The sequence below is a fragment of the Danio aesculapii genome, chromosome 19 (genome assembly GCF_903798145.1).
Source record: "Danio aesculapii chromosome 19, fDanAes4.1, whole genome shotgun sequence".
NCBI classification, from domain to species: domain Eukaryota; kingdom Metazoa; phylum Chordata; class Actinopteri; order Cypriniformes; family Danionidae; genus Danio; species Danio aesculapii.
Genome location: NC_079453.1, coordinates 8,385,951 through 8,674,308, shown reverse-complemented (window position 1 = coordinate 8,674,308; position 288,358 = coordinate 8,385,951). Strand labels below are relative to the sequence as shown.

General features: G+C 36.7%; 11 protein-coding genes across 22 annotated transcripts in view; 4 read left to right on the top strand and 7 right to left on the bottom strand.

Annotated features, from left to right (window-relative positions):
• Nucleotides 1-9,943, top strand: part of daxx (death-domain associated protein) — a 19,715-nt gene extending 9,772 nt beyond the window's left edge. Inside the window, exons 6-9 of the mRNA XM_056479886.1 lie at nt 2,336-2,507; nt 2,591-3,173; nt 5,032-5,155; nt 9,521-9,943. Coding sequence (XP_056335861.1) covers nt 2,336-2,507; nt 2,591-3,173; nt 5,032-5,155; nt 9,521-9,580 — 939 coding nt within the window. The 3' untranslated portion in view covers nt 9,581-9,943. The remainder of the gene's footprint in view (nt 1-2,335; nt 2,508-2,590; nt 3,174-5,031; nt 5,156-9,520) is intronic.
• Nucleotides 9,944-13,205: 3,262 nt separating this feature from the next.
• On the bottom strand, nt 13,206-23,681 carry zbtb22b (zinc finger and BTB domain containing 22b). Of its 2 annotated transcripts, XR_008839464.1 has the most exons (5): nt 23,558-23,681; nt 20,253-20,467; nt 17,697-18,572; nt 16,554-17,584; nt 13,206-13,317 (listed from the first exon to the last, which is right to left on the bottom strand). XR_008839464.1 is itself a non-coding variant. In XM_056480026.1 (4 exons), exons 2-4 carry the CDS (start codon nt 20,463-20,465, stop codon nt 16,658-16,660), a joined length of 2,016 nt encoding a protein of 671 aa, XP_056336001.1. In that variant the 5' UTR covers nt 20,466-20,467; nt 23,558-23,681; the 3' UTR covers nt 15,292-16,657. The 2 variants fall into 2 exon arrangements, 1 of the variants encoding a protein (XP_056336001.1); XM_056480026.1 differs by lacking the exon at nt 13,206-13,317 and having other exon boundaries at nt 15,292-17,584.
• A 652-nt stretch (nt 23,682-24,333) lies between these two features.
• On the bottom strand, nt 24,334-37,894 carry kifc1 (kinesin family member C1). Of its 5 annotated transcripts, none has more exons than XM_056479393.1 (17): nt 37,809-37,894; nt 34,885-34,916; nt 33,742-33,822; nt 33,521-33,617; nt 33,371-33,424; nt 33,117-33,152; nt 32,306-32,504; nt 32,059-32,224; nt 31,326-31,493; nt 30,621-30,740; nt 29,938-30,222; nt 29,644-29,808; nt 28,528-28,666; nt 27,648-27,787; nt 27,132-27,205; nt 26,977-27,052; nt 24,334-24,875 (listed from the first exon to the last, which is right to left on the bottom strand). In XM_056479393.1, the coding sequence occupies exons 2-17, from the start codon at nt 34,894-34,896 to the stop codon at nt 24,831-24,833; spliced, it is 1,857 nt and encodes a 618-aa protein (XP_056335368.1). In that variant the 5' UTR covers nt 34,897-34,916; nt 37,809-37,894; the 3' UTR covers nt 24,334-24,830. The 5 variants fall into 5 exon arrangements, with proteins under 5 accessions (XP_056335368.1, XP_056335370.1, XP_056335366.1 ...); XM_056479395.1 differs by having other exon boundaries at nt 34,885-34,913; XM_056479391.1 differs by lacking the exon at nt 37,809-37,894 and adding an exon at nt 35,270-35,399 and having other exon boundaries at nt 34,885-34,914.
• A 58-nt stretch (nt 37,895-37,952) lies between these two features.
• On the top strand, nt 37,953-64,784 carry znf384a (zinc finger protein 384 a). Of its 5 annotated transcripts, XM_056479396.1 has the most exons (12): nt 37,953-38,040; nt 44,014-44,081; nt 44,427-44,736; nt 46,303-46,422; nt 47,357-47,395; nt 49,601-49,767; nt 49,914-49,990; nt 51,643-51,867; nt 57,917-58,084; nt 60,667-60,745; nt 61,989-62,147; nt 64,030-64,784. In XM_056479396.1, exons 2-12 carry the CDS (start codon nt 44,019-44,021, stop codon nt 64,426-64,428), a joined length of 1,806 nt encoding a protein of 601 aa, XP_056335371.1. In that variant the 5' UTR covers nt 37,953-38,040; nt 44,014-44,018; the 3' UTR covers nt 64,429-64,784. The 5 variants fall into 5 exon arrangements, with proteins under 5 accessions (XP_056335371.1, XP_056335372.1, XP_056335374.1 ...); XM_056479397.1 differs by lacking the exon at nt 47,357-47,395; XM_056479399.1 differs by lacking the exons at nt 47,357-47,395; nt 57,917-58,084.
• A 6,734-nt stretch (nt 64,785-71,518) lies between these two features.
• On the bottom strand, nt 71,519-103,771 carry flot1a (flotillin 1a). Of its 2 annotated transcripts, none has more exons than XM_056479126.1 (13): nt 103,559-103,771; nt 87,846-87,895; nt 87,685-87,760; nt 87,502-87,592; nt 86,692-86,835; nt 84,575-84,694; nt 83,703-83,798; nt 83,458-83,610; nt 80,588-80,769; nt 78,535-78,580; nt 75,685-75,822; nt 75,382-75,546; nt 71,519-73,888 (listed from the first exon to the last, which is right to left on the bottom strand). In XM_056479126.1, the coding sequence occupies exons 2-13, from the start codon at nt 87,886-87,888 to the stop codon at nt 73,871-73,873; spliced, it is 1,272 nt and encodes a 423-aa protein (XP_056335101.1). In that variant the 5' UTR covers nt 87,889-87,895; nt 103,559-103,771; the 3' UTR covers nt 71,519-73,870. The 2 variants fall into 2 exon arrangements, with proteins under 2 accessions (XP_056335101.1, XP_056335099.1); XM_056479124.1 differs by lacking the exon at nt 103,559-103,771 and adding an exon at nt 91,442-91,908.
• On the bottom strand, nt 94,019-117,024 carry LOC130246250 (oocyte zinc finger protein XlCOF6-like). Its single transcript, XM_056479127.1, has 4 exons — nt 116,758-117,024; nt 115,683-115,761; nt 107,939-109,185; nt 94,019-98,525 (listed from the first exon to the last, which is right to left on the bottom strand). The coding sequence occupies exons 2-4, from the start codon at nt 115,759-115,761 to the stop codon at nt 97,377-97,379; spliced, it is 2,475 nt and encodes an 824-aa protein (XP_056335102.1). The 5' UTR covers nt 116,758-117,024; the 3' UTR covers nt 94,019-97,376.
• A 2,385-nt stretch (nt 117,025-119,409) lies between these two features.
• On the bottom strand, nt 119,410-132,038 carry si:ch73-367f21.4 (zinc finger protein 850). The gene is made up of 4 exons (XM_056480222.1): nt 131,755-132,038; nt 129,223-130,608; nt 125,700-125,789; nt 119,410-121,852 (listed from the first exon to the last, which is right to left on the bottom strand). The coding sequence occupies exons 2-4, from the start codon at nt 130,591-130,593 to the stop codon at nt 120,371-120,373; spliced, it is 2,943 nt and encodes a 980-aa protein (XP_056336197.1). The 5' UTR covers nt 130,594-130,608; nt 131,755-132,038; the 3' UTR covers nt 119,410-120,370.
• Nucleotides 132,039-132,331: 293 nt separating this feature from the next.
• LOC130247040 (zinc finger protein 850-like) lies at nt 132,332-153,984 on the bottom strand. The gene is made up of 4 exons (XM_056480221.1): nt 153,769-153,984; nt 146,560-148,104; nt 138,793-138,936; nt 132,332-135,125 (listed from the first exon to the last, which is right to left on the bottom strand). The coding sequence occupies exons 2-4, from the start codon at nt 148,097-148,099 to the stop codon at nt 133,657-133,659; spliced, it is 3,153 nt and encodes a 1,050-aa protein (XP_056336196.1). The 5' UTR covers nt 148,100-148,104; nt 153,769-153,984; the 3' UTR covers nt 132,332-133,656.
• An 898-nt stretch (nt 153,985-154,882) lies between these two features.
• On the bottom strand, nt 154,883-160,560 carry LOC130247256 (gastrula zinc finger protein XlCGF26.1-like). Its single transcript, XM_056480487.1, has 2 exons — nt 160,152-160,560; nt 154,883-159,222 (listed from the first exon to the last, which is right to left on the bottom strand). Exons 1-2 carry the CDS (start codon nt 160,240-160,242, stop codon nt 157,898-157,900), a joined length of 1,416 nt encoding a protein of 471 aa, XP_056336462.1. The 5' UTR covers nt 160,243-160,560; the 3' UTR covers nt 154,883-157,897.
• Nucleotides 160,561-163,554: 2,994 nt separating this feature from the next.
• On the top strand, nt 163,555-201,068 carry LOC130246206 (uncharacterized). Its single transcript, XM_056479082.1, has 9 exons — nt 163,555-163,698; nt 166,736-166,794; nt 174,226-174,246; nt 174,340-174,615; nt 177,482-177,784; nt 181,596-181,883; nt 185,913-186,091; nt 196,106-196,198; nt 199,227-201,068. The coding sequence occupies exons 1-9, from the start codon at nt 163,670-163,672 to the stop codon at nt 199,629-199,631; spliced, it is 1,653 nt and encodes a 550-aa protein (XP_056335057.1). The 5' UTR covers nt 163,555-163,669; the 3' UTR covers nt 199,632-201,068.
• An 11,684-nt stretch (nt 201,069-212,752) lies between these two features.
• On the top strand, nt 212,753-226,537 carry tcf19l (transcription factor 19 (SC1), like). 2 transcript variants are annotated; one of them, XM_056480428.1, is made up of 4 exons: nt 212,753-212,842; nt 215,616-216,213; nt 218,355-219,267; nt 223,276-226,537. In XM_056480428.1, the coding sequence occupies exons 2-4, from the start codon at nt 215,913-215,915 to the stop codon at nt 223,601-223,603; spliced, it is 1,542 nt and encodes a 513-aa protein (XP_056336403.1). In that variant the 5' UTR covers nt 212,753-212,842; nt 215,616-215,912; the 3' UTR covers nt 223,604-226,537. The 2 variants fall into 2 exon arrangements, with proteins under 2 accessions (XP_056336403.1, XP_056336402.1); XM_056480427.1 differs by having other exon boundaries at nt 212,765-212,857.
• Nucleotides 226,538-288,358: the final 61,821 nt, after the last annotated feature.

The window sequence follows — 288,358 nt, the reverse complement described above, 5'->3', positions numbered from 1 at the left end:
TTCTTGTTGTTCATATGTCCGAAAATCTACAGAGGAATATAAAAGTTCATATTTACATTTGTTCATTTAGTGGACGCGTTTATTCAAAGCGACTTACAGATGAGGATAAAAGATGCACTTAGCAGCAATGTATAGATGCCATGACAATTCTAAGTTAGTCGGCGCCAATAGCCTAGTGGTTAAGTGCGCCGACATATAGCACCATTGTGCTCACGGCGACCCGAGTTCAATTCCCGGCTCGAGGTCCTTTGCCAACCCTTCCCCTCTTTCTGCTCCCAATACTTTCCTGTCTATAATCTCCACTGTCCTATCCAAATTAAAGTGAAAAAACCCCTGAAAAATAATTATTACAAAAAGACAATTCTAAGTTAGTTTAGTTTATTGTTATTAATGATTCCTAGTAATGAAGCGTTTGTAGAAAAGTGTCTGGTGCATATGGAGAGGAAAAGAGAGTGTCTCTCCTACAGGTGGTTTGTCAAGCCCACTCAACTGCATGAAACATACTCAGAATTGCACAATGTTTTCCCAGAAACATGGAGTTTTCATAAGAAAGAGTCTAGTGCAAATAAATAGGGAGTGATTGATGAAACAGAAGGAATTTCAGATGTTTCTTAAAAATGGTCAGAGGCTCAGCTGTTTGCAGAGTTTGGGAAAATTCCATCAAGGTGGACCATTAAAGGTGATTTTGAGAACCGTTGGGATGCTAGCATAAAGTGAAATTCGTTATCTGAGCTCAGAGTCTTACTGTTAATAAGATAAACTTGTTCAGTATTACTATTCTGGTTTCCCTAGTTTGCATTAGCTTCATGTGTTTAATAAATTATTTTATTTTAATAAATTATTGTGTTTAATTTATTAATGTGTCAAAATCGACACAGGCAACGCAGTTGTGCAGTAGGTAGTGCTGTCGTCTCACAGCAAGAATTGTCGCTGGTTCGACCCTCGGCAGGATCAGTTGGCGTTTCTGTGTGGAGTTTGCATGTTCTCCCTGCGTTTGCGTGGGTTTCCTCCGGGTGAAACATGTGGTACAGGTGAATTGGGTAGGCTCAATTGTCCATAGTGTATGTGTGTGTGCGAATGAGTGCGTATGGGTTTCCCATTGATGGGTTGCGGCTGGAAGGGCGTCCGCTGCATAAAAACGTGCTGGATAAGTTGGCAGTTCATTCCGCTTTGGCAACTCAAGATTAATAAAGGGACTAAGCTGAAAAAGAAAATGAATGAATGAATGAAATCGACCCATAGCCTATTTAAATTTTAAAACCATAAAGAGAGTTGTAAGCTGATGTATTGTTTACAGAGTAATGAGTGTAAAAGGCTTAAAAGTAATTTATGGCATCATAATAATAAAAGAAATAATAGAAAATAATGTAGTATAATTTTGGCATGATTTACAGAAAACACTCTGGCATAAGTAGGACAAAATTGGTTTTATTCTATTAAAAAACAATATAAAAGCACCGAATATGGAATATTTGTCATTTTGAATCTTTCAAAACTCCAGTTTTAGCCATTTGTCAGCAAGAAGATTATAAGTTAATTGACAAAGTCAATATATAAAACTTAATTGTTATGAAGCATTACACTTTACTTGCATTCAATATTATTTCTATCACCTTGTAAGTTTAATGTAATGTGGGTGTCTTGTTTTTGAACCATGAATATTAGATAATAATTAGTAATAAAATTAATCTGTTTCTTCATGCAAGGATATATAATATAATTCTAAAAATATAATTTTTAATTTATGTATTTAAAAGAATATATAGATAAAATCTAATTCAATTTCAATGATATTTAATTTAAAATAAATAAATAATTTTAATAATTATAAGTAAAATGTATTTTAATAAATGAACTTTTATTCTTCATGCAAAAAAAACAAATCATCAATTTAAAAAAACAACAACAACAAAACTATAAAATACTTTTTTAATCCTGTTTCTGCATTTGTCGTCTTGTTCTGAACTATGAATATTAGATAAATTAATAAATAGGATTTAAATGTATAATAATTAGTAATTAAATTAACTTCATGCAAGGATATGTAATGTGTATATATATATATAACTATATACTAACTTTTAATTTCTATATTAAAAAAACAATAAAGTCTTATTCAAACTATTTACAATGTTCTATTTATTTAAAAAAAATTATTATTGTAATAATTATAAATAAATTTTTCATTTTTAATAACTCAACTATTTTATTATTCATTAAAAAACAAAATAGTTTTTAAATCCTGTATTTCCAAAAGACAGTCAAGCTCATTTTATTCATACAAAAGTCTAAAATCACAGACTAATATAAATCTTTCCTGTTTTTTTTTTTCCAGGCTGTTAATGGGCAACAGAGTGAAAGCAAAGAAAAAGAAAAGGAGGAGCAAGAAGAAAAAGAGAAGGAAGAGGAAGAAGAAGAGGAGGAGGAGGAAGACGAAGAAGAAGACGATTCTTCAGATCCTGACATTGAAGACGAAATCCAAGCCAGCGAACAACAAGCTGGTCCTGGTAAGAAGTGAACAAATCATCTCTTAAAGCTAAAAATCCTACCCTTTCACTGAGTTAACCTCAATTTCTCCCAATTTCAGAAGATGAGGAAGAAGATGTGGAAGAGGAGCCTGCCAACATCAGTGATAACGACCAGCCCATCAATGAAAGCTCTCCTCTGTCAATCAAATCCTCCGTTCAGGACACAGAAGAGGATGAGGAGCAGTCTCCGCTCAGCAGCACACATGAAGGATCTGCGGAAACAAACACAAACACGAACGGACCTGCTAAACAAAGCCCCGAGTCCACAGACAACGTCAAGCCAGACAACGTCAAGCCAGACAACGTCAAGCCAGACAACGTCAAGCCAGACAACGTCAAGCCAGAGAACATCAAGCCAGACAACATCAAGCCAGAGACCATCAAGCCAGAGAACACAGACTCTCTAGCTGTAGTCAAGACCGAACAGGTTTCCTCCAATCACGTTGAAGCTGTGTCTGCGAGTACTGAGACCGTGTCCATTGTGTCCGAGGAGTCGTCCACAGCCGTCACGAGATCCGCCAACTGCAGTCCGCTGCTCCCAACCAGCCCATTACTAATCGACGAGACGGGCAAGTACAGGAAGAGGAAACGCAGATCCACAGAGAACCACACTACTGCTCACAATGGGAACTGCACTGAGGACAGGTAAAACTCACTCAATCATATAAGCTTAGCATGAAAATTAGATGATCTGGAAAAACATTTACATGACCAATTTTGAAAGTGTTGTTTTGAACTACTATAAGTGTCAAGAAAGGTCATTTTGGGCTTGATCCTACCCTGGTGGATGACAAAACAGGATGTATAGGGGGTCTGTACTTCATTACTGAGAAATATTTGACTCTGATATGTATTTTAAATAATAATGTTAATAATTTAAATAATAGATAATATACATTTGACCACCCCTAAAACCATTGCGAAAGCACAATCAGTCTATTCTAGGAAAAAGTCTGAAATTGGATGTTCTAGAGCAGGGGTTCCCAAACTTTTCAACCCGCGACCCCCAAAAATAACAATGCCAGTGACCTGCAACCCTCTATATCCTCTGAGATGGTTATAAATATATAAACCTTGCACACAATAGGCCCAGATCTATTCATGAAATAGTTGTTTGTATCATTTACATTTAGCCTGAAAATCAGGACTAATTAGATGCATAATAACGTTTGTAGTTTGACCTTCAGTAACATCTGAAATAGCTAATCAGAGAATACTGTAGGTCAGAATACACTAAATATCCCTCAAAACGCTAAAAACTTAAATACACTTTATTAATAAAATAGGTGTTATTAAAAATAAACGACTGAAGCATGTATTACACAAACTAGCCGAAAAAAGTTGTGTGTATGTATATATATATATATATATATATATATATATATATATATATATATATATATATATATATATATATATATATATACACATACACATACACAGTTAAAGTCAGAATTATTTTCAGAGCTTTTTTCAACACATTTATAATCATAATAGTTTTAATAACTAAACATTTATTTTATCTTTGCCATGATGACAGTAAATAATATTTGACTAGATATTTTTCAAAACACTTCTAAAAAATATAGCTTAAAGGGGCTAATAATTTTGACCTTAATTAAAAACTGTTTTTATTCTAGCCGAAATAAAACAAATAAGACTTTCTCCAGAAGAAAAAATATTGTCAGACATACTGTGAAAATTCCTTGCTCTGTTAAACATTATTTGGGAGACATTTAAAAAAGAAAAAAATTCAAAGGGGGAGCTAATAATTCTGACTTCAACTGTATGTGTGTATGCATGTATGTATGTATGTATATACACACACACACACACTCACACACACTCACACGCATGCATGCATGCATGCATACAGACAGATAGTGGAAGAAATAAGTATTTAACACGTCACTATTTTTCTCAGAAAACATATTTCTAAAGGTCCCGTTGACTTTTCACCAGATGTTGATAGCAACCGAAGGAATCCATATATGAAAAAAAAACAAATCTAAATAGTTTACAAATTAAGTTCATTACAATGAAATGATGCTGGGAAAAAGTATTAAACGCATGAAGTAGGGGAGGTGTAGAAAGGCAGTGAAAGACCAGACAGCAGCTGAAATCTCTTTGTAGTTTTTCAGTAATCCTCTGCCCTTCATCATTGTAAATGAATATTAGCTGCTTCAGTCTAACATCTACATTAGCAGGACAATGAAGCTGAAAGCAAGGTGGACTTTTTAGCAAGACAATGATCCAAAACACAGCCGAGGAAACTCTCAAATGCTTTCAGAGAAAGAAAATCAAGCTGTGGAATTGCCCTTCTTTGACTCCAAAGAAGAATTTGTTTGTTGCCAGTCCAAGAGTTAGGGTCTTTTCTTCTCTGTTCCTCAGAAAAATGAACAGTTTACAGATTTGAAATGAAAGCAGTTTTGTATTATTATTATTTTTCTCAGTTTACTGTTCCTTCATTAATGCAGTGCTGTTGTTCTTGTGTTTATTTCAGTGATATTCCTCTGGATATGGGAGTGATCTGCTGCTCTGAACAGGAAGATGTGACCTGTCTGAAGACACCACCGCGAAAAACAGCCAGGAACTCACGAGCCACACCACCACCCAAGAAAAATAAGGTGACTTTAAACTTGCACTAAAACACTGCTGTAAGAGCTGTAAGGTTCTATTTTGCATGTTATTTTTACACCATTACTTTGGGGAAAAGGCTGATTTCAGTAGAACAGAATCATGTACATTTCATTCACTGTAGCGTTATTTTAGTATCATTAAGGGCCTACTCACACTATGCTGTCCGAACCGTGCCCAGGCCATTTCCCAGATCGTTTGAGAAGTGTGAGTGCTCCGAATCGGGCTCAGGCACGGTTCACTTGGCCGGCCCTGGCCCGATTGGAAGATGCGTGACAGAGTCCGGTTCACTTGGGCTTTGGTGCGGTACGCTTGTGTGTGAGTGCAAAACGTGCCAAAGCCCGAAACTGAAAACGAGACGTGACTTTTAAGGGACTGTTTCATATGCGTTTATTAATCATTCTTACTGTTCAATGAATGCAAACTGTCGTAGTTTATTAAAGACGCAAACCTCTCACTGCAGGAAAGTCGGAGCACTTACTCTGGTCTCGCGGTCTCTGCGCTGGTTGGAAAAATTCCAAATTCAACCAAAACAATCGATAACAATTGGCTTAAGATTGGCAAGCAAAATTCGGGACATTGCAACCTGCAGAACCTGGGGGAAAAAGTGGTTTTTACTTCTATGTTCAAACAAGTTATTGTTTTCATGATCGTTTGCTCTATGTTATTAATTTTTTATATTTTACCTCTTTTATTTTAGTAACTAAGCATAAAATTAACAATGTTTAGAATTAATTTTTTAAAATGTAAGTTTTATTTATACATTAGCATTTTAGCATTAATAGAAAAAAAATCCTAAAAGTGCACAAACTTTTGGATTAATCCCAAATGAACATTTATATAACACATTTTATGTTTGACATTTGTAATAAACTTGAAAATAAACTACTGTTACAGAAAAAAATGGTGGCCAAAAATATTAGCAATATTTAAAATCTATCCATTGTATTTGCATCATAATGAAACATCCTGTTTTAGGCCCAATCCCAATTCAACCCCTTAGCCCTTCTCCTTACCCCTACCTCTCGTTGGGTATCCCAATTCTCTTTAGCTTGAAGGCGTAGGGCAAGGCAGGCATGTCCAAGCTCGGTCCTGAAGGGCCGGTGTTCTGCAGATTTTAGCTCCAAGTTTCCTCAATACACCTGCAAGAATGTTTCTAGAAAGCCTAGTAAAGCTGCGGTCACACTGGGCTTTGTATGTGTGAAATTCTGTCATGCTGCGCTGCGAAAAGGGACGGATTAAACAAGATGATTAGACATTAAATAGAGCGATCGCTCCATGTTTTAAATTTCTGTCCAGAGAGGTCCTGTTTTGGTCCTTGATTGGTCTCACGCAGTCAAGTGATGCGATTTCGCAGGTCAGAGTTCACCAAGTTTGAACTTTGCAGCGCAGCAACATGCGAAACTTGACGCATGACCCTGCGTTTCCGGTCTGACGCATTCGCGTGCGTATGAATGGAAGTCTATGGGAAGAAAAGTCAAGTGTGACCGCAGCTTAAGAGCTTGATTAGCTAGCCCAGGTGTGTCTGATTGGGGTTGGAACTAAACTTTGCAGGACACCGGACCTCCAGGACCGAGCTTGGACATGCCTGCCTTAGGGCGAGATAATCCTTGAAACAGAGATTTTTCAGGACCACACTCGAAGTGGTATGAAAATTTCCCAAAATACACCATCTACAATGGCAGCATGGCTGCACACGAAAGTAAGGAGAAGCACAAATGAGTATTTTTGTAATTATTAAGAATTTTTATAACAAAGAAGTGTGTTTAAATACATTCATAACCTCGTTCGTGTTTTATTGTCATGGTTTAAAAAAAAAAAACGGTAAAATAAAAACCGCTAAATCTATAATCCCTAATAATAACTCCTGTATAGCAGTCCCACAACATTGTCACATCTTTCACTTGATGACACTCGAATACCCTGTCAGAAAAGTCTAGGGCAGGGGTGGGCAAACTTGATCCTGGAGGGCTGATGTCCTGCACAGCTCCAACTCTAATCAAACACCTGCTTATAGATTTCTAGTCATCATGAAGACACTAATTTGCATGTTCAGGTGTGTTTGATTAGTGTTGGAGCTAAACTATGCAAGACACCGGCCCTCCAGGGTCAAGTTTGCCCACCCCTGGTCTAAGGGCTTGGAATGAGCTTTTACAGTGTCTGCTATAATGTTAATGTTGTTTTCGTGTGTTTAGATCAGGGGTGTCCATACTCAGTCCTGGAGGGCCGGTGTCCTGCAGATTTTAGCTTCAACTTGCCTCAACACAGCGGCAAGGATGTTTCTAGAAAGCCTAGTAAGAGCTTGATTAGCTAGCTCGGGTGTGTCTGATTGGGGTTGAAACCAAACTTTGCAGGACACCGGCCCTCCAGGACTGAGTTTGGACACTCCTGGTTTAGATGATCAATATGGCCATGGTGTAAATGCACAGTATGGTTATGATCTTATTGCCACATTAGATCGTTATGATAACATGATATATGCCTTCGGTGATTTCTTGAAAATTAATACTAAAAAGTAACACAACTGGAATAACTACAGCAGTCGCGATCATCGATCTCATATGAAATAAGAGCTTGTGATGACATATGATGATGTGTGCAGGTGTTGTAGTGCTGTCCCATTTCTTAGGGGTAATGATGGTTTCAAGGGCTATGATGAAGGGCTACAAAAATAAATTGGGATTGGGCTGAAACATCCTGTTTTGGTGTTTTCCCATGAAATAAAATGTACAAAAGCGATTTCTTGTGCATATTAAAAGTAGGTTAGTTGTTTTAATAATAATTTACAAGTTTTGTAAAAATAAATAGTTAAATCGTGGATGAAATAGTTTTTCCAGTTTTCCAGCGAATAATATTTCTGAAGGCGCTGTTGACATGGAACTGAACCCAAAACAACACTTGCATAAAAATAAAACAAAACAAAAAATCCTGAAAAAGGAGTCATGTGTAATGACAACGGAACAACAAAAGGAGAAAGTGCTGAACTACTGAATGTATTAAGCACTTTATACAAAAGGCTTTTTTAGTGACGGCAGCTTAAAGACACTTTGGAGAATGAATTGCTCAGACTTCAACAGAGTGTCAAAATCTTGATGGCTTTGTGCATCTCGTCTATCAAATCTGATCTTTATTTTGTATTCTCTATTGGATTCAAGTCAGGTGATTGGCTTGGCCATTCCACAGCTTGATTTTCTTTCTCTGAATGCATTTGAGAGTTTCCTCGGCTGTGTTTTGGATCATTGTCTTGCTGAAATGTCCACCCTGGTTTCATCTTCATCATCCTGCTATTGTAGATGTTGGATTGAAGCAGCTGATATTCATTTACACTGAGGAAGGGCAGAGGATTACTGAAGAACTACTGAGAGATTTCAGCTGCTGTCTGGGCTTTCACTGCCTTTCTACACCTTCGTTTCTTCATGTGTTCAATACTTTTTCCCTGTGTCATTACACATAACTTAATTTGTAAACTAATTTAATTGGTTTTCTTTGCATATATGGATTCCTTTGGTTGTTACATCCAGGAATAAATTTCAAGTCAACAGCACCTTTAGAAATGTTTTTGGAGAAAAATGCTGCTTTTCCCTGCTGTATACATCTTTAGACAGCACAAAAAAAAAATCAACCTATTCCATCTCCAGGGTACCCCCGGGATCCTCCAAATGAAATTCAAGGCTTTTGAAGACCTTTTTAATACCATTTCAGTGAAATTCAATGCCACCTTCATACCCATTCCGACAGAAGTATGAGGGGAAAATGTAAAATTTGTATAAATTTTCAACCCTAGAAAATAATTATGTACAAGTATCGCTGTAACAGCCGAGAGATGAGGAAAAGTCAGGCCAGCAGGTCAAATGGGCCACAGTAAGAGAGAGAGAGAAATAGTTCACTTTCATTCTCTCAATCGCAGTGAAATGGCAGCTTCTGCTGTTAGTATCAGTGAAAGACTGTCCAGAAAACACATGCAGTGAAATTGAGCACAGTTTCTGCGTTTAAGTAGTTGGAGCGTTGTAAATATTCGCGCTTGCCTCCCTCGCCATAGTAGCCTAAGCTACGACAACGCACTTTCTGCTATGAGGTGGAGCGCGAGATGCACTCAACGTTACGCTGCATGATGTTTTTTAATTAGCCAACATTAGTAACAGTTAATTTTGTTATGGTATGAGCTTTAATCCTAAGAAAGGCAAAAATAAATGAATAAAATAAGACCTTTGTAACGAAATTCAAGACTTTATATACCAAATTCATGGCTATTAAGGCCTTAATTTGAGATGATCAAATTTAAGACTTTTTCAATGCTTTTAAGACCCCGCGGGTACTCTGATCTCATCTAACTCCTGTCCTTCATGTGTTCACAGGTGAACGTAGCAACTCAATGCGATCCGGAGGAAGTGATCGTTCTGTCTGATTCCGAGTGAATCCTGCCGTCACAGGGTACTGAACTGGCAACCAGTCAGCTTCTTGCTCCAATAGTGCCTGCTAATGTGAACCGAGGACAAAAGGGTTTATTTTATTATTTTATTTTAGGATGGGTGCAGTCCGCTTTTGAACCTCCACCAGTTTACTTTTTATACATAGACAAATGGCATGCCGTTATTGATTGGGGCTTTTTAGAGGTATTTTGGTATACTGTAAATGAGTCTTACCTCTAAACATTCTTACTTCACCTCATATTTATGGTTTTATTTTTGAGGGTTCGGACGCAATCCTCATTTCTACCAAGAGTCTTTAGGGGAAGCGAGATTTCCCTTCTCAATCAATAAACGATCTCATTTTGTGTAGTGTTTGACTTGATAACTTTGTACAGCGCACTGTGGAGTATTATTGTTTTTTAACAGCTACAGGAATCGTTTTTCATAATTGAAGTCGAAAGCTACTTTATGTGCTCCAACACGCTACATTTGAACACTTGTTTTCATAGGACGCTAGAAATAGTTCACCCAAAAATAAAAAACAGACATTAAAAATGAATCCTCTTGTTTTTCTTCGTTTTCATGTTGATTACAGACAAATCTGTGGAATATTTGACTAGTACGTTCCAGTATGTGGAATATTGATGCGTATTATTTTTGGGTGAACTCTCCCTTTAACTGCTCTCAGGTGATAAAGCACAAGAGTTGAGTGTCTTACTGCATTTAACATATAACACTGAGACCATTTCTGTCAACTGCTGATCTGTTAAACTGATCAATATTGTCATATTAAAGATGTTTTTATTATTTCACTGCTTTAGTAATTGAATCGATATTTAAAATAATGTATATCTAGAGAATTGGAATTATATTAAAGGGACACTCCACTTTTTTTTTAAAGAAAATGGGCTAATTTTATATGCCCCCTATAGTTTAACAGTTGTTTTATTTTTTATTTATCATTTTTTAATCCATTCAGCCGATTTTTCTGGTCTGGTGGGAGCACTTTTAGCTTAGCTTAGCATAGATAATTGAATCAAATTGGACCATTAGCATCTCGAACATAATTTACCAAATAGTATGATAATTTTCCTATTTAAAGCTCGACTCTTTTGTAATTACATTGTGTATGCTGCATAATATCATTGCTCCTGGTGTATCCATGGTATAAAGTTCAATACAAAGTTCCTTGATTATTACGCCAGGATGAGAGTATAGTTTCTAACCATATCAGCCTAGAAAATAACAACTTTTCATTTCCCGTCAGTGAACTACACAGTGAAACTATAGAAGATTCAAGGTTTAAATAGGAAAATGATCTAATCTCATTTTTGAGTGAAATGCTAATGGTCTAATCCAATTCAATGATCTATGCTAAGCTAAGCTAAAATTTCTTCTGCCTTACACGGAGATCAGCTGAATGGATTCAAACATGATAAAAAACAACTGAGTTACTCGATGAGGAGTACTAAAATGAGCCTATTTACAAAATAATGTGGAGTGTTCCTTTAAATCTGCTGTTGAAAGTTTTAGCTAGTGTTATGCGCACAATTAGAAATACTTTTTAATCATCCAGACTATTTTGTTCATAAATTACCAAAGAGTTTGATAGTTTTCCTATTTAAAGCCTACTAATTTGTAGTTACATTGTCTATAATGCGTAATTTCATTGCGCATGGTACGGCAACAAAGTTCCTTGATTATTACGCCCGAATGATAGTATTGTTCCTAACCATATCGGCCTAGAAAATAACAACTTTTAATTTTCCCACAGTCTGTCAGTGTATTACACAATGAAACTACACTTTAATATGCTTTAAACAGGAAAATGATCGAATTTTGAGAGAAATGCTAATGGTCTAATGCGATTCAATAATCTATGCTAAGCTAAGCTAAAAGTGCTCTTGCCATACACAGAGAATGGCTGAAGGAATTAAAAATGGTAAATAACAAATGTGTAACTCAATGTGGAGTGCTAAAATGAACCTATTTCCAAAGTAATGTGGAGTGTTCCTTTAAATCTGATGTTGAAAGTTATTAGTTGTGCGAAATTTTAATTACTCTTTAATCAGACTATTTCTGGTTCTAAAATTGTTTGGATTTCTTCTCCAGAACACAAAATATGATCTGAAGCTATTTTTTGTACATTTGTCTTTATTGTACATTTATTTGTACAGCTTTGGGACACCACGAGAGTCTTCAAACAATGACAGAATTTATATTTTTCTATCATTTATCTATTTTAAAATCATATTAGTGTGGCTTTTTTCAGCTGCTATTTTAATATCAGCTGATAAATAACGGATATGATTAGTCATTGTTATCTGTTCGATACATTAATATGATCAATTATGGACTTTTTCTGTTGTTTGATCCACTTAAGATGTGTGCCACTGGCCGTCAGGGTTTTAATTGGTGCTTTTCACATGACGTCACACGTCTGGAAGATTTTCACTGAGAAAAAAAAACAATTTAGAATTGCAGATTGTAAATGATTTTGGATTTTAAAAAATAGTTTTAAGGTTTTAAAAATAAAGTGAGTTGTCCAATGTATTTGTTTTTTGTAATCTTGCTTATCTATCTATATATTTATATGCTTATATTTATATATATGCTTATATTTATATATATGCTTATATATATATATATATATATATATATATATATATATATATATATATATATATATATATATATATATATATATATATATATATTAGGGTTACACGGTTTACCAGTACTATGGTAGTATTGTGATACTATGGCTTCGAAATACTGGTGGTGCCACTGTAGTTTTTAAACGGTAGTATCGTCATCAACGGTCTATCTACAAAACATAATGTTGCATGTGGAAAAGTCTCTAAAATGCTCATGTTTGGATTCTTACCTGAGAAGACTGAAAAAAACCCAAAAAACAATAGACACAGGAAACATTGTAACAATTTTTGACCACTTCATATAGCCTAATTTTGTTGGAAAAATGCTCTTTTTTTTGTAACTAATTTCATTCGGTGTGATTTGTATCTATTTTATTGTATTTTTTTGTGGGTCAGTTATCTACAAAAAGAACAATGAGAGAGAGAGATATATATATAGACATATAAAGATATATATATATATATATATATATATATATATATATATAAAAATATATAGATGGATATAGATATATATATAGATTGATAGATATAGATAGATCTGTGTAGCTTAAAACAGCTGACATGTCAACTTGCTGCAGTAAACAAAGCCCGCAATGTCTGTCTGCCTTAAAGCTCTTCTGATTGGCCTACTGCTCTAAAACGCGAATGGATTGGTTAACATTAGCTGTCAATCACTTCCTTCAAATGACAGAGAGCTACAGCTGTGAAAATGTAAAGGTCTGGGTACGAGAGAATGAAAACAACACAGATAAATTTTGTTTTCAAAACCACCTAAAGTTAAAAAATAATGTCTGGGTGAACTATCTTAAATCTATGCTCCAAAGTATTCAGCAATTGAAATTGAAATGCCATATTGTGTTTTTTAAAATAGCAGAGAGGATTTAAGATAAAAAAAGTACATACAGCATATATAAATGTAGTTTACCGTGGTTGTTAGGTGCTGGAAAAGCATAAAAATTCACCTTGAAAGTGCTTGAAAAATGCTGGAACTTGAAGTTGAAATAGGTGTAAGAACCCTGTATATTGCTTCATCACTTGTTTTTATCTGCCAAAATGTCTATATTGATCCATCACTGCAATACTCTGAAATATGAGAAACAGAAAGTTAAAAATTCAGAAAATTAGCTTGAAAACGGCAGTAAGTAAAGAACAAATCACCACTTGCGCACAAGGAAGGTACTTTATTTCTTTTTCATTTGCAGGTTTCGAGTCTTGTGAAACAGCTGACAGTCTGTCCACATCAGGAAATTGTTTATACTATTACTGCCCATCTTATATTTACTTCAGATTCACCACAACATTTGTAGACGGAACAAATAGTGTTTATTTATCAATACAAAATACCGATGTCTAACCAGATTGCTCGACGAATCATGCTTTTTTTGTACCTACTGGTTTTACTCTTAAATTACGCTTCAAATGTTCTCTACTTCATCGTTCTCTAATCTGAAATGCACACACGTTTGATAGAAAAGTAAGAAGAATGTGCGGAAAAGCGATAGATACATGATTCCATCCACAATCTTCAGATCCCAGTTCAGTTATTGTAAATATAGTGAATATTTGCGCAAATCTTTTGAGGTATATGGTTTTTTTGTGGTGAATATGTTCATCTGTGGTACAAGGCAATAACCGCACACTGCATTTACCATCCAAACATCCACTCTGGCGATTAAAACCCAAATCAGGGGTCTGCAGAATCAACTTTCTGTCTTACATGATCGTGGCAGTTGCAGACGTTTGAGCTAATTCGCTCTTGTCATTTGCATACTTCATTCAAGCTTTTCATCCATTCGTTTTCCCATTGCAAATCGAGTCTCAGGCCTTCATGGAAGGCAAACATTTAAACTATCACTACTAGTACAATATAGGCTACATCTAATATACCGCAGGAGTTCAGTAGTTGGATGCTGAGTGCTTCAGTTGTCCTCCATATTCCTATTATTCATCCCACTCAAAGTCTATGGTAGTTTTAAGGAGATACATAAAGCCAAAAGCACTGCTAGTTGATTTATTTATAGTGATCCAACTACCTACACAACCCTGCGCTTCCCTGCCCTTCAAGCTTTATAGACCTGTTCACACTAAGAACGATAATTCAATAGATAAGCGTCAACACAAACCCACAATAATGTTCATTCATCCATTCTCCTTCGGCTTAGTCCCTTATTTATCAGGGGTTGCCACAGCGGGATGAACCGCCAACTATTCCGGCATTTGTTTTACACCGTGGATCACCTTCCAGCCACAAGCAATAATGTTGTGATTTTTATAACAATATGCTGCCGGTTTGTCATCTGCAGCTTTAAATGTATTTAAAGTGAGATGGATTTTGATTGGCTGTCAACATTTGAAAGCAATTTCAGCAATATTGTAACTCTGTGCCATTATAGTTGTAGTTGTGTTGGAAACTTTTTTATAGAATGGTAATTAATGCCAATTCACACCAAAAACGCTAAGTATAATAACTATATTAGCATCCACACCAACGCATTATAATGTTTTGTTTACTATAAACAATGTTGGAGTCTTGTCAAATGCCACTTTACATGTTCAAGTTTTTTAAAGGATGTTGATTTTTGCTGTTCAACCATTAAAGTTGACTTGGTGTATACCTTGTCGTAGGGCTGTGCGATGAATCAAAATCGTAATTTGAAACGTTGTGATTAGTTTATCGCAAGAGGCTGCAATATAAAATCTATATGTAAACAAGAATAACGAATAACATTTGAGGTGAAGTGCTTTAAAACCAGTCTGCTATGCTTCAGAAAATTAAACATGCTAGCCTTTCTACAAGGCATTGCAGACATGGTATTGGTTATCGTAAACTAGGCCACATTACACGAGAAGAAACGATTGAATCTTGCGTCAAGACATCCATTTGTCGTTTACGACTGCCCACAACACTCTTCGACAAGGAAATTGTGTCGAAATCGCGTGATCTGACCGGGGCTTTATAACTAGCCAACTGAGTGAACACTTTCGTTCTGCCTAGTCAGAATTGCTCAACTGAGCTACAGCCACAATAAAAAACCAACAGGAAAGCGTGTCAGTGGGATTATGGCGTCTGCTGCTTCAGAAACATTAATAGATTAATATTTTAAAAAAAACAGCATTGTAATGTAGGAATATTTTGGTTTCAAGGTCACAGACACCGAACAAAACTAGGTAATTTTTAAGAGCTGTAGCAGAATTTTTGCCACGGCTTACAGATTATTGAGCTGAAGCTTGAATTAAATCATAAATCAAATCGCAATGTCAAAAAAAATTATGTATATATATATAAACATTTTGTCTATTTAAGACTATTTAATTTTATTTTTTTCGGGGTTTTCACCTTTATTCAATAGGACAGTAGAGAGAATTGACAAAAAGCATGGGGAGCAGAGAGAGGGGCAGGATCGGCACAGGACCGCGAGGCGGAATCGAACCTGGGTTGCCGTGAGCATCGGAGTGCATGTGTCAACGCACCAACCACCACACTACTGGTGCCGACACTTTGAGAGTGTTTAAACGATGTTAATGCCTGTCTGACAAAAATGTATAAAGTGTGTAGTGAGGGGTTTTACAGCCTTGAAACATCTATAATAATTGTAAAAAATAAAGCGGACTACTTTGTGGATTTCACTTATCGCGGGTTATTTATAGAACGTATGTCCCGCGAATAACAAGGGACCACTGCATTGAAATTGTGGTTTACATGATTCAATTCAACAGTTTTTTTTTCCATGAATATAGCCACTGTTGCTGACATGGCAGATTAATCTTAGATAAATAAATTAATCCGTGCTCATCTGTGGCAGCCTATAAAAACCTGTGCAGACAAAACCAAGCTCAACACCTGATAACCCCTCAGGTCTCATTATAGTCCTCGTCATTGGTGTGAATGGGCATTTATAGTTTTCGTTATAGTTATTATTCTTGGTGTGAAACGGCCTTAGGAAACCAGCACTGGAAGTCGTGTTGTTTTCAGATCAACACATTTAAGATTGAGTATACTGTATATAGTTGTGACAGTACAATAAAACTTCACATCAAGAGCGGACCAAATGAGTTACAGTAATGTACACCTCTGTACAACATAATATCGGACAACATAACGGAATGGCACTTTAGAGCAACAGTGAACAAAAGTTCTGTGCTAGTGAGGCAGCTTTAAAAATGATGGCGACCTTCCCATATTCCTGGCCCGGATATGGTTTCGATAGTCACCATAGCAGCCTGGTCTTTAAGTAGATACATACGTGAGCTAGCAATGGGCACTTGGTCATGGGTATTATTTTTAAACACACGTGGGACATCTTGTATGGCGCACTCACCGACATGAGGTAAAGAATTGAGACAACTGTGCATGGTAGTCCCTGGTAAACCAAAGACAAGTGCTCTGGTGTTGCGGGACACTCATCTCATGAGGGGTCACCTCTTATGTGACGCTGCTCTCGTCAATGTTTTCCTCACAGACGTCTTCCACACACCCACTACGATTGCCACCGATGCCCAGAATGCCAGAAGCAAGGCTGTGCGACCCACTCTGAGAGCTCATTCCTAAAAGAGACCCCGATGCAGCCATGCTGAGACATGAGACACCGTTGCTGCTGATGGAATGTTGTGGAGACAAAATAGGAAGCCCACTTCTAGCGCCGGCACCACCTTGATTGGGCTCACTAGCTGAGGGGAGCTTCAGGTGATGTGGCGGAGAGATGACCGACCTCTCAGATCCTCTCTCTGCCCTGCCACGTCTCTCGCAATGTGAGCGGTGCCTCATGAAGCTGTCGCGCCACATGAACTTTTTCCCACAGCCATGGCAGTCATAGGGTTTCAGACCGGTGTGGGTCTTCATGTGCTCTGTGAGGTGATGCTTCATCTTGAACTTCTTGGCACAAACAGGGCAGTGGAAGGGCCGCAGGTTCAGGTGCATGTTGATGTGGCGGTCACGCATGCTCTTGTGAGTGAACGTCTTCCCACAATGACACATGAAGACCTTGCCTGAACTGCCAGCAGAGCCGGCGTCTAAGCCTTCCATACCACTACCCAAAGCCCCTTGGCTAGGCAAGTGGACCGCTCCGTGTTCAAGACTTCCTTTTAGAGACACCCCGGACATTCCCCCTGTGAGGCCTAATGGAGACGTAGACTCCAGGGCAGCTTGATTGTACAGAAGAATCTGGTTTCCTTGCATATCCAGAGGGAAGAGTTGAGCTCTGGCAGACGTTGACTGAACCGAGCTGAGCATTCCAGACATGGCCCTGTTGGGGCACTGACTGGAGTTCTCAGGAGGGTGTTGAGAGGAAGTTTGGTCAATCATACCCCTCTCAAATTTGAGGTAGTCTTCCGAGGACTGACAATAGTCAACCTATGGGTATTTGAGAAAAGGAGAAAGTTCATTTTACCCTGATGAATTCATTGATCTTGATGTATGTTGCAAGTAATTCTGGTTGATAATATCAGTAAAAGTTCTGACTCACCTGTGCATCCATTTCAACATCTTCTCTAAGTCCAGAAAGGGTTCTAACATTAGATATGTTAAATGTCCTGTCCCTCTCCCTGACTATGGCCATTTCTCGTTCCTCTTCATCGTCTCCTCCTTCCTCTCCTCCTGACACTACGATCAGGTCATCATCTCTCGAGTGCTCCGTCTTTACCACCACCCACTGTTTTCTGGGCATAATGCTCGGCTGAATGTACGATGGGTGCTTCTGGGGTGGTGAGGAATCTCCATCTTGATATGACGAGACTCCAAAGCTGTCACTCACCCCAACCTCTTGATCAGAGACAGAAGAGGTGCTCTTTTGCTTACCTCCTCTATCTCTTTTCCTGGAAAACAAGAGCTCATCATCATCGTCTTCTTCATCTTCAATCATGAAACCTTCCTCTCCACCGGAGGCCATGCAGTAGGACGGGGTGGAGTGTACAGCACCCTCTCCCACTGCTATGGTGGTCACCATGGCCCCGCCAAAGTTTGCGTCTCTAGGACTGAAGTAATTAGTGCTGCTTGGGGACTGGCTCTCACTGAAGGAGGGTCGGCTGGGAGGTTGAGGTGTAGAAGGTGCTTCTCCTCCATCTGCTTGGGCCACCTTGTTGGTGCTGCTGCCCTGTCCCACGTTCTCCTTTTCTCCGGATCCCTGAGGCCCACTGGAACCTCCCTTCCCCTCTTTGAGAAGCTCAGTGCATTTGTCCACAATGTGCCACATTTGAAGCACACTGCCAACAGTGAGGTAGTTAACGATGTCTTCACGAAGCATTCGCAGCTGGCCGGTGTAAGCGCAGCTGAGGACACTCTCGAAGGCCAGAGGGTCCATGACGGCCGGGATGGAGACCGTGGACATGTTCTTCAGCAGCACCTTGCAAGCAAAATCAAATACTGTGAATGGCTAATAAAAATACATTTAATCAATACTTCAACATTTACGCACTATTTAATTAATTGGTTCACGGGTTCCCAGACTTGTTCCTGTATCTGAAATCACCCCATACCCTCATTCACTATTCACTACAATAGTCAGCTAATAGTCCACTTAAAAGCAGTCAATTAAAACAAGTGAATTTGAGCACTGATTGCACTGGAATTCCAGAAGGGATGCTGTTTTATTTGTGCTTTGCAGATTGATTAATCCCTCAGACAAATTAGATTTTCAGATTCTTGGTCAGACCCTGAGATAGTTATTTCACACTTAGCATGCTGTCTATTAGTAATAAAATTTAATATTTTGATTTCTGTTATGACGATACATTCTCATAGATAGGAATTATGACGCAGAACATTATTTGGTGTGCAAACTCTGACAGTGCATTGTGGGTTTTCTCTAGCCAGTGCGTGTACACCGATTGTACATTCGTTTTCGCAGTGCATTTTGGGATTTATTGAGTGCACTTCATAGTGGAGTGAACATCCACTATGGTTTCAGACACCACTATAGATGACTGCTCCCTCAAATAGTACACTATTTAAGGGCATGGGGTGATTTTGAAGCCCCACCGTCTTGTAGAGTTTCGCTCCAACCATTATTTAACACACTTGACCCAACTAATCAAGGTGTTAAGACTGACTAAACACTAGTTGTAGATTGATGGAGCTAAAATTGGATAAATGGTGGCCAATTGGGAGCAGGATGCCCTGCATTAGTACCTTCCTAAGTATCCTTCATTTTTTATTCTGTATAATCTTTGGGCAGTTTCAAGAGTTTACACTTAGCTGATGATGCTAGGCATGCTGTCCCAGGAGAGAGCCCTGAGCTTATGAGATCCTCGAGCGCTGGGCTCTCTCCCGTTTGCAGTGTGAGAGGGGAGTTTGAGCTCAGGTAGATCTCGATGAACTCCCCCGGCTTATTTCTGGCTAATGACGGATATGCATGGCTGAGGAGAGGTGTACTTACTAAGAGCTTGGCTAAGTGTATCATACAAAATTGTTCAATTTACTTAGGTTGCATGTTTTTTGGACTGTGAGAGGAAACCGAGGAAAACCCACACAAGCACGGGGAGAACGAGCAAACTCCGCACAGAAATGTCATCTGGTTTAGTAGGGATTTTAAACAGAGACATTTTTGCTGTGAGGCAACAGTGCTAATCAATGGGCCACTGTGTCGTCCATCTGGAAAGGAGGGGGGGTAGGGGTTGGTTAGGGGGGAATTCTTCAAGACGAAGATATTGGGATAAGAAAAACTCTGGTTATTTAAAGTGAGTTAGGAATCATCTGATTGGAGTGTCAATCATGAGCAGATGCGGGAGCAGCTGAGAACAATCATAAGCACGTGATCCTCTCGAAATTAGTTTATAAATAAACTTCACTTTGTTAACTGTTTGCATGTCTACATAATTAAAATAGTGTATATGGAATTCAATAGGATAATAAAAACAAACATTGATGTATATTAACATCACAATCTGATTATTTCTTAGTTTTCAGTATTTGAATAAGAAATATTCCTAGAAACAGTAACCAAGGGGGCATGATGTTTCATGTTACTGTACTTCAATAAATGTCTCAACAACAAACAGGGCACGAATGGACATGGAGGCCATACCTGGTCATGGAAGTAAGGGGATGAAGCAGCCAGCACACATCGGTGGGCCTTGAACACCTGGCCCTGAACATGGATGGAGAGGTCGCAGAGATGGCCTTCTTCGCGCTGACGATTCAGGCTATCCAGAACTGAGGTCTGCGCTCTGGGGAAGCATACCTGCACCACTGAACCCGCGGAGTCACCAAAGCCCTGGTCCGCTGTGGCTGACTGCATTCCTGCAAGAGGATGAGCCTTTAAAAATAGCCATTGCATAATAGTTTATTTGAGTGCAAACTTGCGTTACTCAGTCAACGTTCACACAGCAGCAGAACTTGGTTGCCAATCTGGTTTAAAAGTGCCGAATACACGGCATGTTTACACTAGGTCAATGTTTCCCAATGCTGTTCCTGGAGCCACACCAACAGTAAATATTTTGGATGTCTCTCTTATCTGACAAATTAATTTCAGGTTTTGGCTTTTGACATTCTGATGAGTTGATGAAGGTGTGTTTGTTTAAGAAGAGTTTGATAATGTGTAGTGCTGGGGCCTGTTTCAGTAAGGAGGTTCAACCAACTCATTAAACTTGAACTCTGAGTTTATTTACTGAGAGATTGAAAACTCGGAGTTTTCAGTTTCAGAATAGCTTATCTGAGTTGGGTCAATTAACTTTGAGTAGACCAACTCAGAGTTAAGAGCACACACCGCAACTATAAAAAGGCATTATCAATGGAGCACAGATATTACGAGTGACCATGGCAACATCTGAAAAAAAAAGAGATCAGCATTTCTTTCACCAGCTGAACTTGATGTGCTAATGCGAAGTTATAGCAAATATGACCATATATTTAAAAAAGCAACACCACATTTAAAGTATTCAAATATTTAGATATAATAAAATAAGTAATGTTATGTGTGACGTTTATTAATTTTTTACACACATTCCCACATTTTTTATACATGCTGATTTAGTGCACTTGTGTGTCTGCCTCTATTATTGATTAAGTGATAGAGGTTGATATGACATTTAGAATGTAAGCAGAACTAAAAAATAGTTATAGAACGAGTAATAATCCCATTATTCTAGTTACAGTACATGTTGAAGGTCAGCAAATTTAAGCTAATTATTATTTTAAAAAGGACAAGCCATTCTCGTACGTGACTTTGTTTTTTGAGTAACTGAAATGTAGGCAATAGCTATGTTTACATCCAAATATATTAATTAAATTTATGTGCAAAACTGGAATAACGCATAAAAGATGTGCGAATAAAGCAGCGTTTCCATCCAATGAATCAAAGAGAACAAAATCCTCACTTCCTGATTATCTACTGCCAAATATCAACAGTAAAAACAGAATTTACTGTGGTAGAAGAAGCTGCGTCCATCTTTTCTTTATTTAAGAAATGTACTTGCGCCTCAATAGACAATACTGACACACAATGAACATGCAGTGGCATTCGAAGCCATGAGACGCGGAGAAGAGACGCTCTTGACATGCTCCAGAGGTAATTAATAATATACATTAATACTGAAACGGTTAAGGCGTTTTAGAATGACCAAAACAACTTTTAAGATGGTTTACAGTGTGCTCAGCCTGCTGGTTTGTCTGTTCACACACATTTTCACCATCATCTCTTATAACAAACCTTTTCCACCGAGGGGGAGGAGACCGACAGAAACTCAGAGTTTAGAGAATAAAACCTGCTCCTGACCAGGTTCACAGAGTAAGTTACCATGGTAACTGACTCTGAGTTAAAGTTACCTCTCTTTCAGAAACACTTACCCTACTTTCTCGAGTTTGACAAACCTGCTATTTTGAAACGGAAAACCCAGAGTTTCTCTCATTTCAGGGTTAAAATACTCTGAGTTTTCACTTAACCTCCTTACTGAAACAGGCCCCTGGTGTTAAGACGCATTTTTATTGATCCAATCAGTGGATAATTCTGAATAATGGGTCTAAAACAGGGGTGCTCAACCGTGTTCCTGGAGATTTAACATCCTGCAGAGCTCCAACCCTGATTAAACCCAACTCAAGCTGCAGTCACACTAGAGTTTGAGCTTGTAAAATTCTGTAACACGGCGCAGCAAAAAGGGGCGGGATTAAACAAGATTATTAGACATTTAAAAAAAAACAAGCGATTGTTCCATATTTTACTTTTTTTTTTGTCCATGTTTTGATCCTCGATTGGTCTCACGCAGTCAAGTGATCCGATTTCACAGGTCAGAGTTCACCAAGCTTGAACTTTCCAATGCAGCGAACTGCAAAACCTGTCGCACGAGCTTGCGTTTCCGGTATGATGCATCAGCATGTGTATGAATAGAAGTCTATGGGAAGAAAAGTCCAGTGTGACTGCAGCTTATGCAGGATCTGAAGGAGCACTTGCTAATTAAAGACGTGTATTTGATGAAGGTTGCAGAAATGTAATACTGGTTCAACCACTTCCAGAGACAGTCAACGATGCATTCAACCCAATTGTTTCGATAGCCTATCGGTGTGTCCAAACTTGGTCCTAGAGAGCCCTTGACCTGCAGAGTTTAACTCCAAATGTACAAACACGCATCTGGAGCATCTAGAAGTAGATCTAGATTAGCTAGTTCAGGTTGTGTGAGGTAAAATACGAAGGATTAATCCTAATTCTAAAACATTGAGGGATATAATGTTGAAACATACTGCCTGGAATTTAAACTCTGCTGTTTGAAAAGGTTAGCTTGGGTTAAAGGTAAACATTTTTTAAAAGCTCAGAGCAGAAACCAAAGCTTTAGAGGTCTCTTTTTCTTCTCATTTTTATTAAGTATTTTTGCAATAGAGAGCGATACATGAAGCTGCTGAGGTTTTGATGTTTCACAAACATATTACAACATTATTTTTGATGAAATGTGCCCTAATTCGCTTTGAACACACAGCAAACGATATTGCAGGTCCAAAGAACAAGGGGCATTGACCAGGCACTACATGAACACTTCACTTTTTATAATTTCACCTTACAAGCATGCTAAATAGCCTTTCTGTTCACTAATAATGACTATTATTTTGCTTCGATCCGGTTATAACGCCTCAGATGCGTTCATATTTTGCTGTTAAAAATGTCGTTAGTGTTTGCTCAACACACACCCGCAGCTGTCGTATGCTCGCATTCAGCGTGTATTAAACTAATTCGCCACGTATAAATATCCACAGCCCCTCTCTGTGTTGTCGTCAGTGTTGAGGGGGGTTCTGCTCTTATTTACGTTAGCCAGCTGCTGCCAAACCGACCGTGCGTGGCCTTAAGAAGCACAGAAGCGGACTGTTTCCCAAATCAGCCTCAATTTATCGAGCGGCATATCTTACCGATTAAAATTTCTCCGTCAGGCACTCAAACGAGGGGTTTTCATTGTGACAACTTGCCGTTTCCCACCGTGCGGGAACGCCGAGTGTAATGGTGGACCGACATCGGGTGTTGAGTCTGGTTTCGCCTTTAAGAAATCCCAGACAGCTGCTCTAGACTCGGCCGACGGAAAAGGAATCCAAACACTGGATCCTTTTCTGCATCGCCATGGCAACAAGCGCCGTTAAACAACACCAGCAAATTTACCTCATTACGAAAACATACATTTAATATACATAATTTCGACATAAATAAGCTATTTGGAATAACAACGTCGAGAATATCACTTTAAAATCGATTTAGACTTATACTAAATCTAGAGTCAATAATTAAAATTAGGGAAATATACTTTAAAATTGTACATTAAAGACTCATCTCAATATACTTAACTCGTTTTGTGTTTTGTAATAGTTTTGACTGTTAAACATTCTGTATATACAATAAAAAAAATGCAGCGTACATGCACAGCTATGAGAAAAATTAAGACCACTTAAAAAAAAAAATGGGTGGGAAAACAAGATCTAAATGTCAGTATTTTGTATGCTACCAGAGTATTATAGAATAAAATAAATAGAAACATTTCATCCAAATCCACACATAACAAATTAAGAGGAACCAAGACTTTTTAGTCTTTTAATTTTGTCCTTAGCTTTATGTTGCTTTAATAAATTTCCTATACTATGCTTTACAAATTAAATGAACATATATAGATAAAATATAGCAAACGTTAACACACGTACAGGTTTTATATGTACCATTTATGCATTTGTTTGATCCAAAATACATTAAAATGCACGTACTGTGAAATATTACTTAAAAACAACAACAACAACAACAACAACAACATTATACCAAAATACTTTTTACAAAAACAAAATATGTCTTACTAAAGCAGTGTCCAACTTAATGGTTACCTTGTTTTTAATTGTACTAGCCTTTTCCACAAACACAGAGGACCAAATTTCATATGCATTTCCAAAACTGTCCACACTTTGCATCACAATCACCACTGCATTACAAGCCAAAATGAAACATTTATTGATATCTCTGAAAAGTTGAATTACAATATGCTTTTGATGGTTGCAAAACATTAAAAACTTTGTCAGGGAGACTGAACATTAAAAAGCATAACAGAAATATAAAATATGGAGGGAGATGAGAATATACAATGAATAACTGAAGTTCAGGTAAAAGTTAAAAACGCTTTAAAACAGATGTTCGGAGATGACAGCCAGGCTACTTCTTGTTAGCAGAAGCTGTTCCGATGACACAGTCGTTCACCTGCAACACAATAAATGAGATGTAAACCATTGTAAAAGATCAAAAGGCTATAGGTGCATTGCAAATCGCATACTTACAGACTATTCTATGCAGGGGCGTAGCGGACATTTTAAAAGTGGGGGGGACTGCTGTATGAGATCATACGTTCATATAATTATTAATCACCTGCTTCTAAATGGTCTGTCTCTAAAAGTGAGGGGTGCGTATCAGGGTTGGACCAGTCAGAAGAACTTGCAGGCAGGGCAACCATTGCGCAACTTCTGTCTATTTAGTTGGAGGAGGCGCTCATTCTGGCTTTGTTCAGACATACTGACTTAATGTCTCTTCAAGTGCTTGTAACATATCGTTCTCCTATTTCTAATGAGTCTGTTATTGTTGGTATTACAGCATTCATAATATCACATCACATGGACCTCTCACTCTGCTTTTTCTGACCCCATGGTGAACTTTTTTTTTTTTTAGAAGCAAAGACACGTCCGGTCTGAATAAGCCCTAGGGGGCAGTTCACACAGAATGCATTTTTCCTTTCCAACATGCTACATTTATTTGTTTTTCAATGTAAACACACACTTAACTCATGTATTCGATAGTTATGTTTGCATCTTTCAAAGCACTGTGCAGGTAAACATCACATTTTTAGACCCCTTGTCACTGCAGTGGACCAATCTGAGGAACTCAGTGGCCTGGCAACCATTGGAACTTTCTGTTTAGGGTGTCCGGATATCCTCATGCTTTATGCTGCGCTTTTTTCAAACCATTCTGAACCATTGCCTCCCGTTTTTAGAAGCAAAGACGCATTCATGTGAGTGAGCCCTAAAGCAAAAGGATATCCAGACACAAGCTATGTTTCCATCAAAAAATGCGAATGATCTTTATGCGCAAAACTGGATTATCGCATAAAAGATGTGCAAATAAAGCAGCGTTTCCATCCAACGAGTCAAAGCGAACAAAATCGTCCCTTCCTGATTATCTGGCACCAAATATCAACAGTAAAATCTGATTTTCTGTGGTAGGTGAAGCTGCGTCAATCTTTTCTTCATCTAATGAAAGGCAATCCTGACACGCAGTGAACACACAGTGGCGTTTGAATGTGTCAGATGCAGAGCACAGACGCTCTTGCTTCTGGAGGTCATTAATAATAGAATAACGTTAATACTGAAACGGTTAAGGCATTTTATGATGACCAAAACAACAGTTCAGATGGTTTACAGTGTGCTCAGCTTGCTGGTTTGTCCATTTACACACATTATCATCACACGATCTCTTATAACGAAATCACATGACATTTTTTAATGTGCAAACTGGAGTTTGTGCGGTAAAAGCGTTTCCATCGTAGTTTGTGCGCATCCTTCCTTATCGAATAAAAAGTTTATCCTACTCAGTTATGCGCACGTTTTTATGCGCATTTTCAAAATGTATGCGCATCATGGCACTTCCATCAGCCGTTTTTTCATGCGCATGTCCAAAATGCGCAAAAAATTAGGTAGATGGAAACATAGCTATAGAGCGCTTGTAAACAGCAACTTGTAACGATTGCCCCGCCTCCAAGCTATTTTTATTGGTCTACTTCTATGTAACGGACAACGATGAGCTGCACTGTGTGTGCAAGTTAGTGGTTTCAACTTGACACTGCATCTGCATCTCATTCAACTGTGAAAAAAAAAAAAATACAAGTATTGTTGAACGCTTAAACTGTCGCATCTTTGCTCGTGTAGCAGAAGGGAAAGGTCTACTGATGAAGGAGAAGACCTTTTTTGTCTGCTTTGAGTTTGGATTTATTTATTTACTTTGTTTTGTGAAAGCAGAATTCTCCTATACGAGTGATTATGCCTCCTGCTGACTGTGAATGCGGATGTACTCGGGGAATATTTGGTAGTTTATTTCACTAATTTGGCAAATGATAAACGTTAGCTGGGAAACAGTTTGAATTTCCATTTAGTAAAAAAAACTAAACGTTAGTGTTGCATTTGGGACAACATTAACCTCATACACTACAATGTTGAGTGTATAAGTGAATAGTGTATAAAGTGTCATTTGGGACGCACCTTAAATTTGCACAAACTCAAATAAAAACACAGATGTGATCACATTAGATGACTACCTTGCTGGCAAAGCGCAGAGAATTCAGCGATTCACTGAAGCTTTCTTCCTCAGGCGAAATATTCGCAAACATCAAACTGCACAGAAGAAATAGAAGTTACATACTTAAACACCATCAAAATGTGATATTGGGTAAAACCTGAGCTTTCTGCTTACGTTTTGCTGTTGCCTCCGAGGCAGTTCTGGAGGAGGTACGTGAGTTTGGAGTTACGGTAGGGAACAAAGCTGTCCTGAAAAGAACAAGACGATGATTGTGTGAAGTAATTTCTTTCATCTGACTCGTTTAATACTTGCAATACATGAAGTATTTTGATTTGAAATAAACATTGACCTTATTCCTTTTTACGTACGAGTGGGAGCAGCCATTGGAAAGTTATTTGGCTCAAGACTTCGGGCTTCACTCTTTTCTATTGAGTTTTAGCCATAAAAAAGTTATGCTGATTGATGTTGCAAACTGGAATTTTGTTTTTGTATTATTTCTACACATTGTCAAAAACACACTTGTTACAAAAGTAGTTCGACCATTCACAATGTTTGGTTATTCTGTGATCATTTCAGAAGTCCTAAAATGATCGCAGAAGAGAGTTGACTTCCGCGTTGTAGAATAAGGTAAGTGTCAGTGTTACATTCTTCAATTCCCAAGCATTGGGTTATATTCAGTTAAAAAGATACCTTGTTGGCCAAAGCAGCGATCACAATTCCCAGGTTGGTGAGGGAGGAGTTGATGGCGGTCATTTCCTTGAATCGCTCTCCTTGAGACTGACTCTTCTGCACTCTCTCACTACCAGCCAAATCCACCAGACACAACATGGCTGAAACACAAATCAATAAACATTTAAAGATAGGCACTTAAAGTTAGTTCACTGCGGAACTAACATTCAGCTACTCATCCTTTGATTGTAACAAACCCTGAAGACACTTGAAACACAACTGAAGAGTTTTAATTCAGACATAAATAATTCTTATGAATCAAGGGGTTTAAATCCAAACCTTCTGAAGAGAAGAATTTATAACAAGCAGATTTATTTAGGACTCATAATGCATTTGTCTCTTGAGAAGACTTGGATTAAATGGTTTGATTCATACAGATTTTTGATCACTTTATGAACATTGCGAAAGTTTGGGACTTTCAATGAAGAGACAGAAATGTTGACTTAATAATTATCATCATTTGTTTTTCCCAAGAAAGACTGACCCTTTAAAAGATAGTAAACCCAAAAATAAAATGCACTTGTTTCAAACCTGTTTGAGTTTCTTTCTGTTAAACACAAAGGAGGACATGGTGAAGAATGTTGGAAAAACAGCCATTGACTTCCATAGTATTTTTTGTTCCTACTATGGATATCAATTGCTGTTCCCCCCCAAACATTCTTCAGAATATCTTGTTTTGTGTTCAACAGAAGAAACTCATAAAATTTAGCACCCAAATTTGAGGAAGGAGGTAAATGAGGTCAACTTGGTCCCATAAAATGTTAAAATATAATGATTACTCCCTTTTAGAAACACATTAATCCGTCAAGTTTTGTAGCTGCTTGTAATATGTCCTTCTTACACTTGCACTTGGAGTCTCTGGCTGTGTTTTCCCCCTCTATGTCTAGCTGGAACACAGAGTGAGAACGTGAGGAGTGATCGTTCATGCACGTGCGGGCTGTGGAGCGGTTCTGGTTTGCCAACATGATCAAGTTGTGCACCTGAGAGTTGGAGGAAAAAAAAAAAAAAAAAAAAGGTGTGTAATGTCAGTGCAACAAGCATGTATGACATAAATTAAAAAAATTTTTTAATGGAAATTGCAGGTATAATTTCTTATTGCAATATTGAGTAAACAAGTGAATTATTATGGTATATGACCAATAAGAATAATAATATAATTTATTTATTTATTACATATTTATTGCCACATCAGCAACTTTTGGCTATTTCATGGCCAAATGGATATACATTAAAATATTACATGATAAAAACAAATATGGTTTTTCAGTTCTATTTTTGATTTTAAAAAAATGTAAAACTCTTCCTGGTGGTACCTTTTTAAAAATGACCATCAAAGTGCTCTCCTTATAAAAATCCTGTCTAACGGAATTTAAACTTCTACATTACAACAAAATATGTTTGATGGTGAGAGCAGTCTGGCAGTTATTACATTTAGGTGACTCTTCGTTATTTAATAAATATGAATGTGTCAACCTAGAATGTCTAATTCGACATCTGGTATAGACGGTCTGATCATGCCTGGTTTCGAAATTATAATTTAATAACAATATAATTTAAAATAAATGCAAATTGATGATTTGGATTTGTTATAACAATCAGGCATAACAAAATCTAATAAATGAAATGGATAGTTCACCCAAAATAAAAATTCTGCCATCATTAACTCGCTCTTGACTTGGTCCAAACCAGTTTGAAATTTTCTTTGTTCTGAACAGAACAGAATAGAAGAATGTTGGAAACCTGTAACCATAGACTTCCACAGTATTTGTTTTTCCTACTTTGAACGTCAATGGTTTCCAACATTCTTCAAAATATCTTCTTGTGTGTTCAACTAAACAAGTTAAGCACGAGTAAAATGGCAGAATTGTCATTTTTTAGAGTGATCTATCCCTTTAAACTGCATTAATAGAATCACAAAAATCATGGTGGGGAACAAAAACCACTTTTTGCACAGTACCTCATCCTCATTGTTGACTTTTTGGTAGGTCAGGTTGGTAACCGTGATCTCATTGTTGGAGACCTTCCTGATCTCATGCTCGGGTCTCTTGTTAGGTTTACCCTTGTAGAGAAGATCTCGAAGTGTCTCATTGTAGATCTCCACAAAGCTGGCAGTGAAAGTGTACTAAAAACACACAGAAACAAACCATGAGGAGAACAAACAATAACATTCACATGTCTGAAAAGAAATTATATCAAACAAGAAAGCTGATCAACTAGTTTTTTGGGTCATATGATCATCTGTAGACCGTACCTGCCAGCCTTGCTCACTGAGTGCTTTGGCGGATTTAAAGATTTGCTGGACAGCGCGTGGAATGACACCCCACAAGTCCTCCTGTTCGCCCCCCTCCATAGTAAAGGTCTTCCCACTGCCAGTTTGGCCGTAAGCAAAGCAACAAACGTTGTATCCATCAAGAGCAGACTGCACCAGCAGGGAAATCTCTTCAAAAACCTCACTCTGAGAAGAACGAGGCCCAAACACACGGTCGAAGCTGAAGTTATAGCTCTTCTGTGTGTCAGTGGTGCGACCTGTGTGAGACTGAGGAAGAGAAGCAGGAATTTTAGATTCGTTTTAAGACAATGACACCAGGGGGGTGTACCATGAAGCTGGACTAGCTGGCTAGCTAGTTAAATTTCAGTTTAGTTTAACCTTAATCTTGTGTTTGGTTTATTGTTGATACTTTTGTTCTATATTTCTTATTGCTGTTGGTGTCTAAGAGCTAACAAACACATTCTGTTGTACAATACTACAAAGACAAAGTTCTAATTCTAACTTTAGGTAACATGAAGGCAGTTTGATTTTAGTCGCTCTTTCTTGCCATGACATTATGAAACCGCCGAGCTGAGAACATGGTACCCAAAACTCAGAATTGGTGCAAACTAAATGGAAACTGGCTTCAGGGTCCAGGCCCCATGAACATGGTAGGTGTCATTTACCTCTTCCATTTTGGCAAGTGTGAGAGCCTTGTTGTCATGGGCAGGCAGCTGGATGTGCAGAATATCAGACTGATTTCCTGTCAGCAGCGGGCGAACCCTACAAAACACTCTGATGTTGCCCTAAGAAGGTGAAAGGTGAGGATTAATTAAGGTATTTATGCACATCTAGTACTGTACACACACTGAGTACACGTTCTCAGCTTGAACATATTACTTGAATAGTTTTTGCAAATCTTATTTTGTCCACAAGGTGTCGACACTGAACCAACACTACAAAGTATGTCATCATTCTGAAGGGTTTCCCTCCAGAGTGACCGCTTTGAAGAGATTAGGGCAGTGTTTCCCAACCCTGTTCCTGGAGGCACACCAACAGTACATATTTTGGATGTCTCCCTTTTCTGACCCATTAACTTCAGGTGTTTGAGTCTCTTCTGATGTTATAAGTTGATTCAGGTGTGTTAGGGAGAGATTGAAAATGTGTACTGTTGGTGTGCCTTCAGGAACAGGGTTGGGAAACACTGGATTAGGGCATAAGGATCAGTCACTCCAAATGAAATGCAGTGTGCAACACCAAGCAACTTCACTGCAACTTCACTCAAGGATGATGGGGGCCCGAATATTTAAAGTCTTTCATGTTATACATTATAATATTTGAACACATCAGTTTATATTGCTCTATAAATAAAATTCTCTTCATGCTCTTACTTTGAGCTCTTGAATGGTGTTGTGGAGTTTCCTTCGCTCCATTTCTCCGAGGTGGAGTTCTTCTCGCTGACGGGCCACAGTTTCCTCAAGGTTCCTGGCCAATTCTTGGCTCTCCTTCAAACTGTCTTGACACCGGCCCAACGCAGAGTTCTGAATGGCGAGCTGAGTCTGAGAAAGACAACAGATAGATTGCATTTAATAAGTCAGAATTGATGCCAAAACGCAGACATGGGGAGAACATGCAAACTCCACATGGAAAGGCTTTCTGGTCCAGCCAGGACTTAAACCAGTTACTTTCTTGCTGTGAGGCATCCATGCTAACCAGTTAGCCACCCTGTCACCTTGACAACTTATTAGAATGAACAAATTACTTTACTAGCCGACCATGAATAACCCCCCCCAAAAAGCTCAAAAGAAGTGTTTCTGGAGCAATAAAACAAATGTGTTGAATATTATTGTAGTGTACATAATACATAGACAAAATAATCTGGAAGAAAAACACAGTGCTTTCAAGTGTTTTGCCCCTGGATATGTTTGCTATACTAATGCCACCTTAAAATCCCAAGCGTAACATTACTAGTATAATGAAAATTTTAAAAGCACAAGCCAACCATACCTCTTATTCAGTTTTGACTATGTATATTGATAATTTGTAGCACAACCTTGTAATCTGATTTGTTCCAGTTGTTTTAATGGGAAGATTCCCATACCCCATAACTTGATAGATGTGTACCTGTATGTTGCGAAGCTCCGACTCCAAATGATCCCTGAGTCCTTCCAAAACCTTGTGCTCCTCTGTCAACTTGCTGAGGTCTTTCTGAAGGCCATCTCTCTCTCTGGAGGTGTGTTCCAGGTCATCTTTCACAGTGGCCAGCTTCACCAGCTCCTTTTCACAATCGCTTCAATAGAATCAGAGATATTATTAGACAAATATAAGTTTTTTTTTTTTTAGTTCTTATGAAGTTATTTTACAAACTCACCCGAGACGCCTTCTGAGACCATTATTCTCCTGTTCAATATCAGCTGTGCGTCTTTGGGCTTTGGTTATGGAGTCTTTCAGACACTCGTTTTCCTGATTTACAGTTTTTACTTTGCTCTGATAGTTCTGAACTTTGGCTTCCATGTCGCTGACTTTGCCTTTCAGGTCCCATCCTGGCCTTCGTGACACAGCTGCAGTGGCTGAAAGTGGAAAAATGATACAGTATATATGACCAGAACAAGATTTACATAATGTGGCACTTAAACGTTAAACAGCTTAAGTATGTATATGTTGAGAAAAAAGAAAAAAAAAAAAAAAAAAACATATGCGAAGCATTTGATTGGGCAAGGACTGAGAAGCAAAGAGGCTGCAACAACTAACTCTACACATTAAGCATAATTTATACACTAATTAAAAGAACAATAATGGAAAAACTACTGAAATCAAATAATTTAATTCAATTTGTACTGAAAAATAGTTAAGTATAGGAATTTGTTACACAAATTTTCATGACTTTTCCAAAACTTTGTGGGTTTATCATTTTATTTTTTTCAAAACTTTTCCAGGTCTGGAAAATGTCATGTCAAAATTCCATGCCTTTTCCAGGTTTATCATGACCATATTTATATACCAAAAAAGCTAATTTACAGCAAGAATGAGATTCGATGACACATTTGACATTTTAAAGCCTCTTAAGAATCACACAGCAGCCTTAAATAATAAAAAAACAAACAAAAAAACAAATGTCTGTAATAATTTGATGCAGACAAGAAAAAACACAACATATTGTCATTTACCCATGTATTATTTACCTTTAGCGACTGCTGCAACTGGTCTTCTCTGGTCACCTTGATGCAAAGTTAATACAGATGTTAATTTGGCATATTTAAAATGCAACTATAAAATACTTAACTAATATTTATAAATGAAATATTATGATTAAAAACTTAATTATTAAGACATAAAAATAGAATACAATTATGTAAAGTGACCTTTTTAAAACATTAATCAAGGTGTGTTTGCTTGCGTTTCTTAACAGTTAAATTTTGCACTTGTCTTGCAATACCTCTTGCAGGAGCAGCAGCCACTGTTGCAGCTCCAGTTGGACGTAGAGGTTTGACTATAAGAAGAGAGACAACATGAAATCCCCATTAATTATTTTAATAAAATCTCCATCAAATGCAAAAACAAGATGTTAAAACTTCCATGTAATTACCAGGAGCTTTGACTGCTACAGGACGTCTTGGGGGTGCAACACTCGCCGCAGGCCTGAACCTCTGAGATGGCTCTACCTCCACCTTGCGCATCTTTTTCTGCAGAAAAATTGTTTTTAAAATAAGCATATTTAAAAAAACATGATGTGTGTTGATGCATGTAAATCTTTTAGTGATTGAATGATTACATGTGCAAAATAAGGAAATCTGAACTAAAACGAACCTGTGCAGGCTGTTGCTGTTCCCCATCAGTGCTGTTGGTGTGAGCCCGTTTCCCTGACATAACAGGGAGCCGAGATGTGTTCTGCAGAAAATAACAAGATAATAAAAATAAAGAGTGTTTTTAAAATACACACATGATAGCAAAGACATGTCAGAAACTTAAAGTAAAAGAGGTTGTAGTGAAATATGTCTACGGACATTTTAAGGTCATATTACCGCATAACTTTTCTGTCCATTTTCAAAAAAAAAAAAAAAAAAAAGTATATCTGGAATTTTAAAGACCTAGAGCTATTTTGTGGCCTGTTTTTAGCAGTTTTATTCTTATTTTAGCAGTCGGCAGCATCAAGTGTCATATACCAGTTTAAACAAGTGAACCTGAAGTTTAAATCAATATCATTAAAAAAAAGATCAGAAAAAAAATCCACAGAAAAGATCTCCATATATGCCTTTTTAAAATTGCAAAGAAATCTGTTTCTGAAACTAATGAAAACAGCAGAAGTCAATGATTCATTTAAATAATTTAACCTGAAAGATACTGTTAGAAAATATTTTAAATGCTTCTCAAAATAAAATATATTGTGTTCAAAGGGGAAAAAAGTTTTTGTTTTTTTACCCAGACTTTTAAAAAGAATATATTTTAGAGCAGCAATCACAACACCATTGATATTATTATTCAAGGTTATCATACAGTAAGAATCGTATACTGGCCCATGCATAATATGGAGCATAATATTTACTAAACTGAACAGAAGTGACAGGTAGCTTAGCCCATATATATCGATCATGCATTGAGGTAAAGTTGGTTTTATGTTCTGTTATTATATTATATCCTATTTTTGAACAAAGTGTCTACTTGTGACACTTTCCTTATATTGTTTACCATGCTACATTGAGTATTCAGTGTAATATAGTGCAAGTATGATTTCAAAACATTAACACCAATTAGTAAATTGACTGTGAACAATGTTGTCTTTGATAGTCAGTGGCTGCTAATATGGTTATCCTATTTAGAATTTGCAAAGAATATTTTTCTGAAATGATATTTTTAAAGCAGAAAGGGCAAATATAAAACCAGCTTTACCTCAGTCATCACTTTAAAGTTGTTAGCCTGTATTCAAGGAATTTCCAAATGTTAATGTCTCACCTCTTTGTTCATGGATCTTTTTCAGTTCTTCTTGAAGTCAAACCCAAAATAAGAGTCCAAAATATTAAAAAAGATTGATTAGACTTAAAAAGTAAAAAGCATAAAAACATTAAAAGGGTTAGTCAACGTTAGTTCAAAATCAAATTAGTCCATAATAGCGGATAAAAAAAATTACCGAAAAACAAGTTTAACGTGAAGCAACAAAAACAGTTAACGTTAACATTCACGTAACGTTACTGAAAACATTAGAGCTTAGCCGACGTCATTCACTCAACCTAACTTTAAAATACCGCGCATATTTACACAACACGCTTTATCCACATAAAAAATCCTCAATTCTCATGATTACGGTTAGTGTTTACAGATAAATAAGAAATAAACATACCTTTTATATGCAGATCTGAGAAATGTAGTTATAGAAAACACAAATTACACAACCAGCGCAAAACAAATCTCTCGTAGCCGTTTAGATTTCAAATTGAAAATGTGTGTGTAGCTTCTCAGTCTGGCCGCTCATTGGTCGGATTGTATCCAATCAATACAAAGTAAACAGTAGCCACGCCCAACGCGGGCGGAGAAACCGTCCTTCAGCTCCAGAAAACCAGTGTCCACATTTTCCATCGCCAATTTTATTTATTTCTTTGTAAAATGTAAATACGTTGACGGGTTTGTATATTTTAAATATCAATTTATATATTCACTTTGACCTACTAAAAATCATATCCTTCTAACAATAGCCTATATAATTTTCTGCTTATTAAATGTATATAACACAGAAGCTCAGAGAGGACAGGCATATTATTTATTTTTTCTCTTGCATATCTGACTTTAATCGGTTAATTATTGGGTATTAAGAATGAAAAAAGTAAAATCCATTATATAAAGAAAACATAACAGACTGCAATACAAATATGAAGCTATAAAATATCAATTTTGAAGAGTTTTACAAGCATCTGACCAATTAATGTGTAATAGAGCTTTAAATTAGTTTCCCCATATGTTTTATTCTGTAAAATCTGATTATTATTGTATTAAAATTATTAAAATAGTACATACTCAAATTACCCAATAGAATTAGTACAAGATTATTTTTCACATTAATTAAATAAATGCAAAGACATATCCTTAAATTAACTTTTTTTCTGTTTGATAGCAAAATAATCTAATAATTAAAAAATAATTATGTAATTTTTAATATATAACTTTTTTACCGTTATTGGCCCCAACCCTCAGATCCAATGTCCGGACAGTCATCCATTGCCAATTTTTATTCATTCAATCATTTTCTTTTCAGCTTAGTCCCTTTTTTAATCCGGGGTCGCCACAGCAGAATGAACTGCCAACTTATCCAGCACGTTTTTACACAGCGGATGCCCTTCCAGCCGCAACCCATCACTGGGAAACATCCACACACACTCATACTCTACAGACAATTTTAGCCTACCCTCTTCACCTGTACCACATTTTTTGGACTGTGGGGGAAACCGGAGCACCTGGAGAAAACCCATGCAAACACGAGGAGAACATGCAAACTCCACACAGAAATGCCAACTGACCCAGCCGAGGCTCGAACCAGCGACCTCCTTGCTGTGAGGCAACAGCACTACCTACTGCGCCACTGCGTCGCCGCCAAATTTTATTTTTTGTAAAATAAAATAACATCAATTTGTATCTTCACATTGATCTACTATAAATCATATCACTAACAATAGCATCCTCGATTCCATATTCTGCTTATTAAATGTATAAGAAACACAGACATATTTTCTTTTTGTTTTTGGAATATCTGCATTTATTAGAGTGGATTACTGGATATTAAGAATGATAAAGAATAAGCAGCAGTTTACTGAAAAAAATTGTAGACTCGGTAATACAAATATTAAATATTTCATACATAGTGTATACATAATTTCAATCATTGGAGCAATTCATATGTAATTGCTTAAATTAGTTTCCCCCATAAATCTTGTTCTGTTTAGTCTTATATTTTTCTAAACTAACATCTGAATATTACAATATTAAAATGGTTAAAATAGTACATTACAAAACTACACATTCACATAGAATATTAGATGTAGAATATTAATTTTATCACATATTAAATTAAACACATTTCAATAAATGTACCATAATATTAAAAACTTTATATTTTGCCAGCATCTTTTAACCCACTATGTTTTGTCTATTTGACAACAAAAGGTTTAAAATGATAATTTATGCGACATTGTGGCTCAGTGGTTAGCTCTGTTGCCTCACAGCAAGATGGTCGCTGAGCTGGGTCAGTTGGCATTTCTGTATGTAGTTTGCATGTTCTCGCCGGGTGCTCTGGTTTCCCCCACAGTCTAAAGACATGCACTAATGGTGACCTGAATAAACTAAATTGGCCATATTGTATGTGTGTGAATGAGTGTGTATGGAAGTTTCCCAGTTCCAGGTGTAAGGGCATCTGCTGTGTAAAACATATACTAAATAAATTGGCGGTTCATTCTGCTGTGGCGACCCCTCATGAATAAAGAGACTAAGTTGAAGGAAAATTAATGAATGAACTTTTTTGAAATTTCATTTTATTTTGAATTGATACAGGTCTGAAAATGAAGTAGTTGTTTTTTAATTTACATAACTATCCGTTGTATTGAATAATATAGCTTATATATAATTTATATATTATTTTCATAAAAGTTATTTGAAACAGTAAACACTTATATTTCATAATTTCAGTGTATAAAATTATACATTTATTTCATTTAAGTCAGACACCAGAATGTTTTAGAATGACCAACAAACTATCATTTTGAAGAAGGTAACAATATGTCGACGTCTATTTCATATACTAAGATGAGTAATATTCATATACATTTTATAAATATGAAACAATCACACAATTAACCCTCAAACGAACATTTATTTGCGTTCATTAAACATAAACGACCTCACATAGCGGAAGTGGTTTTGGCGGCAAGCTAGTTAAAATGTTGACCTCATCCACAGGAAGTGTAGTCGAGCGGAGTCGGACAGCCCTTCGCGAGAGAAAAAAATAGAAAAAAATTGAGGGAAAAAAATCGGTGAATCCAAGGGGTTCGGGCGGATTTGGACGAAGTTTCCGAACTGTCCCGGCCCGGAGGAGCCCTGGGGGTTGAAAGGGAATCGCCAGCACCGGTAATTAACACAGAGTTATGAGTCAATTGTCAATTATTTCTCCAAATTTGAGCAACTCACGCGGGCGCTTCTCCCCCTGTCTCGCCAGCCGGAAGTCTGCATGAAGCTGCGTCTCTCTCGCATTGGCGTCGACGTTTTTTTTCCTCTCTTCGTTTTTTTTATCCTCGAGTTTTTTTTTCCTTTTTTATTTTCTCAGCGAGACTAACCGAGAGAGGGATGGAGGCATAGGGGCATTATTGTTTGCAAGCGGAAGTTTACATGTTGCATAGCTCTTTTGGAGAGTGCTTCTTTCTTTGCGTGCATAACAAAAGCTGACATTTTAATGGAGGCTGCTTGAGGAAGCCCTCATATAATTAATGGATGCTTTTGTGTCTTTTCGGCCTCCCCTTTTATAAGATTGTCCACGCATATGTTATTAACATTCTCATTAGATTGCAACATGCAAAATAAGCTGTCATTGCAGCAAAACAAGCATGCAACCCTCATGAAAACAATAAAATCGCGACGTTGTTCGCTTCCCTTTCTTTTTATTTTGGCATGCGTATGAAATGAGTGTTTATGGCAGATGTGAGAGAAGTTGACTGAGTCCTCTGGGCTGTTTGCTCAGTGTTTCTGTGGATCGCAGACAGATTTGGCGCAGGATCGCTGCTTTTGTTTTGGTGCCTATTTATAGCGCGCGCTAAAACATCTCCATGCAACTTCTGCATCTCTCGTGTATTTCTACAACTTGAAGTACATTTGCTGCACTAAATGTGTGTTTGTAGAGAAAATCAAAACTCTAACGAGCTATGCTTTTATTTTGCCTGTTTATTTCACAACTTAAAAACACCTACTAATTTGGCTGATGTGAAAGAAATTAAGTTGAAGCCAGAATATTCTGGTTTGTTGGTTCTCCAGCTTGCTCACAATGTTCCATTGGCTGGTTTAAAGTCACCTTGAAATACAAAAAAAAATACATAATTTTCTAAATGCATGATATTTTTTTTTTTCTAAACAATTTATCAGTGCATGTTTCATTTTTCAAATGTTTTTGACAGTTTTTGTTAAACTTTGAGTGCATAAATATGGAGGACAAAACCAGCAGAAACAATAAATAAATAAATAAGCAAATGAGTAAATAAACCCATACATTTCTGCATAAATAAAATAATAAATAAATGTGCTAAAAGTATATAAAAATCCACTCATTCCTGCATAAATAAATATATAAATAATTAATAGTGCCGGCAGGTAAATAATTAAATGAATTACACGAATGTTGGGGAATAAGAAAATTCTAAACTGAAAGTTTATATTTAATACGTTTATTCATTCTTGAACTCGATTCTGTATTTACTTTTCCTCAGGTCAACATGCTACTGAGAGTCTGTCAATCATCAGAAGCCTGTTAAAAAAAGATTGAATGCAAAATATTTCTACCGATCAACCAATAATGGTGAAAGACCGCCTTCTCATGATTGACAGACACCATCTCATTAGCATGTTGTTATTTATGCAGGAATTTGTGGATTTTTGTATGCTTTTATTTATTTATTTGCTTATTAATTTTATTTATGTTGAAATTTCTGGATTTATTTACTCATTTGTATATTTATCTATTTATTGTTTTTGTAGGGTTATGTAGTTTCCCCCATAAGTGCAATGCCGACATCTCATAATCCAATTAACAACTTATCTATCGCTTAACCAAGTCTTCGCCATACATTTTTTCTTTTTTTGGTAAACTTGTGGAAAAATCTGTTGCTAATTCCTTTTCATTGGTACTTATTAAATTGTCATTAAATGAAAATCAACTCCACTGTTGGAAACGGAGTGTATTGTAAATGGTAATCTTACGTTTAATAGTGATCTCTGCGTGATCTCTTAATTTTTTTCTTGTTTTGACCTCAAATTTTTGTTAGAAATGCCTTAAAGGGATAGTTCACCCAAAAATGAAATCTCTGTCTTCATTTAATCTAATTTTCTTTGAGTTTTTTTCTGTTAAACACAAAAGAGATATATTGAAGAATGTTGGAATCATTGACTTTAATAGTGTAGTTTTCTTCCAATGAATGTAAGTGGTTGCGGATTTCCAACATTTTTCTAATTATCTTCTTTTCTGCTCAACAGAGCAAAAAAACTCCTGATATAGAATAAAAAAGTAAAGGATGACAGAATTATCATTTTTGGGTGAACAATTCTTTTAACTCTAAGTGGATCTTGTCAAAATGACTTTTGCATGTTTATGTTAATCTGCTGTCACTTTTTAGTTCAAAATTCCACTACAAATAAATAAATACATAAATAAATAACTGCTGCATAGAATCAAGTCCTCTGAAACCTGAGTGTGACATATTGTTGAAAAAATCTAAATGTAGAGTGGGGACTTGCATAACATCTATTTTTATAAATAAACGTAAATCATATATATATATATATATATATATATATATATATATATATATATATATATATATATATATATATATATATATATATATATATATATATATATATATATATATATATATATATACACACACACACACACACACACACACACACACACACACACACACACACACACATACAGCCTTTTAGAATACTCACATTCTTATAATCCCCTTACACACTAGCTCATCAAAATGGACATCTATTTGTGGCTTTTGTTCTTGTTCCATCTCCATTTTTTCTGTCGGTGTAACTTCTTGATTCACTGTTAAGTCAGTTGAATTATTTTGTCTAAAAACAAAAAGACGTTCAACTTGCAATCAAAATGCAAGCTGCACATGCTGTGTGTGTACAGTATGCTTACAGTCTTCTGATGATGAAATGTGTTAAGCAATGTATACTCACATTTTATGTGTATGCGCATCAATATGCAGTGCACATAATGTGAGTTTCATCATCAGCATACCATTTTCAACCAAAAATGAAAGATTTAAATGCATGTCGGTCATTCATTAACATGACAACAGTCTTTTGGGGACCTGGAAATTGTAAATATTGTTGTGGTCTTCACGTAAACATGAATGGTTTTGACAGCATTTTCAACTGTATGTGAAACATTTTAAAAACAGGAAAAATAGTAGTATTTTAGTGCGTTGTTGTTGTGTAAACATACGTTCTTAAGGGGATTTTGCACAAAGGAACTTTTTTTTTAATAGTTCCCAGAACTATTGTTGGAATTACCCACTGTTTAAAGTCCAAGTACTTGGAACCTGTTCTACGAATTTTGAGGAAGCTATATTAGCTCATACATCAGCTTTTACCTAATCCAGCATAATATGAACTACTGTGATGTAGTTGTACACTGTTTGGTTGAATGCATACCATACCAAACACTGGCACAATATTGTAAAGTATTAATCCACAGTCACACTGCACTTTTCACACCATTGACTTCAATTCATATGCATGTGAATGTAGTAGATCGGAAACACAAGCTGGTGCGATTTTTATTTTTTTGAATGTCGCTGCAATCTCAAGTTCAAGTTTGGTGAACTCTGTCCTGTGATTTCGCATCACGTGATTGAGTGAGAACGATAGGTCAAAACGTGACCGCTCTGTACATAAATTTAAATTAAAGTCGTTTATTTTATCGTTTCCACATCATCATATTTGATCCCACCCTTTTCTTAGCGCCGTACGACAGAATTTCACGAGCTTAAAGTCTAGAGGGACCACAGCTTTACACACATAGAGAAAGGTAATGTTATCAACAGTAACCAGTTGCCTTTGTATCTGATTTGTGTTATTTTCTCATCATTGATATGTTGTACAAGTTGTCGTAGGTGATCGTTTTTGATTAGTTCTCAGGGAACCAGTCCTGTTGTTTGGTTCCTGTAACTAAATTACTGTCTGGTCTTTACTACCCAGTGCGAAAGCCCCTTTAGTAAACCTTTGTTTATAAGCTCATTTTAATTTGGTTGCTTTTTTAAAATACCAGTCTGTCATTACATCTGTTTTATTTAACTTTTACTAGGGGTTTTATCTGGTTGCTCTGGTGTGCGTTTCCCAATCAACGACGTAACTCGTGGCTGAACTATCATAGTATGATGCATCGTGTGGGAAATGTAAGGTAAATGGGAAGTGGGAAATGTAAAGACGAGTGTTTTCCAAAACCCCAAGTTTCTCTGTCGCAGATCCATGGTTTGAACCACGTTAGTTATAACGTAAAACGCCCATAATGATGCTCTAAACGGGGTGGAGTAACTACGTCTTTAGAGAAGAACTCCTTAATTTCTTTGTGCAAATTATATTGTTTTACACGCACACGCATTTAAAATAAAATGCAATATTAGTTTTGGTAAAAACATGCCCGTTTTTCATATTAATTAAAATATGTAAATGGCACATATAGGGTCTGCGTTTCCTTTACAAATAATATTGAGAATATTCCATAGTCTATTCTAATACATAAAGCACTTACAAAAGCTAACACGTATTCTAATATCATATATAAATAAATGAATAATGATGCTATTTATTAAGAAATAAAATTTAATATTTATTATTTATTCAGAAATGAAGAAAATCTTACTTTAAAAATAATATTAATGATGATGATGATGATGATGATGATTATTATTATTATTATTATTATTATTATTATTAATATTATTATTATTATTATTATTAAGTAGGATATTGTTTATTAAATTTTTTTGAAAAGTCTACTTTTACAATTTGACACATGTAAACCACAGCAGAAATGTGCTAACCAACAGGCCCATGTCATCATATACAGTACAGATACTTAATAATTAACCTACAAAATAAATTATTATAATTATTATAAATTACTATAAATTAAAAGCATTAACGTATGCTATGTTTTTTGTTTTCTCAAGCTTTGAAGACGTTACATAAATTCCACTTTTATAATAGGCCACCTATAGCTTTCGTCATGAGCTACGGCTGTGTTCAAAATGTCATCAATGTTTTTTTATTAATTTTTTTTAGAGGTTTTCACCTTTATTGTGATTGGACAGTGGAGATTTAGAGACAGGAAAGTATGGGGAGCAGAGATAGGGGAAGGGTCAGCAAAGGACTTCAAGCTGGGAATCGAACTCAGGTCACCGTGAACACCTAGGTGCCATGTGTCGACGCACTAACCACAAGGCTATTGGCGCCGACCGTCATCAATGTTTTTAAAGTGCCCTGTGAAGGGAGCGCAATTTTAAACATAAAGATTGCTAAAACTGAACTGAAAAAACATTTTGAAAGCAAATTACACCCAAGAGTGAAGGCTTTAATGCTTTTTTTAATAGTTCCTTCCAAGTTTAAATGTTAGAATGTTCTAAATTAATAGGGCATAGTGGGGATAACTGGGAATAGAACACAACCAGGAACTACGTTTGTAACTACAGCTCCAGAGGTCTAGTTGCAAGTGTACAAGTTTGCGACGCAGTTTGCGAATGTTCGTTGGAACGATGGATTTGGGAAATGCCAAATCAACAAACTATGTTTGTAGCGACAGAACTTGCGACCTTAGTTGGCTAACAATGGTTTTCAGAAACGCACCCCTGGTGTACTAGTCAACCAACACATTAAACCAGTTGAGCACCAACTTGGTTAGACTAGGAGATTTGCAAATGACCCCAGAATGTTTTTCTTGCAGGCTGACTTGACATGAATGCATTTTGTCTTTATGCATGTTAATTTGACCATGCATGTCCTGTGATTTCTAACCCAACACACCTCTTTGCCAAGCACAAACCAAAAAGATGCCCCTATGTCCTTTATTTAAGGATAAATGAAGTCATAAATGCCAAAAGAAAAAAAGATGCATGACATTTTGCAGATGTTTCAAAGAAAAAAGGCTTTTTATGTAATTCAGAGTACTTGGGTGCCAAAATGAATACATTGCCCAAGTGACTGAGTGAATAAACCTTCAGGCAACATGTGGAACGTAAGGACGAGGTGTCATTTCACAACTGTTGCCAAAGGCCGAGTGGGTGTTTTACAAGTTATGTTGCTTTTTAATTGCAGAAATAATGGAAGATTCCCATTTCAACTCATCATACTTTTGGTCTCCCGTTCCAACAGTGCAAGGACAGGTAGACACCTTATTATTGGACTCTCTTGTACTGTACATCGTTGTGTCTTTAACAGACACGCCATGCTTATAGAGCACAAGCTATTAAAAAAAAAAAAAAAGCAAACAAAACAAGCATACCAGTCCGCGATGGATAATACCAACCTCGCACTGACCCATGTGAAAGTTACTCTCTGGAAACCTTGCCCAAACATCCCCAAAAAAGTAACCCTTCCCTCGCTGCTCTCTCCTTCTTCCCCTTCATCCTTCATCTGCGTTTATCTCTCAATCCATCCTCCTTTTCTCTTTCCTTCTTCCCTTCTTTCCCTTGTTTTTTCTCTCCATTCATTCCCCTCTGCGAGTTTAGATCGACAACGCCATGTTTCTGAGTAAGATGAAAGAGCAGCTCGGGCCGGACAAGGCTGCGTCCTTTCCACACTCGTCCGCGGCGCACTACCCCACAGCGGTGCTGACGGTACCAGGCTCGGTCGCCATGGATACGGGAGCAGTCGGGAGGGTGCCAAAGCAGGAGGGTGGAGGTGGTGGTGGTGGTGGTGGAGGAGGGGGCGGGTCAGCAGGGGCGCAGATGACTGGCGTAGGAGCGCACCTTCATCCACCTCACACATCCCAGAACATCACGGTGGTGCCCGTCCCGTCTACTGGCATCATGACTGCAGGTGATTATTCAAAGTTTAGAAGAATCAGTATTATTTTTTTAAATTGTCTCAAAAGTTTGATAGATATTAAAGGGGTGGTCCACTGCAATATCTTATTTTAATCTTTAGTAGATGTGTAATGTAGATGTGTGAGAACATGAACATCATCTCTGAATGTAAAACATTGGCTTTTACAGAGTTAGCTTAGCAAAGCCCCAAGCGAACGAAGTTTGGGGACTAAAAAAAAAAATACATCAGGGTTAATGATGTCATAAACCCTTCAGGTTAGGAGCCTACACCCTGCGCTGTGAAGGGGCGTGGCCAGATGCGCTGTAATGTTATAGCAAAGATGCTTCCTGGTGACTTAAAGCTGATTTGCGAATCACAGCACATTATGTTAGCTGACCAATCAGAGCCCCTTGAGGTCGGGCTTTCGGAGGAACTAGGAAATATGACGGTCGTTTTCATGTTAGCTGAGAAGCTGTATATAATAAAGTAAGATCGATTAAAAAAATAATGTGATTATTTTCTTTTCACAAATGAAGCATGAGTACACATTATTTTGCACCCCATAAACACAACCAAGTCTTAAAAATACACTCTGGACCACCCCTTTAAAAGAACGGGCTCATTTGACAACTCTGCTAAAGTTTAACAGTTGAGTTTTTTACATTTACGAAGTTTTATCATATTTTGAATCCATTCAGTCCATCTCAGGATCTTGCGGGAGCACTTTTAGCTTAGCTTAGAATAGATCATTGAATCGGATTAGACCGTTAGCATCTTGCTCAAAAAGTCAAATATGTTTGAAAATATTCCTATTTAAAGCTCGACTTTTTCGATCCTAAATATATCGACCTATAACAGTGTTTCTCAACCATGTTTCCGGAAGACCACCAGCGCTGCATGTCTTTGTCACACCCATTACAGGTCTTTCAGTCTCTGCTAATGAGCTGTTGATCTGAATCATGCATGTTTGGATAAGGAGACAAGGAAAATGTGCAGTGCTGATGGTCCTCCAGGAACATTGTTGAGAAACGCTAGCATAAAAGATAGCAACTTTAAATTTTTGAGCGAGATGCTAATGGTCTAATCTGATTCAATGATCTATGCTAAGCTAGAATAAAAGGGCCCACTTCTTACCCAAAAATTTACTTAATGAATTAAGAATGGTAATTAGGTTTATTATTGGTTTTGGTTTTATTGTTTTGAAGCCATCGTACGGCAGCACACTTCCCTGAAGATTTTTCTGTTGGTCTTAGTACATGATGTAACTTCAGAAATGTCAAGCTTTAAATAGGAAAATTATCAAAGCTCTTTGGTGATTTTTGTTTTTGAGTGAGATGCTAATGGTCTAATCCAGTTCAATGCTTTATGCTAAGCTAAAAGTTCTCTCACCAGACCTGGAGATCAGCTGAATGGATTAAAAAATGGTCGAAGTCAACTGTTTAACACTAGGGGAGTTGTAAAATGAGCCTAATTCCAAAAAATTGGAGTCCTCCTTTAACTAGACTCAACAAAAAATAAGTATTAAATCAATGAGATCTAAAATGGCCTAAATTGATGCGTTTCCACTGTGTTTCTCAGCAGGGTTAGTGATCACACCTCAGGGCACGCTGGTCTCTCCTCCTGCCTCCTCTCAGTCTTTTGTTTCTGGACCGCCAACAACAACCATGATAGTGTCCGCTTTGCACCCATCAAACACAGGTAAACAAATTTACTGACCTTTTTGACCCTTCCATCATATTTAAAAAAATGCTGCTGTTTATACTATATCTATCTATATACAGTCCAGCAGCCCAAATTATACTACTGGTTCATCTGTAAATCACACTGGATTTAAATTTCTAGGAACTAATATGAATATTAGTGTAATGGTGTTATTATGACATGCTTTATCTGACTTTGTTGCTTATTATTGTGATTCAAAGCTTAATTTTCAGCATCATTTCTCTTCAGTAGTCTTCAGTGCCACACAGATCTTCAGAAATCATCATAATATGCTGATTTGGATGTTTTGTAATATTTTGAATGTCTTAACCACCACTTTTGATCAATCAATCCTTGCAACTTTATGTTTTACGTGCATTTATAAAGTAGATGTTATGCAAGTCCCCACTCTACATTTAGATTTTTTCCAACAATATGTGGCACTCTGGTATAAGATGAAAAGATTTACTTTAATCAATGCATCCTTGCTGAACAAATACAGAACATTTCGTACAGTCAAAAAGTTCACTATCGCTAAACATTTATAATGTAGTTAAACTGTTATTACGCAATTCATAAGCCTGCATATTTTTGCAGCAAATAGTAAATAGGCATTTCTTAGTAGCATATGATTCATCAGGACAACGTTAATATTTAGAGCTTTGTAGATGTACTTTTATAATAGCAACACATAGTACAGCACACGTTACAGAATAACGATAGAGCTCAAGATTTTTGGAATCCACTTTCGCTGTTTGAAACGCCAGACACGCGCACATATGCTTGCTTACTCAGCCGTTATCGGAGTCAGAGAAGCTGTAGGAAGTGAAAGCGAGAGTGACTGTGGGAGGTAGTGAGAAGGGATGGATGATTGATTGGATGGATGGAGGGAAGGACAGCGATTATATGTTGTTCTGCTCTTTTCTGTCAGAGGCTGTCCGGCCCCCTTCCCTCTATCTCCACAGCCACTGTAAGTATGATAGCACATGCACGTCCCCACCAGAAACCTGTAGCCAATCACATACACATCCACACATACACACAGAAATGACTTTTTATTTACCTTGTGTATTCATTAGGTGGTTTTAAAGGGTTGCTTCACTTTATTCACCCTCTTGTTGTTCCATATATTTGAGAGATCTATATGAACTGAGTGGTTAAATGGGATACTCTACATTTTTGTTGTTGTATAGGCTAATTTTACAATTCCCCTCGAGTTAAACAGTTGAGTTTTGTTATTTTTAAAGCCATGGTACGGCAGCAAAGCTTTTTGATTATTATGCCAGAATGAGAGTATAGTTCATTATCATATCAGTCTAGAACAAGGGTCTCAAACTGAGGGCCCGCCCTCATCCTCTCTCCAGGCCGCAACTATATTCACCCCCCCCTTAATTACACGTGATCATAAGCGTCACCCATCCCCTTCCACAACCCCCAGTCTTCACTTCGCGCAATCATAAGCATCACGCAAACACTCTCCACCAATGCCCCCGGTTTTCATTTCACGTGATCATAAGTGTCACCCCTACACACCCCCACCCTCGGTATTCACTTTGTGCGATCATAAGCAACACGCAAACACCCCTCCCCCGTCTTCATTTGACGCGATCATAAGCGTCACCCCCAACCCCCCTCCTGGTCTCCACCTCGCACGATCATGAGCATCACACAAACACCCCCCATCCCCCGGTATTCACTTCACGCAATCATAAGCATCAATGAACCGTGTAACGTTGTCATAACGTTTATTCGTGTGTGTATGTCAGTGTATCACTTACATTGGCAACAACCGGGACTGACCCAAGCAAACAGTCATAATCATACCTGCAACACTCCTGTTTTTCCCCAGTAGTCTCCCGTATTTCAGACCCATCTCCCACCACCCTCCCGTTTTGTTATTTCTCCCGGAAAACTCCCATAATTTCACCCCTCCACCAACACCCCCAACAAAACCAAAAGATTCAGTAAAAATCTTTTAATCGGGGTTCAGAAAGAAAAAAGACAGTGTGAACACAAACCAGCCCAGAAGGTGGCAACGAGGGACAATCGAACTTGGGTGCGGTCCAGGCAATTGAACCAACTGAAAGCACCCTTAGTACTTGTAACTTGTAACTTCAGAAGAGTCAAGCTTTAAATAGGAAAATTATTGAAATTCTTTGGTTGTTTTTTTGAGATGCTAATGGTCTAATCCGATTCAATGATCTATGCTAAGCTAAGCTAAAATTGTTCCCGCTAGACCCAGAGATCAACTGAATGGATTCAAAAATGGTAAAACAGACATGCTTAAGTCTAGGGGTGTTGTAAAATGAGCCTTTTTTCAAAAAAGTGTTCCTCTAATGTAAGTTTTCAGAAAAAATATTATTGCTTTATGTGATGAGCATATTCAATTTAGGCTTTTAATGTTCACATATAAACTCTGGTTCATGTTTATAGTTTTCAGATTTGGTCACAGAAGGTTAAACATGCTTGCTTGATGCTTGATAACCAATGAGGTTTATTCATAAACATCACATGGCATGTTTAATCTTCCACAAGAACCAGTGAAGTTTGTTTCAATGCATCAAGCAGGTATGGCTGAACTTCTGTTTACATTTGATCAACGTCTTTACTCTTTACATCACAGAAAGCCTACATGAAATCTGTTGAATATATAAAGAATCGTGTCTGTTCAGAGAGTTTGGATTAAACAATGGATTATTTTCTGCTCTCTTTTCATTAGTACACTTTGAATTTCTCATTTGATTCAAAATATTGTAACTTGATTTTCTTAGTTCCCTTGGGTTTGTTAACAGGGTAAAGGTTTGATTCGGTACAGAGATATTCTGTGTTCTATTCTATATTTTGTTTAAGAATTAATAACACTGTTAATTACTAAAACTTTTTAGTAGGATTTGGATGGAAAGATGATGTTTGAAACAACATGAGGGTGAACTCGGTGGCTATTGACATACAATTGTAGTTCTGTAACCGGATCTGGTTAGATTTTAATCAATACATTTATTTAAACAGTCATTTAGTCTTTAAACTGGGCTAGAAATATTTATTGACATGCATTTAAAACAAATCTACAAAAAATACTTGTTCAGTTGCAGGAAGTTATTATACACATTATGTTTGATAATTAATATTACTTTATTTTTTATTTTCCTATTTTTTGCTATTCTGATGTAAACAGACAAGAAAGAGGACGGCAGTATCCCGCCCGCTGTAGTCATGCCCATTCCCTCAAAGCGGGGCAGAAAGAAGAAGTCCATGATGCCGAGGGCAGGTCCTGTTTCTGCTCATGCACTCGCGTCAGGGAGTGATGCGCTGATTCTGGCACACCTAGCTGCTGGGGGACAGGTGAGACATTCCTGAGGTGTCAATGCTGTTTTTTTTTCTTTTTGTTTGTTATTTGTTTGTTTAAATATTGATAATGTTTTATTTGACACTTTTGACTTTTAGTAAACCTGTGCTAAACCCCTCACTGTGTTTTTCCTGTGTTACAGCATAACACAAATGATCCGTACGACCTGTCCAATGATGAGGATGAGCATCAAGGCAAAGATGGGAACAAGTCCTACAGGTGCATACTGTTGAGGTTTAATTTGGCCATAACTTTCTCTGTGTTTCAGCAAATCGAGTGATTTTTGGCGACAAAATTTATTTTGACACATATTTTGAGAAAATACTTAGAAAATTTTCAAAAACTCAACAATACACTCTGCAAATTTATTACACTTTCATTATGTTAGTGGCTGTTTTTGCCCAATTGACTTTATTTGTTATTTATTTATTATTTATTTATAATTATAATGACATTTTTGGATTGCAAAGCCATGACACCATATAATTATGCAGTCTTTATTGTTGGGAAGAGATACAATTTGTCATTTTTACTGTTGGTCATCAATTGCAGTGCAAAAAAAGCTTAGTTTCTGGATTTTATATGGAGTTATATAGCGTATAGTGCAGTGGTGCTCAACCCTGTTCCTGGAGATCGACCTTCCTGCAAAGTTCAGCTCCAACCCTGATCGAACACACCTAAACCAATTAATTAGGACATGAACAGCACTTGATAATTACAGGCAGGTGTGTTTGATATGGGTTGCAACTAAAATCTGCAGGAAGGTCGATCTCCAGGAACAGGGTTGGTCACGCCTGGTATAGTGTGTGAGAGAGAGATCTTTTTACCTACTGCATGTCTGCATCTATGAGACCTATGTCTGAGAAGTAAACATCAGTGAACATAGTGAGTGTATGTATGCACAGACGCTATAATTAGTTGTTTTACTGCATAGAGCTCCATATAAAAGCCAGAACCTTTTTTAATGGTGCCAACTGATAATCAATTTAACAAGTTTTACCTCTTCCCGACATGGAAAACAACCAACATTCAAGAATGCATGATTATATGGTGTCATGGCTTTGTAATCAAAAAATCTTGTTATAATGGAGGTCAATGGGGCAAAAACAGCCCCAAACATAACAAGAGTGTAGCAAATTTGAGCAGTACACATGGGTTAAATATTATGTAATGCTTTGTTGGATATTATTGGTTTTAAAGGATTACCCCATATATATATATATATATATATATATATATATATATATATATATATATATATATATATATATATATATATATATATATATATACTTAATATATTTCCGTAACCTTAATCTATGACTTTTGTTCGTCAAAAATGGGTCCGTATGAATAAACTTAAGCTGTTTAGTTCTATTTAAGCTGTTTATATATGTTAAATATTTTTTTAGGAAGCGCATTGCCACTATTTGCATGTATATTATTGAATTAAGTCTAATTGCGGGATATTTATTGTCAGGAAATTATTTTTTTGCTTTATTTTTTAGTAAGAAATTATCTATACAAATTGTAAATGTAGCGTAAATGGAGTTAATGCAAAAAAACAATTGTCAGTGAATCAGTCAAATAAAAATATTCAGTGTCAATGGCATTTTTAAAAGATTATTTTATTAACATTTTTATCGAGGATAATACACAACAATACTTTTAACCTATTACAATCATAGGCAATATACATAGTGTCAGGTTATATGTAGTCTCCAGACAGGTTGGTGTTTATAGACATATTATTTTTGTTTATAGACTTCTTATTTTTGTGTGGAAACAGTAGTCAGTAATTAGATTGTCAGGAAAATGATCATTTCATAATGATTTCGAGTTCAAATACACATGCTGATTTTTGACTATAGGTGCCGAATGTGTGCGGTGACGTTTTTCAGCAAGTCAGACATGCAGATCCACGCCAAGTCCCACACGGAGGCGAAGCCACACAAGTGTCCTCACTGCTCCAAATCGTTCGCCAACTCCAGCTACCTGGCGCAGCACATCCGCATCCACAGCGGCGCCAAACCCTACACCTGCTCTTACTGCCAGAAAACCTTCAGACAGCTCAGTCATCTACAGCAGCACACACGGTACAACTGAGCAACACACCACACACCTGCTGTAGGAATAACTTTAGTGGCACAGTTGTGGTGAGCATGTTTAGCTTATCTTTTTCCTTCTCTTCCTCCTGATTCCTCACTCCTGTGTTCTCCTCTGATGTTTTGACAGCGTGGAGAGGCACTTTTAGTGTTAGATATAATGGGAGAGTAAATACTCTGGAGATCGAAGCAGGTCTTGTTTGTGTCTTGCTAATACCATCACATTATTTGCTTGTGTTGTTTCACACCGCAGTGATTTTATTTTTATTTAATTCAATTCTGTTGGTGTTCTTTAGGTTTGTCCGTGTACTGACATTTTTATAAGCCTTTTATTTAATATTTTAAACATGGTTTCTTGCTTGAATTGAGAAAAGCAGAGAACTTCATTCCAATTAAAGACAGTCTCTGTTTAAAACAATTCTCATTTTCCAAGATCAGCCTTTTACAATATGTGGTTAGTATATACAACATTTGAAGTGGATCAAAAACATACTTAGACAAAGACAAGAATTGGTGATGTAGTTTCAGGGCAATTTTGATTGAAGGTTTTGATCCACTTTAAAGGGCACATAGTTTACCTCTTTTTTTATGATTTAATATTAATATTATGGTTCTTCTGAGTGTGCCAGTTTAGGTTCAGTTTAAAACACAGATTCAGATTTTTTATTATAATGTGTTAAATAGTGTCATGTTGGGCGCGTGTCCACAGTTAGCTGATTTAGGGGTGTGTTGCTTCACATGTAGACTAGTTTCGGCTTCCCGCCCAACGTAACATGGGGGCGGGGCCATGACCCGCACTGTGTTTGCAACACAGACAGGCAGATTGAAAGGAGGAGGAGAGGATCAGCATTCAGTCGTACATGTACGATTCTGACACAGACCAAGCAGAGTACAAAATCATTTGTGTCTTTGTACAGTTTTACAGCCAACTGTGTGCTAGTTTCAAGTGCCGAGCTTGTACACAGAAACTAATAACCACGCACACTAAAATAACTTTGACTGAGGCACCGGATGCGCTGCTCGAAGCTGCGACACGGCACACCAGACACTCTCTGTGGCGCAGCAGAGGCATGAAGTGTCCCAAATCGTCGCGCCACGCATTTTTGAATTCTCAACATAGGTTTCTGCAGCGGTCCGCGGCGCCCAGCCGTCGACTTGAGTGTACCCTGATGGAAGCCTATGTTTAGAATTCTAAAACGCATGCTAGTTAAGATCACAGGGAGCTTCTGGGATCGCGAGAAATGCAAACGGCTGAAGTATAAGGTAGACTCAATGAGAAGTACACATGTTTGCAAACCTACCTAAAGATACAACCAATAATTCCGATTAGAGCGATAATGTGGAGAATATTGATCTTGTGTTGCCCAATGAGCCTTGCATCTAAAAATAGAGCTAGCGTGTTCCTTTAGTGCTATCGCTTCGACTCACGCTGAAAATGGCGGACGTGAATCAACAAACTGAGGATATGATGATGCGCCTGTCAATCAATATTGGTGGGCGGGGGGACCGCTCTCCTACGTAAAGTTGCGGTCGGTTTGAAACCCGCTCCAATTGGTCCACCGTTTTTTATGTTGTTAAATTGAAAAAAAAAAGCACTGGGTGTGTTTATATCACCCCAATATGATGGTCTATACACCATACATGCACATATGTCGGTCCAAACAGCTTGAAAAGTAGATTTTTTTACCATAGGTGCCCTTTAAATGTTGACTGCTATAAACCAATCAGCGTTCAGAGAGAGTCTTTATTTCATAACGTTTCGTCAAAAAATGTCTGCATCAAATTAAATTGACAAAGGTGAGTTTATATACATATCAAAATAGAGACAAATGAACTTTCAGATAATTATTTGTAAAAAAAAAAAAAAAAAACCTTTTCAAAATAGTTCTGTGAAAGAGATATGTTTGTATATATAGGGATGGGTATAATTAAGGTTTTAACGGTTCAACTACTTTTATCGATACCGTTTATCGGTTCGGTACTTTAATTGTTCTCTTATCTACTTTTTGTAGTGTTTTTTATAAAAAAAACAAATTGAACAGAATTAACAACAATTAATTGTATTATTATGTTTTTAATATAAAATAAAACAAATCAAATAATTGTAAAACAAATAAATCATTTTTTTCCAGGTAAAAGAATGTACAATGGTTTGAAGGAAAATGATTCTGTTTTTAACCATTCTTCTGGAGAAAAATCAACATGTCTGCCTTTTCTGGCAGAAGTCAGGATCTTTCTTGGTTTATTGTGCTCCCAGCAGTTGAAAATACCCTCTTTGAGTTGCAAAATGCAGTTAAATAAGATGTTTATGATTTTTCATTCACATAAGTGAGTTCCTGGTGTTTTAGGACTTAACTGTGTTTTTAATATAGTTTTGGAGCATCTTGCAATGTAAAAATAAGCAGTTTTTTTATTTCTTAATAATCATAGTTTATTATTAGTCTATTCATAGGCTATATTTGTAAATACAGCTGTTAAAGCTTTTTTAATGTTTAAGATTTATTTAGGCTACTGTGAATGATGTAACGTTACAGTTAATATGTAGGCAGTCAAAACATTTAATTACTTTTCATTGCAGTTAATGCACTTTTGAAAGATACATTCACTTAGCCAGATTGCTTGCATTTCCACTTAAACAAGAAAACAACTTTGTTTGTTGCAATGTACATTGTCGCTGTCCACTCGGGAAATACAACCCGTTTGGTTCACTCCGCAAGTTTACGAGAATACTATCGAATATATCGATACTTTGGCATTTTATAATGTAGCACCGATACCAATAAAGTACTGAGTTTCGGTACCCATTCCTATGTATATATGAAACGGCATACTTATTCTGACATAAACAATAGGTCATTGGAATATCATTAAATAATTATCATAATAAAATGTTAGTATATTTTAATTATTAACATTTAATACTAACAAATTGTTAAAATCTAGTAGGTTAAAGGACAAAAGCAAAGTATAGGGATTTAAAGAGGACATATTCTGCCCTCTTTTACAAGATGAAAATAAGTCTCTGATGTTCCTAGAGTATGTATGTGAAGTTGCAGCTCAAAATACCACATAACTAATGTTTTATAACTCTTTATAACTGACCTTATTAGGCTTTGATCCAAATTGTGTCGTTTTGGTGACTGCCGCTATAAATGCAAATGAGATTGTGCTCTTTTTCAAAAGAGGGCGGAGCTACAAATGCCTGTGCATCAGCATAGTGGCAGATTCAAACAGGACTAAAGTTTTCTCTGTGAAAAACAGGAAATTTCAAAATTAAATAGCTCAGAAGAAGGTAGTCTATAGAGACTACAGTATTCATTTGTGCATTCCAAAACTCCACATTTGTAATGTCTCATAGTCGCGCATTATCTTCGGCACATTTAGCACAAGTCTCTGATGGCTGCTTTTCACTTGGGGCTGTCTATACTAATGAGGGAGAGATTTTCACTAATGAGTAGGACTTTAACTTACAATAACCATGTTTCCATCCAAAGTTGCAAAGTAAATTTATGCTCAACTGGAATATCTCATAAAACATTTAATACAAATAATACAAATAAAAAGAAGTTGCTGCCTTAGGTGAAGGCCTTTTTGTATATAATAACTTGCGTCTCAGAAAATGTGGACGAAATGCAATGTGCGCAGTCATTTTGCTTTTGGAGGCGGAAGACTGCTCTTTGGGAACGATGCACATTCCGCTGATGTTTTTCATCAAGGATAGTTGTAACATTTCTAAATGTTTGAACCTTATTGTTCCCCTAAACATACCTGTCACTTTTGTTATCACATGATCTGTTGAAGCAAAATCACATGACTTTTTTGTCTTTTAATATGCCATTAAATGATTCTTGTCCTAGTAATTGTTACGATCCTTGACGAAAATATGCTAGGGAATTAAAAGGAGTAACATAAAGAAGACCAAAGTATAAACTGGAGATAAAAATGGCAAGAGAAGACACAACTACAAATTAGCACCGCAAAAGATTTATTGCTCCCACAGTATTTACAATATTTATAAACAATAAGATGAAGTTGAAAATAACCAAGATAAACCCGGGAGAGGGAACTGAAGTTGCGCTAGCAAATCAAAGAAATAAATATAACAAAAATATTCCCTTAAACTCCTCCCCAAACCACTAAATAAGAAAACAATATGAAAAGAAAAGTCTTCAGCGCCAAAAGCGCCCTGAACTTACACTGATCTGAAAAATAGAAATACAAAATTAGCGCACTTCGCTAACTAGTGTGTAAAGTACTGCGTGCAAAGTATGTATGTCACGTGACTAACTATGTTGTTTCAGATCTCCCTTGTCAAAAGTCACAGAAAGTTTTTGAATGGAGCATTAGCTGGCTAGAGAAGTAAAAACACACACATCAGAACTCTCAAACAAATCTCACTCGAAGTCAACATCAGTAACAGCTACAAAACACACAGACACCACCACACAGACAACACGCCAAAACAACAACAGCAGCAGCAGCTGATCTCTTCCCGTTGCCGCTTCCTATTTAAAGGGCTCTGCAACGAACGTGATTGGCAGAGATAGAAGTCGTCGTCACACGGTTGATTTAGATTGGCAGTCCTGTCAGCCAATAGTGCTTCGAAGTAGGCGGTACCTGTGAAAATGATAGGGCCGGTAGAGAGAGAGAGATAGAGAGAGACGGATAGAGACAGAAAGAACATACACGCAGCAAAACTGTGCGGTTCATAACATTATGCATTGCAAGATTTATCACTGTTTACAATACAATTACCTCTTATTGATTTTCTTTTGTAAACAACTGTAACAATGTATATGATGATATACTGTTTAATTCAGTATTTGGCAAATAGCAATGGACATTGTCGCTGTCCACTCGGGAAATACAACCTGTTTGGTTCACTCCGCAAGTTTACGAGAACTGTGAAGGCTTTTATACTTGACACGCTCGCCGGAAACTCGAGCATTTCTCATGTGAGATTGACAACTGTGCAGATGAATATCAAATATCGCAAATTAGAAAAGGTTGGTCAGTTAAATTATGCAACTATATGTAATGTTTATTCAGCAATAATTTTCCAGTACCGATAGCAGAACCGTTAACGTCAGAGCTTATCGATACTTTGGTCTTTTACAATGTAGCACCGATACCGATAAAGTACTGAGTTTCGGTACCCATTCCTATGTATATATGAAACAGCATACTTATTCTGACATAAACTATAGGTCATTGGAATATCATTAAATAATTATCATAATAAAATGTTAGTATATTTTAAATGATTAACATTTAATACTAACAAATGGTTAAAATCTAGTAGGTTAAATGACAAAAGCAAAGTATAGGGATTTAAAGAGGACATATTCTGCCCTCTTTTACAAGATGAAAATAAGTCTCTGATGTTCCTAAAGTATGTATGTGAAGTTGCAGCTCAAAATGTATATGTATATGATCACCATTATACTGTACATTTGAATGTGCAGAAACAATAACACACAAAATTTACACTTTGCTTCAGATTTGACTCACTCGTTTTTATGAAAAAACAAATAGGAATCTTATTTCCAGTAAAGGTACTTCAGCTGAAGCCTGCCGCACAGGAAAGTTTAAAAGCACATAATTCTGCCTCCATTTGCTTCTGTATTTCCTCTCTACCTCATCCATCTCCTCTTGTCCACTTCTTCCCATTTCCATGTCATGTTATTCTGTTATCCTGTACACAAATGAGCCCACAATGTAATTCCACTTCACTTTGCTCATCTTCATCACATCTTCACTCTGCTCTGGTCCAAAGGCTCTGCTTTGGTTTGATCTTATATACTGATAGTTAGGGAAGGGAAAAGGAAGCTGGTGAGAGAGAGAGAATGAGAGAGAGAGCGTTTTATAACTCAAAACACCACAAAGAGCACCACCACATTATAAACGCATGAATCCTGCAGCATACTTTATGGAATGATCATGATTTGATCCACTTTCGGGGGTCAGTTATTGGTTTAATGACAAATCTCTCTCTGTTTTCTTCTCTCTTTTTCATCCCCTTCCCTTCATCCCTTGTTAGAAACCACACAGAGGGCAAACCGCACAAGTGTCCTCACTGCTCCAAATCGTTCGCCAACTCCAGCTACCTGGCGCAGCACATCCGCATCCACAGCGGCGCCAAACCCTACACCTGCTCCTACTGCCAGAAAACCTTCAGGCAGCTCAGTCACTTACAGCAGCATAACAGGTAACAGACAGGCAGAGACAGAAGCCGATATGGGAAATTATGCCAATGTGCCTTACAGATATGATTATGAGCCTGCAGTAAGTTAATTGTCCACCAGGAGTGCTAGCGGTACGATCAGATCAGCTGTCTGATCATTCTCGAGGTGGATTTATATCTGTACGGGGATTTAGATTCACTCTTTTGGATTGTATGGTGTCATTATGGCATCAAATTATTCTTGTTTTAAATATGCCTGGTGAGTTTTTTGGTAAACAAACTATTGTTACAATACATTGACCATTAGTGATCGTCTTTTGTAAACAATAGTAAAATGGATGATGCGTTCAGCATTAAACTGTGCATTTGAATGTACAGAAGTAATAACACAAAGTTTACCCTTTGCTTCTGTTTTGACTCGTTATTATGAAAAATAATTATAACTTTATTTACAGTAACACATTTCAGCTGAAGCCTGGACAGGTGACTTCAAACTAGGTATATAATTACTATGTGTACAATATCCGTCAGTTCCTTATATACAGCATACTCTGCAGGTCATAATGGCTACCCAGTAAGAAGATTTATCAATTGGAGCTCTGTATGCCTTTGACTAGTAAAAATTAGCATTTTTTTCTTAAAAAATTTTTGTGGCTTTAAGTTCGCCGGCCGAACCACTTTTCCCAATTTTCATTCCCAATCTTATCCAATTGTAATGGTTAGTTTTGGGTCAATTTTGGATTTCCACAACCAGCGCAGAGCCATGGGGATCAGAGAGAGGCTGGATTTACCTCCCCCCAGATCCTAGACTAGTCAAATCTAAGTAAAATACACAGTATCATCAAGTTACCACCAATTATACACTGTTTAATTCAGTATTTGCTCTATTATTTACCTTTTTTATTCACAATATCACTTGTAAGCAGCAGCCAACCACATCAAATATGAGCATTTGAATTATTTTTGATTGGATTTAAAGGGGACATGAACTACCTCAGTATTTTATTTTGCACTGTTCTCTGAGATCCACATATTATGCTATCAAAGTTTTCAAAAACATCATAGTTAAGCAGAATTGTGCTATTTTCTGTGCTTTTTTATCCTCCTCATTAAAACACATTGATTTGAATGGGCGTGGCCAATTGTAGACTTTGAAGTAAATTCCCCTTGCTCCGATTGGCTAACAGTTTTGCATATTAACAGGGCTAAATAGGCAGTGAAGCAGAAGCAGGCTTCTAATAGCATTCTATTACATCACAACGTATAACATTTTATTGCCTGTGGTTTTGTCAGACTGCCTTTATAATAAGCTGATTTTAGAAGAATGACGAATTACTGAGTTCTGATACTTACAGGATGTTTTTATAGTACTATGACCTATTATATGTCAAAAGATCAAGTGGGTTTTGGTTTTGAAGTTCATGACCCCTTTAATGGCTATAAGCAACAGCTTATGTGGGGTAAACATCACAAACCTGACACTTGACTTAGTGAACATTTCCTCAAAAACACAGAGATATTGGAATTAGGCAAAAAAGGGTCATTAATTTAGTAACAATTCAGTATCTTGATTTATTAATCATTTTTATTTACAATGTCACTCCAAAGAAGATTTTCTACACGTCCTGACCAATAAGAAAAGAGATTTATTCAAGGGTTGCTGGGTTACACTTATGAAAAATGAAAGTAAAATACAAAAAATATTAAGTTAGTTCTGTTTATGAATTAAGTAATAATTGATGACAATAAAAATGACAAATAAAAATCCGAACTACACACAATGCAATGCTGTGACACAATTTTTTTCCATATTAAAAGGAGTTTTTGACCTAATCATTTGTGACGGCAGTGTGCAAAGTTTTTATTTTTCTATGTCTGCTTCCTCGCGACTGAACTACAGCATAAACTACAATGACAATGATCACCTCGGGTGCTAATTATGTGCTTTATTCAGTGTTAAATTCCACCGGTATGAGTTTGAATACTATTTTATGTGACATTTATTGCCATAATGAAAGCGACAGCAGATAGTTTACCTCAAATCCTGAAAACAAAATAACACGGCAGGAACAGCAAACATTGTTTAAATATGATTGTTAAAACTGGGACTCAGTTCAAACCAACATTAGTCACCTAGCAAGTACTATTAATAATGCTAATGAGGATTAATATTCCTTGATTAGATAATAAAACTTTCGTCGGGAGTTAAGTGCGCTATTCTGTGCTCCTTAATGGCTGGTATTTAAATGTTTTTGTTGTTGCGTTTAGTGCGGACAGACTAAATGATTGTCACTTTAATCTTGTTGTGTTGTTTGAAAAGACACAATGTTAAACGATATCGGCTTAACTGATATCTGCAGGAATCTAATATTGTGGATACCTAGTTTTGAAAAACCATATACAGCCCTACAGTTTCCCTCGTGTCATCTTACCTTTCTCTGTTGTCTGTTACCTGTCAAACTGAAGCTGTATGTTGTGTAGGATTTCTGGAACATTTGTGTAACTTTAGACCCTTCAGTGTTATAGTACTTTACATTATAATATCAATGTGATCTTGATGTTCAGATCATGCGTTTCTAATGAATCTCTTCTGGTTTGTTTTAAAGGATTCACACTGGCGATCGGCCGTACAAGTGTGTTCATCCCGGCTGTGAGAAAGCTTTCACTCAACTGTCCAACCTCCAGGTACACATCTTTATATAGTGGCATTCACGCATTTCAGCTTTCTGTATAAGAAATTGAAACTCTTCAGGCCACGAAGAGGAAAACAACAATGACAGTGCAGTTTTTAATTAATACTTTAATACTGTTACTAAATGACTTTTATGAATTTGGTTCCACTACAAGCTGAAGACTTTACTAAAATGTTTTCTTGAATTATTTAAGAAGTCCAGACTGCACACTGATGAATCGCATGGCTTTTTATGGGTTTATGCGTTAATGGGAATACTAAATTCATTTATTCTGTGAGACATGCATCAATATAGTGTTTTCCATTTGATGCTGTATAAATGATTGCTTAAATATTTCTATTATTATTATTATTATTATTATTTAGGTTTATAAATGAAAAATCTTTATGAATATTTAGATTTAATATTTATTTGATATAATATGTATATATATATTATATATATATATATATATATATATATATATATATATATATATATATATATGCTACGATTGAAAGTTTGGGCTTGGTAGGGATCTTATGCTCACCAAGGATGCATACGTAAAATATTGTCAGATTTTAAACTGTTCAAACTGTTTATTTTTCAATAATATTATAAAATAAAAGATATATTGTCATTTTAAAGATAAATAAATAGACCCCAAAATTATGCAAGTGTAATTAGTCCAAAATAGACTGGGTTTATGTCCGTAAAAGGTCTTTAAACAGGTATTTATATGTTTATATTCAGTAATTCTATATATTATTCATATATAGAACATATAAGAAATATATACTATATATTCATATCTTAAATTTATTTTAAAATTTTAATCAAAATCAGTAAAAATCTGAATTTGGGAACAGACTTCGAGCATGCGCTTGGTTGTAAAGGCATAAATCATTTCTAAATACACTTTTGTACATTTCTTTAGTCAGACAATTGTTAATATTTTAGATTGGCTAATGATATTGACCTTAAAATGGTTGTTAAAACTGCTTTTATTCTAGCCGAAATAAAACAAATAAGACTTTCTCCAGAAGAAAAAATATTATAGGAAATACTGTGAAAAATTCCTTGCTCTGTTAAACATCATTTAGGAAATATTTGAATAAGAACAAACACTGGAGGGATGATCATTTTTGACTTCACCTTTAGGTATAAGTGTCCACACAAACTTCTGATAATCTGCTTTTCAATATCTTGTTATCATCAATACTGCTCCAGTAATGACATGTAATTGTTGTTTTCAGTCTCATCGAAGACAACACAACAAGGACAAGCCATACAAGTGTCACAACTGCAACCGCGGCTACACGGACGCCACCAGCTTGGAGGTTCACTTGACTACACATACGGTCAAACACGCCAAACTCTATTCCTGTGGCCTCTGCAACCGCTCTTACACATCTGTAAGATCCTGCACACCATAATCAATCTATCCTCTATGTACTTCTTCAGTTTTCAGTTGCGTACTTTAAAAAAGCTATAAAAAGATTGAGATTTTAAAGTTGGAATTTCCAAAATGTAAATTTTAAGATTGGATATTAGCTACACTGTTAAAAATATCTGTTAATTAACAGTTTCTGTATTTTGTGATTCACAAGTGTTTTCCATTTATTTACGGTTGTGAATTGGATTATGGGATGTTGATATCTGCTCTGTCGACTTTTGATGTTGAAAATTCAACTCTAGAGTTGAACTAAGTGACTTTAATTGACATTTTAGTTTGAAATAATATAATGTATAAGAAATAATATAGAGAGAAATAAGTCTGTAAAATAACAGAAAATGTACTGAATACATAATAGCGTAATATACAACACCAACCCATACAATATATCACTTTAAACTATTAATAATGTCAATAAAAGTCTGTTTTTCAACTTTTCAAGGTTAAAAGGTTGTTGGAAGAAAGATCAAGGTCCCATAATGCTATTCTAAAGCATAAATAAACAGGGAAAAAAATAAACGCATGAATCACAAAACACTTACTATTATTTTACAGTGTAGTAACTGTGAGACAAAATCAAAATCTTAAATCTTTAACTCAGAATTACAATCAGAATTCAGAAAAAAAGGTTTTTAACTGCATAACAAACTTGTTGTGTAAAAATATCTGAATTGCTATATATTAACTACTAGATGTTAGACCTCAGAGATTGTCACAATTTCCACAAAAAAAGACTAAATGATTAACTGTGAACTTTGAATTTTGAGGGAAAAAAAATCATACTTTTAAAATGTAAACATAGATTTCTGAGAAAAATAGAATTGTATGATGAAAAAATCAAATAGAACTATATTTTTGAGAATAAAAAATCTCAATTCCAATCAGTGTAAACTAATTTCCAAGAAGAAGAAAAAACATAGAATTGCAACCTGGAATTCTGAAAAGGTCACAATTGCTAGTTAACTCCAAAAAGTTTTAAAGATTTAAGATATTGAGATTTAAACTTTGAATTCCAAGACAAACATTTTATTACAAGGCATAATCCTGCATTTCTAAAAAAAAAAAATTATTAATTTTAAAAGGACCTATTATGCAAAAATCCCTTTTTTAAAGGGTTTAAACACCGTTGTGTGGCAACAGTGTGTGAATATAGCCAGCCTCTAATGGTAAAAATGAAGGAATTCCCGTTTTTATACTCTTGATTAAAACAGTCTGCAGAAATTTTCAAATTGTGCGTATCGTCAGAGGGAGAAAGCCCTGCCCATTAGTGAAAATATCTCCCTCATTAGCATAAACAGCCCTGAGTGAGAAGCTGCCGTCTGCCATTTTAGTTTTCACACCGTACCTGCTTAAGATAATGTCAGTCAAGTTTAAGTCATGAATGATCAGCCTTGCCTCTGTAGACTACCTTCTTCTGAACCACTTCTTTTGACATTTTCTGTGTCAACAGACAACATTAGTCCTGTTTTGGAATCTGCCACTATGCTGACACATTGACGCAGCTCCGCCCTCTTTTGATAAGAGCACTGTCTCATTTAAATTTAAAGCGACAGTCACCAAAACAGCACAATTAGGATTAAAGTCTAGAAAGGGGCAGTTTCAACGAGTTATAAAACATTATTTATGTGGTATTTTGAACTGAAACTTGAGCTAGGGACATCAGAAACTTGAAAAATGGGTGTAATAGGTCTCCTTTAACAGAGTTTATATAAAAAAGGCAGAATTGTGAGGTGTAAATTCAGAATTTAAAGAAAAGTCTTGGTTGTATACACTTGTTTGGCTTGTTAGAGATAATTACAGCTTTATGTTTATGTATTTTTCTGATTGTGTCACTTGTCTAGGAAACCTACCTGATGAAACACATGCAAAAACACAACCCAGATCCTCTGACGGTAGCGGCTGCGGTGGCAGCTCAGCAGGCCCAGAACCCAGGGCAGGGTTCAGGTGGAGGGAGTGGGCGAGGCCGTGGGCGGGGCAGAGGAGCAGCAGCCGCAGCAGCAGCCGCCGCCGCCGCCGCCGCAGCAGCAGCGCAGGCCCAAAACCAGAACAACCCCACACCGCCAACCAGCTACTCTGTTTCTGACGGCATTCCCTGCCCGTTCGACCTGCATCAGTACAAGACCGTGTCGGCCGGAGAAATCCAGTATAAGCCGGTCACAGTTGCCGATTTAACGGCCCACAAAGACCTCTGCCTCACCGTCTCCACCTCTGCCATCCAGGTGGAGCACATGAACTCGTAGAGAGGTGGAGCGAGGAGGAACGGACCATGAGTTTGGAAGGAAATAGATAAAAACACTGCCTTGAGGACAGAGGAGGATTTCCAAATACAGACCTGGAGGACGAGGAGAAACGGAGGAGCAGCACATGAACTCGAATGAGCTGTCTATCTGTAGACTTGCGTTGCAGTGTCACAAAAAAGGCCTTATGCTAATTTAATTTAGCTAACATTTAAACCTAAGTTTCGTTGCTTTGCCAGCAATTTATTTTTAACTTTAACTCACAAAGCATTAAGGGATAGTTCGCTCAGAAATGGATATTTACTCACTATTTACTCATCCTCAAGTGGTTCCAGACTTTTGAGTTTCTTTTTTTCTGTTGAACAAAAAAGAAGATATTTTGAAGAATGCTGAAAACCTGCAATTATTGACTTTCATAGAAGAAAAAAACTAATACTATGAAAGTCAGTGGTTACAGGACTTCAGCATTCTTCAAAATATCTTCTTTTGTGTTCAACAGAAAAAAGAAACTCATAAAGGTTTGAAACAAGTGAAGGGCGAGTAAATTATGACTATTTTCATTTTTGGGTGAATTATCCATTTTAAGACAGACCTGTTGTGAAATGCAGTATTGTTTTTGTTTCTACTGGAAAAACTACATTACCCAGAATCCTTTAGAAAAAAAAAATCTTCAGTTAGTAAACAGAGAGAAGAAAACTGTGCCAAATGAAACACACAGGTTTCCAAATACTTTGCACAAATTTACGATTCACCTCGTAGCTGGATAGTTTACCTCATAAATCTTTACAACAGATTTTACTCGTTAATATTTGTTAACTGCATTCGTTAACATGAACTAACGATGAAAAATATATTTCAAGCATTAATCAATCTTAAATTTACCTGTAACATTTACTAATTAAATCAAGTTTTACAAATGTATCGCTCATTGTTAGTTAATAGATTAACGAAATTAACTAATGATAACCATTTGCAATATGGTTCTTCTTTATTTGAAGGTACGTTCATAAGACTATCATGAAACCTTTATAATCATGACATAACACATCATGAATTTGAATGAGATTTTATGCATGTTTAAGACAACTGCCATTAAAGCCCTGCTCACACTGTGAGAAATCATCCGAGATTTTGTCATCCGAGACAAATTTGGGAAATCCTAAAAGATTCCTAAAATCTTGGGCTAAAACCTGTGGTCTTTGATCGTTGGTTTGACATGTTCACAGACAGCCGCTTTAAGCCCGTTGCGATCAGATTTTTCCTCCGATTAAGTTCTGGCAGTGTCAGAAGTTTTCAGACACTTTCCTGCAGCTGCGATGAGCATCAATCCAAGAACCAATAGGAGCGCTGAATCTGATGACGCAATCCATGAGACGATTCAAATGACTTGAATTTGAGATCTTCAACAGTCATGAGATCTTCCAGTGTGACATGGGAGCCATGTTCGTTCAGTCTGACATGCAACAATCGTTCAGGATTATAAAAAAAATATCGCACTTAAGTGTCAATCGCTCTGTTATACCATTTTAAATGCAAAGGTGCGATTGTTTGAGATGTTTTTATGACAACTTGACATACATTTTATTACCTGTCCGTGACTTTATATAGAGTTGAAGTCAGAATTATTAGCCCCCTGAATTATTAGCCCCCCTGTTTATTTTTTTCCCCAATTTCTGTTAAATGGAGAGAAGATTTCTAAACATGATAGTTTTCATAACTCATTTTTAATAACTGATTTATTTTATCTTTGCCATGATGACAGTAAATAATATTTGACTGGATATTTTTCAAGACACTTCTATACAGCTCAAAGTGGCATTTAAAGGCTTAACTAGGTTAATTAGGTTACCTAAGCAGGTTAGGGTAATTAGGCTAACTTAATTAGGATAATTAATATATTATAAATATTAAAAAATTAGCTTAAAGAGGCTAATAATTTTGACCTTAAAATTAAAAACTGCTTTTATTCTAGCCGAAATAAACCAAATAAGACTTTCTCCAGAAGAAAAAATATTATCAGACATACTGTGAAAATTTCCTCGCTCTGTTAAACAAACAACATCAATATTTAAAAAAGAAAAAAAAATTCAATGAGGGCTAATAATTCTGACTTCAACTGTATATGCATATATACTCATAACCGTTTCGTAAATCTGTCATAAACATGATTGTCATGAGGTCTTTATAATTGTCATGAATTTTATAACAGCATCATTAATATTTTTGCTGACCTCAACTACTAGCGTACAAATCGAATGTTATTAAATATTAATGATGCTGTTATAAACTTTTCTGACAGAGGATTGACAATTTGGATGAGACAGCAATTCCATTTTGAAAAGTGATCAGAAAAGGGAAAATATTCATTACAATTATAATAGCCTCATGGCACTCATGTTTATGACAGGTTTATGACAAGCTATGTTGTCTTGATAATGTCAAGTTGTCCTGGTAAAGACAGGTTATGATGTATTTGTTTATATCATGTTGTCATGACAAAGAATTCTCAAACGATGTCATCTTTGCATTTAAATGTCATAACTAAATGAATGACTCTAATCATAAAATCCCATTCATATCATGATTATAAAGGTGTTATGACAGTCTTACGAACACCCCTTTCAAGTTACCAGATTTTTCAATCAATTAAAAAAAAAAACGAATTGAAAACAAACATTTATTTTGATGTAGCGATTGCGCGAGGATGATTGAAGTTTACTTTGTTCCAGATAACAAAAACTAGCGCATGCTTTTATTCTGCGAAAGCCAGCAAGTTTACTTTGTTTCTATTTTAGAAATGTTACGAATGCTGGCGAACAATAAGAACATATATCTCTAACGCATTTCACACAAGATGAGTCACGTAGAATATTTACGCAATTACTTTACATTTCAAGTTGAGCAACAAAAATCGTAATAGTCATAACACACCAAAACATGACCCTTATGTTTACCAAACATAAAAGACTTCAAAAGCACTTCTGCCTTTATGGACACTGCTTCGCTCGTCTGCCGATCGACATCTTTAGTAAACGTGCGTTGGGTTCGTTTGTCACTACCTTTGGAAAGAGGAAGCTAAGACTGCACTAATGAGAGAAGGATGAACCGAAGCTAGTGGATTATGGGAGATGGCACTTAAAACAACGTTTATTTTTACAATTCATTTCTGTTTTCGTCATTACATTTTAGCCATTTATCATATGTATTTTTCTATCGTCCTTGTGTATGATTGTGTTTTCGAGCGAGTGAGCATGTTAGAAGAGAGATGAATGTGAAAACATCTACACTACCTGACAAAAGTCTTGTTGTTGATCCCAGTTGTAAGAGCAAGAAATAATAACTTGACTTCTAGTTGATCATTTGGAAAAGTGGCAGAAGGTTAATTATTCCGATGAATCATCTGTTGAACTGCATCCCAATCAGCATGAATACTGCAGAAGACCTATTGGAACCCACATGGACCCAAGATTCTGACAGAAATCAGTCAAGTTTGGTCAAGGAAAAATCATGGTTTGGGGTTACATTCAGTATGGGGAGTGCGAGAGATCTGCAGAGTGGATGGCAACATCGACAGCCTGAGGTATCAAGACATTTGTATTGCCTATTACATTTCAAACCACAGGAGAGGGTAAATTCTTCAGCAGGATAGCGCTCCTTCTTATACTTCAGCCTCCACATCAAACGTCCTGAAAGCAAAGAAGGCCAAGGTGCTCCAGGATTGGCCAGACCAATCACCAGAGATGAACATTATTGAGCATGTCTGAGGTAAGATGGAAGAGGCATTGAAAATGAATCCAAAGAATCTTGATGAACTCTGGGAGTCCTGCAAGAACGCTTTCTTTGCCATTCCAGATGACTTTATTAATAAGTGATTTGAGTCATTGCAGAGATGTATGGATGCAGTCATCTAAGCTCATGGGAGTCATACACAATATTAATTCTTCTTCCACTGCAGCATGACTTTATATTCTATACTGTACATTATTTATATTAAGTGACAAGACTTTTGTCTGAGCAAAGTCAGACCTTACTGTCCTAATTAATTAAAAATCAAGGCATGATCATATTTTATTTTGGTAAAATAAGCGTAATCTAGAGGCCTTTACCTTTCATATAAGCCACTTCTGATTCCAAATGATCAACTAGAAGTCAAGTTATTATTTGTGGTTCCTAAAGCTTGAATAGGCGACAAGACTTATATCAGGTAGTGTATAACATCGTCAGAAATTTCGTTTTTAATCCTAAAGCGTTCAGTCATTTTATATCTTCTTGATCCTCCCTGAATCTTTTGTTTTGCTGAGAAAGAAAGGGCGGGAAAAAATTGGTTACCAGGTACTATTTAGTAGTGTTTTTTAAAAAAAGAAACTTTAATACCAATTATTATATTAACTGTTCTTTTATATGCAAATATTATCATCATCATCATCACTATCAATTGGGAGTTATTCTATACGTGCGTGTGCGTGTGTGTATATAGAGACGACGTGTTTATTCATAAAAGGGAAGGATTGTCTTTCTGGTCCAGCCGAAATATGATTTTTACAAAATGTATTAAAAAGGCAACGCTAGAGCTCAGAGTACGGGATGTTAACATATTGCTAAACCATCCAATCGCTGACCTCCATGTGTCCAGGAAGCAGCCAGATGATTGGCCGGTCCTTCATGTATAATCCTTGTTGTATCCATATATGTCTTTTGGAGAGAAAAAAATAACACGGTTCTCAAATATTATTATTATTCTTATTATTAATGTTACTTCTGTCACTCCTAATACTTATTAACTACTCTTTAAGAAGACTCTTTGCTGTATAGATCAACACTCATTCATCTGACGTAACTGTTTCTCCTAATATGAACAATAATAATAATAAAAAACAGATAAACATGTTTTTTTCTGGGATATGTGATGTGTTTGGAGTTTTAAAAGATGTTATATCAGTTAGTTAATGCATGCATTGTTGATTTGGTATTTTTTGTTGTTGTTATCAGGCAGATTTTGAGGAATTTAAGCAGATTGTGAGGAGTTTTTGCTTATGTGGAGAACTAGTTAGTCAAGAAGACATCAGGATTGCGTACATCGAAATGGGTAAGTCATTCATTCATTCATTTGGCTTAGTTCCTTTATTCATCAGGGGTTGCCACAGTGGAATGAACCGCCAACTTATCCAGCATATGTTTTACACAGCGGGTGCCCTTCCGGCTGCAACCCAGTACTGGGAAACGCCCAAACACACTCATTCACACACATACACTACGGCCAATTTAGTTTATTCAGTTTACCAATAGCAAATGTCTTTAGACCTTGGGGGAACCGGAGAACCCGGAGGAAACCTACGCCAACTCAGAGAGAGCCATTGTGTACCACCCCCAAAGGGTAAGTCAAGAAATGATATTATTACCATTTCAAATGTTTATCTACAGCTGAAGTCAGAATTATGAGCCCCCCTGCATATTTTACCCTGATTTCTGTTTAACAGAAAGATTTTTATCAACACATTTCTAATCATAATAGTTTTAATAACTCATTTTTAATAACTGATTTGTTTTATCTTTGCCGTGATGACAGTAATTAATATTTTACTGGATATTTTTTTCAAGACACTTCTATACAGCTTAAAGTGACATTTAAAGGCTTAACTAGGTTAATTAGGCAAGTCAGGGTAATTCGGCAAGTCATTGTGTAACGATGGTTTGTTCTGTAGGCAATCGGAAACGAAAATAGCTGAAAGGTGCAGTATGCAAGTCTGACACCCAGTGGTTGAACTAGGTATTGCACTCCTGGATCGAAACACATTTTCACTCGGTGGCTCCTCTGACGAGTCCATGGAAGTGCAGGTTGCCAGATTTAGGTGTGCCTGATTATCGAGCCTGAAGGCTGATTTGAACCATTTTATAACTAAAAGCAACGGCACGCGATAGAAGGAATATTTTCCACACTAAAAGGAGTTTTTGTCCTAACCAACACCTGAAATTTCTATTTTAGAAACGGCTTCTATTTCTCACAGGTGAACATCGATCACCTCTGGTACAGCTCAGGTGCTTTATTCAGTGTTAAATGCTAATAACGTGAGTTTGAATGCCATTTTACATGACATTTATAGCCATACTACTGAAAGCAGCAGCAGATCACCTCAGAGCTTGAAAATAAAATAAACCGTTTTAAATTGAACTTTAGAACTGTGATTCAGTGTAAATCAACACATATCAGTGATTCAGCATGTAGCTATAATAATATTAAAGAGGTTTAATATGTAATTAATTAGATTATGAACCTTACCCTTTGTTGGAGGGCAGTGAGTGCACTATTCTGTGCTTCTGAATGTCTGTATTTAAATTTCTGTTGTGTTTCGTCTGGTGCAAACAGCCAAATTCCTTATCACTGCAAATCTCGTCACATAGCGTGTTGTTAGGACACGGGGTTACAATATAACCTGCTCACCTAATGTTTATGTTCGTAATATTTATATTATTCGCTAATTAATAATCACCTTATGTGGAACTCTGAATCTGCATCTCATTTTGGAGGCTGCTACTGTCCACCAGATGTCGCATTTCAGTCACGGACGCATGCTTAGAGAGCCTACATGACTGAATGAATGAAATACGCTGTTTTCCACCAAGGCAACACGGGGTGCGGAAATAATATTGGCTAAACTGGCATTGCGTGGGTTAAATGACCAACACAAAGACAGACGTTCTGGCACGTTACATACATTTTCGAAGGAGAATATCTGACTTAAGCATTGTTTTTCTGATAAACAAGAACGTTCACTTGGCATGTTTCATAAATATCTGCAAATATACTATGGTGTTTTTGCGCTTTAGAAGTGTCGAAAATTTGCACACAGCACCTTTAAGGGGGCTAATAATTTTGACCTTAAAGTTTTTTTAAAAATCAAAAACTGCTTTTATTCTAGCCGAAATAAAACAAATAAGACTTTCTCCAGAAGAAAAAAATTATTTTGGAAATACTGTTGAAAAATTCCTTGCTCTTTTAAACAATTGAGGAAATAAAAAGCTCCAAACTTTATTTTAAAAATGATGCTCATGTTTAGTTATTTAGGTTGACAGAGCGAGACCGAACAAATATGAGTTTAGTTAAATGTTTATTTTAGTAGAGAGAGAGTTTACTTTAAGGCATTTATAGAAGCACAAATAGACAATAAAGCAGTTTTGGTTTGTTAGTCTTTGCATGCATGCTGAAACTGCAACATTTCACATGAGTGATTGGTTGACATTGTTAGATAGATACTTGTATAAAATAGAAAAAAAGCATCTATTGACAAATATAGGTTTTCTTAACCGCAACCCTATCCTACATAGTGTCTAATGCCCTAGCTAGAATACTAATAATCTATCCAAACATTACTGTATATGCTTAAAGGGATAGTTCACACAGAAATGAAACATCTGCATCCCTTCATGTAGTTCTTTCTTCTGTTGAACACAAAAGAAGATGTTTTGAAGAATGTTGGGAATCTGTAACTATTAACTTCAATAGTATTAAGTCAATGGTTACAGATTTCCAACATTTTTCTAAGTATCTTCTTTGAGTCAAATGGAAGAAAGCACCTTTGGAAGAATTTGAGTAAAAGGTGAATGAAGTGAACTATCCCTTTAACGAACATCTTACCACAAATAGTAAATAAACAGGCCTTCATATTTAGCCTTCATAATGCATCAGAAATATCAGCCATAACCTATTAATCATGAAGAGTGTAAAAATGAGTGTAAATGTGTGGTTAGTTCAGTTTGCGTTACGTAACAACATCTAGTAAACACTGTAACTGTATACATCGTAATAATGTTAGTAAATATTAAATGTAATGAACAAATTATGACGTGTTTTTTGAAATGTGCATTAAAAAACAATATATTGTACTGACATTTAAACACTTAACAAAACGACATTCATAACAATCATGATGTAATCAAAGAATTACATGGTATAACCAATATTAAATACTGTACAATTAAAAACAAATCATATTTAATAAAAAGTGTTTAACGTTAATAACTCTTTAAGTGGCATTCAAACCATTTTAAATCGATAGTTCACACAAAAAATGAAAATTGTCATTATTTTCTAACTCTTTACTTGTTATAAACCTTCTTTCTTCCGTTAAACACAAAAGAAGATATTTTGAAGAATGTTGGAAACGTGTAACCATTGACATCTATAGTATTTGTTATTCTTACAATTGTAGTCAGTGGTAACCAGTTTTCAGCTTTCATCAAAATACGTCATAATGTTTGTAATAATAATACATTTTATTTAAGATGCGCTTTTCTTAAACTCAAAGCCATTTATATCAGTGTTTCTCAACCACGTTCCTGGAGGACCACCAGCACTGCATGTTTTGGATGTCTCCTTTGTCTGCCACACCCATTACAGGTCTTTCAGTCTTTGCTAATGAGCTGAAGATCTGAATCAGGTGTGTTTCGTTGAGGAGAGAAGGGAAATGTGCAGATCTGGTGGTCCTCCAGGAACGTGGTTGAGAAACACTGCTTTATATAACCACTCGAGTAAATAATGAGCAAATTTAAATTGTTGGGTGAACTATCCCTTTAAATAATCAATATCTAAATCCTCCAATGAACACAGATAAATGTAACAAACATGTTTCCCTGGTAAATCTAGTCCTAGAGGTTGCTACATGGCCATAATCGTCTTCAACATGGCCTTCTTTAGGACGAAACAGTACAGATTTCTATATTCAGACTCTTCTGTCATGCGTGAAAACACTTCAAACGACAGCACAGAGTATTAAAATGACAGATCTGTCAAATAAATAGAATAATTACCTACCGACATATAAAGACACTCGATTGTTCGATATAACATGAATAAACACTTAAACCACTGGCAGTATCTTCAGAGTTCAGTACTATTTGAACCTATAATAATGTAGTCGTGTCTAACAAATATAGCTAAAACACACACCGCTGAGGTAAAGTGAAAGTATTACACCCACAGAAACATAAACGGGTTTCCCTTCAAGTTGCTTTGGCTTTTCCCATGGAAAGCTCAGCTATAATAACAGCTCTAAATGCACTGCCCGCATGTAAAAGAGCTCTTTAGGAAAAACGACTGGTGAATGTGACAAAAGCTGCGTCGACTAATGGCTTTCAGTGGATACTTGGACTTCACTGTCTTATTTTGATTGCATTAAAAATATAAAGAACAGCTTTCTTCCCTGGAGGTTTTGATTTCAATGCACTTTGGGTTTTGGCAGCAAGGCAAGACAGACAGGAAGTCGAGAGAGAGAAACATGGGAAACAATAGAGATATAGTGGAAGATAAGAAAGATGAATGTGGAAATAAACTGATATAGAAAGAGGAGGAAGGTGGAGAAAACGAACATGAAGGAGAATGTGAGAAGTTAGAGAAAATATAAAAGATTTCTGAAGCATGCATACAGTAAAGTCATGTCGGAGAACTGCTTCAGCCGGTTCGGGCCACCTAAAGGGAAAGAGAAATTCTATGTCAGTTATGGTAGAATTTATGCACAGACTACATGATGATTTAAATTAGGTCTGGGCGATATGACCAAAATGTAGTTTCATGTTATGAGAAAGTTTATTTCACATTAAAGATATATATATATATATATTTTAATAATTTTTTTTTTCTGGGTTTTCACCTTTAACGTATAGGACAGTAGAGATTATTGACAGGAAAGCATGGGGAGCAGAGAAAGGGGAAGGATCGGCATAGGACCGCGAGGCGGGAATCGAACTTGGGTCGCCGTGAGTACCGGAGTGCATGTGTCGACGCACTAACAACTACACCACTGGCGCCGACCACAATGTCTTTTTTTAGTTATGCCAGTTATTAGGTAGTTTATTCCAGAAAATGTACATATAATAAATCAGCTTCATGGTTTCCGCTACATTCATTTTATATTTTCAATCTGGCAACACTGCTTTAGTTGAACAACAAATTCCACTGTAGGTCACATTTGTTGGACATACTTGGACAGACTTTATTTTATAAACATTTCTCAAGTAACATCTTACAGATATTTATATCAAATATATCCCAAGTAAGTAACAGGAATAGAAAAGTTGAATATGAAAATATAAATATGTAAACACACGAAATGTCAACGTTTTTTTTCCTTAAGAAATACAAATTCTAGTATAAATATTGAAACTAAGTGAGATCTTGTTGTTGAAAATAGCGTTTTTCTCAGCTTCATGCATGCTGCATGTAAGTTGGCCACGCCCACTTATTTACATTTTGCGATATATGCAGAATAAAAAACATGTATTTTACGGTACGCATTTCATTCTACGGTAATAGATACTGTCATACCGCCCAGGTGTAATTCAAATCTGTATAGTAGCTACAATATTTGCTTTAAAACTTCCTTGCATTCATTTAAATAAAATTTCTCTTCCATCACGTTATCACTAGCTATATTTCTATAAATAAAACCAATATTAACCAAAGGTGAAGCCATCTTGCTACTGTACACATACTGTTTTATAAATACTTCATATGTTTTTGACGTTCTGCTTGTCTCATACTGTTTTTCTGCCACGTATATTGACTTTATTCTTCACGTACGAGCCGGAGCAGCCACTGAAATCTTTCTGACTCGAGACTTCCAGTCTCATTCACTTCCATTGATTTTTTTTTTTGTCATTAAAAATTGCTTGTTATGCTGCTTGATGTTGCAAACTAATATTTTCCTATTATATTATTCTACTTTGTATCTAGTCTTCTGTTTTCTGCCATTTATTATTCAAGTCATTTCTCTCATAGGCAACTCAATCAGAAGTTCTAAAACAATCGCAAAATCGAGCACACTCTCACACTGCACAATAAGGTCAATAGTGTAAACAATTTACAGTTGTATCAACATATTCAGACACCAGTATAGTCATTTGTATTAAAAAAAACATTAGTATATACAGTAGATCATTGGAAATAATAATAACTATTTTGACCTGGGAGATGTTAACGCCGGTCAGTTTCTCGATGGTTTCAGGCAGTTTGGTCATGATGTCGAGGACTTCGCCTGTCAGCTTAGCAGCGCCGATCTCTGAACCTCCGCTGGAGACCATAGTCACCTTATTTGTAGCTGACAGAGGCTTACTGATCTCCTCAGCCATCTAATGAAGAGAAACAATTTAGCAACAATACAGGATGTCAACTCAAACTGATTTCTGCTTATGTTGATTTGTGGTGATTTGTAAAACCTTTCTATATTGCCTACACACACAGAAGTAAACACAAATATTGCATCTCACCATTGGGAGTTTCTCCAGCAGCATGTCCACCATTGCTCCTTCTTTGTAGTGCTGGAAGGCTTCAGCTTTCTTTGCCATCTGCTCTGCTTCAGCACGACCTTTAGCCTCCACAGCGTACGCTTCAGCCTCTCCTCTCACCTGACCACAGTAAATGTGTTCGCTAACATTAAGGGAACATCTGAATTTACCACAGAATATCATAATTCTGCTATCATTTACTCAATCTAGACTTGTTCTGAACTTGGCTAAGTTCCTTTCTTTTGTTGAACACAAAATTTGATATTTTTAAGAAGGTTGGAAAGTAATATTCATTGACTTCCACAGGACTTAAAGTGTCTAACTTGTTCCAACAATCCACAAAAATATCTTCTTTTGTGCTCACTTGAGCAAATAGTGCGTAAACCTTCATTTTCTGGTGAACTAACCCTTGAATAACGTTCAAAGATGCAATTTACACAGCAAAAAAATGCTTATACCTAGATTTTGTGTTGTTTTTAGTCTAAATATCTAAACATTCTTAAGTCAAGAAGCATTTTTAGACAAGCTAAAATATTCTCGTTTTAAGAAAAAAATGTCAAAATAGTGTGAGTTTTTCCTTAAAACAAGCAAAATAATCTGCCAATGGTGTAAGCAAAGTAATATTAAATCAAAAGTTGTTTTAAGGCAGTGTTTCTCAACTGGTGGGTTGCTCAATCAGTGGGTCGCAGAGTTTGTGGTCAAAAAAAACAACAAAAGTAAAATGTTTTACTTATTTTGCTTATACCGGACTTTTATTTTGAAATGGGAGCGTGACAACCATACAATTTGACATGTGAAATTTCATTTAATTTTAGCAACAAATATGTCGTAGCGTAAGTATGACCCCGAATATGTAAAGTATGGATTAACATATTGATGACAAAAAGGCTTAAAACCTCAGTGTTGTCATGTTGGGCCAGATGGAATCTGCAAATGTTTTTTTGCTAGTTCTGCGAAGAATTTTGGTAAAAATCTGTGGATTTTAATAAAACATATTAATTAACAATTCAGTTTAGTTCACTGTTTTTAGTATTTGTCATTTTTACTTTGTAATATTTCTATAATTCGATACATTTTGTTAAAGAGCCCATATTATGGGTTTTTGAAAATGCCCTTCCATGTAGTGTGTAACAGCTCTAAGTAAAGTGAAATGTCCAGCTAAGGCTTAAATCTGTAAGTGTACAGTGTTTAAAACTATTGATTCATCTATAAAAGAGTCGACTCATAGTGCTTCAAACGAGTCGTCTTGATGACGAGTCATTAGGTGTTTCGTGATGACGCGACTATGAAACAAGTAGTTGCGCGCGCAAACCCGGGAGATTTGAAACCTGTGGCCCCGCCCACTAACACAGAAAAAAAAGCCACACACACAGACACCGGTCGAATGAAGTCATTTAAAAGTGTTGCTTTGTTTACTCTAGCTTGCAAATGATGTATTTAGTTGTGTTTTGTTACTTGTAACCGCGTATACTGTATCAGGTTAACTCTTTATTCTCATATCGCGTGTAAAGCCACGTTGAAATTGCGACGCGTGCCGCTTTGTTTACGGATCGTCAGCTGTTCCTACACACATGCAACGGTCAAGTTTCAAAATAGTTCAGCTCAGGTTCGAGGTGAGTTGTCTAAATTGCACCCAGCAAGCTGAACTGGCGCTCTAGGCGAACGGTGAGGATAATGTGTGTGTGTTCTGCAGGGCCGGAGCAAGCTGAACTGCCGCTCTAGGCAAAGGACCAACCCGAAAGTGAAAACGAAAGTGACACGTTTGCAAAGTGAGGACGGGGGGCATGTCGCGGATATAACTGAGGACGCGGGTGGTGAGGGAGGTGTCGCGGACGTCGCCCTCTATTCTGCCGCCTTAGGAGAGGATATAACTGCTGAGGACGCGGGTGGCAAGGAAGCTGTCGCGGACGCCGCCCTCTCTATTCTGCCGCCCTAGACGGCCGCCTCTATTGACGCGCCGGCCCTGGTGTTGTGTCTTCTGAGGAGGAGGATGGTAATATGTGTGTGTGTTTGTCTGTGTGAAAAGAGCAGGTAGGCTGTGACGGTTCTTGAAGTTTTTGCTCAATAAAATAGTTAGTCGTCAGTACTCACTGGCAGCCAAAATCCCCGCCTTACACTATGAAGCGTGTGTGCACGGTGACTACTTTTATATTGTTGATTAGCTACTGGGCATTTCACTCTTGTCTCGCACTGAACGCTGTCAGTTTCGACCAATCGCAACAGGCTGTCATCGGTCCAATCAGCGCAGATTAGCTTCGGAGATTAGCTGAGGAGGGGTTTGGGAGCAAATGAATCGCTGAACGATTCATATGAGAGTCGCTGGGATAATTAGGTAAAAATAAATGCAGATTATAAGACCCTGAACGTGTTTTTTGACCTTGCATGCATATTAGACTGTTGTTGGAGACCCTTACAACCAAAATATGACCCTATTTCATGTATAATAGGGCTCTTTAAATGTAAGTCTTGGTGATTTTCTTATGATTTTCTTATCTGTCACTACTTGTGTATGTTAACAAATAAATACAAATTAATTATAATTTCTAAAATTATATTATAGTTTCTAAATATTTGGGTCGCGGCTTGACCATATAAAAATGTGGGTCCCATGGCCAAACGAGTTGAGAACCACTGTTTTAAGGAAAAACATATTTAATTTTGGCATATTATTTCTTAGAATAAGACAATACTTGTTTGCTTGTCTAGATAACGTTTTTTGATATTTTTAGACATTTGGACCAGAAACAAAAGTAAAAAAAAGCCTTCCAGTGTATGTATAACAAATAATTTAGTTTTGAATATAACTTAAATCCGACATAATAAATCACTTACTCTGATGGATTCGGCCTCTGCTTCTGCCTCCATGATGAGCTGAAGACTGTTGAAGAGCATAAAATAGTCAAGTTAGTGACAGAGAATCAACTAGAAATCTAGGATTTTCGACCGCATTTTGTGACAGAATAGTCAGTACACACACGGCTTTCTGACGATATGTTATCTACCGAGTGCGTTTAAGTTAACGAGAAATACTGAGGTTTTCTTTTCTCTCATTTGCCGTGCGGTATCAAACATTCCATTAAGACTACACTCTCCAGCAGTTCATCCTTGCATCCAATATTTCGTTTGTCACAGGGGCATGCATGAAATGTTCCTGACTGAAAGTGAAAGTGCCAAACTGCAGTTAAAGTCCACCATTTAATATTTGGCAAACAATTTGATTACTGATGCCTATTTAAACACAGTCACTGTCTTTCTCCCCTTTGTCTCTTTGTTTTGCCTCTGTGAAAATCAGCGCGTGCCCAAATGAAAACTCCCATTTTTATGCAAAACCTTCCCTCTTTCCCTCCCCCAACACTCCCACCTAAACTGAGCTGGACACACCCACTTTCCTGACTTTTTTCAAACTATAGGTGTGAAAACAGGGGGGTTTCGTGCCCCTTTAATAACCAATAATGGGCTGTCGATTATAAGACAATGCACAGTAGAGTCAATTATTCCCCTTAAACTACGTTAATGATAGCCACAGACATTGATCTAATTTTGTATTTCAAGACATTTATCAGGTTTTTGACGTCGAACAGCTCCTGTGTTTAGGATAGGCATGTCCACACATACAGGTAATTGTATAAACTATTATTTATAAATCCTGCTTTCGTTTTTAAAAAATAAAATGAATGTTAAGGGTACGCTGAACAACAGGTGGCGATAATGACACTTATCCTGGGTTCACACCAAACGGAGGAATTAAGTATTTTTGCTAGTAAAATACATATACAAGTGAATGCAAACATGAGAACAGAGGCGGATTACCGTCTCGTAGTGTGTTTGCCACGATTGCACTGAATTTGAAACATTAGCATTTTCTGAGTTTAGTCTGAACCAGCCCTGTTGGCCAATCAGAAAGGAGAAAAGAGCGCGCACGCTGATGTCATGAGGTAAAAACTCTGGTTGTAGTGTCCACATGAACACATTCTTTGTATTTATTGCTTTGTATTTAATAGGCCTATTCGTTTTTGTTTACATTACCCTCGTTTCCTTTTAATTCTCTCATGCGTTTGTTATATATTTAATTCATAATTCCCTTATTGTTTTCCAAGAGATGGGTTGCGGCTGGAAGGGTATCCGCTGCGTAAAACATGTGCTGGATAAGTTGGCGGTTCATTCCGCTGTGGCGACCCCGGATTAATAAAGGGACTAAGCCAAAAAGAAAATGAATTAATGAATGAATTCCCTTATTGTTTAAAAATGAACTATAGTTTGTAGAGACTGTGTTCTGTTTTATTTGTACTGTAAATCTTTTGTTGTTATAAAAAAAAAAAAAAAAAAAATGGTGATGACGCCATGTGATCGGTCATCATGACTGCTGCAACTTTGAGCCCCAAAGTGTCCAGCTGTCCGGCTTGACGGCTCCATTTTCAACTCTGCCCCCGCCTGCGCTCGGCTAATCTCATTGATCACGGGCTGCAGCCGTGTCTCATGTCGAACGCATCTATAAAGTTTGTTTCAGTCACCTGATACTCCATTTTCGTGTGGACAAACAGCGAAACCGCGTAGAAAAAGGTGCGGGTTTTGAAAATCTCCATGTTTGTGTGGACAAGCCCTACACTTCTCATGCAAATCCTTTGGTTTTGATTAGATGTGTGTCTGTTGTATGCGTTACAGTAACCTAAAATAACAGTAATCGGTGTAGTGAAAATGTAATGTAGTTGAGTTTAGCTGTGCATTTGTTATATAAAATAATCACAATTTGGATTATGTCACTGGTGCAAAATTGCTTGTACCATATCTATGAAGATTGAAGGGAATATTGGTGTTTGTGGAAATTCACCTTCATTTTATAATTCAAAGAAACAAAAGCAGCTGAGTGTACTGGTGTGTATCTCACCGCTCGGCCTCAGCCAGTTTCTCCAGGCGGTATCGCTCGGCCTCGGCTGGCTTCTTGACTTTGGCCTCCAGCTCCTTCTCTTTGCGTGAGATCTCCTGCTCCTGCAGTGTGATTTGTTGCGATCGCTCCACCACCAGCACCTGCATCTTCTCCTCCTCGATCCGCTGCTTTGTCTTCGCCACCTAAACATTTCACCCCAAATACATTCATTCATTCATCAATTTTCTTTTCGGCTTAGTCCCTTTCATGAGTTCACACTTACAGACGTTTAAGAATAAAGCGTATTCGGCATGCTGTCCGGGGAGAGGGCTCTGAGCTCGGGGAAGACACCCCAACTCGTGTTATTCCCCTTATCCGGGAATAGAAAGGAGTTGGGATTCGAGCTTAGTATCTAGCCCGGCCCCAGAACGCTCCCCCCGGGAATGTAATGCTTAATAGGTGAGGTGTCAGGGGGGTTGAGGGATGCTAAAGTCTTGAGATACTGCAGGCAAGACAGCTTTGGTATATATAGGGGTTTGGTCAGGAACTGATTGGATAATAGAATAATTGTCAATGACGTATTTAATGCTGAAACATCTGTGCGTGCTCCTCCCGAAATTTGTTTACGAAACATCACTTATTGATCTGGGGTTGCTACAGTGTTTCTACAGTGGATTGTGAAGTAGATGTAAATTTCACCAATTTTGGAGGTTATTACTGGACTTTATAGATCAGCAGTTCATCAGACATGAGGATCTAACCCTAAATTATACATGTTCTTTAAATACTGTTGTTTTTTGTCAGCGGTTGTGCTAGTTTGACAGTTTTATGATCACCAATAAAAGATTATGCCTTATCTTAGATTACGGCCAGGGCAAAACGTAGTAAAGTCGTGAATAAATGTACATAAAAGGCAGCTGAGAGACATGTGGCAGATTTGAAGGAACAAAACATCATTATTATCAGAAGGATCATCATCAGTAATTATTTTTTAAGAGCAAAATATTGATTTCATTTAGCCTCATTTAGATGCGCTGTGGTTGTGAGTGTGACCATGTTGGACGTCCTATTTTCTCTTTTATAAATATGATATCTGCACATTCTGTGTCTTTGTGAATTAATGATATGGTTTTTTGTACCACAGGTTGTATGTCCTTATATGTGAACTTAATTTCTAGAGGTATCATCATAACATGTGCATATGAAAGCTCACAGCATCTTCACGACAATCTGTCAAAATAAAAGTCTAGTTTAATTTGACTTTTAAAGGGATGGTTCATGCACAAATGTTATTTTCTTATGTTGAACATAAAAGAAGATATTTTGAAAAATGTTGGAAATCTGTAATCATTGACTTCCATAGTATTTGGAGTATTAGTAGAAGTATTTCCAGCTTACTTCAGCTTTTGTGTTCATCAGAAAAACTCTTACAGATCTGGAACCACTAAAGGGAATGTAAATACAGTATATTTTATTTTTTGGGTGAACCAACCCTTTAGGTTAAAAATATAGGTGGGCATAGATTCATTTTTTAAATCTAGATTAATATCGAAATTAATCTAGATTAAAATGGCTCATTTGAATACTGCCGAAGTCATTCAGAATATGTATGCTACCCAAATAATTAATCATTGAGAACGAGTTTCTCAAGCCAGGTGGCGCATTAGACCAGGGGCTCATCTCCTGTTTCCAAAATGCCTCACAAACGGCTTGAGAAACTGTTCTACTATGATAATTGGTGATGAAAATTAATGATGTTCAGTAAGATGTACTTGTGTTTACTAACTGTTTATTCAGTTAAACATGAATGTTTGAACTGTAGGCCTACATAAGCTCCAAACAGCAATTTCATACTTGCTTTTGATGTACGTACATCCAGAAAATGCTGCTTCTCAATGCCAAGTTCACAGAGCCCTGACGGTGTTGAGTTTGTTTACATGGGCAACAATACTTCAATACGATTTTAATATGAATACTCTGATTAAGAGTCTACCATGTAAACAGAGATTTTTGATTACCTTAATGTGACTAAAGTCATAACTGAACTAAACAGAAATGGAATTAAGACATGTGGAGTGCATATATTAGTGGCATTATTGAAGTAAACACTGCAAACAAACTATTACCATCATGTACGACTTTTCACCATATTTTCCGACAAGATTTACACAGGCGGCTGTCTGCAAAAGACCGCGCGCGCACACACACACACACACATCGCGAAATGCGGAAGTTTTTTTCTTTCCGTTTGGCGAGCGTTATTACATTCCATAACACTCTCACCAGTCCTTACCCCTTATTTGCGTCTAATACCCCAGTTTGTCACGACGACACGAATGAAATGTTCATGAGTTAAAGTGAAACCTGCCAAAGTGCAGTTAAAGTCAGGCATCCTGCAGATTTGATTCAGAAGGGCACTTTTTTGTCAGACGGCTTACCGGTCAGGTATACATCCGCGCTAAAATATCAAGGTGAAAGTCATCATAGCTTGCGAAGAATAGACCCAGCTCCCAACCTAACTTTGAGAATAGATTAACGGTGATATTTCTTTTATCGCGTGATAAGATTCTTGCGTTAACGCAGCACGTTAACGCCGATAACGGCCCACCACTAGTTAAAAAAATAATAATTTTACCATTTTACATGGTTCCTAAAATTTCAATAGTTAACTTTTATATAATTTGTTGTTTACAATTAAGTGAACATGACTTTTGATAACTACAATGTATTTTAACTGGAGTCCAGAAGAAAAAGAAAATGGAACAACAGTATCAAATAATAGTAATAATAATAAAAATCGAATGAATTCCATAGGGCTCTACTGTTATGTTGTAAGACAAGAACGTCTTTCAGATCATCATGGCTACCAGAAAGCTTGGCTGTAGTTTTACCTGGAGCTGATAGGCCATTTCAGATTCCGCTTTTTTGGTGAAGACCTCAATGTCGTAGACGGCCTTCTTCAGCTCGTAGTCTCTCTGAGCTTTAGCCATCTCGATCTCATTCATGTACTGCGCAGACACCTTCTCCTGCATAGCATGAGCCTCCTACAAAGAGAAAAGGAGCCATGAGAGAGATATAATCACATACTTATGCAGTGATATTTAGAAAATAGCCTGTGTTTGGAGGAAAGTCTCACCCTGATGACGGCATCTCTTTTGTTCTTAGCTTCGCCGATACGAGCATCCTTCTGCACTTGTGCCGTACGAGCCTTTCCCAAGGAGTGCAGGTAATCCTGAACGAAAAAATTAAAATAAAAAGATGTGATTGGACACCTCTTGTGGTTTTAAACCTCTTTCAAGGATTATTTCACCCAGAAATGACAATGTCTTCTCTCATGTTGTCTAATAGAATGGTCTGCACCATGCTCTTGCATTGCTTAATTCTTTGCCTGGTGCGTTGATTTTTTAGATAGCTTATTTCAAGTAGTGATCTGCTCAAATTTTTCATGTTAACATTTCTATTTTTACATTCTTCAGGAAATTTGTAAAACCATTTACTCCCTTCACCCTCTTTTTAAGTCATCAATCACATTTACTTTATCAATTATTAAATTTTCAACCATTAAAAACAGTCTTTCTGACCCCTGAGACCTTCGTTCATCTTTACAACACAAATTTCGATATTTTAGATGAAATCCTGGAGCTCTCTGAACCTCTGTAGGCAGCAATATTCTGGGCCAGAGTCCAGAAAAGAAACAAAAAACCTTGTTAAAACATTTCATGTGACTTCAGTGATTCAGCTGTAATCATATGAAGCTCTAAGAAGCTATTGTGTGCCCAAACCTTTAAACATGCCTTTGTTCACCTCTATCTACTCTCTCACATTAGGTCATGTTTACTACAGGGATGAAGGAACTCTGAGATTTGACCTAAAATATCTTAATTTATGTTTCAAAAATGAATGTAAGTTTTGGTATTGAAATACATAAGGGTAATTAATAATATAATTTAACTAACCCTTTAAGTGCTGAATTTGATAAACACAATGACACAAATGGGGCTAACAGACCTGGTCGTCGTGAACGTCTTTGAGTGTGTAGCTGACCACACTGATGCCCATGTTCACCAGGTCAGATGAAGCCACCTGGAACACCTGCTCAGAGAACTTCTTGCGGTCTTTGTAGATCTCCTAAATAAGTAAAAGATGTGTTAAAGTCACTACGCTGAGTAATGTCTATGTTTACAATGCTGAGATTTCAGATTTAGAATAATAGTCATATATAGGACTGGGTGAAAAAACAACGATAATGACATAGCATAATAAATAATAACATCATAAAATAGCGCAACACAAATGTGATTTATATACATGCAGTTACACCTCAAATTATTCACACAATCAGTTCAAAACAGAAGGCGATTCAGTGAATTTATTGTAGAACCAGTAACTGCACTATAGTTGTGGCAGAACTGGAAGATAAACATATATAACTGCAATACTGCAATAAAATCTAATGTAGACAAGTATTCATGGAATATAATTACAGTTATTTATTGTTATATTTTATATTATAAAGCTAGAACATATGGATTTGTATTCATACTTAATACATTCATGCTAGTGTTTATTAAAGAAGCTACTTAGTTACCTGTTAGATTTTAGTAATATTGTAATGGGATGATAAATTCACACTTCAACCTATGATTATGATCACCTTAAGTATTATATTATGGATGAAGTTAGGGAACTTCAATACGAGTTTTTCGAAATATTTATTAATATAAATATTATATCATAATATGTCCGGGTGCTCCGGACACAGGTAAATCGTAGGCTAAATTGTCCGTAGTGTATATGTGTGAATGATAGTGTATGGGTGTTTCCCAGTGATGGGTTGCAGCTGGAAGGGCATCCACTGTGTAAAACATATGCTGGATAAGTTGGCAGTTTATTCTGCTGTGGCGACCCCGGATTAATCAAGGGATTAAGCCATAAAAAAAAATTGATGAATGAATTATATCATAGTATTCAGTGCAGCTAAAATAAACTTACTGTTTTTGTCTACTTTTCACTCAAAAATAAAACATTTGTTTCTCCCAGAAAACCCCTGTGATTACATTTCATAATTATTTTTCAACTTTTTGGTACAGTCTTCCACACTGCATCCCCCCGCTCCTCAACTTTGATATAGTATACATCACCGCCAGCGCCTAAAACCCAGTTCATGGTACAGTTAGTAACACCACAAACCCCTAACAGCCCCCGTCCTCAACTTTATTACTTAGATACTACCATCACATCCACCCTCCCATCCCAATTACATTTATCATGATGATCATCGATATAGACTGATACAAAATATTTTATAGTGATATTTTTATCACCTTTCCAAAGGAAAATTATTGAAGCTTTTTTTTTCTTTTTGAGCGAGATGCTAATGGTCTAATCCGATTCAATGATTTATGCTAAGCTAAGCTAAAAGTGCTCCCGTTAGAGCTGGAGATCGGCTGAATGGATTCAAAAATGGTAAAACTGAACTGTTTTTGCTACTTTTACTCACAAATGAAAATGAATAACCTGCTTTAAACTTGAAATTAATATAGATTTTACATTCATCATGATAATCATCAATATCGGCTGATAAAAAATATTTTATAGTGATATTTTTATTACCTTTACACAGGAAAATTATTGAAACTTTTTTTCTTTTTGAGCGAGATGCTAATGGTCTAATCCGATTCAATGATTTATGCTAAGCTAAGCTAAAAGTGCTCCCGTTAGACCTGGAGATTGACTGAATTAAATATATATATATATATATATAATTTATTTATTTTATTTATTTTTTCCCCAAACGTTTTTTTATTGAACATGTTAGATATAAAACATGCAATACAGATAGTTTTTAACTTTTTCTTTTTTGACAACAAATACAAATAAAAAATATTATAATTAAGAGAAGGAAAGAAAGACATAAGGGAAAGTTCTACTAAAATAACTGAAGGGTCCATTTTTTAAATGTGATCTAAAATAGGTTACCAAGTAAGATAAAACATCTCGGTACTTTTTATTTGATACAAAATATTTTATAGTGATAATTTTAATTAGTTGTATCACCCGTTCCAAATATGCAGAGTGCAGTATTTTTGCATGATGAGCACTGGTTGCACACTGTATGAATTTACCTCCACAGTGAGGTGAGCAATGATGGCTCTCTGATGGCCCTCCAGCGTTTCCAAGGCAATGTGGGCAATTTCACTCTCTGACTTGCCCAAAAACATCTGACACGCTGCAGCCAACATCTGCTTATTCTGTCCTTGAATCTTCATCTGATGGAAAAAAAAACGTTCTGTTTATTCATATAAAAATAAACAACAACTTAATTCCTACAAAAAGATTGGAACACTCCACTTTTTGACAAAAACACTTATTTTACATCTCCCCTAGAGTTAAACGGTTCAGTTTTACCATTTTTGAATCCATTCAGCCAATCTCTAGATCTGGGAGGATCACTTTTAGCTTAGCTTAGCATAAATCATTGAATCGGATTAGACCATTAGCATCTAACTCAAAAAGAAAAAGAGTTAATTTTTCTGTTTAAAGCTTGACCCTTTACCTTTCATTTTCCATTGGTTTTGGTACAGGAAAATAGTGAAGGTAGTACAGAAGCTTTAAATAGGAGAATTAAGCCAGGTGCTAATGGTCTAATCCAAATCAATGATTTATGCTAAGCTAAGCTAAAAGTGCTACCGCCAGATCAGAAGATTGACTGAATAAGTCCAAAAATGCTAAAACTCAACTGTTTAACTCTAGGTGACCTGTAAAACGGGTCTATTTCCAAAAAAAAAGTAGTGTTATTGTTAAATAATGAGTGAAATATTTATTTTAAAAAAGGTGATCTGGGATGTTTTACATGACAAAAGCACATTCTGATTTCCTAAACCTTAGATTATGTTTACAGCTTGTTTGAGAGTGGTTGCATGTTAATTATTAACCTGGGCGATTCCAGTGACAGAGATGGGCACTCCATGACGCGTGTACACTTTATCGCTCTTTACATTCAGTGTCAGAGTGTTCAAAGAGATCCTGTGATGATAAAGAAGAAAGAAAAAGATCATATTTGTTATGAAAACCGTGCAAGCTTTTATATACAAACAGACACACAGAGCGAATCATACCTTTGAATCTGCTGAACGCATGGAAAGACAAACACTCTCCCACCAGAGATCATGACTGGTGGAGAACGGCAGAAACCTGAAATTGGAGTCACATCATGCATGTGAAGATGTTTTTATGATCTCTACTGAATATATAAACACATGGTGATATTTAGTCTTACCTGACACCACCATTGCCTCATTGGGACCGCAGGTATAAAACATTTTGAGACTGTTGAGAAAACAGGAAAATGAAAACAGCAGAATCCAGTTACAATCACTAGTGAATTATAAGGTTGAAGTCAGAATTATTAGCCCCCCTGTTTATTTTTTTCCCCCCAATTTCTGTTTAACGGAGAGAAGATTTGTTTCAACAAATTTCTAAACATAATAGTTTTGATAACTCATCTCTAATAACTGATTTATTTTATCTTTGCCATGATGACAATAAATAAAATTTTCCTAGATATTTTTCAAGACACTTCTATACAGCTTAAAGGGATATTTAAAGGCTTAACTAGGTTAATTAGGTTAACTAGGCAGGTTAGGGTAATTAGGCAAGTTATTGTATAATGATGGTTTGTTCTGTCGACTATCGAAAAAAATATATAGCTTAAAGGGGCTAATAATTTTGACCCTAAAATGAGTTTTAAAAAATTAATAACTGCTTTTATTCTAGCCGAAATAAAATAAATAAGACTTTCTCGAGAAGATAAAATATTATCAGACATACTGTAAAAATTTCCTTGCTCTGTTAAACATTGTTTGGGAAATATTTAAAAAAGAAAAACAAATTCAAAGGGGGGCTAATAATTCTGACTTCAACTGTATGTAAAGGAACATAACTATAATAAATTATGCGCGTCTATATTAGGGATGTGGAATTAATTGAAATTGAATCGCAATTTGAAACGTTGTGATTAGCCAATCGCAAGGGGCTGTGATATGAAATATATTTGCATTATTTAATTTCCCCTGCCCAGAGCAAATGTGTGACACAAATGCGTCTGTGATAATCTTACTAGCAATTGAGTGAGCACAATTAAGTGATGAGTGTCTTGTTAAAAAGTCAACTGAAAGTATTGCCAGTGACACTCAATCTAGTGGCAAGCAACAGCAAAGTACATTTTCAGAGTTGTTTCAGCCATGTTAGTTTGCTGAGTGTTCTGTATTTTTATAATTATTATTTATTTTTTGCATAACAAGCTACACTATCTCCCTAATTTGAGTTCAACTTGTTTACAGAAAGGTAAGGTCATTTTATTTATGTTTACTGTTTGCTATAGGGTTGTCGTGATACAATTAATTAATCTTACGATACTATACCAGCGATACTAAGTAGTATAACTCAAATGATAAAGAAAATAGTCAGAAATACTATATTTTACATGTTATAATAGGCCTACTTGAATGTAATTAAATTCATAATTCCCTTAAGTCAAAATAGTATTCTTTTCATCTCACTTCACTTTAAAATTATTCATTCTTTTTGTTTATTTTGTAGATCTGACCAACAAAAAATACATTAAAATAAAGATACAAATTATACCAAACGAAATTAGTTACAAAAAGAGCATTTTTCCAACAAAATTAGGCTATATGAAGTGGTCAAAAATTTCAATGTTTCCTGTTGCTTATTTGGGATTTTCATCTATTGTTTTTTTCAGTCTTATCAGGTAACAACCCAAAATTTCACGTCGTGTGTCGTTCTTTTTAAGAGATCATCACGGTTGTTGTAGCTACTAAATCACATTAACAGGAACAGAAATGAACCGATTCAGATGTGCATTCGAACTGAAGCATCAGAAAACATGCAATAGGCTACAATAAAAGGCGCGAATTCTACACAGTTTTGCGACTTTAAAGGGCTCCACAGACCATTAAAATAAAATAGTCAATTGTTGCACAAACGTGTGAGCATTTTAGTGACTTTTCCACTTGCAACATTATCTATTGTAGATAAACCATTAATGATGATACTACCATTTACAAACTACAGTGGCACTGCCAATATTTTGAAGCCATAGTATCGCGATACTTCCATAGTACCGGTAAACTGTGCAACCCTAGTTCGCTATAGAGAAAAATTTGTATATATTTAAAAATTAATTTGAATAAATGTTTAAGTAAGTTAATATCTTTTTGCTCCAAATCAAATCAAAATCGCAATATCTGTCAAAAAGAAAATCTCAATTAGATATTTTCCCCAAATCGCACAGCCCTAGTGTATATCATAAACATAACATTAACAACAAATGTATCGTTTTGCTTTAAGCTATTTCATTTTTTTAGTAATGTGATTGCTAATTGTTTTTTGTAGAGAAACATAATTCCCTTTTCAAACCTTCAAGGGCCTTTAGTGCAATTGTTCTTAATCATAAGGAACTGTACCTATGAGATAATATAATTAATTTGATTCTGATTATTATATAAATTATATAATATCGCCAATATTAATAATATAATTAAGTTAAACAATATACAAAAATAAGGGTAAAAAAAGACCTGCAAAAAATCATAACATCTTACATTTTTTATTTACATCTCGTATTATGTGGAAATATGATTTGTAGTTAATACATTAATGCACGATATTTTGCATTCCTCTTCAATCTTTTTTTTAATTATTAAACAACAGATACATGACACTAGAACAAACCAAATAATGCCAGGGTGATAGAAGGTAAATAATAATAATAATAATAGTACAAATAAAAAATAAAACAAATACAAAAAAAACAAGTGAATAAATAATGAAAATAAAATTCTTACAATTACAAAGAAGCACCGTTACATTAATAAAAAAAAATGTAGAAAATAGATGTAGGCCTTTCTATTAGCACTATGTTGAATAGGACAAAAGTAATTTTTCAGTTCCTTATAAAACAAAGTAAAACAGTTTTTTTCTTGGAAAATTTACACTAATGATTATAAAACTTAAACAACAAAATTAATAGATTAATAACAAAAACTTTATTATTAAGATTGTCATAATTAAAATATGCAAAAAACGTTTTCAAAATGCAAATTTTAATTAAATTTTATTTTTTATTTAATTAATTTAATAAAGACAAAAGCATCAAACCAAAGCTTTCCAAATGCGAAGAACAAAAAGCAATTTATATCAATCAATATCCTTTTAAAATTTGCATTCCTCCTCAATCTCTGTCATACATTTAGGATGCATACATGTAAGTAGCTATATCGATTAGAGCTTCTCGGAAATGGTGGGCTTGCCTTGATTAATTAAGTTAAGCATAAACGGATGAGAAAAAATAAATAGAAATGGAAGACATAAAAGAAATACCTGTAAGAGTCCTAAATGTGACATGAAAAATGACGTGCATTTATACTAATTTGATATCAAATACGCAACCGTTAATTATGCTTTATTTCGTATATTCTTTGAATAAAAAAATGCACATGCCTTACTGAATTTTACGTATTAAATCGTCTCCCTAGTATCATGGGCTGAGCGCATTGGGAGGTGCCTTCATAATTATATTAGAGCAATAATATTCATATTTTTTTTAAACGTTGCCTACTATCATACCCCATTGAAGCAACAAGAGCTAAATGTATTTTCATTATCGACTAAAAGCCAAAACTTGAGAAATAACGAACAAAAAAACAGTATTACCCCTATAAATTCGCTATATTGAATGGAGCAGTGAATGGAATCCATCCACTGTTTACATCCAGCGCGTCACGACAGCGTAAAAGCTCTTGGAGAATAGTCAGTTGAAAAGGGAAAATATCTGTGAGGAAAAACTCTTACCGTCAGTTGAATGACTAGAAAATATCAGTAGGGTTAATAATAACACGATAGCTGTGTTTTCTTAACGGTGCAAGACAAGAGACGCAGTAATCCAGCAGGCTGTAACCATTAGCAGCGTATGATGATGATGATGATGATGGCGCCCCGCCCGGATCACACACTGGCGCCATCTCACGGTCAGAGATAAACCATTCTTTCTGTGGGCTGCAAAATAGTGATAATATATCTTAAAACACTTGCCTTATCTTAAAGAATTTGCCTCTACACACGTGCCTGGACGTTTTTAAGTATAGCTAGTGAAAACTTGATTAGCTTGTTGGTTAGGATTGGAACTAAACTCTGCAGGACACCTTTGGAAAAAAAATTGGTGACCCCTGACTTAAATGACAAATTCATCCAAAAATCTAAATTCTGTCATCATTTACTCACCCCTTTATTTGTGTCAAACCTTTATAAGTGTCGTTCTTCTGTTGGACACAAAAGATGTTTGGAAAAATATTTGGAAACCTGTAACCATTGACTTCCACAGTATTTGGAACCACATGAGGAGAGTAAATAGTGAGTATAAATGTTCATTTTTGTGTATCTATCCCTTTTAAAGGATCACTTCATATCTAGAATAAGAAAATACATATTATTTATGCATGCCTTTGTCATCCAAGATGTAATTTCGGTCTTTGTTGATGGGAAAACATTCCAGGGTTTTTCTTTATATAGCGGACTGTAGAGCTGAGTGGTTTGAACTTACAAACTGCAGTTTGCCGAAAACATTTATTTATTTTTTACTTAAAAGTAAAGGAATTGGACAAATGGTTGGAAATACACTGTTAACACGGGGTGCATCTCAATCAGCTCTCTAGCTCCCGAGGTCGTTCATCAGTAGGCTATGTGCACAAATTCGAGCACTATTAAGGACAGTGATGAGCTTGGTTTACTACACACTGGGACACACTGTGACATGAGAACGTCCTCAGTGTACATAATTAAAACGTTTATTTTATATAAATATAAACAACAGCAGCTAATAATTTTCTTAAATTCATTTTAACATGTTTTTAAAAGTACATTAGTTGTATTATTTGACATACCAGCAACTATTGTTGAACTAATTTAACCATTAAACATTTATAAATGTTTGCTAAATTGTTCCTACTGTAACCTATCTATGTTCGTTCATTCATTCGTTTTTTTTTTCCGGTTTAGTCCCTTCATTAATCTGGGGTCGTCACAGCGGAATGAACCGCCAACTTATCCAGCATATGTTTTACGCAGCGTATGCCCTTACAGCTGCAACCCATCACTAGGAAACACCCATACACTCTCATTCACACACATACACTACAGACAATTTAGCTGACCCAATTCACCTATAACGCATGTCTTGTCTTTGGACTGTGAAGGAAACCGGAGCACCCGGAGGAAACCCACACGAACACAGGGAGAACATAGAAACTCCACACAGAAACGCCAACTGACCAAGCCCGGACTCGAACCAGCTACCTTTTTGCTGTGAGGTGATCGTGCTACCCACTGCGCCACTAAGTCAAAATAATATTTCACAAGTTTTTATCCATATTTACCCCTTAAATAATCACAGAATGAGCAAAAGCTAGCATAACACGGGTCATCCACTGAATGAAACCTTTCGCCTTTTCCTTATACATTTCTAATAGAGAATGAATAGGAATCTATATCATGGTGAGTTGCATTCCACTGTTTTCTGACACAATGTAAACAAAGCGCACAATGTAAACCAATGCAAATCACCACAGTAAAGCTGACAGTTTAAAAGCCGTATCACTCATCCTCTCTTGCACTTTCTCTGTAAAAGAAAGCACAATACCAGATTACAACAGTTAACACAATAGTTTTGTTATGGATAACAGCATATGACATATACGTACATTTAGAAAATTATGTTTTGTTGTTAGTTCAAAAGTATTTATGAAAAGTGGGTTTGAGCAACTTTTCAACTCCCTTTAGTTTGTAAAAACTAGTAAGTTAACGTAATTGCCTCATGTTGTCCCAACACAAATCAATTGTGTGTGCATTTTTTACAGTGTAACTGTAGAAATGTAAATGTAATCATCCATTTACTGAGGGTGACTTGGCGTGTGCAGAGTGACAGAATCACAGATATTAGGGCATCTATATGATGTAATACGATGTGTAATGTTTGCTGTTAATGTACACCAATATGACTAGATTAGATGGTGTATTATATCTGTAGCTGTAACTTTACAGCAAAACAGTTCACCTTTTTTGTTTGCCCCAATAGCCTGGTGGTTATTGTGTCGACACATAGCACTAACCATGCTCACGGTGACCTGAGTTTGAGTCCCAGCTCGAAGTTCTTTGCATCTCATCTCTCTGTCCTATACAATAAAATTTAAACCTCCTAAAAAAAACAATAAAAAATACAACCTTTTGCACCTTTAGAAGCACACTTCGTGAAACCAGCATATATTTTTGCATACAGAATGCAAGACAGGGGTCAACATCATCATGCACACCACATTTACTGACAAAAAAGGCAAGATTTAGAAATTTAATAACAATTTTTTTATTTAGCATCTGTACAATTTAAGATTAGGACCAACAATGTAAAGCACACCACAATTACTGTCCTACAAACATTAAGCCATTGATGGTTGATGACCGCATTTAAAATGTGCAAACAACTATAAATACAAACATTATCTTCACTTGGTTCCAATGAATAAACAGTTCATAAAACTAATTTTCTTAGTGTTCATAAATATGCATAAAGTTTATACCATAAATACATCATTTTTGAACATTCTGTAAAATCCACAACACTTGCATGCTAGCCTTCAGTACAGTCAAAAACTGTATTCTTCTCCATTATCAACACATCTCTCCCATTGTCCATTTGCTGTATTTATGACATGGGATAAAATTCCCGGTTAAAGTATCGTAAAAAATAATGCGCGTATATCAATATATTGACATTGGATGTAAAATTATAATGCGCAAAAGCGAAAACTAAGTGAAGTTTATTTATAAACTAATTTCGAGGGGATCACGTACTTGATTGCTTTTTCCAATTTATGATTCACCAATAAGGTGATTCCTAAGCCACTATAAATACCCGGAGTTCCATATAACAGCCATCTTCGTTTTAAAGAATCCCTCCTTCCACTCCTCCTCCTTTCCTAGATAGGCAGCACGGTGGCCCAGTGGTTAGCACTGTTGCCACACAGCAAGAACGTCACTGGTTCTATTCCTTACCAATCCAGCCAACATTTCTGTGCGGAGTTTACACGTTCGTCCCGTGCTCACGTAGGTTCCCCGGTTTCCTCCCACCATCCAAAAACATGTTAATTGATGAATCCAAATAGGCACCATAGACATGCTCCTAGTAGGTCTAACCCCTAAAACCCACCCTACCCCTGGGACTAAATCTTATGCAGTACTGTTGGTGTGACCTTCACCATCTGGGTTTTTAACCCACGCTTTCAAGGGGAGACTAAATCTTGTCAAATTTCTTTGCCATAAGAAATCTGATCCTTTCCAAATTTGCTAATTTAGTTAATTCTTCCAGCCAAGATTTAAATGATGGGGATTCATTTGATTTCCAAAACCTTAGCACCAGCTTCTTTGCCACAATAAGGCTGTAAGACAGCAGTTGTTTTTGAGAGTCCTGGAGTGATCTAGTTTACTCTGAAATTCCGAATATGACCAAAAGTGGGTCGAAAACTAATTCACAATGTAAAATTTTAGATCGAGTTTTAAATATTTCAGCCCAGAAAGGGATCAATTTTGAACACAGAGCATAACTATGTAAGGGAGTGGCTAAGTCAGTCTTGCATTTATCACAGAAGGGAAAGGTATCAGGAAAAAGTTTATGTAATTTTGTCTTGGTATAATGAGCTTACAGTCCTTTAACTTACTGACAACAAACGATCCTGTAAACAAACACATCTTCCCCTGATACACTAAGCAGTCAGGAGGTGGATTGGAGTGATGTCAACTCCCCTTTGTCTGATTGGCTAGAGGAGCAACTGTCAATCTTTACTAGTGGACCAATGAGGACGCATTATTTTTTCTATCCGCGACCACGATATTTTAGGCAGGAACTTGATCCCATAATAACGCCTCTAGTCTATAGTGTCATAATGTGGACAAGAAAATATTTATAATAAATGTCTTATACATTCATGTAGAATAAACGAGTAAACACTAATATAAACATCATGCATTGTAATAGCTTAATATATAACGATAGTGTTCATAAAGTTGCACATATTCCCTCATGAACCTTTTCTTGGTAACAATGTGTAAGTTGGCATGCTAACCAAAATTACCCTTTGGCCTCATCACTTTCACTCATCCACAACTGAACAAACCCATCCCTGTGGCTTCTTATCAGTGACTGCATCCTAATGATTTTGTACGTTGTATGCGCAGCTCAGACAAGCTAATGTTTAGAGCTAGTTTGTCCAAAATGTGGCAAAACCTGGCCTGGGTTTCTTGATAACGATGCATCTTGGTTCTTAAGATTGATCTTTATGTAGGAATGCTTTTGTATGAAGATCAACCAGTACCAGAGTGATGGAAAGAGTATGGAGATGGAAAGAAACTGCTCATGATTTTAAGCAGTGAAGCATGGTGGTAGTGGTGAGATGGTGTGCATGTATGGCTCTCAATAGAACTGGTTCTCTTGTATTTATTGATGATTTGACTGCTGACAAAAGCAGCAGGATGAATTCTGAAGTGTTTTGAGCAATATTACCTGCTCAAATTCAGTCAAATGCTTCAGAACTCATTGGACGGCACTTCACAGTGCAAATGGAGAATTACCCAAAGCATACTGCAAAAGCAACCAAAGAGTTTTTTAAGGAAAGATTGGAATGTTATGCAATGGCCAAGTCAATCACCTGACCTGAATCCGATTGAGCATGCAGTTCACTTGCTGAAGACAAAACTGATACAAAAATGCCCCAAGAACAAGCAGGAACTGAAGACAGATGCAGTACAGGCCTGGCAGAGCATCGCCAGGGATAAAACCCAGCATCTGGTGATGTCTATGCTACTTCATAGACACCTTCAGGCTGTAATTGACTGCAAAGGATTTTCAACCAAATATTAAAAAGTGAAAGTTTGATTTATGATTATATAGGGACCATTACTTTTGGTCCCTTAACAAGTGGGAGGCACATATGCAAACTGTTGTAATTCCTACAGCGTTCACGTGATTTGGATGTAAATACCCTCAAATTAAAGCTGACAGTCTGCAGTTAAAGCACATCTTTGTTTCACTTCAAATCTATTGTGTAGGTGTACAGAGCCAAATATTTTATAATTGTGGCAATGTCCTAATATTTATGGACCTGACTGTAGGCTTCATATGTGTTCAAATATATTAGCTACAGTTTTATATATTTTTGATATATTGCATACATCATGTTTCTGTATGGGACTGTATGGGCCCCAATAAATTTGTACTCTTAAAGCTGATTTATACTTCTGCATCGAGTGATCGGCGTGACCAACGGCACCTGCCTTGCACGTAGTCATGCATTAATACTTCTGCGAGCTTTTTGTGTTGCTCTGCAATAACACTTCTGAAACGCTAGCTTTGTTACAAAAGTTACACTGAATACGTAACGATCGTTGTTGCGTAAACTGTTGCATAAACTAAATTGCAACTCGGAACAGGTTCAAATACATTTTTATGAAAGTATGCAGTGTCGTTGAATGAAGAATATGAACAGAACTGTGTTCAACTGTGCGCATACACTAACATCCAGGACAAAAGTATACTTTGGGCTTGCAACTCTGAATTGAACAGGATTTTTTTTAAACAGCATGCAAATTATATACGTATCCTTCATTGAGCACAGGCAATGTGAAGTTTCAGCTATTATTTCATGCGTCCAGTGTGTTCTTATGTAACTTTTGAGGCCTTGTTTCATTCTAAAACTACTTCCACTTCAGGTTCAGGCTTCTCTTCAGTGTGAACTTTCATGTGGGATATGAGCACCGGTTTCTCTCTGAAACTCTTTCCACCCTGTTGGCATGTGTAAGGCTTCTCACCTGTGTGAACTGTCATGTGCCTTTCAAGTTTGTGTTTCACTGTAAAACTCTTTTTACACTGTTGGCAGGTGTAAAGCTTTTCTCCGGTGTGAATTCTCATATGAATGTCAAGGCTTTGCTTCATCGTGAAACTCTTTTTACAGTGATGGCAATCGAAAGGCTTTTCTCCAGAGTGAATTTTCTTGTGCCTCTCCAGTTTTGTTTTCTCTATAAAACTCTTGCCGCACTGAGGGCAAGTGAAAGGTTTCTCTCCAGAGTGAATTTTCATGTGACCCCTAAGGGTACTTTGTTGCCTGAAACTCTTTCCACACTGATGGCAAGCGAAAGGTTTCTCTCCGGTGTGAGTCCTTATGTGAATCTCAAGGCTTTTTTGTTCATTATAACTCTTTCCACACTGAGGGCAGGTGTAACGCTTTTCTCCGGTGTGAAGTCTTATGTGGCTTTCAAGGTTTTGTTTCCCTCTGAATCTCTTTTCGCAATGAGAGCAGACGAAAGGCTTTTCTCCTGTGTGAATTCTCATGTGACTTTCAAGTGTCTTGTTCTCGGAGAAACTTTTTCCACACTGTTGGCAGGAGAAAGGCTTTTCTCCAGTGTGAATTCGCACGTGACTTTTAAGATCTTGTTTCACTCTGAAACTTCTTCCACACTCAGGGCAGGAGTAAGGCTTTTCTCCAGTGTGAATTCTCATGTGCCTTTCTAGGTTTTGTTTCTCTGTGAAACTCTTTCCACACTCTTGGCATGTGTAAGGTTTCTCTCCGGTGTGAATTTTGATGTGATTTTCAAGGCAAAATTTTACCCTGAAACTCTTTCCACACTCAGGGCAGGAGTAAGGCTTTTCTCCAGTGTGAATCGTCAAGTGCTTGTCGAGAGTTTGTTTCTCTGTGAATCTCTTTCCACATTCTTGGCAAGTGTAAGGTTTCTCTCCAGTGTGAATCCTCATGTGGCCCTCCAGGCTATGCTTTATTCTGAATTTTTTTCCGCAGTCAGGGCAGATGAATGGCTTTTCTCCAGTGTGAATTTTCAAGTGACTTTCAAGGCTTTGTTTCACTGTGAAACACTTATCACACTCCGGACAAGTGAAAGGATGAGCTCCGGTGTGAATCTTCATGTGATTTTTAAGATATCGCCTTTGTGTGAAACTCTTTCCACACACTACACAATTAAAATTTTGTTCTCCGTTGTGAGTCATTGTGTGACTTTCAAGACTTTGGTTTGTTGTGAAAATCTCTCCACTCTGATTGCAGGTGAAAACCGTCTCTCCAGTTTGAATCTTTAGGCTCGGTTGGTCGGTGAAATACATCCCAGGCTGATGATTGGGGGCACGGTCTTCTTCTTTTATATCCATTTGATCTAAAGTAAATGTTAACCGATAAGAGCAATCACAATTAATGTTAGATAACCAAGGTAATGGTTTAATAATAATTCAATAGCACATTTTTACAGGGCAACAACACAGCCTTGTTTTAAAAATGTATTTCACCCCATCCTTGAAAAACAAAATCTACTACGTTTGACACCTAGTGGTAAATTTCTTAATTATCTTTGCGAGATACTGCACCATCTAAAGGTGTACATGGTGCGTTTTTTGCTGTACCATGTGAGGGAAAGTTATGACCCGGGCGATTTATGAGCTCCCAATCACTTTCAAACATGTATTTTTGGGAGCTGTCGACTTAAAATCCTGAGGTGTATGTGGTTGAATGAGCCTACCTGTCTGAAGGTGATCAAGCAGAAGTAAAAACTAGCTGAACAGCGAGTGTGGTATGACATGTCATCCATAACAGATTCATCATCAGGATAGTTCACAGCTGACCAGGTTGTAATTCTCTTTATAATGTTTTGCCGTGGAAATTCATGCGATTGCTTTTTAATTCGCAGAGTCCTAAAATTGTGTCTTTTATCAATTCTATCACTTTTGGCGTATTGAAGAGCAGGGGTGGGGGTGGTGGTGACCAGTATTGAAGAGCGGCTGAAGGTGACTATAACGTGTGTCTTTAGACCATGGGGGAAACTGGAGGCCCAGGGGCCACTGAGCCACCTTGCTGGCCCACAATAGCCTCATTTCCACTGTCACACCTAAAGCGAGCATGCCAGTGTGAGCCAAGGCCAGTTGTATTTCCACAGTCACTTCCGGGACCTCATCGGGCCAAAGCAGGGCTTCCTCTGGGCAAGCAGCCAGCCTTTATTGGCCTGCCGAATACCTTGAAGCAAAGAGGGCCAGCTGGGGCTATAGGGCAAAGTGAAAACAAAGGCGAAGTTTGCTTGAGTCTGGTAAAGATGGTCAGCCACCATTTCACTAGTTTTGTGACCTCATTTGAGTACATGTGCCCAAAGACACAGCAGCCAGTAACGTTCAGTTGTCGAGTGTATTTGTCAAGTTTAAAAGGTGTTTTTGAGCATGAAGGTGCTCATCTAAATAGTGAGCTATTGGCCCAATCGTGGAAACACGACATGAATCCGGCCTCACTGCTCAAGCTCCTGGGCTATTGGCCTGGCCCGGTCCGATGAAAGCCCTGGCCCTCTAATGAAATGCGGCTAATGAGAGTCATTATCTACAAATGGCAAAAACATGGAACAGTAGAATACCTTCTCAGAAGTGGCTGGCCAACCAAAATTACCCCAAGAGCAAAGTCAAAAACTCATCCAAGAGGTCCCAAAAGACCCCACAACAACATCCAAAGAACTGCAGGCCTCACTTGCCTCAGTTAAGATGAGTGTTCATGACTCCACCATAAGAAAAAGACTGGGAAAGATGAAAACCATTGCTGAGCAAAAGCAACATAATGCCTTGTCTCATTTTTGCAAGAAAACATCTTGATGATTAAGACTTTTGGGAAAATACTCTGTGGACTGATGAGACAAATGTTGAAGTTTTAGGTTGGTATGTGTCACATAATGTGTGGCGTAAAAGTCAAGGGTATAGATTTACTTTTGATATTGATGGGGATCTAATTTAAAGAAATGTCTGACCAAAAAGTAGTTTAATAAAGACTTCCATTTACTGAGGGTTTACTTGTGCATAATCACTTAGCACCACATCTGAACACATTTTATATGCATGTACCCTAAGCTAAAAGCTCACATTGCATGTCATTGTTTTGTTTAAAACATTAATAAATGAATTAAATAATAAAAAATAACATTAAATTAAGCATTTCTCATGCTGAAAAATAAAATGTAGATGATTTTACTTTGACAGTAGGAAAAGGCACAGCCAAGTACACTGTCAATGTGTAGGACTCAAGTAGAGAATGTAGATGTTTCAGTACATATGTGTTAATGAGAGTTGACAGAGCATTATTTTATTTAGGAGATGATTCAATTATTGGTAGCGACATTTCATTAATCAATGGATATTGGTGGGGACAAATCCACTCCATCCATGCTAATTGTACGCCCTTGGTAAAAGTAACATAGCATTTCAGAAAAAGAACATCATACCAACGGTAAAATGTGGTGGTGTGATGGTCTGGGGCTCTTTTGCTGCTTCAGGACCTGGGGTCCTATCTTCGTACCTTGCTTAAATGATCTAAGATGATTTGGCAGATCCCGGATCTTTTAATCTTGATAAGTGATCACTGGCTAATTTGTTTCTTCAAACAAGTTCGTGAATCAGAATAAAATGTCTGGATAAACTGATCTGAGATCACTGAATGTGTTGTGATGGACAGATATATTGATTTACAAAATCATGATCAGCAATGCAACGATTGGCTGATGGCACAGCAGCGTAATGACATCATCTGATTAATATTCAATTATCTAACTGATCAAAATTACATAAAATTCATCGTAATCTATTTGTTAAATATGATCCACAATATCCTTGCAATAACTAGCTGCAGACTTTACACTTTCATGTGTCTAGTGTATTTCATGTGTCTAGTGTATTTCATGTGTCTAGCAATTTATTTAATTTTACATTTAGAGCGGATTTTCTTTATTATAGTATAATCGGTGTAAGGAATAACTGGCTGTTTAAATTAATTCAGCATCAAAAAAGCATTTTGATATCAGTAAAGGTGTCTACAACTTTAGCGAAGCATCAAATCACCAGCATATTAGCTGTCAAAACATGTGCATTACTGCATAAATTATTATTCCTTAAAAAAAACAATTGAATATTGCGAATGTCTATTATACACAAATTATACTAAAGCTGGTACCTTAAAATAGTTCATGTTTGTGTCTAAATAGTCCATATTAATAAATGTTCTCTTTAAACCCCTGGGCAGAACCACCCCATGAAAGTCTTTGTACTTTTATTTCGGAGTGCTGATTGCATAAGTACATGACAATACATAACTACTGTTAGAAAATATCAGAATTCGGTAAATACTTTCAGTAATACCTTTGCCTGAAATGAGCCGATCTAATCTGAAATAAGATGCTGCTCCCAAGCAGGTTTGAGCTACAAAACTGTTGCTATGACAACAACTCTTGGATGAGTTTTGAAGAATGAAACGATCCTGGATTGTGTCAATAACCAAATCCAGCTAATTGAGTAATCTACATACGAAGACTTATCAAATTGTGCGATGCACCAAAATATCCTGAAGGTAGGGGCATAGCGGACATTTTAAAAGTCGGGGGGGGAGGGGACAGCTGAATGAGATCCAAAAGTTTACGTTCATATAATTATTAATCACGTTTCTAAATGGTCTGTCTCTGAAAGTGAGGGGGACGTATTCTCCTTGTCCCCCGAGATGCTACGACCCTGCCTGAAGGAGAATGTCTGGCCATCTGTTAGTGACCTAGAGCTGAAGCGAACTATTGGGTTCTGCTAAGGGTGTCCCAAGTTAAGTTATTTAGATTTATAATTAGTTTGATGATCTGAAACAATACATTGACAAACATGCAAATAACTCAGTATGAAGGTATGGAATAAAATCATCATAAATATTTAGTGTGACAAAAAAACTCAACAAAGTCAAGTTATAGTTAATAGCCGTTAAGTGATTCACTGAGAAATTTTGCGCTTGCTGCCTGTAACGTTAACTTACATTATGCTAGCTCACTATCCTTGGCCGTTCTTAATTTTGATTCTGTAAAATGTTCAAGAAACAGCGAAAAAGGACATTTCTCAAAGAGGAAATAACAAAAATCTTACCTGAGACGGTGTGTGGGAGCTCGAGTGCCCAGCAAGCGCAAGTTTGTGATCAATAGCTCTTGCTTGTTTATTAATGCCGGTGACGTAATTTTGACATGCGCTTCGTTCTGGTAATCAGGTTCGTGGTGAAACTGTATTTCGTGTTTGTAAAGTACACACATCATAAATTTATCAGTCATATTAAAACAGACAAAGCAGACTAAAACAGACTATTCTAATAGCAGATTTTGGAATTGTACCCTTGTAAAATTACAAGTACGTTGTGTTTTCCTTTACGTTTTTATAACTACAGATGCTTAAATTTTATTTACGCATGAAAAATTTATGACGGTGATAGAGGGCAAATACTTTTTCACATAATTTTATATCATAGTCTTCTTGCTTGTGCAAGACACGGCAAACACTTTTGAAATTATTTTAACACTAGCGTTGATTTTTTTGGTAAACACATCAGTTATTATAGCTTTATACCTTCTACTTTTATTATTCTTAGTTTTATATTGTTAGCTTTTAATTTAAGAGTCGTTTTTCGTTTTGCATTAAATCAAGAACAAAAATTCCAAACTGGCTAAATTAACATACACACCTAATCATACCTGAAAACATTTGCCTCCAGGAGGGTTGGAGGGGGGGTGTTCTCTGTAAGAAAAGTTTGGTCTCGAGGGGACAGGAGTGGTTATGCGGCTTGTGGTGATATTAACTGTACCATGGACTGGGTTTCAGATAGCGGCGGTCGGATTCTAAAGTTGACGACCAAAATGACGAGAACCCGGGAGAGGGGGGCGGGGGGTGATTATGGGAGTTTTCCGCGAGAAATAAACGGGAGGGTGACGGGAGATGGGTGTGAAATATGAGAAAAACGAGAGTGTTGATAGGTACGCAGCTAATCTACATTCTCTTAACATAAGTCACAGATTATTAAAGACATATTAAAGTGCAGAACTCACCTTCACAACAGCTGAATACGGTTGGGTCTCTTAAAGCTTTATTTTTCTGAAATATCGGCGATAAACGTCGTTGCACGTCACAGCCGAGATTTGCTGCTGAGATTGGATGTGACGTGCAAATGAATCATGTGAGAAAGCGATAATACTGCGCGCTTTCTGTCTGTGGCAGACAATAGACAGCTCTCAGTCAGATGTTTCACTTCTCTTCAGATGAGTATATTATCATTAGTTTTTCTTCCTCTTCTTTGGAGTTTCGCAGCTGGCATCCATAAGCTGCATTACTGCCATCTGCTGTTTTCACTCAGTCTTCGTTCTTATATATTATATTTGCCCTTTCAGTCCAGTCTAAACTAATTAAATGCAAACGATCTTCCTTAACCTTATACTTTCCATTATGTTTTTAAAAATGATATTCTCCTATGTCAATTTTAGCTGATATTTTAACTCATGTATCTCCTGTATCTAGTTTTTACATGATATAAAGATGTGACTGTTTCTTCCACCTGACATTTATCACATAGCCCAGTTGTAGGCTTTCCTGGTATACAAAATCTTATTTAGTCTACTTTGACCAATCCTCAATCGACTGATGATGCCTTCTTCTCTCCTTTTATTTGCTTTCTTACCATCTATACCAATTTTATTTGGGATCATATCTAAATGCCTTCCTTTGACACTTGCTCTTCAGTGTTTGAACTCTCAGCAGTGAATATTAAACCACACTGAACTGAACTGAACTTCAACACTAAAAACTGGACTGAGACTGTTTCAATTTACTATAGTCTTCTATGTGAAGCTGCTTTGACACACTCAACATTGTAAAAGCACTACATAAAATAAAGATTAATTGAATTTATCAGAATGATTTTGAGAGTAGGCTACAGTAACTAAAAACTACATACATAAAAATAATAACTAAATGGGATAAAGATGTTCATGTTCAATATTAAAAACAGTAAAACCTTTAACAGCCTATTTTCTGAAAGGAAAATAGAATTGTTTTTTATTAAAAATAACACTCTCCATACTACTTAGATCATTTTCAGTAAAACTATGTTATTTGTTAGAAAACTGCTATATATAAATAACAAAAACTACTAGATTTTTTATTTATTATTATTTATTTAAGAAATCATTGAATACAATTCATCATAAATGATCTACATTTTCAATACAATACCACAGTTACAGTAAGCGTAACAGTAAATGTGTGGTAAATGTTGGTGATTTGTGGGTTTTTAAGCCTTCTAACTGTGTCAGTGTTGAGAATGTCCATGCCGCTTCATCAGGCTTTAAAGGGAACCGATTATGCCCATTTCTACAAGATGTAAAATGAGTCTCTGATGTCCCTAGAGTGTGTATGTGACATTTCAGTACCACACAAATAATGTTTTATAACTATTTGAAACAGCCCCTTTTTTATCCTTGATCCTGATTGTGCCCTTTTGGTGACTGTCTCTTCAAATCCAAATGAGATTGTGCTGCCAGCCCACCAGGACGGAGCTACAAAGACCCATGGGTCACCATAGCGGCAGATTCAAAAACAAGACTAAAGTTGTATGATAATGAGATAATTCTTTGCTAATGGGCGGGGCTTTCACCCTCTGATGACACTACAAATGGAGAATGTCCATCAGATTGTTTTTGAAGCCTGTTTTATGAAGTGTGATTATAAAAAATAAAATGAATAAATGTTTACATGAGAAGCTGGTTATATTCGCTGACTGTTGCCATACAACTGGGTTTAAATAAAAATGTTTGCATAATTAATGGTTTCGTTTAAACTACAACCCCAAATCAGAAAAAAGTTGGGACAGTAAGCAGAAATAAAATGAAATTATTGATTTCTAAATTTACATTTCAGACAATACAACAAACATTATTTAATGTGCTCCTCGTGATTTTTATAGTTTTGTTTATTTTCAAAATAAACACATTCCACATTCCAATTTTGGTTCTTGCAACACATTTTAAAAAGTTGGAACAGTAAAGCATTTACCCCTTTGTAATGTTGCTATTCCTTATCACAACACTTCAAAAAACATTTAGAGACTGAAGACACCAACTGATAAAGTTTTCCAGGTATAATTTTGTCCCATTCTTCCTGCAAACAACTTTTAAGGTGGGCAAACAGTGCAGAGTCTTTATTGTCACATTTTGCACTTCAAAATACACCCATACATTTTCTATTGGAGACAGGTTAGGAATGCAGGCAGGTCAGTAAAGTACCTGTATCCTCTTCAGCCGGGACTTTGTAATGTGTGCAGAATGTGGTTTTGCATTGTCTTGTTTAAATATGCATGGGTGTCCCTGGAAAAGTAGGGAGCATATTGTGCCCCAAAATCTCACTTTTCAGCATTAATGGTCCATCAAAGAAGAGCAAACTAGTTTTGTCAAGGGCACTTGACCATTATAAACCATGGCTTGTGGACTTGTTGCTGGTAACAGTCTTGATGATAGTTTTCTTCTTTGGTCTGGAGCACACAGTGTCCATTTCTCAAAAAAAATACCTATAATATGAATTAATCTGACCACAGTACATGTTTCTACCGTGTGATGGTCTATACCAGATGCCTCCGAGCCCAGAGAAGTCAACGCTGCTTCTGGACACTGTTAACATAGGGCTTCCTTTTGGCACCAGTACAGTTTTAACTAGCATTTGTGAATGTAACTATGTATTGTGGTACTTAAAGGTTTGACTAAGTAGTCCTGAAGTCATGTGGTGATATCACTTATAGATGAATGATGATTCTTGATGCAGTGCCACATGAGGGATCGGAGATCACAGTTGTTTAGCTTAGGTTTGCGCACTTGTCCTTTACGCATTGAAATTCCTCAGGATTTCTTGAATCTTATATTCATGTCATGCACTGTTGAGCGGGAAATAACCTGTTTTTCTTAGAGAAACATTGTTTTTAAACTATTCAATAATTTTCACACATATTTGTTGCCAAACTGGCGATCCTCGGGATCCTAAAAGATTTGGATGCTGCCTTTGTACCAAATCCTAATTACAATCACATGTTGTCATCACCTGTTTCAAATCACATCATTAATTAACTAATTTACCTGATTACTAGCCATAAACTGCCCCTGACCCAACGTTCTTTGGAATGTTTTGCTGGTCTGAATGACAGGAAGGGATGTTTATTTACAAATAAAATGAAGTTGACCAGACAAAACATGAAATATTTTGTGTTCATATTGTCTGCAATGAAATAGAAGTCAAAGTAAATTTTGATATTATTACTTTGTTTTATTTGCATTGTCCATACTGTCCCAACATTTTCTGATTTGGGGTTGTACATATTACATTGTTACTTTAAATAATATTTATTACACCAATAGCTTTTATCTTACACTTTATATTGAGCTGGAGCTTAGCGTCATCTTCTTCAGGTGTTTGTGTAATTTTGGAGGTTGGCAGACCAACTTTAAAATACATTCCTGCCATCTACTGGACTGGAGTGTGGAGCACAATATGGAAGAATTGTTAAATAGGCTACATTGCTAATTACCTCTGATACTTCTTTTTCTAAAAAACAATTCTTGGAGCTAATTATGAACCAGCTTGAAAATAGCAAGAAAATACCGGCAACAAATGTGAAGATAAAAACCTGCAAGTCCTCATCTTAGCAATAGAGGAAGAATAAAAAGGCAGAGTAAGTTATCTGTAACTTAAAAATAATCAAATAATTTAATTAAATCAGTCATTTTAACTGTTAATTCCAATGGCTTATAACTTCTAGAGAGAAACAAGGCAGACACTGGATAAGGAAGAAACTATGAAGTGTTGTTAAATTGAGATTATTAGGAACTGTGTTCAACTGTGTGCATACACTAACATGTTAGTGTATGCACACAGTTGAACACAGTTCCAAATAATCTCAATTTAACAACACTTCATAGTATAGTATTTTTACAAAAAAAGTATAGTTTGGGCTTTCAACTCATAGTGTTTTTTTTTTAACAACATGCAAATATATACATATCCGTCATTGAGCACAGGCAATGTGAAGTTTTTATTTCATGTGCCAGTGTGTTCTTATGTAACCTTTTCAAAGCCTTGTTTCATTCTAAAACTACTTCCACGCCAGGAGCAGGCTTTTCTTCAGTGTGAACTCTCATGTGGGCTTTGAGCCTCTGTTTCACTCTGAAACTCTTTCCACACTCAGAACAAGTAAAAGGGTTTTGTCCAGTGTGAATTCTGTTGTGAACGTTGAGGGACTGTTTCTCTCTGAAACCCTTTCCACACTGTTGGCACGTGTGAGGCTTCTCTCCGGTATGAACTTTCATGTGGGATATGAGCCTCTGTTTCACTGTAAAACTCTTTCCACACTGTTGGCAGGTGTAAAGCTTTTCTCCGGTGTGAATTCTCATGTGAATTTCAAGGCTTTGCTTCATCGTGAAACTCTTTTTACAGTGATGGCAATCGTAAGGCTTTTCTCCAGAGTGAATTTTCTTGTGCCTTTCCAGTTTTGTTTTCTCTATAAAACTCTTCCCACACTGAGGGCAAGTGAAAGGTTTCTCTCCGGTGTGAATCCTAATGTGACCCTTAAGGATTCTTTGTTGTCTGAAACTCTTTCCACACTGATGGCAAACAAAAGGTTTCTCTCCGGTGTGAGTCCTAATGTGATTCTCAAGGCTTTTTTGTTCATTATAACTCTTTCCACACTGAGGGCAGGTGTAACGCTTTTCTCCAGTGTGAAGTCTCATGTGGCTTTCAAGGTTTTGTTTGCCCCTGAATCTCTTTCCGCAATGAGAGCAGACGAAAGGCTTTTCTCCTGTGTGAATTCTCATGTGACTTGTAAGTTTCTTGTTCTCTGAAAAACTTTTTCCACACTGTTGGCAGGAGAAAGGCTTCTCTCCAGTGTGAATTCTCACATGAATTTTAAGATCTTTACTCACTCTGAAACTTTTTCCACAGTGAGAGCAAGTGAAAGGTTTTTCTCCAGTGTGAATTCTCATGTGCCTTTTGAGGTTTTGTTTCTCTGTGAAACTCTTTCCACACTCTTGGCATGTGTAAGGTTTCTCTCCAGTATGAATTTTGATGTGGTTTTCTAGGCAATTTTTCACCCTGAAACTCTTTCCACACTCAGGGCAGGAGTAAGGCTTTTCTCCAGTGTGAATTGTCAAGTGCTTTTCGAGGCTTTGTTTCTCTCTGAAACTCTTTCCACATTCTTGGCATGTGTAAGGTTTCTCTCCGGTGTGAATCCTCATGTGACCCTCCAGGCTATGCTTTATTCTGAATTGTTTTCCACAGTCAGGGCAGATGAATGGTTTTTCCCCAGTGTGAATTTTCAAGTGACTTTCAAGGCTTTGTTTCACTGTAAAACACTTATCACACTCTGGACAAGTGAAGGGGTGATCTCCGGTATGAATCTTCATGTGATTTTTTAGATAGCGCATTTGTGCAAAACTTTTTCCACACTCCGAACAAATAAAAGTTTGATCTCCGGTGTGAATTACTGTGTGACATTCAAGGCTTTGGTTCGTTGTGAAAATCTCTCCACACTGTTTGCAGGTGAAAGGCGACTCTCCAGTGTGAATCTTTAGGCTCGGTTGGTCTGTGAAATACATCCCAGACTGATGATTAGGGGCACAGTCTTCTTTTATATCCATTTGACCTAAAGGAAACATTAACAGATAAGAGCAATCACAATTAAGGTTAGAAAACAAAACGGTTACTACGCAACCCTGAGGGGGGGAATGGCAATGCTATGTGGAAAACTTCCACTATGGGGATTTTGCCAGAAAGCCAATGATCTGAAGAGAAATAAAATGAACCAATGAAATGCTATTGAATTGGCAGCACCCAGCAAACGCAGCTGGCAGCAATCCCAATTAGTTGAGTATAAAGCAGCCAGAGGTGTATCGTTTGGCACATTTTTAAGCTGAAGAGCCGAACTAAGCGGTCGGCTAAGGCGCAACTATTGTGGCGAAGGAACATAGCATTTCCGTTCCTTCGCTCGGGGAATGAGAGTTACGTAGTTACCGTTCATTCCCTAGTGGGAGGGGAACTCTAATGCTATGTATAAAACTTCCACTATGGTGAAATATATGGAAAATGCCACAGTGGCATGCCAACAACGTAATGGGCCAGGCACCCAACTCCTCCGCTAAGTCATATGCTGAGGGCCTCGGAGGAACTCTGTAGAGTTTGCCAAATGAGAAACTGAACTGAACAGAGTAAGAAAGGCGCATGTATCTCTGTGTTAGGGAGAAAGGCGCAGCAAGCGTTTTTCAACAACAAACTAAGTTTCCTCATTCACCGGAGTTATCCAGCACATTGGTTGAGATAAACCGAGCCTAGAGGAAACTGGGTCTACTCGAAGATTATAAATCTCACAAATGTATTAGGTGTCGCCCAGCCTGCAGTTCTACAGATGTCTGTTAGAAAGGTGCCACGTGTTAACGCCCAAGAGGAGGCGACACTCCTAGTCGAATGCCGTCTCACCCCGTTGGATGTGGCTTGCCCTGGCACTGATAAGTGAGGGAGATGGCATCCACTATCCAGTGGGCCAACCTCTGTTTGGATATGGGACTTCCCACCTGCCAATCATAAAAGAAAAGGAGCTGCTTAGAGTCATAAGCTCTAAATGCGGTCACATAAGCCTAGAGCGCAAACACAACAGAGCAAAGAAAAGGGCTGGGTCTGTCTTTTCCATAAGCAGTGCTTGCAGGTTCACTTCTGCAGGTCTGAAAAGTGCACTGTAGAAACAGCCTCTGCTCCAGACAACTGAAGGAGGAAAGCATCACAATGATCTGTCAGGTCTGGGGTCCTTCTCGGAGAGAAGCACACTACACAGTGAATAGACTCCACTTCAGTGCATAGGCATGTCTTGTAGAGGGTGCTGAGTGATGGTGTTAACCACCGAAACTGGTAGGTCACCTAATTCGAGCGGTCACGAAGAGATTTCTGACCAGCACGTGTTTCCCCTCAATGATCGGTAAAAAGTGGTGAAGAGCATGTTAGGTATTAACAGCTCCAGGCAATTGAAATGCCAATGCAGTCAAGTTCCTCTCCACGGACCCACAGCTGCATGCCCGCAATACACAGTCCCCTAGCCAATACTGGAAGCATCCGACGAGATGACGACATGCCTGGAGACTTGCTCTAGAGGCACACTGGCCTGTAGAAGCAAGGTTCACTCTTACCTTCTTCCTAAGAGCCTGCAGGGCGACTGGGAGTGCAAGAGAAAGGAGCCCGTCCTCTGGCACTCTTGGAGCCTGTGGCAAAGAGCACAGATCCTGCATGTTGAAGGGCATAGTGTCCCATGCTGACAGTGTTCGGGCTGTCACACCCGGAAAAAGAAGAAATTGCTCTTTTATTGACAATTTGGTAGCCGCCGACCGTGAGGCCAGCAGCCTGGTTGTAATGATATGGGTGCGCTTAGCTGGTGAAGCAGGCTGGGGCGGCAAAGCAGGTATTGGAGTCGCAGACAGGCACTCTCGGAGAGGAGCAGCTGAAGTGAATGGATCGGTGGGAAAAGTGGTTTTGGGAGCCCGCCTGTAGAAGACTTTCCCCATCGCACTCGTCGGTTGTGGTGCGTAGTTCGTGCATCAGAATCTCCCTTGTACAGCTGGGCCAACGCCTGCGTCTGATAGTGCTGGTATGTGGCCTTAGCATGCCAGGCAGCCTTTTTTACGCTCTATGTAACACCCGTCTAATCGGTCTGACAGCACTTCTGGGGGACCAACTTTCTCCAGCCCCACCGCTGAAGCAGCCCGGGTTAGCATGGCCATTATTTCAGATTCCATATCCGGAGCCTCGCTTACCACCCGAGCGAGGAAGCAGGTCTGAATTGTCATCGTATAATGACAGCCCACCCTCAGATGCAGCGATAGACATCTGGTCCTCAGTGTCATCGAGTGAGAGGGCAAACGTAGTAGTCAGAGGATATCAGCAATAAGTCTCTTTCAGTTGCATGTGAGGCTCTGAATGCAAAAATGTGTCAAGCGATACAGGCTGCATTCGTTGGGCATTGCCAATTCATTAGCATTTCATTGGCCTGTTTTATTTCTCTTCAGATCATTGGCTTTCTGGCGAAATCCCCATAGTGGAAGTTTTACACATAACATTTCAGCTCCCCTCCCACTGGGGAACTAAGGTAATGGTTTAATAATGATTTAATAGCAGACAAAACTGATTTTTACTGGGCAACAACACAGCCTTGTTTTCAAAATGTATTTCACCCCATCCTTGAAAAACAAAACCTGATATATTTGTATTTTACACGTTTTGAGAAAGTGAAAGGCACAGAAAAATGCAATCAGTCTACTCACAGAGACACATAGAGTGGGTATGGAAAGTATTCAGACCCCCTTAAATTTTTCACAATTTGTTATATTGCAGCCATTTGCTAAAATTATTTAAGTTCATTTTTCCCTCAATGTACACACAGTATCTCATATTGACAGAAAAACACAGAATTGTTGACATTTTTGCAGACTTATTAAAAACAAAAATAAACTGAAATATCAAATGGTTCTAAGTTTTCAGAGCCTTTGCTCAGTGTTTAGTAGAAGCACCCTTTTGATCTAATACAGTCATGAGTGTTTTTGGGAAAGATACAACAGTTTCACACCTGAATTTGGGGGTCCTCTGCCATTCCTCCTTACAGATCCTCTCCATTTCTGTCAGGTTGGATGGTAAATGTTGGTGGACAGCCATTTTTGGGTCTCTCCAGAGATACTCAATTGGGTTTAAGTCAGTGAGGTCCTGAGCACTCTGGAGAATGTTTTCGTCCAGGATATCCCTGTACTTGCCCGCATTCCTCGTTCCCTGGATTGCAACCAGTTGTCCTGTCCCTGCAGCTGAAAAATACCCCCACAGCATGGATGCTGCCACCACCACCACGTTTCACTGTTGGGACTATACTGGACAGGTGATGAGCAGTGTCGGGCTTCTCCACACATACCACTTAGAGTTCAGGCCAAAAAGTTATATTTTGCTCTCACCAGAAAAGAGAATCTTATTTCTCACCATCATGGAGTTCTTCAGGTTTTTTTAGCAAACTTAATTGAGGAAAGGCTTCCGTCTGCCATAAAGACCTGACTGGTGGAGGGTTGTAGTGATGGTTGACTTTCTACAACTTTCTCCCATCTCCTGACTGCATCTCTGGAGCTCAGCCACAGTGATCTTTGGGTTCTTCTTTACCTCTCTCACCGAGGTTCTTCTCCCCAGATAGCTCAGTTTGGGCAGACAGCCAGCTCTAGGAACGGTTCGTCTTCCATTTAAGGATTATGGAGGCCACTGAGCTCTTAGAAATTTTAAGTGCAGCAGATTTTTGTAACCTTGGCCAGATCTGTGTCTTGCCAGAACTGTGCCTTGCCTTGTCTCTGAGCCCAGATCTGTGCCTTGACTTCTCTCTGAGCTTCTCAGGCAGTTCCTTTGACCTCATAACTCTCATTTGCTCTGACATGCATTGTGAGCTGTAAGCTCTTAAATATACAGGTGTGTGTCTTTCCTAAACAAATCCAATCAGTATAATCAAACACAGCTGGACTCAAATGAAGGTGTAGAACCATATCAAGGATGATCAGAAGAATTGGACAGCTTCTACATACCCTTAAACATATGAGTGTCACAGCAAAGAGTCTAATTTCTTAGAACCATGTGATATTTCAGTTTGTCTTTTTTAATAAATCTGCAAAAATGTCAACAATTCTGTGTTTTTCTGTCAATATTAGATGCTGTGTGTACATTAATGAGGGAAAAGTGAACTTAAATGCTTTTAGCAAATGGCTGCAATATAACAGTAAATAATTTAAGGGGGTCTGAATACTTTCTGTACCCACTGTATGCAAGCATATACAGTGGAGATTGAAATTATAGAACAAACAATTTCCTAACATTCAAGGTCACTGCTTAAACAGGACAATTAGGCTTAAATTCCTGAGGTGTATATGGTTAAACGAGCCGACCTATCAAAAGGAAAAACTGACTGAATAGCAAGCACATTATGATGTGTCATCCATAATAGATTCGTCATAGATAATAGTTTACAGCAGGCAAGGTTATAATTCACTTTTTGATGTTTTGGCGCAGAAATTCATTTCCACAGTCACTTCCGGGGCCTGATTGGGCCAAGGCAGGGCTTCATTGAGGCCAGCAGCCAGCCTTTTAAGCCCGCCAAATACCTTGAACCAAAGAGGGCCAGCTGGGGCTTTGGGACAGTGTGAAAGCTAAGGCGGAGTCTGGTAAAGATGGTCAGCCACCATTTCACTAGTTTTGTGATCACAGATGAGTACATGTGCCAAAAAATAAATGACAGAAAAAAAGAACATAGCTAGCGGTCAGTTTAAAATATTGCATAAAACACCTTATGGGGGGGGGGGGGGGGGGTCTTCATAAAGATCACCTTTATGTTTCGCTTAAAGTAGTTTTAATTTAATACGTGACATTTCTTTGCTGTGTCCTACTTGAAGATGTTGTTTCAATAACGCATAATAATTTTTACACACTTGAGTCAGACTCATGCGCCAGGCTCTTTTTGTTAAGTTTAAAAGGTGTTTGGAGCATGAACGTGCGCGTCTAGATGCATGTATGTGTGTGTGAGAGACTGGATGAAAGAGCACTTGCTTTACAGCTTTGTTTACTGATGCCGTGTGAGCAGCTGGATTTATTTATTTTGGAGTTAATACAAAATATGAATACAACGGAAAGACAAAATTTTACAAATGACGCCTTTTATATGCTGAACACAATGGTGTCATATTAGCTAGATCTACAGGGTGGCCATTTATATGGATCCACCTTAATAAAATGGGAATGGTTGGTAATATTAACGTCCTGTTTGTGGCACATCAGTGTATGTGAGGGGGCTTGTAAATAACTCATGAAAGAATAAAGTTATGTTAAAACCAAGCACACCATTGTTTTTTCTTGTGAAATTCTCAACAAGTTTATTAAGGTGTATCCATATGAATGACTCATCTTGTATATAAAAAAAACATTTAAAGAATTACAAAAGTCGGATATAATAAAAATATGATTAAATAAATAAACTAACATTCAAACAAAAGCTATAATAATTATGCCTACATAAGACAAATAAATTAAATGGGTTTTAAGGCATTTTGAACTTTAATTTTACAAAGGCCTATCTAAAAAATTCTTTAGATCTTTTCTAAAAGCAAAATGGAATTTCTGTAAAAATGAAATTTTAAATGTAGAAATTTATTAGGATGGCCTACTATCATTCAATATTTTAAATCATTTTGATGCGTTTGTTGTGGATAGCTGCTGGAATGCGAGTGCTTTGCTTAAGAAAACCGAATAATATGCAACAACATCCTTAAATTATTCTCTTAAATAAAGGAGAATTTACCTATTATGAGTCATATAGTCAAGAAAAAATAACCGTAATATGGTTTAGGGCTCTCTGGAGTATTTGGGGTGAATCTTTAAATTCACATTAAAGTATGACAAACATTCAAAAGAAAAATAAAAGAAATCAGTAAGAGGGCAAATACTTTTTCACAAAATTGTATATCTTAATGTCCCCTTGCATTGTGCAGGACACTGCTGACACTTTTAAAACTACAACCCCAAGTCAGAAAAAGTTGGGACAGCATGGAAAATGTAAATAAAAAATAAAAAATTAAAATTACTTTGACTTGTAATTCATTGTAGATAATACAATAAACATTATTTAATGTGTTTTTCAAGACTTTTTAAAAAAAAATAAACACGTATTCCAATTTTGGTTCTTGCAACACATTTTAAAAGTTGGAACGGTAAAGCATTTACCACTTTGAAATGTTGCCATTCCTTTTCACAACACTTAAAAGACATTTAGGGATGTCAGACACCAGGTGATGACGTGTTTCGAGTGAAAGTCTTCAGGTGGCCAACAGTGCACAGTCTGCATTGTAGCATTTTCCACTTCAAAATGTGCCACACATTCTCTATTGGAGACAGGTCGTGACTGCAGACAGGCAAGTCAAGTACCTGTATCCTCTTCCTCCGCAGCCAGGACATTGTAATGTGTGCAGAATGTGGTTTTGCATTGTCTTGTTAAAATATGCATAGGTGTTCCTGGAAAAGGCAGCATATTGTGCTCCAAAATTTCTACAAACTTTTCAGCATTAATGGTGCCATCAATGAAGTGCAAGTTACCTTTGCCAAGGGCACTTGACCATGACAGACCCTGGCTTTTGGACTTGTTGCTGGTAACAGTCTGGATGATCCTTTTCATCTTTAAAAAATGAAGCACACAGCATCCATTTATTCCAAAAAATACCTAACATACTGATTCATCTGACCACAGTATTATTCCACTGTGTTATGGTCCATCCCAGATGCCTCCGTGCACAGAGAAGTCGACGGCACTTCTAGGCAGTAGACATAACATAGAGATTCCTTTTGACACAGTACAGTTTTAACTAGCATTTGTGGATTAGTTGTCCTGAGCTCATGTGGTGATATTGCTTATAGATGAATAGATGACTGTTGATGCTGTGCCGCTTTAGGGATTGGCAATCACCGTTGTTTAACTTAGGCTTGAGCCCTTCTCCTTTACGCATTGAACTTCCTCCAGATTCCTTGAATCTTTTAATTATGTTATGTATTGTTGAAGGTGAAACATTTTATTAATTTTCCCACGTATTTGTTGGCAAACTGGGGATCCTCTGCCCAACTTTGCTCCTAAAAGACTAGACCTTAGATGCTGCTTTGTACCAAATCATAATTACAATCACCTGTTAACATCACCCGTTTCAAATCACATCATTATTTAACCAATTTACCTGATTACTAGTCCTAAATTGCTCGTCCCAACTTTCGTTTGAATGTGTAGCATGTCTGAATGACAGGAAAAGATGTTTATTTACAAAATAATTTGTTCATATTGTCTGCTATGAAATACAAGTCAAAGTAAATTTGGAAATGACTACTTTGTTATATTTGCGTTTTCCATACTGTCCCAACATTTTCTGATTTGGGGTTGTATTTTAACACTAGTGTTTTTAATAGGGGGTAAACACATTGGTTATTATAGCTTTATACCTTCTATCCTTCTTAGTTTTGTATTGTTAGCTTTTAATTTAAGCGTCTTTTTTTTCGTTTTGCATTGAATCAAGGACAAAAATTCCAAACTGGGCTCTGTCATGAATGAATTAACATACACAACTAATCTACATTCACTTAATATAAGTTACAGATTATTAAAGGGATATTAAAGTGCAGAACTCACCTTCACAACAGCTGAAGAGAGTTGGGTCTCTTAAAGCTTTATTTTTCGGAAATATCCGTGATAAACGTCGTTGCACGTCACCGCGAAGATTTGCTGCTGAGACTGGATGTGATACGCAAACGAGTCGCGCATGTCAGAAAGCAATGACACCGCGCTCTTTCTGTCTGTGTGACAGACAATAGACAGCTCTCAGCCAGATGTTTCACTTCTCTTTAGATGAGTATATTATTATGGTTGGACTCAGTTTTTCTTCTTCTTTGGAGTTTAACGGCAAGTGGCATCTATAATAAGCTGCTTTACTGCCATCTGCTGTTTTCACTTAGTCTTCGTTCCTATATATTCGCCATTTCAGTCCAGTCTCAACTAAATACAAACGATCTTCCTTGGTCTTCACTTACAAACAAGTTTATAAAAACACATAAAATAACAAGAGAGTGGGATAAAGATGTAAATTTATGTTTTTTTTTAACCAAAAACAGTAAAACCTTTAACATCTTGTCTTTTAAAAGGTAATTTTTGTTGTTGTTGGAATGAAAAATAAACCTTTTCCCTTTCAGAGTACTTGGATCATGTTTAATAAATCTATGAACACCTTGGTAGCATGTTAAAGAAGTCATATTCTTTCTATAGTATTTGTTAGAAAAGAAAATTGTTAGTCTAAATGTAGTATTTTAGTACAAATGAAAATTGCTATATCTTAACAAACTTCTGGATTTTTCATTTATTAATTATTATCTATTAAAGGAAAGATGAAATACAATTCATTATTGTTTGTTTAGACTTTATTAATCTCAAAGGGGAATTCACATCACATCAAAGCTCTCCATATTATAAGATAGATTACATATATAAAAAGACAATAATATTAATAAAATTTAATTTATACTGACACCTTAGTTTCAAAGAACGAGTAGACACTAGTCCACATCTACAGTATTAATGCTATTACAATTCAGCATAATTCATAATATGACTTTGGTTATACAATTTGAGCACTGTTGGTAAAAAATGACTTCCTGTATCGTTCCCTGTTGGACCTGGGCTGAAATAATCTTGAGCTAAAAGGGAATGACAATGACGTGGTATAAATAGGGATACAATACCACATTTTAGATACAACATTAGTTACAGTAAATGTGTGGTAAATGTTGGTGATTTGTTGATTGAAAAGCCTTTTGTGTCAGTGTTGAGAATGTCTGCGCTGTTTCATCAGGCTTTACCCATTATGCCCATTTTTACAAGATGTATAATAAGTCTCTGATGTCCCTAAAGTGTGTGTGTGAGGTTTCAGTTCAAAATACCCCACAAATAATGTTTTATAACTCTTCCAAGCACCCCTTTTAGTCTTTGATCCTGATACTGCCATTGTGGTCGCTGTCGCTTTTAATGGTCATGCAACCCCCGTCTTTCAGTTCAAGTCTACCTCCGTGGAGCGCCGTGAGCAGAGGGAGGAGTGGGTGTGGCCGGCAGAGCAGGGGAAAAGAGGAGAGCAAACAGCTGTCAGTTTGCTCACAAAATCAGACATTACATGTGAGGAGACGCATGATTTTATAGTTTACGAAGGTAAAATGCAAAGAAATAAACAGTAAGTGATTTAATGCCCTGCTACATATACGATAGGCTATTCGTAATTCCATATAATATACACACATACTGTAAGTGGCGACCTCGGTAAAAGCCAAAAGAAAATGTATGAATGAATAAATATACACATAACTACAATTTGTTATATCATTATAAAGATAATCATATTTATATAAACACTATGAATGAGGAGGACTTCTCTCCTCCTGAATCTTCAGATCTGCATGCAGACACATTGGATAGCAGCGCAGCATGTCTGTTGCCCTGTCGGTAAACCGGAGGATATTTTACATAGGCGGACACGGCAGAACAGATAGGCGATGTGTCTGAATGGTAACGAACTCAACTGATAATAGACAAAGTCCGCCATTCTCCAATTCTTGGACTCCATTCTCAACAGCTCTCCCAACAAAAATAGCTTTGCTGTGTTGGCTCTGACAGCATTACATGGAAAGCTATGCAACAAACCCCGTGGATCATGGAAACAAACACATACGACCTTTCATGAACGGCTAAACACTGCGTGCTGTATGCAGCCGCGGTCTCAGAGCTTGGCAGCTTTGTCTTCGAAAATCACGTGCTGTCAACAAGCAGGGTCTTCTCATAGGATAAGAAAACTCTGCTATGAATAATAATCAGAAACTGACGCGTCATCTCTTGGCTAGCAGATGAGCGCTACGTCACCAATTTTGATCTTGCCCCAAAAATGAAATTATCTGTGAAAAGCTTAAAATTACCTAAATTTATCCCCAATTAAAGCTAACAGGTGCTAACGTTGTCTTAATTGATGCTCAACACACACAAATATGTTAAAATCTCAAAAAAGTACTCAAGGGTTTCTTGAAACTTTTAATTTAAATGAGATTGTGCTCCCAGCCCATGTTTCAAAAGAGGGTGGAGTTACAAAGGTCTGTTTGGTCAACATATGTGTCAACATTAGTAATATCATTAGCCTATGCTAATGATATTACTAATGGCTGGGGCTTTCCCGCTCTGATGGATGGATGGATATATATATATATATATATATATATATATATATATATATACTTTATATATTCCCATTAAATATTTTGTGTTCATATTTTAAGTATATTTAGAAACCACTACTTTCTTTTTATTTGCATTTTCCATACTTTTTCTGATTTGGGGTTGTATATATTACATTGTTACCTTAAAGAATATTCATTACACCAATAGCTTTTAACTTTATATTGAGCTGAAGCTTAGCGTCTTGATTTGTTTGACTGTCTTCTTATCGTCTTCTGTTGTTTGTTTATTTTTGGAAGTTGGCAGACCAACTAAAAATGCTCGATGTTTATGAAAAATGGGGGTGGGGGAGAAGCGCGATGTTTATGAAAAGTGTGGGGGGATGGGGGGATACGGCAGGCCAGAATCTTGGTGGCAGGCCAGATAGATCGTCAGGCCACGGTGCGTCCCGGTGCTCCCTATGGCCAGTCCATAGGGATCCAGCTCAGATTGCACTGCACCAGGTCTGCCTCCAGACCCCTTTCAATATGGTAGGAATGTGAAATAGGCTACACTGCTGACTACAGAGCTTATGGACATAAGAAACTTTTTCTAAGAAACAATTGCTGAAACTAAAGTTAGAACTGCTTGAAAATTGCAAGAAAATACAGGCAACAAATGCGAAAATGAAAACCTAAGTAAGTTGGTTATCTGTCACTCATAAATAATTTAATTGAATCAGTCATTTTAACCGTTTATTGTAATGGCTTATAACTTCTAGAGAGAAACAAAGTAGACACTGGATACGGATGAAACTATGAAGTGTCGCTAAATGGAGAATATTAGGAACTGTTTTCAACTGAACGCATACACTAACATCTGGGCACAAAAAAGTATAGTTTGGGTTTGCAACTCTGAATTGAACAGTGTTTCATGGTGTGTTTTTTTTTTTAACGGCATGCAAATTATATTTATATCCCACATTGAGCACAACAATGTGAAGTTTCAGTTTTTATTTCATGTGCCCAGCTTGTTCTTGTGTAACTTTTGAGGCCTTGTTTCACTCTAAAACTACTTCCACGCCAGGAGCAGGCTTCTCCTCAGTGTGAACTCTCTTGTGGGATACGAGCTTCCGTTTCTCTCTGAAACACTTTCCACACTGTTGGCAGGTGTACGGCTTCTCTCCGGTATGAATTGTCATGTGGCTGTCAAATTTCTGTTTCACTGTAAAACTCTTTTTACACTGTTGGCAGGTGTATAATTCTCCGGTGTGAATTCTCATGTGAATGTCAAGGCTTTGCTTCATCGTGAAACTCTTTTTACAGTGATGACAATCGAAAGGCTTTTCTCCAGAGTGAATTTTCTTGTGCCTCTCCAGTTTTGTTTTCTCAATAAAACTCTTCCCACACTGAGGGCAAGTGAAAGGTTTCTCTCCGGTGTGAATCTTAATGTGACCCCTAAGGGTACTTTGTTGTGTGAAAGTCTTTCCACACTGATCGCAAGCGAAAGGTTTCTCTCCGGTGTGAGTCCTAATGTGATTCTCAAGGCTTTTTTGTTCATTATAACTCTTTCCACACTGAGGGCAGGTGTAAGGCTTGTTTCCGGTGTGAAGTCTCATGTGGCTCTTAAGGTTTTGTTTCCTTCTGAATCTCTTTCCGCATTGAGAGCAGACGAAAGGCTTTTCTCCTGTGTGAATTCTCATGTGACTTTCAAGTGTCTTGTTCTCTGAGAAGCTTTTTCCACACTGTTGACAGGAGAAAGGTTTTTCTCCGGTGTGAATTCTCATGTGACTTTTAAGATCTTGTTTCACTCTAAAACTTCTTCCACACTCAGGGCAGGCATAAGGCTTTTCTCCAGTGTGAATTCTCATGTGCCTTTTGAGGTTTTGTTTCACTGCGAAACTGTTTCCACACTCTTGGCATGTGTAAGGTTTCTCTCCGGTGTGAGTTTTGATGTGATTTTCAAGGCACTTTTTCACCCTGAAATTCCTTCCACACTCAGGGCAGGAGTAAGGCTTTTCTCCAGTGTGAATGGTCAAGTGCTTGTCGAGGATTTGTTTCTCTCTGAAATTCTTTCCACACTCTCGGCATGTGTAAGGTTTCTCTCCCGTGTGAATCCTCATGTGGCCCTCCAGGCTATGCTTTATTCTGAATTTTTTTCCGCAGTCAGGGCAGATGAATGGTTTTTCCCCAGTGTGAATTTTCAAGTGACTTTCAAGGCTGTGCTTCATTGTGAAACACTTATCACACTCCGGACAAGTGAAGGGGTGATCTCCGGTGTGAATCTTCATGTGATTTTTAAGATACCGCATTTGCGTGAAACTCTTTCCACACTCTGAACAAATAAAAATGTGTTCCCCGGTGTGAATCACTTTGTGACTTGCAAGACTTTGGTTTGTTGTGAAAATCTCTCCACACTGTTTGCAGGTGAAAGGCGACTCTCCAGTGTGAATCTTTAGGCTCGGTTGTTCGGTGAAATGCATCCCAGGCTCATGATTGGGGGAACAGTCTTCTTCTTTTATATCCATTTGATCTAAAGTAAACTTTTAAAGATAAGAGAAAGCACGATTAAGGTTAGATAACTTAGGTAATGGTTTAATAATCATTTAATAGTAGACAGAACAGATTTTTACTGGGCAACAACACAGCCTTGTTTTTTAAATGTATTTCCTGCTATCCTTGAAAAACAAAAATCTATTATGTTTGTGTTTAACATGTTCAGAGAAAAAGGCACAGCGAGCTATAGCTCCGACAGTGGCCAAGTCGAAAACTCATCCAAGAGGTCATAAACGACAGCACAACAACATCCAAAGAACTGCAGGCCTCACTTGCCTCAGTTAATGTGAGTGTTCATGACTCCACCATAAAAGTCTGGGCAAGAGGAAAACCACTGCTGAGCAAAAACAACGTAATGCCTCGTAGGGCTGCATGATATTGTAAAAATCTAACATTGCGATTGTTTTTATTTTGCAATATATATTGCGATATGAATACAATTTTACCAGATTAATTAATATCTCTATTTGGAAAGGATTTATAATGTTAGGATGATTAGGAGGATTCTGCAGTGGGAATGCATCTCCATAAAATCTATTAAACAATCTATACATTTTTTGGGGTCCTCCGACACATTTTCGTTGTGGTCTGTGCTATTTGCAGTACATTTTTGTATTTGCATGTGTTGTGCGTATTTTCATGCACAACTATCTCTAAATACAATCAAGAAAAAGATACAATTGAAATGATGTGTTTAATCGTTTCCCGAGTCTAACAGTATTCAAGTGCAGTAACTGAATGATAAAAATAATTCAATAAAATTAATCATAGTTAAGGTCAAAAATGGTACAATTTCTTATACCTGAATGCTTTAAAGATCATTATAGAATCACGGGCATCAAAAACACATGCAAATGATAAATTATAATACAAACTCAATATTGCATATCCTGCGATGTGACAATTGTAAATGATCACATTGCGATATCGATACTGATACGATATGTTGTGCAGCTCTAATTTCTTGTCTCATTTTTGTCAGAAAACATCTTGATTATCCCCAAGACTTTTGGGGAAATACTCTATGGACTGACGAGACAAAAGTTTAACGTTTTGGAAGGTGTGTATACCAGAATGTGTGGCAGTAAAAAGTAACACTGCATTTCAGAAAAAGAACATCATACAACAGTAAAATGTGGTGGTGGTGGTGGTGGTGGTAGTAGTGTGATGAACAGGGCTATTTTGCTGCTTCAGGACCTGGAAGACTTGCTGTGATAAATAAAACTATCAATTGTTCTGTGTACCAAAATATCCTGAAGGAGAATGCCTGACCATCTGTTAGTGACCTCAAGATGAAATTAACATGGGTTGTGCAGCAGGACAACGAAAGCACACCAGAAAGTCTACTTATGAATCACCTGACCAGTATCCTATCGAAATGGTGTGACATGAAAAAAGGTGGTTCATGCTTGCAAACCCTAGAATGTGGCTGAATTATAACAATTCTACAAAAATGAGTGGGCAAAATACAGCGCTGTAACTCCTAGGGTTATTAAAAGACTGGTGGTGCCACTGTAGTTTGTAAACGGTAATATTGCCATTAATGGTCTATCTAAAATACATAATGTTGCATGTGGAAAAATCTAAAGTCACTAAAATGCTCACATGCACAATAGACAATTTGATTTGAATAGTCTGTTGAGCACTTTAAAGTTGCAAAACTGTAGAATTCACGCCTTTTATTGTAGCCTATTGCACGTTTTCTGACGCTTCAGTTCAAATGCACATCTGAATTAGTTAATATCTGTTCCTGTCAATATGATTTAGTAGCTACAACAACCGCAACAATCTCCTTTAAAGACTGACTCACAATGTGAAATTTTGAATTACTTTGGATTCTTACCTGATAAGACAAAAAAAAAACAACAACAAAAAAAACAATAGATGAAAATCCCAAAAGAGCAACAGGAAACGAACCCGTTTTGACCACTTCATATAGCTCTAATTTGCTCTTTTTGTAACAAATTTAGTTTGGTATAATTTGTATTTTTATTTTCATGTATTTTTTGTTGGTCAGTTATCTACAAAATAAACAACTAATGCATTTTAGGTGAAGTGATGTGCAAATACTTTTTTCAATAATAAGGGAATTAGGAATTCAATTCAAGTAGGCCTATTATAACATAAAATATAGTATTTCTTACAATTTTCTTTATTTCATAGACTTAAATTATGAAATACAGTATCGCAATACTACTTGGTATCATGATACTTCAGCTGGTATAGTATCGTCATTTGAATTAATGGTATCGCGACAACCCTAGTAACTGCTGCTAAGGGTGGTCCAACCAGTTATTTAGGTTTATACACGTTTTTTCACACAGGCCTATGGAATTTTGTATTTTGTTTTCCCTTAATAATAAAAACTTTCAACATTTCAAAACTGCATCATGGGTTTACTAGTATTATCTTAAAAATTTTTGATGATCTGAAACATTAAAAAGTGTGACAAACAAGCAAAAAAAGGTGCCACTCCTGTCAGCTAAGAACAGGAAACTGAGGCTACAATTCGCACAGGCTCACCAAAATTGGACAATAGAAGATTGGAAAAACGTTGCCTGGTTTGATGAGTCTCAATTTCTGCTGCGACATTCGGATGGTAGGGACATAATTTGGTGTGAACAACATGAAAGCATGGTTCCATCCAGCCTTTTATCCACAGTTCAGGCTGCTGGTGATGGTGTAATGGTGTAGGGGAAATTTTCTTGGCACACTTTGGGCCCATTAGTACCAATTAAGCATTTTGTCAACGCCACAGCCTTCCTGAGTATTGTTGCTGACCATGTCCATCCCTTTATGACCACAGTGTACCCATCTTCTAATGGCTACTTCCAGCAGGATAATGCACCATGTCATAAAGCGCAAATTATCTCAGACTGGTTCCTCGAACAGGACAATGAGTTCACTGTCCACAAATAGCCTCCACATTCACCAGATCTCAATCCAATAAAGCACCTTTGGGATGTGGTGGAACGGGTTTCAGATTTGCATCATGAATGTCAAGCCGATAAATCTATAGCAACTGCCGCGTGATGCTATCATCCCAGATAGCAAGCCGGCGTTGAATCATTATTGATTATTGGTTATAAGCGTCATTTTCAGTCATCAATCAAATTTCGAGAGTGAATCAGCATTCATTATTTGATCTGTACGTGGTAAGGTTATTAAATTAAGGATAAAACATTGATTTAATGTTGAAAAGAAGTTGACTCTTCATCATCTAGGCTACCTGATGCACACGGTCGAAATCATAATGTTGGTTTGATGTTGAAACTTGGTAAGAGGACTGCGCAAGTCAGCGTGTCTTGCGTGTGCTCATCATTTGAATTAAATAACGGACAAGGCAACGGACGGAACGGTCATCTGAGGTAAGTACGTTATATTCGACGTCTCACTGGTTTTATTTATCGTTTTCCCCAGAATTTATGCTGAATGTAACCTTAGATGTTTCATATGGGCCACAATCTTTAAGGAATATTTCCAGTACCATGTTGAATCTAAGCCACGAAGGATTAAGGCAGTTCTGAAGGCAAAAGTGGGTCCAACCCGGTAGTAAGATGTACCTAATAAAGTGGCCGGTGAGCGTATGGCGTCCTCTTGCATTGTACAGTACACTGCTAACACTTTGAAACTATTTTAACACGAATATTTTTGATAGGCCGTAAACGCATCAGTTAAAATAGTTTTATACCTTCTATCTTTCTTAGTTTTGTATTGTTTGCTTTTAATTTAATGGGCTCTATCATATATAAACACATAACGTTACACAACTAATCTACATTTGCTTAACATAAATCACAGATTATTGAAGGCATATTAAAGTGCAGAACTCACCTTCACAACAGCTGAAGACGGTTGGGAGTCTGAAAGCTTTATTTTTCTGAAATATCGACGATAAACGTCGTAGCACGTCGCCGCGAAGATTCGTTACTGAAATTGGATGTGATGCGCAATTGAATCATGTCAAAAAAAGCAACAATACTGCGAGCTTTTTGTCTGTGTGACAGACAATAGACAGCTCTCAGCAAGATATTTCACTCCTTGTACCGAGAAGACTGTTTTCTTCTTCTGGAGTTAACTGTAGCTGACATCCATAAGTTGCATTACTGCCATCTGCTGTTTTCACTCTTTCAGTCTTCGTTCTCTATATTACATACGCCCTTCAAGTCCAGTTCTCCTTAAATGACTAATAAATATATATTTTATTATTATTTATTAAAGAAATGATTACATACAATTCATCATAAATAATAAATACAATACCAGTTACAGTAGGTGTAACAGGAAATGTGTGGTAAATGTTGGTGATTAGTGGATTGAAAAGCCTTCTAACTCTGTCAGTGTTGACAATGTCCATGCTGCTTCATCAGGCTTTAAAGGGAGCCTATTATGCCCATTTCTACAAAATGTATAATAAGTATCTGGTGTCTCTAAAGTGTGTGTGTGACGTTTCAGTTCAAAATACCTCACAAATAATGTTTTATAACTCTTTGAAGCGACCCCTTTTAGTCTTTGATCCTGATGGTGCCATTTTGGTCACTGTCGCTTTAAATTTCAATGAGATTGTGCTCCCAGTCCAGTTTCCAGTTACAAAGGCCATCAGAAGCTGGTTAAATTCACAAACTGTTGCCACAACAGTGTTTAAACTGTGAATTTTACATAATAAGTCCCTTTTAAACCCCAAATCAGAAAAAGTTAGGACAGTATGGAAAGCACAAATAAAAAAGTAGTGATGCCTAAATTCACGCTGACTTGTATTCCATTGCAGACAACACAACAAACATTATTTAATGTGTTCCTCAAGATTTTATTGTTTTTTCCAAAAATAAACACGTATCCCAATTTTGCTTCTTGCAACACATTTTAAAAATATTGGCACAGTACAGTTTTCACTGTGAATGTAACTACATATTGTGGTACTTGACAAAGGTTTGACAAAGTAGTCCTGAGCCCATGTAGTGATATTGCTTATCCGCTTGTTAAGTCGTGACGTATCGATAATGCATGGAATACTGTTTCTGCGTCCAAACCGCTACTCATTTGAATTGAGAAAACATTTGTATATGGCCAGTTTTTAGTCCTTTCACACATTAAAGTGAATTTAATATACAATCATAGTGTACACGTCAGTCTCTGGACTTGCAGCATCACAAATACCAAAATTTTAACAATTTATAAAATAAAAATGATCACTTATTGGCCATCTGATATTAGTCATGGATGTCTATATTGCAATTGTGATTTTCGAAAGTAATACATCGCTTGGTTAACGTTTATTATTACCGTTTGATGAGTATCCCTATACAGTTTGATATAATGCTTGGACCCGGAAGCCACTTCACGTGACGTCATGCTTAACAAGGAGATAGAGGAATAGAGTCTTGATGCAGTCTAATGATTACTAGCCTCAACTGCTCCTGTTCCAACTTTTTTGTTGCAGGTCTGAATGACAGGAAAGAAGATATATTTACAAATGAAATGAAGATGACCAGACAAAACATGAAATATTTTGTGTTCATATTGTCTGCAATGAAATACAAGTCAAAGTAAACTTGGAAATCACTACTTTCTGTTTTATTTGTGTTTTCCATACGGTCAAACATTTTTCTGATTTGGCGTTGTATATATTATTGTTATCTTAAAGGGCACATAGTTTACCTCTTTTTTATGATTTAATATTAATATTATGGTTCTTCTGAGTGTGCCAGTTTAGCTTCAGTTTAAAACACAATTCAGATTTTTTTATTATAATGTGTTAAAAAGTGTCATGTTGGGGGCGTGTCCACAGTTCGCTGATTTATGGGTGTGTTGCTTCACATGTAAATTAGTTTCGGCTTCCCGCCAACGTAACAAGGGGCCGGGGCCATGAGCTCGCCCGCTCTACGTTTGCAACAGAGTCTGACAGGCAGACAGAGAAAAAGCTGGAGATGATCAGCATTCAGTCGTACATGTACGACTCGGACACAGACATTGGACACATTTGTGTCTTTGTACAGTTTTACAGCCAACTGTGTGCTAGTTTCAAGAGCCAAGCTTGTACACAGAAACTAATAACCACGCACACTGAATTAACTTTGACTGAGGCACCGGATGCGCCGCTCGAAGCCGCGACACGGCACACCAGACACTCTCTGTGGCGCGGCAGAAACATGAAGTGTCCCGAATCGTCGCACCACGCATTTTTGAATTATAAACATAGGTTTCTGCAGCGGCCCGCGGCGCCCAGCCGTCGACTTGAGTGTACCCTGATAGAAACCGATGTTTAGAATTCTAAAACGCATGCTAGTTAAGATCACAGGGAGCTTCTGGGATCGCGAGAAATGCAAATGGCTGAAGTATAAGGTAGACTCAATGAGAAGTACACATGTTTGCAAACCTACCTAAAGATACAACCAATAATTCAGATTAGAGTGATAATGTGGAGAATATTGATCTTGTGTTGAGCCCAATGAGCCTTGCATATAAAAATAGAGCTAGCGTGTTCCTTTAGTGATATCGCTTCGACTCACGCTGAAAATGGCGGACGTGAATCAACAAACTGAGGCTTTGATGACGCGCCTGTCAATCAATATTGGTGGGCGGGGTGACCACACTCCTACGTTAAGTTGCGGTCGGTTTGAAAACCGCTCCAATTGGTCCACCGTTTTTATGTTGTTAAATTGAAAAAAAAAGCACTGAGTGTGCTTATATCACCCCAATATGACAGTCTATACACCATACATGCACATATGTCTGTCCAAACAGCTTGAAAAGTAGATTTTTTACCATAGGTGCCCTTTAAATAATATTTATTACACCAATAGCTTTTATCTTACACTTTACATTGAGCTAGAGCTTAGCGCCTTCCTTTCAACTACTGGACTAGAGTATGGAGTGCAATATGGTAGGAATGTGAAATAGGCTACATGCTGAATACATCTGGAACTCCTGGACATAAGGAAGTTTTTTCTAAGAAACAATTCCTGGAGCTAAATATGGAACAGCTTAAAAACAGCAAGAAAATACAGGCAACAAACGTGAAGATAAAAACCTGCAAGTCCTCATCTTAGTAATAGAGGAAAAATAATAAGCAGAGTAAGATATCTGTCACTTATACATAATTTATTATTTTAACTGTTTGTTGCAATGGCTTATAACTTCTAGAGAGAAACAAAGTAAACACTGGATAAGGATGAAACTATGAAGTGTTGTTAAATGGAGAATATTCTGAAAGTATTTTATGGTGTTTTTTTAAACAACATGCAAATTACATTCATATCCCACATTGAGCACAGGCAACGTGACGTTTCAGTTTTTATTTCATGTGCCCAGCTTGTACTCGTGTAATTTTCAAGGCCTTGTTTCACTCTAAAACTACTTCCACACCAAGTGCAGGCTTCTCTTCAATGTGAACTTTCATGTGGGATATGAGCTTCTGTTTCACTGTAAAACTCTTTCCACACTGTTGGCAGGTGTAAAGCTTTTCTCCGGTGTGAATTCTCATGTGAATGTCAAGGCTTTGCTTCAACGTAAAACTCTTTTTACAGTGATGGCAAGTGTAAGGCTTTTCTCCAGAGTGAATTTTCTTGTGCCTCTCCAGTTTTGTTTTCTCTATGAAACTCTTCCCACACTGAGGGCAAGTGAAAGGTTTCTCTCCGGTGTGAATCCTAATATGACCCTTAAGGGTACTTTGTTGTGTGAAACTCTTTCCACACTGATGGCAAGCGAAAGGTTTCTCTCCGGTGTGAGTCCTAATGTGAATCTCAAGGCTTTTTTGTTGGTTATAACTCTTTCCACACTGAGGGCAGGTGTAAGGCTTGTTTCCGGTGTGAAGTCTCATGTGGCTTTCAAGGTTTTGTTTCCCTCTGAAATTCTTTCCGCAATGAGAGCAGACGAAAGGCTTTTCTCCTGTGTGAATTCTCATGTGACTTTCAAGTTTCTTGTTCTCGGAGAAACTTTTTCCACACAGTTGGCAGGAGAAAGGCTTTTCTCCGGTGTGAATTCTCACATGGATTTTAAGATCTTGTTTCACTCTGAAACTTCGTCCACACTCAGGGCAGGAGTAAGGCTTTTCTCCAGTGTGAATTCTCATGTGCCGTTCTAGGTTTTGCTTCTCTGTGAAACTCCTTCCACACTCTTGGCATGTGTAAGGTTTCTCTCCGGTGTGTATTTTGATGTGATTTTCAAGGCACTTTTTCACCCTGAAACTCTTTCCACACTCAGGGCAGGAGTAAGGCTTTTCTCCAGTGTGAATGGTCAAGTGCTTGTCGAGGATTTGTTTCTCTCTGAAATTCTTCCCACACACTTGGCATGTGTAAGGTTTCTCTCCAGTGTGAATCCTCATGTGGCCCTCCAGGCTTTGCTTTATTCTAAATTTTTTTCCACAGTCAGTGCAGATGAATGGTTTTTCCCCAGTGTGAATTTTCAAGTGAATTTCAAGGCTTTGTTTCACTGTAAAACACTTATCACACTCTGGACAAGTGAAAGGATGAGCTCCGGTGTGAATCTTCATGTGATTTTTAAGATATCGCTTTAGTGTGAAACTCTTTCCACACTCTGCACAAATAAAAGTTTGTTCTCCGTTGTGAATCACTGTGTGACATTCAAGGCTTTGGATTGTTGTGAAAATCTCTCCACATTGTTTGCAGGTGAAAGCCGTCTCTCCAGTTTGAATCTTTAGGCTCGGTTGTTCGGTGAAATATGTCCCAGGCTGATGATTGGGGGCACAGTCTTCTTCTTTTATATCCATTTGATCTAACGTAAACTTTAACAAATAAGAGAAAGCATGATTAAGGTTAGATAACTAAAGTAATGGTTCAACAATGATTTAATAGCAGACAGAACAGATTTTTACTTGGCAACAACACAGCCTTGTTTTTTAACTATATTTCACGCTACCATTAAAAACAAATATGTTATGTTTGTGTTTAACATGTGGTGAGAAAAATTAAGGCACAGCGGACTATTGCTGGAAACGCAACATGATTTCGGCCTCAGTGCTCAAGCTCCCAGGCAACTGACTTGACCCGACCCAATGAAAGCCCTGGCTCACACTAGCCTGACAGTGGAAATGCGGCTAATGAGAGTCATTATCTACAAATGGCAAAAACATAGAACAGTAAAGAACCTTTTCAAAAATGGCTGGTCAACCAAAATTACCCCAAGAGCAAAGTCGAAAACTCATCTAAGAGGTCACAAACAACCCCACAACAACATCCAAAGAACTGCCGCCCCAATTTTTTTTTTTAAATGTAAATTTTGTTCGTCCTTGGTAAAACTGTTTTTCCTATGCAATTGTGTCTTATGATTGGTAAAAATGTTTTTCAAAATGTATTTTTGTCTCGAGCTTTGTAAAAGTGTTTCACTTTGTAATATTGTTTTGCACTTCCCGGCCACCGTAGTAATCTGAGGCAAGTACGTTATATTCAATGATTATGTGTCATTTTCCCCAGAAATTATGCTAAATGTAACTTTAGATGTTTAATATGGACCAAAATCTCTGAGGAATATTTACAGTACCTTGTTGACTCTATGCCACAAATGATTAAGGCAGTTCTGAAGGCAAAAGTAAGTCCAACCCGGTACTAGTAGTGTGTAAGTGGCTGGTGAGCGTATACCAGTGTCCTCCTGCATTGTGCAGTACACTGCTAACACTTTAAAACCATTTTAACACTAATATTTTTGATATGCTGTAAACACATCAGTTATAATAGCTTTATACCATCTATTTTTTCTGTAGATTTGTATTATTTGCTTTTAATTTAAGCGTAGTTTATCGTTTTGCATTAAATCAAGAACAAAAATTGTAAAATGGGCTCTATCATATATAAATACATACGCAACTAATCTACATTCACCTTACATAATAAAGTCACACAATATTGAAGGCATAGTAACGTACAGAACTCACCTTCACAACAGCTGAAGACGGTTGGGTCTCTTAAAGCTTTATTTTTCTGAAAAATCGACGATAAACGTCGTTGCACGTCGCCGCGATAATTGCTACTGAGATTGGATGTGATGCGCAAATGAATCATGTCAGAAAGCAACGATAGGCTACTGCGGGCTTTCTGTCTGTGTGACAGACAACAGACAGCTCTCAGCCAGATTTTTCACTCCTAGTGACGACGAGAGGACTGTTTTCTTCTTCTTCTGGAGTTAACTGTAGCTGACATCCATAAATTGCATTACTGCCATCTGCTGTTTTCACTCAGTCTTCGTTCTATATATTATATTCGCCCTTCAAGTCCAGTCCCCCTTAAATAACTAAAAAAAACAAATATATATATATATATATATATATATATATATATATATATATATATATATATATATATATATATATATATATATATAAAATATCATTATTTATTACAGAAGTGATTGAATACAATTCATCATAAATTGTCTACATTTTAAACACAATACCACAGTTACAGTAGGTGTAACAGTAAATGTGTGGTAAATGTTGGTGATTAGTGGATTGAAAGCCTTCTAACTGTGTCAGTGTGGACAATGTCCATGCTGCTTCTTCAGGCTTTAAAGGGAACCTGTTATGCCCATTTCTACAAGATGTAAAATGAGTCTCTGATGTCCCTAGCGTGTGTGTGTGACGTTTCAGTTCAAAATACCTCACAAATAATGTTTTATAACTATTTGAAGCGACCCCTTTTAGTCTTTGATCCTGATGGTGCCATTCTAGTGACTGTTGCCACAAGTGTTTAAACTGATTTTTACATAATAGGTCCCCTTTAAACCCCAAATCAGAAAAAGTTAGGACAGTATAGAAAGCAAAAAAAAAAAAAAAAAAGTAGTGATGTCTAAATTCACGTTGACTTGTATTCCATTGCAGACAACACAACAAACATTATTTAATGTGTTCCTCAAGATTTCATTGTTTTTACCCAATATAAACACATGCCAATTTTGGTTTTTACACATTTAAAAAAAAAAAGTTGGAACAGTAAAGCATTTACCCCTTTCTAATGTTGCCATTCCTTTGCACAACACTTAAAAAGACGTTTAGGGACTAAAGACACCAGGTGATGACTTTGATGACTGCAAACAAGTCTTGAGGTGGCCAACAGTACAGTGTCTGTGTTGTCGTCATATTTTGAGGTTCCAAATGCACCACACATTTTCTATTGGAGACAGGTCGGGACTGCAGACAGGCAAGTCAAGTACCTGTATCCTCTTCCTCCACAGCCAGTATTTTGTAATGTGTGCAGAATGTGGTTTTGCATAGTCTTGTTGAAATATGCCTGGGCATCCCTGGAAAAGAAGGCAGCATATTGTGCTCCAATACCTCTATATACTTTTCAGCATTAATGGTGCCATTAAAGAAGTGCAAGTTACCTTTGCCAAGGGCACTTGACCATGCAAGACCCTGGCCTTTGGACTAGTAATGGTCTGGATACTCCTTTTCTTTCGGAGCACACGGTGTCCATTTCTCCTAAAAACACCTGAAATACTGATTCATCTGACCACAGAACACGTTTCCACTGTGTGATGGTCCATCCCAGATGCCTCCGAGCCCAGAGAAGTTGACAACATTTCTGGACACTGTTAACATAGGGCTTCCTTTTGGCACAGTACAGTTTTCACTGGCATTTGTTGATGTAACTATATTGTGGTACTTGACAAAGTAGTTCTACTGTGCGCATACACTAACAACTCTGAATTGAACAGTGTTGCATTATTTTAATAAATGCAAATTATATTCATATCCCACATTGAGCACAAGGTATGTGAAGTATCAGATTTTATTTCATGTCCCCAGTGTGTTTTCAAGTAACATTTTCAAGACCTTGTTTCATTCTAAAACTACTTCTATGCCAAGTGCAGGCTTCTCTTCAGTGTGAACTCTCATGTGGGATATGAGCTTCTGTTTCACTCTGAAACTCTTTCCACAGTGAGAGCAAGGGAAAGGGTTTTGTTCAGTGTGAATTCTGGTGTGAACATCGAGGCACTGTTTCTCTCTGAAACTCTTTCCACACTGTTGGCACGTGTACAGCTTCTCTCCAGTATGAACTTTCATGTGAATGTCAAGGTTTTGCTTTAAAGTAAAACTCTTTTTACAGTGATGGCAAGCATAAGGCCTTTCTCCAGAGTGAATTTTCTTGTGCCTCTCCAGTTTTGTTTTCTCTATAAAACTCTTCCCGCACTGAGGGCAAGTAAAAGGTTTCTCTCCGGTGTGAATCCTAATATGACCCTTAAGGTTACTTTGATGTGTGAAACTCTTTCCACACTGATGGCAAGTGAAAGGTTTCTCTCCGGTGTGAGTCCTAATGTGAATCTCAAGGCTTTTTTGTTGGTTATAACTCTTTCCACACTGGGAACAGGTGTAAGGCTTGTTTCCGGTGTGAAGTCTCATGTGGCTTTCAAGGTTTTGTTTCCCTCTAAAATTCTTTCTGCAATGAGAGCAGACGAAAGGTTTTTCTCCTGTGTGAATTCTCATGTGACTTTCAAGTTTTTTGTTCTCGGAGAAACTTTTTCCACACTGTTGGCAGGAGAAAGGTTTTTCTCCAATGTGAATTCTCACATGGATTTTAAGATCTTGTTTCACTCTGAAACTTCTTCCACACTCAGGGCAGGAGTAAGGCTTTTCTCCAGTGTGAATTCTCATGTGCCTTTCTAGGTTTTGTTTTATTGTGAAACTCTTTCCACACTCTTGGCACGTGTAAGGTTTCTCTCCAGTGTGAGTTTTGATGTGATTTTCAAGGCACTTTTTCACCCTGAAACTCTTTCCACACTCAGGGCAGGAGTAAGGCTTTTCTCCAGTGTGAATGGTCAAGTGCTTGTCAAGGATTTGTTTTTCTCTGAAATTCTTCCCACACTCTTGGCATCCGTAAGGTTTCTCTCCAGTGTGAATCCTCATGTGGCCCTCCAGGCTTTGCTTTATTCTGAACTTTTTTCCGCAGTCAGGGCAGATGAATGGCTTTTCCCCAGTGTGAATTTTCAAGTGAATTTCAAGGCTTTGTTTCATCGTGAAACACTTATCACACTCTGGACAAGTGAAAAAATGAGCTCCGGTGTGAATCTTCATGTGATTTTTAAGATATCGCTTTAGTGTAAAACTCTTTCCACACTCTGCACAAAAAAAATGTTGTTCTTCAGTGTGAATCACTGTGTGACATTCAAGGCTTTGATTCGTTGTAAAAATCTCTCCACACAGTTTGCAGGTGAAAGCCATCTCTCCAGTTTGAATCTTTAGGCTCGGTTGTTCGGTCAAATACGTCCCAGACAGAGAGACACAGTCTTCTTCTTTTATATCCATTTGATCTAAAGTAAACTTTAACAGACAAGAGAAAGCACGATTAAGGTTAGATAACTAAAGTAAGTGGAAATGCGGCTAATGAAAGACATTATCTACAAATGGCAAAAACATGAAACAGTACAGAACATTCAGTTGATTTCAGTAAATCATTTGATTATTGGTTATAAGCATCAGTAACATTCGTCAATCAAATTTTGACATTGAATCAACATTCATATTTTGGTCGGAAGGCTATTACATCGAGGATGAAACATTGATTTAATGACAAAATGAAGTTGAGTCTTCAACATATAGGCTACACGACGCATCTGGTCGAAATCATAACGTTGGTTTGATGTTGAAACTTGATAGGAGGACTCTGATTAGGTTCTTCTGCACAAGTCGGTGTGTCGTGCCTATGCTCATCATTTGAATTAAAGGGAACCTAAGTTACCCCTATTTCCAGATTTAATATAAGTCTTTTGTATCTCCAGAATGTGTCTGTGAAGTTTCAGCTCAAAACACCCATCAGATTATTAATAGGGTACATGCCGAAGCATGCTAATAGGACTTTGAATTTGCCAGTAACCCGGGTTAAGCGCTTCCGGTCAATTGTATGCCAATGCAAAAATCGGCGCATTTAAGGTCAGTTTTCTTTAAAAATCAGCGATCTCCACTAGCTGAGTGATATCTGATATAAAGTGGGTCTCAGATTGTACACGAAGCACTGCATTAAATGACATTTCCCCCGCCATGTCTTTATAATATGAGCATTTATTTTACCCTATTATATTCAATGGAGCTTCTGCGCTGGCCTGCTGATTCTGACGGTCACGTGCGAGTAAACAGCTTTTCGTTTCGTTTTACACTTGAACAATTAAATGAATGCCAAAGTTTATTTAACTGAATGTATTTTAATTACATTACAACATCGATGCTGTAAAAGGAACCGTATAAAATGGAAAAAAAACTCACAATAACAGGTCAATGGAAGTTTATCAGTATGGGAAAAACACTAGCTCGGCATATACCCTATTATAGCTTTCCGAAGTTTCTATTTTAAAGCTCTTAGTATCAGGAAGCGGTTTTTGTGAACTGGGCCTTTAAGGCTAGTCCTCCACGCCCACCATTTCCACGTGCCTGTTAGCGTGCCATAATCTCCTCCCTCGGCTGCTTCAGACAACAGACAGACATGAAGGAAGAAGATCTCATGTAACGTTTGCGAGAAATACTACAGTAAGAACTTTCCCAATGATTATTTAATGCATTTGTAGTGGAGTTGCAACGATAAATCACACACAATGCTGTTACAAAGTTCACGCACGCACACACAGACAGCGCGCGCGTTTAGCTTTGCCCTGTTTTTGCACGCAAATGTGACAGGATACAGGTTAATATCCACTGCTGTATGAATGTCTGTTGTGTTAATGTACAAAATAAACCTGATTTAACGTCCACAAATCGGGTTTGAAGTGTCACACGCGGCTGTGGTGATGATGTAAATCTGAAGTAAATCGCTGTAATTCATGACACACATGCTCTGTTTTAAAACATTTTACACTTGTAAAACTCACTCTTGATCACATTTGATGATGATTGATGATCCTAGCAAACTGAACAGACCTTTTATTCCCGGCTGCTTTGCGCACGTCCTGTCTTGTTGATATGATTATACACATTACTACGGAGACATGTTAATACGCAGATGTCAATCAATTAGGTGGGCGGGGAAACCCCACTCCTACGTCAAGTTGCGGTCGGTCTGAAAACCACTCCAATTGGTCCACTTTTTTATGTTGTTAAATTAAAACAAAAAAAGGACTCTGTGTGTTTATATTACCCCAATATGACGGTCTATACACTATACCTACACATACAGTTGAAACCAGAAGTTTACATACCCTTAAAAAATGAACATAACCATTTTTAAAAAATGTCTGATAGTAAATCATACTAAACGTTTACTATTTTAGGTCCGTTAGGATTACCTAAATGATTTACTTTTGCTAAATGCCAGAATAATGAGAGACACTCTAGACAGTCAAACGTTTACATACATTTCCTTGGTATTATTTTTAGTATTGCTTTTAAACTGTATAACTTTGGTCAAATGTTTTGAGTATCCTTCCACAAGCTTCTCACAATAGTTTGAAGGAACTTTGGCCCATTACTCCTGACAGAATTGGTTTAACCGAGTCAGATTTGTTGGCTATCTTGCTCTCACAAGCTTTTCAACTCTGCCCACAATTGAGATCAAAGCTTTGTGATGGCCACTCTAAAACATTCACTCTGTTGTCCTTAAAGCACATTTTAACTAATTTGGCAGTATGTTTAGGGTCATGGTCTGTTTTGAAGACCCATTTGTTGCCAAGTTTTAATTTCCTGGCTGATGTCTTGAGATGTTGCTTCAGTATTTCTACATAATGTTCTTTCTTCATGACGCCATCTGTGCTGTGAAGTTTACCAGTCCCTCCTGCAGCAAAACAGCCTCACAACATGATGCTGCCGCCCCCATACTTCACAGTTGGGATGGTGTTCCTAGGCTTGTAAGCTTTCCCCTTTGTCCTCCAAATGTAACACTGGTCATTATGGCCAAACAGTTCAATCTTAGTTTCATCAGACCACAGGACATGGACATGTCTCCAAAAAGTATTTTTTTCCCAGTGTCATTTAGCAAATTGTAATCTGGCTGTTTTGGTGATTCTGGCTTGTTGATTTTCCCATGTTGTCACACAAGGAAGCAGTGTGTTTGAGGTTTTCCTTAAATACGATTCTACAGTTGTGCCTCCAATTAACACAAATGTTGTCAATTAGCCAATCAGAAACTTCAAAACCTTGACATCATCATCTGAGCTTTTTCAGAGGCGCCATACTCTTATTGTATGTAAACTTGACTTTCAAGAAAAGTTATAACAATTTCTCAAAAAACATTTGTCTCATTATTCTGCTATTAAGCATAACAGAAACACATTTGGTAATCCTAACTTACCTAAAAGAGAAAAAGTTCAGTCACATTAACATCTGACTTTTTTAAACGGTTATGTGCCTTTTTGTACAGTGTATGTAAACTTCTGCTTTCCACTGTATATCTATCCAAACAGCTCGAAAAGTAGATTTTCACCATAGGTTTCCTTTAAATAACCTACACAAGGCAATTGTCATTTTTCCCAGAATGTATGTTAAATGTAACTTTAGATATTTAATATGGACCAACATCTCTGAGGAATATTTTCAGTACCTTGTTGAATCTAATATGGCACGAAGGATTAAGGCAGTTCTTAAGGCAAAAGTGGGTCCAACCCGGTTCTAGTAAGGTGTACCTAATAAATTGGCCGGTGAGCGTATGTCAGCGTCGTCTTGCATTGTGCAGTACACTGCTAACACTTTGAAACTATTTTAACACGAACATTTTTGATGGGCGGTAAACAAAACAGTTATTATAGCTTCATACTCTCAAATTTTGCTTAGTTTTGCATTATTTGCTTTTAATTTAAGCGTCGTTTTTCGTTTTGCATTTAAATCAAGAACAAAAAATGTAACCCACCCAGCACGAGACGTCTTGTCGACGACTTTTTGCTGGATGGGAAGTTAAAATGGGCTCTGTCATAAAGAAATATATAACGTTACGCAGCTAATCTACATTCGTTTAACATAAATCACAGATTATTAAAGGGATTAAAGTGCAGAACTCACCTTCACAACAGCTTAAGACGGTTGGGTCTCTTAAAGCTTTAGTTTTCTGAAATATGGGCAATAAACATCGTTGCACGTCGCCGCGATAATTGTTATTGAGATTGGATATGATGCGCAAATGAATCATGTCAGAAAGCAATGACACTTATCTGTGTGACAGACAGCTCAGCCAGATAGTTCACTTCTTATGACAACGAGTGGGCGAGTTCTTCTTCTTCTTCTTCTTCGTTTTTTGGCGAATTGCATTCTTTGTGCATATCGCCACCTACTGTGCTAGTTGTGCAACCAGATTCTGTGATTGCTCTGCCCCAATCCCACAGACCTCAGAGTCCAGGCGCCGGTTGACGCTGCGTGTTCAGCTCCTCCCCCCTGCACACTGAACTCCTTAATCTCTAGACTTGTAACAGAGCACTTATTTTATTTACTTACATGAGTTATATTTTAGTTATATTATTATTAGTTATATATTATTTTATTATATCCTTTTATCTAATCCTGTATTATATAAAAAATTTATTAGAGTCCTATATCCTATACGATCATAATTAAACTCATACCCCAATAGGTATCCTATATCTTTATCTTCCTTTCCTTTCTCCTTAAGATATTCAATTAGTTCCTTTCTTTCTTCTCTATATTTTAAACATTCATATATTACATGCTCAATTGTTTCTTTAACGTCACAAGAGTCACATAATCCATTCTCATGTATACCAATTAAAAACAATGAATCATTCAATCCGGTGTGCCCCAGTCTCAGTCTGGTAATTATGCCCTCCTCCTTCCTATTCCTTCCATGAATAATCATTTTAGTGTCTACATTCTTTTTGATTTTATATAGACCTCTTCCCTTCAAATCTGTATTCCATACTTCTTGCCAATGTATTGTCACATTTTTCTTAATAATACTTTTAATTTCTCCTTTACTTAATGGAACATTTATATCGATTTCTTTTCTTTTAGTCGCATTTTTAGCTAATTCATCACTTATTTCATTTCCCACCACCCCTATATGTGCTGGAATCCAACAAAACCCAACTAGAATTCCTTTCCTTTGGATTCTCCATATTAATGTAAAGACTTCATTCATTAAATCTTCTCTAGATGACTGATGACTGGCTAATGATTTTAATACTGAAGCAGAGTCTGAGCAAATCACAACTCTGTCTGGTGTCACTTCTTCTACCCACATAAGTCCCACAATGATAGCAACCATTTCAACAGAATATATTGACAGTTCTGATGTTGTTCTTTTTTTTATAAATACCTCCAAATCAGGAACACACACTCCTATTCCTGTAACACCCTTGTCTGGGTCTTTTGATCCATCGGTATACATTTGTGTACTCCCATAAAATTTTCCAACTATATGCTTATATACATTTTGTTTGAGTGTACCTGATTCCTCCCACTCATTTCTTTTATCCAAGATCTCAAGATTAATTTCAACTTCAGGTATTATCCATAGGGGGACTTCACTCCATACTGGGCTTTTATTACCCACTATATCAAATACTTGGTGTTTTTTTTGCTATATTATGTATATCCCATCCAAATCCTCTTCCTCTATTATTTGTATACTCCCAACAATCCATTAAAGTTTCTTTTACAATGTTCTCTCCAGCATAGCTTTTAATAGATGACCAATACGCCAGCGCCAATTTCTCCCTACGCAGATATAATGGTAATTCATTTGTTTCAACAATTAAAGCATTAACCGGTGTTGATTTTACTGCTCCTATGCACATTCGAAGTGCTCTATATTGAATTCTATCAAGTCTTTTTAAAATAGTCTTTGATGCTGCCGCATATATCATACACCCATAATCAAGTACCGATCTTATTAAAGCCTGATACACTGTGAGCATTAATGATCTCTCTGCTCCCCATTCTTTGCCTGCTATTGCCCTCATTGCATTTAAAGTTTTCCTACACTTCTTTTCCACTTCCTCAATATGCTTTTTCCATGTGTACCTGCTATCCAGCCAAATCCCTAGATATTTAAATTCTTTAACCTCCTCTAATGATTTTCCATATATTGATAATTTAATGTCACTTGATATCTTATTTTTCCTACTAAAGATCATATAACATGACTTACTGATCGATATTTTGAATCTCCAAAAATTACTCCACTTTTCTACCTTATCTATCGCAGCTTGTATATTTTTAAGTACCTGCTTTAGGTTTCTTCCTCGCTTCCATATAGCTCCATCGTCAGCGTAAAGAGCACTTCCTATCCTAGGTCCTAAGTCTTTGAAAATATCATTAATCATTATGTTAAAAAGCAATGGACTAATAGTACTGCCTTGAGGAATACCGTTTTCTGCATTAAAAGATGAAGAATGAGCATTTCCCACTTGAACCATAAATGTTCTATCATTCAGAAATTGTTTTATCCAGTTATATAATTTTCCTTCTATGTTCATTTTATCAACTTTAGCTAACAATCCTTCTCGCCAAACTGTATCATATGCTTTTTCAATATCAAAGTACACGACTACCATAAACTCTTTCATGTTAATTGCTTTTTCTATTTCATTAGTGACTTTACTTAATGCATCTATAGTTGATCGTCCTCTTCTAAAACCACACTGATATTTGCTATATTTTTCCTTTTTCTCCACATCATAATTAATTCTATTCATTATCATTTTTTCCATTAATTTACCTAAATTTGATGTTAATGCTATTGGTCTGTAATTTTCCGGTTTTGTAGGATCTTTCATTGGTTTTTGAATCGGTATTACTATTGCTTGTTTCCACATTTTTGGGATAACTCCTTCTTTCCATATTCTGTTGTATAGTTTAAGAATCAATAAAATAACTTTTTCTGAAAGATGTTTAATCATTATGTAGCTTATCCTGTCTCCACCTGGGGCAGTATTTGCACATTTCCCCAGTGCTCTTTTCAATTCTGAAGCTGTAAAATCTACATCCATACAACTATTTCCATTTATTTTATTATGCATAATATTTGGATTTATTTCCATAAACTCCCTTCTACTTTCTTCATACTCGTCCCCCAATTCTATACTATATAATCTTTGTAGAACATTTCCTAGCATATTAGCCTTTTCAATTTCTGATATAGCAGTTACATCCTTCTCAATCAACACTGGTATTTGTTTTCTCTTTTTCCCTTTTCCACTCATATTTTTTAACATTTTCCATACTTGATCTATGGTGGTATCTTTCCCCATCGTCGAGCAAAATTTTCTCCATCCCTCCCTCTTAGCGATTTTTATCAGTCTCCTTACGTTAGCTCTTGCTCTCTTGTAAATCAGCATGTTATCAAAGTTCATGTTTTTCCTAAGCTGTTTGAATGCCTTATTCCTTTCTTTAATTGCCTTGCTACACTCTTCTGTCCACCATGGAATGTTCCTCTTTTTTTCACCTGCAGTTCTTATAGGGATGTATAAATTAGCTGATTGTATTATTAAATCTGTCAATGACTTGCATAATATTTCAACTGTTTCCTCTTTTACTTTTACTAAATTTTCTTCACAGTATTTCCCAAATGCTACCCAATCTGCTTTCTCATATTTCCAGCAATTCTGTAGATATTGACCACTATTAAAATTCCTTACATTTAATTGACATATTATTGGAAAATGATCACTTCCAATTGTGCTCTCACTTAATACTTTCCATTCACAGATATTAGCTATTTCATTTGAAATAAATGTTAGGTCTAAACATGATACTGTATTGTCAATTATATTATACCTAGTGCCTTCTCCAGTGTTCAGGCAAACTAAAGATCTTTCTTCCATATATTGTTCTATTATTTCCCCATTATCATCTATTTTTTTACTCCCCCATAACCAATTGTGAGCATTAAAATCCCCACACCAAAGTTCTTTCTTTCCTCTTTCAACCTTTTCAAGTGAATTGATTGAAATGTTTTTACACGGATTATAAAAGTTATATATTACCAGTGAATTTTCACAATAATAAACCTCAACCATCACACACTCTAATCCCTCCACCTCTCCCAAGACTCTGTACGTCATTTCATTACTTATAAATGTAGCTACCCCTCCTCCTTGACTCCCTTCCCTGTCTTTCCGTATCAATTTATAACCTTTTAAAACAAACTGAATATTTGGTTTAAGCCATGTTTCCTGCACACATATTACATTTGGTTTATATTCTAACTCTAAAACAAATTTTTTAAACTCTTGCCCATTCGCAATCAAACTTCTTGCATTCCATTGTAGAATACTTATAACCATTAAGCTAATCAGAAACTTGAGAAGCATCATTTATTGTTGATCGAGTGAGAATGTCATGAATCATATGGGCAGAAATGCCTGTAATTCCTAAAAACTCTGCTGCAGCATCTAGAATTGTTTTAATTTTAGCTGACCTGCTTGTCATTACAGCTGTTACATTAATCACTTTGACAATGAATACCAGAAAGTTCTCTTTTGTCATTATTAAGTCATTTTCCTTTATACATTTGTGATTACAATTATTTTCCCTTCTGTTCCCAGTCTCAGTATTCATTTCCAGTTGTTTTTCATTTATCATTACTTCCTCTGTTCTTATCTCCCTTTTCTGGCAGCTCTTGACTGCTTCTGCATATGAAACTTTGTGTTCTATCTTGAATTTCTGTACCTCTTTTGCTTTTATCTGAAATTCACATCCTCCATATGCCGCACTGTGTGGACCCCCACAATTGCAACATTTTAGATCATTTGTACATTTGTCATATTCATGATCTTCCCCACACTTCACACATCTCATTTTTCCTCTACATACTGCTGCTACATGACCAATACGCTGACTTTTGTAACATCTCAAGGGCTTTGGAATGTATTCTCTAACTGTGTAGCTGATGTATCCCATTTTCACCTTTTCAGGCATTTTACCTTCAAATGTCAGCAAAATGCTCATACTTTCTTGTCTATCCCCATTTACATTTTAAGCAATCTTCTCACATTGATTACTTTGCCTCCTATTATATTTTCCTCAATCTCTTTGTTGGAAATATGTATTGGAACACCTGCAATTACCCCCTTCTCATTTTTGGCTACTCCAATTTCTCTAGAACTTACTTTTTCTCCGTTCATCTCTTTAATTCCAGGTAATTTATTTCTTTGTGCAATGTCCTTAACTATTATTAGCACTCTTCCTTGTCCCAGACATCTTGCCAAACTAACTGTTCCGATTAGCTTATCTATAGCCTTAGACAGCCCAATTGGATGTAGATGTTTCCCTGTACCTTTGTCAAACGTCATCATTACTTTATATCCTGATATTTCATTTTGCGTTTGATCTTTCTTATTATCTTTCTCACTCGTTTTAGTCTTTTTTTTATTTCCATTTACCACATTATGCGTATCCTCATAGTCTTCCTGTTCTTTATACATGGCTTTCTTACGTTTAGAGTTTTTCTTTTTGGAAAATACTTCTGTAAAGCCCATACTTTCATTTATCATTGACTCATCCGAGTCATCATCCATGATTGCACAACAAGCACAGATCAGATCAAGTGATGACTGTTTATTCACTTAAAGTTGTTATTTTTAAGAAATGTTACAGATACCGCGAACTCCAGCTTGTTTTTGTCTCAATCCGTGACGTAGCTTCCGCTTCCTCCTTCCCTCTCGTGTTCGTGCCCAGGAGTGGGCGAGTTTTCTTCTTCTTCTGGAGTTAACTGTAGCTGACATCCATAAATTGCATTACTGCCATCTGCTGTTTTCACTCAGTCTTCGTTCTCTATATTATATTCTCCCTTAAAGTACAGTCCTTCTTAAAATAACAAAATAAAATATATATTTATTATTATTGTTTATTAAAGAAATTATGGAACACAGTGTATCATAAATTGTCTACATTTGAAATACAATACCACAGTTACAGTGAACAGTAAATGTTGGTGATTAGTGGATTGAAAAGCCTTTCAACGGTGTCAGTGATGAGAATGTCCAAGCTGTTTCGTCAGGCTTTAAAAAGGTACCTGCCATGCCCATTTCTACAAAATGTAAAATAAGTCTCTGATGTCCCTAAAGTGTTTCAGTTCAAAATACCTCACAAATAATATTTTATAACTCTTTGAAGCGACCCCTTTTAGTCTTTGATTATGATGGTATAAACACCCCAATACATGCACAGAAGACAGCATGAGTATTTATAGCAAATAAACGAATGTAAATATTATTCCGTTTGCTTTTTGAGCGCTGTCAAGCGAGTTCTTACACCCCTATGATTGGTTAGCATCTTTATCTGCTCAACAGAAACGGCTGAGATTAGCTTTAGAAAATAAAGCTCTGTTCACGGATTGCGGGAAGAACAGCCGCGGTTACAGTATTTATGCGCATAATACGCGGTTATCACAGGTAATCCATAATAGACACAGTGGAGAAAACTCGCACCACAGGCATGCTCATGTCTGGATCCACAAGTATCGCTTTAACAGCCAAGCAGAGAGAAAAAGTTACCTCACAAACAGACCAGCGGGTCAAATGTCTGAAGTGAGAGAGAAAGAGAGGCAAAGATGGAGCTTTACACCATTTCTCCGTAGTAGTGAAATAGCAGGTCGTGTGCTGTGCCGCTTTTATTGTCCATGAAAGACTGTCCAGCAAACTCGCAAGCAGTTTAATTGTGCACAATTATCTACCTTTTAAGTAGTAAGAGCGTTATTTACTCGCCCTCGCCTCCTTCACCATAGTATTCTACTGTGACATCGCGCATAGGAGATAAATGACGTCAGTACGTAATAACCGGTTATGATCTATTACTGAACCGATATCAATAATTTTGACACTCCCAGTAACAAGTAATGATGCAGCACATAAAAAAAATCTATTGGAGTTAATTTATTAAACTTATCGAAAATATGTACTGAAGTAAAAGTGGAAGTAGGAGAAAAAAACAATACTCCTGTAGAGTACAGATACAGCCTTTAAGTACTTAAGTACAGCAGTGAAGTAGTTCTACTTTGTTACTATACATCTCTGCTGGTAATGGTCTGGATGCTCCGCGAATAGACATCCTGCGGCGTGATACACGTGAAAGAGGCGGCGCAAATTACACGATTCGCGCGAATGAAGTGGCGCGTGTTGAGCATTTTGCTCGATTGACACGCGTGTGCTTTGTGCGAATCGCTCGAGTTCAAAAATTTAAACGTCAGCAGACATTCACGTTACGTTAACCAATCAAGAGCTTGCTCTTGTGGGGCCGTGATTATGACATAGCGCCTGTTTTTCGTGTCCAGGGGGAAAATCCTCCAGCCAACACCGACAACAGCACATCAAACTAGGTTCAGCTCAGTCAGAAGCGTCGCTGAAAGCTTCCATCATCCAGGTTTAGCTTTTCTGAAGGAGTTTATGAGCTCATAGAGCTGGGTGCACCTCAGAATGGATCTAGTGGACTCCGGAACAGCTCCAAACAAATCGATGCTGTTTTTCAGTCTTTCTAAAGCACATAAACACAGCTATTCTCTCAATGAAATCCATGTTAGCCATTTAGCATTGAAGCTAGAGTCACCTGGCAGACAGAAGCCCCACCCATGATGCGAATCCACGTAAATTGTGAAGTGAATTGGACGCACGCAAGAAGCGAGTAACTCAAAATGTTCACGTGTCTATTTACACGTGAATATCGCGATTTATCCGTGCGTACTGTGTCTGGTGTGAAGACAGCATAACAACTCTGAATTTAACAGTGTTTCATTGTGTTTTTTTAAATAACATGCAAATTATTTTCATGTCCCCAGTGTGCTCTTGTGTAACTTTTTCAAAGCCTTGTTTCATTCTAAAACTATTTCTATGCCAAGTGCAGGCTTCTCTTCAGTGTGAACTCTCATGTGGGATATGAGCTTCTGTTTCACTCTGAAAGTCTTTCCACACTGAGAGCAAGTGAAAGGGTTTTGTCCAGTGTGAATTCTGGTGTGAACATCGAGACACTGTTTCTCTCTGAAACTCTTTCCACACTGTTGGCACGTGTAAGGCTTCTCTCCAGTATGAACTGTCATGTGCCTTTCAAGTTTGTGCTTCTCTGTAAAACTCTTTCCACACTGTTGGCAGGTGTAAAGCTTTTCTCCAGTGTGAATTCTCATGTGAATGTCAAGGCTTTGCTTTAACGTAAAACTCTTTTTACAGTGATGGCAAGTGTAAGGCTTTTCTCCAGAGTGAATTTTCTTGTGCCTCTCCAGTTTTGTTTTCTCAATAAAACTCTTTCCACACTGAGGGCAAGTGAAAGGTTTCTCTCCGGTGTGAATCCTAATGTGTCCCTTAAGGGTACTTTGTTGTGTAAAACTCTTTCCACACTGATGGCAAGCGAAAGGTTTCTCTCCGGTGTGAGTCCTAATGTGAATCTCAAGGCTTTTTTGTTGGTTATAACTCTTTCCACACTGAGGGCAGGTGTAAGGCTTGTTTCCGGTGTGAAGTCTCATGTGGCTTTCAAGGTTTTGTTTCCCTCTGAAATTCTTTCCGCAATGAGAGCAGACGAAAGGCTTTTCTCCTGTGTGAATTCTCATGTGACTTTCAAGTTTCTTGTTCTCCGAGAAACTTTTTCCACACTGTTGGCAGGAGAAAGGTTTTTCTCCAGTGTGAATTCTCACATGAATTTTAAGATCTTGTTTCACTCTGAAACTTCGTCCACACTCAGGGCAGGAGTAAGGCTTTTCTCCAGTGTGAATTTTCATGTGCCGTTCTAGGTTTTGTTTCTCTGTGAAACTCCTTCCACACTCTTGGCATCCGTAAGGTTTCTCGCCGGTGTGTATTTTGATGTGATTTTCAAGGCATTTTTTCACCCTGAAACTCTTTCCACACTCAGGGCAGGAGTAAGGCTTTTCTCCAGTGTGAATTGTCAAGTGCTTTTCAAGGTTTTGTTTCTCTGTGAATCTCTTTCCACACTCTTGGCATGTGTAAGGTTTCTCTCCAGTGTGAATCCTTACGTGACCGTCCAGACTATGTTTCATTCTGAAATTCTTTCCGCAGTAAGGGCAGATGAATGGCTTTTCCCCAGTGTGAATTTTCAAGTGACTTTCAAGGCTTTGTTTCACTGTAAAACACTTATCACACTCTGGACAAGTGAAAGGATGAGCTCCAGTGTGAATCTTCATGTGATTTTTAAGATACCGCTTTAGTGTGAAACTCTTTCCACACTCTGCACAAATAAAAGTTTGTTCTCCGGTGTGAATCACTGTGTGACATTTAAGGCTTTGGTTCGTTTTGAAAATCTCTCCATGCTGTTTGCAGGTGAAAGGAGACTCTCTAATCTTTAGGCTCGGTTGGCCGGTGAAATACGTCCCAGACTGATGATTGAGGGCACAGTCTTCTTCTTTTATATCCATTTGATCTAAAGTAAATGTTAACAGATAAGAGAAAGCATGATAAAGGTTAGATAACTAAGGTAATGGTTAGATAATCATTTAATAGTAGACAGAACAGATTTTTACTTGGCAACAACACAGTCTTGTTTTTAAAATGTATTTCACCCTATTCTTGAAAAACAAAATCTGACATGTTTGTGTTTAACATATGGTGAGAAAGTTAAAGGCACGCAAAAATACAACCAGTTTACTCGCATAGATATATGCAAGCATATACAGTAGAGAACAACCTACAATTTCCTAACTTTCAAGGTCACTGCATAAACAGGACAATCTGACACCACGTGGTTCATTCATTCATTCATTCATTCATTTCATTCTGCTTATCCAGGGCCAGGTTGTGGGGGCAGCAGTCTCAGGAGGGAACCCCAGACTTCCCTTTAGGGGGATCTCAAGGTGTTCCCAGGCCAACCAAGAGACATAGTCCTTCTAGCATGTCCTGGGTCTTCACTGTGGCCTCCTCCTGGTGAGACAAGCCTGAAACACCTCCATAGGTATGTGTCCTCAGCTGGCTTCTCTCAACGTGGAGGAGCAGCAGCTCTACTCCAAGCTTCTTCTGGGTGACAGAGTTCCTCACCCTATCTAAAAGGGTGCACCCTGCCAACCTGCAACGGAAACTCATTTTGGCCGCTTGTATGCAAGATCTTGTTCTTTTGGTCATGACCCAAAGCTCATGACCACAGGTGAGAGTAGGAACATAGATTAACTGGTACATCAGTAGCTTTGCCTTTCAGCTCTCAGCTTCTTTACCACACCACACGAGTATATTGACCGTATTACTGCTGCACCGATCTGCCTGTTAATCTCACGTTTATTACCTCACTTGTGAACAAAACCCCAATATACTTGAAAATGTCCACCTGGGGTAAGGAACTTCCTTCAACCTGGAGGTGGCAAGCCATCTATTTTCAGTGGGGCACCATGGCCTTGGACTTAAAGGTGCCGATTCTCATCCTGGGCGCATCACACTCGGAAGAAAGCAGTCTTGGTGCATGCTGAAGGTCCATGTCCACTGAAGCCAACAGAACAACATCATCTGCGAATAACAGAGTTTAAATCCTGTGGATTGCGAGCCAGACCCCCTCCGGCCCTAGGCTGCCCCTTGAAATTCTGTTTACAAAAATTATAAACATAACCAGTGACACAGGGCAGCCCTGCTAGAGTTCAACATGCACTGGAAACAAGTCTGACTTAATGTCGACAATGCAAACCAAACTCCTCTGTTCACACAGGGACCAGACAGCCCTTAACAGAGTGCCTCTGAGCCCATACTCCCAGAGTATCCCCCACAGGATACCACAAGGGACATGCCCTTCGAATGCCTTTGAATGCCTTCTCTAAGTCCACAAACATAGGTGGACGGGTTGGGCATGCTCCCATGAAACCCTTGAGCTCCCTGGTGAGGGTATAATTTTGAGGGGACAAATCCACTTTGTTCCTCCTGGATCTGAAGTTCAACCACCTAGTGGTAAATTTCCTAATTATCTTTGCAAGATACTGCCCTGCCTAAACGCGTACATGGTGCTATTTATATTGCAATATGAGCTTGTAAGTGATTTTTTTTCCCATTGGGAGAAGTTGTGTGGAAATTTTTCATACTTGTATAGTGGTGGCTCGTACTGTGTGAGAAAAAGTTATGAGCTGAGTGACTTATGAGCTCCTGCTCATTTTCAAACATGTCAAAAAGTTTCTCAAGCTGTTGGCTTAAATTCAAGAGGTACATATAGTTGAACAAGCCAACCTTTCCCTGAAGGTGACCAATCAGAAGGACAACCAGGATGAACCTCGAGTGTGGTACGACATGTCAGAGTCTTCAAAGATGATAGTTTACAGTGGACAAGGTTATTATTCACTTTATAATGTTTTCAGGATGCAAGTGTTTTCCTCTCTCTTTGGTTTGGCGTGGAAATTAATGCAATTGCTTCATAATTCCTAAAATTGTGTTTTTTATCAATTGTGTCATTTTTGGCGTATTGATGAGCATTGGGGGTTGTTGCAGGGGTGTGTGGTGCTAACCACTGTGCCACCAGACAGTGAGAGTCATTATCTACAAATGGCAAACACATGGAACAGTGGAGAACCTTTCCAGAAGTAGCTGGCCAACCAAAATTACCCAAAGAACGCAGTGACAACTCATCCAAGAGGTCACAAAAGACCCCAACATCCAAAGAACTGCAGCCCACACTTGCATCATTTAAAGTGAGTCTTCATGACTCCACAATAAGAAAAACACCGGGCAAAAATGATTTGCATGGAAGAGTTCACATAGCAAACCACTGCTAAGCAAAAAGACCAAAGATCTTATTTTCTGTCATCTTCATTCACTTCCGTTACTAAGGGGGTTTACTTGTGTATAATTACTTAGCGCCACATCTGAAAACATTTTTGCAAATATACGCCATTTATGCATGCATCTTAAAGTCTGCATGAACCGAAAGCTGTGACTGTTTTTTCCTAGAGTTCCTAGAGAAACAGAATATTAATTAGAAAGAAGTGGGTATGGCTTGTTTTTTCTACTGCGAGCTGAATGGATGTAGTCAAGTAAACATTACCTTCAGAAAGATCGGGAAAAGGGTTTTTAGAAGAGTTATTACAGATGCCGCCTCCTCACCATTTCTGTTTGTTGTCAAAACTGACAGTTGGAGGGGCGTGGTTAATGCATGTTAATCACGCCCAATGCCTCAAAATCACGTAATCTGAGAAATTAACTGAAAAACAAACAGGAAGTGCATTTTCAGATTTAAATTTTAGATTACAAGAGCAAACTATTTTTTTTTTGTTAATGACATGCACAGATGAACTGTTCACCACACAATCAGCAATGTGAGCTAACAAAATCAATATGGTTAGTTTTGATTTAATTTGTACTTTAAGCTAAAAAATTATTTTATATTTCATTGTTTTTTTCCGTTTCTGAGCACATAAATAGAACAGCAGACATTCTATTTCATGCTTTTAAAAACATTAATAAATAAATAAAATGCTATAAAAAATGACATTAAATCCAGCATATCACATGCTTTAAATGTAAATTTACACGGTTTTACTTTGACAGCAGGGATAAGGATAGGCATTTATCACACTGTCAATATATATGAATGTAGATGTTTCAGTATATGTGTTAACGAGAGTTGACAGCATTATTTTATTAAGAAGACGATTAAATTATTGGTGGTGACATTTCAGTAGTCTGAGATACGTCCACTCCGTCCATGCTAATTCTACACTCTTGGTAAAAGTAACACTGCATTTCAGTAAAAAAAAAGAACATCATACAACAGTAAAATGTGGTGGTGGTAGTGTGATGAACTGGGGCTGTTTTGCTGCTTCAGGACCTGGAAGACTTGCTGTGATAAATGAAACCATCAATTGTTCAGTGCACTAAAATATCCTGAAGGAGAATGCCTGACCATCTGTTAGTGACCTCAAGCTGAAGTTAACATGGGTTCTGCAGCAGGACAATCAATCAAAGCACACCAGCAAGCCCACTTCTGAATCGCTGATGAAAAACCAAATGAAGACCTGACCTGAATCTTATTGAGATGTTGTGACATGACCTTAAAATGCCGGTTCATGCTCAAAAACCCTCTAATGTGGCTAAATTACAACAATTCTGCAAAGATGAGTGGGCCAAAATTCCTCCGTGGCGTAGCAGCTGCTAAGTGTGGCCTAACATTATTAGGTTTAGGGGCACTTTTTCCACACAGGGGTATGTAGTTTTGTATTTTGTTTTCCCTTAATAATAAAATCCTTCATTTAAAAACTGCATGCAGGGTTATATGGTCATGAAAAACCTGGAAAAGTCATGGAATTTTGACATGGCATTGTCTAGGCCTGGAAAAGTTTTGGAAAAGCAGAAAAACCCCAAAGGTTTTGGAAAAGTCATGGAAATTAGTCTAACAAATATCTGTATACTTGAATTAGGGCTCCGCGATATTGTAAAAATCTGACATACCATATTTTGTATTCTTGTGATGTATATTGCGATGTGAATACAATTTCACCAGACGATTTAACAGGTTTATTTCAATTGATTGGGGGATTTTGTAGAGAAGTGAATCTCGAATAATATAAAACAAATAAATGACAAGCATAGATAAATAAAATATAGTAAAGTTAAAAGTGAATTATAGTTTTCAGGTATTGACTATTCAGGTACAAGTATTGTATAACCAACACTGCATAGCCTTAATTATATATTATTTAATCTTTATTAAAGTTACAATAAATTTCTTGTGGCCGGATGTTTTAAAATTTGAAATATTGAAATGTTCACACAATCACAGGCCTTAAATGGACAGTTCACTCAAAGATTAAAATGTACTCACTATTTACTCACACTTCACTTGTTTTAATACTATAGGAGTTATTAAATTATATTCTTTTTGTGTTCATTTAAAAAAAAGAAAACTCATAAATGTTTGAAACAAGTGAAGGGTGTAATGAAAATAGTAAGTAATTTTTGGGTGAACTATCTCTTTGAAAATGCATGCAGATGATAAACTTTTACTCCATTATTATTAAACTCTATATTAACCTATTATCCCAACATTGCATATCCTGCGATGTGACTATTGTGGATGCACACATTGTGATATCGATGCCGAAACGATATATTGTGCAGCCCTAACTTGAATATAGGTTAGTTGTCTACTTCTTTTCTGTCCTTGGCCAAAAACTTGCTCTCACATTGTTAGTGCTGTGTAAGCATAATCAAAATGAACTTTACTTAAGATATAAAAAACAAATGTAAACAAAATAGATTGTTGCGTGTTCTGTGATATGCTGTAATAAATTTGAACGTCATTGTTTTCTTATTATTTACCATATGTAGGCATTACATGAAACATTACGTCATAAAAATTCAATTCAATTCAATTCACCTTTATTTGTATAGCGCTTATACAATGTAGATTGTGTCAAAGCAGCTTCACATAAAAGGTCATAGTAAATTGGAACAGTGTAGTTCAGTTTAGCTCAGTTCAGTGTGGTTTAAAATCACCACTGAGAGTCCAAACACTGAAGAGCAAATCCAACGATGCGCAGCTCTACAGATCCCGAACCATGCAAGCTAGTGGCGACAGCGGAGAGGGAAAAAAAACTTCACTAAGGCGGAAGTGAAGAAAAAAAACCTTGAGAGAAACCAGACTCAGTTGGGCACGACCATTTTAATTTCTCCGCTGGCCAAACGTCTTGTGCAGAGCTGCAGTCTCAGCGTGCTTGAAAGTTCTGGAAAAGTCGTGGAATTTAGTAGTAAAAATGTGTATGAACCTTGTGCATGCTTTACTGTTTATTAGTGTTATCTTTGAGTAACATTTACATTTGTTTGAAGATCAGAAAAATTTAAGTTTGACAAACATGCAAAAAAAAAAAAAAAAGTCAGGGGCAAATACTTTTTCACACCACTATATATATTAGTCTTGCTAAGACTTTTGAAACTATTTAACTAATGTTTTTGATAGGCGGTAAACACATCAGTTATAATAGCTTTATACCATCTATTTTAATCAAGAAGAAAAACATTTAAAATGGACTCTGTCATATATAAACACATAATGTTACACAACTAATCTACACTCACTTAACATAAGTCACAGGTTATTAAAGGCATATTAAAGTGCAGAACTCACCTTCACAACAGCTGAAGACGGTTGGGTCTCTTAAAGCTTTATTTTTTCTAAAATATCGGCGATAAACGTCGTTGCACGTCGCTGCGAAGATTTGCTACTGATATTGGATGTGATGCGCAAATGAATCGCGCATGTCAGAAAGCGATGATACCGCGCGCTTTCGTTCTGCGTGACAGACAATAGACAGCTCTAAGCCAGATGTTTCACTCCTATTTAGATGAGTGGTCCAGTTTTTCTTCTTCATCATCCTCAATGGGATTTAACGGCAGCTCGCTTATTAGATGTTACATTACTGCCATCTCCTGGAGTTCATTCACAATACTTCCCATCCTCATCAGCAAGGCCAGGCAGAATCTGGTGTAAAGTCTAGATGGGATACAGCTGCAGATACTCACATCAAATAGCATAATTTTTGTGACACTGTACAACAATAATTAATATTTTTACATAACTGTGGCACTTAGGATTAGGGTCAGGGTAGGCTTTAATAAAATTTAATGGTTTATTTAATAAACAATATGAATACATTCATTCATTCATCCATTCATTTTCTTTTCGGTTTAGTCCCTTTATTAATCTGGGCTCGGAATGAACCGCCACAATATGAATAATACTTTTTAAAATGACTGTTTTTACATTACCGCGAGGGTTGGATTTATGGTTTGGGTAGACGTTAATAAAATACAATTAATGGGTAATTTATTAAATAACTCTTGTTAACTTTCGACTGCAGCTGTATCCCTCAGCAACCATTTCAGGGCTTAAAATTAACCTTTTTTACTGTCTTTTTTACTTTTTTTTACACTGGCTATCCCAACTTCAAAATATATTGTAGGACTACGCACCAAAAAGAAATGAGCAACAACCCCAATAGGACTAACAAAGTAACTTATGCTGCAATTACTTATTAATATTAACATGCAAATTCCAAAATGAATGTCCAATAAAATTAAATTTCTTTCGATCTTGTTGCCACATAACACGAGTTTCTACTACAAAGAGTCCAACTGTTACATTTTGAAAAATAAAACTATTTTTTGCCAAAATGGTCACAATTTCAAGCCCTGCATTTGCTTATGGGTTCCTATTATGACCCTTTTACAAGATACAAAATAAATTTGGTGTCTTCTAAATGCCGGTGAAGTTTCAGCTCAAAACACCCTTCACATCATTTATTATACCATTGAAAATGTACATTTTAGGGTCAGTTTTAGCCGTTTTGCAGCTGTGCCTTTAAATGCAAATTAGCTGATTCTCTCCGACCTTCAAGATGTCCTCAGATAAACACAGCACAATAACAGACAGCAATTCAAACACTGATGAAACAGATACCCAACAGTCACCAATATCGAAGTTAAGACGTTATGGCTATTTGGTGTATTTGTTGTGGAGTTTATTCAGCAAAGATGAAAGTGCCACACACAAATGCCATTTCAAAGTTAACATGTTGTGTTGTTTTGTGCATTTATTTGTGGCAAATGTGACAGGATGCCCACAACACATGTGAATATATGCTGCTGTATGATAATCCATTACGGCTAACATAACTCTACACAAAAAAACATGATTTAAAATTGGTCTACTACTTACATTGCTACTGCCGCCATTCAAATCCCACATCCACCACCTGTGCAGAAATTAACAGCACAACTTGGTTGTAACGTGTTGCCAAATTGAGGTAAAAAATGTTTCGAGGTTTAAATATTTCATCAATAAGATTAGGCCATTCAAATGACAGCAGTTTCCCAAAAGAAATAACAAAATGGGAGGGTAGCAGGAGATGGGTGTGAAATACGAGAGACTCCTGGGAAAATCAGGAGTGTTGGCAGGTAGGGTGATTGGAGCATTCTCATTTATAGTTTTACTGTCACTATGCACCTGTGGTGATTCGAGTAGTTATGATTTACATATCGATTTTACAGACTTTTTGTTTTTGTACCACTTCTTGAGGTGAGGCTGGATCACAGATAGTTAACCAATCTTTTAATCCCAGTTTCTTTGCAAATCCTGTCCTGTGGACAAGATATTACGTAGTAATAATGAGACATGGCCTGTCAATCAATACTGATGATGGGCAGGGAAACCAAACTTGTACATTACAGTGCGGTTGGCCTCAGAATTGCTGGGTTTTGGATCCTGGTTTAATTTTAGGAAACAAAAAAGACTTTTTTAATACCATGTGTGTATACCAAGGATGGACAATCGCGATCCTGGAGGGCCGGTGTCCTGCATAGTTTTGCTTCAAACCTAATCAAAAACACCTGCCTGTAGCTTTCTAGTGATCTTGGTGTGTTCAGGTGTGTTTGATTATGGCCCGTTTTCACTGAATGGTATGGTACGGTTCGGCATGCTTTTATGACCGTTTCCACTCTTAAAATGTATCTAAAAGCGAACCGTACCGTACCACTTTTTGGGTACCCTTGCGGAAGGGTACCTAGCACAACAAAAGAGTACTAAAAGGTGGAGCAAGCCACGCAGCTGAACGTTGTTGGTTTACAGAGATACGTCACTCACTCATGCAACAAGCCAGGAGAATGAAAACAATGGACCCGCCATGTTTTAAAATCAACAGCGGAGACATTACATCGTAATAATATATGCATATAATAACGAGCCATGGTTGACCCGAGCTTTAACAAACCTTGTTATCTTCTTGATGAACAGCCACAAAGCCAAGAAGAAGAGCAGAAATACCCTGTGCCTCGTAGTTGTTTACAAGACCGTCTAAAGGGAGAGTGGTTTCGCTTTCTTGCTTGCACTCGTTGTGCATTTTTATTTGAAGTAACGAACTTCTTGAGCTGTAATACCATGCGCGTGATTATTGAAGTGCTTTTGACATCCTTTCAGAAACGAACAAACGCGAGAGTGACATGCGAAAAAACAAAGGAGAAGCCCAAAAAAACAAGGAGCAAATGATTCTTTCAGCAACCTAAACAATGAACAAAACTGCCATGTTTAACTATTATCATCGCCTTTTGGACTATTATGAACTCGGAATGAAGGAATTACTTTCTAACAGAGGCTACATGTGCTGGTGAAAATTAAAGATACAGATGAGAGGTTTGCACTGACTGTGAGCTATATGTTGTGTGTTGTTTTTGAACCCAAATAAGGACTAAATGTCTGCTGTGTGTAGTTTCAATGTAATTGGTAAAATATTGGAGACTGTAAGAGGCTTTGTGTTCATGTATGTTGCATTTTTTATTTATTTATTTTAGAAAATCGCAGACATTATAATAGGCTATTTCACCCTATCATTGACCTGCAGTTATAATCAAATCATGTTCATAGAAAGGTAATGAACATTCAAACACAAGTATTTATGTGTCTAAAGCATCTGTTTTGTAAGAAGTGCTTCTCATATGATGTGAAGGACCCGTACAGCTTTAATTTGACATTTCGAGTGAGAATAACGTTGACTGAAACTTTCTGACGAACACCACGCCCACCAAAAGGGTACCCTTGGCAGTGGAAACACAAGCCTGATAAAGGTGACCCGTATTGTACCACTCAGTGGAAACGGACCATTAGTGTTGGAGCAAAACTGTGCAGGGACACCGGCCCTCAAGGATCAAGCTTGCTCATCCCTGGTGTATACGATATTGTTGTGTACACACAATTCCTACACACATTTCAGTCCAAAAAGCTTCCAAAAGCTGTATTTGCATGATAGGCCACCTTTAAGCTCATCTCTTTTCCGCCATGCTGATAAATGATTTATGCAGTTCGTGGATCAAACAGGTAGGTCTGTTTTGCTCTGCCTTTGGCCTGTTTACTTAATGCAGGGGTGCCCAAACTCAATCCTGGAGGGCGAGTGTCCTGCAAAGTTTAGTTCCAACCCCATTCAGACACACCTGGGCTAGCTAACCAAGCTCCTACTAGGCTTTCTAGAAACATCCATGCAGCAGTGTTGAGGCAAGTTGTAGCTAAAATCTGCAGGACACCGGCCCTCCAGGACCGAGTTTGGGCAGCCCTGGATTAATTGTATGTGAAAATACATTATTGTCAGGGAAATGTATATTGTAGACTGTTCTGTTATCGTTTTAATCGCTCAGCCCTATTTTTCCCGTGCCTTTTAAAATGAACAGCCACACACAAGCTTCTCTTCAGTTTCAATTCCAATGTGATTCTAAAGGTTTTGCTTCTGTCTGAAACTCTTTCCACACTGAAAGCACATGAAGGAGCTCTCTCCAGTGTTCACACTCACAACATGTTTATAAATGCTTCTGGCCGTGAAAGCCTTTCCGCACTGTTGGCACGTAAAACTCCTCCCTCGGCTGTGAATCTTCATGTGCCTTGCAAGGCCTTGCTTCAGCCTGAAACTCTTTTCGCACTGCGGACAAGTGAACGGCGTCTCTCCGGTGTGAGTCCTGACGTGACACACGAGCTTATATTTGGTGGTGAAACTCTTCTTGCACTTTATGCACGGGTACGGCTTTTCTCCGGTGTGAATCCTCATGTGATGGCGAAGGTTATTGTTCATCCTGAATCTCTTCCCACAGAGGGAGCAAATGAAAGGCTTCTCTCCGGTGTGAATGCTCATGTGATTCTCCAGATTGCGTTTTATTGTGAAACTCACTCCGCACTGTTGGCAGGTGAAGCGCTGCCCTCCGGTGTGAATGCTCGTGTGATAATTAAGGGAATATTTATGCGCGAAACTCTTCCCGCAATGAGAGCAGATGAAGGGCGTCTCTCCGGTGTGAGTCCTAATGTGCTTTAAAAGGTTTTGTTTCTCAGTGAAACCCTTCTCACATTGAGGACAGGTGAATGGCGTCTCGCCGGTGTGAATCCTCATGTGACAAGTAAGCTTATATTTCGTCAGGAAATGCAATCCACACTGTCTGCACTCGAACGGCTTTTCTCCAGTGTGAATTCTCATGTGATGGTGGAGAAATTTCTTCATTCTGAAACTCATCGCACACTGGGAGCAGCTGAATGGCTTTTCTCCAGTGTGAATGCTCATGTGATCTTCAAGGCTGTATTTTGCAGTGAAACTCACTCCGCACTGTGGGCAGGTGAAACACTTCCCTCCGGTGTGAGTGCTCATGTGTTTTTTAAGAGACTGTTTATTTGTGAAACTCTTACCGCATTGAGAGCAAGTGAACGCCGTCGATCCGGAGTGAATCCGGATGTGATGTTCGAGGTTTTGTTTGGTTGTGAAACTCTTCCCGCACTGAGGGCAGGTGAAAGTTGTGTCTCCGGTGTGAATCCTCGCGTGATATTTGAGCGACTGTTTATGCGTGAAGCACATTTCACACTGGTGGCACCTGTAAGGTTTCTCTCCGGTGTGAGTCCTCATGTGATTCTTAAGGTATCTTTGCTCCTTGAAACTCTTTCCACACTGTTTGCAAGGGTAAGGTGTCTCTTCAGGGTCAGTCTTAATGTGCTGCTGAAGGCTCGACTGTTCAGTGGTGGGACAATCATCTTCTTCTTCTTCTTTTAAATTCATCTGATCTGAAGTAAACATTAAAAGGTAAGAGCATGCAAATCAAGTCGAGAGTTTAAGTAATACTTTAATAACATTTTAACAATAGAATATAGCATGCAGTTTTGTTAAAAGTTAAAAAAAGTAAAACACATTGTGTAAATCACGCTTTACCCCAACAAAATGAAAATATTATTAAGAGACAAACAAATAAATAAAAGAAATTACATTTCTGAGTTGGTCTCAAAATTTTAACTTCCTCCCTGAGGAATTAGATTATTCGCAAAAATTCACAGATTCCAATTAATTCAGAATTCAGCAGCTTGGATTAGAGATGGGGAGTCGACTCTCAATGGACCAAGTACCGAAGTCGACTCCCAGAGTGGAGTCTGTTTTTTCAAATCCTCCTGAATGAAGCAGTTACCGAAGGCGCCCGCTTTGAATGCCTGATCGCACTATTTACACTTTTGCATTGAAATTTCATGACCAAGAGCATTCTAGGCTATTAAATAGTGCTGTCATCTGGTGAAATTGTTTTCATATCGCAATATATATTGCAGAACAGCAAAATATCACAATGCTAGATTTTCCCGATATCGTGCAGCCCTACTTTTTATATCAATTCAATGATTTTTTTATTTTATTTTGAAGGGATCTGGTGTTAAATATAAACATAGATAGATAGATAGATAGATAGATAGATAGATAGATAGATAGATAGAAAGATAGATAGATAGATAGATAGATAGATAGATAGATAGATAGATAGATAGATAGATAGACAGATATCAGAAGTTCAGCATTAAATGCATAGACATTTTAATTTCTGCCAAAAAGTGTCTTGTTTTCCTGATTTCAATCATATTTCAGTAACGCTTTTGTCATCACAATTAACAGTTGACATGACTGATTCTATTAATTTATTTCATTATTTTTAAGTGACTGATAACCAACTTACTCTGCCATTCATTCTTCATCTCATGCTCCGGAGAAGACTTGCAAGTTTTCATCTTTACATCTGTTGCCTTGCTATTTTCAAGCTGTTCCATCTTTAGCTCCAGGAAATATTCAGTCCAGCTTATTTCTCTCTGTCAGTTCATTTTATCCCATCAGCCTCTTTTGATCTATACAGTTTTAAGTTTGAGGCTGTTGTAGATAAAGTCATCACCTTCAAGAAAAAAAAAGTCTCTTATCTGTGACTGTTCCAGATGTAAGAGTCAGCAATGCTGAGATGGCAGCTGTTCATGTAAAAATTCCACTCACAATTACATTTTCATACAGATTTACTTACTCTATATATTACATTGTTACTTTAAATAATATTTATTACACCAACAGCTTTTAACTTACACTTTATATTCAGCTGGAGTTTAGCGTCTTCATTTGATATGCTGCGTCGTCTTCTTCAGGTGTTTGTTTATTTCTGGAGGTTGGCAGATCAACTTAAAAATACATTCCTGCCACCTACTGGACTGGAGTGTGTATATATGGTAGGAATGTGAAATAGGTTACATTGCTGACTACATCCGGAATATCTGGACATATTAAACCTTTACTAAGAAACAATTCCTGGAACTAAAGTTGGAACAGCTTAAAAACAGCAAGAAAATACAGGCAACAAATACGAAGATGAAAACCTGCGAGTCCTCATCTTAGCATTCAAGAAAGGATGACAGTCAGGGTAAGTTGGTTATCTGTCACACAAATAATCAAATTATTTAATTGAATCAGTCATTTTAACTGTTTATTGCAATGGCAAAAGTATTTTGGTGGTTAAAATCAGGCAAATGAATCGCTTTTTGACAGCATTAAACATGTTGTGAGTTAAAGGTTGTTGATTTTTTTTGTCTTGCTGGCCTGGGTGGAAGCAGTTTTCTAGCCAATTGTAATTTTTAGTGCTACAATTTGCCTACTTATTTATAATCAGCAGTGCAATACACTTGTAACAAAACTGCTTTCAGTCACCAAGTTTGAATTAGTGCACAAATGTAACTATTGTACCATAAGAATATCAGGGCAATATTACAATCTGTACAACACAGAATCATGTAGGAAATACTATAGAAATGTTAAAGTAATACCACACACTACCCCAATAACACTACAGGAGTATTGCATACTGTACAACAGAATCCTGTAGTAAATACTACAGAAATATATAAGTATTACTACACAATACCACAAGAATACTACAGGAGTATTGCATACTGTACAACAGAATCCTGTACTACAGAAATATATAAGTATTACTACACAATACCACAAGAATACTACAGAAGTATTGCAACAGAATACTGTGGTAAATACTGTAGAAATGTTAATGTGTATAATACCACACATTACCACAAGAATACTACAGGAGTATTGCATACTGTACAACAGAATCCTGTGGTAAAACTCCTTCATTTTCTTTTTGGCTTAGTCCCTTTATTTATCTGAGGTTGCCACAGCGGAATGAACCGCCAACTTATCCATCACTCATTCACACACTCATACACTATGGACTATTTAGCTTACCCAATTCACCTGTACTGCATGTCTTTGGACTTATGGGGGAAACCGGAGCACCCGGAGGAAACCCACACCAACACGAGGAGAACATACAAACTCCACACAGAAATGGCAACTGACCCAGCCGAGGCTCAAACCAGCGATCTTCTTGATGTAAGCCGTCCCAAAAATGACCAAATATTTTTTGTGTTGTACTTTTGATGGTTTAGCTATAAATAGGGGGGGGGGGGTTAAGATTTATCCTTACGTTTGTTGAAGATAAAAAAATATGTTGCATTCTGAAGCTGTTACTCCATACGGTAAACCCAACCCTTTGAAGGGAAGCAGGATTAGGACATAGAGATGAGCTCTTTTAAATGGAATACAGTGTGGACATCCTAGATGTTGCATTGCTGCCATCTTCTGGAGTTACCTAACTACAGCTCTTCTATTTCTTAGGAAGCTACACAGATTTCCTCTATATACAGTCCAGTTTGTTCTTTCTCCACCTTTAGCTAGTCTTATATTTTCCATTGTTTTAAAATTTTGTACTGTCTTTTAGTTTAATATTTTCTAAAAGTGTCGGTTCTGTTTTCAGCGTTTGACATTGATCAGAATCCAGTTTGATGCTACGTTATAACAAGTTGAATTGTTCTTAATCTGTTCAGAAACATATTCTCCCTCCTTTTCTCTCAAGCTTTCTATTCCACAGCATTAACTAACAGAAAAGGCCCAATGTGTCTTCCTTTTGATTATTGATCATTGATTCTGCCAAACTAAATGCCTGTTCTGATTTTTAATGTCTAATGTTTGTATCTATTATAACTTAATTGCAAAACTGTCAATCCTTCTATTTCCCATTATTATGCAAACTTTGTACTGTTCTGAGTAATTCTTGAGTAAATAATCAATATTACAAAATGCTGAATATTGATGATTTCTGGTGCAATTTGACCAAATCAGAGACTGAATCACTACAAATAAGAGCTCATGGACAGTTTAACCATTGTTTCAGTGCACTTCAGCTGATCACTGTGAACTAAAAACCCATATATATATATATATATATATATATATATATATATATATATATATATATATATATATATATATATATATATCCAAATATAGATAGATATATATATATATATACATACAGTTGAAGTCAGAATTATTAGCCCCTATTTGATTTGTTTTTCTTCTGGAGAAAGTCTTTTTTGTTTTATTTCGGCTCGAATTTTTCAAATTAATTTTAAGATCAAAGTTATTAGCCCCTTTAAGCTCTATTTTTTTCTCGAAAGTCTGCAGAACAAACCATCGTTATACAATAACTTGCCTAATTACCCTAACCTGCCTAGTTAACCTAATTAACATAGTTAAGTCTTCAACTGTACCTTTAAGCTGTATAGAAGTGTCTTTAAAAATATATCTATTTATGAAATATTGTTTACTGTCATCATGGCAAAGATAAGTTAAATCATTTTTTAGATATTAAAACTATTATGTTTAGAAATGTGTTGAAAAAAACCTTCTCTCCGTTAAACAGAAATTGTAAAAAAAAAATAAACAGGGGGGCTAATAATTAAGGGGGGCTAATAAATAATTTTTTTAATTGATAAAATATGGCAGTAAGTCGTGGAATTACCTAGTTAAGGACGTTCTTAATTATTGTATTTTGATTGTCTGCCAGTAAGTCACGAAATTACCCAATTTAACCAATATGTTACGTAACACTTACTTTCTGTCTTTTAGTTGGAAGCCCAGATGAGAGGTTTTTCCGGGAATTGACGACAGCATCCGAGCAAAGCCGATCATAAATTGCCTTTAAAACGAAATCAGCCGAAGCCTTCCAGATAACGCCGATTTGTAAAACAGAAGTGTCTTTCTTTGGCAGATTGGGGGCGACGAAGAAGGCTTGAAAAACAGCAAGGAAGAGCAAGAGCATCCTTTTAAACCATCCTCCATTGTAAAAGCGTCTCAATCTTTATGCTTTTTTTTGGATTTCACTTACAAAGGTAGGCTAATCTCAGCACTTCTTTATAAGATTTCCGAATGCTTTCACTTCTGTGAATAGGATTATAAGGGTTAAATGATGCAGGAGCGCTTATTTTAACTTTATTTTCTAACGCTATACAGGATTATTAACAAAGGATTTGGGGTGTTTCGAGGCAAGAAACAGTTCGAGTCGGGACATCTTTAATTTTTTAACAGCGTTGTCTTATTTATTAAATAGGCTACTGCAAACAAACGCCAAACATTTCGCCTACAATCTCACATTCACGCGCAGATTTTACAAATTAGGCTATATGGACACGAAATTGTTCAGTTCTACTGCTCATATTACTGGTTTTAAATCAAATTCTTAATGAATCCTGCACCTTGGTTGTAGGCTAGAACCTGTCAGGGAAATCGAAGTGGTAACACGAGAAAATATTGATTCATAGTTCATTGTCGAATGATGCAGCTTCCTCCTGAATGGGACATCAAACACAGTCTCTGGCCATGACATACAGCTCTCTGGGGCTGACTTTATTAACGCCAGTCTGCCGAGCGCTGCTGAAGCGGAATAAAAACGCAATGTTTCGCGACGCACCGCTTGATTTACGTAACAGAACAGAACAGACAGTCGTTTTTCATTACGGTATTGTGATATATGTCCATTGTCTCACTAAAGAGAAAGCACGTTTTTATAAGGCGTGTTCTCGTTTCTGTGCTTGTTGAAGCTAATGTGTTGCGTAAGAGAACACGAATGGATGGTAATGTGTATGAATAAGAATCCTCAGTTTGTTAAATGGGTCGTTTTGACGGGACAGGTCCAGCAGAGGAGTGCGGCACACCCTTGTCGCATCAGCGGCCCTCTACATGGTTAATAGCGAAGGGAAAAGGCGGCTAATAAAGCGCGCCCTCACGACAGAAAAACACGGATATTCTGAACGCCACGGTGATTTTCGCCTTTATACTGACGGAATGTTTTATGAAAGATGATTTAATTGGTCGTTAAATTGGTTCAGTGCTATTCTGAATCGTCTGAGTCAGCGATTTAAAAGACTGAAACATGACCACTCATTACCGTCACATTACCCCACTAGTATTTCATTCAGCATTTTTTGCAGGCTGATGCCAGTTTTACCTTATTTCAGCATGAGAAATGGCCGTGGCTTCAACTGAAGTGCTTTTAAAAAACAGAATGATTTATTATTAAATATGTGGTGTTATAAATCGATTGTTAATCAAGTGGAAGTTGAGCATGTGCAGTTTGTATTTTCATGCTGATCTGATATAATATGTGGACAAATAAGAACTAGAACTAATGCATTCTTTTCGGCTTAGTTCCTTTATTAATCTGGGGCCGCCACAGCGGAATGAACTGCCAACTTATCCAGCATGTTTTACACAGCGGATGTACTTCCAGCTGCAACCCATCACTGGGGAACACCCACACACTCTCATTCACAGACATACATTACAGACAATTTTAGCTTACCCAATTCACCTATACCGCATGTCTTTGGACTTGGGGAAACCGGAGCACCCGGAGGAAACCCACACGACCACAGGGAGAACATGCAGGCTTGAACCAGTGACCTTCTTGCTGTGAGGCGATAGCACTACCTACTGCGCCACCGCGTTGCCCAGAACTAATGCAGATAATCGTTATTTTCTCTTCCTGTTTTAAACCAGTTTGTAACAATAAATGTGTTAGCTAATTGTTTTGTCAACATTACCTATTAGCTTACTGTTAAACAATGAACTCAATCAGTTGAAATATAGCAACTACAATAGGGCATGTAGATGCAGATACCCATAGAAATCTGACGAATGACAATATATGCAAGTTACATATTTGACATATAGTCTACAAGTTCATATTTGGATTTTACATCTATAAAATATGTCATGTATGCAGCATTTTGGAATATTGCACAAATTACCTCTTACACGTGACCAGTTGAATAACAAATATGCCATACGTAGGCTATATGTTCAAAAAATTTATCACATTTTTTTATACATGTTCAAATATGGGCCTCACGGTGGCGCAGTGGGTAGCACGATCGCCTCACAGCAACAAGGTCACAGGTTCGAGCTTTGGGTGGGTCAGTTGGCATTTCTGTGTGGAGTTTGCATGTTCTCCCCAAAACATGTGGTATAGGTGAATTGGGTAAGCTAAGTTGTCTGTGTAAATGAGTGTGTATGGATGTTTCCCAGTGATCGGTTGCGGCTGGAAGGGCATCCGCTGCATAAAACGGGTGCTGGATAAGTTGGCGGTTCATTCCGCTGTGGCGACCCTGGATTAATAAAGGGATTAAGCCGAAAAGAAAATGAATGAACGAATGAATGAATGTTCATATATGACTATATATGAACAACTTGTATAAAGACACACACACACACATTATACGCTAATTATATCTAATAGGCCTATATTTGAACATTTATGTACATATTAATGCATAAATGGTTGCAAATATGGCAAATAATTTATGTAAAGTCCCAATATGAACTCCTATATGTAGTTTGCATATATTTTCATATATCAGATTTCAGTATAGAGATAGATTCGAGCTCTGAATAGTCTTGGGTTTTTGGCAGAAATGGCATAGTCAGCTGCCCTTAATCTGGCCAAGCAGTTCTGCCAGAAACTGAATATCATGGCCACTATAGCTTCTGTAAAAGAGGCAGACAAGCAATCACCTACTTTAATCAGATCTACAGTTTCGACTCTGTAAATCAGACTGTCAGGCTGTTTGACCTAAAAGCAATATCTGATCTCTTTTGACGTGTATGGGTGAATTCAGTTGGCACTAATGTTTCAGGATTAGCCCTATTTGATTAAGTCTGTTTCATCTTGTATCATGAATCTATTAAAGCTTTTCTGAATATAATTGAATAAAATGCTTTAATGCAGACATGCCAACATTATAGATGAATATATCTGCTGAATTGGTATATTGGGAAATTAAATGTTTGAGAGTACATACCATATTGTGTAAGCAAATGTTTTTTTTTTTGTATATTGGAATTTTGCTTGTACTGTTTCATTGTTCGCAGATATCCAGCTAAAATGGGCATCACACAGCTGGCAGTCATAAGCACCCTTTTGTGCTCAGGTAATTCACTGAAAAAAACAACAACAACACAATCTCACATAGGGCTGTGCGATTTAGGGAAAATATCTAATTGCAATTATTATAATTTTTTTTAATTTGTCTTTTTTTTTCTTTTTATTTATTATTTTTATTATTTATTATTTAGATATTGATCTAATTTTGTAGTCAAGCTTCAGCTCAATATTCTTTATCATAGCTTCTTACTGCCAAAATGCAGTGAGTGTTAGTCAAAAAAAAAGGAACTGAAAAGATATTAACTACCTCCAACTTTTATTCAAATGAGTTTTTTAACATTCATAAATTAAACACTAATTTTTCAGTAGTGAGTTATGACGTTAGTTATCTCCTAATGCCTTCTTGATGTTTTTCATATGGTGTAACACGGGGCGTGACAGAGACAACTGAGTTTAGGATCCACGTGCAGGTTTATTCAAAGTCAGGGAGGCAATGGTCAACACAGGTGCAAACAGATGTATAAAGGCAGTCCAGAATCGTAGTCAAACACAGGCGAGAGGTCGGTAGACAGGTGGCAGACAAGGAGAAAGGGAAACCAGGCAAAGATCAAAACACGGAGGAACAAGACTAAGGGAAACGCGTTGTAATGTCACTTTACAGATAAACAAGACTCGGCAATGTGAATGAGTGTGTGTGCTGCTTAAATGGTGTTTGTAATCAGTCCTTGACGATCCTCAGGTGGTGCAAGTGTAATCAGTAGAGACTTGGAGCAGGTGTGAGTATGGCATGACTGAATATGTAGTCCATTATAAGCAGATTTGTAGTCCTTATGTGCAAACCAGCGATCTAGGGAGTTATGATCGCTGGTGACCGTGACAAACAGCTGCAAACAACTCTGAAATTGTACTTTGCTGTTGCTTGCTACTAGATTGAGAGTCACTGGCAATACTTGCAGTTGACTTTTTAGCAAGACATTCCTCACCTGTGGTGCTTTTTAGGTGCTGGTTGTTGTGTTTCCTTGTGCTGTGGCAACAATTCTGCGGAAGCTCTTACAAATGAGCTTTGTTCGGTGTCTGTGACTTTTGAAACCAAAATATTCCCATATTACTGACATGCTGTTTTTCTTTGAAATGAATTCGTCTGTTAATGCTTCTAAAGCGGCAGACGCCAATCATCCCACTTGTCCGCGCTTTTGCTGTTTGTTTGTTTTATCGTGGGCATTCCGCATATTTCGGTTGCTCAATTCTAATTGGGCAGAATGAAAGTGTGTTCACTCAATTGGCTAGTAAGTCTGTCACACACAGACGGCAGTCACGCATTTGCTCTGGGCGGGAGAAATTATATAATACATATATATATTTCATATCGCAGCCTCTTGCGATTAGCTAATCGCAAAGTTTCAAATCACAATTTCGAATAATCACACAGCCATAATCTCACAACAATTCGGAAATTTTTGATTTAGTGGCTAATTTGTACTAATTTGTATGACCTCATTTATACTTTTTAGTATGATTCGCTCATGCCCAAATGAGGCGTAGGCTTCCTTTAGAAATCGTACATTTTTATACAAGTGAAATTGTATGAATTTTTGCAAATTAGCCTCTTTTCTGACAATAAATAAAATAGTAAGGTCAAGTTGAGCTGGAATGAAATGTCATGTCTCTTATTTATGTGCCACATAAACATAATCATAAATATGAACACAACACTGGACAATATAGCTATTTTAAACCTATACATAGCAAACATACTGGAGCAGAAATCCATACTAACTACTAACTATGCATATACTACCAACATAGACTCATTCTGAAAAACGTAACCCTATATCCATTTCTGGTGATTGCGAATAATGTAGCCAGAGGTACGTATGGCTGCATTTTGTTTTTAAAACCGAACGCTACAAGGCGGTATGATGCCGTTCCTGACCGCCTACCTCCATATGGACGGCTTTTCCACTGTTAACAGTTTGTCCAGTAGATCACCATGTACAACGGCAGATCTGAGACGCGGAGAGGAGTTGACCATAATGACTGGGTTTGAGTCTGGTGAAGAACGGTTCCAGAAAGCAGGAAAGACAAAAACAGAAGCCAAAAAAGAAAATAAGCAGCAAGTAAATAACAGGGTGAGAATGAGGTAAAATCTGAAAACGAGGTAAAAATCAGGCGAGGGCTTTCCTTTTTCTGGATTGCTTTTCAAAACTGTTGGTTGGGTTTAGGGAAGTGGGTGGGCGGGTCAATTGGTGCTTTTGAAAACACTATTGGTTGAGTTTAGGGAATGAGACGGGTGGGTTAGTCGATCAGTCAGTAAGTCAGTCAGTCGACAGTGGCCTCTGGTGGATTTACACTATGTGAGAACAACAGGCATTAATGGCACTCGTGAAGCAAAATTGAGATCTCAGCATACACAGTAGCCTCTAGAGGATTCGCGAAAACAAAAACTGCAAAAAAACTTACCTCCTGGGATGTATTTGGCACTCTCCAGAAATGTATATAGCGGTATGTTTTCAGAATGAACCTGGATTGAATACTACACATACTTAAATATACGCATAACCTAAGATGTAATACAAGTACTTACATGAAACAATTGTATTGTGCTAGATATTGTGCAAAAGAGGTATTTTAAGGTTGGAGAAGACAAATAGTGCAACATGATTTGTGGTACGTTCAAAACTAAACGTTGTTTTTCTTACTGAGCTCTTGTAAGATGGAGTTTAAGCCAAGTGTCCGGTGCAAATAGAAAGAGAAAATGTTTCTACGGGTGGTTTGTCAAACCCACTCACCTGTGTGAGAAATTCACAATGTTTTTATAGAGATATGGAGTGATTGTAAGTGTTTGCTTCAAGTGTCTGGGAAAGTGTCAGAGAGATGAGAGAGTGTGTTTTTTGCAGGTGGTTTGTCAAGCCTACTCACCTGTGCGAGGCACACTCAGAGTTGCATAACTCTATTATTATGTGGGCAACATCGCCTCACAGCAAGAAGGTTGCTGGTTCGAGTGCCGACTGGACCAGTTGACATTTCTGTGTGGAGTTTGCATATTCTCCCCATGTTCGCGTGGGCTCCGAGTGCTCCCCCACTGTCCAAAGACATGCGCTATAGTTGAATTGGGTAAACTAAATTGACCATGTGTATGTGAAATATGAGAGTGTATGGGTGTTTCCCAATACTGGGTTGCGGCTGTAACAGCATCCGCTGCTTAAAACATATGCTTGAATAGTTGCCGATTCATTCCGCTGTGGTGGCCCCTGATAAATATGGGACTAAGTTGAAGTAAAATGAATAAATGAATATTATTTTGTGATAATAACAGAACAGTAATAAAAAAAACAGTTAGATTTTCCTTACGAGATCAGGCTAGAGAAAACACATTCCTAATAGAGGCATACACAAATAAATGTAGAGACAGCAAACACAAGACCTTGCGTTTTATTTGCATAGTTTTCTTAATCGCTTTCTTTCACGAGAGCAACATTTTCAGCATCGTTTATCTTAAGATGTTGGGCTGAAAGTGCACAGTTGGCAGTTTGACATGGCAGCATTCCTAGTCCTTTCATATTGTTAGTGCTGCAGAGAAGGCAGACCTGCACGCTGTCGTCCCTGATAAAACTCATTCACTATTAACTGTAGGTGTATTTTTGTTGCCTGCAAAGGAGGCATGTATTTTTAGAGCCTGTATTCAGGCTTGTGGTGCTTTAAGAGCACACATATTCTTTTGTTTTTGTCTTTTTAGTCAATTATGATTTGTTCACCCCTAAATGTAAATTCTGTCAGCATTTATTAATTAACACTTCTATTGTTCCGGTTTGAGTTTCTTTTTTCTGGTGAATGAAAAAGAAGATATTTTAAAGAAGGCTTTTAGCCATTGTTCTCCATAGTAATTTCGTCCTTCTACAGTTGTGAAATGCAGACGGTTTTCAACATTCTTTGAAATATCTTTTTTTTTGTTCAACAGAAGAAAGAAACTGGTTTGAGGGAGAGTACATTTTTATATTTGGGTGAACTATCTACATTCGTTTTTAAGTCTGATATTTTCTTTACATAAATGTAATGTTATACATATTATATTATACATATTCCTTGTCATTCATGCTGATTTTCAACTCAAGTGATTCGGTTTGCTGAAGCTATAAGGGCAAATACACTGTCATATAGATAAGCTAAAACATGATGTTATCTGATATTATAAATCACCCAAATTAAATAAAATGACCAAGAGTCACTCCATGATTTATTTTTTAACTGTTTTTTTTTATTAAACTTTTTATAAACATAGTTTACACATAACATTTACTTGAAATGTTTACATTCACAAAAAAATCTAAACAAAATGAGAACAAATAAATAAAAATAGACAAACAAATAGATAAAATAATGATAATAATAAAAAGTAATAATGACAACAAAAAAATAATACATAATAATATAAAGACAATATCTACAGCAAAGCCCCTGACAACATTTTAAAGATCAAGTAAATATGTTTCGATTAATGCCTAGGTCTGTTGGAAAATATCTGATTTCAAATCTGCAGTCGTTTTCTCAAATATATATATATATATATATCTGATTTAGCCTCTGTGACCATTCTGTCAAATTAGGTCAGTGGGTCTTCATCAAGTTCACTGTAATTATATTCCTAGCTGTTATTAATAATATATGTAATTCAAATAGGTGAGACTTACTGAACTGATCAGGGGGGGACTGGTACTGGGTGCACTGGTATGTCACATCCTAAAACATTAACTAATTCTTTTTTAACCTCCTGTCAATACACTTGTATTTTGGGACATTGCAAAATCTGTGAACATAATCCCCCACCTCTCCACAGTCTCTCCAGCATCGTGATAATTGTAAAAAACTATCGAATTTAGAGACCACTAGTGGAACTCTCAAGAACCTCATCTTCATCTTTGAGTCAAACTCTTTCTGTATTGGAACGCTTATTTCACATTTCATCCTCTATTATAACGTTTAACTCTAATTCCCAATTTCTTTTAACATAATAAGAGTCATCAGATGTATCCTGGATTTATTTTCTATATAAATGGGCTGCATGATTTTAAGTAGGCAGACCATGTTCAGTAATATCTATAAAATATTTTTCTGTATTTGTGGGAAATCTTTTAGTTATATCCCATTGTTTTTGGTTTGTGACATAGTGTTGTAGTTGTAAATATCTAAAGAAATCATTAGATTTCAGAGTAAATCTGTAGATAATTGAAAAAGCATATTAAGGTCTTTCTTTATCTTTAAACGATTCTTTTCACATGCTTCTTGATTTAAGATTTTTTAGATATTTGGACTAGAAACAACAAGAAAAGCCTGTTTTGGTCTTCATTCATGCAGTCAACAATAAATATAAATCCTTTAGAAATCATTAATCGACAGTACAAAAAACATTCAGAGGAACAATAGCCTTATCATGTGAAATACCCATTAAAGATAACCCAGAGTTTCTTCCTTCTACAGTGCGTCCGGAAAGTATTCATAGTGCTTCACTTTTTTCACATTTTTTAATGTTGCAGCCTTATTCCAAAATGGATTAAATTCCTTTATTTCCTCAAAATTCTACACACAATACCCCTTCATGACAATGGGAAAATTTTTTTTTTTAAATTGTTGCAAATGTATTAAAAATAAAACACCTGAAAAATCACATGTACATCAGTATTTACAGCCTTTGCCGTGAAGCTCTACATTGAGCTCAGGTACATTCTGTTTCCACTGATCATTCTTGAGATGTTTCAGCAGCTTAATTGGAGTTCACCTGTGGTAAATTCAGTTGATTGGACATGATTTTAAAAAGCATACACCTGTCTATACAAGGTCCCAGGGTTGATAGTGCATGTCAAAGCACAAACCAAGCGTGAAGACAAAGGAATTGTCTGTAGACCTCAGGGACAGGATTGTCTCGAAGCACAAGGCTGGGGAAGGTTACAGAAAAAATACTGCTGCTCTGAAATTTCCAGTGAGCACAGTGGCCTCCATCATCCGTAAGTGGAAGATGTTTGGAACCATCAGGACTTTATCTAGAGCAGCCATCTAAGCTGAGTGATCGAGGGAGAAGGGCCTTAGTCAGGGAGGTGATCAATAACCCGATTGTCACTCTGTCTGAGCTCCAGCGTTCTTCTGTTGAGAGAGCAGAACCTTACAGAAGGACAACCATCTGTGCAGCAATCCACCAATCAGACCTGTATAGTAGAGTGGCCAGACAGAAGCTCCTCCCCGCCTGGAATTTGCCAAAAGGCATCTGATGGACTCTCAGACCATTAGAAACTAAATTCTCTGGTCTGATGAGACTAAAATTAAAGTCTTTGGAGTGAATGCCAGGTGTTACATTTGGAGAAAACCAGGCACCGCTCATCAGCAGGCTAATACCATCACTACAGGGAAGCATGGTGGTGGCAGCATCATGCTGTAGGGATGTTTTTCAGCAGCAGGAACTGTAAGACTAGTCCGGATAGAGTGAAAGATGAATGCAGCAATGTACAGAGACATCCTGAGTGAAATCCTGCTTCAGAGTGCTCTTGACCTCAGACTGGGGCGACGGTTCATTTTCCAGCAGGACAAAGTCCCAAAGCACACCACCAAAATATCAATGGAGTGGCTTCACAACATCTCTGTGAATGTCCTTAAGTGGCCCAGCGAAAGCCCAGACCTAAATCCTATTGAACATCTCTTGAGAGATCTGAAAATGGCTGCACACTATCCCATCCAACCTGATAGAGCTTGAGAGGTACTACAAAGAGGAATGGGCAAAAATTCCCAAAGACAGGTGTGCCAAGCTTGTGGCGTCATATTCAAAAAGACTTGCCAAAGGTGCATCAACAAAGTATTAAGCAAAGGCTGTGAATACGTCTGTACATGTGACTTTTCAGCTGTTTTATTTTTAATAAATTTGCAACAATTAAAATTTTGAAATAAGGCTGTAACAATTTGAAAAAACTGAAGTGCTATGAATGCTTTCCGGATGCACTGTAGAAGTAAGAAACTCTGGGTTATCTTTATTGATAGGGTTATCTGTATTGGGTTATCTGTATTGCACATGATAAGGCTATTGTTCCTCTGAATGTTTTTTGTGCTGTCGACTAATGATTTCTAAAGGATTTATATTTATTGTTGACTGCATAAATGAAGACCAAAACAGGCTTTTTCTTATATCATGCAAAATAATCTGCCAATGCAGTAAGTAAAATTTATATTATTTTAAAATGAAAGCAAGATAATTTTGCTTACTGCATTGGCAGATTATTTAGTTTGTTTTAAGGAAAAACTCACTTAATTTTGACTTTCTAAAAACAAAACAATATTATTTTATATGTCATTAAGATGCTTCTTGATTTAAGAATATTTAGATATTAGAACAAGAAACAAGATAAAAACTCCAAGTAGGAAAAACATTTGTTTTGAAGCGCATTGTATTTCATAATCACACTTGTATTTACTATGTATCTTTGCCTTTTTTTAACAGTTTGGTCATCAACTATTAAAGGTAAGGCTTAAAATCTCAGTTTTCAGTATAGTCAAATGTAAAATATATTGTTTATCCACATCTAAAATCTTTTTTTTCCTCATCACTGTGTAGCTAAAGATGAACATCGCGTTGCTTTCTTTGGAGAGGACGTGCATATTTCTTTGTCGGCTTTAGACACAGCAGTGGTAGTGTTCAAACCAAGAACACAGCCGGTGCTGGAGAAGGTTTACCTGCAGAATGGTGTAATTCAGGACACAAGAGTCAAACTGAACAAACACGTCAACCACCTGATCCTGGAGGATGTGGGCGAGGAGGATGAGGGCACTTACATGGTGAAGAACTCTGCAGCTCCAGCTGATGTCAAACGAATCGCGCTTATTGTCAGAGGTATGTTATAATATCAATATTAAAGATATAAGGTATAAAGAAGGGTGGCACGGTGGCTCAGTGGTTAGCACTGTTGCCTCAAAGCAAGAAGGCCGCTGGTTCGAGTCCTGACTGGGCCAGTTGGCATTTCTGTGTGGGGTTTTGATGTTCTCTCTGTGTTTGCGTGGGTGTCCTCCAGGTGCTCTGGTTTCCACCACAGTCCAAAGACATGCAAGAAAATGAATGAATGAATGAATGAATTAATGAATGTGATATAAATATTAAAGGGATAGTTGACCCAAAAATAAAATGTACTTACTATTGACCCACCTGAACAATAAAGATCTGTAACCATTGACTTTCATTCCATAGTAGGAAAAACAATGGAAGTTAATGGTTACAGGTTTCCAGCTTTCTTCAAAGTATCTTCTTTTGTGATTAACAGATGAAAGAAACTCTTAAAGGTTTGGAACTAGTGAAGAGTGAGTAAATGATGATAAAATGTCAATTTTAGGGTGAACTTTGCCTTTAAAAGTATTAGATATTTGAAAATGTTAATTATTCATGTCTTCTGTGTCATATGAAATCAGTTCTTCTAAAAATATGTGATATACTATCATTCAAGAGTTTAAGATTTGTAATTTAAATATACTTTTTCAGCAATAATGCCAGCAATTGATGAAAAGCTGCAGTAAATACACTGTTAGAAATGCTGGGTTCCACACAATTGACAACATGCAGCAATTGAGTTAATTAGTAATTTAAGTAAATTGAACATAAAACAAAAAACAAAAAACAAAACTCAAGAATTGTGTTGTTTCAGCTCATTTGATATAAGTAGTTACTCTAAAAAATATTATTTTTAAACTTATTAATTATTAAAATTATTTAAAGGAAATCTATTAATCAAGAAAAGAATGTATAATAATGACCATTTTTAAAAACTGAACAGCAGTAATAATGAATTATAATTGAGCAGCCAATCAACATGTTTCATTTATATGTGGTCATTCAGGTTTAGTGGATAGTTTAATCCAAAGTGACTTACAATAAAAAATTAAACATGTGATTCATCATAAGTAGGTAAATAATGACGTGAAGTGCTAGTAATACAATGTTTCATTCATTTTGCTTTGGCTTAGTACCTTATTTATCAGGGGTCCCAACAGCGGAATGAACCGCCACAAAGTTTCAGCAATTGTCTAAAAATATGCTAACTAGGGGAATTCCTGAAATATGGAAAATTGAGAAGGTTTTGTTTTATATTGATTGTTGGGTTGGTCCTGCTCACCAGTTTAAAAAGCTGATATGTTTTTTGTTGTTTCACAGGATGCAGTCAAAAAATAAATAAAAATAGCACAGCCATTTAAAGGGATAGGTTACCCAAAAGCAACTATTGCCTCATTGTTAACTCAGTATCAGGTGATTCTAAACTTTTTATTTAGTATTTTTTGTTACTACTTTAGATGTCAAGGGCTGCTTTTTTACTTATTTGCCATTTTTCTAAATATCTTGTTTTGTGTTCACCAGAAGAAAGAAATTCATAAATGTTTAGAACCATTTGAGTATGAGTAAATGTGAATTTTTTTTCATTTTTGGGTGAACTATCTCTTTAACGCATGTACAATGGACTTTAAAATTAGGGAACAAACTACAAATTAGCAAAGAAATGTATATATATATATATATATATATATATATATATATATATATATATATATATATATATATATATATATACATATAGTTTTATGCAAAAGTTTCGGCACCGCTCTGTGGCTGCATATTAATGTGATCTTTCTTTATAAGAGAAGATCGCAGCGATATACCATTCGGTTTCTAGAAAAAGCTAGTAATGTCATGTTTTTCAGACAGAAATCCATAATGTACCATTATTGAGATGTGTAAAATTAAATTGAAACTGAAAAATAGGCTGTGCAAAAGTTTAGGCACCCTCTCTTTTGTGTGGATTTTAAAACCTGTAGTCACTTCTTGCTGATTGAATACAAAATTGGTTTGAGTGACTCAAACCAATATATATTATATATATGTAATTATATATACAGTTGAAGTCAGAATTATTAGCCCCCCTAAATTATTAGTTCCCTGTTTATTTTTTCCCCAATTTCTGTCTAACGGAGAGCAGATCTTTTCAACACATTTCTAAACATAATAGTTTCAATAACTCATTTCTAATAACTGATTTATTTTATCTTTGCCCTGATGATAGTAAATAATATTTTTCTAGATATTTTTTAAGACACTTCAATACAGCGAAAGGCTTAACTAGGTTAATTAGGTTAACTAGGCTGGTTAGTGTAATTAGGCAAGTTATTGTATAATGATGGTTTGTTCTGTAGACTATCGGAAAAAATATAGCTTAATGGAGCTAATAATTTTGACCTTAAAATGGTTTTAAAAAATTAAAAACTGCTTTTACTTTAGCCGAAATGAAACAAATAAGCCTTTCTCCAGAAGAAAAAATATTATCAGACATACTGTGAAAATTTCCTTGATCTGTTAAACATCATTTGGGAAATATTTAATAAAGAAAAAAAATTGAAAGAGGGGCTAATAACTCTGACCTCAACTGTATGTAATTTTTTTTACTTGTGTCTTCAAAATATCTGTTTCCTGTACATTTTTGTCTGCTGTAACTGTCAGAAAATTTAGTTGTGCTCTTTCTTCATGCTACAATCCATTTAGAGTTCTGTGTTTTCCACAAACTGAAGTGTTTTTGTTAAAGTGCCTTGGTTATTTTGTAAAATGCTGTTGGTTCCACAGCTAAAATACATTCATATTCTTAAAAGTTTACATTACTTGTTACATTACATGTCAAACTGATAAATTGTTCTTCAGTTTTGATCTCCACTGTATGTTCTTCCAGACTGCGCACTAGAGACTGTGGTGAAATTCGGGGAGACATATCACCTCCCGATCAGCCCTACGATCGGTCCCTACACCCTTCAGTTCAGGCCTGGAGTTCAGACTGCACTTGAGCAGACCACAGAAGAGCCCCCTGTGCTTCTCATCAACCAGACGGGTGTCAAATCAGAGGGATACGAGAACCGGCTCACCCTGGGGGAGAAGAGGGTCAGCCTGCATGAAGTCACAGGAGCTGATGAGGGCAGCTACACCATCGTGGACATAGATGGAAAAGTCAGAATGAGGGCCTGCCTTAATGTGAAAGGTAAAAAAAAGTAATTTCTTAATGCGTTATGTTTATAATTAGTATTATGATTAGTTTTACACCACTTGATAAAAGAGAAAGGCTTGTGTCAATGTTTGAAATGATGTAAGGAATAAAAAGGCAAGTACTGTACAATAGGAAGTGAAAAAAATACAAAGAGTAAAGGTTTAAAAATAGGACAGTGTCGGGCCATAGAAGAGCCTTTTTAGGCTTAATTGGGTTGGTGTGATCAACATGTCAGCTCTTGTTTAGTTCACATTGGTGGAAAGTTTGTCTGATTTAGCATGTAGCATCAGCTTTAATGAAAATAAAAGGAGACAGTAATGTTATAGGCTCCGTTTTATTATGAATATGTATACAGTGAAGATGACGGTTATATAAATATGCAGCTACACGACGCCTCAACATTTCTGGTATCTGTTAAGTTAATATCAGAATGAAAATTGACAGTTCCTTATATCGTGTTTTCTTTTTATTAAGATAGTGAAACAATGTAGTCAGGGTGAATGACTAGTAACGTATAAATGACATCATGAAGTACACTGTTTTTACCTGACTTGTCCTCGGGAGTTTGTTTTCCATATCAAACTTGCAAAGTCTGAACTTACAAGGAAAGATTGCCAGACTGATCTTTCTGCACCTAATATTGAGAAAAATCCCCGATCAGATGCACTGCAGCCATGCCTCCGTTTTCAGATGTCTCCGTTTTCCCCCCATCCACAGTAGCTACATTTCCATCCACCTATTTTCATGCGCATTGTGGATGTACATAAATAAATTAAATCAATTAATCACCTCCAGATTTGTCAAGAGCGTCTGAGCTCCACGTCTTATGCTGGATTTATACTTTCGCCTGGCGCCGCATAGTGCACCTCCGCCGACTGCGTGTGCACCTCGTGCAACGGATGAGGCTTTTATACTTGCTGCGTTCGCCGTTGTGATATTCTTTAAAACAACAGGGGTGGTCAAAAGAAACCCACCATAAAGTAGAGCGGATAAATAGAGAAGTAAGACGTTTTTGGAACTACATCATGTCATTAATGTCATTGAATATTTTTTACATAAATATTTTTATTGTTTTTATAAATTATTTTATTGATTATAAGGATTTTAATAACCATTCAAGATTTTTTTTTTATCAAACTTTGATGCATCACTTGCTTTTGTTCATATCTCCAACAGTTTTACCTATTAAAGTTTATTAAAATGTTAATGACAACAGAACATGGGTTGCTCTACAAATATATATTTTAATTATGGCGAGAATAAAAGCAAAAAAAAGTATGCTTACTAAATATACAGATGTTTTTTAGATTTAGCCCGCTCCACAATTCACACACTACTGTCTGGTTAGTTTCTGTCCTCTTCTTATGCTAAAAAGGCAATAATGGTCCAACATTCCTGACCGTTATCATGAGTAAAGCCTAGAAAAACAGAGCATCAGTATATTGTAAACTGATAGGTTCAAATATTCCTTTCCAGTTATGAAAGATATAATTTGTTCCTTAATTATAGTTTTGTAACTATTAAATTATTTTAAATTAAAAATTGTAATATACACATCAGTGTTAAACCTATGACTGTTGGAAAAACATATTTCTGTAATTGTGTACCTGGGTCTCCACTTTTGCTATGGCCTCTTTCGGCTTTAACAAACTCATCCCACAGGTTTTTCCAAACCTTTTAACAAAAACTTTCCTCCTTTCCCACGGCTGCTGCAATTCCTAGCAAAGAATTATTGATTATCTGGTTATCTCTATGATCACGGATTATAAAGATGTCTGTACAGTTCTACCTGACAAAATCTCTTCAAAGTGTTTCATGTTCAACTCAGACACGGCGCCGCGTGCACTGTTAGCTCGAGTCTCAAAAAAAACATGCACTTCATGAAATCATGTCGCGCGCACCCAAAGCGAACCTCCGCAAACACAGCGATGATGAAGCATTTGGCGCACGCACTCAAGCTAACTAGCGGACGCGTCGAGTTCAAACCAGGCTTTACGCCTTTAGACACCACCAAGCATTAATTACGCATCGGAATTGTCTTTCCAGGCGCAAGTCATTTATTAAGTAAAGAAAAGATTCACTTAGCTTCACATACCACAGCAAATTCCATTTTTACTTTTGATATTTGGCTCCAGTTAATCAGGAAGTGACAATTTTGTTCTCTTTGACTCATTGGATGGAAACGCTGCTTTATTCGCACGTCTTTTATTCGATATTTTAGTTGTGCGCATAAATTAATTCACATTTTTGAATGGAAACATAGCTACTGACATGGAGCAGCAGTGTTTTAAACCCAAAACGGTCTTTCAGGATTTCCAAAACGCTCCGTTTTCAGGGCTAAAAAACTCCAAGGTAGTGTGGATGCAAAGTGTAACCGTAGCTAAAGTTAAGCGTTTTAAAACTAAAATGTATTAGCGTAAATGGGGCCTAATACTGCCACCTGCAGGTGTCGAAAGGTGCAAATTTGCACGTAGGTTCAGAAATTATTGTTTTAGTCGACTGTCATCTGTTTGGTGTATTCACATCATTTATATGTGGTTTGACTGTTCATCCACAAAGAAATGCAGTATCAGGTGACTGAAAACAGAGTATGTGAGTGGAGTAAAGTGTGAAAAGGAGTGGAACAGCGTCATTTTACCCACAGCACAGAGTGGATCTTTCGAAAGTCTGACCATCAGGTTTTTCTTTTACTCCAAGCACACTCTGGCACTGCTCCACCGTAAACACAACAGATACCGTTTTGATGATTTAGTGTACAACCAAGAAACTTTTTTTTTAAATTTGGAGAATTACAGTTATTAATAGTCCTTATAAAATACATAATCTATTGTTTAATGTTATTGGTTATTCGTAATATGAAATGTAATCGTAAGCTTGGCAAGTAGTTTTGGAGAGTTTGATGTTTCCCCATTCAAACAGAATCAGACAGACAAACAGAAACTCCCGAGAGGAGTTTCAAAGATGGCTGCTGAGAAAAATGACTTGCCTTAAAGGGACTTTGACCGTGACGCCCCTATCAGTGAATTATTAGGAAAAAAAATAATAAAAATAATCGTTCATTAATCGAAATGGAGTTAAAATGTACAATTAATCGAGATTTAGATTTCAGGCCAAAATGGCCCAGCCCTAATATATCATATATGCAACGAATATTTTGGAATAACACAAATATGGCTGTTTATTATTTATTTTCAACCAATGGAATTACAAATATGTACATATGTTCAAATATATATTGCATTATTTTGAAATAGTGTCTAAATTAGGATGGATCTCATCATGACACCAGCATTCAGGAAATACCTATTTATTCAATCACTTATTTGCTAAAATGTTTACTTACAGTAAAACTTTTGCAATGAAAAGCCATGGACGGGCTGATCCTATTGCACATGCATTTCTAGGAGCTTCTCTTTCTGATGCAAAATGGATGAGAGGAGAGTTTTTGAATAAATCATGCAACATAATTTGCGTTATAGTCAGTTAGCCAGACTTGTATTTCTGCCACTATTTAAACACAAAAAGCATGTCTTGGCACATATTGCTACAGTGTTGTTATTATCCTGTTTGCAGCCTAGTTTGCTCTGCATTTTGCTTCGCTTTCAACATTATGGAAACAATCTGCTGCATCTGTATTCTCAATTTCTGCGTTGTCAGCTGGAGAACTTTACACTCCTATTAGGGCTTTTATGGGATTACAATCTTGCTCTAAATTTGAAAAACTTGCAAAGCTAACACTACAAACATTACAATAATGGTTTGCATTTTGAAATCTTTTTAACTACTGCTTTTTTTCATATGACAGAGCACCTGATCTTTCAGAACTTGAATTACGGTGAAACGTTGAAGATCAAGCTTCATCTAGACCACACCAAGGTCAAAATGGTCTACATCCCAGACTCTGACCACAAAGAGCGGCTGATCCTGGACCAGGGGGGGATGCCGGTGCCGCTAGACCCCTCTGTGGAGGGTCGGGTGTCTGTGGAGGGCTCAATGTTCTACTTGAAGAAGGTCAAAGTCAGCGACAATGGTGTCTTTCGAGTGATGGACTTTTCAGGCTTTCGCATAACTGACGTCTACCTTCATGCGGAGCGTGAGTAGAGAAGTTTTAGAGTAGAGAAGGGATAATTCACCCAAAACTGAAAATTCTGTCATTGTTTACGCTCACTCGTCACAAACCTGTTTGATTTACTTTGTTTGTTGAACACAAAAGAAGTTATTTTGAAAAATGTTGGAAACCTGTAATAATTGACGTCCATAGTATTTGTTTTTTATACTGAGGACGACAACCCAGCAGCCACAGGACGTCAACATGACTTCAGATTGATGTCGTACACCAACGTCATGGAGACATTGCATTTTGTTTTAAAATGAAAATCAGGTTGACGTCAGAACCCAACGTCAGGCCGACGTCAGTGTCCAATGTCCAACCTAAAATTAACCAAATATCAACGTCTAATGATGTTACAGCTTGATGTTTCATTGACGTTACTACTATGACGTCTATCAGACGTTGGATTTTGGTTGCCATACCTGACGAATAAATTTCAGTATTTGATGTCTATATGACGTTGGTTTAAGATGTTGGCTCGACGTTGGAGTTTGGTCACTATCCAACACAACCTAAAATCAAGACATCAACGTCTAATGATGTTACAGCTTGACATTGTGTGGATGTTACCTCTGTGATGTCTATCAGACGTTGGATTTTGGTTGCCATATCTGATGAATTAATGTCAGTATTTGATGTCAATATGACATTGGTTTAAGATGTTGGCTCGACGTTGGAGTTTGGTCACTATCCAACACATCCTAAAATCAACCAGATATCAACGTCTAATGATGTTACAGCTTGACGTTGTGTGGACGTTACCACTATGACGTCTATCAGATGTTCATTTTTGGTTGCCATACCTGACGAATAAATGTCAGTATTTAACATCAGTATGATGTTGGTTTAAGATGTTGGCTCGACGTTGGAGATTGGTCACTTCCCAACACAACCTAAAATCAACTGCACTGTAAAAAATAAAAAGTTGAGTTAACTTAAAATTTTAAAGCAACCGCCTGCAAAGAAATGTGGAGTTTATTAAGCTTCAGTGGTTAAAGAGTTGTCAAATTATTTTTTTAAGTTGACTGAAAAGGCTGGTTTAATCAAGTATAATTTACGGAATAATTTGGCACAACTTCAACCACTGAAGCTTAATAAACTCAAAATTCCTTTGCAACTATACTTTTATAACTAATATAGATTGGGTCAAATATAACTGTCTGATTTTTGGGGGAAGTCTTCAGGTGTTTTTCTGGAGGCCTTTTCTAAAATTCTTTAAGTTGACACCTATATCTTAATTATTTTTTCTCTGTTTATTTTTTAAAATGTGTTATTTCATTTTATCCTGTTGTTTGTTTTGTTGTTATTATTTCCATTCATGTTATCTTATGCATGCATGTTTTTTGCCTATGTAAATAATATTTTACCTTATTGTTTATATACTTTCTTTAGTGTTTATTTATGTTTTCCTTATAATTTCTTGTTTGGTGAATTGTATCAGTGCATGATTTTCGGCATGTTATGTACATCTCTATGTATCAATATTATTTTTTATTGTATTTACGGTGTTATTTTCTGTCTGAACTTAATAAAGCTATATATACACAAGTCAGAATTATTAGCCCCCTAAATTATTAGACCCCCCCCTGTTAATTTTTCCCCAATTTCTGTTTAACTGAGAGAAGATTTTTTTTCAACGCATTTCTAAACATAATAGTTTTAATAACTCATTTCTAATAACTGATTTATTTTATCTTTGCCATGATGACAGTAAATAATATTTGACTAGATATTTTTCGAGACACTTCTATACAGCTTAAAGTGACATTTAAAGGCTTAACTAGGTTGATTAGGTTAACTAGGCAGGTTAGGGTAATTAGGCAAGTTATTGTATAATGATGGTTTGTTGTGTACACTATCGAAAAATTTATAGCTTAAAGGAGCTAATGATTTGGTCCTTAAAATGGTGTTTTAAAAAATAATAACTGCTTTTATTCTAGCCGATATAAAACAAATAAGACTTTCTCCTGAAGAAAAAATATTATCAGACATACTGTAAAAGTTTCCTTGCTCTGTTAAACATCTGTTGGGAAATTTTTTAAAGAAAAAAAAATAAATCAAAGGGGGCCAATAATTCTGACTTCAACTGTGTATATATATATATATATATATATATATATATATATATATATATATATATATATATATATATATATATATATATATATATATATATATTGCACTGCAAAGATTAATACTAGTTTTAACATGTCTATAACTTGACCAATTACGTGCAATCTTTGCAGTGGTGGAAAGAGTACTGAAAAATCATATTCAATTAAAAGTACCATTACTTGCCTAAAATGTAGTGCAAGTAAAGTAAAAGTATCTGTTGTAAATATTGCTCAAAGTATAAGTAAAAAGTAGCCCTTTTAAAAGTACTCAAGAATAGTGAGTAGTGAGCACTTACATGTAAGTTATGGATGTGTGTAAACGTAACATTCTGTAGTGCATTTAATTATTGCCCAGCAGGCACACAACATCATAAGATGTTAATATTAGGTTAGATTTAGGTCGTGACGTCAGGTGACCAAAATTCAATGTCTAGCCAGCGTCTAAGAACAACGTTATTTTGATCTCCAATAACGACGTCAAATGATGTTGACATTTGGTTAATTTAAGGTTGAAAAGTGACCAAAATCCAACGTTGAGCCAACATCTTAAACCAACATTACACTGACGTCAAAAACATTTGTGTGACATTTTGACAATTTGACATTTATTCATCAGGTATGGCAACCAAAATCCCACATCTGATAGACGTCACAGTGGTAACATCTACACAAGTCAAGCTGTAACATCATTAGACATTAATATTTAGTTGATTTTAGGGTGAACGTTGGATATTGATGTTGGCTTGACGTTGAGTTCTGAAGTCAACCAAATTTTCATTTCCAAAAATGCAACATCCCCACGATGTTGAGGTACAACATCATGTTGACGTCTTGCGCCTGCTGGTTGTTTAAGGCCAATTCGGTCATCATACTGTAAATATCTGTCATCTTCTCATCAGTGACATGCATCTGAACAGTCTCTGGGTCAATGTGTGTAAAGATTTTGGACATTTTCTTGGACACTTTTAATGCTTCCAAACAGTTTGCGGCAATTTTAATGAGCCATGTCTTGACATAATTATGAGGCGATTTATTTTCTGTGTGTGATCTGATTGGACGGGAATCACAGGACTGATTTTTCTAATCCCCATAGACAAGAAAAAATAAAGTAGTGACTGCAGGTTGAAGGAAAGTAGTGGAGTAAAGGTACTGACACTGCAATAAAATGTACTCAAGCGAAAGTAAAAATACACATTTATAAAACCACTTAGTAAATTACACTTTCTAAGAAAAACTACTCAATTACAGTAGTTTGAGTATTTGTAATTTGTTACTTTACACTACTGAATATTCAGGATAACCTTACTACAAAGTATCTTAAATGCACTTTGCGGAGGTAACAGGTCATAGTAACTACTGCCTCTTCTTTTTTTGAACCATTGTTTATCCCGAGTCCCCTACATAAACATTATGCCGCAAACATGAACAGAAGCTCAACAATTCCTTTCTGATGCACAAACCTCATTGGTTTATGTGGAAGCTAAATAATGAATCTCATTGGTGCTTGAGCTTCAAGTAAGCAAGTTTCATTCTCTGTCACCAAATTTAAAATCTGTAAACAATGTTTGCTGATCAGTGTTCAGTATATGACGAGTATATTAGCATAAAAGGCTGAATTAAATCTGACAAACAATTTTCAACACGAATAGTCTCTTCAGAATTATATTATATAGTCATATAAGTTTTAAATCTCTTTCTGAACATTTAAAGTGTTTTGGGTGGATGAACTTTCAAAGAAAGATATGACAAAGAGATTCATTGGTGTTTTAAATATTAGTCTTTTTCTATGGATTTTGAATGACATGAAGATAACTAAATCATGACTGAATTTTCATTTTGGGGCGATGTCTCCACATTTAATATTTTTCCCTGTACCCATGATCTTCTCCCGTTACAGCCTATAAGCTTCCCCAGCTGTATGCGGCGATCCTCTCCTTGCTGGCTCTGCTGGCATTTCTGCTGCTGGTGTGTTTGCTGTCTTGCTTGATCAAGGTTCACCGCCGGGCGGAGAGAGCACGTAAGATCACCCTAATCGCTCAGCAGGCTGGAAAAAGCGACGGAGACGCATTCAGACAGGTAAACCAATCAACCTCTGACACCCTAGACGTGTAAAAGTGAATTAGTGTTCACTTAAAGTGCTAAGATTCAATAAAAGCACACATAGATGAGGATCCACTGTTTGAAAAGAGCACTGAAACCCTGTAAGATGGACTACCATTCAAATGTTTGGGATCAGAAAGATTACAAAGAAAGGCTGCAGTAAATAGTTTTAAAAAACAAAATAAAATAGGACACATTCAAATAAATGCTGTTCTTTTTGATGTTCTGTTCGTTATTCTGACCATTTCAAATGTTTTTTCATTATTTATACGCTACTCTACAAAAGAAATAATTACAAGTCCTCAGTGCTTGTGTAATGGAGGCCAGCTAGTGAAGTGCTGTGCAGGTAAACTTCACTCGTCTGACTAGAAGACCTCCATGGTCTTTAGCCTCTTTGTTAAAGCAACCGATTCGCATACTAAGTGGGTTAAAAATGGGGGCTCGTCGGGGATGGGAGTGAGGTTTAGGAGGGTGAGTGTAACTGAGGCCAGCTAGTGAAGTGCTATGCAGGTAAACCTCAGTCCTCTGACCTGACAGACGCTAGAGGCCATGGTCTTTAGCCTTATTGTTAGAGCAACCGACTCCTGTGCAAAGAATTGCTGATTTAATCCTAGTTCAGAGCGGGTTGGGTGCAGTGGGACCGGTGGGTTACACATGGGGGCTCGTCCGGGATGGAAGTGAGGTTTGGGGGCTGAGTGTAATGGAGGCCAGCTAGTGAAGTGCTATGCAGGTAAACCTCACTCCTCTGACCTCTAAAGATGCTCTAGCTACAGACGCACTTGCTTTTTCTGTTTATTTTGAACAGACTTCTTGTGATGCATATTAAAAATAAAACTTAACATATATATAAGTAGACTGCGTATTAAACCGCCAACCTGATTTTACCAAGTAGGACATGTTTCTGGATCTATGTTGATACTGGAACAAAATTCCAATCAGCCAATCAGAATTAAGGGATATGTTTATCTTTTATTTTAAGTGTAGGCTTACGATTAGGTTTATGCACTTTACATGATTGTTATCCATCTATTTTTTCCCTCTGATTTTGGGAATAATTTACAGTTATGGTTGGGTTTAGGGGTAGGGAAACAAAAATGATGTTCCAGGATCAACATAGATGTTAATCCAGGATCGCATCGTACTTGGCAAAATCATGACATGCGTAATAAACTTTTAAAGGTTGAGCCCAACCCTCTCCTAACAACAGAAAAACAGTAATTGTGCTTAGATTTAGTAAGCTTCGAAAACTGAAATCACTTTGCTTCAAAAACTAAAAATGCTCAGACTTGCGTGAGCACCAGATGAGACAGAAATTTGATATTTCCATTGTTTTGTAATATAAAATGCAATTTACGGACATGCGTAACTATTTCACACTTGCGTCTTCTGCAGTACCTCACACATGAGTACCGTGTTTTAGACATCATGTCAAGATGAAACAGTTTCAAGGTTGTACATTAAGTGGCGTTCAGTACTGTCAGTTTCACAGCAGTTGACCAATCAGAAGAACTCGAAAGTGAAGAAAGCATTGCAAACTTTTGTGTACCACACTGTAAAAAAATACAGGGTTCCTTCATGTTGTCCTAATACTAAACAAAGTAAACTTAATAGTTTTTACAAATTTAAGTGAATTAGACACAAAATAACTAAGTTGTCCTCCAAACAAACATTAAAAATTGTGTTGGTTCAACTCATATTAAATAAGTGCTTTGAAGAAGCAGCAGAAGTATTGTTATGAGTGCAGGTTGACATGAAAATGACAACATGGTGGAACTTTCAAGCATTTACATGGCTGCTCAGTTGTTGCTCTGCGGTGGTCTTTTCTGCCTCCAGTGATTGCACATCTAGACTGACTTTATTTGTCATCGGAGTGCTTGACTTGAACCATCACCCCTGTATCGTGACCGTTTGGGACGCATACACTACTGTTACACCCCTAATATACATAACTATGTACTTTTAGAAAAATATATTAGAAAAGCACAACTATTTTCAATATAAATTATAATAATAATCAGTGTATTATGACTAGCAAATTGCCATTAGAAAGATTTTTAAAGGATCATGTTAAAGCAAAAAACTTAAAAAATGCAGCTTTGTAAACTCGGGAATAGATAATATTTTCATTAAAATAGCAAATAGTTATTTTAAATTGTGAATTTGTTTCATGATAAAACAATTTCCACTTTATTTACAGTCAAGTAAACAACATAGGCTCATTCTGAAAATTTCTGGAGATCGTGAATTATGTATCCAGAAGTAGGATATGGCTGTATTTCATCTTTAAAACGAACGCTACGAGGTGGCATGATGTCGTTCCTTTTCGCACAACCAGCTGACCACTTACCTCCATGTGGACAACTTTCCCGCTGTTACCAGTTTGTCCAGTTAGCTCGCCATGTAAGTCCGCGGACTTGAGATGCAGAGAGGAGTTAACCGCAATGACGAGTTCGAGTCTGGTGAAGAACGATTCCAGAAGGGTCAGACAAAAACAGAAGCCAAAACATAAAATAATCAGACGAGGGCTTTTCTTTTTCTGGATTTCTATTCAAAACAATTCCAGTTGGGTTTAGGGAAGTTGGTGGGTGGGTCAATCGGTGCTTTTGAAAACACTATCAGTTACAGTAGGTGGGTCAGTCGATCGTCAGTCAGTCAGTCAGTCAGTCAGTCAGTCAGTCAGTCAGTCAGTCAGTCAACAGTGGCCTCTGGTGGATTTACGCGAGAAGAGCAGGCACGAATGGCACTAGCGAGAGAAATTTGAGATCTCAAAAAGCGTACACAGCGCCCTCTGGTGGATTCGCGAAAGCAAAAACTGTAAAAAAACGTACCTCCCGGGCATATTTCGCGATTTTCAGAAATGCATAGAGCGGTATATTTTCAGAATAAGCCTAGGTTGCAGCTTTTAGGGTGCTTTGACAACTGTGAATCGATTCATTTGTTCCGAAACAGGGATTACAATTGTTACATTGTTGCTCTTTGTTCTTGGTGCGATTCGCTTTCACACGGCAAAGTTTCTAAACGGACCAAAAGAACTAAAACAAGTCACGTGTGAGCAAACTCTCCTCACATTGGCCCGAGTTTCAGGGTTTATTTTGCAGAGTCCCACTCAGCTGTCAGGGGGGATGGTGGTTTGGTGGTGTTTGACAGGGTGCACGCGACGAGTCTGAAGAGCGAGGAGGGAAACGCACGATTTCCAGATGATTATCACTCGTTTGCGGACATCTGGGAGTCTCTGCGCATTTGCGGGATACTCCCGAAACTTCCGGGATGTCTGAAATGACCTCCTGCCCTACTCATAATTCTCTCTTCATATAGCCGTATGCCTATTACTTATCCATAAAACACTGTGATATATCCGGGCTCGGTTCGTATCGCTTTCTCACTACAATCGATCCGCTCCAGAGTTCGTTTCAATCGAGCCGAGACCACCTCATTCAAGTGACCTCAGAGCGATTATTTTGGCGCGATTGCTGGATTCAAATATGCCAAACGAACCGCGCCAACTGGGCAAACGAGACCGGTTCCGAAACAAAAGTCTAGGTGTGAAAGCACCCTTAGTCACCATAAGAATAATGTTAAAAACAAACCCAATAAAAATGTTAATAAAATAAAAACAATCCTAATATTTTTGAATGGTAGTTAATCTTATGATTAAACGGTATATAATGGTAATAAACCATTAAATGTGAGTGTTCAATGTTTGTTGTCTATTTTATTTTCATTGATAATGAAATGAAATGAAATTTCTCAGGTTATCCATTGATTTTATGTTTAATTATTCTACTTCCAGGTAATTTGTAGTCTGCCTATGCCCTCTTTTTTAACGATATGTGTGTTGTCACATCCTCAAGAAACACCCTCTTTTATTCCCAGCTCTTAGAAAGTTTTCAGATGTATTATTTCCAGCAGCAAAGCAATCCAGTCCTGCCAGTTACCTTTCATAACCCATCAGTCAATACAAATATAATCTGTCTGTTTGTCTGTGGAGTGCTAAGTGAGACCGAATGTGTGTGTTCTTCACCCAGAGACATTTATTTCTGAAAGAGGTTTTGTGGTGGTTAGCTTAACACTTCATCTGCGTTGCATTTCTCCTCTCTAAAGGATCGTCTGATGGAGTCCCTGATGGGTGAGAGAGCTTTGCGTTCTGGTGTCGTATTTTCCTATATAGTGCTAAGTTGATCAATCTGTATCGGTGTTGTGATTCAGGGCCTTCTGTCACTCTTTTAGTGACTGTGTTTCTGTCCATTATTCCTTTCCGTTTTCCTCTCAGATCTCCTGAGATGCTTAACTTCAGGTGTATTGCACTGATTTGAAGTCTTAATATGAATAGGTATAAAGGTACATATACACCTGTGCGGTAAAGCTTCTGCCGTGCTTAAACACACACATGCACATATGCAATATATGTATATGGTGAGTTGAATATGACTGTATGTGTATGTGTGTATATGTGTGCTGACTTCTGTTTATATGCTGCTGTGTGAATGTGTACATATGGCTGGCAGCGATTAATGGAGTCATAACGTGTTTATTATTGGAATTATGTCACATTTTCTTTAACATTTAATCGGCTTTGCTTTGTAATAAAGGTATGTGATACTGTAGATACAAGAATGTGTTCGATACGGAATGCTAGCATGCTAAGCTGTATATACTTTTGATTTACATTTCAGCTGCATCTTAATCTGAAGCAATTGATGCCAGGTCAGAAATAAAAACGTGTTTAACGTGTTCAATCCATAAACCTTCGTTAAAAGTACACTGTAAACAAAAAATTCCTTCATGTTGTCACGACACAAATCGATTAAGTAACCTAATCGTTTCTGCAAATTTAAGTGGATTGAACATAAAACTATTTAGATGTCCCAAAATACCGTAAGAATTGTGTTGTTTCAGCTCATTTTAATTATGTAGTTTCAACAAGCGGTAAAATTTTTTTTGGAGTGTATAGTTCATTCAAGGCTATACAGTGGCGCAATGGGTAGCACATTCGCCTCACAGCAAGAAGGTCGCTGGTTCGAGCCAGTTGGCACTTCTGTGTGGAGTTTGCATGCTCTCCCCGTGTTCACGTGGGTTTTCTCCGGGTGCTCCGGTTTCCCCTACAGTCCAAAGACAAGACATGCGCTATACGTAAATTGAATGAAGTAAATTGGCCGTAGTGTATGTGTGTGTGTGGATGTTTACTAGTGATGGGTTGCGGCTGGAAGTGCATCCGCTGTGTAAAAACGCATGTTGAATAAGTTGGCGGTTCATTCCGCTGTGGCGACTCCAGATTAATAAAGGGACTAAGCCGAAAAGAAAATGAATGAATAGTTCACTCGAAATTGAATAATTTTATGAGATAATAGATAATTTACAAGGTAATTACCAGCGAACATATCTAGAACATAAATATATTTGACACATATTCTCTATTTACATTCCTTTGGCTTATTCGCTGCTTTATAAGTGGTCACCACAGTGGAATGAACCACCAATTATTCTCTAAACAAATCAAAAATAACAACATAAAAAGAATCTCAGAGATTTGAAATCATTTGAGAGTGAGTAAACGCTTTGTGACATTTCATTTTTGAGTGAAGCATCTCTTTAAGTCAGTTTAAAAAACATTGACATTTTTCAAAATTCCCACTAGATTTGCCACAATAATGTAATGTTTTATACTGGTGCAATGTCATGAAAGTGTGTCCAACATTAAAGTTGATAGTCTTCTTACTATAGTAATAGATAATTCATTCATTTTCTTTTCGGCTTCGTCCCTTTATTAATCTGGGGTCAACACAGCAGAATGAACCACCAGTTATTCTCTAAACAAATCAACAACAACAACATAAAAAGAGTCTCAGAGATTTGAAATCACTGTAATGTTTTGTACTGGTGCAATTTGTTGAAAGTGTGTCTAAAATTAAAGTTAATAGTCTTCTTACTATAGTAATAGATAATAGTTAATGGAAATCTTTAAAATAGAAGTCTTTTTTCCACCTTGACGTTCATTCAAGTGAAAAGTTTTTTCTTTTAATTAGGAAAAAATTTGGGCAAAATAATAGAGGACAGCTGGTCTCATTCGATTGACAGGTAAAACATCATCAAGCTGTATAATATATACAAATTTAAATAAACAAAATATATATATATATATATATATATATATATATATATTTATATATAATTTATATATAAAGTTGAAGTCAAAATTATTAGCCATTTTTAAATATTTCCCAAATGATGTTAACAGAGCAATAAAATTTTCAACAGTATGTCTGATAATATTTTTTCTTCTGGAGAAAGTCTTATTTGTTTTATTTCGGCCAGAATAAAAGCAGTTATTATTTTTTTATCACCATTTTAAGGACAAAATTATTAGCCCCTTTAAGCTTATTTTTTTTCTATAGTCTACAGAACAAACCATCGTTATACAATAACTTGCCTAATTACCCTAACCTGCCTAGTTAACCTAATTAACCTAGTTAAGCCTTTAAATGTCACTTTAAGCTGTATAGAAGTCTTGAAAAATATCCGGTAAAATATTATTTACTGTCATCATGGCAAAGATAAAATAATTCAGTTATTAGAAATGAGTTATTAAAACTATTATGTTTAGAAATATATATATATGTGTGTGTATATATATATATATATATATATATATATATATATATATATATATATATATATATATATATATATATATGATGTGCACAGATTAGCCCCTTTAATAAACAGTATTAAAAAAAATCTTTCTGTAATGCTTACCTCTGGTTGGCTGCTAGGTGGCGCTGTGGGATAATTTTTGTTGGAGAAGGAAGCTTATTTTCTATCATCTTTTTTTCTTACAGTACATTAACTTTATAAAGTAGAATAAAGTTGCTCCCCAGACCTCAAGCTTTTCAAGGGTTTCATCATTCTGCTAATGGTCTTGTCTTCTTAATGCGACTAAACTGATTCCTTTGTGGTGTTGGTTTACCATATTAATATTTTACACACTTGAGCTGTACATTGTGTAACCTGATCGTGGTCTTCTGACTCCTGTGCTGCCTCACACACTTTGGTACCATGAAGCTAATGCAGTCTGTCAGTGTAATTGATTATAAAAAAAAGAAAAAAAGCTTAATTTATCATTAGTTGCGAAGTCCTCATTAGGTGACTATAATTGAAGGGATAGTTCACTCAAAAATCTAAATGACCTTGTTATTTATTCTTTCTCTGATGTGGTTTTAACCCTTTATGAGTTTTTTTCTTCTGTTGAACACAAGTGAAGAAGATGTTTTGAAGATATTTTTAAATACTTTAGTATGAAAAAGTTTTTCTATGGAAGTCAATGTGTGTCAGCCAACAGCATTCTTCAAACTATCTGATTTTGTGTTTAACAGAGGAACGAAACTCAAATAGGTTTTAAGGACGAGTAAATGACAGAATTTTTATTTTTAGGTGAACTATCCCTTTGAGGCTATCATCACTGAAACTGTATAGCTCTTAAATTAACTCCAATTTTAACACTTTTCTCAGTGTTCGATTTCAGAATTTTGACATAATTTTCATTTTTGGGTAAACTATTATTTCATATAACATTTGCTATATTCTACGACCATGCTATATTTTAGTAACATTATGATATATGCTATTAACATTATCTTTGGCTACTGTGCTATATGCTATTAACATCTTTATCTATGTGCTACTAACATGCTATATGCTACTAAAATGATCTTTATCTACTATGCTTAATACTACTAACATGATATATACTACTAACATTATCTTTATCTATATGCAACTATCTTTATCTACTATGCTAAATGCTACTAACATGTTGCTACTGACATCATCTTTATCTACTATGCTAAAGGAAACTAACATGCTATATATTACTAACATTATCTTTATCTAAATGCCACTATCTTTATCTACTATGCTAAATGCTACTAACATGCTATATATTACTAACATTATCTTTATCTACTATGCTAAAGGCTACTAACATGCTATATTACTATCTTTATCTATAAGCTACTATTATCTACTATGCTAAATGCTACTAACATGCTATATACTACTAACATTATCTTTACGCTATAAGCTGCTACTGTTTTTGCTACTAACATCTTTATCTACTATGCTAAAGGCCACTAACATGCTACACACTACTAACATGATCTTTATCTACTATGGTATATGCTACTAATGTTATTTTTATCCACTATGCTATATGCTACTAACATTATCTTTATCTACTATGCTATATATTACTAATGTTATCTTTATCCACTATGCTATATGCTACCAACATTATCTTTATCTACTATACTATATGCTACCAATGTTATCTTTATCCACTTTGCTATATGCTACTAACATTATCTTTATCTACTATGCTATATGCTACTAACATGCTATATGCTACTAAAAAGATCTTTATCTACTATGCTATATGCTACTAACATTATCTTTATCTACCATGCTATATGCTACTAACATGCTATATGCTAGTAAAAAGATCTTTATCTACTATGCTATATGCTACTAATATTATCTTTATCTACTATGCTATATGCTACTAACATGCTATATGCTACTAAAAAGATCTTTATCTACTATGCTATATGCTACTAACATGATCTTTATCTACTATGCTAACGTGTTATTTATCTACTATGCTATATGGTACTAACATTATCTTTATCTACTATGATATATGCTACTAACATTATCTTTGGCCACTATATGCTACTAAAATTATCTTTATTTACGATGCTATATGCATAAGAAATAGCAAGTTTAATATGCTACATGCTAGCCAGCAATTAATCATCTGTCAGCCACTATTATTATTGAAACTGTATAGTTATTAAATTAACTCTATTCATTACACTTTTCCCAATGTTCGATTTCGAAACCTTTTTGTTTCGCACACCATCTTCAAAATGCTGCACACAGCAGAAGTGTCAAGTTTAATATGCTAGCATGCTAATCTGAACACAGCCACTCAGACTCCAGCAATTAATCATCTGCCAGCCAGTGAAATTCACCTTGTCCATGTGTTTGTCATGTTGTTTACCCTCAAAACCTTATGGGTAAGTGTGTGTGTCAGGGTTTTTACTAATAGCCCCATACTGTATATATGGTGTGACACTGTGAACGGCCAGAGAGTGTTGTTGTGTTTTAAACAAGCAACAATGTGCCATCAAATTGAAATCAGATTCAGATATATCATCTGTTTTCACAATGTTACAGTATACAGTATATGCCATGTGTGCGCAGAATATTTATTCTGGATCTGCTGATTTCTCAGGCTGTTTTCACACTCGGTTTGACTGGTTAGTCTGAAGTTCATTTCCACCTCCTGTCCCTGCCTTCGCACAACATTTCAACATCGCAGTATTTTGGCTGTAAAATGCGATTCGTTTGCATCACCGGCACGATGTGAGCACCAAACAGCAGATGTCTGCCACTGTAGCCAGATAACAGCTCAGGAGAGGGACAACGAGCCAAAATGGAAACGCAATATTCATCTCATTTGTTGCCTTCATATTTTAGTCCCTTTTATTTTTTTTTTCTAACAGATTTTTTTTTCGTCTGTCATAATAACAAAAGCGCTGAATGCTACTTGCTGCAGGCAATTTCTGCAGGCAAACAGGAGTGACAGATGCATTATTAAGGGAATGCAGGTAAACTGGGACACTTTTTTCTCATATTGAGAGGATTGTCAAAATAGGCACCAATTTATTTGAGTTCACTTCAGCATCAGAAGCAGTTCACTTCTGGAAATAACAGACCATTCTTCACATTTAATATATATCTAACTCAGATTATCAAAGGTTTCCTGGTTCAAAAATAGCTTTAAAGGCCAAAAATTCAGATTGGTGTAAAATGGACTTTGCTTTAAACCGCAAACTGTTGTGTGAAAAAGCCATTTTGCTGATTTTTGTACTGCCGTGGAGCCACAGACTGCTCTTTATACTTGTTTCTGACTTGTCTATTTATGTTTTTCAGGTGGTTCATGAAGCTTATACTCGATTTGCGGAGGAGTCTACTGTGCAATCCACATGGGAAAACAACACAGAGAGCACTGAAGTTGAAATCAAAGTAGGAAATGTAGTTTTTCTTTAATTGTTTGCTACCAACATTATTTTTAGCTTTTATCATGCTATATGCTACTAACATTATATTTAGCTACTATGTTATATGCTACTAACGTTATCTTTGTCTACTATGTTATATGCTGCTAACTTTATCTTTAGGTACCTTGCTATCCTTGCTGAAAAATAAACAGCTTAAACCAGCCTAGACTGGTAGTTTTAGCTGGTTGACCAGCCTGGTTTTAGAGGGGTTTCGGCCATTTCCAGGCTGGTCTTAGCTTTCCTATTTCCCAGCTTGACCTGCTAAGACCAGCCTGTAAATGGCTGAAACTACTACAAACATTATCTTTATTTACTATGCTATATGCTACTAACATTATCACTATGTTATATGCTGCTAACATTATCACTATGTTATATGCTACTAACATTATCACTATGTTATATGCTGCTAACATTATCTTTATCTACTATGCTATATGCTACTAATATTATTTTTGGCTGCTACATGCTACTAACATTATCATTGTCTACTATGCAATATGCTGCGAACATACTCTTTACTATGCTATCCCTGCTGAAAAACCCCCAGCTTAAACCAGCCTAGACTGGTTGGCTAGTTTTAGCTGGTTGACCAGCCTGGTTTTAGAGGGGTTTCGACCATTATCAGGCTGGTTTCCAACGATTTCAAGCCTGGTCTTAGCTTAGGTTTAAATTGGACATAGCTGATTTTGGCTGGGATCCCAGCGTAGCTAAGCTGGTCAAACTGGTTTTAGCTGGTCATTTCCCTGCTTAACCAGCTAAGACCAGGCTGGAAATGTCTGGAACCAGCCTATTAATGGCCAAAACCGACTATTAGTAACATTATCTTTATCTGCTATGTTATATCCTACTAACGTTATCTTAAGCTACTGTTCAATATGCCACTAACATTATCTTTATCTACTATGCTATATGCTACTAATATTATCTTAAGCTACTGTGCTAAATGCCACTAACATTATCTTTATCTACTATGCTATATGCTACTTACATCATCATTATGCGATACTAATATTATCTTTAGCTACTATGCTATGTTATTAACATTTTCTTTAGCTACTGTGCTACATTCTACTAACAATATATTTACTATGCTTCTAACATTATCTTTATCTGCTATACAATACGCTACCAAAATACTCTTTAGCTACTATGCTATATGCTGCTAACAATATCTTCAGCTACTTCACTATGTATATGCTATAAACATTAGAATCAGTTTATCCAAAAATGAAAATTGAATCAATAAAATAAATTTACAGTAAAATATATGAAAACACAGACTAACACAGAATGAATTAATGTTTCTCTCACCACCAGGATTTTATCCTGCATTTTCAGGAAACGTCAGATAGCCTATTTACCAAACTTCCCTCACCAACATCAGTTTTCTCATGTTGTCTGTTTAATTTTTTTAATTCTGCAACCCATTCATGGAAAGATGTTTAACCTGCTGATTCCCATCTTATTGATCATTTCTCTCCATATCATACTTTGTCCGTATAGGTACAATGCAAAATATTGAAAATAGGTTAATTAAATAAATGTAAAATATAATATACATATTAGACGAAGACTTATTTCAGTTAGTTAAAGCAACATTTGTGTTTTTCATCTGAAGTAGTAGCAGCACTACAATTAAATTCAACTAAAACGTAAAAGTAAACAAACCCTAATATAGTAATATTAAATTAAAACAAATGGCAAAAGATAATACAATACAAACTGAAATTTAAACAGAAAATAAATGTAAAAGAAAATTCTAAACATTTATAAAACTGTTTATTATTATGCCCGCAGTATTATAAAATGTTGTTTTCTGTTTACATTTACATCAAGGACTTTTGTTCGTTTGCTAGTTTCTGTTTATTAGATGCTTACCAATTAGGATCACCTGTGTCTTGTTTGCTTTCACTATGCCCTGTTTTTAAAGCTACGGTCACACCGGGCTTTGTGTGTGCGAAATTCTGTCGTACTGCGCTGCGAAAAGGGGCGGGATTAAACAAGATGATTAGACATTTAAAAAAGCAAGCGATTGCTCCGTACTTTAAATTTCTGTCCAGAGAGGTCCTGTTTTGATCCTCGATTGGTCTCACGCAGTCAAGTGATGCGATTTCGCAGGTCAGAGTTCACCAAGCTTGAACTTTGCACCGCACTAACTTGCGAAACTTAACGCATGACCCTGCGTTTCCGGTCTGACGCATTCGCGTGCATATGAATGGAAGTCTATGGGAAGAAAAGTCAAGTGTGACCGCAGCTTAAGCCTTCTCTTTGATTCAGTGTTAAAGTGCAGCTGTTACACATTATCGAATATTATTTTTTATGTAGTGTGTAGATGTTTGGGAATGTTAATTTTTTGCCATGTTTTAAAGACCTAAGGGCTTGAAGAAATCAGAAAATTCAGATATGGTTTTCATTTAACTCTAAATTGGCTAGAAAAAGGAGGAGTTTGGAGAGAACCAGACCAGAACAGTTTGACACTGAGAAATTAGGTGATGTAAAATGTACATTATGAGAAAAGGAAAATATTTTTTACACGTAAGCCTTTTGTAGGAGACCAAATCAAATTGAGAGATGTCTAAAATAGCATAATAATGGCACAAACAGAAAGCTGTTATGCTCTCTCCCTCATCTGAGTTTGTTTTTGTTCCATTACCTTCTTTGATTTGTGGTTTAATATAGTAAACGGCTTAAATTAGATCCATCTCTTCCTTTCCTCCTCTCTTTGCCTGCCAAGCCATAACAAGTATATAAATAATTCTACAATAAATCCTATCCAAATGGGTTTGCTTTCACGTTTTCATGAACACAATATTTTAAAAAAAGTGTAAAGAATTGTTATGTGACTTATTAAATTCAATTCAACATATGTCGAGATAAATAAGTAATGAAAGAATTTTCATTTAGTGTGAGCAGCATTTTTAGCAGTGTATGAATAGTATGGAAATATGACACTACTTTATGGTTCTAACTTACAGTAACTCTGCTTTTAGGGCCTTGAGGTGTCGAAGCCAGGTCAGTACCATGCCCTCCAATCTGACAAAACCTTCCTGGATATGAACGACTCGGGTGTGGAGTTCAACTCGTCTGCGCTCCCTCTGGACAGCGACACTGATGTACCCGACAATTTCACCTCTCACAAGCTCCTCATCGAGTCTGACACTCTCGCTGGTGGCCCGCCGGTCATTTCTGAGGGCGACCACAGCTCCACTCGCACCCCTGATTCTATCCTGAGCGCCAGCCCTGCCACCCAGCCCAAATCTGGGGCTCAAACGGAGGTCGACTTGATTGGCGCAACCACACCTGAGGGATTGAAGGATCTGGATGCAAACACGAGCAAAGATGCTTCGCCACATTCCGAGAAAGTCGTGGATCCCAGTAACGGAACCACAACCTGAGAAGTGAAAAATGAAATCACACTTCGTTTATATCAATGCAGCCGCTGTTCATTTGCAACATCTCACCGTTTGCATTTGCAAAAATGACACTTCATCACTTGCTTGAACTCATCTGATGCTAAACTAATGGGTTGTTGATTAAGAATAAACACTGATCCAGAAGATATGCAAAAGAAGAAAACAACACTCACAAAAAAAGGAAAAAAAAAAACAGAAGAACAAAATCGGTCCTGCACTATGCATGCCTTTGAATTACCGATGAGTTCTTGATTAGTTTAAAAGCTGACTGCTAGTTTAGAGTGACCATAGAGTGCATGTTAAGACACACAAACACACACAGACTTGACTTACTTTTTAAAAACTTTTACGAACTCCATCCAAGTGAATCTGAAGTGGATTGTACCATAAATGGGTGTATACCTTGCATATTTTTTCAAACAGTTGATCTACCAAATGCCAAATGAACATTTCGAGAATTTCTCCATCACTTATCATCAACCTGGATTCATTTCAAGATCACTTCGAATGCATCCCTCTTTCCTTTTTGACCGTCTGCAGCCACCGGCAGCTTTTGAAGGGCTGTCGTGATAATCCCTGCCAATGGTTAACTAAACACCTTGATGAATCAGGACCGCATGGATGACAGGTATCTGATACGCTGGCTTTACACTGTAAATAGGATCAGCTGTGGCTGAGGGTTTTTTTGGCTGTGAGGAACTCCGGCTGAAGGAAACGGCTTGTCTCAGCAGTTTCAGATGCTGACTCCGCTCGGGTCTCCTCACAACTCGGGCCTTTCCGGTGATCTCTTTCCTTCTTATCTTTTATTCTTACTCTTTTGAACCTATTTTAGGAGCTTGGAGCTTTGTAAGACTTGCTGAATTTTGCATATTGAGAAACCCGATGAATGATTCGCAATAAGAAGCAGATTAGTGAAATGAGAGGAGGGAACTAAGGACAGGAAGACTATATTTTGTAATATGGATGCATTATGTAGGTTTGAATCATTTCTGGCAGTAAGCTTGAATCTGCATTAAACACATCCAGGTTCAGATTACACAATAATAGCTGAGTTTGGAACAATTCGTTTCATGTAGGGTGTTATGGAAAATTGAAAATGACTGTGGTTGTCATGATGCAAGAAATTATTGTCCTATCTCATCTGGACAGTCTGGAATGTGCACAATTATCATTGCAGATCTCCTTATTCAATTAGATTTGCAATTGCAATCTCTTGTTTTGATTAGATTTAAGATAGCTCTGCCTTTTTCGATAATGTCAGGCACATCATTAAATAACAAACAATGAGGCAGCTTGCAAGTTTCTTGTTCATAACTACAAATTAGGCACCAAAATCAGATCATCTGACAGTGACAAACTGGCATAAATATTGTGTAGTGCTAACCCAGCTAAACTGCTTTCCAAACATGACTGTTTTGCTTCTCCATTTTTAGTTTAATTAAACATAATTAATTAATTAAAAATAATTATTATAATTACATTATTATTATAATTATATTATTATTATTATTATAATTATTATAATTATGATTAAGACATTCCTTTGATTTAAAAATTGCGATAATAAAAAACCTACTTATTTATTTTCTCATAGTGTAAACTCCAAAGTAATATTCTCCATTGTGTTTACAGGTTTTAAATTGGATTCTATTAAAGCTAATGAAGGAAACTTTTCATAGTTCCTATAACTACTGTCAGATGTATTTGCGCTACAGAAATTAAGAAAATAATTTTAGTTCCATAGGGCTTTCCCAACCGTGGAACCTATTCACAATCTAGGACTATAGGCAGAAGTACCCACTCTTTTGTGTGTATTGGAACTAGGAACAATTTAGTTCTAGGAACGCCTTTTGAGTAACTAAATTAGCTCATACTAAAGAGCAGGATCTACTCCAGCTCAATAGTGACATAGTGTAAGTGTATATTGATTGTGTGAATGCATGCCATACAAGACATACACATTCAGAAAGCTAACGCTAGCAGTATTAGCATTTCTTTTACATTTTTTTTAACAGCCTTTATTATATGTAGCACTACAAGCTTTCATAGAGTAGGTGATTTAGTCCTTACTTTTAGTGTTTCAGTTGCAAACTTATATGTAAATGTTTTATGTCCCTTATCACAAAACACACAACACACAGTGAAAACACAGCTTGGGTAACACCTCCATTCTGTTGACACACTTAAATGACGTTGTTGTCCCCTGGCTTATTCTTAATGCAGGAAAATGCATTTAGGGGAAATGTAGTTATTGTAGACTGAGCTGGTGGGTAGTTCCTATAACAGACTTCCTAAACCCCCTATACCACAGCTCAGATCACTTAACATTTATAGAACATTTACTTTGCTCAAAAAGTAGTACAACAACTGTTCAGGTCAGTAAAGTGTTATTTACACTGATGCCATGTATCCACCAAAGCATTTTTCCCTGAGAGTAGAGTTGCTGTTTTTCCCAACTTAGGCTCATTCTGAAAATGTAGCCCTATATACGTTTCTGGAGATCACGAATTATGTAGCCAGAGGTAAGAACGCAACAGGATGGTTTAACGCTATTCCTTTTCGCGCTTACCAGCTGACCACTTACCTCCGTATGGATGGCTTTCCCTCTGTAACCAGTTTGTCCTGTTAGCTTGCCATGTACGTCGGCGGACTTGAGATGCAGAGAGGAGTTGACTGCGACGACAGGGTTCGAGTCCGGTGAAGAACGGTTCCACAAAGCGGCCTCTGGTGGGTTTACGCGAGAACAGCAGGTGCAAATGGCACTCGCGAGAGAAATCAAAAGATATCAGAAAGCGGCCTCTCGTGGATTCGTGAAAACAAAAACTTGCAAAAAACGTACCCCTTGGAACGTATTTCGCGTTCTCCAGAAATGTATATAGAGGTACATTTTCAGAATGAACCTGGGTTGGCTTTTCCAGTATTGTGTTGGATGGTTTAAGAAACAGTCAGGTATGGTTCCAGTTGTTTTTCCACATGAGCCTGGTGTACGACATGGCATGATTACAAATAGTTATTTGCCTGAACTTCTAGGCACAGTTCTGAGCTGTACTGGTAGAGTTCGTGTGTAAGTGACATCACCACTCTGTTGTGCCTGGCTACCACGTTCTCGATAGCTGGCTAACTGGAAGTGTGCTCTTTCTATTTACTCTTATTTGTCTTTCATATTGCTGTTTTACATTACGTCTGCACTACAAAGTCAACAACAAAACATAGGTAAAAGAAAGAGACGTTGGGTACAATAATGGAAAAGTCTTATACTGTGTTCACACCAGATGCGGCATGCGCAAATAAATCATGATATTCATGCGTAGATAGACATTTTGAGTTTACTCGCTTCATTCGCACGTCAAATTCACTTCACAATAGACGTGGATTCGCATCATGGGCAGGGCTACTTTAGCTTTGTTGCTAAATAGCTAACATGGTTTTTATTGAGATAGTAGCTATGCTTTATGTGCTTTAGGAAGGCTGATAAACAGCATCGATTCGTTCGGCGCCACTAGAGTCCACTAGATACTTTCGGAAATGCACCCAGCTCTGTGAGTTCATCAACTCCTCCAGAAACTATACCTGGATGATGGAAGCTTTCAGCTGTGCTTCAGACTTAGCTGAGTCCAGTTTGATGAACTGTTGTCTGGTGTCGCCAAGAGGATTTCCCCTCGGAACACCAACAACAGGCTCTACGTCTAAATCATGCCCCTACAAGAGAAAGCTCCTGATAGGCTAACACGGCACGAATGTCTGCTGAAGTTCAGATTTTCCAACTTGAGCGTCATTTGCCTCATTCGCACGAATCGTGCCATACAATGTTTATTTGCGTTTCTTAAATCACACACGCTTGACGATTCATCCGCGTCTGGTGTGAACGCACCATTACGTAGCTTACATTTTCAATTATTTTTAAAGGGAGCACTATGTATTTAAAGAAGTAAGATAGTAAGTTTGAATCTGACATTAACATGTTCAAGTGCAGTTTTCAACAATGTCGTACAGTATGTCAATGTTTTTACCTAGCTGTCCAATCACAGTGGAGAAGGGCCCCGGGACATTACATCACACATTACATAATTGAACAACAATGAAGTAGAAGTAAATATTGCTTGTCTCAGAGTATCCAATTCTGTACCAGATGGCACCTCTGGACTACAGCAATATTAATATGAATAATATTGCTTGGAGCAGAATTTCAATCAGCATGGATTTGGCTAAACGCTTAAGCACCAAAGTGCCAACAGCTGGCCTTGTTCGAAAGAGCACTTGGCATTTTCAGCTGGCTAAAAATGCTTTGGTGGACAAAATGGCCTAGAAAAGCACTTTTAAAACAGAAAGATACATCAGATATGGCATTTTGGGACATAATAATAACAACAACGAGTAAAGATAACACAACACATGAACACAAACAATAACACACCTGGAATTGGTGGAAAAGCATGGCTTAAATACAAATTAGACAATAATAGAACAGGTTTGTGTAGAACGTAAAAGGTAACTAATTATGGCGGGAAAAGGATGCATGGGACATTTAATTAGACACTTTTTTTAATTTAACACCTTTTGTAGCCTAATTATAAGCATATGTAGATTTTTCTTCATTAACGTTCTCATGTCATTAATTTCTAATGGATAAATGTGCTAATGTAGGTTTATGACGCATGAAACGGATTGTAAAATGCAATATTAAAATGAGCTGTAGCTGGTGGGAGGAGTTTTGTATAATAGGGTGTGGCTTGGTCTGCCGGAAAAAATTGCTACCTCATGTTTTGAAGAGTGAAGATGGCTTAAAAAAGACAGGGTGTCAAACAAAGCACAATTAAGACAGAATTTCTGCAAATGTGAAACTGCAGCTGATGTAAATACATCGGCTTGCAAAAAATAATAGAAAATAGTGAAATTACGAATTAAATCAGTTCTTTTTTCTTCGATTAAACAATGATGAATTGATTGATTGTAATTTTAATGCATTGTATGAAAGGATATACAAAAAAAAAAGTTTTTATATTGCATTGATACGTATTAGGCATATTTCATGGTAAAGCCCCCGGTTTTTGACTTTGAACTGATTCTTGTAGCATCCAGAGATTATATTATTAAGGTTGTTGGCTAAATTCACAGTTATTGGGCCTTATGAAGCAATATTAGCGTGAAAGCATTAGACCTCCCAGCAGACACAGGACGTCAACATGATGTCAGATTGATGTTGTTCCCCAGTATTGTGGGGACATTTTGTTTGGAAATGAAAATCGGGTTGACATTAGAAACTAATGTCAGGCCGACATCAATGTCCAACGTCCAACCTAAAATCAACCAAATTTAAGCGTCTAATAATGTTACAGCTTGACGTTGTGTTTATGTAACCAATATGACGTCTATCAGATATTAGATTTTGGTTGCAATATCTGAATAAATGTCAGTATTTGACGTCAATATGGTGTTGGTTTAAGATGTTGGCTCGACGTTGGATTTTGACAACCTAAAATCAACGAAGTATCAACGTCATTTGACGTCGTTATTGGATGTTAAAATAACGTTGTACTTAGATGCTAGCTAGACATTGATTTCCGGTCACCCGACATCCTGACCTAAATTTAACCTAATATTAACGTCTTATGACGTTGTTTGCCTGCTGGGCTCATTTATGAAACACGAGCAAAACAGATATAACTGTGAAGAAAATCATTCTTAGATGAATATTTATGCTAAATTCAACATTTGATTTACATCGATTTACATAAATATTTTACAGTAAGGTTTCATTAGTTAGCATAAATGATACATTTGATGCAGTATTTATTAATCCTCATAAACATTAATTAAAAAATACCACTTTTTTGTGTTATTTTGGTCACAAATTTTATTAGAAGGTATTCACAAATAAGAACAATTGCAATAAGAAAGTTATTAATACGCTAAAATACCTACAAATATTACTTTTTCAATGGAACTTTTCTAGTCATGTCAACTTACATCAGTCAAACTAACTAAAATTATTAAGTTAAACTTTGTAGAACTAAAGAAAATGCAGTTATAACCTGATTAACTCATTAATATTAGCTAAAAGTAACATACAAACAGACTTTTTGTCAAATTATTTTTGACAGCACAGATAACTTTCATTTTAATTATTGTTAGTTCGAGTCAGCTCATTTAAATAATGTTAACAAATGAAACTATTCATCGTTTGCTCGTGTTTCATTTAACACACACACAGACACACACATACAGGGTCAGTGTGACAGTGTAAACAAACACACACACACTGTAAAAACAAAAGTTGACTCAACTTAAAGTTATAAGGCAACTTGCTACAAAGCTTTTTGAGTCCACTTGTTGAGACAAGTTGGGTCAACTCAAAAAAAGCTGTGCAGCCTTACAACACAAAAGTTGTGTCAATGTTTTTTACAGTGCACTTTTGTACATAAATATATTGCATGTCAAGTCTACGCTCAATACTCTTTTTACTTAAAATAAAACTCATCTAAAGAAACGACTGACAAAAAAAACAAGCTTTGACTGCTTTTTATCTTCGCACTTGAGAATGTTTTTGATAATGCAAAACGAGTTTCACTGAGACTATATATTACTATTATTATTGCTCTTTGTGACTTATTCTCTCTAGTCTCTCTCTATATATGCGCTGATGTCATAAATCTGCTATATACAGGATTACCGCATAACAGAAGCATGCTGAACTAGAAGTTGCCTGCTAGAAATGAGATTTCATTGCATTGCTTTGTCTCTGATGAGAAGTATTCTTAATGTCGGTGTTATTTTAGCAGCTGATATGGAAACGTTAAACATTGATGTCAAATTTGATATTATGCAATTTACAGTCAACAGCAGCAACAAAACAACAGTGTTAATCCTCAGGCACATCTGAGCACTACAAAATCAAAACTGGTGATTCAAAGGAAATGGATGTCATTTTGCTATTTCTTACTTGGATGAAGATAATTTCTCAAATACTCAGTGTAAGCTGGTTATATATATACAAATTAATGGAACACTCCACTTTCTTTTGGAAATAGGCTAATTTTAAAGCATCCATATAGTTAAACAGTTTAGTTTTAGCATTTTTGGATTATTCTTCTGGGGCCTCATGTACGAAATCTTGTGTTGAATTGATACTAAAACATTGCGTACGCACAAATGCTGTAAATGTGTGTGCGCAGTAAAAAATTCTGATGGATGAAACTGAGTACGCAGAATCTCACGTATATTCTCTTAACATCCGAATTACATCCGAATTAAATTGAAACTGAGCGCACGTGCATGAGCGCAAAACCCCTCCCTGCTTCCTCCCCCTAATGAATATGTTAATGACTCCACTTTGGCAAAACCGAATGAAAAAGCTATGGCAAAAGCAAGCAAAAAGAGAAACTTCACAGAAGGTAAATTGGAGGTGCTGACCAGAGAAATACGGTGTTATTTGCAAGTTTGTCCTCCAGAATTATTAACAAAAGAAAAAAAATAGAGTGGGAGAGTTTAGCTGACGCGGTTGACGCAGTTGGGTTTGAACATCGCACTGTGAGTGAATTAACAAAGAAATGGTCTGATGTAAAGTTGTAAAATTTTATAGTGTCTATTTAGGCTAACGTTAAGTGCAAATAACACACCTTGCTGGAATAAGCTAGAGTGATTCCCGCCCATCACCGTTTGATTGACAGAGACAACACAACTAAAGAGAGCAGCAAACAGCAGTAGTGGCGTAGCTCGTAAAGCGCATGGCAACATGTTTTGACACGATCGATCATGAACCCGGTTCGAATCCAGCGTCTGATGAACTCATTCTTCTTTTTCCCCCACTACATATCAGATTTTGCCTACTCTTCATCACGAGGAAGACAAGTAGGAATCATTAATAAGTGTGTGTATTATGTTAAGCGCAGTTCAGCATCACATATTATTTGCACATTTATTTAATGGAAATGTTTACGATTCACGTATGCAAACTAGTCTTCAGATGACGCCTTTATAGCAATGTGCGTGCAGTCGATCGCTCTGATTACATTGAGAAAACCGGCGATCTCTGCAAATTACGCTTTAATGTTTGGCTAGTCAACTGTATGGTATGGAAACCTTATATACCTGCTAGACATGCGGATGATCCCGTCCCATGCAGCTGGCATTGCACGGCTCAAAGATACTTTGTAGTGTGCAATGTAACACAATTGCCTCTAGGAGTCGCCAATGGAAAAAACTAAAACACACAAGAAACGCACGTACGCCAGACATGTAGTTGCAGTGGACCAACGCACATTCTCACGTTCATTTCATCGTTAGTGAATCCAGACGTGAGCGTGAAACCTGGCATACGCAAAGTTTTTGTGCGTATGCAGCATTGAAACATGAGGCCCCTGATCTTCAGGTCTGGTGGGAGCACTTTTAGCTTAGCTTAGCATAGATCATTGAATCGGATTAGACCATTAGCATCTCACTTAAAAATGATTAAAGACCTTTGGTTATTTTGCAAACTAAATCTTGACTTAAGCTGCATCCCAAATGGCACACTATGCACTTACACACTGACCAGCACAGTATACGAGTTTAGTGTCATCGCAAATGGAACGCTAAAGTTTTTTTTACTAAGCGGATAAAGCGCACTTATTCCTTTTAGAATTAAACGAACACTTAAGTGTGAGCCATCGACTGTAAAAAATATGAACGTAGTATCCGTGACGTCACCCGTAGATTTCTGAAGAGAGCAGAAGAAGCTACCAGTAGGCGTGGCAAACCATCACCATTTTGTTCACGCGTCGACTGTGGATACCAAAAAAGGGCAAAGAGGCGGAGCTTAAGTGGAGCTACTGAAGCCTGCTTGCATTTTGTATAGACGGGCTTTTATTTGGGAGAAACCAGGGGCATTGCTAGACATAAAGCTCTACTGGGGCACGTCCCTCCTCAAAAAAAAAATTAATAAAATTATAATAATAATAAAAAAATTAAATTAAATAAATATATGTATGTATGTATGTATGTATGTATGTATGTATGTATGTATGTATGTATGTATGTATGTGTATGTGTCAGCTGAGGTGGCTTGGGCATCTGTTTCGGATGCCTCCTGGACACCTAACTAGGGAGGTGTTCCAGGCATGTCCCCCTGGGAGGAGGCCTCGTGGAAGACCCAGGACACGCTGGAGGGACTATGTCACTCGGTTGGCATGGGAACGCCTTGGGATCCCCCGGAGGAGCTAGAGGAAGTGTCAGGGGAGAGGGAAGTCTGGGGTTCTCTCCAAAGACTGCTGCCCCCGCGACCCGGCCTCGGAAAAGTGGCAGAAAATGAATGAATGAATGAATGAATGAATGAATGAATGAATGAATGTTTATTATTACATGATCTACGAAAGAGTCCAGCTTAAAATAGGAAAATTATTGAAACTTTTTTGGTAATTTTTGAATCCGATGCTAATGGTCTAATCCGAATTCAATGATCTATGAAGCTACTATTAAAGTGGTCCCGACAGACCTGGAGATCAGCTGAAATGATTTAAAAATTGTAAAACTCGACTGTTTAACACTAGGAAAGTTGTAACCACCCCCCCCCCCCCCCCCCCCCCCCCCCCACCGCCCCACCAAATAAAAGGTGTAGTGTTCCTTTAAGCTTGAACAGAAGCATTCAAAGTTCAGTGTGATTGATATTTATGAAGATCATTGCTTTCGACTGTTGAAATTAGCTAAACTTTTTGGTCAATTTTTGAGTGAGATGCTAATGGTCTAATCCGATTGAATGATTTATGCTAAGCTAAGCTAAAAGTGCTCCTGTCAGACCTGGAGATAAGCTGGCTGGATTAAAAAAATGGTAAAACCCAACTGTTTAACTCTAGGGGAGTTGTAAAAAAGCTTATTCCCTTATCCCCGCCAAAAAGAGGTGTAGTGTTCCTTTAAGCTTGAACAGATGATGCGTTCGAAGTTCAGTGTGATTGATTTTTACAAAGATCATTGCTTTCGACTGTGTTGAGATTTAGCATTTCTTTGTTGGTGAAAGGAACTTGAATGGTTTGAGCCTGATAAAATCATAAGAATATGCACTTATTGCACTGAAAAGTGACTTTTTCCTTGGTGGTATGTAACTGTAGCAATACAAGTCCATCTTATAAGTCTGCTCAGGTTTGATCGAACATCGACACGAGATGCTGGCATCACATTATTAAAGGAGCTCATTCAAGTGTGTGCTTTATTCATCGATTTAAACTGATTTAATTGCCAAATGGATCTTTTGTCAGCTCACATGTTCGAGTTCTCAGGAGACAGGTTTTTTAAAGTGCTTTATTCATCCCAGCTTTTGGAAAAAAATGTGACGCTTTTTGACATTATAGCGTTTTTGTAATCTTTCACCATTTCTCCTGCTGATGTGTTTGGTTTAAGATTTAAGAATAAGAGACGCTCATAAAATTATGTTTGTTAACTATACTTCACTGTCATGTACAAAGTGTGGTGCAGAGGATCTTGTTTCGGCTGCTTTGTTGATTTAGTTTTACACGTGGCTTCATAGCTGGACTTCAAGCACAGCTTTAGTTCAATTTAGATTTTTTGTTTGAATGAAAGATGAAAATAAAAGAACTTTGAATTAAAAATGTTATGGTCGGTGTCTGTTTGATTTCTGTATAAATCAGTTCTACTATTTTAGAAATGAAGTGATTGTTATGAACTATATGACTTTTTCAATAATAATAATAATAGTAATAAACAATAATAATTACTAAATAAATAAATAATAATAATGTAAATCAGTATTTCATAGCAAAGTTACTATAGTTATTTATTTATTTAAAATAAAAACTAAATATTTTGTTTTGGGAGTGTAATAAAGAGGCTTAAACAAAATAACAAATTATAATTACTAACAAAAAGCAACTAAAATTAAGTGCTAACATAAAATAATCAAGCCGCTAATATAAATAAATAAATAAACAAACAAAAAGGAATTAACGAATAAAGCAATTAAATAAATAAATATGCTTATTATTATAAATAATAAATATACGTATTATTAAATACTTAAGAAAACAAAACAACATGAAAATAAATGAAACACAAAAAAACTAACAAAAAGCAACTAAAATTAAAATCAAGCCGCTAATATAAATAAATAAATAAATAAACACATAAATAAATAAACAAGCAAAAATGATTTAATAAAATAAAGCAACTAAATAAATAAATATGCTTATTATTATAAATAATAAATATACATATTATTAAATACTTAAGAAAACAAAACAGCATAAAAATAAATGAAACAAAATAAAACAAAAAGCAACTAAAATTAAGTACTAACATAAAATAAATCAACTAAAATCAAGCCGCTAATATAAATAAATAAATAAATAAATAAATAAATAAATAAATAAATAAATAAACAAAAATGAATTAATAAATAAAGCAACTAAATAAATAAATATGCTTATTATTATAAATAATAAATATACGTATTATTAAATACTTAAGAAAACAAAACAGCATGAAAATAAATGAAACAATATAAAACAAAAAGCAACTAAAATTAAATAATATGATAAAATATAGCTACTAAAATAAATAAATAAATAAATAAAGCAGCTAAAATTAGGTAATTACATAAAATAAAGTAACTAAAATAAATAAATATACCTATTATTATACAAAATAATAAATAAACATATTATTATATACTTAACACAACAAAACAACATGAAAATATTCAAAACAAAACAAAAAACAAACAAAAAGCAACTAAAATGAAGTAATACGATAAAATAAAGCTACTAAAATAAATAAACAATCTAAAATTAATCAATAGCATTAGATAAAGCAACTAAATACATCAATATACTTGGTATTGTAAAAAATAAATATATAATAAAATGTAAAATATACTTGTTAACAAAACAAAACAACATCAAAATAAATGAAACAAAACAAAAAATATATAAAGCAAATTAAATTAATTAACAAGATGAAATAAAGCAAATAAAATAAGTAAAATAAATAAAAGCATAAAATTATTTTATGAATTAAATAAAAATATATATTTTATATATAATTTATTTTATTTTTATGCACAGTAATCAAATCGATTTACATATAGATTTATAGATGAATGCATCGTTTAGAAATTATTTTAAATAAAATAACATAAAAGGTGACATGTTTATAGACAAATTATTATTATTTTATTAGCATATATTATATTTGGTATATCAAACTATTAATAAAGATATACAATAATAAACTGAAAAAATTACACAAACAACTAATTTTGTTAAACATTAATATAAATTTATAGAATATATTTGTGGCTAAAAAATAAATGTATCCTAATGTTCACGTCTTATGATGCTGTGTGTCTCCTAGGCCAGTGTTTCCCAACCCTGTTCCTTAAGGCACACGAACAGTACACATTTTCATCCTCTCCCTAATCAAGCACACCTAAATCAACTTATAACATCAGAAGAGACTCCAAAACCTGAAGTTGATGGGTCAGAAAAGGGAGACATCCAAAATATGTACTGTTGGTGTGCCTCCAGGAACAGGGTTGGGAAACACTGTCCTAGGCTGTTATTCCCGTCAAATTTAAAGAGACAGTTCACCCAAAAATGGGTGAATTAGTTTTTTTATGTTGAACACAAAAGAAGATATTTTGAAGAATGCTAGAAACCAGTAACCATTGACTTCCATGCATTTTTTCTTACTATGGAAGTCCAAGTTTTAACATTCTTCAAAATATCTTCTTTTGTGTAGCAGAAAATCCCCTCATGAACGTTTGGAATCACTTCATGAGTAACTTTTCATATCTGATGAGCTATTCCTTTAAAGCCAGCCACAAATTACGATTTAATCGATGTTATTATAGTAAAGAAACACAAATTTAAATAAATATTGATTTAGAATTCATTTTTATCTTTTCATTTGCTTATTTATTCAACATTATTTGATGATAACATAAAGTAACCGCAGCGCTTATTAAAATAAACATCCTACTTCATGGCTAAAAACAAAACCGTCTGCAATGTATTGTTGTCCTCCACTAGTGAGTCTCCCTGACAACATCGACGGAAGTGGCGTTGATTTTCGCGCAAGGAAACTCGCCCTGCTCCTGGCGCGCCAAATTTCAAAGCACTTCCTGGGGAGAGGAGGCGATGATATTCAGCACGGAGCGCCGATAAAACACTTTTGTAGCCTCTTACAAAACATACACCTTCGTTATTTGGGTATGTCATGCTTTTGTAAGTGTCTTACCATCGTAACGTTCGACGAAATGACATGTTTGTGTGCGCGAAAGAGTTGTTTAGAGCTGGCTTTGTGTGAGTGTGTGTGTTCAATGCGCGAGTCATTCCCTTCACAAACACTAACACTTCCTTTCGCGACGCTCATCGAGCAAAAAACTCTACAGCAAACTAATATCTGCTTTCGCTTAGTGCTTTAAACCTCTCTACACCACTGCTAATGCTTCAAAACTTGTACTTGCGTCGTTTATATGTCATTATTATATCATTTATTATAGTTTCGTAATGAAATCTGTAGGCTATACTGCATGGTGCAGATCAAAGAATCAGATGTTGATTGTCTGACATATAGATTAGGCATAACTGAATGACTTTTAATATATTTAGTGCTTTTATATAATAGAGTTTATTGAAATATTTGAGTTGATGGAACAATGCCATGCTCCACGTTGCCTGGCAACTGTTTAATCTCGTTAAAGATCTGTTTTGTATGGTTATAAGCATATATAATAACACTGTTAGTTGTTACATGCATGTCTTATTATGTTGTTGTCTGTAATGCATTATGTTTTATATTTAAATTAATATTTCTGTAGGATTCTATACTGTAAGATGTTTGTGGATAAGATTAGTCAGTACCAAAGCCAAAACTGATCAAACAGAATAACTTAAGAATAAAGTTTAATAGCTTGTAAACCCCAGTGAGAATGGTAGGGAAAATATTAAATACAGTTTTAATAATTATATTTTAATGAAAATAAGTGTTTAGTTAAACTGTATTTAAATGCAACAAAATATATTAAAATATTAAAAAATATATATTAATGGATAAAGAATAATCTTTAAAGGGGCGGACTTATGTTGTGTGTGTAGTGCGTTATGTTTGATACAGAAATTAATATGTATATAGGATTCTATACTGTATGGTATTTATGTATATATTAGATTATCATTAGTCAGTGACAAAACTGAAACTGATCGAACAAAATAACTTAAGATCAAAGTGCAATTATAAAATTTTAATAATGAGAAAAAACTAGAAACATAATAAAATTTAGTTGAAATTTAGTGTTTTCGTTTTGTAACGCCTCATGTGAAATTAACTGTATTTTATTTCTATTCCTAAATATGGTAAGAGACCAAAACTGTTTAATGAATATTACATTTTATATTTATTATTTATATATTAAAGAATTTTTTTTTTTAATAAAACTTTGTTTAAGTGCACCGAAATATATTAAGATATATAAAACTTTTAAATGGATAAAGACTCATTTTTAAAGGCATGTGCTCATTTATATTAACTTTCTTTGTGTGAGGATAAATCAAGATTTGTTGAATAAAAAAAAAACTGATTTTCAGCCACAACAAATTAAAAAAAAAAAATTCTTTTTTTCTTTTTTTTTTACATTCCTGTAAAATAAAACCAACATTAACATTTTGCTTCAAAACACACCTTGATTTAAGTGCATTTATAATGTAAATATAAATACATGCATGCATATATTTGAGAATGTTTATATTCAGATATAATATTTATGTTTGTGATACAAATTATAAATAAATTTAAGTATGTTACAATAGTTTTCTATAATTTTGTTTTTAGCACACACACATCTATCTATCTATCTATCTATCTATCTATCTATCTATCTATCTATCTATCTATCTATCTATCTATCTCTCTATCTCTCTATCTCTCTATCTCTCTATCTATCTATCTATCTATCTATCTATCTATCTATCTATCTATCTATCTATCTACCTATCTATCCATCTATCTATCTATCATCAGTGTATCCGCGGGGTCTTAAAATGTCTTAAATCTCAAAATCTAAATTCTAGGCCTTAAAGAGTATTAAATCTAGTTATATGTTGTGTTGTGGGTCTTAAATCTTCTTTAACCGGTCTTCAGTTTATTCTTTCTTAATTTTATTTTTATTGAAGACTGACTTGACAGTTATGTTTTGTTCTATTCTTGGTAAGGGTTATAGGGTTTGTGAATGAATATATTTGAAAATTAATAAAAAAAAAATATATATATATATATTATTGAAAAAGAAAAAACTAAATTATTATTATATTAGTAAATGTATAAAAATTTTTGATGGGGCAAGTGAAAATCTTTTCTAACGGGCATAAAATCCTTAGCATTTAGCCCTGAATAAGTGTAGAATTTCATCCATGATGGTCTTAAAAATAGCTTAAGTCTTAAATTTAACTTGGTGAAACTTGCTGAAACCCTAGTGTGTGTGTGTGTGTGTGTTTGTGTGCGTGTTAAATATATATAATACACAAACACGCTTTGTCAAAACAAACATAACTTATTTTGTATGTGAATAATCACTAATACATACACACGCTCACACACACATGTGTTTTGACATATGTATGTGTGTATGTTATACATTTATTAATTAAGGCTGGTATAATAAGGCTGGTATGATCTAAATACTTAGATTAAAATGGCCGATGTTCACTCCAAAAATGATTTCTGCTGCTTGTTCAAACTACTTGGTTAACATGAGCTGAAACAAAACAATTCTTAAGGTTTTTTTGAGGACAACTTAGCTGTTTTAAGTTTAATCCACTTAAATTTGTAAAAGAAATTAAGTTTTAACTTGATCTATTTGTGTTCGGATGCAATGATGGAATTATGTTGAACCCAGCATTTGGTTTTTGTCTAAATTATGTAAAAAGAAATATAATTTTTAATGTCAGCATTGTCACTAAAGCCCTGTATTATTCTGTTTTCCAGAATGAAGAGCAGCATCTGACCTTCACACTACACATCCACTTATAATACTTCACAAACATAGACATTTAGTACAGAAAGATCTGTGCTGCGACATTAATTTACCCTCAGAGCATTTATAATTCCTTTAGCATTATGTCTCTTGTGTCGTATTCTGTTTACTAGACACAATAACCTTCTTTGAGGCTCTCATTTTATATTCTCCTGCTGAGGATCTTCGATGGAGGACATTCAGTGCAGTGTTATGTGAGCGGAGCGGCTGTTTTTCATCTGTGTTGCAGTTTTCCGACACATTTTTATATGTGGGATGTCAAAATGTCGTGTGGAGTCCAGCCGTGTTTTCAGCTGTTGAGGATTGGCTTGTCTAATAGCAACAGCAGCAACGGGAGTGAATCCGCAGACCCCGTGCGGGACCTGTACACGTTTCGTCCCGCTCTGACGCAGTGCGTGTTTCGACTGGGACGAGCCCCAGAGCTGTGTGACGTCACTCTGGAGTCGGTAATCGTGTCCCGGATCCACGCTGAGCTCCATGTGGAGAGAGAAACTGATGCCTCTGGAGAAGAAGGATGGAAGGTTCTGGTGAAGGACCGCAGCAGCTATGGTGGGTTTTGCTTACTATAAATATTTAGAATATTTATGTTAGGAATAGACACACCTCCAGGCAAAATTTGAATATATTCAAATTGAAGACAGGTGTTAATTATTATTATTATTATTATTATGTATTATTATTATTATTATTATTATTATTATTGCAGTACTATTTTATTTTTGTTAATTTAATATTATTATTTCACAAAACTACTGATTTTAATGTAGTTTTAATTTTTTTTATTAATTTTCTCTCTCTAAAATTTTAAATAAAAAATAGTTTATTTTATCAGATATTGGTTTCTTGAAGGGAGAGTTCACTCAGAAATAAAAAATTACTCAAAGTGTTTGCAAAACCCTTTTCCACTTCCCAAAGTTTCTTTTTTTGTTGACCACAAAAGAAGATATTTTGATGAATGTTGGAACCATTGACTTCCATAATAGGAGAAATAAATCCTATTTAAAAAAATCTTCAAGTCATCTTTTTGTGTAACAGAAAAAAGAAAGTGAAAGATGAGTAGATGACAGAATTTATATTTTCGGGTGAACTATCCCTTTAAGTGGAGTTAAATATACTGGAGCTATACTGGAACTATGTGGTCTAAAAATAAATAAAAGCATGTCTCGCACCTTTTTTGTTACTTTATTTTCAAAAGCAGTAAATCACAACATTTTTATTTTACATTTAAAGAAATCTTAAAAATAGTTTACAGAATACAACTAAAATGTAGTTTTACTTAAGCGCATAACTATAAATTGTTAATCCAGTCTAAGTTTTAAATTTTACTGCTCTTGATTTGTTAAAAACAATAAGTGAACATAAAGACTGAACAAAGATTGAAAGGAGAGTATGCATGGATGCAGTTTTTTCATCCAAAGTAAAGATAATAATGTTACTAAAGCTCCATTTTAGATCATAAGATCCTATTTGAAAGATTCCAGATACTTTCAATGCTGATAATAATGAAGTTTTCTTGACCATATATTCAAAATGTATTTCTAAATGTGACAATAAAGACAAGAAATAAGTCAAACACAGGAATACATATATTTAAATATATCTAAATATGAATAAATGTATTTAACAATGAACATATTTAAAATAGTACATAATATAATAGAAACTTGGTTTTAAGGGGGCCTGTTATGGTCCTTTTTAGAAGATGTAAATTAAGTCTCTGATGTCCCTAGAGTGTGTATGTGAAGTTTAAGCTCAAAATACCCCACAAATAATGGTTTATAACTCTTTAAAACTGCCCCTTTTATGCTTTGATCCTAAATGTACTGTTTTGGTGACTGTCGCTTTAAATTCAAATTAGATTGTGTTTTTTTCAAAGAGGGCGGAGCTACAAATGCTTACGTGTCAGCTAGTGGCAGATTCAAAAGTAAGACTAACATCCTATGCTAATGAGGGAGAAATCGTCACCAATGGGTGAGGCTTTCCCCCTTTGATGACACTGCTTCTACTGTTATGCTGATGATACACAACTTTATATCTCCTCTCAACCTAAAACCTTGTACAAATCTATGAAATTTAGAGTTTGTATAGCTGATATTAAAAATTGGATGACTAATAACTTCTTATTACTGAATTCAGATAAAACTGAGGTCTTGCTTATTGGACCCAAAAATCCCACACGCAAAAACCTAGAACACTGTCTAACCCTTGATGGATTCTCAGTTCAGTCCTCATCTTCAGTCAAAGATTTGGGGGTGATTTTTGATAGCAACCTGTTGTTTGAAGGCCAGAATGCCAATCAAAGTGTTTCTGCAGACTGTTTTTATCAAGTGTGCTTATAAAAAATAAAATTATAAAAGTGGTTTTTGCATAATAGGTGCCCTTTAAATTGCGAACAAAATTCTCAACATTACTGTTTTTAGTGTGTTTTAGATCGAATAGATCTAAAAATATTGGCTTTAGTGTACACACAACTATTATAAACTATCTAAAATAATATAATTTACTTTTAATATTAATGAAATCACTGTTTAGTTTGTTTTGGAAAATTCAACTTGATGTCTTACACATTTAATAGTTTTTTATGTGAACATCACCTACACAGTTGCATTCTGGGTCAAGTGTACAGTATATGATTTTATTATGAACCCCAAAACACAATATGAAATCATTTCTAAAACATTTCTCTGCAGGCACATGGGTGAATGACATGCGCCTCGCGCAAGGAGTCCTAAAAGAAATCTTTGATGGCGACACCCTCACCATTGGCGGCCAATCAGGACGAGCCAGTCCAGAATTCTACTTCCTCTTCCAGAAAGTACGCGTTCGCCCGCTGGATTTTGACGCCATCACCGTACCCAAAGCTGGATCATTCTCCTCGGACATTAAAAACCGAATCCGAACGTCTTCGGACCGCAAGCCAGACCCAAATTTGGACATTTCCAAACTGTCCATCAACAGATCCACGGTGATCCTCAATTCCATTGGCAGCTTGAGCAAGATGAACGGCAGCTGCTGGACATTCAAGAAAAGCGACAAAAGCACTGCTTTGAATGCGCCAGCGTTCACAGCATTGGCCCCGCCCACAACCCCGCCCCCTTGTCAAGCAGCTGGTGAGATTTCCTCTAAATCTGTGCCGCCATCCTCAAAGAGTCGACGCAAATCAGCACACACAGTCTTGCTGGAGGACGACAGTTCTGATGATCCCGCAAACCGCATGGAGGATGGAAGAAGAGGACAGGCCAAAAAAAGACGACGGCTTTATAAATCCGAATCAGAGGTGTTTCAGCATCCTCTGCCCAAACTGGAGCCTCAGTTTGAAGTGGTCAGTCCCTCCGGCAGCGTCTTTAATGTGGCACCGACCCGGCAGTTCAGCCATATTATGAACATCAGTCACAGTATGGGTAATGGCATCAGTGTGACTCCCCTCCGCCAGCAGAAGGCCTGTCTGTCTGGACCCGGACGGAGAGCTAGGGCTAACAGCTCCCCCATTTACTCTGGCATAGGGATCGGAAGCCAGAATTATAGCCTGACCTCGCCATCAGCTAGGGTGAGCAAGACGGAGAAGGCCAGAAGGGTGATTTCACGCTTTCAGGCCTCTACTGGGTGAGTAATGTTAGACGGTTAAACAAAGGAAAGTCATTCATACATGCGATTAGTATTACAGTCAAATAGTCTAAATAGTTGCCATAATTACAGAAACACTCCACTCCGGTTTCCCCCACAGTACAGTATAAATCAGGGGTGTCCATATTCGGTCCTGGAGGGCCGGTGTCCAGCAAATTTTAGCTCCAACTTGCCTCAACACACCTGCAAGGATGTTTCTAGAAAACCTAGTAAGTGCTTGATTAGCTAGCTCAGGTGTGTCTGATTGGGCTTAGAGCTAAACTTTGCAGGACACCGGCCCTCCAGGACCGAGTTTGGACACCCCTGGTATAAATGAATTGGCTGCAGTGTATGAGTGTGTGTGTGTGTGAGAGTGAGTGTATGGGTGTTTCCTAGTACTGAGTTGCAGCTGGAAGGGCATCCGCTGCGTTAAACATATTCTAGAGTAGTTGGCGGTTCATTCCGCTGTGACGATCCCTGATAAATCAGGAGTAAGCCAAATTAGAATGAATGAAAGTAACACTCCACTGTTTTGGAAATAGGCTCATTTTACATGTCACCTAGAGTTAAACGGTTGATTGATATTAGCTATAATATTACGTAATGCTCCAGCCACGATATGGCAACGAAGCTCTTTGATTGTTACACCAGTAAGCGAGTATATAATATTTTTGCGCATTATATCATATTTCAAAGGAGATATAAATAGAAAATAAGCACATATGTTGGACATGCTCCTTGTATTATGAAGAGGGCCGAGTTTTCTACTAAACTAAAATATATTTGCCGGTCATCGAGGTGGCAGATACGATACGTTACATGAAAAAATACTCTAGTAAATACTATAGTGTTTGGAAGCATATTACTGTATTGATAATTACTTGAATTAAACTGTCGTAGTTATTATATTGTTGCTGTGGTACGACACTACTGTAGTAATAAACAAATGATTCAATAGGCGTCAGTTTCTATAATTATACACCATCACAATACACCACAGTTTACATTAGCAGCGTTACAGTATTCATAACAGTTCATCAGTTTACTATGCTTCAGTAGCATTCATTAACAAAGAGTTGCACACATTACACACTTTATTACGTGGTTCAAAAACATGTTTATTATAAATTATTATAGTTTTTCCCCTTGCGCATATCTACTGACATCATGAAATAACAGCTGAAAGCATACAAAAGTTGTTTATTCTGCCGAATCTCCAGTAAAGACATGGATTATTGCAAAACAAGACGGAGATTTCATTGCAGCGATTTCATGGCAGGCTACGTTATTTATATTCTCTTGGATTTTATATTAACGTGCTGGTGTTTGTGTCTGATTTTTATAAAACACATTAGCATATTTATACACAATAGCTAGGCCTGTATATAATGTTTATTAGTGCTGTCAAACAGATTATCGCGTTTAAAAAAAGTTTGTACACATGGATGTACTGAATGAATGTTGATTACATGCTGCCTTTTCTTCGTTTTTCAGCCGGTTTTCTTGAACTTTCCTCCCTTTATGAGCAAAAACTTTTAGAAGTCTATAAAAGCTGTTCGGCATTTCTTATTTTGGTGGGTTTAAACAATTATAAACAAAATAAAACTGAAACATTTTGATGTTCTGATAGCGATTCCTATGTAGAAGAATCACTTCCTGCCTTCTCACTCATCATCAATGATGTCATGTGACAACCTATTGAAAATAGCAATTCAATATTTCATTTTGACTTGGTATGCAATTTTCTATTGCTACACAATATAACTTGAGAAGTGTTCAGCTTTAAATAGAGAAATTATCAAAATGTTTTTGAATTTTTTGAGTAAGATGCTAATGGTCTAATCTAATTCAATTGTTTGTGCTAAGCTAAACTAAAAGAGCTCCCGCCAGACTTGATTATTGATTGAATTGATTCATGGTAAACAAACCTTTGGTTAGGTCTAGGAGTGTTGTAAAATGAGCCTATTTTCAAAAAGGAGGTTGAACATGAGGAATGCTGGTTCGAGCCTTGGCTGGGTCAGTTGGCGTTTCTGTGTGGAGTTTGCATGCTCTCCCTGTGTTTGTGTGGGTTTTCTCTGGATGCTCTGGTTTCCTCCACAAGTCCAAAGACATGCGCTATAGGTGAATAGGTTAAGCTAAATTTTCTGTAGTGTATGTGTGTGAATGAGTGTATGGGTGTTTCCCAGTGATAGGTTGCAGCTGGAAGGGCATCCGCTGCAAAAAACGTGCTGGATAAGTTGGCGGTTCATTCCACTGTGGCGACCCATGATTAATAAAAGAAAATGAGTGAAAGAATCATACATTCTTTTTTTTTTTTTTTTTCAGTTTAGTCCCTTTATTAATCCGGGGTCGCCACAGCGGAATGAACCGCCAACTTATCCAGCATATGTTTTAGGCAGTGGATGCCCGTCCAGCTGCAACCCATCTCTGGGAAACATCCATACACATTCATTCACTACGGACAATTTAGCCTATCCGAATTCACCTGTACCACATGTCTTTGGACTGTGGGAGGAACCGGAGCACCCGGAAGAAATAGGCGTATTTCCACACGAATGCAGGGAGAGCATGCAAACTCCACATAGAAACGCCAACTGACCCAGCTGAGGCTCGAACCAGCGACCTTCTTGCTGTGAGGCGACAGCACTACCTACTGCGTCACCGATCACAAACCTGAATCATTAAAAATGATTATACACAGCTTTTTTCTATTTTCGTTAATAGAAAATAGCATAGTTTCAAGACCTGTAAGAAATTAAACAATCTTTATACTAAATAAAAAATGCACTATAAAGGAAATTAAAATAGTACATTTTTTGGTGTTTTCAATTTATATTTTTTATTTTATTAATTAAAACCGTCCTTTCAGGGTTTTGCAAGTCCAATGATTTTTGAAAAAAAAAAAAAAAAGATAATTCTAAAAGATTTTTTGTGTATTTTCACATTAAAACACAAGAATTGAAGCGAATAATGCCAAATAATTTTAGGCTGCAAATATAAAAAATAAATAAATAAAAATGTCGCTGCATAATCCTGGACGTGCTGTTTAAAATACGCAAGAATTTGTCATTTCCTGGGATAATAAAAATTGGGGAAAGGTAAATATTCAAAATAACGAGATAAATGTTAAAAAATAAAGTGACATAATATTAAAGTCATTACTATTTTGAATTAAATGCATTTATTAGTTTAATAATGCAAACATTTTTTTTTAAAACCAAGGAATTTGTTATTTATCACACTATTAATTGAATGGTCTAAATAACTGAAAACACACTTTATATTATATTTACATTAAGTGACCTTAAAAGTTGCTTAGACTGAAATGATTCATTAGTTACAATGTATTCAGTTCAATTCACCTCTATTTGTATAGCACTTATACAATATAGATTGTGTCAAAGCAGCTTCACATAAAAGGTCATAGTAAATTGGACCAGTGTAGTTCAGTTTTTAGTGTTTAAGTTCAGTTCAGTTTAGCTCAGTTCAGTGTGGTTTAATAATCACTACTGAAAGTCCAACCACTGAAGAGCAAATGCGATGCGCAGCTCTACAGATCCCGGAGAGGGAAAAAAAAACTTCACTAAATGGCGAAAGTGAAGAAAAAACCTTGAGAGAAACCAGACTCAGTTGGGCACGACCATTTTAATTTCTCCGTTGGCCAATGTAGTTATTGTGTAAATACATGCTTATACACTGTACTCATGATTGATTAAATACCTGCATGTAATTACATCTATGATTAATTTCTGTAATTACACTGTTGACCATGCCTTACACCTTATCCCATCTCTAAACCTACCCATACCACCAAACCTGTCCCTAACCCTACACCTTAAGAGCACCAGAAGTGTTCTGCAATACATAATGATCACAGTAAGACATTGTATTTATTTTTGGATGTAAGTACCTAATAGTTAAGGCCTCTTAATATAAAGTGGCAGCAGTTGTATTTGTGTGTATTTATTGCATTTATTAATGTACAATTGTTCAAATATTTCCCTGCAGGCGACGGCGTGGACGGCCGAGGAAGCACCCTCTGCCGCAGCCCTCCCTGCCGTCTCCCTCTTCCTCCTCTTCCTCCAGCTCCTCCTCTTCCTCTAGCTCCTCCTCCTCCTCTTCATCCTCTGAGGATGATGATGAAGTGGTCGTGGCTCAGGGTGTTGAACCGTGCGCAGCTCTGCATTGCCGTCTTCCACAGCAGGACACTGTGCAGTGGATCCAATGTGACGACTGCGACGCCTGGTACCACCTGGACTGCCTGCCGCACAAACACAACCGAGACTCGCTGCTGTTCGACCCCAACGCAGACTTCCACTGCGGCTGCCATCGCTGAGCTCCACAGCACGCCAAACACACTCAAACCTCAATGATGATGTTATTAATATTACTATCAAATCCATCAGCTAGCAGATCGCTAGAATGAGTCGGCGCTTTCTGCTGTGGTGCTAATTGTGTCTGATTTGAACACAGTTGGATTTAAACGCGGTTGTGTTTGATTCAATATAACCAGCATCCCATTATAACTCAACACCAGATGCTTTCCAACAGGTGGTGATTGATGTACATGTTCGATATATATATATATACGCAAGGATGAATTCTCTAAAAAAGCTTAAAAATGAGAGTAAAATTGTTTGGGTTGAAGAGTGTTTTATATTTTTAGAGGATTAGATATGATTTGAGATCTTGTGATCTTTGGATCAAGTATCGAGGACTTTGTGGAGGTTTCTTAAAGGCATAGTTCATCTTTTTGAGGATTAATCTGTTGTTATTTTACTCTTTTTCTTGATATCGAAGATGTAGGTGATTTTTGGTATTTTTTTAGCTGGAAATGTGGTCCTTGGGGAACAGCTATGAGCACTTTTAGAGTAAATAAATCAGGCTAAGCCAAAAACGATTGTGGCTTTTGATGATACACTAGATCTCAGTGTATCGTAGTGTTATAGTAGTGTCACGATACTGGAATTCGGTACCTTTCGGTACTGAAATTTTAAAAACGTCCATTTCACGCTTCCATTTGAGCGCTGTTGAGACGTTCTTAAACACCATTGATTTACCATTGTGTTCACGTGCTCAACAGAAATGACTGTGATTGGCCGAGTTCACCGAACTCACCGCCGTTTACTGAGTGTAACTACAGATACAGGGACACTTGAGTGTTTTAAAGTCGCAAATATCAGCTGCTCTGTCTATGAGCTGACATACTAGCAATCCGCAGATGAATCGACTGATCTTCGTAGCTTTAAAACGCTCCAGTGTTGCGGTGAGTTTGGTGAACTGATGACCTTCACGGCCAATCACAGTCATTTCTGTTGAGCATGTGAACACTATGGCAAATCAGTGCTGTTTAAGAACGTGCTCAAATGTTAGCGGGAAATGGACGTTTTTTAAATTTCAGTACCGATTAGTATCGAATTCCAGTATCGTGACAACCCTACTATACTCTGAGATCTAACATAGCAGGGGTGTCCAAACTCTGTCCTGGAGGGCCGGTGTCCTGCATAGTTTAGCTCCAACTTCCTTTAACACACATCCATGGAAGTTTCTAGTATACCTAGCTTGAATAGCTAGTTCAGGTGTGTTTAATTGGGGTTGGAACTAAAATATGCAGGACACCGGCCTTCCAGGACAGAGTTTGGACACCACTGTAATAAAGCGAAATGGTCAGTCTGTGCAAGATTACTAGCAACGTTATTACCTTTAAATTGTTAGTCTACACAAAAATGTTAGTTATGTTATTAATTACTCGCCCTCATATCATTCCAATCCCCCTTATACGTTTGTTCATCTTCAAAACACAAATTAAGATATTTTAGATCAGTGTTTCTCAACCACGTTCCTGGAGGACCACCAGCTCTGCACATTTTACCTCCTTAACTAAACACACTGGATTCAGATCATCAGCTGATTAGCAGAGACTGAAAGACCTGTAATGGGTGGACAGACAAAGAAGACGTCCAAAACATGCAGTGCTGGTGGTCCTCGAGAAACATGGTTGAGAAACACCATTTTAGATGATATCTGAGAGCTCTCTCATCCTCCATTTATCCAGAAAAATACCAAGAGCATCCTCAAAACAGACCATATGCCTTCATTTGCATATTCTGTAGCTATTAGAGAACTTTTGTGCGCACATACTGTAAAACAAAATACCTTTATTCAGTTTCTTCCCCTCAGTGTCAGTATAGGGCGCACATTCTCAAAAGCGCTGTGTTCTTTGTGCGTCACATGATTGGTTAAATATTGTTTCGTATGAAGCTTGCTTTGTTTCTAACAGGAATCATGTGCAGACATTCGGAAGGTGTACGTCGCTGCACTGAGCTCATGAATGTGCACAATATACTGACACTGTGGAGAAGAAATGGTTGAATAAACTCAAATCTTTGTTTCATATGCGCACAAGTGTTCCCGTAGCTTCATAATATCCAGATTGAACCACTGAGGCATACGTTTTGAGGATTTTATTTCCTTGTATTTCTCTGGACATCTATGGAGGATGAGAGAGCTCTCTGATTTCTTCTAAAATAGCTTAATCTGTGTTGCGAAGGTGAACGAAGGTCTCAGAACTACATGACAGTGAGTAACTAATATCATAATTTTAATTATGGGTGAACTAACCCTTTAATTCAACAGTCTGATTGTATTTACAACAATTTTTGCAGTTTTATGAATCCCCAAGGACCAGTTATAGCTAAAAATGATGTTTAATTTCCTGCTGAATAGTCACCTACATTTTGGATGGCCCGAGGGTGAGGGATTTAACTGCAAATGTTCATTTTTAAGGGGGGTGAACTATCCCTTTAGTGCTTGTTAAACATGCTTCACCAATATAATGACTGCTATGTATGTATGAATATGTTATCATTAAATACTGTATGAGATGTTTTAAATGGGTAATGAGGATATACTTTTATTCCATGGGTTCTGTAAGCAATACCTAATGCTTTTATTTTTGTATCTCCACTTCTTCAGAACAATTACAACTCGAGCTGAATTCAAAGAAGCTTTGATTGATAAGTGTGACGTTTCCTTTGTAATCCTGAAATTTCCATGCTCAAACAGGTTTTTGGTGTATTTTGTACCGCATGCTGGTAATAGCGCAGCTCTTTTCTGATCTGGACTAACCCCGTGTAGATGTATCTGTGTGTATATGACTGCAGTTTCTGTTTTATGAATGTTAAAGATCTTCAACTCTCTTCACTTTAACTCAACATTCTAGAAATGACAGATGACTCTTGTCACCAGTGCTTGTCTTGTTGGGAATCAAGGGCTGAATAAAGAATTCTATATTTAAAATATGACCTGTCAGCAGTGTGTATTGAGTTCAGTGAGGAGCTGATAGTTACTATAGCACACATTTGACAAATAGTGCCATCTTTATATAAAAGCAATATGTAACTGTCTGTATAAAGAGATATGTAATATTATAGCGCAGAGATAAAATGTCAAGAATATATAGTATTTTTTTATCTCCATCTATTTGTTCAAATCATATATTTGAAAGTAAAACATTGAGGTGTGTGAGTTTATTACTCAAGCACACACTTGGTTTAAATTTTCACGTAAAGCTAAACTTGATTTAATTCCAACTCTAATTAAAATCTTCCGAATAAATTAATTAATTCAGGATGTTTTAATCAGAGTTGGAATTGAATTCTTCAGTAATGTTTCACTCCTGGTCGTGAATATTCTATTTTAATGCATTATTTAGAAAAGAAAGTTCCAGTCCTTGATGCTGGTTGGTGATTTATTCACAAAGAAGCAGGTTTATGAGAACGCCACATTCTTAGCAACATCAACAATGCAATGTCTTCCATTAATTTTGTGTTTCAATGTTCGAGTTATAGTGTTTATAATGCTTTATTAAGGCAAACGTACATGAATCTTATCTTTTTAAATCTTGTTTTATGAAACCAAATCCAATTTATTTTTAATGTGTGTGATCAAATATTACATTGAAAAATAATTTGACAAGCGTTTGTTACACCTACAAACTGTTATTGTTAGGATGCAGCTAACATTTATTCATTTTCCTTTATTCATCAGGGGTCGCCACAGCGGAATGAACGACCAACTTATCCAGCATATGTTTTACGCAGCGGATGCCCTTTCAGCTGCAATCCAGTACTGCATGGGAAACATCCATACACACTCATTTACACACACACACACACTAGGCTTATTTAGTTCATTCAATTCACCTACAGCGCACGTCTTTGGGCTGTTGGGGAAACCGGAGTACCTGGAGGAAACCCACGCCAACATGGGCAGAACATGCAAACTCCACACAGAAATGCCAAATGGCCCAGCCGGGACTCGAACCTGCTGTGAGGCAACAGTGCTAACCACGGTAAAGTCTAGATCGGATACGCTTCCGGCCGGCAGTGCGATATGCACATCAATTATATTAGCATTTTTTATGGCACTGTATAACAATAATTAATATTTTTACATTATTGTGACGGTTGGGTTTAGGGTTGGGGTGGGGGTAGATGTTAATAAAATACAATACCTGAGAAATATAATAAATAATAGAAATAATTATCGCTACCTTCCGGCTGCAACCATATCCGATCTAGCAACAACCGTTAACCACTGCAGCTGACGCAGCTAACAACTGTTGGTTTTTAGTCACCATTAAACCAGAGAACGTTCTCAGAACCTTATTATTTAGTCCCCAACCACCCATAAATAACCAATCAGCAACCATAAGTGCTTGTTGAGGAACTATTTTCCCAATGAAAGGCCAATAAAATAGCACTTAATAATGTAAGGCCTACTTAAAGAAAGTTCTACATAATTGGTTTAATTATTTATAATAAATGGTAACCGTTTTATAAAAACTGTTTAATTCAGGGCATTCAATGATGTGATTGGTCGGTAGCTGAATCTGTGTACCACTGCAACAACAAATGAGTGTAACGTAACTTCATTTATTCATTTTCCTTCAGCTTAGTCCCTTTATTTATTAGGGGTCGCCACAGCGGAATGAACCCTCAACTTATCCAGCATATATTTTACACAGCGAATGCCCTTCCAGCTGCATCCCATCACTGGGAAACATCCATGCACACACTACCACCAATTTAGTTTATTCAATTCAACTATAGCGCATGTCTTTGGACTGTGGGGGAAACCGGAGCACCCTGAGGAAACCCACAAGGACAAGTGGAGAACATGCAAACTCCACATAAATGCCAACTGACCACAGCAACCTTCTTACTGTGACTGCTAACCACTGAGCCACCGTGTCGCCCGTGAAACTAACATACATCGTGTATTTCAAGCTGGGGGTGGGAACAAACAAACAAGCGATCCCTGCTGCCATTTTGTTGCATCTCTTTCTTTAATTTTGAGACCACGCCCCTCCGACGTCAAGCGAAGTCATGCAGGAGACGCATTGGTGATTGTGCACACCTGTGAGCTCGGCTTCTGAAGTAAAGTGAGTATTTGAAAGTTTTCTGCTTCAGGTATGGTACTTTATACGCTTTAAATCATGGTTAAGTTCTAAACAGGTTTGATTAATCTACAAGTAATAAATTTTGACATGTTAAGAGAAAAGCAGATTCAGTACTCTTTTTGGTGGAAAATCATGATTGTCTTAAGTTTGTGTGTGTTTTTTACTGACCAATGTACTAGGCCTACTTGCGAATGACCAATTCATGTGCTAGAAGTTACCAAGTTTCATATTCTGTAAAAAGTATTGCTTTGAATAAAGCTCGTTTTCTACTTTATTGAATTTGGAGCGGTTTTATTTAAGATGCCTGTAAAGGACCAACCAGACATGATAGAGGTAAAGTTGGTTTTATATTCACACATTCGTTCATTTAGAAGTCTGTATATTGTTTACCATGTTACTTTGAATATTCGATCGGAATTAGCATGCAAGTGTGGCTTGAAAACAACATTAACATTGTTTATTTGACTGTGAACAGTGTTGTACTTTGATAGTGATTGGCTGCTAATTTTATTTTCGCTATTTAAAGTTTGCAAATAATGCTTCCATGAAATTATATTATTAAGGGGAAAGTCCGAATGTGCGAATATATAACCAACTTTACCTCTATCCAGACATGAGCATAACTGATGTATTCATTGCATATGCAAACATCAGAAATTCCAAAGTTTAAGACTGAAAGCAGCAAAACATGTATGACAACTGTTTTACAATAGAAATATTAAACAGTAGATGTTAATATTATGCAATTAAGTTATGCAATTCATGTAAACGCTTTATTTAATTTTTTTCTCAAAGGTAGGTGCGTTAGCATGTTAGCACTTTATTTACCAATTATTTATACAATTAATTATTTTGGGTTATGCAATAATAGTACTTATAATAGTAGAGTGTTTGCATATATTAAAATATTATTTGCAAATAGTTTTTTGTGCTAAAAATAGTTATTTTGGACATATCTTTATACTTTCTAATATATGGGATGAACCTTTAATGTTCAAGACATATCAGCCTTGAAGTCTGCATGAAATCACAATGTAGGTCGTTTAATTTGCTACATTGTACCAAAGACTATAGAATACACAAGACATGTCACTCGTATACTTTTGAATGGGGAAAAGTGTAACTGTCAATATGGTGAATAAAGCCCCGCCCTCTAGTACAGGAGCCATTCGGTGATTGCTATATGGCGAATAAAGCCTGCCTGCTAGTACAGCAGTCAATCAGCGATCGCTTTAGAATGACAATTCTTCGGGGGTGGGGCTCGGACCAAACGTGAGTTTCAACAGATTTTGTGTGATACGAACATTTAGAAATGAAACTAAATAGAAAGTTGTTTAATTTTATTGGTTAATCGTAATATGAAATGTAATCGTAAGCTTGGCAAGTGGTTTTGGAGAATTTGATGTTTCCCAATTCAAACAGAATGCCCGAGCATACTGCCTGAGAGGCGTTTCAAAGATGGCCGCCGAGTGAAATGACTTGCCTTAAAGGGACTTTGATTGTACTAGTCTTAAATTGAACAATTACCCCGTGCAAATAATTAATTCACTATATATATATATATATATATATATATATAGACTGTTTGTTTTGGTAATCTTTATTCAAAATCCAACCATTTGCTTCTGCTCTGAAATGGCTGTCTTTTATGACATCAGTCTGACGGATTGGGTGGAATATGCTTAGCCACGCCCCTTACATAATTAGTTTGCTGCGAGTGAAAGATAAGAGGAGGAGCTCCAAAATAAACCCCACCCCCTACTCAATATTCTGTTTAAGTTGAAAAACATACAAAAAAATTATAATAATCTGCAGCATCGACCTGACTTCGAAGAGACTTGATTTCCTGTTTGTTTATGTGACCTTTAGCATATAAAAAATGTATATTAACATTTCCACTCTACTATATATCCAGAAACTCCAGATACAATATTTGTACTCAATTTTTAACATATTCAGGAAACACTTGATGTTGACCTTTAAGTTAAAACTCTAAAACTTGTATGCGTAGGCCTATAAATCAACTCAAATCCCAACACTAAAAAAAAATAAGTTAATCTCCATGTTATTCCTCAACAATCCTAACCCAGTCAGATTTGTGCGGTCTATTTTTAATAACCGTGTTTTTCCTCTCCTTCTGCAGCATAGCTGGATTTAAACCGCAGAACGCTGTATATCTGAGAGCTGCTCGTCAGGTGGAATCCTCTGACCTTTATGAAGTCTGACCTGAATGTCTGAATCTGCTATTGTCAGATCACATCCCGTCGCATCCGTCTGCTCCCTGAACGTCTCTGTTGGTCTGAGAGGCATTTGTAACACCTTGTGGGTTTGAGGTCAGTGGAGACTCATACCTGTGCATTACAGAGCCTGTCTCTCTGATGGATGGCCCGTATTAACTGTTCTCTGCTCAGATAAAGGGAAACGCTTCTAGTCTTGCGAAATTTCAATAACGCTGGCTATTTTTATGCGTCTGGGGAATTGAGGATGCTTGATTTGGTGTCATCATTATATTAAACTATATATCATATTAAATAGAAAGACAGCACAGTATTATACCACTTTATGTGTATGTAAAATATATAATGCTGGATTGTAAAATTGTTTTTAATAATAATGTATATCCTTATATATATATATATATATATATATATATATATATATATAAATATATATATATATATATATATATATATATATATATATATATATACATACATACATACATACATACATACATACATACATACATACATACATACATACATACATACACACACACACACACACACACACACACACACACACACACACACACATACACACACACACACACACAGAAGTTTCACAACTGAAATGCCTGGTTTTAGATCTCAATAATTCATTAGTTTGCCATAGGGCCTCTTTTTGTGGCCAAAACAGCATCAATTCATCTTGGGAATGACAGATACAAGCCCTGCAGTGGCTAGAGGGATTTTTTTGCCATCCATATTACAGAACAGTGGCCAGGTCGCTAAATGATGCTGGTGGAGGAAAATGTTTCGCTCCTCCAAAACACCCCTAAGTGGCTCAATAATGTTTAGTTCAGGTGAGTGTGCAGGCCATGGGAGATGTTCAACTTCACTTTCATGTTCATCAAACCTCTTTCTCACCAGTCTTGCAGTGTGTATTGGTTTATTATTATCCTGATACACGCCACCATCTTCAGGATACAATGTTTGGGTGTACATGGTCCTCCAGAAGGGTTCGGTAGTCCCTGGCAGTGATGTGCATGTCTAGCAGAAGTATTGAGCCTAGGGAGTGCCGTAATATTGCAGCCCAAACCAATAATAATCCACCCCAATGCTTTACTCTGGCCATGCAGAGTTTGTGGGGTTCACTTTTTTGGGGCTTCTCCACACCGTAACTCTTGGATGTGGGAAAGACAGTGAAGGTAGACTCATCATTGAACAATACATGTAATACTATATATATTTGTATATTAATTCATTTGTGTTTCGTATTTTGGAACTTCTCATCCTGTGCAAAATTAAATCCATTCGTCTTTGAAGGTAAACATTTGAACAACATTTAGCTTTTAATATGAATTAATGATGTCAACAAATTATATTTATCAATTACTAATTAACTAATTTAGAAATTAAACATGTAGACACACCATGCTGTTTTTAAATTATGATTTTTATTATTAACAAAATCGAATACAGTGCTTTCAATCCAATACAATCCCTTGCTCTAACGTGGTTCACCTTTCCCAGCCTCGCAGATTTCGCAGATTTGAGTCCTGATTGCCTGGACCATTGTCAACCAGTTTCCTGTATAGTACAGAATGCGTTCAGCTTGCCAAAAGCTTACCAAATTAACATGAATTATCAATCGCTAACAGTGTGAGTTCCAACAAGAATGCAAAACTGTTGTAACTGTCCGCAGTAAGACCATCGTAAAGGGGGTCGCACACCGGATGTGCTGCACCACGACACGCCATGAATTTTAGAGTTGTAAACATAGGTTTATATAAAGGTACGCACACTGATGCCGCAAGTCAGCGGCTGTCTGCGGTGCCCAGCTACGACTCAGGACACTGTTCATATTTCTGCCATTCCACAGAGCGACATCTGAATAATTGAATTTAAAATAACATGTGAATGTGCGCGTTTGATGTGTGTTACTTCCAACTGTCATGTGTGCGGCTCATCTGCTGTGCCCCTTAAAGATGGAGTCTGCTTTGTGGATCAGTGACTGCAGGAAAAAAAAATCATTACGCTGGATGCCAACATTATCCGCACAAAAGCTAAAAAACGTTATGAATCTTTTGCTAATAGCGATGAATGTTTGCGACACACAACAGGTTTTGATCTTTGGTTTCTTTCTGTAATACTGGACTTCTTTTTCTATGAAAGTTCGAACGTTGAGTGTTTAAACAAGATCTAAAAGAGTGAAAATGTTAATGTCTGAGAAAAGTGTATAAAGTGTGTTGTGAGGGGTTTTACAGCCCTAAAATATTGATTACAAACTGTAAAAAATAAAGCTGACTATGCGGATTTCACCTATCGCGGGTTATTTTTAGAACGTAACTCCCGCAAATAACAAGGGACCACTGTACTATATAGCCCTGTGTGAAAAAGTGTTTGCCACCCTCTGTTAAAACTCTCCTCTGGTTTATCACACCTGAGTTTCTCTAGCCACACCCAGGCCTGTTTACTGCCACACCTATTTTCAATCAACAAATCACTGAAATCACCTGCCTAACTAAGTGAATTAGACCAAAAGATCCTTAAAAGTTAGACATCATGCAGAAACGAGAAAGAAATATAATTTAGATATGCCAGTTTGGAAAACGATATGAAGCCGATATGAATGATATGTATATGTATGTTGGCTCAAATTCTGTTATTTATTAATTTTATTTACGGCTTAGTCCCTTTATTAATCCGGGGTCGCCATAGTGGAATTAACCGGCAATTTATATAGCACATGTTTTACGCAGCGGATGCCTTTTAAGCCGCAACCCATCTCTGGGAAACATCCATACACACTCATACACTACGCACAATACATTTAGCCTTCCCAATTCACCTCTACCGCATGTCTTTGGACTGGGGGGGAAACCGGAGCACCCGGAGGAAACCCACACGAACGGAGGGAGAACATGCAAACTCCACACAGAAACGGCAACTGAAGCTCGAACCAGCGACCTTCTTGCTGTGAGGCGACAGCACTACCTACTGCACCACTGCGTCGCCCAAATTCTGTTATGTGTTACCTTTTTTATGGAACTTCTCATCCTCTGCATAATTAAATCAATTTGTCTTTGAAGGTAATAATGACCATTTTAACAACATTTAATATTTAATATGAATTAATAACATCAAGGAAAATGATATTTATCAATTATTAATGAGCTAATTTAAAAATAACCTGCATAATATATTTGCTCCGCAGAATTAAGGACAGAGTCGTTTATTATTCATTTTATTTATGTGTCCAGTGTTGAGCGCTTGAGGAGAGTAAAGTGGTTTTATTAAGGAAAGACACTGTGGGTTAATATGGTAAAACAATAATAGTTTAATAGTTGTATATTAGAGAGTATATTAAAAAGACCACATATTTTTGTTTTAGAAGTTTTCTAAAATGTTGTTTAAAATTTCTAATTTAGCAATATATAATTAAACATGGTCAAATTTGCATTCATTTCTAGGGGAAAAAATCTGAACATTGAATGACGTTCAAAACTATAACTTTAAATGAATTTATTTGTATTATTTAAAATTATTATTTAAATAATCAATTAATTATTTTATATTTTTGGATGTTTGCGTGGGCAGGGAAACCGCACTCCTACAACACACTGCGGTGGGCCTCAAATCCTATTTTAACATCAGTAAATTTAGAAAAAGAGACTTACTGTGTTTATATCACCTCAATATAACTGTGGACACACTATACCTCCACACAGTTCTGTCCAAACAGCTTACAAATGATGATTTTCATCATAGGTGCCCTTTAATATAAAATAAAGTTTATTATTAGAAATAAATTAATTGATTAATTTGATTTTAAGACGTTTTATTAATCACATAATTCAGAAAACATTGTCAACTGCTAGTAATGTTCTTTTTTTTGTAAAATAAATGATATATAATCAGCCATGTATGAATATAAAATATGAATTGTTAATTAAACTGTAACATTTGTTGCAGGAGAACTCAGTTTTAGTAATCAGGCTTTAAAATATCTATTATAATTAAAATTTACAGACCAAACTGATAAATTATGACAAAAGAAACAATTAAAAGTGTATTTTTGGATTGTTTACTTCACATTAGACACTTTATGATTAAAAAAAAAACCAAACAATATTGAAATAGTGCATGAATTTTTAAATTTTTATGATTCTTCTTGCAGAATAGTGGCCAGGTCACTACGGGATGCTGGTGGAGGAAAACATTTACTCCCCGGCTTCTCCAAAACAGGTCAAAGCGACTCGGTAATATTTAGATCTGGTCACTGTGCAGGCCATGGGAGATGTTCAACTTCTCTTTCATGTTCCTCAAACCACTCTGTCATCAGGCTTAGTGTGTGTATTGGTGCATTATCTTCCTGATACATGGCAAATTTACAGACCATTTCAAATTACAGACCATTCAAAATTACAAACCAAACTGATAAAGTATGACAAAAGAAACAATTAAAAGTATATTTTTGGATTGTTTGCTTAACATTAGACACTTTATGATATATAAAAAAAATCTTCAAATAATGCATGATTTATTTTTTTTTAGAATTCTTTTTGCAGAATAGTGGTCACAGGAAGCTGGTGGAGGAAAACGTTTCCTGACCCGTTTCTCCAAAACAGCTCAGAGTTGCTCAATAATATTTAGTTCAGGAGACTGTGCAGGCCATGAGAGATGTTCAGCTTCACTTTCATGTCCCTCAAACCACTCTGTCACCAGTCTTGCTGTGTGTATTGGTGCATTATCTTCCAGTTGCATGGCAAATTTACAGACCATTACAAATTACACTAAATTTACAGACCAAACTGATAAAGTATGACAAAAGAAACAATTAAAAGTGTATTTTGGTATTGTTTGCTTAACATTAGACACTTTATGATTTAAAGAAAGCCCAAAAAATCTTAAAATAGTGCATGTATTTTTTATTTTTATGATGATTCTTGCAGAATAGTGGCCAGGTCACTACGGGATGCCGGTGGAGGAAAACATTTACTGACCGGCTTCTCCAAAACAGGTCAAAGTGACTCTGGTCACTGTACAGGCCATGGGAGATGTTCAACTTCACTTCCATGTCCCTCATACCACTCTGTCATCAGGCTTAGTGCGTGTATTGGTGCATTATCTTCAAATTTACAGACCATTACAAATTAAAAGTTACAGACCAAACTGATAAAGTATGACGACAAGAAACAATTAAAAATGTATTTTTTGATGTTTGCTTAACATTATAATGATTTAAAAAAAGCCAAAAAATCTATAATTTATTTTATATATAATTATAATTTATAATATATAATATAATTTTTTTTTAATTATTTTTGTTCTTCAATGTTTTACCTTGTATCACTGATGTCATTGTAGTGCTTATTTCTTGAAATGTGAATTGAGTCAGTATATAAGACACATTGGACCTATCACCATGTGTTATAGGATAGATTAGAGGTGTGTGAAGTCGTCTTCCTAATGAGGGCGATGGATTGCGGTCTGTCCGTGTTGCCATGGCGATGTTTCTGCAGTATAAGGAAGTGCACTGCAGATGGAGAGAGAGACAAACGCTGAGAGACAAAAACAAACCGATGCAAGGACCAAACCATGAGTACCGCACTGCTAGTTAACAGTCTGATGAAGCTGGTCAGGCATGAAGAGATATATAATGGCGTACAGAGGAAGATTAATACTCGTGCTGAGTGTGTGCACTGCTTCTGTTGGCCGGCAGAGGGCAGACGCGTCTCATCAGTTCTGTCACTCAGGATTTTTGGTATAATATCTGTCCCAGAAGTATGAAATATGAATAGTGTTGTAACTCGTCTCACATTGTTTGTGCATCAGACGTGAACGAGACCCGATATTGCAGAGGTGGGCTACCGTCTGACTTGCTGAAATAAAAAAAATACCTTTCCCCAGACAGTGTGCAAACACACACAGGCAATAAATAAAATAATATAATAAATAATGACAGTAGGTATACATAAAAAGTGTATATCCATATGATTAATGCATCTAGTCATTTTATGTTTTATGAAAAATCATAAAAATGTAATACCAGAATTTATATTTCTCTCTGATTTTTGGATTGATTTTTTATATATATATATATATATATATATATATATATATATATATATATATATATATATATATATATATATATATATATATATATATTTAAATATATATATTTAAATATATATATATATATATATTTAAAAGTGTTATGAAATGTATTGTTGTGTGTGTGTGTATACATTAAAGCTTCTGACAACTATATAAGAGCATCAGGCATCCGATAGAACGTTTTGTTACACTGGATAACAGTGCGTACACACACACACACACACACACACACACACATATGCATAAACACATACGTATATATTTGCATGCTAACTTTTACATACACACACATATATACAGTAAATACACATACACCGATGATGCCTTATTCACACTAGTAGCGACTTTGTAGCTGCCTGTCGCTCTGGGTGGCGACCTGCTGCAAACGCAGTTCTGTGTAGGTCAGGGCCGGCCCTGAACATTTGGGGGCCCTAAGCAGAATAATTTTGGGCCCCTACCTTGCTCTTATTAGTGGAGTAATGCCATGGCACAATGGTTTTATTGCTTATTGAGTACAGTCAATAAAACAGAAATGTAAAGCTTAAAGATTTGCATTTCTTCTACTTAATAACTGAATGATTTGGACATTTTAAAACAGCAATATTTTTGTCTGCTAGCAGCTTCGAAAATCTTTAATAAGGGGACCAGACAAAGTTGTATAAATACCATCCAAGAACTGAGTTTTTATCAGTAGACTCTTCGATGTCAGCTTGGGAAAAGGTGTGGATTTGTTAGTTTAATAAAGCTCAAGTTGTAGTGGCACGGTACCTCAAAATGTAGGTGTGAGAAATGACACACATTCAGGGTTCATAGGCTGCTGTTGTATGTTTCAAAAAGTGTTTGCAGATGGTGAAAACGATGAACTGTCATCCAGTTGTGTGTCATCCATAGCTCACTGATGGCAAAATAGAGCAGAGACTGTTGAATATAATTAACAGTGACTGCAGAGCCACAGTGCAACAAATCACCAGCAGATACAACAGTGGTGACCAGGGCAATGTGTCGCAGCACACAGTTCATCACAGACTTCTGTGGAAAACCTGTCCTCATTTTAAGATACATGTTACAAATATACATTCAGAAACCTGTGTTCTCATGTTTTGTCTATAAGTAGCCTCAGCGTGTTTAATATTCATTCAATTTGCAATGTAATATGAATTATTGATTGATGTTTGAGTTTGCTGCTTAAACCTGCTATATAAAGTACAAAGTTAAAAGCAGGCAGCAAGTACTGTAACTGCCAGATGAAGCGTGATGGACTGCAGGCAAAGATTTGAGTTTTCTGAACACGACTGATTCAGATCAACTCAGTGACTGACAGGGATCTAATGGGATCGCAATGCGTGGAGACACTTGGAAATTCATCCATTTCTGCTGCCCGGGATTCAACCCCAGTGGGCTAAAAGCACAGGAAACTGTAGAAAACAACTTTGCTGAGCTGCAAACCTCCAGGCCAAAATGCTCAGGCAACTTTATAGGACTTTTTGTCAGGCCCTGAATCCAGCTGTAGTTTGAGTTATAAATGATGCAGGTGGACAAATCAGCTTCTGAGGCACACATTTTATTTACAGTTGTTTTTTCAGAAAAACAAAAACATACCTTCAACAGTACAAATGCATTTTAGGATATATTTATGTGAAATGTTTACATTTTAGAGTGTAACATGCTAAGTCATGCTAAAATGATGCTAGCAACATGTTGATTCATACTAGAAACATGCTAATTCACCCAAGAAACATGCTAGTAGCTTGTTAAGTCATGCTAAAATCATACTGGCAACATGCTAATTTATACTGGAATCATGCAACCTAATTCATACTAGAAACATACATCTTCAAACAGAAATGATTGTCCAGGTTTACAATGATGTTAATCCAGTATCACATCATACTTGACAGAATCATGACATGCCTACAACATGCTAATTCATGCTTGCTGCAAGCTAAACCTGCTAACTCATGCTAATAAGCTAATTCCATCCATCCATCCTTTCTTCCTTCCTTTCTTCCTTCCTTGCTTCCTAGATAGATAGATAAAATGTAAACAGAAATAGACATTCTCTTTCTTTCTTTCTTTCTTTCTTTCTTTCTTTCTTTCTTTCTTTCTTAGATAGATAGATAGATAGATAGATAGATAGATAGATAGATAGATAAAATGTAAACACAAATAGACATTCTCTTCCTCTTTCTTTTTTATCTTTTTCTTTCTTTCTTTGTTTGATAGATAGATAGATAGATAGATAGATGTAAACAGAAATAGACATTTTCTTTCTTTCTTTCTTTCTTAGATAGATAGATAGATAGATAGATAGATAGATAGATAAAATGTAAACACAAATAGACATTCTCTTCCTCTTTCTTTTTTATCTTTTTCTTTCTTTGTTTGATAGATAGATAGATGTAAACAGAAATAGACATTTTCTTTCTTTCTTTCTTTCTTTCTTTCTTTCTTAGATAGATAGATAGATAGATAGATAGATAGATAGATAGATAGATAGATAGATAGATAGATAGATAGATAAAATGTAAACACAAATAGACATTCTCTTCCTCTTTATTTTTTATCTTTTTCTTTCTTTCTTTCTTAGATAGATAGATAGATAGATAGATAGATAGATAGATAGATGTAAACAGAAATAGACATTCTCTTTCTTTCTTTCTTTCTTATATAGATAGATAGATAGATAGATAGATAGATAGATAGATAGATAGATAGATAGATAGATAGATAGATAGATAGATAGATAGATAGATAAAATGTAAACACAAATAGACATTTTCTTTCTTTCTTAGATAGATAGATAGATGAGATGTAAACACAAAGACCTTCTCTTTTCCTCTTTTTTTCTTTCTTTTTTCTTTCATAGATAGATAGATAGATAGATAGATAGATAGATAGATAGATAGATAGATAGATAGATAGATAAAATGTAAACACAAATAGACATTTTCTTTTTCTTAGATAGATAGATAGATAGATAGATAGATAGATAGATAGATAAAATGTAAACACAAATAAACATTTTCTTTTCCTCTTTTTTTCTATCTTTTTCTTTCTTTCTATGTTTGAAAGATAGATAGATAAAATGTAAACAGAAATAGACATTCTCTTTCTTTCTTTCTTTCTTTCTTTGTTAGATAGATGGATGGATGGATGGATGGATGGATGGATGGATGGTTGGGTAGATCTCAAGCTAAACAAACTACCTCCAACAGGCTTTCTCAAGCCTGTTCAAACTATTGAAGGTTGTCTTCAAACTTTAATATCTAGTTTTGTTTGTCATTGTATTTTTCTGAATGACATTAAAATTTTCATTAAATACTTTTTTTTGGTGTTAGTTTGAACATTTTTCAGATCATTCCATTTGTTTGTTTTTTCAGAGATGAATCTGTCTTCATAAAGCGTAAATCATGCTTGGAAATGAGATCAGTCAGAAGAAAATGAAAACCTAGGTAAGTGTCAGTTTTTTATGGTTTATGAATCCTGTCAACTTGTAATTTTGTCCCATTAAACAAAACATTTTATATAATGTATTAGTGTATTTAAGAGGTCATATCAACAAAAGACCTGTGAAAATATACCAAAAATCTCTTAAAGTGATAAAGCATGATGTATTCCAAAATTTCACAATTACACAGAAAAATAACACACTAACATAATTATGTTATTAAATATGATACAGTGTTATTAAAGTTCACCTTTTATGCTATTTTAAATGTTTTTGTTGTGGTCTCTGACCTCTTTAGGGTGGGAAATTAACAAAGGCATAGTGAAAAATGCCATTAAACATTTTAAAAAAAAGTTACATTTGTGTACATTGAATCATTCTTTTTAAAAGTTGAGAAAATCTTTTCTATCAGTGCTGTTGGACATTACTGAACTTAAATGTTTATTTTATTGTTCATTTTACCAACAGACTAGAATATTTAATGTCTTCCAGTAAATAAACACTGCAGTGATTTTCACATGAGAAGCACCACTCCAATTTTCTTCTTAAAATATAAGAAGAACAAGAGAAAGAAATTGAACTAATTCATCAATTAGACTTTTTGCACAGAGCAAACATTTGAGAAAACAAATCAATAAATTCAGGGTACCTGATGGAATGCATTTTGCTGTATTGATTTTGCTATTGATATGGTTCTGCTCAGTCCAGCAAGACACTGAAAAGTGATTTAAGAGCACATGTACACTGAGAAGCCTAAAAACTATGACCTGTCACTGGTGAAGTGAGCATTCTCCTATTAAGGCCAAATATTAAAGCCCCCCTGAAATCAAATCTGATGCTTTTTGTGTGTTAATTTGCATAATAGCATAATTTGTTAATATTAAGATTAAATATAAACTAGCATGGTCCAAAACAAAGACAAAATCAGGGTGCAGGAATCCTAAAGGTAATTTCAATACCTTTTGAAGACTTTTTAAAGACCATCTCAGAGTATTTTAAGACTTCATTGCCACTTCAAGTTCTAATCAGTATCAAACTGTTAACTTAATAAACAGTCGTTAATAAATAGTTGTAGTTAAATAAATCAATGGAGCACAACTGTGCAACAGAACTCAGATAAGCTCGAAAGAAACAAAGCTTAAAAGAATAAATTACTGTTGTTTTCAGACAGGCTTCAGCCACTGTTTAAACTCGTCTTTCTCCAACCAGGAGTACGCAAACTTACATCTTGCCGTCTTTTTCGCTCTATGGTTTTACTACATGTGGAGCGCGTCACATCACCTTCCCACATTTGTCGCAAATTACGTGACACCTCGAACGAAGGAGCTTGGCTGGACGCCCAAACCAATCGCGTGTATTAAGAAAAAAAAAAAAGAATGCTCAAACACTTTGGACAACGCTTGAACAAAATTTAAGACCTCGTAAAATGTGATTAAGACTTTTTAATAACTTTTAAGGGCCTTAATTTTATCATAATTGATTTATCAACTTTCAATACTTTTTAAGACCCAGCGGGCACCCTGAAAATTAGCCTTTGGAAGATACAGGCATTCAAAACTTGCACTTTCTCTTTCATCAATAAGAATCAATGGTTTTTATGACGTCATCCAGCACTTCAGCTACTCATCGTGTCTTCTGACCACTCAAATGCACTCTAGTAAAATGACCAATGCAGACAGTGTAATTATTATTTGCATTGGAAAAATCCATTTCAAGTTGACTTTCAGCCTCACATTGATAGCTGCGTGTTCTGAGGCACTTCAGAGGACCTTTAAGGCCCGAATATACTTCAAATGAAGTTCTATTTTCTATTTGTTTGAGGGCAAAAAGAAGTTCCAAAAGTCTGAGTGAGGGTTTATTGTTTTGGAACACTCCAACACCTCCATGCTGCAGTAGGCTGGGTTGTAAATGTGTTTCGATGTTTACATCACATGTACCCCTAAATACAACAGTACGTTTACATGGACACCAATAATTCGATTTGAATAATGATTAAGAGTCTACCATGTAAACAGTGACTTTTGATTACAACTTTTGATTATCTAACTAAACTGAAATGGAATTAAGACATGTGGAGTACGCCTGTTTTAGTCACATTATTTAATGTAGTTAAACGGTTCGGCACTGGAACCACGCCACACTTTGTCTCCTTAAACAATCACCTACTCGCTAAACTTATTTAAGGCAGAGCAGCCCTCTAGCACTGTTCTTCTCAATCTTTCAAACCCACCCTCCCTCCCTCTATTTCCTCGCCTCCCATTGACAATCCTATAACCCTCTCTTCACTCCTAGGTTGAATGGGGGGTTCAATAACTCTACCAAAATATTACAGACAGGGGCAGACTTAGTGATTTAGGGGCCCTAAGCAAGTATGGGGCCCAGGCATTGAAACTCGAAACATTCACTTTATCTATTGATAGATATACAGTTGAAATCAGAATTATTAGCCCCCTTTTGATTTTTTATTTTTATTTTATTTTTTTATATTTCCCAAATGATGTTTAACAGAGCAAGGAAATTTTCACAGTATGTCTGATAATATTTTTTCTTCTGGAGAAAGTCTTATTTGTTTTATTTTGGCTAGAATAAAAACTGTTTTTAATTTTTTTAAAAACATTTTAGGGTCAAAATAATTAGCCCCTTTTAAGCTGTATATTTTTCTGTAGTCGACAAAACAAACCATCATTATACAATGACTAAATAAAAATAAAAAATAAACGGGGGCTGATAATTCAGGGGGACTAATAATTTTGACTAACTGTAGATTGTTTTTTTAATAGTAATATAAACTGCATGTTAAAAATATATTTTAAGTGGAACTTTTATCTTCTTAATGTAAAATTAAATACAATAAAATTACCCAAAAAATAGAAAAAAAAAGTTCAAAAACTCACTATATGTACAGTTAACGAGCCATATTTGTGATTAGATTTTAATATTTGCAGCATGTGCAGTACTTAAGGAACGTTCCACTATTCAAGAGGTCTCCCGGTTTTGAAAAGTAGTACATTAAAATCTTAATGGTTATAGACAGATTTTACAACATATGATAGAAAATTTGTAAATGAGATATATGATTAATGGTGGCGGAGTGGGTAGCACGTTCGCCTCACAGCAAGAAGATTGCTGGTTCGAGCCTCGGCTGGGTCAGTTGGCGTTTCTGTGTGAAGTTTGCATGTTCTCCCCGTGTTTGCATGGGTTTTCTCCAGGTGCTCCGGTTTCCCTGCTCCGGTTTCCCCCACAGTCCAAAGACGTAGTACAGGTGAATTGGGTATGCTATAATTGACCATAGTGTATGAGTGAGCATGGATGTTTCCCTGTGATGGGTTGCAGCTGGAATGGCATTCGCTGCGTAAAAAATATGCTGGATAAGTTGGCAGTTCATTCTGCTGTGGCGACCCCAGATTAATAAAGGGGCTAAGTCGAAAAGAAAATGAATGAGTTTTTGGAATTGGTCAGGGGCCCCCTAATTTCCCGGGGCTCTAAGTGGTTGCTTACCTCCCTTATTGGTTAAGTCCGCCCCTGATTACAGAGATGGTAACCCCACTGTGGGTCTCTGGGCATCATCGTAGGACGCCTAATCAATCACCTACCTGTTCACTGTTTATCCTCTGACTTCCCTTCCCCTTCATCCTACTTTTCTCTTACCATCCCCTTCATCCCTACATTCCTACAATAAAGTCTAACTCAAAGTGTGGCGTGGTCCATACTGGTGAATGTGCAGTACAGATATGCAAACACTGCAATTACCATCGTGTAGGATTTTCGCCACATTTTGTGACAGGGTATTACATACAAACACCGCTGTTTGACACTATTCTCTGCACCAACCGAGTCAGTAAAGGACCACAGACACCTGGATCGCGAATTGCAGAGGTATTTTCCCATTCTGCGTGCAGTATTAAATTCCATTACAACAACACTCGTCCACCAGTCCTTCATACGCGCATCCAGTACCTCAGTTTGTCACAGGGCATGAATAAAATGTTCCTGAATGAAAGTGAAAGTGCCGAACTGCTGTTAAAGTCGAAAAATTAAAAATGAAACACCCGAAATTACATGAAACTCTGGAGGAAATGTGGATAGCGTGCTGACGCAATGACATTAATCCATCTATGTGCTATAACATGTAAGGGAATCATAAAAGGAACATTCAAAAAGCAACTCATGTAAACACCTTAATCATATTATTGTCTTATTCAGATTAAGGCAAATCAATCGATTACTGATGTTCATGTAAACATAATCAGTGGTGGCTGAGAGAGAAGTACAGTTTCATAAACATTTGACAAACAGTTTTCTCCTCAACAAGTGGCACCATCTTTTTGTATTTGCCACGAATACACAACAAATAATGCCGGTGTTGTGCTCAAACTTGAAAAAATTTGGCGTAGTAAGGTAGGCTTCTTGTCCAGTATGTGACAATGTCTTTAAAATCTCTTCCTGAGTGATCATACAGATGCGTATATATTTGTACCAGCTCTGTTACTCAACTCTCCAGTGTATCCATGTGGCTAGTATTGTTGTTTTGGATGTTGTTTTCCTGTCTGACCTCCATGGAATAAGATACAAATCGGCGGAAGCAGAAACAAACAAAACTCCCCAAAAGTCAAGTCAACAAACTCCAAAAGAACTTTGTTTTGGCTGAATTTCTGATCAAAATTACATCATTTCAGTTCGTTCTTTAATTTTATTTCAAGTATGCCAGGGTCTTTAATGTCTGAGTAGGTTAGATCAGTGTTTCCCAACCCTGTTCCCGGAGGCACACCAACAGTAGATATTTTGGATGTTATCTAACCCTTATCTGACCCATTAACTTTAAGTTTTGGAGTCTCTTCTGGTACTCTGATGAGCTGATTCAGAAGTGTTTGATCAGGGAGAGGTTGAAAATGCATATTGTTGGTGTGTCTTCAGGAACAGGGTTGGGAAACACTGGGTTAGATGGTAAGCAGACTATCAGTTCTTCTGATAACATATTGGAGGCAACATAAAGATATGAGTCCAGACCAGACTCTTATGTCAAAGCGGCTGGGTCAGAGTATCTGTGAAATGGGAAGGCTCGAGGGTTGCTAACAGCCAGAACAGTGGTCCAAAGTGGGACAAACCACAAACTGGTAACAGGGTGTTGAGCGCCCAAGGCTCATCGATGTCCTAGGGCAATGAACATAGCTACAAAAAAGGATGGTGCTTATATCGACTCCTGTCCACCGACAAGTGTGTGTCCAGTGAGACTCGTTTTCGGACAGTTGTGTACACGTACTCTGTTTACCTGTAGAGATGGCAGCAGGTTGCAGTGAGTTTCATGGCAAGCCAGTGAAATGAGTGTGATGCTCTGATCAACATTTTGAAGGGAGTCTGCCATTCATGTGGACAGAAGTTTGACACATGCTGCCTACTGAAACATTGCAGACCCTTCATGAAAATCGAGTTTCAGCTGGATCTCCCACACTGCAAACATTGTTCAGGAATTATTATACATCATAATAAATAATGAAATATATTCTGTACAGACACACAGAGCCCTTAATAAGATCACGATGTTTTCAATTATGTAAGGCCCCAATCATACAATGGATTTCTCAGCTTTGGAAAAAAAGAGACACTTTTTGGTTGACTTTTTTTTTTATTTGGAAAAAAAACCTGTGCGCTGCATTTTCTAAAGAAAGTTTCTAGGCAACCACAGAGTCAGCTGTCTGTCAGTCTAGCACAAGCACTCGAAAATTTGGTTTTCTGCCCACCCCTCCATTCATTAGATTAAACAATGGGGGAAAAAAAATATGAAAGACGTTGACGACTTTTTGAAACTTCTGCAAAAACAGCACCCAAAACGCTCACTGCTGGTAGAAAACAAGTTTGAAAAGGCACCTATCACTGTAAAACACATGTCTTGTGTGGTCAATGTTAACAATGACTTGTTTATATGAGCGCAATAATTCCAAACAAATATCTAAATATATAATATATATTATACAAAATTATAATAATTTATAATTATTAATAACACCTCTCAGTCTTGTTGCTTGTCTGTCTTGCCACTCATCTGTCAACTCTGATAGTATGTACTTGGAAATACCTGTAAATGTGTTTTACAGTAGCAGGGCCCTACCGCAATTTCATTTTACAGTTAAAATAGCCTTACCGCAAATACTTTTTATGGTAAAATTCCCTTTGCCGCATTTTAACTTTTACAGTTTGACAATTTTTACAGTGCTTTTACTGTTATGTATTGATTATTTTACACTATCAGTACAAAATCTTTACTTTTAGCGTGACAAGGTCTTGTAAAACGGTGTTTTTATTATTCGTTGTTATTAAATCCATTTTAAATGGTTTCCAAAAGTAATTTTCATTCATTAATCTCGTAACAAAATTAGCTCAATTAATGAATATTAATAATTAATAATAAAAAGCTATTATCAGTTATGAATATTCAGAATTAACTTAGTTAATTTACAGGGGTGTCAAAATTAATAGTTTCTTCTGTGCACTGCGATGCAGACGCAGACAATTCGGTATCAGTTTAGTAATAATCATAACCGGTTATTATGTACTGAGGTCATTTATCTCATATGCGCTATGTCGTCATAGCTTACTATGGTGAGGGAGGCGAGCGCGAGTATTTACAACGCTCCAACTACTTAAAAACGCAGAAACTGCACAATTTCACTGCGTGTGTGCTTGCTGGACAGTCTTTCACTGACACTTACAGCAGAAGCCCCTATTTCACTGCAATTGAGAGAATGAAATTAATCTCCATTTCTCTCTTTCACCGTGGTCCATTTGACCTGCAGGCATGACTTTTCCTCTCCTCTCGGCTGTTACAGCGATACTTCTGGATACAGACATGAGCGCGTGTCTGCAGAGTTTTCTCCACCGTGTCTATCATAGATCAGCTGTGATCATTGCTGCCGTTTATCAGTGTCACTCATCTGTGAAGAGCATCAGCGCATAAGAGTCAATCACAGCCCTTTCTGTTGAGCACGTGACCAATCATAGAGCTGTAAGAAAGAACTTGTTAGACAAGGCTCAGAAAGCGAGTGGGTTATGTATATTTGTTTATTTGCTATAAATGCTCGTATTGTTTAAAGGTACAGTTTATATATCTGACGGTTTGTATTAAAGGACAAAATTGTATTAAAAATAGTATATAAATATAAATATATGTATACATTTTAATACAAGAATTGCTGCTGTGAAGACAATATAAAACTGTGTATGGAAAGCATCGTCAATGCACCGTGATGCACCGAGATATCGAATTAAACCGAATCGATGGCATGATAATCGTAACTGAACCAAACCGTGAGACCAGTGTAGGTTCACACCTCTATTAATTTAAAAAAACAATGACTTTGTCCACTCATCTGAGCATACTTTTTAATTGTTTGTTTATTTAGAAAGGCAATTATACTTCTTGTGAAGTGGATGAATAGTTTTGAAGTTTTCGCCTTTCTGGTGCCGATAGCAATAAAAGTGTTTAAACAAAAGCACTTCAAGTAGATGTATTTTGGCTAAGAAGGAGAAATTAAAGAATTGCACTCAACCTCAACACCATAATAATTCATTAATTCATTTATTTTCTTTTCAGCTTAGTTCCTTTATTAATCCGGGGTCGCCACAGCGGAATGAACCGCCCACTATTATAATAATAATAATAATAATAATAATAATAATAATAATAATAATAATAATAATAAATTTTATTTGTAAATGGCGCCTTTCTAGACACCCAAGGTCGCCTTACAATAAGCATCAACAGCCATGCTAAAACAAATTAAAACATTACTAAACAGGCATTGACCAAACAGGTATAAACACACATCGCGAATATAAAATAACTTGATAAAAAATTGGTAAAGAAAAGCCTGCTTAAAAAGATGGGTCTTTAGACGAGATTTAAATGTGTCAAGACGATCACTGCTCCTTAGATCCAGGGGAAGCGAGTTCCATAGCCGAGGAGCCATAGAGCTAAAAGAGTCTCCCATTGTGCTCAATCGAGTGCGAGGTGGTACCAGGGAGGAGTTGCCAATAATCTATTTTAAATACATATATTAAATACATTTTTGTGATACAAGACATTAAATCATTTACATTAACTATCTCATTTTTGTCTTCAACTACAGTAGCAGTACTTCGATTACAGTAGAATACTGCAAATTCCTAATATGCAGTAAGTTACTCTAAAAGTTTTAAAATCACCCACAATGCAGTGCATATTACAGTAGTGAACTGTAAAGAATGTATGTAGTAATTTACTAGACGCATTTGCAGTAAATAACTGTAAAATTCCAGCCAAACAGTTTACTGCCTCATAGTGTTTATTTTACTTGCAAACTATAGTAAAAATTGTTTAAGTACATATTTTATGTTGGACAAAAATATAGGCTAAAGTACATATTTCTAATGAGCTGCCTGTGTTGGGTAGATCATGTGATAATGACAACATTGTGGATTGTCGTGCATTCAAATTCCATTGATACGCTCCCACATTCATACTAAAAATTCAAATGTAGTACATACACCAGTAATATGCGGATGATTTGACGCCTTTAGTGAACTGCCCATGTGGGTTGACACTGTTTTGACAGCATCTTCATATTAGGCAGATGGTCATAATGTTTTGGCTCATCGGTGCATGGCTTGTGTGTTGGTGGCAGCATGACACAGGTGTCTCTGTCTTTGCCTCTGCTAATATCTGTTCTCCTGCAGTCATGACTGGGCTGATGTAAGCAGACGGATGATAGCACTGCCGTCAGACGCTTGACTGACTGCCATATCTGCCACATTACTCCTACTCATGCCTGAATTTCAGATCAGTGAGCAGAAAGAACAGGGCCGAATCGAAAGGTTTTATGTCCAAAGCACTCACAACCAAACTCTGTGGGGAATTTACAACCCGTGGACACACAATTCCCTCAGCGCGCAATAACGGCACCGAGTTCATTTCTGATTCCAAATAACAGGCTTTTATGTAACCATTTGTTTTTCTGGAATATATTGTTTTTCTCATCTTAGATCCAGACCTTCAATCTTAAAATCCATTTCAAAAATGAATTGTTATGCGCAAGTTGAATGCTTGATTCTGATTGGTTGAACAGTGTTCTAAATTGTGCATTTTTTTAAGGGAAACGCAGAGCTAAAGTAGTTCTGCTTTGCCATGAACAGTGGTGGAAAGAGTACTGAAAAGTCATACTCGAGTAAAAGAACCATTACTTGCCTAAAAATGTAGTGCGAGTAGAGTAAAAGTATCTGTTGTAAATATTACTCAAAGTATGAGTAAAAAGTAGACCTTTCAAAAGTACTCAAGAGTAGTGAGTATTACACTGTAAAAGCTGATGCATTTACAAATAATTTGGGGATGTGTGTAAACGTAACATTCTGTAGTGCATTTAGTTATTGTCCAGCAGGCACACAACATCATAAGACGTTAATGTTAGGTTAGATTTAGGTCGTGACTTCAGGTGACCAAAATTCAATGTCTAGTCAGCGTCTAAGTACAACATTACTTTGATGTCCTGTAACAATGTCAAATTATGTTGATATTTGGTTGATCTTAGGTTGTGTTAGAAAGTGACCAAAATCCAATGTCAAGCCAACATCTTAAACCAACATCATATTGATGTCAAATACTGACATTTATTTGTCAGGTATGGCAACCAAAATCTAACGCCTGATAGACGTCATAGTGGTAACGTCCACACAATGTCAAGCTGTAACATTATTAGATGTTGATTTTAGGTTGGACGTTTGACATTGACGTTGGGTTCTGACGTCAACCCAACTTTTTGATTTAGTGGCTAATTTGTATGAATTCGTACAATCTAATTCGTACAATTTAGTAAGATTTACTCATCACCCAGTGACGGTTGGGTTTAGGGGTGGGGTTGGATTCCACGCCTCCTTTTTAAAATCGTACATTTTTGTATGACTGAACTCGTATGAATTTGTACGAATTAGTCACTAAACTGACGAAATGTAAAATACTTACGTTTTCTCGTGAGATCAGGCTGACACAAACACATGCTCTTTGTCGGCAATGCCTTTGTGGTCACATATCCATCAGAAAAGTGAATGTAAAATTATAATTTTCGGAATTGTAAAAAAAAAATATTTGCATACTGGCCACCGGGAAAACGCCCGATAATAGATATATGTTTATATATCTATGGTTGGGCAGCCTCGGCTGGGACAGTTGGTATTTCTGTGTGGAGTTTGCATATTCTCCCTGTGATCGTGTAGGTTTCCTCCGGGTGCTCCGGTTTCCCCCACAAGTCCAAAGACATGTGATGTAGGTGATTTGGTTAAGCTAAATTGACCATAGTGTCTGTGATTGAGTGTGTATGGGTGTTTTCCAGTGATGGGTTGCTGCTGGAAGGGCATCCGCTGCATAAAACGTATACTGGATAAGGTGGCGGAAAGAAAATGAATGAATGAATGAATGAATATCTATGGCCCCTTCATTTCAAAGGAGTGCTACCCTGTACTAAAATGGCGGCTCTGTTGACGCATTCCTACCAATAGACAACAACAGCATAGGTGACTATAAGCAGAGTATTTCTACAAGTGTAAATTATATAGTAATTCTATATAGTATATACATTAAAGTAATTCTATAACCAAAAATATTATAGTAATTCTATTAACAGAATCAATTGATGCTTGGCCGTTTAATGATTAGAAAAATACTGTAATTTTGAATGTGCTTTATTATTATTTATTATTATTATTATTATTATTATTATTATTATTATTATTATGAATAAACATAAACAATAACTCTTTTGTAATCTTGTCATAAACTTAATCTGACCAACCCAGGCTAACTGGAAATAGTCCTGGTATGTTTCTGCAAAAATGTATGGTACCATTAGGCTACAATAAGATTCCATTAGCATGCTAATTAACATATTTGCTAACACAAACTATTTATTTCAATAAATTTGTTCATCTTTGTTAATGTTGCGTCATAAAAATTAAGTAGCCTAGATTATTGTTAGCTGGTAACTCACGATGCAGTGGCTAATGTTACCAAGCCCAACTTATGGTTTTAATAAAGAATTAGAACGTTGAACTTATGATTAAATAGATTATAGCATTATTGCACACGGCTGTCTATAATATTTGATTATGATTGGTCAATCACAACATTCAAAGATATATTAATTCCTGGATAACAAATTTGCAGGCTCGTCATCCGGGTTCTACAAACCATTTTGACCGTTAGTCAGTATTCAAATATGTTTACCAAACCGTCACGCTGCTGTTTTTGACGGTTTGGCGCCATCTGGTGACTGACTAATATATAATGTAAGCAATGTAGCCGCCGCTTTCAGCTGTTTTCTTTCTGTCTGCTTTACGTTTAATTATTGATTGATCATTAATTAAGGATTGATTTTTGGTAAATTATTACAACTCAGATCAGTATATTTTGTCTAATTGTTTACGTTCGTGGCATAATATGTACATCTAGGCTTGTTGTAGGCGGTTGTATTACTTACTAAACTGTAAAGTGTGACAAAATGCACACGTACAGACATTTTGATTATGATTATAATTACACTTTGCAGATAATTGATAAATAAATACTTATTTTTTGAGATTTACTCTTTTGAACACATAGAAAAAAGAGCTTTATTTGAAGATATATAAGAATTATAAAGTGCAGCTTTGGATTAAAAATAGCTATAATGTTCGAGGCATGATTTGTAGTAAGTACATTTCCATCACATAGTCCATCTATTTCCTCAGTAGTTCACATGCTATAGTGTATACTTGTGAATGTGGATGTGATTGTATCTCAAGAAAGAACTCATAGCCATGTTAAAACAAGGTAAAGCGCATGGGAGCTTCAGCAAATAAGTTTTTTTATTTCTTTATTAGTTTGTTTAGGGTACTTTTTTATTGTAGGTGGTACATTTTCTTTAAAAAAAAGTCCTATTATTGTGTTGCTTGCAGTGGCTTATTTAGAAATAGTTTCCAGAAAATGTGTTTTATAAGATAAGAGACATCTGTAATTTCAAAAGCGTCTCCTCCGGAGTCTCGGGGGAGATCAATAATGATCAATAATAAGCTTAGAAGTCGGCAATCAAAAGATCTCAAAAAAGTATATGCTGGCCACATACATTTCATAGCTCTTTATTCTCATCGGCTATTGTCTGATTTGTGTCTATTTGTGTTTCTCCAGAGGAATTTTCGGCTCCTAAGCAATAAACCTGTCCTTTGTGTAATTTCCAGCGCTATGAAACGCCGTGACACATAACAGAGAGTGAAGCTTATCTCTTTGAACGTGGCATTGGACGGCGTTCACACTAAATTAAACCTCTCTGCCGTTGCTCCAGCAAATCTGGAGACAGAAATCAATGCTAAATCTGGCTCATCACAGATGTAATGGCCCCGTGTTCGTCAGTGTGTAGCTCTTAAAGAGATGCTTGATTGAAAAATGAAAATTGTCATCGTTTGCTCACCGTAATGTCGTTCTAAACCTGTAGAAAAGGAGAACTGAGACTGTCAAACTCTAAATGCAGAGCTCTCAAATCACACACCTGTTTTCAGCTTTATATAGATGCAGAAAGTCAAGACATCTCAAGACATGCAAAATTATATTACACACACATGCACACACAGATGGCATATTTATTTATAAAAGATTTATATTGAACTCCTCCACCTGGGGTAAGGACTTTCCCCCAACCATCAAAAACTGGCATTGATGCTTCTTTAAAATGAGCTGAAACAATACAATTCTTCTTTTTTTTTTTGGGACAACTTAATTTTTTATGTTCAATTAACTTAAATTTGTTATCCATTTGTGTTGAGACAACTTGAATTGTGTTGAACTTATCATTTTTTAGTGTATAAATTGATTTTACATGTAGACAAATTTGTTGTTGTTGTTGTTATTAAACATTTAAGTCATTACCCTCCACACAATTTATATTTTACAAACTGTACAGTACATACTAAACACTATATAAATATTTAACAAAATAAATATATAATTTTACAGACCATCCAGCCTGATCTCACGAGAAAACGTAAGTATTTTACGTTTTGACAGTTTAGTGGCTAATTCGTACGAGTTCAGTCGTACGAAATTGTACGATTTTAAAAAGGAGGCGTGGCACCTAACCCCACCCCTAAACCCAACAGTCATTGGCGGATGAGCAAATCGTACTAAATTGTACGAATTAGATTGTACGAATTCGTACGAATTAGCCACTAAATCAAAAAGTTACGAATTGCCGTGAGATTGTGTTGGACCATCACACATAAGGCTTCATTTTCCAGAGTGCAATTTGCCCCCAAATTCATTCATTCCTTTTCCTTCAGCTTAGTCCCTTCATTCATCAGGGGTCGCCACAGCGGAATGAACCGCCAACTTATCAAGCATATGTTTTTACACAGCGGATGCCCTTCCAGCTGCAACCCTTTACTGGGAAACATCCATACACTCTCACATATACACACACACACACACACACTTATACACTACGGCCAATTTAGCTTATTCAATTCACCTATAGCGCATGTGTTTGGACTGTGGGGGAAACCGGAGCACCCGGAGGAAACACGCACGAACACGGTGAGAACATGCAAACTCCACACAGAAATGCCAACTGACCCAGCCGTGGATCAAACCAGTGACCTTCTTGCTGTGAGGTAACTGTGCTAACCACTGAGTCACCGCGTCGCCCTCCTGTTTTACAATAAAATATTCAATTCAAATTCCCACTCCTGCAAAGAAAAGCAAGAAATTCTGCTTTAAGCTGTGGAACGACTTCAGCACATTAGCGGTTACAGTACACAGCTCTAACACACTCTTTATGGTTATTTTTATGACCGCTTTTTCATATTCTAACTCAGCTTTCGAGAGCACGTCCATTCAGCGAAACACAGCAGCACAAACACAGCTTCAGTAAATCATGAGCAGAATCACTAAGAGACCATCACTGACAAAACTGACATGACCTCTCATGCCTCTCCATCACATGCACACACACTCGTGCACACAGACAGTGGAACTGAATTTTTACTCGGACAAACATAAAGCAATGGAATTAAACTTCCACACACAGACACACACTCATTCATACACATGCACATGCTCACAAACAGTGAAATGTTTTATTTGCACACACACACAAACAGTGGAACTGATGAACACACACACACACACACACACACACACACACACACACACACACACACACACACACACAGTCAAACTAAATATTTGGTCACACACAGTCAAACTAAATATTTGCGCACACACACACACACACACACACACACACACACACACACACACACACACACACACAGTCAAACTAAATATTTGCGCGCACACACACACAAACAGTCAAACTAAACATTTGCGCACCCACACACAGTCAAACTAAATATTTACACACACACACACACACACACACACACACACGTGCACACAGACAGTGGAACTGAATTTTTACTCAGACAAACATAAAGCAATGGAATTAAATTTCCACACACAGACACACACTCAGTCATACACATGCACATGCTCACAAACAGTGAAATGTTTTATTTGCACACACACACAAACAATGGAACTGATGAATACATGCACACACACACACACACACAGTCAAACTAAATATTTGGTCACACACAAACAGTCAAACTAAATATTTGCACACACACACACACACACACGCACACACGCACACACACACACACACAGTCAAACTAAATATTTGCGCACACACACACACAAACAGTCAAACTAAATATTTGCGCACCCACACACAGTCAAACTAAATATTTGCACACACACACACACACACACACACACACACACACACACACACACACACACACACACACACACACACACACACACACACACACAGTCAAACTGAATATTTGCACACACACACACACAAACAGTCAAACTAAATATTTGCGCACACACACAAACAGTCAAACTAAATATTTGCACACACACACACACACACACACACACACACACACACACACACACACACACACACACACACACACACAGTCAAACTGAATATTTGCACACACACACACAAACAGTCAAACTAAATATTTGCGCACACACACACAAACAGTCAAACTAAATATTTGCACACCCACACACACACACACAGTCAAACTAAATATTTGCGCACACACATGTAAATTTGCGTACACACACACACGCGCACACACACACACACACAGTCAAACTAAATATTTGCACACACACACACACACACACACACACAGTCAAACTAAACATTTGCGCACACACACACACACACACACAAACAGTCAAACTAAATTTTTGCACACACACACAAACAGTCAAGCTAAATATTTGCGCACACACACAAACAGTCAAGCTAAATATTTGCGCACACACACAAACAGTCAAACTAAATATTTGAGCACACACACACACACACACATTCTAACTAAATAATTGCACCCCCACACACACACACACACACACACACACACACACACAGTCAAACTAAATATTTGCGCACACACACACACACACACACACACACACACAGTCAAACTAAATATTTGCGCACACCCACACAGTCAAACTAAATATTTGCGCGCACACACACACACACACACACACACACACGCACACACACACACACACACACACACACAAAAACAGTGGAATTGAATATATACAAACAGTTGAACAGATTATTTCCAAACACACACACACACACACACACACACAGATTATTTCACATTGGAATTGAATATTTGTGAACATTGGAACAGATTATTTGCACACAAACACACAGACGCGCACACACATAAACAGTGGAATTGAATATTTCGCTTGCACACACACACACACACACACACACACACACACACACACACTCAGTGGCATTCTAAGCAGATCATGGCTGACAAGCAGGCGTCCCACAGCTCTGTTATGACAAAATCCCTCCATCTCGCTCCCGTTCTCATCTGCGTCAAAGTCTGCCTGCGCGCCGCAGATAAAGGCCGCAGGGCTGTAATCAAGCCGCTCCTTCCCTTCAGCTCCACACTGCGCTTTATGTTATTTACCAAACAACAACTGCAAAATCACATCACCAACACAATGTATATGTGGACATGAGGAATGAGCTCAAACACCGCTCATACGCTCCATATTTGCTCTTTAGTCGCCGCGTAAGACAAATAGCTACTTGGTTGTGCAGAAAAAAGGCAAGGAAATGAAAAAAAAGAGGACAGGCGGAGAGTGATACTTTATATAGACAAGGCCCACGGCAAACACACACATTAGACGCATTTCTGAATAATTTCCATTGATTTTTGTTCACGGCTCCACACACTGAGGCTCATTTTGACTTTTGTGAAAGGCGATTTTTTTAAATATTGATTTTTAAATTCAGAAGCAGAAATCTCATTAGCATTGGGACTAGAAGGCGTCGTGTTGGACAGCGCTGATTACAGCTTCCACTGCTTTTGTCTCGCTTTCGGAATAATCTTTCAATTTGTGAAATTCTCTTTTGTTTCTGCACGCGTGCTCTGCTTGAGCTTAGTCAGAAATTACGGATGTGAGTTTGTGTGAGTGTAATCTTCAGAGAGCTTTGATGCAATTTTACAGCAGTCTGTGGTTGGTTAATAATGTGTGTTGTAGAAACACGTCTCTGGCTTTCTTTCTTTCTTTCTTTCTTTCTTTTTCTTTCTTTCTTTCTCTTTCTTTCTCTTTCTTTCTTTCCTTTTTATTTGTTTCTACTTCTGTTTTCTATATCTGTCTGTCTGTCTGTCTTTCATCACATTTTATCTATCTATCTGTCTTTGTATCTATCTAAGAAGGAAAAAGGATAAATAGATATATAAAAGGTAAACAAAAAAGGCTTTCTTTCTTTCTTTCTTTCTTTCTTTCTTTCTTTCTTTCTTTCTTTCTTCTTATCTTTATCTATCTATCTATCTATCTATCTATCTATCTATCTATCTATCTATCTATCTATCTATCTATCTATCTATCTATCTATCTATCTATCTATCTATCTATCTATCTATCTATCTATCTATCTATCTATCTATCTACCTACCTACCTACCTACCTACCTACCTACCTACCTACCTACCTACCTACCTACCTACCTACCTACCTACCTACCTACCTACCTACCTACCTACCTACCTACCTACCTACCTACCTACCTACCTACCTACCTACCTACCTACCTACATTTTTATCTGTCTATGTATCTATTTAAGAAAGAGGATGGATGGATGGATGGATGGATATTTGTAGGATGGATGGATGGAAAAGATAGATACAAGGTAAACAAAGAGACAAAGAAAAACAGAAAGAAAGAACGCATATTTGTTTACTATCTATCTATCTGTCTGTCTGTCTGTCTGTCTGTCTGTCTGTCTGTCTACCTACCTACCTACCTACCTACCTACCTACCTACCTACCTACCTAGATAGATAGATGGATAGAGAAAAGGTAATCAGAAAGAAAGAAAGAAAGAAAGCATCTTTCTGTTTAACTTTTATCTATTTATCTATATCTATGGATGGACGGATAGAGACAGGTAGATAGATCAATCCACCTACAAAAATATCCATCCATCCATCCATCCATCCATCCATCCATCCATCCATCCATCCATCCATCCATCCATCCATCCATCCATCCATCCATCCATCCATCCATCCATCCATCCATCCATCCATCCATCCATCCATCCATCCATCCATCCATCCATCCATCCATCCATCCATCCATCCATCCATCCTCTTTCTTAGATACATAGACAGTTAAAATGTAGATAGATATACAGAGATAAAAGGTAAACAAAGATGCTTTCTTTCTTTCTTTCTTTCTTTCTTTGTCTCTTTGTTTATTTCACTATCTAATTCCATCCATCCATCCATCCTCCTACAAATATCCATCCATCCATCCATCCATCCATCCATCCATCAATCCATCCCCTTTCTTAGATAGATACAAAGACAGATAAAAATGTAGATAGATGGATAGACAGATAAAAGGTAAACAAAGATGCTTTCTTTCTTTCTGTTTACCTTTTATCTATCTTTCTATTTCCATCCATCCATCCATCCTCCTACAAACATCCATCCATCCATCCATCCATCCAGAAGGTAAACAGAAAGAGACTTTCTTCTTTTTTCATCTTTCTTTCATTTCATTCTTAAATGGGTAAAATATGTCACGATCACCACCGATCCAGGCTTGAGAACGCTGGTATACACATGCACCATCACCAGGACTACAATTCTGTCACCCTATGAACTACAAATCCTGTCATGCACCTCACACACACCTGTTTCCGGATCTCCAATGATTACACACACTCAGCTGGTAGCTGATCTAAGACTCACTTTGATGAGTCTTGTTGGTTTATCCCTGTAGCATCACGAAGCGTTCCTGTGTCTAGTCTTTGTGTGTTTCTAGACCTTTGCCTTTCTGTTTATTGTTGTTTGACCCCCGTATCGACCTTATTGACTGTGACCTCGACTACGCTTCTGGATTTTCCTCTATGTACCCGTTTGCTCCTGTGATTGACCCTTGCCTGTCTGACATTTCTAAATAAGCTGCACACCGAACCTTACATCGTCTTCACCCTGACTCTTCTTTGGTTATAGACAGGCAAAGAGAAGTCTTTCATTCCTTTTTCTTTCTTTCCCTCTGTTTACTTTTTATCGATCTATCTGTCTGTCTGTCTGTCCCTCCGTCTGTCCATCCGGTAAAGAGCTGAGAAGATTTTTTTCATATTTTTTTGCTTCTCTGTTGTTTATAAGCAGTCTCAGCATACTATATATTTAATTACAGAATAAATTGTACAGAAAAACCTTGATTGACTGTTATCCTGCTATTGCTTGGTTTCTACCGCACATCTCTTCACTGTTTACACTCTCAGACACGCGCCGCACTGAGGCTGTGTTTACACTAATGCTTTCTGCTACAATTACAGCTGGCAGAGATTTTAGCACTTGAAAGAAATAAATAAATAAACGGAGACATTTGGAAATGCTACATCCATTTTGAAAACTGCAGGATAGCATTTCAGTGTAGACGCACCTAAAACACCAACCCAGACTCAATGGAAATGTGTATCTCAGCACATTTTTGTAAAACATAAAATGCGTTCCTTCGGGTACGTTTCATATCACATTTTAGATGACAAATCCACTAGAGGGTGCTGTTTTTTTTTTTTTGGCAAATCTGAAATACATTACTTAGAGTACATTTTGTTTTACGTTTCAGATGCACATCCTTCATGTACACATCAATGAGAAAGCAGAGCTTGTTGTACATATCGCCTAGCGAATGACTGACCTAAACCCTTCCCTAAAACCCAACCAAATCAACAATAGTCTTCTAAAACAAATGTAAGAGAAGCACACTGTGACCACCAGTGTTGGGGTAACGCACGAAAAGTAACGCGAGTGACGTAATAATATTGCTTTTCTAAGTAATGAGTAAAGTATTGCAATACTTTAAGTATAATACATTAATTTAAGTTTAATACATTAAGTATAATAATTAACTTTTAAAAAAATGAAACACAAGGTACTTTTTGGTTTAATTAATTAGCTTTTAAAAGTAAATTGCTGAATTAAAATTGAGATGAGAGTATTTATTCATTATTTTGAACACATGGAAGAAAAGGAATTGTACTTGAAAATGGTTTGTACTTCACTTGTAATACAAAAAGCACAAACACTTTCATTAAACTGTAAATATGGCATGTAGAGCTCGGAGCTTAAGATGTTCTCAGAAGATAAGATTATCCTACATTATTATTACTCTGTGTTTTGTAAGGTAAATAAAGGTGTAGGTTATACAGTCTGTTGTTCATTGCAGAGCTCCTCTATTAAAAAAAAAAAAGTATGTTCTGAAAGAGATCAAGCCTCTGCCTGGTAAGAAAAAGTAACTCAAAAGTAATGTAACTCATTACTTACCATAAAAAGTAACTAAGGAACGCAACTAGTTACTTTTTTGGAGAGTTACTCAATATTGTAATGCATTACTTTTTAATGTAACTTTCTCCAACACTGGTCACCACGTAGTTTTACCTTGATTTTACATTGCTTTTATTTGTTTGAACAACCGTACTTCACTCAAACCCAAGCTCTCTGCAGTACAACACTGTACAAAGTGAGCTACTAAACAAACTGACTAAGCCAGACAAGTTGTCGATGGATAGATTTGTTTGGGTTATACAGCACCGTAGTGCATATTTTAGAAACTGCTGTCAAATGTAATATTTTTGAGGTTTCACAAAAATGAAAGATTTGAGTATTTTGGTACATTATCAGAGTTTCACGGTATGTATTGTGCGGGATGTGTTCCATTTTCCCGCTTGGTTTAAATATTGCTACATCCCCTTTTTTTCCTTGATGATGATAATAATAATAATAACAATAATATATAGAGTACTTGAATTTTGCAGTTTAAAATGTTATAAAATTACTTAACGTTTTGAAGAACTTATTTATTATATTTAGCCATCTGTTTGAATCATTATAACGTACACATAGGAAATATAACCTTAATTAACCCTTAAACTATTACTCAAATTGACTATGCTTTTGTTATGTTAGTGCCTGTTTTTGCCCTATTGACTTCCATTATAACCACATTTGTTGTAAACAGTAAAAATTACAAATTGTACCTCTTCCCATCAGGGAAAACCACCAATCAAATGTGCAATATGCAATCAAGAATGGATTTGCAATCGAAATATGTCATTATAATGAAGTCAATGGGGCAAAATCAGGCACTAACATGGTAAATTTGTGTATCGTTAAGTTTTTGAATATTTCAAAGCATTTCCTAAAATATGTATCAAAATAAGTTTTGTCACCAAAAATCTTTCCATTTTCTGAAACACAGAGGAAGTTATGGTCGAATTAACACTTAAAATCAGCCCAGAGTGGATGAAAACATAAGGGTTAAACCTAATGTTGTTCTTTCACTTAAATGTATAATATATAAATATATAATATATCTTGTATGGGTCATCACACCCGTAAATTCAAAACTTTTAAAATGAAAACAATTCATAATTGTAATCATTTTCAAAACATTCCAGTTTCACATGTCTCATGATGGCCAATTGAATTTAAATTCACACTCCAGAAACTACAATAAAGAGAATTATGGATGTGAATCTGTGAGCGCAACCTTCATAAATCTTTGGTGCATTTCTACACCAGCCTTGTTTTAGTTAAACACATTTGCTGTAGAAACACGTTTCCGCCATTGTCTCGGTTGTTTTACTTTGGCTTGTTGTGATGCTGTAAGTCTGTTTTCCAGCTTATTTCTGTGGCTGTGGTTCACTCGTGGTTTATTGTCCGCAAATACCTGTCTGCATTAGCTTCGTTTGACTTGCTCTCAATGCTCAAGTGGCTTTTGTATGAATCTACTCTGTAATACACAGCTGATGGATGGAGACCTGCAGAGATGGTTGGCCTTTTGACAGGTCCGTCCATCTCTTTAATGTTGGGAATTCACTCGTAAAAATATTTCCAATTAGATCTGAGAAGAGTTTTATAATCTGATGTAACAGAGGAGAAACTTGCGCTCTACAAATAACATTTTATTCTCCAGATCTTTTGAAAATTATATTTATACTACTGCTAATTTTAAAGGGTTACATCAACCCTAAAATTAAAATTCTCTCAGTCATTTTTGGTTGCAAAACCATATGAAATTTGTTAATCTTGGTGTGCACAATAGAAGATGCTTTTTAAGCGGCCCAAGAAATCCCAGTTGGGTTCCTTCTGACCATTTACAGACCAATTAAATAGGGAAATGCACATTTTTATGTAATAAACTGTCAATTTTTTCACTTCTCAACTGTGTTTGTGTGGATATTTTGTACTTTTTTAATCCATTTACTACACAAACATGCAACAATGCCATCATTTAGCTTGTTATTCTTTTTTATTATAAAAAAAAATCACAAAATATTTGATCTAAATTTAATATAAAATTTTCTTGATATTGTTTATATTTTAGGAATAAAATACTGCCATCTGTGGTTTCTGCCAATTTTTTTTTTTTCATTTAAAAAATAATTACAGTCGGCACCAATAGCCTAGTGGTTAGTGCGTCGACATATAGCACGCAGGTGCTCGCGGCGATCCGAGTTCGATTCCCGGCTCGAGGTCCTTTGCCGATCCCTTCCCCTCTCTCTGCTCCCCACACTTTCCTGTCTTTAAAAATCTCCACTGTTCTATCAATAAAGGTGAAAACCCCTAAAATAATAATTATAAAAAATAAAATAAATAAATAAAATAATTACAATTGTTTGTCACACATGTCCAGCAGGGGCCCATAGACACCCATTCATATATTTCTTGATGCTTCAGAAACTTTTCCTCACAAATGATGATATATATTCACTAGTCATATATATATATAAACATTCTGAAAGATATTTTGTATTGTTTTGTTGTTGTCTGATATATTTTTAATTGTGTGCTTTTGCAAAACCAACAGCCCAATTTCAATGTGCCAAAATAAAAAAAACCTAGACAACTACACGCGACACACACACTCCATGTTAATCTTGTGCTTTAGTATTAGTCCTTTATTTATTTATGAATATTTTTCAGAGTTTACCAGTTTTGTAGATTGTCTTTGCCAGTTTTTATAAAAATGTTCTCTGTTGCAGTCATAGTCATGTTAGTGTGTGTGTGCGTGTGCCTCTAGATTCAGGCCTTTGCAGAAATGTAAAACATTCCAGATTTGTAATGGGTTGGTATTTTGGACAAATCTAAAAAGTTTTTTTTTACTTTTCTCATTCACATCTGCAATGTGGGGTCAGTTTTGACCCCAGGGATCCAAAATAATATTTTTTTTACACATCTTTAAAACGACCAAATCAACTTTTTGATGTTTTAAGATAGACTTTTTTAGGAAAAGTTGGAGTTGTTTGCTCCTGAGATTAAGGGAGCATCCATTGGAGTATCCCTAAACCTGTGGGCCGATTAAGTGAAAGTCAAATCTGAGAGATTTCTGTTCTGCTTCACCAAAAATTAACATAAACGTATAAAAAAAATCTATACGCATTGAAACCCCCTGAAAAAATAGACCCAAAGTAATGTCAACAAATTGCAGAAAAAGAGTGAAGTGTCATTAGACAATTCAGGGAAAGTGACCTTACAGTTATTCACGATTTTACCATTGAATTCCCTGACATTTTTTAACAATGTAAAGTCAACTCAGCATCTGAATTCGGTTTTCTGATGTGTGAGAACCAATGATGTTCACTTGTTTGTGTTACACAGCACATCCGAGCTTCGGGGAGAACCAATGAGATTCATCTTTGGTTAAGATTTATTTAATATCCAGTGTAGTGGATTTCTCATGGAGGGAAAAAAGCCTCTCAGATTTGATTAAAAATATCTTAACTTGTGAAATAATTAATGCAGCAGCAATCCCACGAGAGTTTGAGCTTGCAAAAAGGGGGCGGGATTAAACTTTATTTTTAACTTCTGTACTGACAGGCCATGTTTTGATCTTTTATTGGTCCACGCAGTCACGTGATGAGGTTTTGCAGGTCAGACTTCACCAAGCTGGAACTTTGCAATGCAGCGAACCTGCGAAATGGTTGTTGCTAGATCAGATATGGCAAAATAATATTTAAAAAATGTTTTTGGAAATATCTTAAATGGCCAATTTTACCAAAAATGAAAGAATATGCAATTTAGGATAATCAATAATACATATCCAGCAGCATACATTTTACAAAAAAAAAATCTGATTTGAGTTTGACCCTTGTGTTTTTGTCCAGAAGAGCCTGAAACCATTAACATTTATTTTCTCTTGTCCAGTCACAAAGTTTGGCAGGACCTTTGCAGTAACAATATAGATACTGACATTCCATCCCTAAATTTGATTAAGGTTTTGGTTTATGCAGAGGGTTTTCCTCCAAAAATTCATTGTTGTTAAACATAATAATAATAATTATTATTATTATTAAGTAAATGGAATAACAGTAAACTCATGATTAATTATTTAAAAAATGTATGTAAAACATATTTTGAGTCTTTAAAAGTAGTATCCAAAGACAATAAGGCTACAGAGGAACTATACAAAACTATGGCTCTTCCTTTTAAAATTCTCTTTCTTATTATAATGCATTTTTTATTGATTATTTATTTTTATTTATTTATTTATTTTTGTATATCTAATAACTAAAAGTTATGCACTGTATTATGTAAAATGTGATTGAAAGTGTGTATATATTGTTATATGCCGTTTTTGTTCTCCATTTGAGTTTGTAAATTGATAATGTTAATAAAAAAAACAAAAACAAGATATGGCTGCGGCCAGAAGTTTACGAAAATTATTTATATTATTATTAAATTTCATATTAATTGTATTTTATCAATGTCTACCACTACTCCAAACCTAAATCCAACCATCACAGTACTGTAAAATATTAATTATTGTTATACAGTGTCATAAAAAAATGCAGCTATATAAAAGTGTATATTGGACTTCCGGCCCGCCGTTGTATCCTATGTAGACTTTACTCTGTGAAACTTGTCGCACAATCTTGTGTTTCCGTTCTTCCATTCATATGCATGCGAATGCGGAATTTTATGAAGAGAAAAGTGCAGTGTGACAGTGGCTTAAGTATGGGATTCTGGATAGAGTAAATGGTTTAAGCTCTTATATAAGGTGAAGGTCCTCAAATGTAATTCCTGTACAAATTCAAGGGTCACACTTTATTTTGATGGCCCGTTTGTTGAATTTAAGTTACATTGCAGCTAATTTTCATTAGATTATAAGTAGACTGTTAGGTTAGGGTTGGGGTTTGTTAGCGTTAGTGTAAGTTGACATGTACAGTTCTTATAGTCAGTTAAATGTCTGTTTTAGCAGCAATATCAGCAGATATTAAGCAGACAGTCTACTAATACACAAATGGACCATCAAAATAAAGTGTTACCAATTCAAGACTTTGCCAAATTTATTCTTATGTTGAAATAACTTCATTTTGTGTTTTGAATTTTGAATGGGTTTCATATGGAGTTGGTTTGATGAACATGAAAAAGTCTATTATGAAAACCTTCAAAATGTCAAAACATGAATAAAATAAAAAGATCAATGTAATTCACATAATATAAATGATTATAATTTCGTTGCTGTATATAATAGATCCTTTCCTTTCATATAACACAATACTATGCTATTTTACACTAGTAAAAACCTGTTTTCACATAACCTTCTTCAGATCCAGACAGGATGCAGGATTGTTTTTTTTACCAAATCAGTTCATTTTTTTATATAAATAGCACATTTATATAATATACAATTGTTCATAAAGTAGAGCGAACGGTCCTGATGGATGCAATAACCCAACAAAGCAACGTTCCTGCTTCACACATTCAATTCCTGGTATTTTTTCCCTCCATTCTGTCGGCCTTTTAATCCTTTTTTTCCAAATGTTGTTTGTGTCCCGAGGCGGAGGGCTTTCTATATAAGGAGGGCTGTTGAGAGGATGTGAGCCGGTCATTGTGTGTGTGTGTGTGTGTGTATCTGAGTGCATTGAAGACCACACAAACCAACACACACAGTGAACAGCTACGTCATGAAACGTGTGAATGCCAGATTTCTTTGAAAAAATTGTGTAAGAAGCACATATATGCAACACCTTTTTTCTGTTTTTCACACCGCTGTTTTCAAATCCTTTGAAATTTAGTGCTAAATTGAGAATATTTATTATTATAGACATGTTTTCTTGCTGCTTTTTCCTTTCTCTCATCTCTCTCTCTCACACGCATAGCTTAAAGCTCACATTTAAACAGATCCGCAGCGAAGTATAAAAGATCTAATGAAAAGAAGCACAAACCAGCGGCGAAACAAAGTGGCTTGGTATCGCAGTAATCAAGAGGGTGAATAAGCAAAATTGAGATAAATGAAGCGAGAGAGCACTAAAAAGGAGCGCAATGAAAAGGAGTCTTAAAGGAATAGCTCACCATAAAAATTGTCAGTTCCAACGTGGTCTTTTCTGTTGTAATCAAATTAGGGGCCTGAAAACCTCAATAAAAGAACACGGAAAGCAATAGAAGCGATTAAAAAGGGGTCGATATTTTGCTATATTACACTTTATTCAGCATTTCGGAGTTACTATTTGAACAGAAGATTATATTTGCAGACATATAGCTCTGGCAGTTATTACTTTGAAAGTTTTGATCAGTTCTCTGGATATATTATTAGGGGTTTTGCATATTAAATATGATTAGTTTTAATATCAGCCTATTTTATCTAAATTATTGGTCAAAATTATACGACCCCAAATCAGAAGACATATTTGTTCAGGGACGCCCATGCATGTTTCAACAAAACAATGCAAAACCACATTCTGCACACATTACAAAGCCTGCGGAGGAAGCGAATACAGGTAGTTGACTGGCCTGCCTGCAGTCCCGACCTGTGTCCAATAGAGATTGAGTGGCACATTTTGAAGTGCAAAATGCGACAATGAAGACCACGTTACTGTTGGCCACCTTAAGACTTGTTTGCTTGGTAGCGCAGTGATCAGGAGGCGAAAAAGCAAAATTTAGATAAATGAAGAAAACTTCAATAAAAGAACACAAAGCAATAGAAGCGACCTAAAAAGGGTCGATATTTTGCTATATTACACTTTATTCAGCATTTCAGAGTGACTATTTGAACAGAAGATTATTTTTGCAGACATATAGGTCTGGGTAGTTATTACTTTATATGGATATATTAATCGGCGTTTTAAATATTAAAATATTGATTAATTTTTACATCAGCCTATTTTGTCTAAATTATAGCTCTAATTATACGACCCCAAATCAGAAGACATATTTTTCCATATAACCGCCCATGCATATTTCAACAAGACAATGCTAAACCTCATTCTGCATACAATACAAAGTCCTAGCTGAAGAGGATACAGGTACTTAACTGGCCTGCCTGCAGTCCCGACCGTGTCTCCAATAGAGAATGTGTGGCACGTTTTGAAGACTACGTACTGTTGGCCACCTTAAGACTTGTTTGCTTGGTATCACAGTAATCAAGAAGTGAATTAGCAAAATTGAGATAAATAAAGTGAGAGAGCACTAAAGGAGCACAATAAAAGGAGTTTTAAAAGGAATTAACTCACCATAAAAATTGTCAGTTCCAAAGCTGTCTGGCTTTTATTTATTTTTTTTTTTATCAGTCTATTTTGTCCTAATTATTGCCCTAATTACACAACCCCAACCCCCCAAAAAAAAAAGTTACGAATTGCCGTGAGATTGTGTTGGCAAAACCACATTCTGCACACATTACAAAGTCCTGGCTATAGAGAAAGAGGATACAGGTACTTTACTGGCCTGTCTGCATTCCCGACCTGTCTTCAATAGAGAATGTGTGGTGCATTTTGAAGCGCAAAATGTGACAACGAAGACCCTGTATAGTTGCCTACCTTAAGTTTTGTTTGCAGGAAGAATGGGACAAAATTACACCTGAAACACTTCATCACCTGGTGTCTTTCACAAAGTGTTGTGAAAAGGAATGGCAACATTACAAAGTGGTAAATACTTTACTGTTCCAAAATCTTGAGGAACACATTAAATAATGTTTGTTGTATTGTCTGCAATGAAATTCAAGTCAAAGGAAATTTAAAAATCACTACTCTTTTATTTGGGTTTTCCATACTGTCCCTACTTTTTCTGATTTAGGGTTGTATATACTGGTTTAAAATTTTGAAGACACTTCAGGATTAGTTTTGGAAAAGGAAACACAACTGAATATTTTACTCCAGGCACGTACCTTTAGCAATCCAGACAACTGATGTTAACTTTGAAGTGGTCTCTTCATTTTTTTAAAGAGCTGTATAATTGCATGATTAGCCCTACCATAATTATCTATTTTTGCATAAGAATTAGTGCGATGCGATAGTTCGACATGGTTATCAGACACCCTCTGCCCCCGTGACAGTCACTTGAAAGACAATGGGTTTTTTCTTCTTTTTTTAAAAAATTTATTTATTGATAAAGTCAGAGGGTAAACAACTTTAGCAATACTTGTTTTTCTCCATAACATCTATTTGACAATTATATCAAAAGATTTCTGATCCATTTTAGAGTATTTGATTGAATATTTGATGAAATGTTCGCTTCTAATTAATAACAAGGACAAGAATGTTTGCACTTAATACATTGCAAAACAAAATGTTTTAAGTATCATGAGTACATGTTTTACTAAATCCCTATTTTACTCATTGGTTAAAAGTACTCAACATAATAACCCATTCTTCATGTACTGACCTTCAGGTTTTTACAACTAAAACTATATCCATAAAGTATAGAAGCTGAAATAAAAAGGAATGACTATTATAAGGGCTGGGGTCATATATCATATTAAATCGCGATAACATTTATGTCAATAAACAATAAGCTCTGGACTTTTTACTCTATATTGATCTAAGAGCCAATCACACAGCAAAATGTACAACAATGGGAATCTGGAAGTGTGTTAATATTAGAAGATGCACACCAATTTTTGTCAAAAATATCGACCATTGAAAACAGGTTTTGCTATTTAATGGACTGTCGTTTTTTTGTGGCTTCAGTCATTGTTGGGATGCTCTTTTAAATTTGGAAGCATTAACAGCTGATATCGAAATATACAGTTGAAATCAGAATTATTAGCCCCCTGTTTATTTTTTTCCCCAATTTCTGTTTAATGAAGAGAAGATTTTTGCAACACATTTCCAAACATAATAGTTTTAGTAACTCATTTCTAATAACTGATTTATTTTCTCTTTGCCATGATGACAGTAAATAATATTTGACTAGATATTTTCAAGACACTTCTATACAGCTTAAAGTGATATTTAAAGGCTTAACTAGGTTTAATTAGCTTAACTAGGCAGGTTAGGGTAATTAGGCAAGTTATTGTACAATGATGGTTAGTTCTAGTAGACAGTCGAAAAAAATTAGCTTAAAGGGGCTAATAATTTTGACCTTAAAATGCTTCATAAAAAATTAAAAAAGCTTTTATTCTAGCTGAAATAAAACAAATAAGACTTTCTCCAGAAGAAAAAATATTATCAGACATACTGTGAAAATGGCCTTGCTCTGTGAGACATAATTTGGGAAATATTTAAAAAAGAAAAAAAATTCAAAGGGGGCTAATAATTCTGACTTCAACTGTTGTTATTGTTTAATATGGAAAGAATTGTTAATGTTCATTCATTCATTTTCTTTTCGGCTAAGTCCCTTTATTAATCCAGGGTCATCACAGCGAAATTAATCGTCATTTTATCCAGCACATGTTTTACTCAGCGGATGCCCTTCCAGCTGCAACCCATCTCTGGGAAACATCCATACACTCCTGCATTAACACACATACACTACGGACAGTTTAGCCTACCCAAATCACCTGTACCCCATGTCTTTGGACTGTGGGGGGAAACCGGAGCACCCGGAGGCAAGTTACTCGCACGCAGGGAGAACATGCAAACTCGACACAGATACGCCTACTGACCCAGCTGAGGGTCAAACCAGCGACCTTCTTGTTGTGAGGCGACAGCACTACCTACTGCGCCACTGCGTCGCCCACTGTTAATGGTAACTGGCATTAACTATTTAATCCTTACAAACGTACAATCACAGCGGTGTGATTAAAACATTCAGGTCAAAATGAGCAGCTGTTAATTTCAAAATTGCTTTGGCTGGTGTGTTGCGCTTATCATGACCTACAATGTATCAAACATATCATTTTCAACATCAGTATTTCTAATATAACATTTACTTTAGGTTTCATAAATTTCAACACAGAAGTATTAGCAAAACATATAATTTATGGTCTGTTAAAGGTAATTTCTATGGCATGACAACCGTTTCATTGGATATTAACATGGAGGATATGCTGTTCTCAATGCGAAGACAAATTTTGGGTGAATCGCCTCTAATTATTTTAAAATATAATCAAAATATGTGCATTAGGCACATCAGATACACATCATTTGGGTTACTGGAAACATTTACTCTATTTTTCGTTCATTTTAAGCATTTCTACTTTCATGTTTTGGAGGAGAAGTTGATGAATTAGCATGTTGTAATTCCAGCAGCTCTAATCTTTCCACTTATTATAAACCAATATGATCACTATTAAGCTGTTTAAAGAATTAAATATTTGTTCTTACACATATTTGACAATAAGAATATCATATGTATACAATATAACTAGGACATTTCTCAATATATGCAGAAAGAGAAACAAATAAAGAAAGTGATTGTCTGCGGGTGTGCGAATGGGTCTGCGGTGTTGTGATAATGTTGACATGTCGCAATGGAAACTTTAACGCAACGTGCTTTACATAATAGTCGCATTAAAAAAACTCACGCAGGGGGTCAGCGGGGGCATTTAAAAACATTTGTGAAAGGGGTTAATCCATATGTTATACTAAGACGAAACTATACCACAGGTCATTAAGACTCAATCTGTTTGTGAATGTCACTGAAAGCATGGGTTCAGGAAACGCTGAATCATTAAACTATATTTGTAATCACAGAACTTGCGGACACAGTGAATAACAATGCTTTGAGAAACATACACAAACAATTGGGTTTTGTGAACCGAATAAACGTCTCATTAACAAGTCTGACTCATAGGAACAGTTTCCTTCACGAATTGTGCGTTTCTCACCTCCTATAGATTTTCAAGGAGAATTGCAGGAACTCTTTTGCATAACAGCACATGAGTCATATGAAGCATCTTATACAGTTGCATCTTATTTAAGCTTTAGCTATTCAGATTTTATGTAATAACAAGCATATCAAACTGGTAGTGATTGGGGAAAACAAACCTTTTTGAAGCAGCCTTAAACACTGCAATTGCAAATATTATAAACATTGTATTAGAAGTGTAATCTAGTAAATGCCATTAATAAATAATTAAATAAAGGGGATTTTTTGGTGTCCACATCAAAGGCTTTTTAAAAGCAATTTAATGTGTGTATACATACACTCACCGGCCACTTTATTAGGTACAACCGGTCAACTGCTCGTTAATGCAAGTTTCTAATCAGCCAATCACATGGCAGCAACTCAATGCATTTAAGCATGTCGACCTGGTCAAGCTGATCTGCTGCAGTTCAAACCCAGGATCAGAATGGGGAAGAAAGGTGATTTAAGTGACTTTGAATGTGCATGGTTGTTGGTGCCAGACGGACTGGTCTGAGTATTTCAGAAACTGCTGATCTACTGGGATTTTCTCATACAACCAACTCTAAGGGTTGTATTATAGAGAATGGTCCAAAAAAGAGAGAATATCCAGTGAGCGGCAGTTCTGTGGGTGCAAATGCCTTGTTGATGGCAGAGGAGAATGGCCAGACTGGTTCGAGCTGATAGAAAGGCAACAGTAACTCAAATAACCACTCGGTACAACCGAGGTATGCAGAAGAGCATCTTTGAATGCACAACATGTCTAACCTTGAGGCAGATGGGCTACAGCAGCAGAAGACCACACCGAGTGCCACTCCAGTCAGCTAAAAACAGGAAACTGAGGCTACAATTCACACTGGCTCACCAAAATTGGCCAATAGAAAATTGGAAAAACATTGTCTGGTCTGATGAGTCTCGATGTTTGCTTCGACATTCAGATGGTAGGGTCAGAATTTGGCATCAATTACATGAAAGCATGGATTCATCTTGCCTTGTATCAACGATTCAGGCTGGTGGGGGTGGTGTCATGGTTTGGAGAATATTTATTGGCACACTTTGGGCCCATTAGTACTAATTTAGCATCATGTCAACGGCACAGCCACCTGAGTATTGTTGCTGACCATTTCCATTCCTTTATGACCACAGTGTACCCATCTTCCAATGGCTACTTCCAGCAGGATAAAGCACCATGTTATAAAATGCGAATCATCTCAGACTGGTTTCTTGAACATGACAGTGAGTTCACTGTACTCAAATGGCCTCCACAGTCACCAGAACTCAATCCAATAGAGCACCTTTGGGATGTGGTGGAATGGAAGATTTGCATCATGAATGTGCAGCCGCAAATCTGCAGCAACTGTGTGATGCTATCATGTCGATATGGACCAAAATCTCTGGGGAATATTTCCAGTACCTTGTTGAATCTATGCCATGAAGGATTGAGGCAGTTCTGAAGGTAAAAGTTCAAACTCTGTAATAGTAAAGTGTACCTAATAAATGGCCGGTGAGGTATATACGGTATGTGTGTATATGTAATTTTATTTATTAATAAAATTTTTGGGATCTAAACCTTTGTTAGACAAATTTAATGAAAATTAAACTATATATATATATATATATATATATATATATATAAGTAAATGTAAAAAGAGTGTGCTTTATTACACTTTAATGATTTTGATGTAAAAAAAAACCTTTCCTCTTTGACTGCTCTACTAAATATGTTTGTTTTATTCGTTTTATGGCCTCTGCTAAACTGTTCAGGGCAAATCCTTATTTTTATTATACACATTTGTCATTTAAAAAGCTACAAATGTACAAAACCGATCCTAGATTATATAACATTTGAGACATTTTGAAACAAAGGCTCGTTTACAGAAATGACATTCCAGATGATACGCGCTCGCAACCACCGATTCAAAACGAATGATCCACAAAGGTTTTGAACGCTGGCAACATGAGCTCATAAACGATAACACAATTTTCATTTTAGCTTTAACCACCCCTTTAAGATAACCTAGAGGAATGAGACATTTGAGGCGAATGAAGCAAGACAATCAGTGTGTGTGCGCGTGTATGTGCGGAGAACGAACAGGAACCCTGCTGTGGGGTGGTAGTCACTCGGCCCTTTAATGCGTTTAATCATAGTGTATTATCAGCAGCTCCTCAGAGCGCCATTAGCAGAGCAACATTTAGCCAGACCAGTTTAATGGAGTCTTAAGATATACTATAATAATGAAGGGCAGAAGGCAACCAGTTCAAGACCTGAACGGAACAGAAAAATCTGGCAAGGAAGGCAGTTGGACATTTGGCTTTGTATTAAGATTATTAGATTGTATTATGGTTTAGCTTGATACAACCCTTTCAAATTGGTTGTGTACAAGAAAATCTAGCACATTAAACTGTTAGTGATTTGGGAAACGAATCTTTTCAAAGCTACAACTAATTGCAATTGCGAAATCTTTACAGATCTTTTATTTTTTAAATCAGTGGTGTGTAACGCATTTCAAATTGTCAGCAATTTCTATGCTATGTCATAACTGTTTCAAAACGTTAAAAAAATTCAATGATTCTCCACTGGGGGGCAACCTTTGTGTAATAATAACATCTACATTAATTATGCCCCCTAGTGGCGAATCGCTGAACAACTTTCGTAGGTTTTGTATGATCGCGCAGAATAGTTTTACATGTTTGTAGATGTTTTCATCAGACATTTGTACATTAAAAAAAATACTTTTGGGGCTTGTTCAAACTACTTATTTAAATTGAGTTGAGTCAACACAATTCTTACGTTTTTTTGGGGGGGGGACTTAATTGATTTATGTTCAATCTACTTAATTTTGTAAAATTGATTAAGTTAACTTTAATCGGTTTGTGTTGGGTCAACATGAAGGAACCCAGCATTGTTTACCTCTGATAAAATTAAAGGAATTATAGTGGTTAAACTCTTTGTCTGTTTAGCAGATCTCACCACGTAAACAAAATAAGTATGATAATGAATGAAAAAAACATGTTAGGTAGACATGTAATAGTTAATTATATTTGATGATTAGCTAATCGCATTCGATAGGTTCTTCTTTCAATTTTAACGTTTGCAGTGTGCTTGGAAAAGCAAATTTTAACATGTGTGGGTGTTTTTGTTGTATTTACATGTTGTAACTAGCATGTAGGGTTTTGAAAGCTTCGTAAAAATAACATTGGTTCAGTCAGGTGTAATTCTAGGATTAGCATTTTAGGAGAGATAAATTAGAAGATAAAGTGCAGGGGGATTAGGTGCATAAGTTAGACATAAAGAGTCGGGGAAGAGTTTTTAGGGGGCTGAGCATAATTTTGGAATTAGCTTAGCGACGCCCATGGGTTCAATTTCTCTGATCACTAGTTCCATCCATGAGATCTTACGCTTTCCTTTGTGCAAGTGTCATCTTCTGATTGGTTTCCCTGTATCATGTCATGCTTCTTATTGGTTCTCTGAGGCCAGTTTATATTTTCGCATTTGGTGCAAGCAGATGATCCAGCATAGCATTCACACAATTGCATACCCTTCGCCATACTCTGATGGCCATACTCTGACACTGATGCACACTTCTCTAAAAAAGTAACTACATGTTGCGACGACGTAGAGGACAAGATCTGTGATTGGCTGGCTTAGTAGCAGTGACGTGGGTGGGGTCAAAAGCTGTAGGACCAGAGCGAGACTTGTGGTGAGAGTGTTCAAGAATATCTTTTGTTTTGTGTTTATTTTATGGTTAAAATTGTTGAACGTTCATCGCTCCCTGCCTCTTTCTTCATTGAAAGAGTCTGAGGCCATGTCCGCAAGTACCCAGGTATTTTTATATCTTTCGTTTTTAAAAAAATCTCTGTACACATGAAAACCACAAAATGCACTGTAAAGAGGGCATACCTGTCAACCCTGCCATTTTTTCTGGGATTCTCCTGTATTTTACAGTTCTATCCCGCTATCATCCTGTAAAAGTATTTTCCCGTGTTTCTCCCATATTTTCGGTCTTTCTCTGAAGGGTGGTAATAAACATTAAAGAGCCCATCCTCCCTACATGCAACATATACCGCCGAACCACCAGGGGCCGCCTCTTAAATGTGAATCTGTTCTGTTTCTTTTTGTTTTATTTAGGCATGAAAACACTTTGAAATAAATATAAAATATCGGGATTCCCTTTCCTTTTCATTACAGGTGCAGTCGCCCCTCCTATGCAATCCTCAAAACAATCATATAGCGGTGCATGACTGTCAGCTGGCACGCTCCATAGTGATTTGAAGCAGAGCGAAAGTCTGGGTTTTGGGTGCGTTGAACAAGACATATACACATAATTAATATAATAACACCTAAAGATGTCGATCTTGCTGGATTTTTTTTTTCCAAACACAACTAATTTTGACCTAAATGAGCATAAAAAGTTAGGAAATCTTTCATTATAACGTTAGATGAGTGCATTTTTAAAGTGACACCTCTGTTATTTAATGTAATCAAGCGAAAAATCTAAATAAATGAGATTCATTCGTTGCTCTTTAAGTTATACAGTGAAGAAAAGGAGATTTGATGACTTGATTCTATTTCTTTATAATAGCTATTAATTTTAATAAGCTAAAATGTTTGCTAGTTTATTTGCTGCTAATGTATATTTATTTTTATTTGTAAATAATAATAATAAAACATTATTGACAGTTGAGCTGTTTATTACTAGGAAACAGCTTCGGAAGATAATAATAATAATAATATGTAATTTGGGAGGATTTTTTTGGGGTGTGGGGGTTGGGAGATCTCTTATTATGGTGGGCATATCTCATATTTTCACATCCCAATGTTGACTGGTATGTGTTAAGGTCATGTCAAACCAAGAGGTGGCAATAATGACACTTTTGGGTTCACACCAAACAAAGAATTAAGTATTTGCACAAGTAAATTGCATACAAATCAATACAAACGTGAGAATGGATTGCCATCTTGCGGACGAACAACATGAAATATGTGATGCATTTGCCATGAACGTTCGGAATTTGCCTCATTTGCATCTTCTGTGTTTGGTGTAAACTCAGCCATGTTGGCCAATTAGAAAGTAGGAAACATCGAGCATGATGACGTCATGAGGCGAAAACTCCAGTTGTAACGTCCATGCGACCAAAAAGTACCCAGAGTTTTTGTTTTCGTTGTACACGGCTGGGTTGTATGCAATCTTCACCCTGGCTGTAGTTTTCAAGTATTGGTTTCAGTCACCTGACACAGCATTTTTGTGTAGAAAAAAAGCAGAACCACGTGGAAAAAAATTTGGTTTTGAAAATACACGTGTTCATGTGGACAGGGCCTGAGTTTGATCTGTTTTTATAGTAGCACTGCACACATTTCCGGCGTAAACCCAAAACAATGGGAAAGAAACTCGACACTGAGGAACAGAGAAACCCCACTGCCTATTAGTGTTGCAAAAGTTCCCTTAAGGCAACAAAGGAAGGGAAGTGTGCGAGTGTGTTGCTAAAAGTGGTCTGGAACCCATCCAGTGTGGTCTACGTGAAATAGTACGAAGAAGTATAGATCAGGCTTTAGTCATCTGTGTTGTTGGTTGCTTTTGTCATATGTTATATATAGTCCTTACGTTCTTCTTGTCTTCTTCTTGCTTTCTATAATAAATGCCTACTGTTGGTGAGTTTCATGGTCAAGTTTAATGTTTAGGTAATGAAACTGCACTCGGGATCATCAAACTCAATTGTAGAGGACATGCAAACATTCTGTAGAAAGTGTAATCTATATAAAGTGCAGAAGGCAACTAGTTCAAGACCTGAGGAGTATCGAAAAATACAGCAACCATAAGTTAAGGGGGATGGACATTTGGCTGTATTAATCAGCCTGTCGGAGCTGGAGATTTATGCCGGTGAAGGTGTCGACAGGCAACTGATACATGATCACATTAAAGCAGCCAGCCAGCTTAATCAATCCGAGCCCGCTAAGGGACAATCTCTCAAAAACCTGGAACGGATGGCCAAGTATGCGAGTGTGAAGGCCAGCTCTTTTTTTCTTTAAGGGTTGTCAGATTTGGACGTTTTGCCATCCTATTGGTCCTTCGCTTAGGACAGTGAGCTGGAGACAATGACACTGAATGCTTGAAAACGTATCATTAGTGCCAGACTGTCAGCGTTTGGCCCGGTGAGCGGCAATTCAAGCTATTTTTTGGCTCAGATGAGATACACATCGTCAGGCACCATTGAACACCCAGTACCAAGTGGGGAAATACGGACAGATTCTAATAGGATTCAATTGGTCTTTTTTCCCCTGTGCACCGTCAGAGCGTGACTCAGCTATATTAAGGATGCATCTGTGAGAGCTGTTAGGTAACATCATAATCTGGGAATCTTTCAGAATGTGGTTAAAATAGTGCGCTTGAAGGTCATGGCTTGAAGACGCATTCGCAGTCCATTCTCTTTGACAATACAAGACTCTTAATAGGCCAGCAGTTACATTTGACCTAAAGGCACGGCAGCTAAATGGACACTCCTAGAAATGCTGCTAATGGCGTCCCAGGGGATTTTAATAGCTGTAATTTCCTGAACAACAAGATTATTTGTATTGTACCAAAGACTTGATGAGTAGCTCTAGCGCAATTATCTGTCCGTTTATGAGAATCTTTAATATGATGTTGTTCAGTGGCCTGTTTTTGACACAGTTCCTCGAAAAACCTTTGGATGCTGCTGTGACATGCTATTGTAATGATAATAGGACATAACGTCATGTTATTACAGTGTTATTGTGGCTGACTAAACCATTAGGTTTATTTTTTTCCTTCAAATTAAATGAATGTTAAGTGAAAGTAAAAAAACTGACCTGGTTGCCAAGGCAATCTTTCTCATTTAGTTGATTATAATAAAACTGATATAAAAACTATATCTATTTTAAATAATAAAATGACAAATCTTTAACTAAAATTAAAAAGAAAAATGGAAAACTGATTCAAATGATTTATTAAACACCTATAATGATGTATCGATGGTATTAAAACTGAATGTTAATTAAATAATTAGTGGCACTACCCAGCAGGCACACAATGTCATAAGACGTTAATATTAGGTAAGATTTAGGTCGTGACATCAGGTGATCATAATCCAGTGTCGAGCCAGTATCAAAGGACAACATTATTTTAACATCCAATAATGACGTCAATAGATGTTGATATTGGGTTTATATGAAAGTGATCAAAATCCAACGTTGAGTCAACATCTTAAACCAACGTCATATTAACATCAAATACTGACATTTATTCGTCAGGTATGGCAACCAAACCTCTGATGTCAACGTACACACGACGTCAAGCTGTAACATTGATAGAAGTTGATTTTTGGTTGATTTAAGGTTGTGTTGGAACATGACCAAAATCCAACGTCAAGCCAACATCTTAAACCAATGTCATACTTGCATCATATATTGACATTTATTCGTCAGGTATGGCAACCAAAATCCAACATCTGATAGACGTCATAGTGGTAACGTCCACACAACGTCAAGCTGTAACATCATTAAATGCTGATATCTGGTTGATTCTAGGTTGTGTTGGATAGTGACCAAGATCCAACGTCGAGCCAACATCTTAAACCAACGTCATATTGACATCTGACATTTATTTGTCAGGTATGGCAACCAAAATCCAATGTCTGATAGACGCCATAGTAGTAACGTCCCCACAACGTCAAGGTGTAACATCATTAGACATTGATATTTGGTTGATTTTAGGTTGGACGTTGACCTGATGTTGGGTTCTGATGTTAACCTGATTTTCATTTCCAAACAAAATGCAACCCCCCATGATGTTGGGGTCAATCTGACGTAACGTACTGTGCCTGCTGGGTATAAAGAGATATTTAAATAAATAATAAACCCAAATTTAAGCCATAAAACATCTTTGTTGCACAAACAATAACCTAAAAAAACATTCATTTAATTTAAAGTAATTGTTGTGCAGGTGGCAACATGGTGGCTCAATTGGTAGCACGTTCGCCTCACAGCAAGAAGGTTGCTGGGTCAGTTGGCATTTCTGTGTGAAATTTGCATGTTCTCTCCGTGTTCGTGTGGGTTTCCTCCGGGTGCTCCAGTTTCCCTCACAGTCCTAAGACATGCGCTATTGGTGATTTGAATAAACTAAATTGGCCGTAGTGTATGTGTGCAAATGTGTGTATGGGTGTTTCCCAGTGATGGGTTGCAGCTGGAAGGGCATCCGCTGTGTAAAACAGCTCGGCTGTGGCAACCCCTGATGAATAAAGGGACTACGCTTAAGAAAAATTAAAGAATGTTGTGCAGGCGATATATAATATATTTATTTAGCTTAACTTGATGTACTGGTATTGAAATATAAGCAAACAAATTATACAGACAAATTTAGCAAAACAAAAACGAACATAATTAGGAATAAAAATTCCACTCTGCAAATAAAATACTGCACTTATCCAACATCTTTAAATGAGAAACTGAATCAATGAGTCTCTGAACTCAGAAACCAGATCGATGTAATTTGCAAATGAAGCAGTCAGAGGAAGAGTGGTTTTTCTGGACCAAACTTTTAGGCATTTAAAATGAGCAAAACTAAGCACTTTTGAAATTCTCCCACCAACTTTAAAATCCCAACTGGATGTTGGTTTAGTTGCTGCCATCTTGGAAATAGGCAAATGTAGCTTCCCACCACGTCCAATTCCAGTGGTGTTTTCAAGTATGAGATGGGAGATTTCCAAGCTCCGAGAAGACTCTAATCAAACACCTGCAACAGCTAATCAAGGTCTTTGGGTTCAGATGAAAATTACAGCAGGTGTGCTGGAGCTGAACGGCGGAGAATCGCAGACCTCCAGATGCAGGTAAACGACTGAGCGTCCTAGATATTTAAAATGGACTTTCCATTTAAATTATTCAAACTTTATAAAGCTTAAAAGACCACCTTCAAATAAAATGTTGCGGCTTTTAGTCCATGTTTATATTAGCCATGAGGTTACTATGCTAATGCACTCCTAGCGGTTAACAAAATTAGCATTTAACAGATATATACACATTTAAAAGTCGGTCTCTTTATGTCAGTCTGTCTCACCGGGGGAAAAAAGGACCAAATTTATTGATGACTCATGTTGCACTCCACAGATTTCAAGCAAATGCATTCCTAAATGAGAATATTCAATAGGAAGCATTTCCTCTGGTATTTAAAGGCTTTGCTAACTCCGAAATCAAAAGGCTTTTTTTCTTCAGTAGGATGTTAAAGAATACAATTTCTTGTGGAAACTGTAGTCTTTGGTTGAATTATACAATACAAGTCAGCATGGCATAACTTAGAGAGTCAAAAACCCCCCCAAACATACAGGCAAACCTAAATTAATACCTGTGACTCCTGACGATACATTGAAGTCTTATGAATGTAAACAAGCTTCACGATTTGACGAGTGGATTAAAGTAAAATTGTTATTCAGTTTCTGGCACAGACCAATCGTTTCTCTTTGTAGGATTTAAGTTAGGGATGACAACAATTAATCAACTATCGATTGAATGTCAGTAATGCTTTAAATCGATACTCTTTTTGCGTATGTGACTTACATGCAAAATTTACAGCAGATGTGAGGAAAAAACAAGCAAACACACTTGAGTTTATTAAAAACTCTCTGGTTTATGCTTGGCAGCGTGGTGGTGCAGTGTGTAGCACTGCAAGAAGGTCGCTAGTTCTAGCATCGGCTAGGTCAGTTCGCATTTCTGTGAGTTTGCATGTTCTCCCTGTGTTCATGTGGGTTTCCTCAGGTGCTCTGCAAGTCCAAAGACATGCACTATAGTTGAATTGGGTAAACTAATTTTTCGTGTTGTGTGTGTGAATGAGTGTATGGGTGTTTCCCAGTGCAGGTCAGTTGGCATTTCTGTGAGTTTGCATGTTCTCCTGTGTTCACGTGGATTCCTCAGGTGCTCTGCAAGTCCAAAGACATGCACTATAGTTGAATTGGGTAAGCTAAATTTTCCGTAGTGTATGTGTGTGATGAAGTGTGTGGGTGTTTCCCAGTGTTGGGTTGCAGTTTGAAGTGCATCGCTGCGTAAAGCATATGCTGGATAAGTTGGTGGCCATTTCGCTGTGCTGACCTCTGATTAATAAAGGACTAAGCCGAAAAGAAAATGAATTAATGAATGTATGGTTTATGCTTTGAGAAACGGAACAACGCATCAGCTTACCATCCAGGTTTTTTATGTGTTGTGTTTCATCGTGTCATTGTGGACAGCATTATGAGACTCGTTAATTATTTGAAATTGATCAGTATTTCATCGAACTCAACTAGTGCATTTAGCTCATAAACGTAATAAATAAATATTGACATTATATTACTGTGAGGTAAAGACTGGTGAAGTGGACTATTAACTAAAAGGCACAAGCCACTAACATGTCATTGATATTCATGAGTAAATCTGGGCATTTTCCATTTTTTTCTTAATATTGACAGGAAGATACTATATGCTTATTGTAAAAAATAAAAAGAAAATAAAAAACCTGTTTTGCTCACACTCATGCAGATATACATCAGAAATAGCACTATTGACATGTTGTTTATTAGTCAGTACATTTAATGATTAAATACTCCAACTGAATTACCAATCATTGATTGTTTTTACAATCCTATTAACAGTAAAAACATTTCTTGTGAGAATGCTTGTGTTTCGAGTCATTTGCTCATCCTGTCATGGCGGTTATAATGTGCCTGAGGCAGACATGTCTCACATTTTAAGTTTAATGAAAAATCAATGAATGGATAATTAAATTAAACAACGATTGATCATGGAAATGCGTGGAATGGACGTCCACAATGTCAGTGTATCGTCAGGATCCTCAGGTAGCCTATTGATTTGTTTTGCCTTATTGGCTACATCTTTTGACTCTTAAAAGCAGCAGTAGGCATTGAATTGGATATATAAATCACCAATGACCACGGTTTTGGCTTAAAAACGTCTTAATGTTTTACTTAGGATGTAGAGTAAAATAAAATAAAGTAAACAGTGAACTATCCCTAACTCAAAGTGCACACAGGCTGCAAGCTAGAAGCTAGCAGCTTTCAAGACCTGTTTTACGCCAGTCAAGACATATACGCCAACAAAGGTTTACCTCGTCGAACTTCCAGTTAAAACTACAAACGTATAGTCAAACAGCAGTCAAAATCGAGGGGGACGCTGGATTTCATTTGACAGAGAATCTCCCGCGCTCTGCATGCTAATGAGCGCGCGCGCGTAATTGCGCAAATCAGTCAATAGATGCAGAGCGAGGTCACTGATTAGTATGCAGGCCATTCCCAGAGGAGAAGAGCACTGAATTCATCAGCCCTGTCCTTCTTCCTCCTTATTTCAATAAATCGCCTTGTTTTTGACAGTCAATCAGCCGTACTTATGGGCGCCCGTGTAAATATGAAGACAGCCAGGCAATATGTAGTTAAAATAGATTAACGTACAAGTTGAGATTCAGAAAAAAACGACTAGAACACGTAAAAAGCCAAGCCGCCTGATTTATATTGTCTGACAATTTTTCCTGTGTGGGAAATTCACTTTTTTTTCATATCACTGAATAGTCGCCCCCTGAAATTGAATTTCTGAAGCATTTCTTTTCATCATTCACCCTTTATGAGGGCATATTTTTAAACCGCACGAAACAGTGTGTCGTCTATTTGTCATATAAAGCAATTAAATCGAAATAAATTGTCGAGTATAACAATGACAAAGGGAAAACGCTCTGCTACAATGTGTGTAAATGTGTTTCGATGTTTACATCACATGTACCCCTAAATACAACAGTACGTTTACATGGACACCAATAATTCGATTTGAATAATGATTAAGAGTCTACCATGTAAACAGTGACTTTTGATTACAACTTTTGATTATCTAACTAAACTGAAATGGAATTAAGACATGTGGAGTACGCCTGTTTTAGTCACATTATTTAATGTAGTTAAACGGTTCGGCACTGGAACCACGCCACACTTTGTCTCCTTAAACAATCACCTACTCGCTAAACTTATTTAAGGCAGAGCAGCCCTCTAGCACTGTTCTTCTCAATCTTTCAAACCCACCCTCCCTCCCTCTATTTCCTCGCCTCCCATTGACAATCCTATAACCCTCTCTTCACTCCTAGGTTGAATGGGGGGTTCAATAACTCTACCAAAATATTACAGACAGGGGCAGACTTAGTGATTTAGGGGCCCTAAGCAAGTATGGGGCCCAGGCATTGAAACTCGAAACATTCACTTTATCTATTGATAGATATACAGTTGAAATCAGAATTATTAGCCCCCTTTGATTTTTTATTTTTATTTTATTTTTTTATATTTCCCAAATGATGTTTAACAGAGCAAGGAAATTTTCACAGTATGTCTGATAATATTTTTTCTTCTGGAGAAAGTCTTATTTGTTTTATTTTGGCTAGAATAAAAACTGTTTTTAATTTTTTAAAAACATTTTAGGGTCAAAATAATTAGCCCCTTTTAAGCTGTATATTTTTCTGTAGTCGACAAAACAAACCATCATTATACAATGACTAAATAAAATAAAAAATAAACGGGGGCTGATAATTCAGGGGGACTAATAATTTTGACTAACTGTAGATTGTTTTTTAATAGTAATATAAACTGCATGTTAAAAATATATTTTAAGTGGAACTTTTATCTTCTTAATGTAAAATTAAATACAATAAAATTACCCAAAAAATAGAAAAAAAAAGTTCAAAAACTCACTATATGTACAGTTAACGAGCCATATTTGTGATTAGATTTTAATATTTGCAGCATGTGCAGTACTTAAGGAACGTTCCACTATTCAAGAGGTCTCCCGGTTTTGAAAAGTAGTACATTAAAATCTTAATGGTTATAGACAGATTTTACAACATATGATAGAAAATTTGTAAATGAGATATATGATTAATGGTGGCGGAGTGGGTAGCACGTTCGCCTCACAGCAAGAAGATTGCTGGTTCGAGCCTCGGCTGGGTCAGTTGGCGTTTCTGTGTGAAGTTTGCATGTTCTCCCCGTGTTTGCATGGGTTTTCTCCAGGTGCTCCGGTTTCCCTGCTCCGGTTTCCCCCACAGTCCAAAGACGTAGTACAGGTGAATTGGGTATGCTATAATTGACCATAGTGTATGAGTGAGCATGGATGTTTCCCTGTGATGGGTTGCAGCTGGAATGGCATTCGCTGCGTAAAAAATATGCTGGATAAGTTGGCAGTTCATTCTGCTGTGGCGACCCCAGATTAATAAAGGGGCTAAGTCGAAAAAAAATGAATGAGTTTTTGGAATTGGTCAGGGGCCCCCTAATTCCCGGGGCTCTAAGTGGTTGCTTACCTCCCTTATTGGTTAAGTCCGCCCCTGATTACAGAGATGGTAACCCCACTGTGGGTCTCTGGGCATCATCGTAGGACGCCTAATCAATCACCTACCTGTTCACTGTTTATCCTCTGACTTCCCTTCCCCTTCATCCTACTTTTCTCTTACCATCCCCTTCATCCCTACATTCCTACAATAAAGTCTAACTCAAAGTGTGGCGTGGTCCATACTGGTGAATGTGCAGTACAGATATGCAAACACTGCAATTACCATCGTGTAGGATTTTCGCCACATTTTGTGACAGGGTATTACATACAAACACCGCTGTTTGACACTATTCTCTGCACCAACCGAGTCAGTAAAGGACCACAGACACCTGGATCGCGAATTGCAGAGGTATTTTCCCATTCTGCGTGCAGTATTAAATTCCATTACAACAACACTCGTCCACCAGTCCTTCATACGCGCATCCAGTACCTCAGTTTGTCACAGGGCATGAATAAAATGTTCCTGAATGAAAGTGAAAGTGCCGAACTGCTGTTAAAGTCGAAAAATTAAAAATGAAACACCCGAAATTACATGAAACTCTGGAGGAAATGTGGATAGCGTGCTGACGCAATGACATTAATCCATCTATGTGCTATAACATGTAAGGGAATCATAAAAGGAACATTCAAAAAGCAACTCATGTAAACACCTTAATCATATTATTGTCTTATTCAGATTAAGGCAAATCAATCGATTACTGATGTTCATGTAAACATAATCAGTGGTGGCTGAGAGAGAAGTACAGTTTCATAAACATTTGACAAACAGTTTTCTCCTCAACAAGTGGCACCATCTTTTTGTATTTGCCACGAATACACAACAAATAATGCCGGTGTTGTGCTCAAACTTGAAAAAATTTGGCGTAGTAAGGTAGGCTTCTTCGTCCAGTATGTGACAATGTCTTTAAAATCTCTTCCTGAGTGATCATACAGATGCGTATATATTTGTACCAGCTCTGTTACTCAACTCTCCAGTGTATCCATGTGGCTAGTATTGTTGTTTTGGATGTTGTTTTCCTGTCTGACCTCCATGGAATAAGATACAAATCGGCGGAAGCAGAAACAAACAAAACTCCCCAAAAGTCAAGTCAACAAACTCCAAAAGAACTTTGTTTTGGCTGAATTTCTGATCAAATTACATCATTTCAGTTCGTTCTTTAATTTTATTTCAAGTATGCCAGGGTCTTTAATGTCTGAGTAGGTTAGATCAGTGTTTCCCAACCCTGTTCCCGGAGGCACACCAACAGTAGATATTTTGGATGTTATCTAACCCTTATCTGACCCATTAACTTTAAGTTTTGGAGTCTCTTCTGGTACTCTGATGAGCTGATTCAGAAGTGTTTGATCAGGGAGAGGTTGAAAATGCATATTGTTGGTGTGTCTTCAGGAACAGGGGGGAAACACTGGGTTAGATGGTAAGCAGACTATCAGTTCTTCTGATAACATATTGGAGGCAACATAAAGATATGAGTCCAGACCAGACTCTTATGTCAAAGCGGCTGGGTCAGAGTATCTGTGAAATGGGAAGGCTCGAGGGTTGCTAACAGCCAGAACAGTGGTCCAAAGTGGGACAAACCACAAACTGGTAACAGGGTGTTGAGCGCCCAAGGCTCATCGATGTCCTAGGGCAATGAACATAGCTACAAAAAAGGATGGTGCTTATATCGACTCCTGTCCACCGACAAGTGTGTGTCCAGTGAGACTCGTTTTCGGACAGTTGTGTACACGTACTCTGTTTACCTGTAGAGATGGCAGCAGGTTGCAGTGAGTTTCATGGCAAGCCAGTGAAATGAGTGTGATGCTCTGATCAACATTTTGAAGGGAGTCTGCCATTCATGTGGACAGAAGTTTGACACATGCTGCCTACTGAAACATTGCAGACCCTTCATGAAAATCGAGTTTCAGCTGGATCTCCCACACTGCAAACATTGTTCAGGAATTATTATACATCATAATAATAATGAAATATATTCTGTACAGACACACAGAGCCCTTAATAAGATCACGATGTTTTCAATTATGTAAGGCCCCAATCATACAATGGATTTCTCAGCTTTGGAAAAAAAGAGACACTTTTTGGTTGACTTTTTTTTTATTTGGAAAAAAAACCTGTGCGCTGCATTTTCTAAAGAAAGTTTCTAGGCAACCACAGAGTCAGCTGTCTGTCAGTCTAGCACAAGCACTCGAAAATTTGGTTTTCTGCCCACCCCTCCATTCATTAGATTAAACAATGGGGGGAAAAAAATATGAAAGACGTTGACGACTTTTTGAAACTTCTGCAAAAACAGCACCCAAAACGCTCACTGCTGGTAGAAAACAAGTTTGAAAAGGCACCTATCACTGTAAAACACATGTCTTGTGTGGTCAATGTTAACAATGACTTGTTTATATGAGCGCAATAATTCCAAACAAATATCTAAATATATATATATTATACAAAATTATAATAATTTATAATTATTAATAACACCTCTCAGTCTTGTTGCTTGTCTGTCTTGCCACTCATCTGTCAACTCTGATAGTATGTACTTGGAAATACCTGTAAATGTGTTTTACAGTAGCAGGGCCCTACCGCAATTTCATTTTACAGTTAAAATAGCCTTACCGCAAATACTTTTTATGGTAAAATTCCCTTTGCCGCATTTTAACTTTTACAGTTTGACAATTTTTACAGTGCTTTTACTGTTATGTATTGATTATTTTACACTATCAGTACAAAATCTTTACTTTTAGCGTGACAAGGTCTTGTAAAACGGTGTTTTTTTATTATTCGTTGTTATTAAATCCATTTTAAATGGTTTCCAAAAGTAATTTTCATTCATTAATCTCGTAACAAAATTAGCTCAATTAATGAATATTAATAATTAATAATAAAAAGCTATTATCAGTTATGAATATTCAGAATTAACTTAGTTAATTTACAGGGGTGTCAAAATTAATAGTTTCTTCTGTGCACTGCGATGCAGACGCAGACAATTCGGTATCAGTTTAGTAATAATCATAACCGGTTATTATGTACTGAGGTCATTTATCTCATATGCGCTATGTCGTCATAGCTTACTATGGTGAGGGAGGCGAGCGCGAGTATTTACAACGCTCCAACTACTTAAAAACGCAGAAACTGCACAATTTCACTGCGTGTGTGCTTGCTGGACAGTCTTTCACTGACACTTACAGCAGAAGCCCCTATTTCACTGCAATTGAGAGAATGAAATTAATCTCCATTTCTCTCTTTCACCGTGGTCCATTTGACCTGCAGGCATGACTTTTCCTCTCCTCTCGGCTGTTACAGCGATACTTCTGGATACAGACATGAGCGCGTGTCTGCAGAGTTTTCTCCACCGTGTCTATCATAGATCAGCTGTGATCATTGCTGCCGTTTATCAGTGTCACTCATCTGTGAAGAGCATCAGCGCATAAGAGTCAATCACAGCCCTTTCTGTTGAGCACGTGACCAATCATAGAGCTGTAAGAAAGAACTTGTTAGACAAGGCTCAGAAAGCGAGTGGGTTATGTATATTTGTTTATTTGCTATAAATGCTCGTATTGTTTAAAGGTACAGTTTATATATCTGACGGTTTGTATTAAAGGACAAATTGTATTAAAAATAGTATAAATATAAATATATGTATACATTTTAATACAAGAATTGCTGCTGTGAAGACAATATAAAACTGTGTATGGAAAGCATCGTCAATGCACCGTGATGCACCGAGATATCGAATTAAACCGAATCGATGGCATGATAATCGTAACTGAACCAAACCGTGAGA

What these genes read in the sequence shown, in the direction of transcription:
- tcf19l (XM_056480428.1), top strand. Translation starts at nt 215,913, where the DNA reads ATGTGGGATGTCAAAATGTCGTGTGGAGTCCAGCCGTGTTTTCAGCTG. An exon ending in GAAGGACCGCAGCAGCTATG is followed by an intron (nt 216,214 to 218,354) that starts GTGGGTTTTGCT and finishes ATTTCTCTGCAG; the next exon opens with GCACATGGGTGAATGACATG. An exon ending in CGCTTTCAGGCCTCTACTGG is followed by an intron (nt 219,268 to 223,275) that starts GTGAGTAATGTT and finishes ATTTCCCTGCAG; the next exon opens with GCGACGGCGTGGACGGCCGA.
- LOC130246250 (XM_056479127.1), bottom strand. Translation starts at nt 115,761, where the DNA reads ATGAAAAGGATCATCCAGACTGTTACCAGCAACAAGTCCAAAAGCCAG. An exon ending in GTCAAGTGCCCTTGGCAAAG is followed by an intron (nt 109,186 to 115,682) that starts GTAACTTGCACT and finishes TGTTTCCTTTAG; the next exon opens with GTCAAATGGATATAAAAGAA. An exon ending in AGCAAAGCCTTGAAATTCAC is followed by an intron (nt 98,526 to 107,938) that starts ATGAGAATTCAC and finishes CTTGAAAGTCAC; the next exon opens with TTGAAAATTCACACTGGAGA.
- kifc1 (XM_056479393.1), bottom strand. An exon ending in TGTAGCAGTCAAAGCTCCTG is followed by an intron (nt 33,425 to 33,520) that starts GTAATTACATGG and finishes CTCTTCTTATAG; the next exon opens with TCAAACCTCTACGTCCAACT. An exon ending in AAGTCAACAATGAGGATGAG is followed by an intron (nt 28,667 to 29,643) that starts GTACTGTGCAAA and finishes TCCAACTCTCAG; the next exon opens with GTGCACAACTTGATCATGTT.
- LOC130247040 (XM_056480221.1), bottom strand. Translation starts at nt 148,099, where the DNA reads ATGGATATAAAAGAAGAAGACTGTGCCCTCAATCATCAGTCTGGGACG. An exon ending in ACTTGGCATAGAAATAGTTT is followed by an intron (nt 138,937 to 146,559) that starts TAGAATGAAACA and finishes CACACAGATAAG; the next exon opens with TGTCATTGCTTTCTGACATG. An exon ending in CGTCTTAAGCTGTTGTGAAG is followed by an intron (nt 135,126 to 138,792) that starts GTGAGTTCTGCA and finishes AGTTTACTTTAG; the next exon opens with ATCAAATGGATATAAAAGAA.
- LOC130246206 (XM_056479082.1), top strand. Translation starts at nt 163,670, where the DNA reads ATGCTTTTTTTTGGATTTCACTTACAAAG. An exon ending in TTTGGATTTCACTTACAAAG is followed by an intron (nt 163,699 to 166,735) that starts GTAGGCTAATCT and finishes CATTGTTCGCAG; the next exon opens with ATATCCAGCTAAAATGGGCA. An exon ending in GCACTGAAGTTGAAATCAAA is followed by an intron (nt 196,199 to 199,226) that starts GTAGGAAATGTA and finishes CTCTGCTTTTAG; the next exon opens with GGCCTTGAGGTGTCGAAGCC.
- LOC130247256 (XM_056480487.1), bottom strand. Translation starts at nt 160,242, where the DNA reads ATGGAACAGCTTGAAAATAGCAAGGCAACAGATGTAAAGATGAAAACT. An exon ending in GATGAAGAATGAATGGCAGA is followed by an intron (nt 159,223 to 160,151) that starts GTAAGTTGGTTA and finishes TGTTTACTTCAG; the next exon opens with ATCAGATGAATTTAAAAGAA.
- zbtb22b (XM_056480026.1), bottom strand. Translation starts at nt 20,465, where the DNA reads ATGCAGTCAGCCACAGCGGACCAGGGCTTTGGTGACTCCGCGGGTTCA. An exon ending in CCCCTTACTTCCATGACCAG is followed by an intron (nt 18,573 to 20,252) that starts GTATGGCCTCCA and finishes TTTGCTTGCAAG; the next exon opens with GTGCTGCTGAAGAACATGTC. An exon ending in ATGTTGAAATGGATGCACAG is followed by an intron (nt 17,585 to 17,696) that starts GTGAGTCAGAAC and finishes AAATACCCATAG; the next exon opens with GTTGACTATTGTCAGTCCTC.
- flot1a (XM_056479126.1), bottom strand. Translation starts at nt 87,888, where the DNA reads ATGTTTTATACCTGCGGTCCCAATGAGGCAATGGTGGTGTCAG. An exon ending in TGCGTTCAGCAGATTCAAAG is followed by an intron (nt 87,593 to 87,684) that starts GTATGATTCGCT and finishes TTATCATCACAG; the next exon opens with GATCTCTTTGAACACTCTGA. An exon ending in AAAGAGATGCCGTCATCAGG is followed by an intron (nt 83,611 to 83,702) that starts GTGAGACTTTCC and finishes TTCTCTTTGTAG; the next exon opens with GAGGCTCATGCTATGCAGGA.
- znf384a (XM_056479396.1), top strand. Translation starts at nt 44,019, where the DNA reads ATGGAAGATTCCCATTTCAACTCATCATACTTTTGGTCTCCCGTTCCA. An exon ending in CCTCTATCTCCACAGCCACT is followed by an intron (nt 47,396 to 49,600) that starts GTAAGTATGATA and finishes TGATGTAAACAG; the next exon opens with ACAAGAAAGAGGACGGCAGT. An exon ending in CATCTACAGCAGCACACACG is followed by an intron (nt 51,868 to 57,916) that starts GTACAACTGAGC and finishes ATCCCTTGTTAG; the next exon opens with AAACCACACAGAGGGCAAAC.
- si:ch73-367f21.4 (XM_056480222.1), bottom strand. Translation starts at nt 130,593, where the DNA reads ATGGATATAAAAGAAGAAGACTGTGCCCCCAATCATCAGCCTGGGACA. An exon ending in AGCCTGCACTTGGTGTGGAA is followed by an intron (nt 125,790 to 129,222) that starts GTAGTTTTAGAG and finishes TTTCAGTAACGA; the next exon opens with ATCTTCGCGGCGACGTGCTA. An exon ending in CGTCTTCAGCTGTTGTGAAG is followed by an intron (nt 121,853 to 125,699) that starts GTGAGTTCTGCA and finishes TATCTTTAAAAG; the next exon opens with TTTACTTTAGATCAAATGGA.